General features: G+C 39.5%; 7 protein-coding genes and 1 long non-coding RNA gene across 13 annotated transcripts; 3 read left to right on the top strand and 5 right to left on the bottom strand.

The window, feature by feature from the left end:
* Positions 1-2611: 2611 nt before the first annotated feature.
* Positions 2612-31386, bottom strand: fam20b (FAM20B glycosaminoglycan xylosylkinase). Its single transcript, XM_066677679.1, has 8 exons — positions 31188-31386; positions 22501-23004; positions 20149-20235; positions 19021-19130; positions 16129-16300; positions 10609-10800; positions 10456-10515; positions 2612-3841 (listed from the first exon to the last, which is right to left on the bottom strand). The coding sequence occupies exons 2-8, from the start codon at positions 22875-22877 to the stop codon at positions 3610-3612; spliced, it is 1230 nt and encodes a 409-aa protein (XP_066533776.1). The 5' UTR covers positions 22878-23004; positions 31188-31386; the 3' UTR covers positions 2612-3609.
* Positions 31387-34243: 2857 nt separating this feature from the next.
* On the bottom strand, positions 34244-184978 carry ralgps2 (Ral GEF with PH domain and SH3 binding motif 2). 3 transcript variants are annotated; one of them, XM_066676134.1, is made up of 21 exons: positions 184763-184978; positions 141817-141918; positions 140370-140511; positions 139643-139750; positions 136551-136601; positions 121387-121470; positions 109765-109854; positions 108564-108656; positions 102639-102765; positions 52033-52170; positions 51751-51841; positions 51593-51660; positions 51370-51511; positions 50363-50514; positions 49563-49617; positions 48124-48201; positions 46699-46804; positions 42167-42259; positions 41153-41258; positions 40253-40344; positions 34244-39341 (listed from the first exon to the last, which is right to left on the bottom strand). In XM_066676134.1, the coding sequence occupies exons 3-21, from the start codon at positions 140427-140429 to the stop codon at positions 39312-39314; spliced, it is 1764 nt and encodes a 587-aa protein (XP_066532231.1). In that variant the 5' UTR covers positions 140430-140511; positions 141817-141918; positions 184763-184978; the 3' UTR covers positions 34244-39311. The 3 variants fall into 3 exon arrangements, with proteins under 3 accessions (XP_066532231.1, XP_066532233.1, XP_066532232.1); XM_066676136.1 differs by lacking the exon at positions 121387-121470; XM_066676135.1 differs by lacking the exon at positions 48124-48201.
* angptl1a (angiopoietin-like 1a) lies at positions 51454-94803 on the top strand. 2 transcript variants are annotated; one of them, XM_066676138.1, is made up of 5 exons: positions 51454-51530; positions 78719-79653; positions 88948-89141; positions 91489-91759; positions 93122-94803. In XM_066676138.1, exons 2-5 carry the CDS (start codon positions 78855-78857, stop codon positions 93307-93309), a joined length of 1452 nt encoding a protein of 483 aa, XP_066532235.1. In that variant the 5' UTR covers positions 51454-51530; positions 78719-78854; the 3' UTR covers positions 93310-94803. The 2 variants fall into 2 exon arrangements, with proteins under 2 accessions (XP_066532235.1, XP_066532234.1); XM_066676137.1 differs by lacking the exon at positions 51454-51530 and adding an exon at positions 56362-56531.
* Positions 184979-186899: 1921 nt separating the features above from the next.
* coa7 (cytochrome c oxidase assembly factor 7) lies at positions 186900-189321 on the bottom strand. Its single transcript, XM_066677664.1, has 3 exons — positions 188809-189321; positions 187814-187954; positions 186900-187528 (listed from the first exon to the last, which is right to left on the bottom strand). The coding sequence occupies exons 1-3, from the start codon at positions 188912-188914 to the stop codon at positions 187086-187088; spliced, it is 690 nt and encodes a 229-aa protein (XP_066533761.1). The 5' UTR covers positions 188915-189321; the 3' UTR covers positions 186900-187085.
* Positions 189322-190717: 1396 nt separating this feature from the next.
* Positions 190718-203129, top strand: zyg11 (zyg-11 family member, cell cycle regulator). The gene is made up of 16 exons (XM_066676538.1): positions 190718-191047; positions 192172-192337; positions 192542-193056; positions 193514-193759; positions 194572-194712; positions 195170-195346; positions 196118-196182; positions 196352-196451; positions 196660-196710; positions 196849-197010; positions 197348-197395; positions 197857-198054; positions 198744-198796; positions 199246-199343; positions 199475-199654; positions 200311-203129. The coding sequence occupies exons 1-16, from the start codon at positions 191045-191047 to the stop codon at positions 200325-200327; spliced, it is 2220 nt and encodes a 739-aa protein (XP_066532635.1). The 5' UTR covers positions 190718-191044; the 3' UTR covers positions 200328-203129.
* On the bottom strand, positions 193677-212758 carry echdc2 (enoyl CoA hydratase domain containing 2). Of its 2 annotated transcripts, XR_010803867.1 has the most exons (13): positions 212174-212758; positions 210858-210925; positions 210391-210478; positions 209118-209204; positions 207610-207702; positions 207242-207298; positions 205924-206111; positions 204357-204455; positions 203460-203560; positions 196806-197004; positions 195827-196009; positions 194566-194618; positions 193677-193739 (listed from the first exon to the last, which is right to left on the bottom strand). XR_010803867.1 is itself a non-coding variant. In XM_066676539.1 (9 exons), the coding sequence occupies exons 1-9, from the start codon at positions 212403-212405 to the stop codon at positions 203483-203485; spliced, it is 990 nt and encodes a 329-aa protein (XP_066532636.1). In that variant the 5' UTR covers positions 212406-212757; the 3' UTR covers positions 203358-203482. The 2 variants fall into 2 exon arrangements, 1 of the variants encoding a protein (XP_066532636.1); XM_066676539.1 differs by lacking the exons at positions 193677-193739; positions 194566-194618; positions 195827-196009; positions 196806-197004 and having other exon boundaries at positions 203358-203560; positions 212174-212757.
* Positions 212759-213730: 972 nt separating this feature from the next.
* On the bottom strand, positions 213731-230057 carry LOC136701493 (coiled-coil domain-containing protein 190). Its single transcript, XM_066676051.1, has 4 exons — positions 229783-230057; positions 225338-225516; positions 225086-225224; positions 213731-214478 (listed from the first exon to the last, which is right to left on the bottom strand). Exons 2-4 carry the CDS (start codon positions 225513-225515, stop codon positions 213950-213952), a joined length of 846 nt encoding a protein of 281 aa, XP_066532148.1. The 5' UTR covers position 225516; positions 229783-230057; the 3' UTR covers positions 213731-213949.
* Positions 230058-230237: 180 nt separating this feature from the next.
* Positions 230238-239887, top strand: LOC136701699 (uncharacterized). 2 transcript variants are annotated; one of them, XR_010803846.1, is made up of 4 exons: positions 230323-230368; positions 233725-233788; positions 233930-234145; positions 238744-239887. It is a non-coding gene; the product is annotated as an uncharacterized lncRNA (long non-coding RNA). The 2 variants fall into 2 exon arrangements; XR_010803847.1 differs by lacking the exon at positions 233725-233788 and having other exon boundaries at positions 230238-230368.
* Positions 239888-243793: the final 3906 nt, after the last annotated feature.

Genomic DNA, 243793 nt, shown 5'->3' on the forward strand with positions numbered 1-243793 from the left:
CGTACAAGTACTTGCAATTCAGCATCAGTGATCAGCAATCAATTACTGCTAGTTTTTAAGTAGTTACTAAGTACCTAGTTATGAATACAAGATCAGTAACTTTACACTTCACTTGTGGGGTCACAAAAATAATAAATAATAGTGGTGTATAAGTAATTAATGCTTCATTAAGGTAGTACAGTGCATAAAACTAATGTACATGTTGAAGACTGGGCACCAAGTACTTAAACTTGTCCTATGTTATATGTAAGCACATGGTTTGGTATAGTTTGTGTGTGGGGGTGTGTGAGCTTTTTCCAGGTGTGGCTTCTTCCTTGAATCAATAACAGAAGACAGAAGACAAAGCAAATGTTAATAATTGCTAAAAAGGAGTGATTGTATTTGGGTGTTAAAGACCACAATGCGAAGTATGTAGCTGAATTTATAGGTACATTGAAACGTACAGTCATACAGGTCTACCGGTGGTGACTAAAAAATCCCAGTCTACAGGAAATTCTCATCAGAATTGTGGGTGAAAGATGAAACGGATGAACAGTGACCGCTGGTGTGTCCTTCACAAACAACTTCTGAAAGAACACTCCAAAGGGAACTGAACCAAAATGGAGCTATATTCCATCAACATATGGATAAGAGTTACACGCTAGAGGCCTTTACTCACACTGTGTTTTACACTGCATGTTAACTCCAAAAACTCCATAGTCACACCAGCTATAAACTAAGACAACAATTCATTTATTTTTTCTTAGTCAATAATTACCTGACAAAATCTTAAATATGTAGTTACCAGAATACAACCTTGTCCATAATTGATTACTAAATTATTACATTTTCAAAAAAAGTAATGAAGAATAATGTATGGTGAACTATTAAGTTAATGCTTGATTACTTATACTTAAGTTAAAAAGTACTTAAGCATTAGCTAAGGAGTGATTAATCAAATAATTACCACAATAAGTCTGATTAATAATTAATTACACTTGCATAAACATAGTAGTTCATTATAGTAAAGAGTAATTAATCAAGAACTATGACAGTAATTCTTCATTACCTACTACTAAAATACTGAGTACTTAAGCATTAATTACGGACCCGTATTTTAAAGTGTTTGCCAAGCGCATAGGATTTGGACTTGAGGATGAGGATTGAACTGTTTACCTTCCAGTCCAAAGCCTGTTCTTTTAACCATTAAGCTACAACTGCCCCCTTATTATGAAGTTTTAAAAACTTCTACATAACAGAAATATTTTAGTAAACATATAATCCTTTGCAGAATGATAAGAATCATTAATATATTTTTTAAACGTTTGTTGGGGAGCCAAGAATATGCCCACCATAAATACTGGCATGCCTGGGAAGCATGAGCAAACCACCTTTTCCGACAAAATAACAAAAGCCTGTTCTTCATTTCAAGTATAATAGTTTACCAGGGGGTGTCAATATATGTGAACTCAATATATGTGTCTCGTTTCTTCCCTTACATCACTTACCAACGCCTTTTGAGAACCTTTTCCAAATACCAATTGGGTGGTTGACCATTCTCAGAAAAATGACACTGGGTGGTGCAGATAGTGGGTGTTACAGACATGAGTGCACCAGGCCCATCGGTGGGGCCAGAACTTGTGCACACCTACTGACCACGCATTTAAACGCACATTACGTCAGAGACAATGATTTTCCGTATCCAAATTATGTTTGTCATATCTTACCCCATCATTAATGGTCAGTCTATTACAATAATATCACTGTGGGATGGGTGGCTTTTGTTGGCAGACTATTCTGGTTTTTGTGCCGTTGCTGTGTGAATTGTTCCACAGACCAAGTTTTGCATGTGGTCTGCCTTTACATTTAATAGAAAAAACCCAAAATACCACCATTAGGTAAAAAGCACTTAAGGCTTTCACCTTTGATAGTGAGGGGAACATGAAGCTCTCTTCTCACTGCAGATCTGAAAAATCCACAAGTGTCTGTCCATTCTTCCACTTGAAGAGAATAAATCAGCACTGTGCCTATCAGTTACTACAGAACTGTCTGACTCTTTAGCTTACAATGATCATCATTATTCCAAACCCAGTTGTTTGTTCCCTGTATTATGTTCCCACTGGGGAGGAGGAAGAAGGGGACAAAAAATAAATAAATAAATAGTGTGATTTTGAGGCACTGTCATCAGTTAAGTTGGAGTAGATTCAGGTATTTTTTTTAAAGTGTGTATAATAATTATTATAAATAAAATAATTTGACTTATCCAGTGTGTTGGCTGGTAAATAAATAACTGCAGTCCATGGAAAATGAAAAAAGAAGAAATGTTGCCGATGTTCATAAGTAATGGACTGATCAGACCTTAACATCATTGACTGTGTTTGTATCACAAGAAGCAATTAATGCAAACCAGCTTCGAAGACAATTTTGGAAAATTCGTCACTTTGGAACATTCACCTGAAATGAATGGAAGCTGTTCTAGAGGCAAATAATGAAACTGTGATATGATTTGATTTTATTTGGTGGGTGAGGCTTGTGTGTGAATTTCTGTTAAATATGGATATAGATACTTCTATGAAACATTATTAACATAACTGTTTTCAATGAAAATTAAGTAATTAAGTGTAGGGTGGTGTTTGACTTTTGGACCGCAATATGCTGTAGAATCAACAGGTTAGTTACAACTAAAGAAATTATTTTTGAACAAAATATGGAAATACTGGAGGAAAACTTTTCAACAAAGGTGTGGATTATTAAAGAGAGAAGCAGTGAATTCAATTTTTGATGTTTTTCTTTCTTTAATATTTGGAAGGCTCCCATACAGCTTCTCAGTGCTGTCATTCTCCCGATATCTCTGAGCATCAGTAGCAATTTCCTCCCCCGTCCCAGACTGGTATCCAGTACTGCATTCAGACCACACATTTTAAAGCAGACAAACCTGCATCAGAACGCTCAATATTATATTCCTTAAAATCAATAACATTAATCACGGTTTATCAACATTGTTATTAAATAGTTAGTTGAATATGTACAATCTGTTTATGGCGAGAGGAGCAGACAGATCCTCCAACTGTTTATTAATGCTTCAATCTGTAAAAGTCTTTGATGACACTTCTCTGGCAAAAGCCTCCATACGATGACCTGGGGGCAGCCCGGGGTCTAAAAACACCCCCAGAGCTAGCATGGAATGCCCCTGTCTGATGCTCAGTGGCAAAAACAGTACTCAGACTCCCAGCCTTGTAATTGTAAGAGGCCTTGGTCTCGACTTACTCCCACAGAACGAGAGAGAAATTCATAGAAAGAAAGAATAAAAGGGCCAGTAAAAATATTTGTACGCAGAGGAGCTGGTGTCATTCTGATGTGTGTCAGCCCCATGGGCCGGGAACATATTGAGAGAAAAAGAAAAGTGAATAGAGAGAAGGTGTGAGATAAAAAAAAAAAAAAAATGGCATTTCCGCTTTGTGGCTCAGGGGTCCACGTCAATGCTAATCCTGTGAGAAACAAACAACTTCCTGTATCTTAATTTGTGCTCCTTGCTACACACGCAGCAGGAAGTCAGACCAAAAGAGGGCCACTGATCAACCAGCGGCAGCGTTCGGCCTTTTCATCTCCTCTCCATTTCTCTCATAGTCCTCAGGGGTGAGGCAGGTTCATGCGGTCTTCGATGAGCGTGCTCTCTGCCCCCTGCAGCTCCATACACTGTCTCACAGTAGCCAGCACTCCGCCGAGGCGCCGGTCCAGCGCGGCCAAGTGAGGCTCTGTCAGCACGGGGTGGGCGGGGTCATGAGCTGTTGCCTGACGCACCGTAAAGCTCAGAACTCCGCCCTTCAGTAAATTCAGCCTGTTCCAAGTGGACACGCGGACCCTGAGAGAGACAGAGAAAGAGTGAGAGTGTGAATGATAGAGAAAGAGAAAACGAGAGAATGACCAAAACAGAAAAACACAATGAGTAAGAAGGAGAGAAAGTGAGATCAAGAAGAGAGAAGCAATAAGTCGACATGAGCGGAAACCATCATATACATTTTAGAAAAACATGTGAAGGAATACATTTTAAGATGCTGGTGTAAGCACAGATTACGGAAATAAAAACAGCAGTAAACAGAAGATTAAAGATGCGTGAGTGAGAAAAAGCAGAAACATGCATCGAGTGAGTGAGGGATGCTCGCCCAGATCCTGATTAGGATACCAAATAGAAACTGGGCTTGTGGTGTTCTACACTGAACAATCACTGGATTAGGAACACTTCTCGAGTCGACGCTCACTGTCCATTTATTCAGCTCCACTGACCATACAGGTGCACTTTGCAGTTCAACGATTACAGACTAGTCCACCTTTCATCCAGTTCCTCAATGATCAGGACCCCTACAGAGTATGATTGGGGGGATGGGGAGGTTATTCTCAGCGCTGCAATGACACTGACACAGTGGAGGTGCTGTTATGGTGTGTTGCACTGACATGGGTGGAGTTTTTAAACAATGTCCACTCTGTTACACACGCGTACCCTGTTGGGCCTGTCTGTTGTTTGAACGTGGCTGACGTTGAACTTGTAAGTTTTCATTCACTGTTTAATTACCACTGAAACTCATTTTCATGAGCTATTTTCATAACTTCCACATTAGGTGGAATCAGCAAATATAAGTCTATATTTCCTACTTAAGGAGCAGTAATATATCAATATCCTCATTTTGGTTTGTGCTTTTCAATGTTTGGTGCTCTCACCGTTGTCTAAAAATATTCCAGTTGCCTCTACCACGAGCAGAGACAGAGGAGAGAGTGTAAGCCTAGCATAATGGACAGAGACAGTTTGTTTTTTCACTCATTTACAGACACTGGGGTTTGTAAACACATCAGACTGGTTTCCAGCAGGAGAACTTACTGGAGAGCTCGCAAATAGTGAGGAAACATCTTCTGAATTTTATAAAAAGAGCTTTTTGATTACAATGAACTATGCCTTTAAGACATGAATTTCAGTTAGAGTACATTTAAAGAGAAGAGCATAACTTTCTTACACTTGGTGAGTTTCTTACATTCTGAATTGTTGGGCTACTTTTTTAAAAATGCTTCTGATTTCTTAAAAGATTTGGTTCATTGAAAAGTCTTATTTGGCCAGTTAACCACAAATGTAGCCCACTGGTGCTAATGTAGTTACACACACTCGATCAAATGTGGCTTAGTGAGAAAGTAGGTATGAACATCGGTTTGTGGAACATCTTCCTGAATATGATGTGTCTATCTTCCTGTAAGTAAATGAGTTTGGACTATTTGTTGGGCAGATATTACCAAATTTTAATATATTTCTACAAAGAAAGTCTGTTAACATTTACTCTAATCATTTAACTGAAAGATTCTGTTCGGCTTGACCTCTCTTTCTCATAGACACATTTATAGAAATTCCTGTATGCACACAACAATTAAAACCAACAGAGTGGGCAGTAGCAGCGATGAGTTTCCAGTCATGAAATGATTTGATGTCAGATTCAAAGTGAAGCCAACGGTAAAGATAACCCCTATGTCCTGTTTACACCTACTCAATCTTTGCCTGATCTGAATCCTCTGACTCATTATCAGAAGCTCAGTGGCCTCAATAACTGACCTCTTTACCATCGGTGGACCACCAAGACCAATTGTAAAACAATGATTTTAGTTCATTTTCACTCTAAGAGTAAATCAGAACAACATACTCAGATCTTTGGAATGCTTTTCAATATCCGTTTGTGATTCGCCACACTTTGGTAACTGGAACAGAACTAAAATACGGACTGGAGAGGAATCCTTAAAGACCGGACTGTGAACATCTGTTTTGTGGGGTTATTTTGGAACACGGCGCATCCCATTTCACAAGTGGGCCAGATAGAATTCTGCAGATTTTAAAGAGATATTTTGCGGCAGAGAGATGTATTGTGTGTCTGAGCATTCCAGACTCTACAACTGTAAATGACAGCCATTTATAAAGTGATGATTTATAAGTTACTGTCATTAGGTTGTGAACTGGAGCCATTATTGATTCATGGCCCTTTTACATGATACTGCTGGCTTCCATTACAAAAAAAAAAAGCATTCAAACAAGAATTGCAATAATGCGTTGTGCCATATAATGCAGAAAAATGTCTAAAATGCATTGCAGAGGAATAAATTAACTTAAAGCTAAAGTTACTAAGGGCCAGTATATATAAGTAACCAGATAATTAGAGCAGAGCTACTGACTACCAGCTTACACCCTTGTTATACCTTTTTAACAACAACAACAAAAAAATCCCTAGGGTCATATTTCTGCATCAATGAGCTTTTATGATGATGCTGGATGACATTTGGATTGTCACTGTTGCCACCACAAAAAAAAAAAAGAACAATGACAAAACAAGAAAAAAAAAAAAACACCAGAAATGGGAAACTTGTGTAGCGATTACTCATCCTAGCAAAAGTACAATTGGCAGCAACCACTTGTCACCAGATAATTAGAGCAGAGCTGCCGACTACCAGCTTACACAGTTGTTAGACCTTTTTTAACAAAAAAAAAAAAATCCCTAGAGGGCTTACTTCTGCGTCAATGTAAATTGCCAGTTAACACCCTAAAATTGTGATAACTGACACAAAAGTCACAAGAGAGAGGGATCTCTCTGCGTCATAATTCCTACAACAATTGAACGGGGGCAGCACGGTGGTGCAGCAGGTAGTGTCGCAGTCACAGAGCTCCAGGGACCTGTAGGTTGTGGGTTCAAGTCCCGCTCCGGGTGAATGTCTGTGAGGAGTTCAGTGTGTTCTCCCTGTGTCCACATGGGTTTCCTCCAGGTGCTCCGGTTTTCTCCCACAGTCCAAACACACGTTAGTAGGTGTGTGTGTGTGTGTGTGTGTGTTACTCTGCAAAGGACTGGCACCCCCTCCAGGGGGTGTCCCTGCCTTATGCCCAGTGAGTAGGCTCTGGACCCACCGCGACCCTGAACTGGATAAACGTCATTAAGACAATTAATGAATGAATGTATAATTGAATGGTCAAGAGTACTAGGATACCCAAACATCATATACAATATGTGAAATTTACCAAACTGGTCCAAGTTTTCCAAAAAGAGCTTAGTTTTCCTTGTAATAAGGAGAGATAGTGTTCAGTGTGATGCATACTCTATCATTTATAAATCAGCTTCATTCTTTTGGGAAACCCAGCCCTGTTTTTTCTGAAGCTCATTTTGGGCATTGGGGAACTGTCATGCTGAAATAGGGACAGGCCTTCCCAAAGCTCTTACCATATAGTTAGGAGCACATAGTTCTCTAAAATACCGTGACACTGAAATTTGTTTTACTGGAAACAAGATCCAAGCTTAAGCCACAAACGTATATTTCTATTACTTCTCTACTGGATGATCAAAAATGATTCATCACCCTAGAGTATGATTCATCAGTCTAGGTTACCAAACTTTTTCTGCAGGACCCTTCTTTTGTAGATAAGAATATTTTAAGCTGTGTTAACCGGGGGGTGTGCAGAATTGTTTGTCTCAAGGCGGCAGGGTGTGGGGGGCTGGTGGGGTGATATTGACTGTGCACATTTCGCAAATCATAAAAAGTGACGAGTGCACCTTTTGTGCCTTGCACTCTAGTTCCAATTCTCAGAAATGTGTGTGGAACAGCCAGGAAGAAGAGGGTGCCCATGAACTTACACATGGGGATTTTGCTATGTCTGACTGGCCTCATTTATCTGCTTTGCTGTGCCCACCCCTCGCACAGCTCTGCACCACCAACCTCCCTCCACCCCAAAACTTTAAACATGACAGTGGCAATACAGGAAACGCTCAGAGACAAAACGGCACGTATGGTAATGCCCCGACCTTGGTTAGACTGAAAGTCTATATTGTAATCTGAAGCAGACTGTTCAAGGAGGACATTAAAAATACATGAACTGACAGAGTCTAGTAGGGAAGACAGTGTCAGAATACCTTCTAGCTACAGCTTTTTTTAAATAGAAATTATTTTGTAAAGCTTCTTCCAATCAATGACATTTCCTTTGTGTATTATGATATGAATGAAGATCAGATTACATTATATGAGCCAAAATCTAGTCCAAAGTAACCAAACGATTCATAACATTTGTCCTTCAAACTTCTCCCACAATGCAAGGCAAACAAAACAAACCAAAAAATTGAATTTAGTCCTGGACACCAAATATTTCATTTCAACAATAATTAAGGCATGTCGTTAGTAATTCTGTTTAAAGTTTGTTTGTGGTTTGTATTGAAATTTAAGTTATCAAGCTGAGATTAGGACTTGTTAGTAATTTGCTGACTCTCGAATTGACAGAGTTTCCAATCTCATGACATGACTCAAACATCAAGCCTTTTGACTTGCAACTTCACAGACATCGTTGACTTGTGATTCACTCACTGCGTGCAGGCAAACACGGGCTCTGGTTGAATGCCCATCAACAAGTTTGACCTCATGATCTTTGATGACACTCTACCCAAGTTGTTCAGCAGCATGTACACTACTGATGAAATGGGAGCAACATGCCACTGTGCACATAGACCTGTTTGTCTTAATTATTATATCATGTAACTGTAGTAAACATATAAAAAAGCTAAAAGTAAACAACTGTGATTCCCATTGAGTTACTCACCAGGCATGCACACCTAAAGCGACACAGCGACCAGAAGTCATTCTTTTTCAATGAGTGTCAGCGACACTGGGCGATGAGACCGCGAGCAACACAAAGCAGGTGAATTCAATTCCGCTCAACTTCATGCAAATGGACAGTGGTGCGTGGTGATGACTACCAAACAGAAAGTAGTCTTGACGTTCCCTCAGAACTGCTCCACTCACTTTTGTTCCTTCTGAAGATTGGTTCCTTTCTCAAAATGTCCCTTACTGTGTCCAGACTTGTTTAAAGTTCAAGTATACAGCATGCTTTGTTGTTTATTACAACTGAAAGTGAAATTATTATTTGCTTTGAATGTTTAAGTAGAGCTACTTTTTTGATAAATCACATTATGCCTAAATTACACTTGACATTTGAATCAAAAATAATGTTCAGTTAATTTTACATAAACAAAATAAACAGCTGTAGGTTTGTCATTTTTTTTTTTTTTAATTATGAAATGAATTTCTGACAAAAGATAAAATGTCTAGTCAAGGTTGTGATCATTTTGTGAATAAATTAAGCCTATGCTCTTACACTGGTTGCTGTACTGAGGGGGTGGGCGCTGCCTGCTTGCTGCCTGCTCACATGTATGCTGTATCACCAGCGACACATCACCTGCTGCACGGGGGCGATTTTTTTGCTTTCGGCATGCATGCACAGTTGTGCTTTATCCCAAACTGTACCCTAGGACACTACATAGGGTATAAAGAAAAAAATACTACAACATTAAGTAAATTGCAGGCGGATGTGCTTTGGGACACAGCATTAATCTGCCAGTGCAATGAGTTAACAACTATTTAATGTAGAAGGGAAAATGTGAATTAGGAGCTGCTAAATAAATAGGATAAGATTAGCAAAATTAAGCATTGTATGTTTGTGTCTTACATTAGATATATCTTGATCTGAGCCACAAATAAGTAGTAGCAGTAGTAGTAAACACTAGTAGAAATGAGTCATTCATACCTACGCCCCTTAAAAAAAAAACAATGTCAATGAGGAGACACAGCCCACGTACATAATGACAACAGGACGTTTGAAGGTCCTTTAGTCCTCTCGCTAAATTGCAGTGTGAAACCAAAACTTATCAGACCTAATGTACACACTGTAACAAAACACGAAACTGAGTTCGGACCTTGGTCCAGTCTTTCATGTCTGAAAATGCCCTGAATCATCTCTAGATTACAGAAAACAATATCCGTAATGGATATAATTGTTCTACTCTATTGTTTAGAAAGTTATGACCAGAATAAAAGGGGCAGCACAGTGGTGCAACCTTTCAATCCCTGCCCTGGTTCACTGAACAGTTTACTGTGTTCTCCCTGTGTCTGCATGGATTTCTTCCGGGGGCTCCAGATTCCTCCCATAGAGCATAAAATAGGTGATAGGTGGACTGGCTACTCAAAAGCATCCACTAGGTGTGAGTGAGTGTGTGGTACCCTGCAGTGTTCCTGCCTTGCAAAGAAATATGCGGGTAGGCTATGAACAGAACATGAAATGAATGACCAGAATAGAAATATGTACAGGTTTAGTGTCAATCCAACCAGACCTAATTCAGTTTGACCTAATTTTAGGTACAGTACATGCCAAAGGACCAAAGAACTGAGAGGCAGGGAAAACAACGCTCAGCAGCAAACAATGAAGAGAGACTGAGGCTCTGCAAAATGGTGGGAGGCAACATCACTCATCCCTCGTGTTTGCTTTGTGGAACTATTGGAAATATTTTCAATCTATGATGGGTTTAATCTGTGAACACAGAGGGCCAAATGTATGCAACTGAGCTCATGCTCAAAATGTGTGTATGTGCATGCAAATCTATTATTAAGGTTGATTCTGCTTGTGTATGTGAAGACACTCACATGCAGCACTGATAGAGAGGAGCCAGAATGCTTCTTTCATCTAAAGCCGGGTTCCCAAAACTGCAAACCAAACACACACACAAAACAATACATTTAATTCCATTGCTACCAAAAAACAAGTGGTCCTTCTTCTCACTGCCTTTCTTTATTCACCTTTTAGCATTGTCCAGAAGGATGAGCATACTGGCACCTCCGTCGTCTTGGAAACTCTCGTAGTGATGTCGATCTGCATTGCCGATGAGGTAATCAAAAATCGCTGTGTCTATAACATCTAATAGGCGTGGACCAGCATCATATGGAGGCATTTTCTTTACTGCCTCACAGTAACTTTCATCATACTCCCACCTAACACACACACACACACACACAGAGAGAGATACTTTAGATACTTAGACTAGTAAAATGAATACATGAGTCATTAAACACAGTCAGCACATTTGTGAACGGTACATAGCTTCGTAACTGAAAGGGTCTGGGGGGGAGGTATTTTTGTAAAAAAAAAAAAAAAAAAAAAAAAAAAAAAAAAAAGCCTAATTTAATCCACCTTGTTGTGTGGCTGATATGATGCGATTAATCCAGCTTTTCTCCATCTCTGCAAATATTGTAGTTAAAATTATATATAAAAAATGTGCATTTGGAATAATACTGATAATCAATGACATGCGAGAGGTAAACAGTACAGTGAGAGGTAATTAGTAAATATTCAGTTAAAAGTAAGTAAACAAATGATACCCTTGTCATTTGAATGTCAAATGCATGTCTGGAGAAGCTTTGGTGCTTCATATCGAAGTCTTTGTTTACAATAATAACAAATTATAAAAACAGTTTATTTTGTCAGTTGCAGACAGTGTGTATGATCATGGAAAGCCTGTTATTTTCTGTTCACACAAAGCTACTAAAACTGAAGCACCATGTTGAGATGACACTAAAGCAACTCATTTACCAGAAAGCTACAAGATAACGTTTAAGTTTTTGAACATTTCCAAAACCAAGCACCTTAGTATTTTATCAAGTATCAAGTAATCTATTCTTGATAAAGGAACAGGACGATGCTGGGAACTAGATATTTATCACTGACTTACATTTCTATAAGGGTCCGAGTGATAAAAACGGTGCTGTAACAAATTCACAGCCTCGTTTATTTTGAGTAACACCTCACTCTGGTGTTCTGGCTTTAATAATCCGGAGATTTGAAATAGATAACTCTGTTTGTAATGAATCTATATAATAAATGAGTTTCACTTATTGAATTGAATTACTGAAATAAATTAACTTTTTAATGACATTCTACTTTATTGAGATGCACCTGTATGTTCATTTAGCTTTTTTTCTTTGTAGCAAAAAGAGTCACAGGTATGACACCAATATTTCAGCATTCTGACTTCATGAAACAATAAAAATTAATAATTTGAATTAATGTCATATATTTTTCAGTTCAAGTAGATGGGAAAAAAGTATACAATGATACAATGAAAGGGACAAAAAAAAGGGGGCTCCTCTTCAAATTTGCATTTCTAAAAGAAATACTGGCTAAAAATGCAAATTAATCTATGGTTATATGGGGGAGGCTCACAGACCTGCTGGACTTGGCTAAAAAAAAAAAAGGCCCTAACAAGAGAGTCAACTGAAGAAGCGGAAAAGCTTAATAAAGCTCCTTTAAGAAGAAAACCTAACATTTGATTGTTACAGCAACCAGTCAACTGTGTCTAAAGCCTGGTGATAATAAAGAAAGGTGGGGGGGGAAGCATATGGGTAGAATCATTATGCCTTGAAAACAGAGAATTTTTAAAAACAGACCCAAAAAAAAAATAAAAATAAAACAGAAGAAAAAAAAGTCACACTTGGCTAAAGGGATGCAGTCTTGAAGTGTGGATGATGAGATGACAATGATCTTCATTGATGAATCATGAGTCTGCACTGGCTAAAAGAATGATGCTGGAACTTTTGTGGCGTGTCCATTCTAAAGATAACTGCCTGAAGGACGTAACTGAATCCCCTCCTAATAATAACTAATAGTTATTATTAATAGGTGTATATTCAAATGTAGGACTTTTTTCGTGCCAATCATAACAAATAGGTTTGGTGATGATGAAGATGATGAATTTTTCAGTATGATAATGCAGCTTGCCAAAGAGCATGCCGTTTTAAAGCTTTTCTTCAGAAACAGAATCTCAACTAAAGGACAGGGCCAGCAAGCAGTTCAGATTTCAGTCAGACTGAATATTTATACTGAGGGAAAAAAACAAAACAAAAAACTGGTCCATGACAAGCCGATCTGTATCTGTGGCAACTAGTATTCAAAAAGCTGTAGCTACATCCATGTACAATATGTTCTACTCGATGTGGAAAAAAATACTTTCTATTAAGGAAGAAGGTTGAATATTAATATAAAATCATTAGCAATCTAACTGTATTTCTGTTAGAGAATGAGAGAGAGAGTGCATGTGCTTGTGTACACAGTTATTTCTGCAGGGAATTTCTCTGTTTTAAACTCTCAAAACAACAGCGTAGTGGAGAACATTAGTTTTTCCCCCTGTGGGTTGGGCACACCAATACAATACCAAAAAGAGAATGCCACAATAAAAACCAGATTGCACACCAGACTCTGGTGTTTACAAGAATTCTCTGTTACTGGAAACAATCCAGTCTTTTACTTTTACTCTGGTGTTCTGTTTTTGGTATTGCACTGGTGTGCTTACCCGCAGGAGGGAAATTAATGTTTTCCAAAATGTTCGTGCAAGTTTAAGGGAAGAGAAACTGCCAGCACTAATGGCTAGATTTATGTGCAGAAACTGTGATGTATTTTCATCCTTGGATTTCAGTATTTACATACATGAACTTGGAATATTTAACTTAGAAACTGATTGTTTGGGTAAGCCCAGGTTAAAAACAGAGGATTGATCATCCTGCACTGCAGAAGAGCTTGAAGTGTGCACCACTAAGTAGTCTGTCAGAATCAAGTGTAAAATTAAATGAGTAAAGGGAGTTAACCAGTTCCCAAAGACTCAATGAGTGCAAGCCTGAGTATGGCCTGATTGTGTTTTGAGAGAACACAAATGGGTACTCTTCACAGTCTGATCCAGATTCTGTAACAAACTGTACTTGAGTGTGTCAAAGGCAACGTCTACAATAGTGGGGAAATGCTATTCTCACATTTATGTTCAGAAGCTCTGTCTCTTTTAAGGTGGAATGGTATGTTTGAGGGGATTGTTGTTTTGATTAGTTTTGCAGAACTTTCCTTTGGTGTTTATATTCATGCAGTTAGCATCCTTGTGAATTTACAGTCTGTTCCATCAACAGCAGATATACCGTGTTTCCCCGAAAGTAAGACAGTGTCTTACATTCTTTTTACCCCCGAAAGTCCCACTATGTCTTACTTTCGGGGTATGTCTTATATTGGTAAAAAATGTCGATTTTTGTTTTAACCATAAAATTAACAACCTCAACAGTATGGTATTCACCATAAAACAGTTTTATAAAAGCAAGTGCCAAGAATGTCTTGTTACAACCGTATCATGACGGTATTTCCATGTATAACATGTAAAACAATGAAAAACGGTAAGAACGAACAGTTTGAATATGTTATACTGGAAGATAAAACAGATTTATTCCATGACAACCATGGCCATGCCAATCAGAGCGGCCACCAGCGGCTTCACATGAGGGCACTGAGGCTGCGTGTTGGACCACGGACAACATTACTGCTGCTCCCGCGGCCTCCACATCCCTCCGCTCATTCCGCTCCAGATCCGTCCGCATCCCGCAGTTAATGCAGCAAAAGGTACCGGTACTATGGCTTATATTTTTCCAACGTACAGTTTACTATGTCTTACTTTCGGGGTACGTCTTACATTAGCCGACCCCCCTAAAACCCACACTGCGTCTTACTATCGGGGGTGTCTTACTATCGGGGAAACACGGTAGTTCAATATTACTCACCTATGAAGCAGGACTAGGAGTAATATCCACATCTCAGTTCATGTTTTTCAAAAATTTGGGTGAAGAATTTAGTCACCCATCAGAATAATTGAATTCAGGTGTTCCAATTATCCATTCCATAGCCACAGGTGTATAAAACCAAGCACCTAGGCTTGCTGACTGCTTCTACAACATTTGTGAATGAATTCCAGAGCGGTACCATGATAAAATGCTACCTGTGCAACAAGTCAAGTCGTGAAATTACCTCACAACAAAAAATTCCACAGTCAACTCTGTGGTATTGTAACAAAATGGAAGCAACGAAGTGGAAGACAATGTAAAATGAGAGCGGGGTCAGTGAGCAGAAGTCACAACTTTCTGCAGAGTGTATCTTTACAGACCACCACACTTCATGGGGCATTCAGATTTGCTCAAGAACAGTGCGTAGAGAGTTTCATGGAATGGGTTTCCATGGCTGAGCAGCCGCATCCCAGCCTTACATCACCAAGCAAAATGCAAAGCGTCAGATGCAGTGGTGTAAAGCACGCTGCCACTGGACTCTTGGAGTGAGGAATCACAAATTCTGCCAAATGTAAAGTCTGGTGGAGAGGGGATTATGGTGTGTGGCTGTTTTTCAGGAGTTGGGCTCAACCCCTTATCTTGCTTTTCCACTGCATGGGATCAGCTCAAATCAACTTGCTTTTCCAATAGCACAGCTCCCCCACAAAATGAAGCCAGTGGCGTCGCCAAAATCCCATCTCCAACAGTAACGGCGGGCTTTGAAATCCACAACAACGCCAGATGTAAAAGTTAGGCTCTGTTTACTCGTTGTGTATTCCTGTGTTCCACGGCTCCAAGCCCCACTTCTCATGATCATTTTCCTTTTTGCACACCACCCACCCAAGGAGCACACAAATAAAAACAAATGTAAAAGCTGCTGTAAATTCTGAGATTTACAGGCAGCGATTTTGTGCTGGAGCTCTGCATTTCGTGGTGACTGACAGGTCTCTCTGGCCAATCAGGACTCTGTAGGATTTACACATCACTGTGTAGTTCCTACTTGGCTCGGTTGGAACTGAATGCAAGCAGGGACTAAAAAAGAACCTGGTACTGGATTTGGCCAGTGGACAAGCAAAAGAGCTGAGCCGAGTCGAGAATGTTCCACCATTAATTCCAGTAAAATATACTCCTTATGCTCCAGCATAAAAAACACGGCTATTAACTTTATATGTGTGCGAAGGCAGACAAGTGAATCCTTTTGGCAATATATTGTGGGAACTTTTTTTTTATACATTATATATATATATATATATATATATATATATATATATATATATATATATATATATATATATATATATATATATATATATATATAAAATGTAATTTAATACATCTGCTGCCTATGCATGTACAATGTAATCTAGTTTTAATTATTAAGATGCTATGGAGTAAATTGTGTCTGTGTGTGTAGACATTTAATGTAGTTAAAGAACCAACATAAAAAAACCCAAAAAACTTTTTTTTTTTGTTTTAAGTTTTACTATATTAATATTTTAATGCTGAATATTTTAATATATTCAAATTGAATTTACACTTTATTTTCAGGTATGGTGTTAATATTTTTAGGCAATTCTAGGTGAAAACACTATTGTTATATCTATCACATTTCACATCACTTTGCCTCTTTAGTGGGCTAAAGTACGAGTGCCAATAATTATGGAGCTGACTCATGTTATATGTTGGTGTAAGTACCTGGCAAGTTTGCCCTCTCTGTAGGTGCGCCCCCATGGATGTCTGTGCTTTTGTAGTGGCCAGACGTCAGGCAACCAGAGAGTGACTGAGCCCTCCATCACATCCCCCTCAGCACATGCAGGCTCACTCTCCCTGCAGTAATAACACTTCCCATAGAAACATGTATTGTTCCCTACAGAGAGACACACACACACACACCTGCAATTTAACAGCTCTATTCAGGGATAATGTTGCAACTGAAATAAACACAGTCCAAGTATTTAGCTTATACTAAAGTGTGTTCATGTAAACATGCTCTATATCAGAGATGTACAACATGAAACTTAAAACTTTATTCTAAAATTCTAATCCAAAAATTATAATTTCTTAAATTTAGACAAATGGAAACTGGATCATTTTTTCATATCTGGTATTTTACATCAAAACATCAAAAAAAAAAAAAAAAACAGGTTAATAAAAGAGAATTTCAGTATTTACTTTCTGATTCTGCATTTTGGCGCCATAAAAGACCAGAATTAATTTATTTTCAAAAAGAGTTTGCGATTTATGGGAAATACAATTTTACACTAAGGCTGGTGACACAAAGTGGGCTGAGTCAGCGACAACAAATTTTAGCAAACTTCAATTTTATGCTAATTATGAGTGAAGGGATATGGCGATCACCAATAGGAACACAGCATTCAGCAGAGCAGTATTTCCGCCACTGTGTTTACCGTAAGTGAAACCGTAGCAATCAAAGTTCAGCTTAAGTTCACGTTTGTCATTACCAACACCCCCCGGGTGATAAGTGATCAGCATTTTGAGTGATGAGAGACAAAATGTCACTGCTGGTGTGAATATACAGTAAGGCATGAATGCATTTATGTGGATGAACAACTGATAAATATATCCCTATATCCCTATTAGCACAGATTGTATAAGAAGAACAAAGGAATAGTTCACATTCTTCTCTGCCAGCTTTTTAAGGAAAACTGCAAGAACATCAGCATAATATTAGAGGACTGAGAAAGAAGGACAAGACAAGACAGATAGTGTGAAAAATATCATGTCTGTGGACGCCTGCAACAAATTTGGGCTGTGGCATTTTTGCAAAATACAAGTATTGAAATTACTTTCAAAGGCAGTTCAATCCATTTAAACTGTTCTAACATATTAAAGTAATATTCATGTAATAAAGTAAACAAAATAGCCTGAAACATGTACATAAGGAATAACAAAGCATTCAGTCATTGTCTGTAACCGCTTATCCAGTCCAGGGTCGTGGTGGGCCCGGAGCCAACTCGGAATCATTGGGTGCAAGGCAGGAACACACACGGGAGAGGGCGCCAGTCCTTCACAGGACAACACAGACACACCCAAACACACACACACTCACACCTGTGGACACTTTTGAGTCGCCAATCCACCTACCAACGTGTGTTTTTGGACCATGGGAGTAAACCCATGCGGACATGGGTTGAAACCATTAAAGAACTCACAGTCACCCGGAGCGGGACTTGAACCCACAACCTCCAGGTCCCTGGAGCTGTATGACTGCGACACTACCTGCTGCACCACCATGCCGCCCAGTAACAAAGCAGTGTCACCTTAATGCATGCATGAGAGCTTGTGTTTACACTACGTTTGCTCATATTTGTGTAGATGCTTTACTCAAGCATTTCTTAGGTGCCTAGCATCAAATTAATTTCTGAAACACTAAACTATCAAGATTTTCAGCTATATAAATTACAGAAATATTTTGCATATTTACACACTATTTGTTTCTTTTTACAGAACAACTGCTTTTTATGGGATTTTTGAACTTCAATATAATAAATATATAATGTATATTCCACTCCAGGCTAAAGAAATAAAAGTCATACAAGTAAGAAACTTCTGGTCCAAAGTTAAATCACTGCTGCATAAGTCATAATTAGGTCAAGTTATACTTTGAGAATGCATGCAAATTAATCTGCTTCCAGATGCAGAGAATAGGTTAATAGGAAAGTGTAGCTCACTGAATCAGGCAGATGCAGTCAGAGCCCACAAAGTTCACATGTCCACAATCTTAGCTACATGCACAAGTGTGCAGATCTCTGGGTCAAACAAATTCTAATTGGCTATTCATTAGTTCTGGGGATGGGATGAGAACTAAACACCTGACAATATCCAGCACTAGTGCAACATAAAATAAACCATTTTCAGGAACGGAAGTTCCTAGAAGTGACATTGTGTCATTTATAAATCCCATCTTTAAAATGTTAAAAACAATTAAGCATGTGTGCATTCTTGGAGAAATAGGGATGAAACAGAAACAGTGCAAGATTCTCTGTATTCTGTGCATTCTGGTGGGCGTGGGCAAATGTTTAAATATGCCGACAAACACCTTTGCAAACATCTGAGCGCCATGCTCGCATGCATTCACAAATAACCAGAAACCCAGGTCTATCCCCTTTTTTGGAATAATGCAACAGAAAGTGGGTCACAGTCGTGCCAAACAAGCTGCAGAAGTCCCAGCAAATAATGTGGGCATTTCTAACCCTCAGTGGCCAAATTCAGAAAAATTTCTGAATTGGTTTGTGTCCAGTAAACTCCAAAAATAGAACTAAAAAGGGAACTATGCTACATGTTTAATAATAATAAAAAAAGCACCTGTGTCAATTTCAAAAACCTGCTGCTAAAATTCCTACTTCTCTTTTCAAATAAAATCAGTGCTATTTAGCTGTACGTGCCATACAGGCCACTGTCATATAAGGATTCAAATATCTAAAAAGAAAAAAAGATCTACTTTGTGATTGCATTAAACAAGCAATAAGAGTCTGTATAAATGTTATGGGCACATATATTTCTAAATAAGAAGGGAAAAGTAACTGGAAAAATAAAGGAAAAACAGAAAGAGTGAAAGGGACTAACCGTGCATGAGGAACGTGCTCAGTAATTGGTCTGTAGCCACAGGCTTTATCTCTGTGCGCAGGTTCACAAAGCGTCCCACCACTAGAGGCGCTCTCCTAAACCCCAAAATCCTGCAGCAGAGAAACAGGACATACTTTCTGTGTGAAGCAAACACATCTAGTCAAATAGTCTCTGAGCAAACAATGGACACATTATCAGTCCAGATCAGTTGTCCAACTCCACAAGTTCCTGCATGTGTATGGTTACAGGGAAGTGTTTCCCTGTATAAATTTCCCTATATAATCCCATCTCATCAGGAAACATTGGGACAGTATGGGTAATACAAAAATAAAATAATTATACTAATAAAATTATAAAATAAGAGTTTTTTTTTCGTATTATAATTTAATTTGATGTATATATCTCTTTGCTGTATGACTGTATGAACCCAATTATTTTTTGTTACTCCTTCTTACACTTTAAAGATGTTTAAGCACAGAGGATACCAAGTAATGAATTGTTGTCCCATTATTCCAAGCATGTCTTAAGGTGTGCAACAGTACGGTGTTGTCATTATCACATTTTCATTTAAAGATGTTCCACACATTCTCTACCAGGGACTGCTCAGGACTGCAGACAGGCCAGTCCAGTACCTGTACCTTCTTCTGCCGCCCTTCATTTGTAATTGAGTACAGCATGTGGTTTTGCATTGTCTTGCTGAGAAATACATTAAAGTCCCTGAAAAACGTGTCATCTTGAAGGCAGCACATGTTGCTCTCAAGATCTCAGTGTTCTTTCCTGCATTATTGCCATCATCAAAGGAGTGTAAATTGCCTTTGACAAGGGCACTGAAACAACCTCATATCCGACAGACCCAGGCTTTTGGACTTGTTTGCTGATAACAGTCTGGATGGTCCTTTTTTATCCTTTGGTCCAGAGCAAATAGCGTTCATATCTGACTACTAAGCTTGAATACTAATTAGTCTGACCACAGTACACATTTACACTGATTCATACTGTCTGCAATTAAATAAAAGTAAATGCCATTTTTTTTTATCTTTCTGTCCCAATGATTTCTAATTTTAATCCTATATCTGCATACACTGTGCTGGTTATTCGGGTGTCGGTTTCTGCCCGTGTTCCATTTACCTGTCCAAGTGAAATGCAGCAATCTCAGCATTATGCCTGTCATACCCTGCATATGGCTCTCCCTCTACAACATAATCCCTGCTGTACCTGTAGAAAGAAAGAAATAATTTAGCTAGTTTGGATTAATATGATCACTGCTGAAGCAACCATACTAATCCAACAACAACAATATAAATAAACACAAATGCTTGGGTTTAAGCCCTATTTAAGCCTAATATTTGGTGCTGTGAAAAATGCAGTTCACACCGTTAAAGGTCACTGCAGAATGGAGCTAAAAGTAATACCATCCTCTCAAACGTTGAACTGACTGCAGGAAAGCTCCAGGAGCCCTTAATTATCATTCTGTTCAATTCAGCATCACTGTATTCTTCACACGGTTGACAGTTTGTTAGGTACATTTTACAGTGTAGGTAGTAGAGTGGGGCAGTGTATACCGTCACACTGTTTCCAAAGAATAGCAGAGCATACAGTAATACTAAAAGCAGGCAGGAAGGTGCTGGAGCCTGCAGAGTTTAGATCTCACATGCACAGCCTGCGCTGTTATAAATGCATGCTGTAGACTTGTCACTGCTGTGGTAAAAAACGCCATTAGGATCAAAGCTATAGCACAAAGCATCTGCAAGCCTTATTCTGACTTACAGTCAATGTTTCCAATGAGGAACATCTCAGGAAGTATACACAACTCCTACTCAGTTTGCACTCATTTGTCAGTCTGCATGAATTCAGTACAATAGCACTACAGATCATTTAATGAAAACCTTTTCAAATGATTCAGGTATCTGAAGAGCAGAATGAAGACATATGCGCAGAATATAGATAACTGTGTCTATTATACATGCTTTAATGGTCTGTTACTCATCCTAGAGTGGTTACTGTAGTGCCAGATAATTTAATGTACTGAATACAGATATGGAGATTCAAATTTTACAGGAGCACGATGTTAACCTTAGTGCATATATCTAAAAATGCATCTCTACTGCTTCTTTCTTTCAACCTGGTTGTGATTATTTTTAGAACTAGTGTCAAGTACATAAGGGATGCACAGATTATTGGCTTAAATGAAAATCAATATTTTACATGTTATTGTGGCTGATTGACCATTTTCAAACAAAGGAATGCCTACCTCCCCAAATAAACTCAGAATATATATATCACACACAAGCACTAAGAGTGTATTCATGTACTAAAGCGTTGTATTCATGTTTTCAATTTTAATATCCCAATATTTGTATTAATTCATAGGCAACAAGTTTGTGTATTTGCAAACAGTGAATTACTGCCTGTAATTGGAAATTTCACATTCCCCCGTGAATAAATGAAGGTGGACAGGTTGTTCTCACGCTGTCGACCAAGAGTCACAAAGAATACCCTACATTCTCATACACACAGAGCTATGGCCTCTTTTGAACAGCCAATCCACCTACTAACATGTGGTTTGTTTTTGGACTGTGGGAGGAAGCCGGAGCACCCAGACTGAACCCACACAGACACGTGAAGAACAAACCAAACTATTCACAGACAGTGACCTGGGGTGGGTACTAAACCAACAACCTCAGAACCCTGGTGCTGTGTGAGAGCAACACTACCTGTCGTGCCACTATGTTGTTCATTTTTAATAGAAAATGTGTAGGGTGAGGATTTGTAATTAATGCTGGTATATTTTCTGATTAAATTACTCTCATAGCTTACCCTATGTTTCTGCTGTGTAACCTTAACTGCTCAATCTCTTCAAACATACTGCACTGTATTTCCACTGGGGTGGAAAGTGTGGGGTTTTGAAACTAGAAGAGGTTGTTAACAATTTGCATAACAATTTGTATTTATAAATCTCTGCATTCTTAATATGTGTCAAGGTTTAGAGATGAGCCCACGTCACTTGTGGTGCTTTCCTTAGAATAACAATAACAAAACATCTGAGCAACTGCAATTCAGCATGGTTTAAATTAAGAGGTACATTATCTTATACTACAACTTGTTTCCAGCGATGAATCTCCATTCAGAATGATCTGCAATGTAGGTTAAGGCCTAACCACTGATCAGGAACACTTCATGAACCACGCACACTGCACTTTACATTTTCTCTGAGCTTTCTGAATTATTCTTATTACTATTACTGGACTTCATTCCAACACTCAAGTCTACAGAATTCTACCTCATACTGCAATATTATGCACATATGCACAGACATTTAAACACCACTTGCACCTACATCTATTGTAATTACTATTTCTCTGTGTTACTGTCGCTAACATATTGCATTGTATTGTCTATTTATTGTCTTTTGTCTGTTGCACACTAAAGAGTGTCCTTTACCAGTGTCACACTAAAAACTGCTATCTTCACTCATCTCACCTCTTGGGCTTAAACACCACCTTCTGTCCGCCCTCCAGCACAAGCAGGGCTTTGAGCTGGGTTCCCTTGTATCCAACGTCAGCTCTTTCCACGCGGGCACTAACCAGGGCATTCAGGACAGCAGCTAGCTCCGGAGTGTCATCTGGGTAAACCTCACGTGGCCCCACCCACTGCGCGGCCACCTCCCACGGGGACTGCAGGGTGTGTGTGAGACGTGCTCCTTTTGCCAGCAGAAGACTGGCCTCCATTTTGCGGAAGGCGCGGAGGTCACGGCGGCTGGCGGCTGAACCCTCGCCTCCATCCAACAGGAAGACCTTGGCCAGTCCCAGCAGCAGCAGGATGCCGCAGAGCACCACCACACGCTGCTTCAGCTTCATGGTGGGGGAGGGGAGGGGAGGGGGAGGGGGAGGTCACACTGGGTCACGCCCAGGCCATGAGGCCGCTCACAGCCTGCCCAGCAGCAGCAAGGGAGCAGCCAAGGGACCGGTCACAGGGAAAGGAGGACTAAGGAGGGTGAGAAAAGGAAGAAAGGAAGGAGTGAATTCAGACAGAGAGGTGCCACATATACAGAGAGTTTCATTTGAACATTAAAACACGAGATTAGTGAAAAACCTTCTACACTGTAGATCAAACCCTCAAAAGTGATCCCAAATGGCTTGACTATTGTTCAATTTCTAACTATAGATTTTATAATCACTGGAAAGGCTTTAATATAATAAAACACCAGTCCAGGGATCTACTGCACTTCTCACAAGTTTTCTGTCTCTGTATATCTTTCTAAACATTTCATCAACAGTTGCATAGTATAAATAAATATATAAAAATGTAAAAAGAAAGTCCTCAAATAAATAAATATAGTGGAATTTGAGGTCCCAACTTGTGTTTATTGATAGTCAAAAAACATGTTATTTCTTAATAATTGAAGAAATATGGTTTAAAAGACCGTTGGTTTTAATTCATATGTTCATTTTAATTCATACTTATATGTCAGTAACTAAAATAATGTGAAATATTTGTGGAGGTCCATTAAGTGGTGCATAGCCTTTAATTATTTAAACAAAGTAATGTAATCTCATTTTAAATGTAAGTTTGTATGTTTATTTTGTTTTGTTTTTACTGGCATATGTACTTTTTCTTGTTTGAACACTGAACAGTCATGGTTAGTCATGGTTCTGATAACACCACACACAGGTGTTTGGTTGCTTAGAACTGGTTAAATACTTACAGTAACTACACGCAAGTAACAAGATCTGTAATCATTCATCACCCACTTAAATTGTGCTAAAGCCATACTGTTTGTAGATGCAGGCCAATCAATCAATTCTTACCATTTCCTTATGACCTCCTTCAAACAGACTCATTTATAAGTGAATCATCTTCCAGCCCTAGCTGAAATCATGAACTATACTGAGTTAGAGCCTTGTTTGTAAAAGTTGGTAGATAAATACCTGTGAACAATAGGCAAATATCTGTTCTAGTGTCTTCTGTGTATTTTGTTGATGTTGCTGAAGGGTGGAAAATGGACAGATTGATGCCTCAGTCTTGTTCAGTATTTCTTTCACTCTTTATTACAAAAGCCATATAGATTGATTATTTTAATTCACCATGTAGAATCCCATTATTATAAAAAAGTTAAAAATTACAGTGAGTTAATTGCAGTGCTGACACACCTTTTGTAGAAAGAGCATGCAACAGTACCTTACACACAAGTACATAAATAGAATTCTTTGTAAAATAAAGAAAACTCCACATAAAAAGGGAAATTTACCTTTGAAATGACTAAAACACATTTACAAAGGCACAGTCAAGTCACTTTGTGTTGAATGCCAAATAGTATGTGTCAGTTCTAAAAGAGCTCTGACATTCAGCACTTTCACATGAAAATTCAACGCTAAAGCAATATAAAAGTTTCAAAAGGTACCAAAGAGTCAGGGCTTGAAAAATTGAAGTAGACATGAAAACACAAAATTCTTAAATGTGTCGAGCTGTAAGTGTTACAGTGCCAAAATCATGATAGTATCAACTAATTCCTAATAATGGAACATGGCACAATTATTTCAGAAACTGAAACTGAAACAGAAAACTAAAGGCTTAAAAAAAGACTTTTGATGACCCCGTATCAACAAGAACACTATCTTGTGACCTTTAAAAAGCTGTAATTCTTGGCATTTGGAAACAGCTTGTATACAAGCCAAATGCACAAAGGTAACTAACCTAGCGTAAAGAGAACAAAGCCATCTCCCCCGAGTACCAGAGAAAGGTTGTGTGTAGAAGCACCCCCTTCCTTCCACTTGGTCAGGTTTTAAGAAATGCAGTTTTGTCTACACATCTTTCTGACTAACTACCTGACTGTGGGAATTGATTGTTAAAATTAAACCAAACATGCCACACACCAATTGTGTTAAGTCCCGCTATTGTATCATTCTTTCGATTGTGTTCTTCATAAACCTTAGTTCACAGAAGGGCATAAGTGATTCAATTTGATCATAATCTGAATTTTTCATGATGTTACTTTGTTGTTAGTCCAATAAAATATTTATTACATAAATAATAACACATTATATTTCACCATATTTTCATTTATTGTTGGATAAAGTCATTTTCTAGCATAAGATGCAGTTCTTAAATCCCTAACATGTCCATTAAGACATTAAAAGAACAGTCAGATTTGGCTACGCTTACTGTCAGAATATGCTGCGCTATATCAGAGGTTTAAAAATGTGTGTGTGTTTTTAGAGAACACATAAGTGAAGACTCGCCACAGTGGCATGATGAACTTGGTCGGTACACTCCAATTTAATAACCCATTTGATAGCTGATAGTGGCTGAATATGAAACATTTGTGAGAAGACCTCAAAACTATATTCTTTAAGTAGAAACACTTCATTCTTTGAATGGGTAACAGAGCCAAATGTGTGCTTTCCCCTCAACTGTTTGTGGTATCATCAGTCCGCTCTCAGAAAAACTGATTCACCTAAATTTGTTCCTAGTAGCTTTGCTGCACGGAGACCAATTCACACACAGACACCTTGACATAGTTTGCAGTCAATACTCATATGATAGGATAAAAGAGATCCATGGGTATGAACAGTCTAAACCTGGTGCTGTCAAACATGCGTCGCTACTTCAAATGTGTGTGCAAACTATAGTTTGAGAGTATTTCTATTCTCTGAGAGAAAGTATGAGAGGAATTGGGGCATAGTGTAGAAAAGGACATGGTGGCCAGCAAGAGTTTCCCAATGCCTTTTGAATTACACTGAGCCAATTATAGCTGCAGCTTAGGTTGTTCGTATCAGAAATGCTTATTAAAGGACTTTCAGTATATTCTGGTAATTTCTTCAAATGTTAATGTTGGGTAAAGCAGTCATGAACATGCAGACCAGCTGGTGGCCATTCATTTAAAAGGTTTTACATTGTGAGCTTTTAAAAACTCAAGTTTTAAACACACACCATGTGAGCACTACATTAGGTGGCCCATACAATGACCACTTATGAATATATTCAGGCGTCTGAACATAAACTAGTTTATGAGTAGGCTATGTGTTTCTCAACTATGTTACAACATAAAGTCAAGCATTTTAAAGATTTCATTTCCTTAAAGATCTAATGATATTTTTTAATGGCTTATGTCCTTGATTTTAGGCCAGTTACCAGAGGTTTTGAATGTTTAGAGTGAAAGAGAGATTCATCTTTTCTTTTAGACTTTATCTAATACCAGGAATAACAATAATAACTGCATTAATATTAAAAGTTTGAATGTATAGTTTGGGAAAAGGACAGTTATCAGCATGACAGACACAATAAAAAAAGAGGTTATTAAAATATATATATTTATTTATTAATTAAAAACCCACCTAAATGCCCCATATACAAAAAAAAACAAAAAAAAAAACAAATTGAGCTGCTGGAAGTTGTTAAACCATTTTTGCTACATTTGGACGACTTTCTCATTTAGGCTTGCATTCCACACTGAATGCTACTGGTGGATCAATATCACAGCAAGTCAGCTTTGTTTGAAAAATGGCAGAGCCTCCTACAACATGTTATATTGTAAAAAGTAGCAATACAATTAAGATTGATGTGCTGTGAACAAAGTGAGAGACAATTTAGTGCTGAAACAATTAACCTTTCTCAATGCATTTTTTTTTTCATTTAATCATTAGGATTGGTCACGAATCTAAATATTGACAATTCAGTTGTCAATAAAACCGTGCTTTTGTGTTCAATAAAAACCCTATCAAAAACACACCTTAACTGCAGGTCACCACTCCCAGATATGAGCCTTTAGCACAATAATGCTTTGTTGGTGTCAATGAAAAGGAAACACCTACAGGCACAGCAAATATAGCTTTAGCAATTCAGCTTTTGTTTAGCAGTTATCTACATCATGTATTCATGTAGTTTTGACCAGCTAAGGTTACTGGACCATGGATCACATTTCACCCAGCTCAAGCTGAAGCAGACCGCACTCCCTTTACAGAAGTATCACAATCATCACCATGATTTTTCACCTTAATCCATTTCAGGGTCATGGTGGCAACAGGGTGAGCAAAGAGGCCCAGGCATCCCTGTGTCCTGCAACTTCCACCAGCTCCTCTGGGGTATTCCCAGGTATTCCCACACCAGCCAGGATAGATAATCTATCCATCAGGTCCTGGGTCTACCCTGGGATACTTCCAGTGTGTAGCATCCAAGGGCCATACTTATCAGATGCCTAAACCAAAATAACTGGTTCTACGCCTAGTTCTTCACAAGATCATGGAGTTCCTTACCCAAACACAGAGAGTACGCCCAGCAACACACCAGAGGAAACTCATTCTGGCCGCTTGCAACCACAATCTTGTACTTTTGTTTATTACCCACAGCTCATGTGAGGGTGGGGATGTAGCTTGACCAGTAAGTTGAAGACTTTGCTTTATGGCTCAGCACCTCTTTACCACTACAGTTTGGTACAGTGACCACACAACTGCAAATACGATATGGCCAACACTTACACCACAATATATTTCTTTAATTTGGTCAATAGGATATAATTCTGATAATGATATGATTTAAAAAACAGAAAACATCTTGGCTGCAGACAACTTAAGCGCATGCTGGAAGTCATACAAAGAAGCCACAAGCATATGATCTGCAAATAGCAGAGATGACACCTCAAAAACCCTTTGACAGACGCACTCCTGTCCCAGAACACACCTTGCTACTTTGCCCATAAATTTCAGGAACAGATGTGGGGTTAAGGCACAACATTGGCAGAGTCTAATGCCCACAGTAAACAAGTCTGATTACTGCTGAGAATAGGAAGACAATTCACACTCTAAGAGTATAAGGACCGAACAGCTCGCCTAGGCACATCATACTCCCAGAGCATCTCTCAAAGTATGTCTCAGGGAACACAACTATATACCTTCTACAAACAAACAAAACAAATACAGAATGGAGTAGCAAATTCCCATACACCTCAATTATCTAACAGAAGGGTTGATCCACCTTTCTAAAGCCAGGGTAATATCGGCATTGTCCCTTCTGAACCCTAGGGTTGAATATTGGACAAATTCCACTTTCCAGAACCTTGGAATAGACTTTCTCAGGGAGGAGACTCCCTGAAATGTGTGATGCCATGAAAATTTACACACACACACACACACGTCCTTCTCTTCTCACACTAGTTTGCCAAAAGCACTGTTCAGGCCCCCAACAATATCGAATCCAGATAACCCAACAATACTGAGGGCCTTCAGTAATTTTGGGCAAATCTCATCTACTTTAGGGGCCTTGCCAAATGACAAATACAGGAAGTGGAGACATGATGCCAAACTACGGTGACCCACTGAGTCACATGACCACAACACGAACAAGATGTGCAATATTTCAGAAACGCTGTGCTCCAGGGAAACACTTCCACTGCAACAGTGTTACTGTCACAGTACCAACTCACAGCACTCACTATTTCACACACACACACACTTTCAGACTGCCTGACGCTCTCACTTAACTTCCGCACAGAACAAAAAAAAAATTAATAATACTAATAATAATAACAATAATAATAACAACAATAATAATAATAAAATATTAATTTGAATTATCTGTCAAATCTAAACAGGTATTTGATGCTGTATTTTTCTATTTTTAAAGGCAAATATCTGCTGATGCCAATATAATTTCAATATCACAGTGCATACTAATTAGATTACCACTTGTGGGCACCTAATTTGACACTATCTTGATATCTTGCACATCTTTTCCCATGCTGCATGCCTTCTAACCATCATAATCAATGACTGTCTCTAACCACAGGAACACTGATAGCATGATAGTTTAACAATTGGCAACTAGGAAGTTACAGTGGTGTGTGTGTGTTCACCCAAATATACCCAACACACTCAAACGTCAAACACTAACATTGCACTAATATATATATATATATATATATATATATATATATATATATATATATATATATATATATACACACCACCTAAATAAAACCAGGACAGTGATTTTAAAAGTGGTCACAAAATGTCCAGTGAGCATAAGCACATGGTAGGGACTCCTCCTAAGGGGAGCCAATGAATGCACTCTCAGAAGGAAAGGTGTTCTGTGTGCAGGGATCTGTACAAAATAAGGAATTTTTTTTATTACATGAAGTAGCCCACAGTGGGCTTCTAGCTGACATCCAATTCTCACTGTCTGTTTATGAGTGCTATGTTGCCATGATTAAAATGACAGTGTTATGTTACGCAATGGTGCCATTTCATGTAACTACTTTATATGAGGTAGCATTCTGAGCTACAAATGCTTTTTGTGTCTGAATCCCATTACTACCACTGTAAACATAAGCTAAGGCTTCACATCAAATCGCTGAATTACTCTGTTTACATCTTAATAACTGAGTCATGCATTTAGAAAAACCTATGGAATTCCTACTCAAAGTCAGATGCTCTTTTTAGAACACCTTATACAATATAGCATATTCTGTGGAGTATGTAAAGGGCAGGGCTTACTTTAATAACCTTACAGCAGGTTGAATAAACAGCCACGTAGGCAGCACTGAACTTCCTCAATATACAACTCTTCATTCATACCATGCCAGAGCAAAGGCCAGAAACCACCAGCGTCATCACTGAATAAACTGCTTATATTACTATAGCTTAGGTGTAAGATCTCAGGCCCTGAGGCTGTGTTTCATGTCACAGATTCAGAGCCTAGTCAGTGACATAATTTGGTATTCTCCAGTTACCTTTTAAAAATATTACTTAATCAGGCCTCAAGACCATGTCTTGTTTCCCATTTACTTTGGGCACTTCTGATCTATTTATTTATTTATTAATATATTTTTGAAGCACAATATATTTATAAGATATTAACATTTTGTAGAACTTGAGTACACACTGCGGCTTCTATTTGCTTGGGGAATAACAATTTTGACACCTGATGTGCAGACATCAGACATCTTGTCTAAAATGATTTATTACTGTACCCCAGCAAATTATAGACTTGATGATTTTAACACTGCTCATGTGTCAGAATGATTTTGCTCAAACCGGTGATTAAACAGGACTGTATTTAATAAAGTTTATTTCTTATTTTCAGTGTGGGAAAATACATCTTCAGCCTCACTAGGCAATACTCATTTTTAGGCATATAAGATAGTTATAAGCACTTGAATGAAATGTGCTATGCAAATTCACTATGCAAAACTGTTCTTTAAAAGACTGAAAATGTACAGACCATTTATAACCAGTTACTGAAGTAGACTCAACCATGTGTAAACAGATGACATAACGTTATCGTGCTGACACTCTCAATGGTTTAGCTGTCTTCTTTTAGCATGTAGGTTACACACTGTTCAATAAAAGCACCTATACACATATGACTGTGAATGAATGTGCAAATATAGATAGGTCTAAGAGCCTTAGATATGTGCTGCACAAAAGAATAGTTAAATACAACAAGTCAGGCCGAGGATTTTTTTTTTTTCAGGTATCTTTTAGCACTATATATTAATGCATTATCTAATAAACCTATGTAAACTGGAGACTTATCTATGTGTCTATTAGATAGACAGCAGTTTTGTTAATACATGGCTGGTCATATTATCCAGCTGAGGCAAAAGGCGTGTTGCTGAAAGTATTCAGCATATTATAACATTATAACATTAAACAACAATCTAATTAGAGGCTGAGTTGGAGTAGGAAAAATATGTAGCTGAGCTGGCTAAACCAGTTAGCGAGCTAGCTAATCCACATAGTAAGTTAGAAGTCTGTACACCATGTATGTTTTTTCATTGCTATTATTATTTTCTTAATGTTGCGACAAACAGTGAACAGTCATAAAAAATGAAATAGTAATAATTAAAAAAAAACAAACTCAAAATCGCCATGTCAGCTTTGGACAGTACTAACGTTATTAGCTCTGTTCATCGGCTTCTCATTACAATTGTCCGGTCCACCTTAAATGGTGCAGCCGCTGTATTGACCGCTGTTGATTTAAGGTGGAACGGAAAATTTGAATGCAGAGCAGAGGAACAGGGAGCCAACTTCAGCTTCGTGGTGAAGCCCTCTATGTGAAGGCAGTCAGACCGGCTAACTGGCTAATGTTAATGTGCAGCCGGATTAAGCCAAACATAAAATGCAGCACAAGTCAGTAAACGTTATCTCTGCAGCCCACGCACAGAAACTCACCGGCCTCTCACTCAGTTAATATACAGCCTTCTCCGTCAAACCGTGCGGCGATGTTACACATATGTTAAAGCCCAGTGATCGCGTCTCTGCCATAAACGCTGTCCATTCCAGCTCCGCTCTCTTCCTGTCTGTGTGTGTATGCGTGTGTATACACACTCCTCTGCTCCTCACCAATAACACGGAGCCAGGCAGCTCGCTACTCTTCTTAAAGGGAACAGCACAGCACAGCTCTACTGCAGACTCACAACAAATATCATAAAATATATTTCCTCAAAACACACAACACTGCTCGTCTCAAACACATTTGACTATGAGTAATCTTACTGTTTAACACAGATTTAAATCCGCACCCAGATATAACAGCGAAATAAGATCAATAAATATAAACATTGAAGACGAAACTAGCCATCGTCTATTTCTAACGTAGAATAAACAAAGAGTTTGTTTACAAGACTGCACAAACAGTGGACAGTCCATTCTAAACATTATAAACACCAGAGGGCGATACTATACAACAATGCGAGGCTAATTATGATGGCGCTTGAAGGAAATATACTCCTCAAGGCCAAAACCCTGAAGAAAATTACCAATGAAAAAGGTCTATACTTTATTTTTACAGTATTTCCCCCTGAAGTCCGCTTATAATATTTATATGGAGTCATACAAAAACACTCCTTATACACTTTTAAATGACTATTATCCAACAGTCCCGTAGAATGAATATTATTGTTACTGTGCCTTTAACTGGTAGTGGAACACGAGCTCCGTCCTGATTGGCTGAGCAGCACTGTCGCATACAAATTGAAGACCTAGAGACATAGGCCTGTTCTCAATGAAGCACTGTTTATAACTTCAGTATGAGTTAGCGGAGCTAAATTTCAATATAGGCTGCACAAGCAGATACAACACACACTTACTTCTACAATTACAGACTGTTGTCCATCTTTTGCCCACATTCACCACTCAGGAGCATCACAGATTTTGTTTGGTGGATTATTCCTAGTGCAGCAATGACACAGATATGGTGAGAGGGGTTAGTGTGTTGCGCTAGTACTAGTGGATCAGACACAGCACTGCAGCTGGAGATATTAAACTCTACAGAACTTCCCCCAAGGTTTGCATAGGTTTTTAATAATTGTTCCAATCCACTTTTGCCAAGGCCCACCTACATGTTAATTTCTGGCTATGCCATTGCTCCATTCTATTTGATACACATACTTTGTTAGTCCACTTCTACATTAGAATTCAGAGACCGTAGAAAACTATTTGCTGCATAGAATATGTTGGTCTTCCTCTAATCTTCCATCAGTGTTCACTGGATGATTTTGACCATGAAGGGATTAAAAATTCCAGTAGCACTGTGTCTGATCAACTAATACCAGCATCACACACTATTTTATTTATTTAATTTTAATGGACAAAGAGTGTAGAACATTAATGTGTGACTTTTTATTGTGGCCAGGCTGGGTATATGTATATGTGATGGAAAACAAAATGTAAATTCAAAGCAGGTTCTTTTGCATAAGTTTTGGTAATGGCTGTGGAACGAAGAGTATGATTCAAAATGTTTGCTGAAAAAAAACTCCAAACTGGCCACTTCAAAAACAAAGAGTATGGTTTTGCCTGAGATTGATGGTTGAGTTGGTCAAGTAGCATCAACATAATAATGATACCCTGCTATGACCCAATAATTAACCACACTGACCATCAAATAATAGCTTTGAAACTAGTTATTAGTTTACAGAGTCTATAAATTATATCTGTATTATATTTGTAAAATAAAAACATAAATAATGAAAAAAAAAACATTTCCACAATACAGGCCCTTTAAAGAATTTATTGGACTGTTGTTCCAGAAAGATATAAAAGCAAAAAAATACCTAAAATCATGATAACCACTTGTGTACACACTTCTACTGTTATATGCTAGTTCTTTATACTTTAAAAATGAACCTGAAACCAAATGTGACCTTTGATATATGTTAGCTGGTGTCACATATCATAATAAAGGGGAATTCTACAGATTTTCCATAAGTTGTGATGTACAGGAAGTCTGAGTGGTCTGCAGTAAAATGGTGCATTGCAGAGAAACTGAGATCTTTACAGTTGTGATGATCGGAACCAGGAGGTGCGATGTCTCTTTTTAAAATCATAACTGTGTCTATGTGTATGATTTTTGGGGAATATTTTGTTTTGCAGTACACTAAAGGTATCTCTTCCATGAATGCATTTTTACAAATATGTTTAGGCCAAAAGCTTTATTAAAAATTATATAAAAATCAAGGTCTCAAATAAATATTGTTGACTAACCACTATTTCTTTAAACAACTCGGAAACAGATATTCGAAGCATTAAAAATACCCAAAAGGACTTAAGTCTTGTTTTATTGTTTAATCTTTGATTAAAGTGTAGTAATAGTTCTTCACTTGTGAATTTTGAATTCAGAATTTTGATGACTCCTCCATGTGATTAAACTGTGTTTAATCTCTGTATTGTGTATATTCACATAATCTTGTATATTCTCCATAGAAAAGCATCGCCAATGGAATGTGATACTCTACAACGTATTTATTCATGCTGAGTGTCAAGCATCAGCTAGATTGGTATTGGTCTCAAGAGCAGTGAATCTGTTATTGGGACAGAGGGAGCACCCTTTGGGATGAGTTGTAGTGGTGTGATCCAGATCTAATCTTCAAACATGATGACCGTACTCAACAGCAATGCTCTTGTAGCTATGCAATCAATTCCTTGCGGAAATGTTCTAAGTCAAGCCAGAAAATTAGGCTATTACTGCAGCCAATAGTGAATAAACCCCCTAATAATAGCCTTGAGTTCAGAAATAGTGGTGTCTACAAACATAAGGACATAGTGTACATTCTTATAAACTGTGTAGAAGTTGAAATATACCACACAAATGTACCGTTATAGAATTCCATTACCAACATAGCTCTTCACCACCTACACACTGCAGCAGCCAGCAACAGTTCAACCTTAGGAACATGAGGTAGCCTTTGTTCACATTCAGACACACTGCCTTTATTTAAGGACTACAGAAAGGTTAATAATTCATGTCAGTTTTATTTTTGATTAAAAATCCCAAGTGTTACAACACCAGCTCATGTGTAAGCATTCACTCCCACACGTAAACAAAACACGGTGTATTAGAAAGCTGATTCACACTCTTTCAGACACACTTTGGATGTCATAATATGAGCCTTTTTTTGACAAAAAGAAACAAACAAAGCATTAAGATTTAGAAAAAGGAACACAAGTGTTTATTTGTTGTATTTGCCCTGCCAGGAGGCTGAGAGCACATCTCTCTGTGGTCAGAGGTCATAGTGCCTGGGCCTTGGGGTTAGGCTACAGATGAAGTATGGAGGTAAAAATGGGATGGCACAGAATGACATCACTGATATTGTTCACAGACTGAAATCCTTTCATTACACTCTGTGTCTTTTGCATCCCACAGATGCTGGTGGAGCCAAAGGAATAGAAGCTACTGATGAATGGGGAAAAAAACCCCAACCAAACATAATTTCTCACTTGTGCCTAATATACAGTGTATTAGTTCAAGTTGTAATGCATGTGTGACATTCTGGGGATGTCTTAAAGAATGTAATGAGCCGAGGGAGAAAGGTCCATAAAGAAAAATACAACCTAAATCACACATTTAAAAAAATAATAATAATCTGATAATGTCCCCCAATGTAATGTTCCCAGACTTGTACAATGGTGGGACATACAATGACGTCCATTAACCAAATGTTCTTGGACCGATTTCTGCTTTAAATTCTTACATAACCTGTAATCTGAAAAGCATTCCATGTAACTGTACTTGGCAGATACTCAAAGAGTGAGGAGGAGGGGGAAAAAAAAGGAAAAAGACAAGAGAGGCAGCTTAGTTACTCCAGTCACCGCTTTCTCCACAATGGACTGAGTCTCCAGTAGTTGCTCATTTCTGCCCTTTGGCTTCCTCTGTCAACCATTAAGCACAAGCACAGTCCACATCTCATGAAAAAAAGCCTTTTAAAAAGAATCAAAGAAAGAAACGGGGGAGGGAACGATGACAAATAGTCTATAACAGCTTCACCATAAAAGTAGGTAAAGTGCACTGTGATCTCAGGGCTTTGTGGACAAAGTCAGAAGCTCTTCAACAGTGCCATTGCTATCAGATAGATGTGGCTGACAATCTTCTTTCGAAACACTGTGCTGCCTCTGGTTCCATTCTCACTACGTTTTTCTCCCTCTTTGGGCAATCTGTCAGTGTGTGAAAGAGTAAAACTCTCACCTGTCACCTTGCTTGCTTGCCTGTGGCTGTGTGTGTGTGCGCGCGCGCGTGTGCTGAAGCCCAATGACGTACTGCAAGCTGGGGACAAAGCTGCCAACTCCATTTAGACACAAGCTGGAGATAGCACCATTTGCAAGCTCCCTGTGTGAAAGACAATGGCAGCTCCACTTCACCTGGACACAGCTTCAAAACTACCTCATGCACATTCTTGATGCGAGCCAATATGGCTTCTATACATGTGAAAAGCTCAGCTTGGCTTATTCATTTCCTTTTGTGTAAACATGCTCTAAGGTGTCTCTGCCATGGAAAGAAGGCAGTCCTTACTCAAAACAGCCACTTGTACATACTGTACTCAGTCATTGAGATTAAATGGCCATTAAGTACAAGTTCTTCAGATTAAGGAGATATTTCTGAGGAGATCAGATAAGATGCATTACTTGCAAGAGGAAGGGGAATGCCAAAGTAAAGCATGTGGGGGGCGGGGGGGTGGTTAAGGAGTTTCCAAAACTGTAATACAAAAATGAATTAAAAGATAGAGTAAATGCATTACTGAAACAAAGAAGCTGCTGCAGTTTTCAGAACAGTGGCCTGGCCACCACACAGTCCAGACCTCAGCTTCACGAATTATGTTTTAGATGGTGAGAAACAAAAAAGGCAACTGACTTCTCATATTGAAATTTGGAGGCGTGGAACCCAGGCAGATTTCTGTGAAAAACTGAAAGCGAGTTTCCTGAAAAGAAGCTGTAGGAAAGGTGAAGGATGGCCTCTAGTAACACTGACACTAATATTACTGTTATTGTCAAGACTTCTGTGAAATCTTCCTGCTTTGTTCTTGTGTCTTGTACTGAATTGCCATTTTGACTGGAATTACTTGAAATGAAAGTTGTAATCTATATTTGTACAGTACTGTTTGAAATATAGCTTACACCCTGAGTCTTTTGTTTCTCACTCTCATAAGTACAGTACTAAACATTTTGGTTTCATAACCATTACTGAACATTTATAACTGAATATCGACTAACTGGATTCAGGGAGTTCAGGAGTTAATTTAACCATAAATTAATATTGTTCATTGCTAACTCACCATTAAAACCCTGACCAAAACTGGAACACCTAATGCAATATTAACGTTAGTTTAAGTTTCTACTCCATAGCATTAGAGTCGAGCACTAGGTCAGGAAAATGTATCTTCTGTCAAGAGAAAAACGCGCACTTTAAAAATGACAAATTGAACAGTCGACTGCAGTTTAACACTCCAACAACAATAAGCTTGTTTAAGAACAGTAATATAGAGCTATTAATACTGTGCAGTACAAAAAAACAGAACCTTCAGTGTTTTCCTGCACTCCGAGTGCTGGACGAGAGAATCGTAATAAATCAAGACCTTGATCACTGGCTGAATCTTCTGCTCAAGTATGTAAACTAACTGGCAGAAGAAAAATGGTGGAGAGCATGAGGAGAACATTGTCGGAAAAAGAAAAATGTCAGTGACTGGAGAACAGAGTAAACTGTTTGGAGAAGAACATCAGGAAGGCGGGGGAAAAAAAAGTGATGTGCCAATTTAGGGCCACTTTTGAAAATGAAAATGCCAAATGTTTTCCAAGAAATGCAATAAGAAGAACCACCTTTAAGCCAATTGAATTTTGAGGATCCAACAGCCGAGAGGTTCTCTAAAGAACTTACATCTTGTGGTGCAAAGAACCCTTTCTGACACTTTTATTTTCTCAAGTCCCACTATCCTCCTCTGAAAGGTAAAGTTCTTTGTTTGTTCTAAGATTATATCACACCTCTCGAGCTACAAGATACACTCATGTAAATCTAGACGACATCAGAGCAAAACTTTCATCAGCTGGACTCTATAGATATTACACAGTAGTCTGAACCGTCCCGATGTGATCCTTTAAGAAGCATCCAGCACTTTCACTTCACAGTCTAGCCATTCAAACAAAATGTGAGGCCGTGCACTGTATTAGTAAACTCCCATATGTTCGTGTTTTGAAACACAAAAATTAGCCAAATAAAATCAAACACAAATACATTAAAAAACATGTCTAAATGTAAAACAGAAAGGCTAAATTAAATGTAACAGACAATTAAAACAACCTAGACTTGTGCAATGTAATCTACCGGAGTAATACTGCAAATAAAATAAACACTGAGTAAACTAAAGAAGATGGAAATTAAACAAAAACGAACACAAAATAAATGGCTCCTGGATAGCACTGTGTTTGGACTGTGGATCTTTGCTACTCACCCACACGCTCTGTAACAGTCTGAATTGTTAATCCTATCCGATATGACAAACTATTGGTGTAAGAAACGAGAGATAAACCGCATGACGTTGCAGGCAAAAAACCAAGGAACATTCACAGCTTTCAATGGAAAATAAAAATGTTTGTGTGTGTCCCAGTAGACGTTAGAATCAAACTGTAATTTATGGAAAGACAGAGAAAGAGTGAGAGAGACTTGACTGTACATAGGACCCTGTTTAGAGACCTGTTGGGCCTCAACTGTACCGTTAAGAGCACCTGCTATAAACACCCCATACATTTAGACACATTGCCTTGTACTTTAACACCCAGACACAACTCTTGCTTCATCAGTCATTCACTCGTACGTTTTTGCACTTCTCATACTGATCTCATCTTAGCCCTTGCACATCTCACAGAATGCACAGATGGGTCAGGTGCCTCTGGCCATGGTGAAATAAACATTCACCATCCTTACCTCAAACTTAAGTTGAGAGTGTGAGTGTGTGTGGTCTGTGTTTGTGTGAATGTGTAAATTCCACAAATCCATAAGATAATAGAAACAAATTGAAGCAGACATTCAAATAAGGGTGTTGGGAAATACTTCTCATCTGGAATTCATTGAGTATCAGAGCCCTTTTTTTGTTTGGTTGCGATTGTTGCAATTGTTTTTAACAAGTGAGACACTTCCCACTCCCTGCAGTTAAAACCTGCATGTGGAAAATCTTGTGTCATGCTTGCTTGAGCCCAACTCAAGTGTGTGAAAAGACAATCAACATCTTGTGCAATGTGTATGTGAGTGTGCGTGTGTGTGTGTGTGTGTGAGGGTGCAAGAGTGCTAGGGCTTTGCCTAAACGTGACAAAACTCCTTTTATAAATAAGTCTTTTTAACAGAAGTCCCTGAAGGTCCTCTGGCTATGTGCAGGGTTTCAATGGGGGGGTGGGGTGAACAGTTCAGATTTTTGCCCCCGTACAGTCAACCCCGCCTGGGCTCGGCTCTTAGAGAGGACCCCCTTCTTCTTCCGCCACTCTTCATCCGAGAAGGAGAGAGAGAGCAGAACTCAAGAGGACAAAAAAGGGTGTTTATATAAAAATAGGGAATGAGTGAATACAGGATTGAGATCCAGAAATCTCAGCAGAGCGCAGGCTTCGGGAATGAAGGATGGGTCGAGAAGTCAGAGGTGGAAGAGTGCAGTCCTGGTGGAGGGGGTGAAGAGTTCTTCACTTTGAACTTTGGTAGGGAGAGAGAGAGAGAGGATTAAGAATATAAGAGACAGAGAGAGACACAGAGAGAGAGAAAGAAAGAGTGCAGAGGAGAGTGGGCTCAAGTCCTCCGGTCCAGTGGTGCATTCAAAATGCTTTCATACATACATACAAACACACTCTTGCTCCACTCGGTAAGGCAGTGGTGGTTTGGAGGGCTTGTCTGCGTGACTCAGGCTGGGTGATGGCAGTGGAAAAGCTACCGTTAAAAGTGTTCACTCTCCACTCCTCTTCTCTCCCATTTATTCTTCCACTCCTCCAGTCCCCTCGCCCCTCTGTTAGCACCTGCCTTATAACAGCTCTCTCTCCGTCTGATCTGCCCTTTCACTCAAATGACATTAGATTTGCTGGGACCTGAAAGCAACAGACATTTAAATAACTGAAACATCAGACAGGATCAGAAAATAAAACTCAAGCTTTTATATCTTTCTATCACTGTGCTTCCAAGCTCCTGTAGGACTATGAATTTGTTGTTGAAGGCCGACTCAGCAGGTGTTAGAAACTAATTGGTGAGGAGATTGAAACTATTTACTGGGAGTTAAATATAATCAGAAGCCATTAGGGGAAAAAGGCTTTCACGTCAACAGGTTTGGCGACAGTCATTTTTCATTATATGTGCACGTTTCACCACTGTTTACAGTGTTTGTATGTTGTTGCCTTCATAAAACCCTTTGTCTTACTTTTGAAAAGAGCTTTGCTAAGTAAATTCAACATAAAACAAACACTTTCATAAACCCATTTCTATTTAAAAGCACCAAAACATAGCAGACGCTCTTATACAGAGCTACTACTTGTACTAAACCTGAAAGTGGGTGTCTATTACTGGCAATTCCTCATTTCCATCCCTTCATGCTATTAGCTTTAAAATATATTATTTTCAACTCTGAAACAGCCCATCACTGTCCACAAAGCTAGGTTTCCATGTTATGTCTTGAATTATAACTGCCTATCCGCATTGGGATCAGCCACATAAAAAATATTTGTTTTATCACTGTTTGAGTGTATCATCACAGCATGAGCCTCTTCATCCAGAAACAAAACTTGACAATCATTTTTATTCACAACAACATTGCACTGTGGAAGCTTTTTGTTTTGCAGGTTGCATCGCATTGTTTCTAATACAGCTGAAAGGTGTGTATCCTTAAGCTAAACGCCAGCAGGGAATGAGAATGAGAAATTGCCAGCGACATACAACTACTCACTTCTCTTTCCTCAAAACACGTTGGATTCCAGAACAACAACAACAGAAGTCATCCCACACTTACCTGTTGTCTGTTGCTTTGACATGCTGCACTCAGGTGTTTAAACCACAGCAGAGCATTCATTCTGTTCCCTGCCTGGAATTTATAAGAATTTCCTGCACACAAACACGTTTAATATTAGTCTCTGTTTCACACAATGTTCTTCAATAGCTGCTGTTTGACAACGAGTTTCGCTGACTTCCTCTACTCCCACCGTACTCCCTTCTTTCTTTGCCAAATCCCCTTTTTCTCTCTGGACACCTCTGTTATTCCCTGGAAACAAGAAAATCCTGCAGGTGCAGAATCTCTCCCTCAGTTCACACAAACACACATACACAAACAGATACACAGCTGTAATGATGTCAGATCGGGAATCCAAAGCAAGGGGAATACACCACAGATGAGATATAACAAGTATGCACACAGCATGTTTCTGTGCGCCAGACCTTGGAAAATGCACATATATCAGCACATACCAAACACTATTATTCATTCTGCTGTGTTTGGATTAAAACCTTTGTAAACTGTGCAAACAACAAAGGATTTATTTTTCTTATATTATAAGCAGACATGTCACATGAAACCAAAGATTTTAACCCCTGACCTTTGTGTTCTTTGTGATGTTTGTCTGTGACATTATGCTGACAAAAAAAAACAGAGTACACTTGCCTTAAGTCGAATACAATTTTTGTTAGGAGTTCCATCATAACAACGCATGTGTGTGTGTGTGTGGAGCGTGTATAGACATTTGAGGATACAGAAATAGAAATTTTATTTTGTGTATGAGAACAGATTGTTATGATGGTAGTGCCGGTATCTTCTAAGCCACCCAACTCATTGTGATGGATAAGCACGGTGATAACATCACACCGTGGCCTGTTGGCTTGGCTCGTTTAGCATTGTGCAGGTTTGCCAAACACTCACCGTGCTCAGAATCGGTGAGCAGGAAGACGTCAGGATGCTCCGGGTCATCAGCCATCATGGCCATCAACCCAACCACGGACACACATTTACTGGCGGTGGACTTAAACTTAGGTAAAGACAGATACAGACAGAAAGAAAGAAAGAAAGATAATAAGGGACTATTAGCATTGGTTTGCATGTGTATATTTGTAACTAGCACCATGTTCCTTAAGAAGGGACTTAGGATAAGCTAAGGTTAGGATCTCCATACCCAATGCTAAGTGTCAGCTAGTTGGGTATCAAGCCCCCTAGTATGAGGGTGTGGAGGAGTGTAATTGTGTTCACTGAAGTATTGTTCGAATAAAATAGAATAAACAGATTCAACATCAGCACTCATGTGATTAATGTTGTGGCTGAATGCTGTTAAATCCTTACAGAAATGTTCCGACATCTATTTTAAATCTTTCCCAGAAGAGGAGAGACTTTAGTGTAGCAAACGGGGAGAAATTCCTTGTTAATACCCTTAAATTCAGAAATGTTGGATGAGCGCGTGTCCACAAACTCTTGGCCATATAGTGAACATTAATCTGTGTCGTGTTCATGTGCAGTTGGCTACATGTGTGCATGCTCTTTCACTACATGTGGTTCCTTTTACCTCAGCAAGTGAGTGACAGCTGGTCCAGGCGTGATGATGTCATACGCCTCATTATCCAATGAGTGTAAGCAGCTGCCCGTGCCGACTGCGGGGCTGATTACCCAGTCATTAGTAAAGCTGCTTGTTTGCATTCTTCCATTCTAAAGGTTTGCTTTCTCCCTAAGGCTCCTGTGAAATTACATGTCTCTTTCTCCAAGCAGTACACCGGGCTGTCCAAAGACCCCACCCCCCGCCAATCTCTCTCCCTCTTTCCTTCTTTCACACACAATGAAGTAGCAAAGCTCTAAAACGCAGCAGTCTGACCTGAGGCAGAGCTGAGTGTGTACTGTATCACTAACTCCTGATGGAGGCTATGAATGGTAGCTTTCTGAGACACTTACATGCTTCCTCTCTGTGGCTTTGAGAGATTTGGCAGTGTAATAGTAGAGCTGTGTACCACACAGAGCTACCCAGTACTTAGTCCATGCAGCCACCTGAGGAGAGTGAGGGAGAGAGAGATAGAGAAGAATGGAAAGAGAGGGATATATTATTTCTTAACAGATCACACGACAGAAGGGGAAATGTTTGTCTACCTTCTGTTTCTCTGGTTTTCTCTCAAACATAGTGTCTCTCTTGAAAACACGAAATCACAGACACAAGCACAAGTGCATAAAGTTAGTAGTAGCTGGATATCACGATGGTGATATGAAAATGATTCAGAACATTTGTACTTGTCCCTTCATTATGTAATTGTGGCACAATAGAAAAAGCATATTTTCAAATTTTTATTATGCTTTTTAGGGTGATGCAGGTTTGTTGTGACAGTAGCTAATACTCCTTCAGTCATTTCATACGCAACCATGGAACTGGAACACTCCATTAGAACAAAGCATTTTACAGCTCAGTAGTTAAATGTTTGAGTTGCACATGTGTAATTGTGTAACTGGCTGTGTAGCAGAGGTTCAGTCACAGGCACTACACACAGAATTTCTGCAGTTATAACTTAGACTGCTAAAAGACAGATGGATCTTTCTCACTCAGCGTAGCTTCTTATCCTGTAGTAGTATTATCATCATTTATTTTATTATTAATTCTTTTGAACAAATTTATTGTTTTTGCTACAACAAATTATCCTTGCCCTTAAGGCTCATGGACATGACTGAGGTGTCTGTAGCAGAGCTACAACTGATGATAGGGACAACATTTCTCTGTTCTCACTGTAATCGTGACACACCTGATCACTGTTCAAATGCAAGGTTAGTTGTACACACACTGCTTGCGAGTGCAAGCCCAATGCAACTTTTGGCAGTGTCGGGTATTTTCATTCCATTTGGGTTCAAACCACACAGGTAAGTGTGTTGGTGTGGTAATTTTAAACATAACTCACTAACTAAGCATTTATAGTGGAAATCTACTTTGCAATAACCATTAAAATAAACATAATACAAATGCACGCACACACACACAGCGGAAAGGAAGCTGTTTGAGTTCTTTCCAGTCCACGGCTAGTTAGGAAATAAAACTGAACTTTAAAGGGGCATAGGGTCCTAGAAAGAGAATACATTTACTCAGCCATATAAAAGTCTAATAGAGTGCTGTGTGTGTGTGTGTGTTCTGAAACTTGTCAGTTAAAGTAAAAGTAACACAGGGTGATTTAAGATCAAATAACTTCATCTAATGGCAGTGGCCTGTGCTACATTACAGTGACCACATAGTGCACAGTGCTTCACTCAAAAAAGCATAAAGGAACTATTATTAAAGAAAGACTACCAGCCTCCATTCATATCTGCAGCTGACCACAGGCATGACCAAACAGATCCTCTGACCCTTAGTAATCATAACCATTGCTCTGACTGTTTTCCAAGCATACAGCCTGAGAAGAGCCTGCTTTATTATAATACAAAAGGCCAAGAATTCAGGTAGAGAAAAAGAATATGATTTATGGCATAAATGGAAAAGCGAGACTATGTAAGAGATGTGGTTGTAAAAGGGTCCCTCTGCTCCAATAACCAAACTTTAAAGGCATGTCTTTTAATGCTTTGGCTCTTTTATACACACACACACACACACGCACACACGCACACACGCACACACGCACGCAGGAGAACTAAAGGGAAAAATGCCCAACTCAGCAGTGTGACAGCAGTAATGAGAGTGTAAAAAAAAAAAAAAACTAAAGAGAAATGCAGAAAGAAACCTAATAGACACAGAGCACAGATGACGAGGGACTAGAAACACAACCACTCAGCAGTGCCTGAAATAGGCAGAGAGTGATAACAAGCCAAGAGATAAACAGAAGTACCAGCATGAGAGAAAGGAAGACACTGAAGAATGAGAAGATGAGTTTTGGGGGGATGAAGAATGTCTTTGGAGAGGAAGTAGGACAGAATAAATAGTGTGGGTGCAGGGAAAGGCTGATGATGATGAAGTGTAAAAAGATAAGCAGATGAAGCATGTGGAGAGTGATGGTAACAGGTAAAAGAGAGGTGGAGAAATGAGGTGAAAGCTAAAATAAGGCCCTGATAAAACCTGAAGAACTGTACAGCTTAGATATCTGGGCTTAATGGTGTAATGTTGATAAACAAGGTCTGGAATGCTTCTGACTCATTATGAAATATAATATAGAGTCTGCATTTATGCACAGTGTGTGCAGAATATCATTATCATTTTATTATAAGGGTATAATATGTCAATTTGAAATATTGGATTTCTTACAACATACATCTGATCTTCATGCCAACAATACTGACAGTTAAAGGAGCAATTCATCTCCTTTTGTTGTCAATTCTAAAAATGTTTAAATAAATATAAATGAAAACTTAACTTGGAAAAAGTTAGTATATACCTACTTTAAATAAATTAAATCAGAATCAGGCGCCTCACATCAAGTGCAAAACACCAGGTCCTAATTATAGAGGAGCATGAATGAACCAGTCTAATTTTAATAGCAGAAAGTTTCGTTTGCTCTTTGTTGTGGATGCGTGGTATAATCATATAATCATGCTTAGATTGAATGATATCTCTCAGATCTTTCAGAAAGAAGATAACAGATGCCCGAGTGCTGAAGTGGTTTTAAAAAGATCTACAAACGACCAGAAATCAAGCATTCTACTCTCTGAAAGATTGTAGATTGTATATAAGACTGTACAACTGGAGAAAAAAAAAAGCCAACTTGTCCAGGTAAAGCTGCCCCAGCAACAGATGATGTTTAGTGAAAATCCGCCATTCAAGTCACCCTTCGACCACATTCGAAACTGATACCAACTGTAAAGCACAATCGTGGAAAAGTCATACGTTGGGGTTGTTCTGCAGCATGACGGCCTAATTCACCATCGTACAAATCATTACAAATTCTCCACTCTACCAAAGTGGCTAAAGGTAATGTGAGACCAACATTCCAGTAAATCAATGAAAGAAAAGCAGAAAAAAAGAAACGGAGGGTTCTGAAATGAACAAGTCAAAACCTTGATCTGAAGCCTTAGAGATGCTGTAGGGGGAATTGAGACCCCTCCGTACTCCTTACGTATTCTGCACAGAGGTACAGGCAAAAATGTCTCTCAGTCGATGTCAGAGACTTATTATGAGTTATGAGTAACACTTACTTTTCTTTTTGTTTGCCAAAGGTATCAATGGTATCAATTTGTTCCCAGGGTGTACTATTAAGGAAAATACATTCACGTTCATTTTTGATTGGATAAATTATTGCATAAAAAGCATATATTTTATCTATAAACAATAGGGCTGTCCCGAATACCATTTTTCGGCTTTGGAGCTTCGGCGAATATTCGAACACTCGGAGCGTGGGGAGGTGCGAAGCACGGCGTCGCTCGCTACGCTCTCTAACCTGCCAACTAGCTCGCTAACTAAGGGCATAATAAACAATTTAACCAGTTCGAGTGGAGGTGCTCTAATTTCAGGCACAAGGCTGACAAAATGAACTGTAGCGTCGCCTCGCTTCGTTGTAAGTGTGTTGTTTGTTTTAGCATGCTAGGCTGTTTTATATGACTGAGTTTTAGGCTTCTGTGTTGGTGAGCCTGAGTACGGGTGGAGTGGGGAGAGCACAGTTCTTATGGCTGAATGTCGTGGAGCGTTGCCTTTATCCATTATCCAATGGAGCTATTTATCCAAAAATATCCAAATCTCAAAATTAGAAACCGAATACATAGCCAGTTAACAAATATCTGAATACCCAAATATTTGGAGCCAGCCTTGTTGTTCAGAAAATAAGCTCTCAGTATAAATTAAAGCCGCATTTTGGTTCCCAGCATGGCTCCGGTCCCCGAGTCGTTCGCTAACTCGTGCGCTACACGGTGCTACTACGGGTACAGTGTCCACAAATAAACCAGAGCTTCTTTGAAGTGTAAAGCTGACAAAATGAACTGCAGCTTTGCCATGCTTCGTTGTAAGTAGGTTGCTGTAGTGTGTTAGGCTGTTTTAGGTTTTGTTCAAGAGTTTTATGTTGACATGACTGAGTACATATGGAGTGGAGTGTTGCTTTTAAGGCCACTTTTTTGTTTGTTTTCCAAAAAACGAATATTCAAATATCAAAATTATAATCTGAATACCTACCCAATGAATGATAATCCAAATATTCGGGGCCAGCCCAAATAAATGATGGTTAAATAAAAAAAATAAACCAATACATTCATCATGAAATGGACCAAATACGGGAATAAATTTCAGTATACTTTACCACTGCTGGTAAATACGTACTAACAGATTATTATTTTGAGTTTGACACATTACTACTTCAGATTGCAGAGCAGACGATCAGACATGGAACATATAAGAGAACAAGTAATCGTAGAAAAGTAATTTACATATAAACCTTTGTCCTAATTTTCTAATCATTTTTCAATCCTTTCTCTTATAACTGATTCATCATGCCCCTTCCTACAATGGAGGCGAGAGATGAAGATTGCTGATTATATACCGTGGGTTTCTTGCCCTCCTTGAGAACAGTTTTCCTGCGTAACACTCCCTGGACGGTCACTGCTCCAGGGTACAGATGGACTGCCAACTCCTCAGATTCGGCTGAGCTGCAGAAACACAAACACACATATAGCTATTACACTCTCACATCACATACAAATGGTTTGAACTCTTTATAAGGCCATGCTGTCGTTCAGTCCAGACTCATTATGTCATTAGTGACAGATTCTAGTGGGTTACAGATTACATAACTCAGTTACAGAAGAGATCTTTCACATGGAGTACCGACAATTCATCAGAGAGAATCAGTAAGAGTCTTGAGGGAACGACAGCAAGTCTCTCTCTTCACAAATCTAGATTTAGATCATAAGCACTCTAATCATTTTTTAAAGCAAACACGCACACATACACACACACACACACACAGAGGAAGTGTAATAAGAGGGAGAATAAGACAGGGCCCACACCGCAGAGCTTGGATCTGGAGGGAGGGAGAGAGAATGAGTGAGAAAACACCAGAGATCTGAAGAGCAGGTAAAATTATTTTTTGCCTTAATGTAACATGTAGGTAAAGCCTGTCATAAAATGTCTTTAGTCATTTTGATTCACGAGAAAGAAATCTGAGTAGTTGCTTGAGTTAACCTCTTGTTAGTCAGATTTTGTTGAAAAATGCCGCTGTAACCAGTTATTTTGTCAAAGAAGAGGAGCTATGGCTTTGCTCAATTATGGTAAATGTCTCCTATTATTGCCCCTATCGGTTAAAAATAAATAACTTGCAGACAGTTTTAACTGGAAATTGAGTAATGGGCTCTGTGTTTTGAACAGTATTTAATCTACCTTTAATAGCATAGCCAAAAAAAAAAAAACTAACCCTAATCTTAATCTACCCAAAGTGCGTACGCAGGCAGTGCTAATTTGTTGGTCCTGAGATTGTAGGTTACTCCTATTTCAATTTGTTTACTCATCACACACACACACACACATCTGTCACCCTTGTTCTTTTGCTGGAGCTGGCTAAGCTCTGGTGCTGTGTTAAAGATATGGAGAAAAAAGAAGTGACTGCAAATCACTACATAACTCCAGCTGCAATTAGAAATGACTTTCTTCATTCACTAGAGGAAAAAGAAAAAAAAAGAGAGGCAGTGATCAGAACATCTGCTCCAGCTGCAGCAAGATGAGGATTAAGCAGCAAGCTGAGACACAATCACCGAAACACACACTTGCACACCTGCCTCAGAGAAGCCCACCACCTAGAGTCACTGGAAAAAAAAAATCACATGATCTACCAACATTACACACAGAATGTGCAGCTGTTTGGTGCAGTCAAGAGCGAAGGTACAAGGAACACAGGAAGAATACAGAGAGAGGAAAATGAGGGGGGATAGAAAAGGAAGCAGAGAGAGCGCCTTAGAATGACTGCTGTTACCTGCTGGACCTAAGCCCTCCTCTGCAGGACATGCGGCCCACTCGCGTGACTGGGCCCAAAGAGTGGTAAAAACGAGTCCTGTAAGGTGTCAGGCACATCAGTGCATTGATCAGTCTCAAATCTCTCTCTCTTAAACTCAAACACACATTCACACTCTTTCTAAACTTTAGACTTTTCAAAACTTTATTATTGAACCATATGTTCAACAAAACAGTAATTTTAAACTCAATTGTGTCTTTAACACAGGACTGTTGAAGTAGTGCTATGCTTTTTTGAATATGGTCTCAAATATGCATATTTAGTACACTGGTTTCCTCAGTGTTTTAACAAACTGACAAAAATATATTGTATTATAGCAACTATATTTGCGAAAAACTGCTTCCAAACATTAAACAGGCAATGGGCATGAGCGCACACACACAACACACACACCACTTAGAGAAGGCCACATTTTCTTAGAGGGTTTCTTTGAAGTGGCAGACTATTCTCCTTCCATTGTCTGAGAACCACACTGTGCTCATGCTGTATCTACAAACATCTCACATAATGCTGAATCTCTTGTTGAACTTTCATCATAACAAAACTGCAAAATGTGCTTTCATGCCAGGGACGGAGTAAATGAGAGTGGAAGGCATTTGGTGTGTAGGACAAGGACACTGCTTCAGAGAGCGTGAGCCATGAAGGCGTCTTGCTTTAACTGGAAAGCAGTGTTTGTATCTTAAATGAGCTAGGCTCTAGTGATCTGGGGCACAGACACACACTGTAGCGGGGATTATTGTGGCGATGCACAAACACAGGTTGCTAGGCATTAAACACTTTTTGGTCTATTATATTTCAGAGCCTGTGGATCACTACTACGTTCTCAAAAATCATGCATTTAACCATTCTGCGTAAACACACGCACAACCAGAAGACATTTATTCCATTACATTATCCAAAAAATACACAACACTGTCAAAACAAAACTTCAACTCTAAAAAAAAAAAAACCAACATGTACAATGTAAAAGTGTTTTATTCACTATAACTGTCTAAACTTGCATCAGTCCTGTCAGACCAGATAAAACTTTTATTATATTTAGATATTGCAAATTGTTTTGAGATTTTTCTTTGTTTTGTGTGAATGTGTAAAGATTATATATATATATATATATATATATATATATATATATATATATATATATATATATATATATATATATATATATATATATATATATATATATATATAACAGACATTTGTCTACAAATGCATAAAAAATCATTCATCCAAATTGTCAAATTGGCAATCATTTTTATTAACCCCATGTGTTTTGGGTTGACTTGCTATGTACATGTCCATTTGTAGTCATGCATGTATGCAAGTAAGACAGCCTAACGTGTGTGTGTGTGTGTGTGTGTGTGTGAGAGAGAGAGAGCGAGACAGAGACAGACACCCACCTCTCAAATGCAGGCCAAGACATTTCCTCACTGAGCTCAGAGCCTTCACTGCTTCCTGAAGCCACAGTGAGAGGGAAATTAGATGTAATTAAGTTATTTATAATTATGTTAAATGCATATATCTGGAGCACATATACAGGAATGCTCCAGAAATGGACAGTCAGTCTATAATTTACAGTTCAGGAAACAGAATAATCAGCCTATCATTACAAATAGAATTAATAATTACAACTGACATTGTGCCACACTGTTTGTGTTTATTCACAAACTGATGAGACAATATAAAACACAATTGCTTTATATTGAACACAACCACCAACACATTTATGAAACACAGAAGTTTCGGTTCTCCATCTCGACAGGAACATCTCTGTTCCTCCATGGGCAATAAGCCTAACACAAATTCCCTTACCACTAGAGGGTGCTTTAGATTAATGTCTCTGAAACCAGTTCTTAGAGTGCCTCAGATAACATTATTCAGTCTCTGTGTTTGAGAGATGTCAGGGAGCAAAACTGGGACTGGTTTGAAGATCAAGAAACCTTTAGAAACAAACAGCGGGGATATCTGATGTCTTGCACTGTAAATATACCAAACATTTTTGTTTCATGAGTTTCATTTTCATGTTATGTCACATTCTGTGTGAACACATGTTCTTGTTCAGTGCACTTCAAGAATACCTTGTATATTAGTTACTGAATTCATTATCATCCAAAAAGACTTGGTAATTAATTTCCTAATTATTGGTTATTCACAGAAGGCATTATGTGTGTATGCGAGTGTGTGTGTGTGTGTGTGTTACCCAGTGAAATGCCACTGGACAGGGTGGAGCTCTCTGCCTGCCCCCGTGTGGGTGTGTGGCTCTCCAGCACACTATCATCCAGCAGGTGTCTGGAGCCAGCGTTGGGGAACGTAGCACTCTTAAACTCCACTGTGTTCATCTTATGAATGAAACTATAGCAAAGAGAAAACACAAGATTCATGGTTTCTAAAAATGGCCCAGACAGAATTTGGAATATCATTTTTTTTTGCTGAACATGGCGAGCCCAATTACACATGTCTGTGAATATCAGTTTATTTTATTATCAAGCATTTTCAAGCTGAATTCATTATAAGCACTTGGACAAATGAGTACTCAATTAACAGCACTGAATGGAATACATCATTGCTGTCCAATTAAAACATGTATTTTCATTTTTGTCAATTTCAGTTTACTTCATCATTTGAACACAGCAGCTATCCTTAATATTGTTTGGAAATTTCATTATTAATAAAACAATTGAAATGCTCCAAATACTGCTTGGAATAAAATCTTTTTATAATCACTTCCATTGAAAGGTAAGAAGGTTTTTTGCTTCTCCTGTAAAATTACTATTTTGGGAGATACGTGTTGACTGACATAACGACGATATGGTCATGCCAGCTGTTTACTGGCATAAAAAATAAATAATTAAAAACCCTAACAGTACAATAATAATCCAGCTAAGATCTGGATATAGCCACCTGCTGGTGAGAGCACCATTTTAAACGATGACACATTATAAACTATGCCAAAATGACATTCAGTAAAACGTTTCCTAACAACTGCTGATAAACGATGCCATGCCTACAATGACAATTAATGGCCAAACAGTGTTATGACCCTGTAATATAAATTGACACAGATGATCATGAAGACTCGTAACAGCATATGACCACTTACATGTTTAGCGGTAGTATAGCAGCGCTATAATAACACTCAAATACAGCAATGGAAATGCAAGGATGAATAAAGCCAAATGTGAAGGACTTTAATAAAAGGACCCTCACTTGTAGCCCAAGCTGTGACATTTTCTGTGTCCGTAGGGGAGCAGGTTGCGGGGGGAAGGCGGAGTGGGCGGGACTTTGGGCAAGGCGCCCTCAGCTGCGTTACCTCGGCGACCACACAACGGCGAACCAGAGGCATCAGGACCTGAAACAAGCATATGCGAGTAAGACTGAATTATGTTTATACGTATGGCTTTGGAGTATATCTGGCGATCCTTTTCCTTACCTACAAGGTCTTCTCTAGAGGCAGTTGCACGGGGTGTGCTGGTGGCTGGCTCAATCTTTAAAGACAACCTGAATGTAGTGCAAATATTAGTTTTACAAGTCACACACAGGCAGACTTTGGTTGTGCAAGTACAAAACAGGATTCCACAAAGCACTCACTTGTAGTTGTCATCCTCCACAAACTTCTGTAACTCCTCAATGTAGTGAACCGAGTTAAGATAGTTCTGGACGTGAGGCAATTCTGGTATATCTAAGAGATGAATACAATGATCACAATGATTTGGTGGTTTCTGTACTCTTTCTACTCCAGGTAACTAATATGAATTTTTCAGCTACTACTATGAAACCAACGTATGCTACATGGTGAGACTGTGGAAAAAGTGTGTGCCCAATGTTATGTTAATATAGATCCTGACTGCACACACTAGCATTTACACCCACCATATTCACAGGATCTCTGGAGGTCTGAGATGATTCTCAGGATGTTATTCATCAGGTTAGAGCGCTGCTCGTTCTCCAGAATACTCCCAGTGGAGGGGTACGCTGAATCTATGTAGGTCAGATCAGACAGGTACATACCTACACAGAGCACACAAACAGACAGTAAGGTCAGTTTGTAAGCACAGTGTGTGTGTGTGTGTGTTGCTTTTTATGAAGGGGTCACAGCTGTGCCGCCTTAACAGAAAGTACACTGGGCCGGCAGGGTCAACCCATTCCTCCTAAACAAGCCCAGCTTCCTACTGTGCTCCACAATCAGCCAATAACACACACATTCCTTCTTCCATAAAGCCTTCTAATGATAGGGTTCCAGCATTCAAGGTGTCGCACAGTCCGGTCCAGCTGTGCATGTCTCATGGAATAAACAGAGAGAAGATGAAGTCATGTGTCTCCCTCTTTTCCTACAGCTGGAAAGAAACCGGAGCCTGGAAAGAAGAGGAATAGATGGATCGTCTTTGGCTGTGGGCGAAAATGCTTATTTCGCTTTGGATAAATATTTGAATGTATTAGGAACATTATGACCCAAAACGTTAACATTAAAAAGAAACATGGGTGGCTTCAGGAGAAAGAGGGATTTTTCAAAGCGGCTCCTCAGACTTCAGCCTACAGTCTTGAGGAATAAGTGATAGCAGGGATGGAATGGAATAAATGACTATAATCAACTACGTTATTGTGCTTGGTTAGCCGTGCTTCAATATGCATTTGTCTTATGAACTTTATTCTACATTTAAAAACAACTTTTACCCTCCCCAACTTTAGTCTACATATAAAGACATACAGATGAATAACACCAGACTGTAGGGGTTTTATGAAGAAAAACCTGGTATTAAGTTTCCTTGTACCTAATTAAGTAACTAATGTTTAAAAGTTCCCAACCCAGAGTCTCTGTACCCCATCAGTCAGCATGATGCTATCCAAGGCAGTTAGAGTTCTAAGTGTGTTGAGTAGCAACTGAAACGAGGTGAAGAAAAACAAACATGTTTTGGCTTTATAAGGGTCTCAGAGGAAATATATGTTTGCCTTCACTTCCAAGCTTGACAGCACTGGGTAACTGAGGGAGACCTAGTTAAAGGGTAGAATTGGCAATAACTAAATTAGAGTAAGAAAATGTAGTAATTTACATCAGAAATAATATTTTATTATCTGAATTTACTCTCAATAAATGTCAGTTCACTCTTAGAAAAACTTGCTGGGGCCATACCATCAAGGGGTAAACATTCAATATTTTAGTTAGGGTATTTAACTAAATCTATAATATAAAGCTGTGTTGTTTTCATTTTACACAGTTGTATAATCAAAGATTACAAATATTCAACTCTCCTTCTGGAGAAGCAAATGTGATGTACCTTTAGGGAGCACAATTGGATGACTGTTTGCTGAACTATTACATCTTTAAATGGTCAGGTACTGTGTGATTCACAAACTGAAACTGTAGTGAATTGCATATTACATCATAGGTGTGTTCTCTCTGTGTCCGCGTGGGTTTCCTCCGGGTGCTCTGGTTTTCTCCCACTGTCCAAAAACACATGTTGGTAGGTTGATTGGTGACTCAAAAGTGTCCGTAGGTGTGAGTGAGTGAGTGACTGTATGAGTGTGTGTGTTGCCCTGTAAAGGACTGGCGCCCCCTCCAGGGTGTATTCCTGCCTTGCGCCCAATGATTCCAGGTAGGCTCTGGACCCACCGCGACCCTGAACTGGATAAGCGCTTACAGATAATGAATGAATTAATTAATGAATATTACATCGTGTAACAGTACCCATTCTTCAGAATACTTTGAGTTTTTAATTACATGCATGGTTGTTTCAGTGGGTAAAGCTACTACCTTCTATGCAGAGCATTCATTCATTATCTGTAACCGCTTATCCAACTCAGGGTCGCGGTGGGTCCAGAGCCTACCTGGAATCATTGGACGCAAGGCGGGAATACACCCTGGAGGGGGCACCAGTCCTTCACAGGGCAACACAGACACACACACTCACACCTACGGACACTTTTGAGTCGCCAATCCACCTGCAACGTGTGTTTCCTGTGGGAGGAAACCGGAGCACGCGGAGGAAACCCACGCAGACACGGGGAGAACACACCAACTCCTCACAGACAGTCACCCGGAGCGGGAATCCAACCCACAACCTACAGGTCCCTGGAGCTGTGTGACTGCGACACTACCCGCTGCGCCACCGTGCCGCCTCTATGCAGAACAGTAGAGTTAAAATCCTGGTGCAGGCACATGTTAATCGATAAGAACTGATGGCTAGGGTTTGATTCCCTGCTCGGGTAAATCACAGATCCCTGATCATAAAACAATATATATACACATATGTTTTTTGCATAATAACCCTACTATAATAAAAACCTGTTACAGTAACAGTCACTCTAACTATTTAGTAATTATTTAGTGTTTAGAAATGACCAAACATCACCATATTATTACCCACTTATAACAGATATGTAACATGCTGAGCCTAAACGTTCCTCTTCTGCAAATCCACTCATGCAAATGTACTTTTCATGGGGACAAATGATTGGAAAAATATGTCAATTCTGATGTCTTGAGAACACAGACCTCATGAGGAAAAAATGCTTTAAAATCTTTTATTTTAACTCATCAACCACAAAAACGTCCCCTTTCAAGCAAAGGCTTTTAAGAGCATTTGTTTAGAGGTAAACAGCAGGCACAGCTATATTTAGCTTTAATAATGCCTTGCTTTTTTTTATTAGCAGTGGGTTACACGATTAGAAATAACAGGCTTTAAGAAAAGAGGAAACTGCTAAGGAGATGACATAGCCAAAGGAGGGCAGAGCCCTCAGAAAAAGGAACTAATTAAAGTGTTACCAGTCTCAAAGATCAGACTGATTAAAAACAGAGAGCATGTTTGTGGAGCTGCATCTGTCAGTAAAACAGTACTTAAACCTCAATGATAAGAGACAGGGTGTGGGATAATTGTTTGGGGGGAAAAAAAAAACCTAAAGAGGAGTGCGTATAGGGCATATCTCTCACACCTCAGAATGGCAGCAGTCCCTTTTGAATCAAGGCAACCTGTGTGTACTTCTAAACATACATGCTCACGGCCCTAGGTACATTACATAGCGTCTGAAAGAAACCACAGAAAAAATCCCCCGACTCTAATCAGCATAACTGAACATTTCACTGCAACAAATCAGCACCACCATCTGATGCAGACCCAACACACACACACACCTCTTCAACTACAATTCACTTCATATGTCAAATTACTCACACCCTCTCCCATTACACACACACACACACACACACACACACACACACAGAGGGGGGGGGGGGGGGGAGAGAGAGAGTGAGAGAGAGAGAGAGAGAGAGAGGAACAGTGCAGAGGAATGAAAACAAAAAAAAACAGGAAAAAGATATTTAGAAAACAGAAAGAGAGGAATATAGTAAATAAAACAAGAAAAGAATACTGAGGGGAGTGAAAGAAAGGGGGAGAGGGATAGAGAGAAGTGGGAGGAAGAGTGAGAATGAGGGTGAGAGAGAAGGTGGAAATAGAAAGAGTTTAAAGAGAGAGGGGGAAAGAAACAGGAGGGTGAAAAAGAGAAAAATAAGAGGGAGAAGAGAAGTGGGGAGAGAGAGGGAGGTGGAGGGAGAGGGAGGTGGAGGGAGAGAGAGACAGAAGACAGAAGAGCAAGAGGGAGAGCAACAAAGGGTGAAAATTAGAGAGAAAGAAAGAGGAGAGAAACAGAAGAGGGAGAAAAGGAGTGGCAGGGAGAGACAGAGGGAGAAGGTGAAAAGACAGACAGAGAGACAGTGTGTGTGTAGAGGTTCAAGTGCAAAGTGCAAGACAATTCAACTAGTGCTGTCTCCTCTCAGACCACAGTCTGGAGTAAGGTCTTTCTAATGCTTTCTCTTCCTTCTGAAAAAAAAGAAGGAAAAAAGTCTTGATTTTTGGGGGTGTGTTGGGGGCTGTAACTTTAGGAGGATTTAACTTCTACTGGCCCTGTTTCAGCCAGAGTTACATCAGAGGAGGGCTGGGCCAGTCCCAAAAAATGAAAGTTGAGCAAAAAAAAAAAAATCCCTTCTTTCCCAGTCTCTCCTCCATCCCGCCTCCCCTTCCCTCGCTCCTTTACCCCCCTAATCCTTTGTGAAAAGGCGGAGGCGGTGACTGAGGGCGGCTCAGTCTCCTGAAGCAGCAACAGCTGGGAGTTCCAGAGCAATGCCCCGGCTCCAGAGCTGCTGAAGTCTGAGACGGGAGCTTACCGCTGGATCTCTAGGAGCGGGGAGTTTTTTTTTTTTTTTTTTGGGGGGGGGACGTCCGGAGTGGAGCTGCCCCAGAGAGGAGGCCTCTAGCATGGGATATGAGAGACAATCACAACTCTGAGGACTTCCATAGAACTTCAAGATCCTTGAGGGGACACAGTGAGGCACAGAACAGTATATACACGCACACACAAACAGTCACCTTCAGCCACAGGTGAGTGTAAACAGACTGCGTTACTTCACTTCAAATTTCATTCCTCCTTTGACCTCACATTCAGTTTCTCCTTTCCTTCTCTTCCAACTGTTTCTCTTTTCTGTAGCAGCTGCAGTATGTCCTCAGGAAAGTCCTCCCTATCTCTGTCATGCCGCTCTCTGCTCAGCACATGCTGTAATGTTTAGTGTCGCAAATTGTTTCTCCTTCCAAACAAAAAGGCTCGCCGGCTCAGTGTTCCTGAGTACAGCACCGGGCCAAAACTGGAGCGTGATCCAATCTGGAGAGTTCCTCAGAAACTCCTCAGAGGACTGGGAGGAGAGATTCGGAGATAGCCCTCACATTTATTGAGGGGAAAAAGTGGCTGAAGCAGCTGGATTTAGGGCTGTGTTTGCTTTGCTGACTGTCAGACCAGCAGCCTCTTCTGTGATCTGCACTGGGTCAGGGGGCAGAAAAGCTGCTCTACAGCCGTGACCATAAGGCAGTCACGCACTAAATTATTCCCCTGGTAGAATGGTCAGTCATTAAGTTTTGTCAATAATACATCAATATCAGAGTCGTAGTAATGCAGGCATGATTAATTCTACTGATATTTATTCATTATAATGAGTCGATTCTAGCACATACTCCAAATCTGCTTGAACTGGTATCACTGAAGTGATATCATGAGAATGTTAAACAGTCTACAGTTTCCTTTTTTTAATAAAAAGAAAAAAAAATCATGGTTAAGTCTTAAGGCAGCTGTATTTATGTAAAATGTATATATATATATATATATATATATATATATATATATATATATATATATAAACTATGACTTCTTTACAATATTTGTGATAGAAACCACGGTTCACAACACAATTACAGCCATTTTATTACCACCACAAGAGCACTAAACATACCCCAGGGTTTATGTAGCATGCTGTTAAATGTATAAGTGTAGTAAATCAGAAAAATACACTTACTAGGAGGCTATTTTTCCTTCTGTTACCTGTATGTACCTCTGGGGTTAAATCAGTTATAACCTAAAATGTAGCACAGGCATTAAACTCTTGATTTTGAATGGAAAAACTGGCATCAAATCACTTTGAACGCCAGGATTTTTTTTTCTTTCTGATAAAATAAGCACAAATTTTAAAAAACTTTGTGTTAGAACACCCAGATATCAAACCCCGCAAAAACACAAGAACTGTGTGCTAATAAGCAGTGCTCTGAATTTTAATTATTCAGAAAATGACAATGCAAACTAACTCTGACTCGGGTTGATGCTTATTACAATTAGAAGGGCATGTTTGGAACTGTAGTCCTTACAACTCCAAAATAATACTACCCTTCAGCAAGCAATTTTCACCAAACAGATTGTGCACATCTTGGTTTGGCCTCTGTGGTGTGTTTCATTGGGAGACATTAGACATCTGGTGGCCTTAAAAGTAGCTCATCTCAATGTGTTGTTCAGCATTTTCCATATCTTTGACTCTATGCTCTGATCTGTTTTTGGTGGATCATATGCTCCGTATTTGCACTTCTTTAAGATGACATGCTGTGATGTGGGCTCCGCAGAGAGCCCCCCCCCCCGTGGAGGGGCTTGTGTGTTCTTGGTGGTTCTTTCCACACAATGTTTCTCCAGTGTTTTGGATGGAATAAGGGGTTCATTCATAAAAGCCCTTTTTAAAGAAAAATAAACTCACCAAGACACAAGGTCATTTTACGCTAACCGCTTCCTCATGTAGAAATGCGGAATCGAGTTACCTGATATTCTCCCTGTACGTGCACACAACCACATAAACATGCGCACACACACACACAGCAAATTCAGCATGACAGTGGATGATTTGGCAGAATCCTTGTCACTCGCACAGCAGGTCACCTAAACTTTTATGCTGCACTTACTCACTTAGTAATATTAAATTATTAATAAGTGGAAAGTATTTGGTACTACTGGGTAAATATTATAAAATGATGTAAGTTATGTAATTAAGAGAGATCATACACAAGTCTAATGTGCTGCCGAATTAATATGTTCATAGGTAGCATAAGAATAATACACTGAATTGCTGCCTTAAATGTAAATTATTCAAATGTGCCATATGGTACTCCCAGTGGCAGAGCTGTCTAAGTGGAAAACCACTGGAAGATCACTGCTTTGATCCTTGGTGATGTCTCAGCCGTCAGAAGCAGGGAGCTTAACAGAGCTGAACTGGTCTTGCCATATGTGTCTGTTAGGGGACATAAAGATCTGAGCAGTTTGCGTTCTCCTCCAAGTGTACTGAGCTGTCCAATGGCACTGTGTTAGCAGCAGTAAATTTGCTTCAGTGTTCATGAATTGTACCCGGCTCTGCTCGGTGGCAGTGTGTCTGACAGGGTCAGACTTGTTTAACAGGAGGAACTGATGAACTGGGTACAGGAAATTTAGGGTCACATGGGTTACCTCAACTCAACCATTTCCAAAGAAAAGAAAAAGAAAAGAAAAAGAAAACACAGCTGCTATCCTTGTTTGTATTTGATAGACACATCTGAATTCTGTAAACTCAAGACACTTTCTCCCCCACTGTAGGGTGACGTGCTATTGCCGCTGTTAAATGGACACTTTAGCCAACATGAACGGTGTAACACTGCCACATCTGTTGTAAACATGCTTTCTATGGAAGTCCCCCACTAAAGCAGTTTCTCCATAACTCACTTCCAGAAAAAGTTAAGACACTTCCTAAAAATTCAATCTGTAATCTGTAATTTGTTGATTCACTTGAAATGAAAGAAAGAAACTTTTCAGCTTTTTCAAAGATAAACTCCTAATTATTAAGTAAAAACAAATGCCATCAATACTCAAAACAACCAGGACAGAGGCATGTTTATGACGGGGTCACATCACCTTTTCTTTTAACTGTATGTCGTAATTACAGTAATACCTTGACTTACGAATTTAATTCATTCTGTGACCAAGCTCGTAACTCAAATTTGCTCGTACATCTACTTCAGTTTCCCCATAAAAATGAGTTGAAATGCTATTAATCCATTCCAGCTCCCCAAAAGCCACACCCATTTTTTGTTACGAGTTTTTAAATAAGAAAAATTTACTTTATAAATAACAAATAATGTATAAAAATCTTGGAAAATTCGATAGTTGATTCACTCAGTCAAGGTTTCACTGCATTTGGGAACGAAAAATACTAATTGTTGCAGTTCTGAAAGTGTTGTATACAAGATTTAAGCAGCTGAACAGTCAGTGGTCACTGTTGTCTGATTCTCTTCTTCTTTGTGTGCCATACATTCATGTCTGTACATATATGTCTATACTGTTAGAAAACTGGTCACTGCGGTGGTACCTTTTGCTGTCACTATACACCATTTTTTGTATGTAAACAGTAATGACATATTTTGTGGGCGGAGCTTAATTGGTGCCAGAAAGTCAGTGAGCATAGCGGTATCAAGTATAGGAAAACGAGAATATGGCTAATCCGGATGCTTTCTCCAGTTATTTTATTAGCTAATGAGTAAATAAGAGGTTGTTGTACACTAACAAGCTAACTCTTAGTAATGGGGTGAGGTTTCCTGACCCGTACACACTGTCGGGTATGTGGGTCAAGGAACCAACTAAATGGCAAAAGCTAGTGGCTGGACATCTTCATGTGGCTTGTGGAAAAAACCCAGTGTGTATACAAAATAAATACTCAAAACCTCTTGATGATATGTCCAGGATATTGAATACCAAGATTAGATGTATGTTTTTTTGTGCTTTATAGACTGACCATTATTAGTATTTACCATTATGAAATAGCTGAGAATGCCAGCTTTGTGATTGCTGCTTTAACTAATTTGCTGTTATTAAGTACATCGTTGATTTTGCATTTATGTGTGATAAACAGTGGTGAAAAACATTGCCTGATATGAAATGTGCGCTGCAGAGGTGAGAATTTTGGATGACTTCATCAGTCCAGTCTGTCGGTTGAATAGGTTTTAACCATAAACATCTGAGTTTTGCCTCAAAGTACGTCTTCGACAATGGTATTCTATAAAAATTTTAATAATTTGCTTTTCCATTCCAATTCTGGCATCCAAGAGCACAACACAACATATTTTGACCCTATTTTGTGTATATGGTCTGTATTTGTTTATGCTGTTTTACTGCCACCACAAAGCTGCCAGTGACGTAATCATGACGTCCATTCCAAATAGGTCTAGAGTAGTACCCTCAAGGGTGCATATATATACACACTTTTAATTAGGGATCATAATTGTACCTTTATTTTATTATAATTGTAGCCTTTTAAATTGTGTTGATTTCTGGAGAAGAGAATGTAATGTATCTTTAAAAGGTATATTTATGCTGTTTGTACCTTTTGTGACCAATAATGTACCTCTACAGTACCTTTTTTCTGAGAGTGAATGAAGCCATGCTGTTGTAACTCATGCAGAACAGAAGTGGGATTTGTAAGTGATGAAGAAATTTATTTATATTTGGAAGGAAAGATAACTTTGCCAAATGAAGTTACCAAAAATATCATTTGGATCAATAACTGGGCTACAGTACAGGTACACTGTCACTGCAAACTTTTTAAATGTACCTTTAAAAGGTTCAAAAGTGGTTTTAATGTTAGGTTGTGATCCCTAAAGGCACACTACATTCTCTTCTACAGAAGGAGAGATGAAGTTTTGTCATATTTCATTACAGAATTGCATAAAAGAACATAATTTAAGTCCTGGGCAGCATGGTGGCGCTGCCACACAACTCCAGGGTCCTGGGATTATGGGTTCGAGCCCTGCTCTATGTGACTGCCTATGAGGAGAAGTTTGGTGTGTTCTCCCTGTGTCTACGTGGGTTTCCTCTGGGTGCTCCGGTTTCCTTCCACGGTCCTAAAACCCACGTCAGCAGGTGGATTTTTCGACTTCAGTATAAGAAAAATAAAAGTTGTCCCTAGGAGTGAGTGAATGTTTGAGTGTGTCACCCTGTGAAGGACTGGTGCCCACTCCCAGGTGTGTTCCTGCTTTGTACCCAGTGATTCCGGCATTCCGTCTCTGGACCCACTGCGACCCTGAACTGGATAAGCGCTTACAAACAATGAATGAATGAGTGAATTTAAGTCCTGGAGATTAAATGGGCATATAAAATAGACACAATTTAAAATCTGCCATAATAATAGAATAAAGTACAAATATGTTTCCTAATTAAAGGTACAGAATTTGTACCCTTGAGCGTACCATCACGGTGACAGTTCCTGAGAGTGTAGGTGTTTTTATTAGACTACAGGTTAGTGACAAGGTTATTAGTCAGAATAGGTCAACACCTCAATGATGTATTTGCACCCGTACAAGCTGGGTATTTTAGTGACAGAACAATGATGAATAAATACAAATGCCCAGTTTCTCCGGACCGTCATTAGCCACTGTCACAGAGGAAACGGCCAAAAGACATACCCTTGTCATTGGAAAGTCTGGAGAAGCTTTGGTGCTTCATATCAATGTCTTTGTTTACAATAATAATAAGTAATAAACTATAAAATTAGTTAATTACTAAAATTAGTTCAATAATTAATTATTGAATATTTCTAAAACCAAGCACCTTAACATTTCATCAACAGTAATCTATACTTAATGAAGGAACAGGGCATTGCTGAAACTAGCTATTTATTATTGACTTAAATTTCTATAAGGGTCCGAGTGATAAAACAGTGCTGTCAATAATCTACAGCCTCGTTTATTTTGAGCAACAACTTGCTCTGTTGTTCTGGCTTTAATAATCCAGAGAATTTGGTCATTTTTGTGTAAAGTTAAACAAAAAGCTGTGCAGACGTAATTGACTCATCAGAAAGTCAGTAACAGTGAGATCTGTCCGTGCATTTGTGCCGTTGTAGAGACAGACAAGATGACTTTCTCTTTGTTAAATATATATTAGAAAACAAAAGGCTGAAGATGGAAACATTGTCCAAACATAAATAAGAGACTATTGATAAATATTACCTCAACAACGTTCAACACATTTCTGTTCAAAGCCCCAGTATAACACTGAGCTGCTCACTGCGGTGGATGGTGGAGCTACAGCGCTGAAGAGGCGCGAGTGTGTCCCAATTCAGCTCTCAACACTGACCCCTTCAACATGTATTTTTTAGGTACTTGTCCAGGGAAAAGAGGACTTCTAGTCAACGCCGAATGGTTACAAATTTACTTCACAAACTGGAATGTGAAATATGGCTGAACTAACAACAGATGGTGTAGTGGCGCCACCTTAAGTTCTCTCTGTGAAACACGACTGAATTAACAGTTCAGCATTAGGTGTTACTCAGTCAGTAAGAGAAAATGCCTTTTCTAGGTCAGCCCGGCAGGTAGTCCGGCAATAAGAATTCTGTCAAACAAATAAGGTGGGCAGAACCAATGTCCACATAAGATGACAAGTGTCTTATTTAACTCTAGTTTTATACCGGAATGTTTAGAAGGTTGTAAGGCACTGCAGAGAGAGATGTTCGCTGTGGATTTATATATCAATATTTGAAAGTAAAAATGGATCTTATGGTGATGATTCAACTACACTGACTTTAGGGGCATTAGAACAACTGTGAATGAGGACAAAGACCTGGTTCACACCCATTTGTCTTTGGCACAAGGTATCAATGTCCAGCAACTCCAAATAAACTGAGCACAATGCGAAAGGTTAACAACACAAATGTCCTCTGAGGGCAATGAAAAGCATCCATGCGCACAAACACACCATGCCATTTCATTTATCTTGTAGGAACATTCCGTGCTTGAGAGCTTGGCGTGCAGTTCACCTGCTGCAAATGCACAAAATTCCACAGTCCAGAGTCTTGTGAAAGGACGCTAACACACACAAACACACAGGAACATCATCTAATATCCAAAGGCATAGTCTACCAGCCATGAATATAATTCTCAACTCTAAAGTTTGCTAATGGAAGCTGCTAAATAACTGCTTACCCCAGTTTCTGAGGGAGTTTCAGAAAGGAGAGGATGGAGGTGTAGGAGACTTGTTTCTGTACATGGTGGATATGTTTTGAGTCCAGTCTCTGACAATCTCAAGAGACTGTTCAAAGAAAAACAATTTTGAGAAAAAATGTTTGTGCTTCAGGCAGTTGTAAATAAGGAGGGGGGGGGGCGCCCTGAGCACGGGCTGGCCAATCATAACACACATGACATACAGGAGGATAGAAAACCTGCCAGAGGGACACAGCAAGCTCTCTCTGTCACTTTCTCTCTCCCTCTTTCTGTCACCCTCTCTCTCTCTCTCTCTCTCTCTCACACACACACACATACACACCCCATCTCAGAGCAGTGAGCCTGGGGTTGTTTTGCAGGGATGGGCTTACTTCCAGGAGTTTTATCATGTGCTGCAACACCCCAAGTACTGACTGGCTTACTACTCATAAACAGATTTGTATTATGGACATTTGCCCAAAAAGTAATTTCATGTCATCACAAATAGCACCCCCCCCCCACCCCAACCACAAACACACACACACACTTTCACTGGGGCCTGAATGACGTTAATCTTATGACCAACACACAATACTTGTTTAGATAATTTTTGTTGATTTAAAATATAATTTTCATTGGTCAATATTTAAACTATCTCTGAATGTCTGACAGTAGCTGGGTTTCCGTCATCTGCACTTCTGCAAATAAACTTCAGATGACGTAGGCTCCCGTGATCAGGCGTGGCATCGACACAAGGGAGACGGCGAGATCTGAGTGGGTTTTTGCTTTGATCACAACCATTTTTTTTTTCCTTGCAGCTGTTTATATCAAAAACACACTTTATATCAAAAGGCTTGATTAAATATTTATTGCTGGGGCATCTGAGGTCTACAGCTTGTTCATAATGTTTTGAGAGGAAAGTGTGGTCTCTGATTTTTGCACAGTGCTGTGTACAATATTCTAGATTCTACACTAACATAAGTTAATGAGGTGGTGCTGGTGTGAAAACAGAGTGGCCCTAAAGCACGGAGAGGAGAGAAAAAGATGGAAAGTGTGTGTGTGTGTGGGGTCTTTTTCGTCGCTCCTTCAACCCCCGCATTTTGGCTTCACAGATAATCTACCTTTTCCACCTATTTCAAGCATAGAACACTATTGTGATATTTGGGGTCTTTTCCATTCATGTTTTTCATGCACATGTTGATATTTCGCAAAATTTGGTAGATGGAAAACCTGCTACTGTCGGTTGCTTATACATCTATTGGATGATGATTTACCAATATATGTACATACGTACACTTAAACAACTTTTTTTTTTTTTTTGTGGAGTCCACTGCAGGTCATTAATCATGTCCTCGACAGAGGTCAATAGCAGTTAATACTACAACTCATTTAAATACCTCACCCATACTAGTTTCTGACAGAGGGGACTTTTACAGCAGTAATTTCTGTGTTACCACATTAGTCAACAGCATGTTCACAGGCTACTTTTAGAGTGTGGCGGTTGCACCAGTTTCATGGAAAAGTTGTGTGTGAATCCATTCCTCTCTTGGCCCTGGTGAGGCAGAAGAATACAGTCTGACCTCTTTTCAGCACAGGAAAAACAGACCCAAGCATTAATAAGAAACACATGCAGAGGAGTTAGAAGGATTAGAAACACCCGTGTACACACACACAGACACACACATACACAGACACAATAAAAACAAGGTACTCCAAATACACATTAGTAGTGGTCTGACCAAGTTCACTGTGGTGATGTTTGTGGAACAGTACATTGCTATAGATAAAACACAGACTTTATTTCTCCCACAGTGTTAAAACAGGGAGCCATTCCGCCATCTGGAACCCTGTAACAGACCTGCAGCAAAATTACTCCCCTATAAATATCTACACTTCCGGGTATTACATTCAGCCGCGGAACATGGCCGTTGCTGTTCATATGTGCTTAATTACTGAATCTGTGCTAAGTCTTGTTGTATTTGTTGGCCTATATTTTTCAAAAATATAATAATGTAATTAATAAGAAGTCTATTTCCTCAACGGTGCACACACACACAAACATTATATCTAATTCAAATCACACAAATAATCTAATCTTTTACTTAGCAACAAATAGAAAAACAGAACCTGTGCCTTGAACCCGAATTTCTATTGGTTTCACTGAGCTATGAGTGATATATAACATGAATACACCATGTTTGATTTGTTGTAGATTCATAAAACTGCCACAGTGGCTCTGTAGAAGATTTTCATTTACAATTTACAACATGCTTCCTGATCTTTCTAATAATTTGTTTTGTTTTATTCCAAATGACAGAAACATTAACATATGGAGGTTTTAGGGAGACTTCTATGCTTCAGCGGACTCACAATCCACACGCCTCAAAGCATAGCACAAACAAACCAAACAGAGCCTAAAGAGGGCTTGATATGGGGTTGTAACCTTAGACAACATAGGGTTGTATAGACTTCTAAAAACCCCTCAAACCCACTTTTCTGACGCCTTCGAGCACAAACGGCCACTGTGGAGATCAGGAAAAAGACTGCTTCCACAACACTGGGGAAATGGGTCTTTAGCAACAGCAAAAAACAAACACTACTTGTCCTTTAGGAGTCTTACAAAGGCTGTTTCTTGGATGTGCCCTTAATTTAAAATATGGCTCTCACTTTTTTGTTTAGAACACTTTTATGACTGCAGTTATTTGTAAGAGATAAAATAAACAAACAAACAAAAAAAACAACAAACCACTTACAAAGCTGCAAATAATATCAAATTAATTCCCTGATGTTTTTTGTAGCAAATAAAAATAAATGCCTATATTTTTGGGATCAGCACAAAAATATTGGGAACCTCCAAGTAATATAAGGGTCAGGGGAAATGTGTGTTTTTTTTGTTTGTTTGTTTTTTTTAAACAGTTTAAATGCATTGGCAAAATCCATTCAATGATAATAGACCCAGTTCTATAAGGAACCAAAAGTGGATCTTCCATAGCTCTGCTCATAAGACCTCTTTTGGTACCTTGATTTTTATCTATATAGAACAATTATTTCAGCTCTGAGAAAGTGGTTTCAAATGCACTGGTTTCAAGTGCTCAAAAGGAGCTGTAAGAGTGTGGTGGATGGATATCTGGGCAGATTCCGACACTTTCCAAACCAAACTGCTTCCCTCCATAGGCCATGCTCTGTCGATTTTCATACAGCACTCCCTGGCCTCCAGTATCGGCTCCAAAGCCAATTAGGGCTTCAGAGTGCCCGGTCCTATCACCACACAAACTCAGCACGCCAAACTCTTCTCCTCACCACTCTGCCCTACACACTTTTAGAAGACGAGACAGGGTTACAATGTCCAGCAATAGACACACTGACCAGTTTTGTCCTCTCAACCTCTCTTACTTAGCCCCACCACCCCCATAATCCACTCCGCACCCACACCCCTTCTCTTCCGCTATCCTTCATTATGTCAGTGTTTCCTCCACAGTGAATAAGAGTCCTTCATGTTGAGGCTTCCTGGCTTCCTGATCTTTGGCCCTGCTTCAAATGTTGGACTCTGTCACTAATTGCTGCCATACTGAATTTGAGTGGGTGTGTGGTCTGCGTATGTCTATGGAAAAACAGCTACTATACTCAGTTCACTACAAAGGCAGAGTTAAGGCTGGTTTACTTTTCCTACTGCTTTCTTGCCCTCTGTCTTTTTCTGCATCTTTGAACCAAGCTTTCCTGAACTCCAGAGTGGTATGAGGACACTTAATACTGCTAACTGCAATGTCCATATCTGTCCAAGCACAAGGCAGTATTACTTCTCACTGTGCTCTCACTCATGCCTAGCATCTCTGTACTCACCCTAATCCCTCTTGCTTTTGCTCTGATCCTCAAGCCCCTCTGTCAGTCTCCAGCACTCTCCTTCCCTGCGTGTCTCCCCATAGGACGGCTCTTGGGAAAGTCTGACGGCCAGATGTGGAAATCTCTGATACTGTTTAAAAGGCTGGGAAATACATTCACTATAAAAATAAATAAATCTCGTCCAAATCTCCTTCAGTCCTGGCCCAACTGCAATAACTCAGGTGTGTTTGTGATCACAGGCAGACAGGCTCGTGAGTCAGATTGCACGTGTGCGCGAGTGTAAAACTGGTGAAAAATAGGAGCTGGATTCGGGAGGAGAGGGTCAGGGAAGCATGGCCATCTTAAATAAAGACCAAACCTGCATTTATGTTAGCATCGCTATTTAGAGTCCCAGAATAAAACGCTAAAGAGAAGCTACAGACTGAAGTGTGACAGCAACTGGAGGCGTAGTCTTCAATATTTTAGATTTTTATACAGTTTAAATGATTCATTTTTAATTATTAAACTTTTACTACGACTTTCACTACTAGTCCCACAACACACCCCACAACACACCCCACAACACAACCAAAATTCTCTTCTGACATAAAGGGGCATTTGACTAGTGTTTTTGCAAAATATGCCTGGGCAGGTTACTGTCAAAATTGTGTGACAGCAAATATATACCACATAAAACAAAGTGGTAGTGGTAAGCTTGGCAATTTAAATAAGTTTGATAATGTAGATCATGCTTTTATAATAGTCACAATGTACAGGTGGCACTGTATAGCTAAGTGCACGCCAGGATTTGTTTAATTCCATCATTAGCAAATCTAACTTAGCTGAATTAAAGTAGGTACTTAATGGTGACTGTAAATAAAAGGGTGATTTGAACACAATAATATATTTAATGCATTCACACAAATAAATACAATGTATTTGCTTTATAATTATTACTCTCATATTAGTGTTTTCACACAAAATTACTTATCATTGGACTTGCATGTCATGGTCATGCATATCAGACTGCCTGTGTAATAAGATCTAGGTCAGAACGGGGGTGGGGTGGAGGTAGTGTTACAGATAATCCCAGAAGCTACATTACCTGACTTAGATCCCAGGTCGCACTTATGTTAGTCATCAATATGATTTAGAATTTTCTATTGCCATGTAAAACAAAACCAAACTCAGTCATACCTTGATGATCTTGGTTTCTACCTTTCTTTCTGTGGCCATAGGGACCTACTTTCAGATATTGTTTCCCACTGTCTCTTCTGCAGATGATGACCTTTAAACAAAGTGTATGGGCTTTTCTAGATACTGGGAGAGAAGACCTTAAAGCGTTTACAGGTTAATCAGTGTTAAAATGACCATCTTCCATTTTCATCTGAGCATAAATACTGGAGGAACATTGATATCTTCTAGATATGTGGCCAAGGCTTTAAGAACATTTCAGTTTTAACACATTTCTTTTTTTATTTATTATCATCAAGAAAAATGAATGTCCACCTAGATTTCAAATCCTGAGGCTGACATGGCCTATTTAAAAACTTTCCACTCTTTCTTGCAGAAGAACTTCTTTCTTTCTTGTGTGGTGTGTTTTGGACCGCTGTCTGGCAGCATTAGGAAATTCTGTCCAGTGGACATTGCTACCATCATCACTTACATAAATAAAGGCCGGCGAGTGAGTTCCAAGCCATGACACTGCTTCAGACCATTTGCAGTCTCTCTCTTTTTCCTCATTCCCTATTTATCAAGACCAGAGCTTATCGTCTCATCAGTCCATACCGCCTGCTTATTCCCCACAAATTGTTCAAGACGTCCTCTTCTTGGTGAGAGGTTTGTTTCTAGCAGTGTAGCTCCTGGATTTCCTTTGCTTTCTGTGAACGGTGAATCATAAACAGTTTCTTTTTTATTTTGGGGGGCTTCACAACTCTAATGACTTTTATCTCACAGGCTGTGGCGGTCTTCCTGAACAACACAGCCATCACAGACGGCGTACTCAAATAGCTTCTCTTTTTCAAGATTTTGCTCAGAGTTAATTTTTGGTAGACTTTGTAGCAGAGTGTAGTCTTTTATTGTGGTCTGGGCCTTTTACTTCAAATCCAGTATTTTAAAAAAGAAAAGGAAAAAACTACAATGGAAAAATCCAACTCAAAATCAATTGTGTGTGCAGTTTTAGAAGAACACTTCTACTGTCAACTGTCACTTTGCTCCTATATTTACTCCAAGCACAAAACAGAGCACTGAACACATAGTTAGACTAATTGAATTGAAAACCATCATTCAGAAATAAAGAGTAGTCATCTGTTTTTTAGTCTCAAACTTACACAGGACAGGATATACGTTTTCTTTTAAATATGCAATGCCAGAATATACAAAATGTATGAAAATTTCAACTTTTCTGCTTTCACTGAAATTTAAGACACACCATTTCCACTGTTTAAAAATGCACTATAAGAAAGATTTTTCTACTTTCACTATATGATGGTTACACGGCAATACATTCACTATTATAAGAAAGCAAACAGAGAATAATATAAGAATTATAAATAACCCGGACCTAAGAAGTTCTAAAACCAGCAGCATATAAAGTAGTCCAAAACAGTAAATGATCTAGAACAAATGCCTCCCAATTCTAACCTTTAATCCAGGATTTTACAATGGCCTGTACCACACTATACCTGGCCAGTCAGGTGCATTAGCCGTGTCATACCAGCCTGCAATTTTAAAATCCCAGCCTGGAAGCTGTATCCTGAGCACATGGGTTACCAATTATATTTACAAAGGCCTGCAGATTCAGGCAATCAGTATAACTTCACACAACTAACTCAATACTTAAAGAATGCGCAAGTACGTTTGTTTGACTAGAATGAACTAGAACTGCTGCAGCCACACTGTTTTTCCCTGTTCACATCTGCCATTAACGTGCGTCTTAGGAGATCTGATCACAGGGTACTACCAGAAAGCCTAGAAGTTTAAACCTGACATTTTGAATGCATCTTTATTGACTCCTCATGACAGCATTTCTACCTCATTTCCTCACATACTAAACTCTTCCGCTATTAATTAATTTCACACAGAAATGTCTGCCATTGTTTTTCTCTTTTATAAACTTTTCAAATGTGTGGTCCACAAGGCCAACTTATCTATATATCTATCACCTTGGCTGATATGTGCGGTACTGTGGAGGATTCATTTCAATTCTTAATATAGACCTGGTGTGGACTGATGCATCTCAAACTATTCTCCAGGTGGTCTGAGTAATTTGGACTACCGTGCATTGTACCTTGTTCAAACTTGTACATCGTGCTGGCCACTTATGATCTGGTCAGACAGGAAATGCTAGATGTGAACAGGGCCTCTGGGGTTTAAGGAGATGCTGGACCTAGAATTGTGCTCCAGCTCGATGACTGGTATTGATCCACATGAGGGGGGAATACAAACACAGCCATGTGTCAGATTCAATGTTATTTTACAAAAGCTTTTATTTATATATTTGGAGTTATTCAAAGTGAATCCCAAATCTCAAGGGTCTACCTTGTCAATCGCAGCTTAGTGTGAGGGTGTATGTGTCTTCTGGGAAGCTGTGAGCATCTCACTGTGTGCGTATGTCCGTCTATATGTTGTATGAAAATGAATAATGGACACTCACAAATAAAAGTATGTTTTAAAAAGAGAAAGGAAGAATTTCTAAAAATCAGACTAATCAGAACAAGTTCTCTTTTCACAGAGGTCCAAGTCAAATGGGGCTTCATTATAGAGAGGGCTGAGATTATTCTGAGGTTTCTATTATGAAACATATGGAGATCATGTGCATTCACACAGAAACGTGAAAAGACACGCCAAAACTGAGATAATGCCCTTAAACCCAAGAGGGTTAATAAATACATTTCTAGTCATAAAAAAATATTGAGAGGCATGTGTTATTGCTCATATTACAGTAGATCATCCCAGTGCCATACATACTACACTCCCTGGCTAAACGTTGAGAGATCACAAAAGATTACGATAACCGCTTATAAAGCCAAAACACGGGGAAAGGCTCTTAAACGTGTTCTGATTTAGTGCTTTGCTGAAAATCTCAGCTGGAGAAATGAAAAGAGATAGCAGGAGACTTTACAGATGTGACTGGTATCCAAGATGGATGATTATTAAAGGTATCTTCGCTGTACCTCACTGCGAAGGTGTACTAGGAAAGCCAGCACAAATCAAGAAATCAAGAAAAAGAAAACAGAATTAAAGGAATAGCCAGTAGTCTGTGAGGCATTTAGACACGTTATTATATGCACATTTCCAAACTGGACCACCAGGAAGAGGGATGTTAACACGTGTCCACACATTTAAGAACGCTGCAGAGCCTTGAGTCACTATTTGTATTGAGGTTTCCTCAATGATCCCATCATAAAGCCTTTAAACGTACTCCTTAAACCACATGGGAATAGGTCTTTGATAACTTCCTTAAGCACTGTTAATACAACAGGGTCCAACATAAACAATTCAAAGGACTTGGTTCAAAATTGACATCAGTGAGAAGGTTTTACTTCAGATTCTCGATGGATCCTGAGGGCTACGGAACATTCTAGAAGCTGCATGGCCTATGGATTACCAATAACACAATCACAGCCAACTGGCAAAGGCCTCAGATGGACACAGCTGTCACCACAGAAGATGAAAGCTGCTGAAGTTGGTGGACAGAAGGGAAGGGAACAAGGAGATGAGTGTACTCTGAACAGAGCAGTGCGTGACTCAGAAGGGTGGGGAAGGAGACTGCTGGGACGTACAGAGAGGAATCGGTGCATTGGTTCCAACAGTTTATAGCTTCTTTAAGAGGAGAACTGTAATTGCGTGACCTCACTCTGTGTGTGTGTGTGTGTGTATATATACATATGCACCAGGCCAAGGCTGAATGCATCACGCCATTATAAACCTTATTAAGTCAATCATTGTGCTAATTTACTAATTTACTGATTTTATAAATATACAGATCTGCGCTGAATTCACATTTGTTTAAATTTCTGCCAGGAAAACAGTCATTGAGGACAAATTACCCATGTTTCAATGACTGGAAAAAATCAAAAACCATATATTTTACATCACATCTGATCAGTTTTCATGGTGTCCAGTTTGGCATTTATTATACAATTTCTTGCTCAGCATAAAATGGCAGAACTCCCACAGATATTAGACAAAATCTGAACCTCTACGAAAGGCAAGAGACGTTGCCTGACATTCTGTCCTTTGGCCTCACACCCGACCAAGAACGCATGATTGAATGCATGATTTCCTCCATCAGCGCGAGATGAGAGAACGCGACGGAGAGAAAAATAAACCATGAACAGAAGTGAGCTTCCAGTTACGAAGCAGCAATCATTTTGCTTTGGCTTGGGCCGGCTGTCCAGACATCTGTTCTGGACACGTTAGCCGTCCGCTACTAAGGCCGCGCCAAAGTATTTCGCTCTTTTCTCCGGAGTGATTGCGAAAAACAGTGCACTGAGATCCAGTTGTCTCGGTTTCCATTGGACACGCTGTCAGTGCTAATCAGACAAAGCGATACAGCTCCCAGACAAAGCGAGCAAGAGAGAGAGCAGACAAATGAGAGAGAGAGAGAGAGAGAGAAAGAAGAAAGAAAAAGAGAGAAAACAGTCAGGGGCTGGCTGTGATGCTTGAGCTCTTATTGCTCTTCAGAAGCTGTGCCTGGTCCAGGCGACCTGTTTAACACAGGGCCAATTGCAGCATTATGTATCTGCCCCACTTTCCAACTTCTCCACCCATCACTTTGTCTTTTCTTGCTCACCTACTTTCCTTTATATATTGCTCAACATCCTTGATCCTTTCTGCCCTCCTTTTATTTCCCCATGTAACCTGTGTCTTTTACTCCTTATTCTTCCTGTTGTCCTCATTGCCTTCTTCAATTCTTGATTCTCTGTGCGCTAGTATCAGGAAGTACTGAGAGTAATGGATTGTATGTATTCTACCCTCAGACGAAAGGTCAAGTTTTCATTTTTTGTTATGTTCATTGTTTAATATTCTGCTTCATCGGTTTAACCTGTTTTGCTAGAGTAGTTCAGTATATTTCTGGATGATTGACAGTTTAGCTGTGCTTGCCATAGTGATGAGTATACTATAATAATAAAAATAAATCTTAAAAAGAACACCCAACACTTTCTGACTGAGTTCTGTTTAGCGTTTTTATTTATTTATTCATTAACTCCCCTTCAAAGCTGATATCCAAGATAAACTTTACATTACACTTTACGATAAACCTTACATTCCTACCTTGCCTTGTCCAACCTATAATACTATTTCTGAATTCAATAAACGTTATAAAAAATTTAAATATCTCCCTTCCTCCTGGAAATTGAGTGTAGTGTAGATTTAAAACTATACATTTGTACCTCGGGGATCTAAGAAGGATATAACCACAGTTAATAACTAAATTAAATTAAAATGTATTTTATACAGTGTGTATAGTCTATCATATATATATATATAAGAAAAGCTATGATAGCCTGTACATCCTGTATTCTAAGCAGCTGCTTACTGTCAGCTACATAAAGCTGCCATCTGTAAATTAGCTGTTGTTGCTCTTGCCAAAGCTTTTAAACGACAGACATTTTACTCCACCATGTCTGGAGGTAGTGCATCACCCCTGAGCAAAAGCCATTCCTTTAAGTGTTTTCTATAACATGAGAAGTGTCTGCAATTTGCATCTTCTGCAAAATGGCAACAAAAAGTGTTTTCTTTTACAGTACGGATAAACCACGGAATCTTTAGATCAGCTGATATAATCGATGAACTAATATATGGACTGGAAGAGTCCAAATATGTCTGTGTCATTGCAGGTCACTGGCCATCAGACTGAAACTTTACACTTTGTTCTGTACCTTATGGATGAGGCAGAAGCAACTCTTATGCACGAACACACAGCACCTCTCGGTCCACTATTTTCTAGGAGCCAGAGGGAGAGAGACAGAGATAAGAAATAAGAAAATAGAGATGGGTAGAAAGGTAGAAACAGCAAAACCCATAAAGACCAACCATGCGTGCACAGGGATTTGACCACTGACTGAAACTGGAATGTATTTTATCTGAAACACTACAGATATGTCTGCATTTTCAATTCAACAACTTGCTACAGAGCAATCTGTAACAATCAGACTGATGGTTTCAAATGTTCAGAAACATCACCACCTGCTTTATAAGATAGGATCATAAGATAACAGTAACAGCAAGAGAGAGGATGGGAAAGAGATGAGATTTTGAAGATATATCATGCATTTTGTTTAACAGAAAACTGCAAATAACACTAAACCACTGAGTCACCAGTTTCTGCATTGAACCCTCAAAACACAAATGACTCAAAACAGAAGTGCTCAAGGTAGGGGAAAAAAAAAAGTCTAAAACACTTTTTCACTTCCTGTGGAGTATAATGATCGTTGTCCATATCTCTGAAAAGCCTATTGAGTTAAGGGTTCGAAACTTCAACCGAATGATTCTGAATTATCTGTGGGCTTCCCTTATATTTAAACATTTTTTTACTGACATTCACTGGTGAATTCAGTAATTAAATTCAAGTGTTTCCTTTATAAAACTTCTAAACAACCATTAAGATATTAAGATTAAACACTAGCTGGTCATAGTATGGCAAGTATAAGTAGAGAAAATGCAGGCTACGGTGAAAAGGCTCTGTACTGTACCTTATGTACACTACACTTTATTAACACAGCTCACGCACACCACACATCAGCTATTAGCTAAAGAGGAGACGAAGGGGACATTTTTTTTTCTTCATTCTGAGGGAGTTTTCCCTGTCACTGTTGACCCTGCTGTGTTCACTTAGGTCTAGGACCAGGAATTCTGTCAAGCTGCTCTGTGAAACTACCAGCTATAAAAAGTGTTCTATAAATTAAACTAAGTCCTTTGTGACAGAATTTGGACTGTGATCAAATCATTTATTGTAAAATTCAGCATACAATAATAATTAATCTAAATTGACTTAACCATTCAATGTCTGTTTCTGCACAGCTCAGTGACTCCATAGAGGTCCATTCTAAACATTCAGTCCTGAGCGGCAGTGTCTGTGAAAACTGTGCAACCAGGTATGCAGACGTGGCCTTGGCTTGGCAATGAGAAGGCAAAAAACAGTGTGTTTTTGAATGAGGTGTGTGTGTGTGTGTGTGTGTGTGCGTGTGTATTTTGAGTGGAGAAATTGTATGTCTGGCAGTGACGAATAGCAGAGCTCAGTGGGAAGCAAAAGGTGATCCTGGTGTTAGAGGTTTCTAACGTAGCCTCTGCTCACAGAGAAGTGACAAATACTGACACCATACAGAGAGAGGCGCAGCAAGGATGTGCCAGATACTGACCCCCTGCTGCAAGACATCAGCTTGCTTCAGGGGAACAGCCAAAAGGACCCACCGGTGGAGAAAGACTAAACACCAGTGCTAAATATATCCCCAGAGCAGGAAAAAGCCAGGGCACGTGGGCCGTATTTACCTCTCACAGTCTGAGTCAGAGTACGGAGCCAGGAGGAGGTGTTTATTTTGACACCAGCCGAGTGACGGCTATGACTTTACTGCCTAAGTAGCTGAGAGAGATGACAGGGGAAAAGCAGAGAAGGGAGGTAAAACTCAGGATGAAGGTCGTATGCACACAGTTTGCCAAAGGTTTGGAGACCTGGCTTTTCAGAATATTCTGAATCCATATGAGGATGCGTCTGCAATGACTTTGCAACAACTTTAGTGTTGTTTATCACTGTTCAGAGTTGTGAATGCAAAGGCAACGGTAATGTTAAGCGTTGTTTTTGACTGAACACGGCTCCTTGTTGTTCCGTCCGGCTCTCGTCAGACTCTTTTGTTGGCCACAACTCCACGGAGCGTTTGAACCTCTCCCAAAAGGCATAATTTTATGAGATGCCTTTGTGAGCCGGATAAAAACAAACACTACTACTATAGCCTTGAGATTTTATAAGTGACTAGTTTGTGCTGGAGGTCTGCGTTCTGCTGTGTAAACAAGCTTCTCTGGTCAATCAGCGCTCTTCAAGGTTTAAACCCACCTCTAGGGACCAGGTACCAGATTTGCCCACTGGAAAAGCAATAGAGCAGAATAGAGTACAGCCGAATCCGATACCCAATTATGTGGAGACTGACTACAATTGGCCGCTGGGCCAATGTTAGCTAACCTTGGTGTCTGTTATATAAAAGAACTGAGCAGGTGGTGGTCTGCTCCAAGTAAGTTACCCTGTCCAATAGCTTTGGAAATTTTGTGGAGATTAGATTCTTCACCCTCCCAAATTGATGACATGGTGTGATTAGGTGACCTAGCCATCAGCTGTATATTGCACTGAATAAATTTGGTAAGTAAACTAATTTAAAAAAGTCACCAAGTCACCAGTTTACATGCATTTAACAATAGCCTCAAAATAAACAATAAAACAATAGAATATAATTATTATTTTGGCCAAACCTATTGTTTTTTCAGGCTAAGTAAGTTTCGAAATAAATGTGTTATTGTTACAAGACCTGTTTGGTATAATTTTTCTTTCCTTGTTAAATCTCAATCATTATTTAGAAACTGTCAAAAGAAGGAATTTTGACCCTCGGTGCATGCTGTAGGGGAATGCAAAACATTAGTTTTAGTTTAGAAAAGAGCTCAAGACGCACGCAAATGTAATAGAACATGCAGCCAACCTCCCATTTACTAAAAACACACTGATGAATATTGCTGCTCGACTAATTATGTTTCTTCCAACATGGCTAAAAGAGCACAAGAGACCTACCTAAAGCACATCATTTATCAGAAGCAGCACTCCTGCACTCCATCAATCAGAGCTTAGTGTGACCAAATACTCTCTCTCTCTCACTCTCTCTCTCTCTCTCTCTCTTCATTAACTCTGCTTACATCTCAGCACTCAGCAATCTCACACACTTTACCTGCCATTACAAATAACTCACTATGTACAGACGTAGCACATCAAAGATACTCATTAAGTCTTCCTGTCCCTCAATTCTCTTCATTTGTTCTTCCAACTCTATCGTCTTTCTTGATCCAGCCACAAGCACAGCGCTCACTCTGTCAGGGGAGAAAGTTCTGTATAAAGTAGAATTTCCTGGTTAATTTATATTCATGTCAGATGGCTTAAAGGAATCATTTGGCAAAATCAAGTTTAACTGAGATGCTCTCAATCAGCCAAGACATGTTTTGATGTTCACAGTTTGCTTCTTTAGTTTAGAACTGGAGCTACAAGGTTAATGTTGCTAGTGTTCAGGCCAAAATACATTATGCAAACTTTTCTGAACCTACTCACACCACAACCAGGTCTCAATTAGTTCCACACTCATTTGTTGGCATGGTTTTTGGTTAACAGTGAACTATAGGGAGGCAGCTGTGGCCTAATGTTTAGAGGACCGGGGTTGGTTCAGAAAGTTTGCTGATTAAATCCACAGGACCTGCAGGAACATCGATGGCTGAAGTGCCCATGAGCAAGGCACCTAAATTCCAAAAGCACTATTGATGGCTGCCTGCTGCTCCTGGTGTGTGTTCACTGCTACTAATCAACAGTGTGAATGTGTGTTCACTGCCCCTTATGGGTTAAATACAAAGGTCAAATTTCTTTATACGCTTGTACAATGATCATAAAATATGTCTCTATTTCACTAATTAATAGCATGAACAGAGCATGCAGAGCAACAGAGCCATGTTAGCCTTGCATCTCCTGTTCTCTTTTTTTTTTTCTTTTTTTTTTTTTCACGTCATGTCTGAAAGTGTACAACATAAGATTTTTAGTTTGTTTCTTTAGTGTAGCACTAGAGCCTTGAGGCTAATGTTGAAAATGAAAACCTGCTCCCCACCATGCACACTGCATGCCTAAATCACCACACACTCGCCTCAAACAGCGTAAAGTTATTAAACTTGTTTATGCAGTTTCTGGCACTGTATGACATTGTTATCTCAAAGAATGAAGGAAAGTAAAGACAAATGTCTTTATTCACTAATAATGTGTCATACTGTGTCAGAACAGTGTTACTTGAGACTTGGTTTAAGACAAGTGTGTGATGACAGACAGGCAGTTTTGATATGACCAAAGTGGTGACTCTAACCTATTATTACTTGTTCTAGCCCAAAGTTTAAGGTTTGTAGCAAAACTGTGGCTTTAAATGAAAGGAACACTCGCTAAGATTTGTGTTTTCCTCCTGGGGCACCATAGTTCATTTTTACAGCACTGAAATTAATTGTGGGGTGGGATGATTTCCTACCCTCATTATGTACCCCAAAAGGTACATAATTCAGAGTCCAGAGTAGCAATGACAGAGGCTCTATTCTCTCTATCATAGGTCAGAAAAAACATCACAGTGATGTTAAAGCTGTAATTGTAAGGTAAAAAATGACAGTGTTCCATTACCTTTAGCCAGATGAATCTGACTAAAAAGTTCTGTTGCTTGTTTCAGGTGAACAGACTTACTTCAGACTTACCTGACTCCATTGATTCTCCAACTGAGAGTGACAGACTAATCAAGACAAATATCATCCAGAAGAACGTGAGGGAGGTAGGAGGAGGTGAAGGAGAAGAAAAGCACAGAAACCATGAGAGCAGAAGCATGGACCCTGAGCGTCCTGCTCTGCCTGTCCTTTGCTGCCCTCTGTAACAGTCGTTCGGGCAACGAGCCACGGTTCTCATCACGTCGGCGCAGGGCAGCCCCAGATGATGCCAAGAGGTGCTCTTACACTTTCCTAGTTCCAGAGCAGAAGATCACAGGCCCCATCTGTGCGTCGGCCACGGGCCCAGAGCCGGACAAGGACAGGGTGACCCGCCTGGACATCTCAGACCTGAAGGAGGTGCTGTCCAAGCAGAGGAGAGAGATCGAGATGCTGCAGCTGGTGGCTGACGTGGATGGCAACCTAGTGAACGAGATGAAGCTGCTGCGCAAAGAATCGCGCAACATGAACTCTCGCGTCACACAGCTCTACATGCAGCTGCTGCACGAGATCATCCGCAAGCGGGACAACTCTCTGGAGCTGGTGCAGCTGGAGAACCGAGTGCTCAATGTTACCTCTGAGATGCTGAGGTTGGCGTCTCGCTACAAAGAGTTGGAGATGCGATTTGCCAACATGGCTTCCACCGTCAACAACCAGTCTGTGCTAATCGCAGCACTGGAGGAGCGTTGCATGCGTGGCTTCAGTCGCCATGACCTGCCTGTTGTGCCACCACTTGTGCAGGTCGTGCCCGAGACCATCCCGGCCACCAGCAGCCGCTTCACCAATGAAATCCAGAGGGACCATAGTAACAGGGCATTCCCGAGGGGCAGCCCACGGATGGACACTCCACCCACTGCTGACCCTCTGGGTGTTCCACTGCCGCCGCAGGGCACACTGACCTCAGATGGTAAGTAACTATAACAATTCCCATGCTGTCTTCAGATTCAGTTTTATATTAACTCAAGTCTTGACTTTCAGTCAGCTTTGAAACTGGAGTGTTTTAAACCGAGTCTCAAATGTTCAAATTCAGACAGAGTTTTCTGATGGTGCTTTTCCATGGCAGGGTACTTACTTCAATCCACTTAGCTCTACTATGCTTTTGTTGCTTTTTCTTGCAAACCTAGGACAGGGTACTTTTTAGTACCTGTTTGCGTGTGGTTTCAAGAGAGCCGAATAAAGACTAAATGTGACATTTAAACCTTGAAGAGTGCTGCTGGGCCAGAGAGACTTGTCACCAAGTTGGCGTTTGTAATTTGTTTTTATCTGACTCACAACACCAGCGTGCAAGACTTCCCCTTGGTTCCATTGGGGAGGTTCAAACTAATCCGCGGATTAGTGTCCGATGGAATCACCCACCAAGAGCCAAACAGTTTAACTAGGAATGAAAACACATACGCTGTTCTCTGTTACACAGTAACAAAAAGACTACAGTCTGTAATTATAAAACTACAAAGTGCTTCTGTAGTATATAGTCCTACAGTCAGTGGAACTCAGAGAATAAACAAGGAGGTGGTCATCATGTTATGGCTGATTTGGTTGCACTGGGTAAATGATGGCTCACTAGCTGGCTGAGGCTTTCAGGGTGCAGATGGGGGTCACAGGAGTGGGTGGAGAGAGGTACAGACTAAATGCGTTCTTAGACCCCCATGTAATTAAGGTTTAGAGTTATATCCCAGACTAATCTAAGGCATTAGGCATATTTAGGGGTTTAACCAATGACCCGTAGGGGATTATCCAGTCATCCCTCCAGTCAACTCTCAGTACTGTTTTTGTGGTGGAATTGTATTGGGTTGAGTGAACTTGGTAGGCAACAGCATTCACCCCTCCTTTGAGCAATGACTATACCTATCTTGCTACTGCTGCTACTGTCACTGCTGCAGAAATGCTTCAAAATTCTGTTGAGATTAAAACTGGATTTTTACATTTATTAAAATTTGTGACCTTTCCACCAGCGTGAAAAATATTTGTCATCACTTATGGTTTCAGTCTGAGCACGTTCACCCACACCCACCACAGAAACTCTTGAGCTATTCTGAATGCAGCATTAGGATATGACAGTGAGAGAGAGAGAGAGAGAGAGAGAGAGAGAGAGAGAGAGAGAGAGAAAATGAGAGCCATGTTGTCATGGGACATGCTTCTGAAAGTGTTTGTTGGATAAACAGATTTGATGCCAGCACATGCCAGTGTTCGTCACCCAGAATCTCAGATGCCTATTCACAGACCCGAAAACGTTTACTTTCCAGTGTGTGAAGTGGGCCCAAACAAGTATCAGAGTCCCCTGCTCCGGTTCAGCAGAATCATCCCTCTTTGGCAGACCATAAAAACACAAATGAGTTCAGACATCTCTCTCTCTAATGCAATACAACCCTAAAGACTATACTCTGCCATTGATGCTGACAAAAGGAATATGGAAGAAGGAATTAGACCCAAAAGTAAACCCCAAACAGAGAATAAAAGGGGAGAGGGGGGAGAGGGGGGGAGTGAATAGCATTATCATCCAGGGATATGCAGAATTGCGTGATTCTTCTCCGCAGTGAAACACATCTGTCATTACCAACACACTGACACAGTGGAAGTGGAATGCCAGCCATAAAGGCATCAAGATGTCCCTGTAAACTTCCTGCCAAGTAATCTTCCCAAACTAGCACAAACACACAAGGCAAACAGACACAGTCACTGCTGGCAAATTTTAGCATGGAAAACAATTTTCAGGGTAATGTTTTCAGCAAAAAACAGTCTCCAGCTAAATGGGGCAAGCTGCTTTTTCTGAGAACAGACAGAACAGAGAGAGAAAGAGAGAGATATGAAAGAGTGAAAACGCCAGAAAGGAAGAATGAGTATCTGTAATAGAATGAGACAGGAGAACATAAAACAAGAAGAAAGTTGTCAGAGAAACACATAAGGGAAGGCACACATAATGAACACATGTAGCATGAGAGTAAAGAGGTGGCCATGTGCAGATATGAGGCGATACATATGCAGCCTCTTTCTACAGTGGTCAAGAAGAACACAGGACTAGGAGAATATGGAGAGAATTTTACTGCAGGAGTAAATCACACAGTAAATTCATCAAGGAGAACCTTCCTGCTTTCTAGGAAAATAGTCTCTCTCTCTCTCTGTCTCACACACACACACCCAAGGGAAAGAGGGAAGAGAGAGAGAGGAGGGGAGAAGAAAAGAAGGGGAGAAAAAAAAAAGCATGAGGACACATCAAACAAACGTTGAGCACATTAAAAGCACATATGTAAGTAATGGTGTACACGATACATTCATTACATGCCTTCAAGCAGCCACCTGCTCATCCAGCAGCTCTTCTGAAAGGATGATAAAGGTGACGTTCACCTTTATCACAGCTGACTCTATTTTAAACATGTGTCGGGTAATTTAAAGGCACAGATATTAATGTCAAGTCTCTAAAAACGTCACTGTTAAAAACAAAACATTTAAAAATAAATAAAAATACAGAGAAAATTTCTTCACAGTGCTCAGTGTATTCCTGTCGTGACTTCCGAAAATTTAAAGCAGCTGAAACTATCTGAGGTGCTTATATAAGTGGCCTTATACTTCATCCCTAAGGTGTGACTTCAGAGAATGCAAGCTCAAGTAATAAAGTACAAACCATTACAGTTAGAGGCTACATTTCGAAGAGACAAACAAACAAATAAAGAAATGAAAGAATTAATGAAAAGATAAATAAATGCTTGACAATCCAACATGATTGATTGACAGTATGTTGTCAGTGAGGTTATAATTCTATAGAGTAATAAGTTAATTTGTGGAGTTGTGTATGTAGTACTATATACAGAAGTACAAACAGCCCTAGTTAAAACACACCCTCTACAGGGAACACACCCAGTGCGCAATTTGTGTTACCTTGCTGAATTTATCATATTTGGGAAAATAAAAAAAATAAAAAATAAAAAACATGCAGTATTCCATAAAATGCAACATATTATTATTAAATTGTGCATTAAATGTATGATTTCTGTTGGGGAGGTTTTGTTTGTTTATATAAGTGTGTCCAAATATCTGAATACTACAGTACATTATTTGTTTCCAAATGTGGCTCAGCCAATCACAGCTCAGAAATAGAAGGATTTGTTCTCAACCAGGTTGGTTTAATAATAAAACCTATATGGATATTTTTGCTTACTTAATTGAAATGTGTCTCAAAGCTTGGTCTCCGTCTGCTGCTCTCTCAGACACACTCAGAGGCTTAGTGTGGCCTCTTGACTTGAGGCATGTGTCATTAACCACTTTAGCATGTTCTGAAGCACACAGCGCAGGGACACAGTGATGTGAATGAAAACCAGCTGCTACCGCCATCTTAAGCCTGTGATAATAATGATATATGATCGTCTGCTTCAGACATATGACACACTCTTCCCCTTCACCTTTACTAATGAAAGCAGGCACCGCTCCTTCCCACTCACAGCAACACTCAGGCCTTGTCTACACGAGCACAGAGATTTTCTCTCTCTTTTTGAGCCTCTTGTCCATATTAATCATTTTAGGTTACAGTAGAACAAGGAGGATTGTCAGAAAGAGTAAAAATATTTTCCTGTTCTCATATTGGAGGTGATGTTGGGTGATGTACTCATATCAGGCTAATTGGCAAATGACCAAAAGACTTCTGATGAATAACAAATAAATAACTGAAGAATCAGCCAATCAAAATCAGTCTGAAATAGCAGGAGTTTTTCTAGCCTGACTCATGCCACATTCCTTCATGTATAGAATTGGGTTCACACAAATAAATCCAGTTGTGTCAATGTTTATTTTCTCCAAGCTATGGAAGCCGTCAGAGCTGAGTACTGTAAATCAAAGCAAGAATAGCTGTAAAATAAAAATACAACAACCTGAGATTTACAAATACATCAGTTCAATAACCAAAGCACTGAGTAAAACCTAGAACTTCAGTGAAAGCAGCTCAGGTGCTGTCAAAACTATCCAACCCAAAACGACATTGAATGTGTAAATGTGAATGAATAAAATGATACACATTCACTTGAGTAGAAATGAAAGTTATCACATACAATTTACAAATATTTAAATATTTGCTGAAGTATTAGTTAATACCCACCTCTCCATATAGCCATACTGCATTTGAAAGGTCATCACACTCAATTTCATGCTCCATATTTCTACAGAATAGATACACTCTGTCGTCTCAGCGTATATAGTGACTGTTCTGACGCTCTCGAGTGGATGGAGAAGTTTCCTGAAACACTGTTTCTATGAATGAGGAGCTTTCTTCAGTTCAACAAACAGATCCCAGAAACTCCTCTTTCTCTCTGCTGAAACCTAGCAAGGTGGCACAAGCTACTAGTCACCACTCGTTACAGGAGAGATTTTATTTCCAGGCACACTGCAGTCCCTACAGAGATGAAATGAAGAGCATTAAACTACTGCATTAGGGCGAGGCGGATACTTGAATGAAAACAGGTCCACTGGATTACAAAGGCTTTGCTGGATGGTCTGGTTTTCTTAAAAAAAAAAAAAAAAAAAAAAACCCAGAACAAGACTCAAAAGCTTCGGGAAAAAATAATGGGGCTTACAAACAGGGCCTTTCCATCTACACTACCTTTAAAGGCAACAGTTCTCTAGTGATAGCATGTCCATTTATTATGGTTTGATGGCTATCCATACGCCAGACGTATCCGCAGCATTTGTTTTGTTTTTTTCTCTCCAAAGGCATAATGATATTTTTTACTATTAGAAAAAGTATTTTTTTTTAACTGTAATAACAAAGCATCAGTGAAAACATGCATATGAAAATTACAGCAACTTGGACAACAGCAAAAGAAAGGCAAAGTGCGGCTGCTGGCTGATACTCAGCATGTTTCAATACTCCCACATTATCCACAGACAACATGTCTTCTGCTCCAGTTTCCAGCTTATCAGGAGAAGCACTTACACTCCTGACGACCCCCAAGTATTGGCAGACTTTATACTTGGTGTGTGTGTGTGTGTGCGTGCTCATGAGAACGTGAGTGGTTATGGAACAGGAGCCCATAACGTGTTCTACTGGAATACAAAATACTAGCGTTCTAGAGCTCTCCAAAGTCAAACAGCAAACCCCAGTGTCACCCAGCAGAGCCCTTAACGCCTAAACCTGTCTCTGAACTACAGTTATACAGGGATCAAGTTTCACATCTCACCACTGAGAGTTGGGTAGTTGTCCGCCTTTCAGATCATTCAGTCCAACCATTGTGGTTTCATTCAGCTCTGTTCTCCCACCACTGGCCACTAATAGCAGACGACTGAAAGTCTGATTTACCTAGAAACATGCGCCCAGGACCGCAGTTTACGCTGCACCAACTACGGCTAACCACCATGCCACCATTCAGTAGAAAGGAAGAAAAAATCGGGAGGAAACAAGCAGAGCAGATGTAGCTTTCTTATCACTGGGAAACCAGGACACAAGTAGCAGTTATTTCTATAAATTTTATCTTAATTTAATCTTCATATTTACTGCATATTTCAATCACTGAGATGTGAGAAACAAATAGCGGTGCAACTTTAAAATAAGACTACATTCATAATGGTTTACAAATGGCTTAAAAACCTGTTATTAAATAGGTTTTTAACACCATAAAAGGTCATAAATAATCATTTGTAACACTGAGCCAGAAAGGGCACCAGTGACTTGTTGTTCGTCTAATTCCGAAAGTGTAAGGACTTATTGAAAAGTGTCAAGATTAAGAATAAGCTCATGTGAATGTGAATTTAGTCATTTCACATGTTTAAGTAAACATCACATTAACATCAATGCATAAAAAATTAGGGGTGTGATGAGATCTTGTGAGATTAAAACCTGATACACACTGCTTCAATTAAAAGCTGCTCTTGCATAGTTAACTATCTGTTGAGTTTGCTTTTTTTTTTTTTTTTTTTACTTTATCAAATAAAACTTTATCTGGCAAGATCTGAGGTTTAACAGTGTACATGAGAGTTCACTACTTTCTGTCCATGTTATAAATGACTTTTAATGTATTAACAGCATATTTAATAACAATTGATAAACAGGTTTTAAATGATTCATAAACCTTTATAAGTTTAATCTCATTCTCAAGTGGTGCCCAATATTCATCATGGTTTGATTTTAAACTGTTTACTGAACAATATGTGGCTTCGTAGTTGTGACCAGAACTAGGTTTAAAGGTTTATATTGCTAACTCTGCCATTTGATTATCTATACACAATGATCAGGAAGCTTGCAAACACATACAAAACCTGAAGAAAAATATGTTGTTCATGGACAACTCTGCCAAAAAAAAGGGTCTGAAATCTATCATGATAGAGGGTGTTTTGGTTAAACAGCCTGAACATCTGGCAACCATCACCATCCCCCACTATTAACAATTCTTCACATCATCAAACTGCTGGGGATCAAACTTTTCGTGGCTGTCTAAGATAAAATATGCATGTCCATTTTTGTGTGTTTTTTTTAATTATTATTTTTATTAATTTTTTATTAAATAACATCTTTTGAGCACAGCAGCTATCCTTCATAATTTGTGAAAATGTCATGATGACTGGACCAAAAAAAATTCTCCAAAATTACTTTTCATCCACTGAATGTGAAGAAGAAAGCATTGTTCTTCTCTTAAGTTATTTTAAAGATATTTTAAAGAAAGGTATTTCAAAATGGAATTTTCCTACAGTCTGTTAAATAAAACGGAATCATTATTTAAACAATATTTAGGCTCTTTGCTGTTTCATTATCTGTGCAAAAGTCTTAACAAAACAACAAACACAGGTTTCTTTTAGTGTAGTACCATCTCTCTGCATGACTCCATATTAACATTACCATGCTGTTTTTGAAGGAGGTGTTTTTAAAACAAAAAAAATGTGAAAAAAAGTGTAATTTTTCAAACTTCATGGCCATACTATGATGTTCAAAGATGATTAGAGAAAGGTACTGAGTAACTAATGCATATTGGATTTTCAGGGGTCCAACTGGACCCCAGCTGAGAAGACCAGCCTCCCCACTATGCATGATGGCTGCTGGGTAAATGTGTCTGGCACATAGCCCAACTGTGAGAACTCAATGGTTGTCATTGATAGGGCTGCTGGACTACGCTGGGCAATCCAGCTGCTTCAGCATGACCACAGCCACCGAAGAACTTCCTCTCAAAGCAGGAAACCTCCTCTCTCACAGATAACCAACCACACCACCCAGAGGACCTCAGGCTGGATGTGCTCGCCCACTTTTTCTCTCTCTATCCTCTCTTCCATCTTTCCCTCCTTTCCTGGCTCACCCCTACATGACTGATAATGGATTTAGCTTGAGGCTAATGGTACAGGGGACAGGCGGGGAGGGGAAGAGAGAGAGAGAGAGAGAGAGAGAGAGAGAGAGAGAGAGAGAAGAAAAGCCTGGAGCATGCTAAGTCCATTAGGAGCGCAGGGCTTATTGAAGAGGCAATGGAGCATGTGGCAGAGAGGAACAGGGCTGCTGTAGAAGAGGGAGAGGGGAGAGAGGGAGTGCAGGTCTGCGCAGGCCTCTCGGACGCCTCTCAGGGGAGCCACTTCAGCACAGAACAGAGGATCTCTCAAAGTCTGCCCAACAGAGGAGCATTCTCAGAGCCCTTAACCTTCAACATCTCTGTTAGACTTTCAGCAGGCTCGCCCGTGGACATGAATATAAATGCATCGCTTCACAAAACTCCGAACAAGACGGTTTAGGCCGGGCAGCAGGCTGCTAACTGTGTGTCCCCTTTATCCTTCATCCATCTGGCTGTCTTTGCTTTGGCGAGGATGTTGGGGATTCTTTCGCCAAGAGAACGGGGTCATGGTTCATGGATAGCTTTCAGACTGAACTGATGAGAGTATGTGTGGCTCACAAACCAAATTAATCTGCTGTTAGAGCAGCATCCAAACACACATCCGAAAGTAATACAACCTCTGCTCCCTATCAGCCCTTGTCTGATCGGGTCTTATCTGATTTGTCTGACTTGAGCTTTTCTATCGGCCTACGGCAAGCTATTCTTGCAGTGGTTTTGGTTATTTCAGTGATTTCGAAGATATATTTGATGAAGTAATTCATCCACGTTCTTCTATATGAAATGCTTTGGAGAAATGACAAAAACTTGTCATACTTTAGTGTCAATGATTATGGCACTTACATAATATTACATAATTACTAGCCATATTTGAAAAGTACCCTGAAATGAAATTAAATGTGCAACGAAATGTATCTTCTGCATTTAACCTATCTGTGGCAGTGAATGCACGCACGCACGCACACACACACACACACACACACACACACACACACACACACACTAGGGGCTGTGAACACACACCCAAAGCGGATAGTTGTGGGTTCGGTGCCTTGCTCAAGGCATGGATTGTGAGAGGAGGACATCGCTGTTCCTTCAATCCCACCGCTAAATTATTAATAAAAATAAACATCATTAACTTTAGAATAAATGACCTAAAAATAAGGCTCAGTACAACAACATTCCATTGAAGCAATATCTGCTTATTGCCAACTGAAAAAATAAGGAATAAATAAACAAAGAGAGGTGTGTGTGTGTGTGTGTGTGTGTCTGTGTGTATAAAATATGTGAATGCCTTTTTTAATGAAGGATCTGAGAACTAGGTGGAATGTCAGTGTGATTAATTATTTTTACTATGTGATTATATATATATATAGATATATACACACACACCCACACACACACACACATCATAACATTTTGTAATTTGGCAATTACACCAATCAATATGGTTTTGTTTCGACACTCATTCACTTTATCGGGTCCACTGACCATACAGGAGCACTTTGTAATTCTGCAATTACAGACTTGATCTATATTACCACATACTTTGTTACCCCCCTTTCACCCTGTTCATCAATGGTTAGACCCCCATACAATCGCCAAAATGTGTATTATTTGGACGATGGATCATTCTCAGAGCATATAAAATATGAGAGCATATAAAACCCTGGAAATGTATGTGAAACACAGATTACTGTCTGGGGAATAATCTCTAGAGCATTTTAAAATATAACAGAACTGCTGTTAAGGTAGTCATTCTGTGAAGGACTGTAGTTAAATGTATAGGTCAGACTATATATAGAACAGCATTATGTCTTTCCTAAATGAACAACACAGACTTTATAACACTTCTGCTCTGATGAGGTTGAGGTCAATGCAGCCTTACAGTAGTCTCTCTCTCTGGGTTTAAACAGGACCTTTCCGAGACTGTTTCCAAGTGCGGCAGGCGGGACACAGCACTAGTGGGATGTATCTTCTAAAGGCAGAGGGCAGTGACAGGCTGATCCAGGCTTGGTGTGAGCATGGACTGGACAATGGAGGCTGGACAGTCTTTCAGAGGAGGAAAGATGGTTCCGTCAACTTCTTCAGGAACTGGGAGAATTACAAGGTAAGAATGGAAAAGCTCCCGGTGCTCTAACTAATAGCTTATATGGCTGGTTCAAGTAACGTCAACATCTAAGCAAAGACTTAAACGGATGTTTATCAGATAGGACAGCATAAACATACTGATGGATCTAATTCGGCCGACATATAGGACTCCAGTCAACAGTTACATAATCACTGTTGTATGCAAGTGAAAGCATAAATATGCTGACGCTTAAACTGGAAGTAAAATGTCCTTACAGAATCTGAGGTTTACTGGTATAAGTGTGGTCTGAATGTGGAAAACAATGTATTTACACCCACATTTGCAAAGTTTAATCACTTTTCATATGTCCAGATGTTTGAAGTCTGACAGCCCCTATGGCAGGTCAAGCGAAAGTTCCTACATGTGTGTCTGTTTCAAACGATGGAAGCATAAAGTGGAGTGAAGCCAAGCCCACGTGTTGTTTTGCTGTAGAGACATAAACAGGAGTAAACCATGTCACCAACTATCAACATCCATCAGAACACAGCTCCATACAACTCTGGGCAACAGCAGGACGGCAAAATCACACACACTCTTACTACTCACACAAAATAACGGTCTGTCATCAAGCTGTGTTAAGAACTTAGCAGGAAAATGATGACAAATCTTCGACACTTCAGCGCTGCCACAGCAAGCTACACATGCAGTCCCAAAGCAAACTCACCTTAACCAGAGAAACCCAGAATAAAATATCCAACTGTTAAAGCCTGGCATGACTAGAGAGCACTGTTCAATCCAACTGGACGGCTTTGAGTGGAAAAGGCCCAGCTTTTACTGCGCACTGCTGCAATCTGTGGAAAAAGCCAATTATGCCGAAAAAGCCTGTCCATTCGTCCCTGCCTGAGACTGTCCTTTATCACTGTGCATTTAGATAGCAGAAGCTGAAGCAGTGACTGCTTGCCACACAAGTACTGAGAACACTTATTTTAAGCAGGGATATTTATGCTGTCTGTGCACTCACGTTGGATCAAGAACACAACTAGGTTACACAGATGATTCCTGCAAAGTACAATGCTGCTAGGGTTGCAAAATTCTGGGATTTTTCAAAGTTGGTAAATTTACCATGGGAATTAAGAGGTAATTATGGGAATTTACATGAATTAATGGGAATAAAATGGGAATATTCAAAGCTAAAATTGAGAAACTTACATATAGTTGGGAAAAAAATATCCTGAAGCATAATCTTGGCTAAAATATATATGATACCAAAACAGTTGAATAGCAAAGCTGCTCCTCATGGCTCATTACACACTGAAGAGCTATTGAGACCACACCCCCTGCACTGTTCATTCCTTCATCACATGTACAGATGATTTCCAGAAACCTGGCATTCACTGAAAGCATACATTTGGACCAAAGGCCCACCTAAAGTCAGGTAAGTTTTGATGAGGTTTATATTTTTATTGACAGTATTAGCATTGAAACATTTAAGCAACTATTAAATCAAGGTGTAATCTCAAAGTTGCTTGCTATCTGGTAAATCGGAAAAGCTCAATGGGCAATTTCATTTATGAGATTAGTTTACTGAGGCTAGCAGGCTAGCACGAGATTAGCTTATCAAGGCTAGCATAGGCTAGCTACCTATATTTTTTGCCTCAATGGGTTTCTATTACCTAGAATGAATATTTAATTATTTATTTAACATTTTGAAGACCATTAGCTTTAGTGTTTTTAAAATTTGTCATTGTATTCAACAGAAGAATGTAACATGCATCAACTATGACATTGCGTGTCATAGTTATTATTTGTGTTATGCCTTCATGTCAGCTGTTGATAGTTCCTTTTAGTGATCCAATATTTCCTATTTATTCCAATAAATTCCCAAAGTTTCCAAAATATGAAAGTTACCAGTAATTTTCCATCCCTTTGCAACCCTAGCTGTCACACAACACAAAAAACACTCAGCAAAAAAGAAACTCAGCTGTGCGCTGTCATCCAGTTTCTCTACTAGTGTCGTCACCTCATGCTTCTGCTGTGCATCTGTCAACATGGAAATCAAACTATAGATACAGATCCGAAGTTTACAGGCCCACAGTGGTCATGTCTATAGAACATGCTCAAACAGGGGTAAAAAATGTTTTATATATATATATATATATATATATAAATAAAACTTGGCCGAGACAATGTAATGCATATCTATATTTACTGTGCCTTCTGAGTTTTAAGGACACACCTTTGGCATTAGCCGGACCTAACAGCTTACCTGTTAAGTAATTGTGGCATGCCATTAATAATTATGATTATAGGTATTTAAAGACATTATTAATTAATGATAAAAAAAAAAAACCTATCCTGTTTCTGCATCTCTCTTTTTCTCAAACAGAAAGGCTTTGGGAACATTGATGGCGAGTACTGGCTAGGGCTGGATCATATCCATGCCCTGGCAAAGCAGGCAGACTACAAGCTGCTGGTAGAGCTAGAGGACTGGGTGGGGAAGAAAGTCTACGCCGAGTACAGCAGCTTTCGACTGGAGCCTGAGTCGGAGTCCTACCGCCTGAGACTGGGCACCTACCAGGGCAATGCAGGCGACTCGCTGGCCAGTCACAATGGCAAACCCTTCACCACACTGGACAGAGACAAGGACGCCTTCACAGGTACAACTCTGCCAGCAAGGTTCTGCTGATCTTAATGTCTAAACAATTTGTGTTTTACTGTCCTTGGTCAAAAAGTGGTTAAAACAGTCAATAAATTCTGCGTGTGTGGTCATTAAACAGATGAAAGTAGGCTACTCTTGGAGCTTTTCCCTTTCATGGTCCCTGTTCTGCTCAGTTCAGCTCTTTTGCTGTAACCTGGAACCAAGAACCTTCTTAAGTCGAGGCTTGCTCCTGGTTCTAATCAAGCTGAGTAGGCTAAAATCGACCTTGCAGAGCACTGATTGGCCAGAGAGATTTGTCTACACAAAGAAATGCAGACATCCAGCACAAACTAGGCACTTTTAAAGTATTTAAAGTATTTATAGTTAAAAACCAACCAAAAGAGTCACAGATTCGAGGTGCCATCCATATACCATTCAATACAATATAAAAATAAATAAATAAATAAATAAATAAAAATAAATAACGTCGCTGTCCAATTAAAAGCATTCATTTATTCATTGTCTGTAAGCGCTTATCCGGTTCAGAGTCACGGTGGGTCCAGAGTCTACAAAGAATCATGGGGCAGAAGGCAGGAACGCACCCTGGAGGGGGCACCAATCCTTCACAGGGCGACACACACACACACACAAGTCGCTAATCCACCTACCAATGTGTTTTTTTTTTTTGTTTGTTTGTTCATTTATTTATTTTTTTATTTTGACCTTGGGTGGAAACCGGAACACCCGGAGGAAAACATGAAGCACACGGGGAGAACACATCAAACTCCTCACAGACCGTCATCCAGAGCGGGACTTGAACCCACAACCTCCAGGTCCCTGGAGCTGTGTGACTGTAACACTACCTTCTGAGCCACCAAGCCACCCCGATTAAAAACATGTATCTCTCAAAATTGTAACATTACAGGAGTAATGATTAATAAAGAATACATCTTCAATGGAAGTGAAAGTAAAAAGATTTTATTCCAAGTAATTTTGGAGCACTTCTATTGGTCATTCATCATGAAATGTTCACATGATGTGAAAGACAGCCGCTGTGCACAAATGATGTAGTAAACTAAAACTCAACAAAAATGAAGATGCATGTTTTTAATTCGACATTGAAGATATATTGAAGTTAAGAGACAATATTGTTACAAGAAAAGCTTTTTGAGACAGCACTGGTGTCAAATATAGTGCAAATGCTGGCAGGAGTTCAGCTGCTGCTAAGAATTAAATCACAATTTAGCTCTATCTTCTGTAATCCAGTAGATATTAATTTTATTTCTGCATTAAATATTTTCATTTCTTCTCTCCATTTTTCATGCACTTTTTTTCCTACTCTACTAATGCTGGTATTACTCTTCCATGTTCTTTTTGGCAGGAAACTGTGCTCACTTCCACAAAGGTGGTTGGTGGTACAATGCTTGTGGGCAGACCAATCTGAACGGAGTGTGGTACTCAGGAGGTGTTTACCGAAGCAAGTTCCAGGACGGGATTTTCTGGGCTGATTACGGAGGAGGCTTCTACTCACTCAAGTCTGTCCGGATGATGATCCGACCGATTGACTAAGACCTGGGCCTCCCCCAAACCTCAAGTCTCAAACTCCCTTTACTTTAATATACCTGTATATCAGCGGTTCCCAAGCCTGGTCCAGGAGATCCTCTGCTTTGCATGTTTTCCAGGCTCAAACACACCCACTTCAACTCAGGAATGGCTTGTTAGAGTAGGACACAATAATGCAATATGTTGGGACAGGACTCCTCCTGGACCAGGGCTTGTAAACACTTCTGTATATTCAGCACAATGGTATAGTAGAATGGTATTTTCACTTTTACAACGACAGAGCATCTAGAACACCACACGCTTCATGAATACACCTTGGTTTAGGGCAGTGATCAAGCCCTGGTCACTTAAGCAGGGGAGCTTGTCTGAGGACTTGTAAGAGGCAGCGAATTGACAGTGTGTCTGTATTAGACATCCACTGGTCACTGTTAGATTCATAAAAGAGAAGATGGAGATCTCTCTTTAGCCAGGGTCAGAGTGGAAACAGGCCATGTTCAGGTACTGCATTCTGCTCCTCCTTTCCCTTCTAGTCTTGCGCTTCTTCCATTTTTTCATTTTTACAATAAGTCATTGAGACCACTTCATTTTCATTCAAAAACAGCCTTAATGTTAAATTTATTTTAATGTTTAATTTTCCACATTTGCAAGTTGCATTCCCTGCTTTTCCATTACAAATAGCCATCATGTAAAACAAATCAAAAATAAATAAAATTCAAGAGATATTTTAGAGAATATTACATTACAGGGAGAGGTATTAAAAAAAAAAAAAAGTAAACTTTCCACTCTTTGAATGGAAAGCTTTTATCTTGCTTCATGTCTGAGCAGCCCACAGGTTTCTGTGTCCTTCCATTCATTTTAAATGATAGCTCAGTGCAAGAAGAGTGGTCTCTAATTTTCTGCATTAGTGTTCAAGGATTTTTTTCCCCCAATTCTTGAAGTTCTTATGCCATTTTACTCAGTAATTTGCTATGAATTGGATCACTCCTAATGGCTTGTATTTCCCATTTTCTTCTCAATGCAAAAAAAAAAAAAAAAAAAAGACTGGAAACAGACTGTGCTGAGGGCTCAGTCTGGTTTGATATGGTATTGTTGGTGTGTAAATATATTTCATGTTTATATGTTTGCCTTGTTTTTTAAGAGTTAATTTAAGAACTCACATTACAGAACGGCTCTTATCCATCTCTTTTATTTATCAGCGGTTATTTATGATAGTTACACCTTTGGTTGTTTATATCTGGTAATGACATCAATTGTGCTTTTGCCCTCCATGTGATCGTATGCATGTGTCAGCTGTGGAACCCTCCTGTTTGCCCATACGTGCAAAACCAGCATATATGTGAATTGGCAACAAATCTGGCTATAGATAAGCACTGACCGACACATGCTGCACACACACACCCCTTCACAAAAAAAAAAAAGCACTCACAAAACACAGACACCCTGTACGCACCTTTGAAATCTGAGTTTATTTGCTGACAGGAGGTGAAATTAAACACCACTCCGCTTAAAACTAAATAAAAATTATTTTTAAGTATACTGTTTTCTGACTCTGCTTTCTGCAGCACCAGTGAACTCAAAGACACCTTCTGCGATTATTTAAGCAGCATGTGGATTTACGGCTGCCCTTCCTCTTACACTACTGATCATTCAGCAATGTGATCTGAGAGAGGGAGAGAGGAAGGGAACGACGGAGGGAGATTTCATGTTAAAAGTATGCAGACATGTGAAAGAGGAGAGTCCTGTGCCAGCAAATAGAGACAATGAAAAACACATTTCCTCCGTGCAGCCATGGGGATGGGAGAGGGGGAGAGGGAGAGAGAGAGAGAGAGAGAGAGAGAGAGAGAGAGAGAGAGAGAGAGAGAGAGAGGTGCAGAAGGAAAGCTGGAAGACAAAATAACAGAACATTCCTTCCATATAAAGTGCTACGGTTTCATTTTCACCAAGGTATACTTCATAAAACTTATGATTCTCCATTCACTTGTTCCCCAGTGAGGCCATCCTTCAGAACATCCTCAATCACCAACATCTCACAGGGAGGAAACAGACACACACACACACACACAGTTGTTTATACAACTTCATGTAGATTAAGGTATATATCCCATATGGTACTGTATACACCCCCATCCACCATTAAGATGGTGGTACTTTAAATACCAACTAACTTCAGAACGTTTAGGCATGTCCAGATGGATGTACTGAGATGCAAATAATTAAATAATGACACCAACAATTCAGTTAAACTCAAATTACATCCAGAATGCCTTCCATTTTAAACATTTAAAACACTTAAAGGCTCAAAAAACACTTTTAATACAATTCAGAAGATTCTGTTTTAGTGCTGGAAACAAGTGTGATGTGTTTACGAAGCCCCAGTGTCAGTCAATGAGTAAAAAGACAAACTGGCTCAGTCGGGTATGTTAGGCTTTCTCTCTCTCTCTCCTTGTGGCAGAGGCATATGAATTATTTTTAATTGTAACTCAGCGGACATTGTATTAAAGTGCAATACATTAACACGAAATAAAAAGACCCTGGCTACTTCTAAAATAATTGTTTTTGAAACCTTTTTATATGTGATCTGAGTGGTACACAGTAAGCATCCAGACCCTGTAGCATGCAGAATGTGAAGTTAATTTGCCAACCTTCATTCAACTCATAATAATGATGAAATGTAATTTCTTACATTTACATTGGAGCCAGCTGTGTCCTTCACTTTAAAGAAGCAGATGGTCGCTTGTTCAATTCCTGGGACCAACAGGAAAAATTCATCCACGGCTGACGTGCCCTTGAGCGCAGCATCTAACCCCTCCCCACCCCCTTTGGCTGGCATCCCACTGTTCCATTTGTGTGTGTGTGTGTGTGTGTGTGTGTGTGTGTGTGCGCGTGTGTTCACAGCCCCTAGTGTGTGTTTGTGTGTTCACTGCCACAAATGGGTTAAATGCAAAGAAACAATTTCCCCAAGGAGAATAATAAAGGTGATTCTTCTTCTTATGTGAACTTAATTAAATATAACAAAAAAGTAACCTTAATCTACATAATAGAAATGGTTTTAAAACAAAGATTTAAATCTTGTTGAACATATTTATACATATCTGTACTTTATCTGTGCTAACGTCTTATTACATTTACATTTAGGGTAGACACTGCAGAGGCAGACGAGCGGAGTGTTAAGAGCTATATGCAAGAACTAATTTGTATAGAGTGGTGTTCCTGCTTAAGCCTGGGACTGTACCCTAGTCTGCTGTGTGGGCCACAGTGTTACCCACTACAAAATACAATCAAGTCATGATATTTCTTGACATTCTTCCCCCACACACATACAAGGAGGAAAAGACGACGTTCTCCTGGCTGGCTTTCATTTAAAACATTTGCTAATATCTGCTGCCCGGAGCTGGCTGTGGTTCTCCTGCTTTGCCACTTGTAGTTTCCATTGTGCAGCTTTTCCCACTGGCTGCTTTGGGTTACTTGCCTTCTATATGATTCCAACACACCTGAGTACAACATTTTCACACCCACATACAGATGTGCTCATGAACCACCCACACAGCTGTCTAATCCCGTGGCCCATTCAGTGCTGCTCTAAAGAACAGACAATAGCCTAACCTCATCAAAACCCATGTGAGGAGTGTGACTACAACCACATACCCGCTCAATGCAATTTCGGATTCTGACATCAAAATTTGAGTCAGTGTTTGCAAAAGTGTCTTGTGTTTTAGAGCCCTGCTGATACTGAATATATTAAGTGGGTTTGTTTGGGTAACATCATGATTCGCCCACTCCTTGCACTTCATGTCATGCGTTTTTACTGTTTTGTGTTTACCATGTGCTTTTGTTTCGAGTTCGCTTCCTCGTGTCTGCTTTTGTCACAGCCCACTCAGGGATCAGGGAACACCTTCACACTTTCTTTATATGGCTTGTGTATAAAGCCATGTTCTGTCAGTCACTGCCGTAGTTGTGTGTTTGTAACAGCAGTGCTTTGTTCATCTTAGCGATCTTAGATCCTCAGCTTTTTAAGTTGGATTTTTTCATTCATTCATTCATTATCTGTAAGCGCTTATCCAGTTCAGGGTCGCGGTGGGTCCAGAGCCTACCTGGAATCATTGGACACAAGGCAGGAATACACCCTGGAGGGAGCAAGTTGGATTTCTGTTTGTTTTAATTAAATTATGATCCCTGCACAAGCTCCTCATCGCTGTTCTACACATTAAAAATAAAATAATGCAAAAACTCTTAACAAATACAAACAAGTGCCTGTAAACAAAAATATTAAATACTGCTTCACTTAATGGTGTCAATGGTGCTAATATGTGAATAATACATTAATGTTGTAAAAATGAACCATTACACAATTTTTCCAGTATTTTCAGTAATGTGTTTTTTTTTTAATCATCTTGTCCAGAACTATCTGCAGCTCCAGCTTAAGTCCCTGAGCCCAAACAGATCCACAGAAGATTTTCTTAATAAAAACCAGCTGCTGTTTACACTTTGTTCAAATTTTATGAGGAACGGAACGATAAAAACAGGCCAAGTTCACTTAAAAATCTTTTCTTCCAATAGCATTGATATTAAAAATAACCCTACAAAGCCCTACAATGATATCAAGCAGAAAGTCACAGCTGACCTGTGCGGTAACTGTAGCTTTAGACCAAGTCAGACCGGCTTTGCCTGGAGGCACAGCATACTGCGTGACTGCTCGTTCTAAAGGGACGTGGGTGCGTACACACTGATGTGCCTTCCAGAGTGTGTATCTGTGGGGTTGCTGGCTGTATGCGTGCGCCATGGTTATCTGGTGGGAGAGCTTAGGACCTGTCAGCAGATCTCTGTCACTAGAGAGTTCTGCCTGGCAGGTCAGTTTACATACTCTTACCCACATACACGCAAACCTCAAACCATACACACACGTCACAGTACAGAAACATGCACTATAAGGTAGACACTTACTGGCTGTAGGCAGTTGGTGTTATATGTGATAACACTTCACAAGGTGCAATTCCACAGCGATGGTTACAGAGCGGCACTGAATTATTTAAAACTTCTCAGAGAGCAAGATATTTCCTTGATTATGTAGTAAACTATGTAGATAATCTCAGAAGTGCTAGCAGGTTACTGTTCTGTTCTTCTGAAGTTGCCTAGGCTTTAACAAACAAGACATTTGTATACCTAGCCTAAGCCTGGACGATAATTCAATATCAGTATATATCACAATGTTTCAATAACAATGGTATGATTTTTAAACACATTTTCAATATACAATATTTACAGCATCAGTCACTGACTGACATTCATTACAGGGCATTTCTATCAGTTTGTTGCCCTCGATTTTAAAGTTAGTTTAACAATATTAATATTTAGGATTGTCAGACGTCATGTTTCTTTTATTTCCTGGACATTTTTCGATGTGTTTTTATTGTTTGTATAAATATGGGAATTATATTGTACTGGGTGCTCAGTGGGGTAGAGTACGCCCTCATTAATCACAAGGGATGGGTTCAGGGACCACTCACAAATAGGGAAATCTGTGGCTGCTCAATTCCCTTATACCTAATTGTTTAATATATAGCATATCCTCCCGTATACTATTAATCATCTCTGAATTACTCATTTAGCTAATTCCCTTAACGTGTTGTTTTATTAAAAATGACAAGAAGTTCAGTGCTGACACAACCACCATAGGCCTAACTACAGTTACACATCTGTAACAAAGTAACATTTTCTTTCAACACTGACTGATATGGTTTAACGACCAGAAAGAGAATTACATAAATAATATTTACAGCGTAAATACACACAAACAAATGCCCAAAGATAAAATATTGTAAGGTGCACAGTAAATTCATACATCCGCCAGGTCAACTGTATATTAATACTGTGGAATGTCATGATCAGAAACTTTACAAAACTCAAAAGCACTCCTACAAAACTTAGGAACTCTTCATACGTTGCTATGTTGCTTGTTTTTGTAAAGAGAGACATTTCAGAGTTTAAGAAAAACAGAAAGAGGTCAAGGAACAAACAGTTAGGTAAAAGACCAGTCTAACAGTGTTATGACCATGTCAGAAAACATAGGAGCCACACCAGCTTTCTCTCCCTCTCTTTGTGTGTGTGTGTGCCTGTACAAGAGGAACTGGTAGCTCTCTGATGACTTTCAGATCTGCTGCAGCAGAACTGTGCAGGATTTTCCACTCTGCCTTCCAAAGAGCCTGAGACACGTCCAGTCCAGTCATAAACACATGAACAAACACACACACACACAACACAAATAAGCCAGCACTTATTATCATAACGATACACAGACACCATAATTCTCGGGCTGTCACTATCAATTTCTATTATCAATCACGTAATCTACAGATTGTTTTGATGATTAATCGAGTTAGAATTTTCTGTTAGCTAACATAACAGTACTGGGCTGTTAGGATCCAAGTGCATTGAATCTCTGAGGTTCTGTTAGAGGCAGCTGAAAAAAGATGCGTTTGTGCTTCATGTGTTTGTAAAAGCTTTTAATAATAGATCACCAGTAACACAGTCTACTAGTTCACCTTTACTTCTACCACTTTACAGTTTTGACAGTTCCCCGTCTGGCTCTGAAACCAAGTGTGCAGTGTATATATATAAAAACAAATAATAATTGTTACTGCCCTATATCCATCCCAGACGTTCAGCCGTTCTCTGTGTCAGAGCTGTGTGTATTTCTTTGCTCATGTCAGACGAACATGAGCTCAGAAATCTTATGCAAGAGACAGACACACACAGATGGAGACTGACAGCAGGGGAATAAGCATATAAGCATCAGAGAGAGAGAGAGAAAGAGAGAGAGAGAGAGAGAGAGAGAGAGAGAGAGGGAGAGGGAGAGACGAGAGAGAGAGATGATGCAGTCCTGTATTAAGTGTACATCTTCAAAATACACAGAGCATTCTCCCCAAACAAGCAGTGTTCCTCTCATACACATAAGACATGTACGTTGAAAACTGTGCTGAAAATAAATAAAGCTTGTCAACACATCTTATTAAAAAGTGTGTGTGTGTGTGTGTCTGTCTGTGTGGGAACTGAGTCAGTTGCCAAAAAGTGATCGGACAGCAGATGCTTTCTTTCTTTAAAAACAGTAAACAGTAAATCACAAACCTCCAGAAACATTCAGAGGAAACTCTGAAACCAAAGACATGCATAACAAAAAAAGGGAGTTGAAAAACACACCAACACACACACACAAACAAGGAGAACATGACGGATGGCCTGTTTTCCGAGCCCCTCTCATCTCAACCATCCCTGCTGGTGCTTTGCTCTAGCTCACTTAAGACACAGTTTGTGCTGCCAGCGTTTAAAAAAAAAAAAAAAACACCACCAAAATCCCCTTCTTTTAGCCACTTCTGTGTAAGTCATTTTAGTGCAGCAGCTGGGAGAGGGGCTAGTGAGATTCTGCTTTAGGAATGCGATAAGAAGTAAGGGCATGGCATAATTCACCAAGAGAATTTTTGTTTTCCACTTTACCTTAGTACAACAAGCAACATGTGACAAGTGTGAGGAAGAGAGGTCACTGATCTGTAGGTGGTGAATGGACAACAGTATTGGGATGTTATAGCAGATAATACTGATACAGTGTTATATAGTATAATGAAGTAATAATATATATTAGTAGTAAGTGTTGTACCTGATTTCCTGAGACATCACATGTATTTCTGAATGGTATTTGATGGCAAATACATTAATGCTTAGCCGACACTAATACCTACCTATTGTATTAGGTGTAGAAATAAGTTTTAATGAGTACTGGGTGCAATTGAAAATTTTAACATTCTCCTGCTATTTTGTCATTTCGTAATTGGTGTGTAGTATTAAAAATGACAATTATCACCTATTATATATATATATATCACAGCATGTGCATCTAATTTTTTGTATGAGAGTTTTGCTTTAGACCATTTAAAAATGGTGAATTCATTGTTAGTGATTGTAAACATAGCATATTGTCAATATATATATATATATATTTTTTACTTTTTGGGTTGAATAAAATGAAAATATTTAAATTCTATGCAACAGTTACAATAAAATGACAAAACAGGGCAATGTTTCTATTCTGAATTACAATTATACGTCACAAAAAAATTAACTTTTTTGTGCACCTAATATTGTTGTATTCCATACTTTGTGGAGCTTATTTTTTATTTGTTGTTATATGCTACACTAATCTGGTCAGTGAAAGGATAATAAACATAAATAAAACTAACTAACTATAAGAGTCAGTGGTAATCTTAGATTTCAAACTGCGTTCAATCACTTCCTAAAGCAAGGTAATAGTATTGCTGAAGAACATGGAAGAAAATGGGGAACACAAAGTGAATTTACGGCTCATTCTCACACACTAACAAAACCTCATGCAGACACATTAAAACAGACTCAACACATAGTAAATATGAGCATGTGCGGGCAGAGTTGGAAAAAAGACGCACGATTTCAGAGTGTGGATTAAACTAATGGTTCGTGCATGATCCCAACAAGCCCAGCATAGTTTAACTGAACCCACAGCAGGCTCAGAAACCCTGAGAGTGGTTAATGGACATCAGTGCTAAAATAATGAACCCATTGCTTCAGCCTTTTTAATAGAGAAACACAGAATGCACTGCTTCCAGTACTTAAACCTGCTCATTTTGTAGTCAATTAAACAAACAACCTTACACTTCACTTCAACAATAAAAGGTGTAAAATTTGGACAGCAGACAAAATTTGTTCAAACGCTATGCACTTAAAAATGATGCTTCTTCAGTGAAGAAAACAGTTCTATATAGAACCATGAACACTCGAAGAACCTGTGCATGATTAAAAGGTTCTTTGCTTTATGAAGGGGTTCAGGTTGTGTTATAATTACATTCAGAAAACATGGCAACAAAAATTGGTCCCTCTATTGTTGTGATGTCAAGTTTGTTACAACAGAAGAACAATTTGTGAAGCCATACAGAACCCTTCTAAAAAGGTTCCATTTTCTTTAGTAAAGAACCCTTAAAGACCCATCATATTTAATGATGAGATCTCTCCTACACTTAAAATGTTCAATGACTATGTTCAGTGCTAGTTTTTTGTTTTTTTTCCCCCACAAATTCTGTTACAACATGCTATTTTTTCATGTACTGCATGTATTTTATTTGATAGTGTTAAACAATAAAAAATCATTGGATTATTGGTTTATTGGGAGTACAGTCCAAATAAAAGAACATTTTCAATCAGGAGTCGGTTTGAATTTGACGAATTGAATGTGAATCCACCAAGGTGTGAGAGCATAAAACATAGCCAAACAAAGCAAAAGATACAGCAGAAAGAAAGAAACCAGACAAACATACCTAGATATGGTATGCAGGAGGTCATGCTCTGGCTGCTGATGTAGTCTCTCAGTCTCTTGTAGTTGTCCTCTTTAGACATCAGATACTCTAGCCTCTCAAATGTGGCCTTGTCCTTGCGACTCAGCAGCTGAGACAGAAAACATTGAGACATGTTTAGGGTTTATAGTGACAAAATTATAGATGAGACAACTTTCAGTCCACAATTTCCATCAAACTATGTGTATACACATAACATACATATAAACCAGGCAGCATCCAGGATAAATCAAATAAATCGTCATTCATTTCAAAACCCTGATATAGTAATAGTAATAGTATAGTAATAATCCTGATATAGATGAGAGTCTTGACTGATGTGATCACTAGTGGACACTGATATGTATTGCCATTTACATCTCACTTTGCCATTTCCGTGCATCTTGAAGCATCTTCAATACATTCCCTATGCACTATTTGTCCAACTGTTATTATGTTGACACAACGTATTATTAGTTCTTCTGTTACTTTAAGGTGCACCAACTGTGAGCACAGATGGTTAATTTTGCCAACTCACTTTGTTCCATCTCCATAGAAATGCTCTGTGTCTGCGTGGGTTTCCTCTGGATGCTCCAAAAACCACATGCCAGTAGTTTGACTGGCCATGCTAAATTGTCCATAGGAGTCAGTTTGTAAGCGAATGTGAGTGTGTGCTGTGCACTACGATGGACTGGACACTGTCCAGTGTGTGTTCATGCCTTGTGCCCAGAGATTCTGTGCAGGCTGAACTGGATAAGCGGCTGCACACAATGAATGAATGAGTGAATGAAATGAGTAGCTTTAAATCAACATGAATCAGAAATCCAAATGCATTACCCTCCTTAATGTGAGATATTTAAGAGTGAAACAGGACATTTTGGCAAGAGGTAATATGGACAGTGCATGGCTTTATCCACTGAGATTTGATAGGATGGTAAAAATGGGTGTATCAAAATAGTGATCTTATTGGCTATATTATTTTTCAAAGCTTGCAAGTGATAGCACGATGAATTGTACTTAAACCTAAAATTGAACCAACAAGGAAAGTTCCCTTTCTCTCTCTGCTTGATTTTAAAATGAACATGCTCATTGTTAGGAGTTAGCTAGAGGGGTATACAGCCCCCACGCACTATGCTGTGGAACAGTGTGTCTATGTGGGAGCATCATCTAAAATTTTGGCGATAAATAGGAGAGTAACTTGTAAATTTGCATTTGTGTACACGTACAGACTGCAACAATTGTTTAGACTGCATGGACTGCTAACTCTAAACAAACAGGAGAGGAGATGACAAAGAAAGCCACACAGCTGCTTCAGGCTCTATGGGGATGACACCACTGATTAGGCACTCCTTTGATGCAGTCAGGGCAACTTGGAACACTACAAATTACAACATTGCATAACTCGTATGTTATGAGGGTCCAAGAATTGTCAACAAACCAATAGGTGTATATCAGTTGTGTGATGCAATACTTCATTTACAGCCACACTTAAATGTCATGTATTTTTAGGTTTGCGTGTATAAGTTGCTTGCCCTTTAATAATCTTTGATGTTCCGCTTTGTGCATCTATTGATGGTATGAATTTCTGCTAACAGTAGAGTGCTTCATGTGTTTGTGTCAAATCCGCCTTGTATTGTCTGATAATGGACCATAAGAACAAATTCATGCTGCTTATATGATCACATCTCAGAATTACAGCCCTCCTGAACTGAACTGCTGCACTGGAATGGAAATGTCAAAGGAATCAGAACACCATCTGTCTCCCGGGAATCAACACAAGATGAGACTTTAACACACATCCAGACATCACAGCAAGAAACAAACAGCAGTGAAACAGCCCCTAACACACACGAGCCCCACAGCATTATGAAAAAAAACAAAAAAAAAAAAAACAAACAGAACCTTTTATCACCACAACTCTACTGTTCTGTTCACCCCATATACAACTAACAAAAAGTGCTCTGTGTGTTTCTTGGCAACAGCTTCAAACATAAATATTTTGACACAAATTTAAAATGAAACTGAAATAAATTTGCATGGCCAAAACTGAAAGTGAAATTCTGGTGATGCACCATAAAATAAACAGATAAAAATAAAGACAAATAAGTTACTAAAAGAGTTATAATATGTAATACAGAGAGTGCCTGCTAGGTCTGCATATTTCTGGAAAAATAATTGCTATATATTTATATATACTAATATGATATACATGGATACACACAATGTTTGTAGTTGTTGTGAATATCTTTTTTTAATATTACAAATACACAGACACACACACACACACACACATATATATATATATATATATATATATGTATGTATGTATGTGATATTTATGTATGTGATATTAAAAAAGGCCATTCACAACAACTACAAACATCGTGTGTATCCACGTGTCCATGTGTTTGTAATAAAATAAACAATACTATGCAAAGGCAATCTGCCTCTGGTACATGTCATAGAAAATAAGAACGATGGGAATTTCCTTTTACATAAAAAAGTGTTGTTATTGCTATTCAGCACTGCACTGCATCAACAAACTCAGTAGATGCTGTGTGTGCATAGCACCCCCGTTTTTTTTTCTCCGATTTTCTTGCTGTTTCCCCTCCCACTTGTTTGCTCTGTTCAGGTTGTAGAACAGAGTCTGCAAGGTCCATCTTTCTTGTCTGTTTTTCAATAAGCCAAAAAATGACAGAGATACGCAGATAAATGCAACACCAGTGCAGCCCTAGTGTGTGCCACAAAATTAAAAGTCCTTAGCCACAGAAACTGCTGGTCAGCCAAGACAATAAATTCCTTTTTCTTCTTATGTTTGCACTTTCACAAATATAAACAGAGGATATTCTGGAGGAATGATCAGCATCGCAGACCGAAATGTGTTAATGTGATGTACAGATTGTAGATTTAACTAGTCTGCTTTTAATTTACACTCAGAATACAGAATTAAGATAAAAGTTTTAAATTACACACTGTTGTACTTGGATGGACACTTATTTGAAGAGTGATAAAAAGGACAGAGCACAGCTGCAGGGAAGACACTGCAGTATTAGAGTGCAAACATGAAGGAAATGATAGACCGCCAGAGTGAAGATGACCCTGGTGAGGTAACGCTGTAAGAATGCGGTTTGGGGCTTTTAAAAAGAGGCGGCTCTCTGGGCAGAGACCTGAGAGAAGGGGACTGAGGACTAAAAATATGAGGGGCAGATGTCTAAGTAGACACAAGTAACTGATAGAGAGAGAGAGAGAGAGAACCACAACACAATGATATACGGAGAGGAGCAGTTTTTTGTTGCTAGCCTATGTTTGTTCTGTCACACATGTTTTACCTCCACAAATAGCCATTTAAAAATACAAGATAGAAGAGGATGCCTAGAGTCCAACACCAGTTTTGGCTTTAATCACAATTACAGCACAATAAATCTGTATAAATGAGCTTGGAAATGAGTGTATGGAAGCTTAAGTATTCCCTGCACAAGGCCAACAGGATCTGTTAGACAGAAACAGCTACAGAACTTCCATAACATATGTGGGTGTCCAAAAAAAAAGACAACAACTTGTCAGTTTTATTATAATTCATCATGTCATTCACATTGCCAAATGCCATCAATAACAAAGTGTGTGTGTCTGCTCCCCTTTCCCCTTGTGTTCAGGGCCTTGAATCTAAAACCCACTGATCTACACTCTGAGGACGGGTGATTTAAACATGTCAGAACTACTCCAGCAATTCTGTTTTCTGCAGCTAGACATAAACATACAGATGGCAATAAGATGTCAACTAGTGTTTCTCATGTTTTATTGTCACACAAAAATAATACAGCAGCAGTGCTCTTTCTCTGAAATAAAACCAAATCTTGTCTATGAGCCACCAGACGTTTAACTACTGGAGCACCAAAATTTCATCATGGATTACACATTAACAACAAAGGTTCTACAGGGCAGCGCTGGAGTATTTTCATATAATCATATGGCTGCAATCATTTTTCAAAGTCATTACATTTCACAATCATATGGTAAAGACCTAATGAACATTGCTAACTCCAAAGTGTGTTTTCATGAGCTCAGCTGAGGCAAATGTAAGTTATTCATGAAGATGCATCATAGGCCGTATGAAAAATATCAAACTTCTAATGTGAAGCTGTAACAAGTTAACAGGGCAGCTCTCAGGATTTATTTGTTCCATTTCAGTAAAGCAGTTGAAGCCTTCAGACTTCATTAAATACAGCGCAGCTAATGCTCGCATGCCTTTTGAAATGAGGATAATTCCAGGTTGTAGTTTCAACTACAGTGAAGCATGCCTGGTTAGTTAACACTGGAGATAAAGTTAACAATGTAAAATCATAAGTAATGGAAGTTTTTATGTACCAGGCGGCACAGTGGCACAGCAGGTAGTGACTAAGTCACACAGCTCCATGGACCTGGAGGTTGTGGGTTCAAGTCCCACTCCGGGGGATGGTCTGTGAGGAGTTTAGTGTGCTCTCCATGTGTCCGCGTGGGTTTCCTCCCATGGTCCAAAAACACACGTTGGTAGGTTGGTTGGTAACACACGTTGATGACTCAAAGCGTCCATAGGTGTGAGTGTGTGAGTGAATGTGTGAGTGTGTGTTGCCCTGTGATTCCAGGTAGGCTCCAGACCCACCGTGACCCTGGACTGGATAAGCGCTTACAGGCAATGAATGAACGAATAAAAGAATGTTTATATCTGCCAAAGAGCACTGTGCCAACTTCACATCTAAGTAAATACAGACATCCACAAATTTGAAGATGTTAAGTACCTGTTAAGCAGCCTCAAATAAACTTTATGTGATTTCTGACACTGTATGGCACACAAATCCAGACAATAAAATAAGCTATCCAGGTAATAACATTACAGACAAATGAGGTGTCAGTTTGCACAGGTCTCCATGCCCAAGACAAACACCAAAACATCACAGAAACCATAGAGGTTTAGGGATTATGTTCAATTGAGCAATTGATGAAAACTGGAATTTTTAAAGCCTATGAATCAGTGGTATATCTGGAGGAGGAAGAATGAAGCACAAACTGAAATATGCTCCTTTCAGACATGAACGGCAATGTAGAACTTTTCTGGACATTACCCAGAGGAGCTGTATCTGTAAACACCAATGTGCAAATTATTTGTACCAGACATTACCTGGATTTTATCCTGCCAGCACCCCAAGTACAAAGTCGGGGTAATGTCAGAGTGAGCCCATGTGTGAATAGAGCAGGCAATTTTCCGGACAATTCACAGTGAATTCATGCAATGCGTCCTGCATGTGCTGCACAGGCACCGCCCCATGGATAAGCAACCCGGAACATTTCCTGCAGTGCAAACACATCTGAGAAAAGGAATATCTCTGGCTGTATGCTACATTTATAAAAGAGCAACTCCAGAAAATGTCGGAAAATTATTCTCAAGACATTTTCCAGAGTTCATATGTAAAAACCACTGAAGACTCTTCAGGAACACTGCCAAAAGCTGTTGTCTGGCTGTGTCTGCAGCAAACATTAAAAGTAGCTTTGTTATTTTAGTTGTGTTGAGCTATTTAATGTTTTCTTATTTGATTGGTTTAATGCAAACAGCTAAGAGTTTGGGGGTAATTTTGAAAGCAATTCTACACCAAAAATACATTTAAAATGTGATATTCTTGGCAAGCAAACTTTATTTTATTTTATTTTTTTACACTCTATTGTATTTTATGACATGTTAAATGCCAATCAGCTGTTTTAAATTAATTACACAAATGCTTGTTCTCCTTTCTCATGGTTATTAAAATATCTGTTCACTTCCCATCTTGCCCTCTGGTTATCCTGTAAACAGTAAATTACACACATTACCTTGACATGTGATGCACTTGCTACTCACATGTAACAGCACAGAGACAGAAAACAAAATCAGGTACTCACAGCCCACGTCTTGGTGAGTCTGAAGATGGGAGCACTCTGTAGCCCGGACACCACAGCCATCACCGCATGGAGATTATTCAGATCACAGAGTTTCTGTAAGTGAAAAGAGAGAGAGAGAGAGAGAGAGAGAAGAAAAACAACAGTGATAGTGAGAAAGGGCACATATGAGAGAATGAGATTAAAAGAGAGAAAGAATGAACAAGACACATACACACACATTGATCAGGATGGAGAGAGAGATTTAGAGACTCAGGTACTCGATCTATGTTGTTACTGGATGTGACAATACAGTACAGCACACACACCTCATTTTACAGAAGTCAAAGGAAAGAAAAACGAACAAGGGAGAAGAAAAAAAATGAAGAAATAAGGCAGAGGGAAGGAGCATCTCAGAATTGATCAGGATGAATAAAAACCTTTAATACGAAGGCTTTCACAAACCGAACAGTGTGTTATTTACTCAGATATCAGTCAACTGTTCCAAACGCATCATTTTATAAATAGTAATAATAATAAAAAAAATAAATTCACTCCACCAATCACTGTTGGTTATGTGTTGGAATAGCAACGACAAAGCTTGACTTCAAAAAAATCCCAAGCTAAGACACGGACATAGAACTTGGTACCACTTTAGAAGACTACACATATAAAGGATTTTATACGATTTAATATCTGTTTATTAATGATAAAGATATTAATGATCTGAGTTTCATAATCAGGGCAACAGTGACATGTTGTTTGCCAAATAGTGAACCAACACCCATCTACACTGTTAAATCTCAGATCTTGCTTGATATTGACCTGACTGTAAAGTCAACCATTAGGTAAGCCATTTAACCACCAGGTTTAATAAATTAAACACTAACAGAGTATCTTTTCACACATTAATGATAATGTGTTGTGCACTTATTTTAAAGTGGTACCCAGAGTTTTATGTAATAAGTGGTAAAATTTCTGTTCCCGAATAGGAACAGAAATGAAAAACAAAATATCCATCCATCCATCCAAAAGCAAAATACTTGGGTTGAAATTGAAAAAGAATCTGTTCAATAGCATCATTTGGTGTCAATGTGGGGAAAATCAGTCCATTTCACCCCAGCTTTTTAATGATCATTGTGTCAAAATGTGAAAATAAACAAACTACAACAGAATGATCTGTTAATCATTTTTGTCACTTAAAAAATTATAAAGCATAGTTTACCTTGGCTGTTCTAATGTAGTGACTTAAAACCTCCGCCCTGATCTTCAGAGTTTGAGCATGAAGAATCTCCCGTACCACCCAGAAACTCACCTACAAAAACGTCACAAATCCGTCAGTTCACAGAGAATTCAAAAGAAACAGGAATAGAAATCCAACTGACCAAGAACCCAGTGTAGGGATTGGAAATGTGGAATTAGATATTAGAGGAATGAAAAGGAAATTATTCCAATAAAACCGTGTAACAAATCTGGTCTGAAATAGCACAGAATATTTTATATATGATGATGTGGGGTAGTGCTGGGCGATATGAGCGCAAATCAATATCACGATTAATTGTACATTTTACCATTATTTTACCAACGATTATTTTGTTTTCGGATTTTTGACCCTCATAGTTAAGTGACAAGGCTTGTACTCTATGCTCCAGTATTAAATATGGAATATTTTTTCTAATGCTGCTGGGAGCTTGTTCCTCTCTTGTTTTTTGAGCACTGTTTATATTTGGTGTGTGATTTTGCTTTGGTCATTGAAACTGTTTTTTCAGTTTTTTCCTCCGTTTACATTTCACTTTTTGTTTAGTGTCATTGTAATTATAGTCAAAACACAGCACGTCCAAACCACAGACACTGTACCTTTATTTGGTACTAGCTACTTGAGTCACCTCTGTGTTTAGGATGCTTCCATATGGCAAATAGGTGTAGAATCACGTGACTACAGCTGGTTAGCATGGTTTTAAAGGGACAGTACATGAACACACAGTGGGGACATAAAAGGAATTAAAAAGTTTTAAATAATTGATATAATCAATGTAGACAAGATTATGTTGATTAGAAGTTCTGAATGTTGATTTAGATTAATTTTCAAATAATTGCCCAACCCTAATGTGGGGTGTGAATTCTTCTTGTAATGAATAAAGGTTTGAGTTTAATATTTTAAGGCAATTTTAAGTAAACTGCTTTTAAAGCTCAGTTTTAAAACAGGAAAGACTTGGTTGTAACTGAAAAATTAAACATGGCATCATGTCATCACCGGTGATAATGCCTTCTCAACCCTGTTTCCAGTTTGATATTTTTAAGCAGCAGCATCATTGGTTGTGCAAATTCAATGGTGACGGTTCTCCATCAGCATGAAAATGTAATCTTTCAGAAGAAGGTAGTCATGATTCTCATCATGTCTGTGCTCAGCAGTCTGATGCTCTGGGTGTCTAATCACATTAGCTACAGTCCTTCAGACGCAGTGCTCTGAAGAGTCCTTTGTTTTTTGCCAGCGGAAAGAGATGAATAAATGTGTTAGTCTTCAATTACACCTTCTGAAGGGCAGAAAAAAATACAAAAAATGTGTCCAGTGCAAGCTCTCAAATGCATGCATGCACACGCTTCATCATTAATGCATGTTACCTAGGTTCATAACCCCAGCAAATAAATGTGCCAATAGCATTGCGCTCTCAGCAATCACACTGTATAATCCCCTTAGCTACACTTCGCAATAGAGCTCAAAATACTTTTTAATACTTGGCAATATAAACAATTCTACTGCCAAATAGAAAAGAGCACACTGAGGTTGTGTAATCACCGGATTGTCAAAACTAGGTAGAACCTGACTAAACTAAACATTGTCATCAACGCTGACTTTATATTTAAGGAGCTAAAAACTCTGATATTATTTTATATGAACAAAAATAATCTGACAATATATTTCATAAACAAGACTTAGCAATCAAAGCACCAAAAACGTTAAAATGTTCAGCAGAAAAGTTTACAAAGATTCACACCTTATTTTATGGAACTCAAAGGAATGAAAAATGCATAATGGAGAAAAAAAACTGAAGAAATAAGACAGAGGGAAAGAGCGTCTCAGAATTCAGCCAATAGTCCTCATGCAAATAACCCCTGGAAAAAGATAACCAGATGTGCTTAATTTCTAACATCTGTCGCTGCATTATCCAAAGTGTACGTGCATGAGTGTGTGCGTGTTTGTGTGTGATGATCGGCCTGAAACAGTGTTTGTGTTCAACAACAATTGCTGAATAGAGTTGTGTATGTGTGTGTTCTACTGCATGCACGCAATAGGGCTAATTAACACTCATTGTAATATACACACACTTCACACATGTATTTAGGAAAAGTAACAAAATGTACAATGGCAGACTTCGCACAAACAAATAGCTAATATCTATACCATATTAGTAACCATTCATGGGTTGCAGCTTTCGTCAGAGTATAGAGTTGCTGCCATATTGGGCACCTACTCATTACTCAAAAACAAAACTCAAGTTATAACTGTGATATTTACATTGTTTTACTGTTTCTGTCAACACTCGTAGTCCTGATTTAGACGTTAAAATGAAAGAGACATAACTATGAACCCCTGACCCATTTATCCTCGTTTGTAAACAGAGCTCAGTTAGTGTCATTATGTAGAGGAGGTAGCACCATACTCCCTACATAGTGCACTTCCCAAATAATAAAACTAATACAGAGAGTAATTAAACGCTCATTTGACAGGGAAACTTGAACCTTATAGTTCACTTATTCAATTATTTTCGACATACGCACTATGTGAGTGCACAAACCATTACTTTATGACCGACTATCCCTATGTAGGGTGTAGCGAGACGTGGGATTCGGCCTCGGCATGGAAACAGCTCTCTTACGGATCACTTGCACTTTCAAACAAGAACTACTTTATTAAACTATAAGCCAACCTAGAGGAATATTTAAGGCAGAGTCTCGCGATAAAACATTATCCTCCATGAATCTGTTCCTCCCTTAGAGTGCAGAAGGGACAGAAGGATCAGATTATTTACCCTGTAAACAAGGGGAAAAGACTGAGACAAAATAATATGTGGCCTGTGTCTGCAGTCTCTTAAACACTAAAACAAAACACAAGTGAAATAAGAAGACTACTAAAACTTGTATATGATCTGTGTGTGAATATCTCACTCAGATTCAGACTGAAGAGCAGAGAAGCATTAGAGTGATGAAAATGCTAATGTGGCTAACGGATTTTATTTCCCCCCCACCCCATTACACTACTCAATGCTATCCTCCCCGCCCCACCCACCCTTTCCATGCTGAGGAGGTGGGTTTCTGTCCTTCTGCATGTTGTAAAACTCTCTCCGGCGCAGGGAGGAGAGCTGTGTATGAGATAAATTTATAAGTCTTTCCCATTATTTTACATTAGTGCTGAGCTCTGAAACCAGAAAATCAGTCCCCATTATGACAAAAAAATAAATAAAAATTCTCAATAACTACAATATACCCTTTGGAGATTTCAATCCTGAAAAAGTTGAGGTCATTATTTTTAAGCGCTATTTACCACAGGCAACTACAGCAAGCTTTTGGTGGGCAAAATAACACTGCTCAAAATCTCACTGAAATCAACCAGAAATAGACACCTTGGTTTCACAAAACATTTTATGGAAAAAACTATATGAGTTATAAAATATATAAGTTTGAAAATACAGAACCAAACCCTATGAATTCCATTTTCATTATGTAATAATTAAAACGTGATTACATAATCCTAAAATGAGTTGTATAATCAATCACATTAAATCTGTATTAACAGCTTCCAGTCTGCACTTGCACTGGTTTTCCATTTGTTTGAATCTCAAACCAATTACATCAAATGTTTTTCTTTCTAAGATATGAGACTAATGCTGTAAAAATGTCCATTAAAATGTAATTATGCCAGAACTTCTCTCTGTTACCACCCCTGCCAAAACTGATGAATTCGGAACACAATGAGGAAGTTCACTCAACTTTTTTTTTTTTTTTTTTTTTACCTTGCCTCAAAATAACATGTCATTTTGGTTCAGACCAAAGTTCTGAGTTCATGAAATATTACTCAAACAAATACAATTGCATTATTTGAAATAATGGCAATTGTTTTTCAGTTAAAACAGAGGGGGGGGGCGTGACAGAATCAAATATATTTGAGAAAAATGGACTCACTGATAATTTGCATTTCTAAATCAATTACTTGCACAAGCTTCAAAATACTTATTAGTCTGCAGATAAAACTCTTTTAAGAAGGGAATCCAACAGAAGATTTGTCTAAAATTCTGTGTGAGTAAAAATATATAATAGGAAGACACACAGCGGGATCAAGGAGGAGGTGTACGTATTAGGACCCAAATGTTCAGCTAATTAACAGAATTAATTGTTGTGACATTTGTGATTTAAATAAATAAATAAAAAAAACTGAGTGCACATCTTCTGTGTGGTGATTCCATCATTTCTGCCTGTATAGTAGGAAAAGGAATTGACACCCAAATATAACACGCTATTTTTCCCCCCCTGTGATAAATGATTTCTGCGAGGTGCTTACTTTTAAGGGCGCTCCTCAATTAACTGACAGGCATTTACTACAGCTTCACTTTCCTTCTGTATTGAGCACTGTTTCACCCAGTGCTAAGAAGAGGATTCTTAACTGTGTGGGTTCTGTCTCATAAATCTGTTGAAACAGGAGCAAAATGTCTCTGTGCATACAGCATTACATAATAGTACTGACTCCAGCCTGAAATTACAGGCTACACTCTCAATAACAATCAGACTCACGTGTTGCGCTGGGCAGGTCGTGCAGCCTCCAGGGCTGAGTCCTTTTTAGATCACTCTACAGACATCAGTGACATTAAATGTTCAGGATATTCTGTTCTCCCTACAGAACACTGGCAATGTGAACCTGGTGTGTGTGTGTTTTTCTGCATGTTTGTGTGAAGGAGACAGAGAGATAGAGAGAGAGTGAGAGAGAGACAGACAGGTAGAAGGAGTTAAAGAAGATGGAGGAAAAAAACATCTTGAACTATCATTTCAGCTCAAATGCAGACGTCCCTGAGAGAATCTTTCCACAGGACACAGGAAAAAAAAAAACACCAGTCAGCCATTTTCTTTCTCATTACAGAGGGCCATGCCTGCCACTGGGACCTGTGTGTGAACGTGGGCATGTTTACTCTCATAATAAAATATTATACAGCTATTATCTTCACTTCATATTAATCTTTTGGAATAATATCCTTATATAGATACTAAGGGGTCAAGCTATGAATTTTTAATGGATTTAGTATAGGACATACTAAGCATGATGCTGTTCTGAACGCTTAATTATTTTGCTTTTGCTTTTTGTTTAGATTTAATTCCTTCCACAGACTATGAATTATAATTAACCAAAAATTAAAAAACAAAACATCCATAATTAAGCATTTTGTATCAACACAGTGCATCATATTAAGTAAAATGATAAATATGTGTGAATTGAACTGACTTTAATGAAGAAATGATCAATTGCATAGAACATCTTTAGTAAGGGTCATATCTACAAAAACACAACCATATAAGTATCTATTTATGCTCAGCAGGGAAGTACATAAACCATTTTAGGCTCCAAAACATGGATCAGGACATCATGTTCAATTTGTTTGAACTCTCTGGTAAACATTCTGGGAATAAATATATATATATTATGAATTGTAATTTCTAGATCATATATAACATTATAAATAAGTTTCATTTTTGCCAGTTTTACATCTTCAGAGTAAAAGTAGAAGCGATATACACCCAAATATCAAGATAAAACTACAAAACTCTGAGTTTCTGGCCAAAGTGCTGTTTTAGGAATGCTGCCAAAACTCACACATTTAGCCCCTTGTTGTGATGTCAGCACAGCTCTGCCCTTAAAACTTTCAGCTGGGTAAAGATGTTCAATATGTGCTTTTAAGAAAGAAAGAAGGAAAGAAGGAAAGAAGGAAAAAAGGAAAGAAAGAAAGAAAGAAAATAAATCACTACAGGCTTTGCTGAACATTAAGTTTAAACTGTGACATTTCTAAACACTTGGTTAAATTTGAATTTTTTTTAAATAAAATTCTGCAGCATGAACCTTGAACACGTGACGGCAGCCAACTCGCGCCAGCATCCACACCACACATCAGGTGATGAAAGACAAAGAAAACTGAATTCCTGAGTGAATCTGAGGGTGTTACAATCTCCTATATTCCCCTCATATTTTCTAGTCCCATCACAGACCACTACACCAACTGAATGTAAGTCCATTCTTACTATGCTATTGACAGGGGAATGTAAGCTGGAGAAACATATAATCATACACAAGATAAGGTGTAAAATATCCTATGCCAATCCATTAGAGCTTCACATATGGCCCACCACACTCTCTTCCTACCGGCAGCCACAAAATTCCTGTTGAATCCTACACCTCAACGCGAAAGGTTGCTGTGGCTGTTTATGATCCTATTAGTAACCAGCTATCCTTAACAACTACGGTTACTCATTGAGCCCAGCCCACGAGTACCCAGCCAGCCACTGTATCACTAGCTCTTCACAGGGGTCATCAGGCATTCACCTCCCCTCGTTGGTGTTTTGCTGAATTAAGCCACCAACACCTCCAGAAGGCTCAACAGTGATGTCTTGTGTCCCAGACCCTACCTCTACCAGAGCTTTACAGTCCTACCTCACCCTTTACCCTCAACAACCGTAAATCCACACCTGCCTCCCTGGTGACTAAAGCTGTACCTAGCCCACTGGCACCGTTAAAGCATGCTCAGTGCCACCAGTTCCATGTGAACTTTGCATGCTACATCACCAACAATCCCAATAGCAACTCTAAAGTGCATTTCCCCAAGTAATCTGTGCTTTCATTATCCACAACCACTGACTAGACCTTTCAGCTGTTTCTGATAACTCCTTCACAGCTGCCATTAGTTTCCGGGCCCTGATGCCGAACTGCACAAGCAAGGATGTGGCCGATTTGGCTACAAATCCTCTAAGACTGATCTCCACCGGTCTTACATGTGCCTGCCACCCGTGTTCCCTCACCTTCAGCTTCTTCCCTTTGAATGCTTCATCTACTGTATCCTCAAACGAAACCATTAACTCTATGAAATAAACTATCCATGTAATTTCAGAATAGAGCATCATGTCTGGCCTATGGCATCATGTCTGTAGTTAACACAATGCACTCTGGGACCTCCAGCTTTTTTCCTATGTCCACCAGCAATTTCCAAGCATTAACATGACAAGCAGAAAAAACATAACAAAGAACTGTATAGAATTTGAATTCAATACTCAGCCCTGGTTATGTAAATGGGAATAAAAATAACTGGCTCAGGTAGACTGAGAAACAACACTAGTCCAGCCACTCCATAACAGTGGGACAAGAAGAGCAGGGCAATCTACAGGTGAATTCATGGGGCAAAGCTTCTGAAGGAGCACTAAAAGGAAAGGGTGAGATTGTTTTGCTGTTGTGTTCAAATATAAACACTCATTCACCAGAATCGTATACAGCACCTTTCCCAGTTCTGTGAAGAACAGCAGGCTCTGAAGTGTTAAACAGAATTTTGTGCTTCTTCCCTGGTCTTCATCCACTGCACAATTCAAAACATAATGGTCTACAGCTATAAACAGTAAAACCAACTACAGCCTTGCACAATGCTGGTTAACACAGATTCAATTAATCATGGTAAAGCGTCTGAAGTCAGTCACTGTCTGTTTCACTTCCCCTCCGAGATTTAGTAATCTGAAGTCACCCCTACACAGTAATAATGACGAAGCAGGGATAGAATTCAGGCACAGCCTGCCACACGTTGTTATAATTTGGTTTGAAGCATTCACAAGAAGATATTTTACACATAAAACAATTCAAAAGTAGGCAAGAAGGACATGTGTTTTATCCTGTTAAAACAGAGGTCCATGTGAGGACAAAGACTTCAGGACAGAAGTCTGTGAGGACAGCTGAAAGCAGTTGGGATAAATTCTCAGGCCCCTCACTGATGAGTTGGTAAAACAGTTCCTATTACCTGCATAAAGAAGAGCCAAAATATCCCTCAGAGCTGCAGCTGGAGAGCAGTTTCCTTACTGGCTACACTGCTCTATCCCCTTCAGCCAAAGTGAGTTTGACATATATACATGTTCATAGTTGCTGGTCTTGCTCTACCCTGTTCCATCTCATTCACACTTAGTGACAACGATGAACAAGCAACATGCTGCCTATAAAAATGTGAGGTTATATAAAATAGAACAGTTTTCAATAAGAGGACCAACACGCAGAAGCAGAGCCTCAAACCCCCTCACAGACCTATGGACATACGTTCAGAACATTTGGGTATACAGCTATAGATATTGAATGAAATGTTGTAGCTCCCTGTGCTGTTGTCTTTTCTGTAGAATGGGGTATGAGTTATAGTAGAAGGTAATGTTTTACATTAAAATTACAGCTTCAAAATCACTGTGATGCCCCACTGAGCTGCAATGATGAGAATATAGCCCCTGCCGTTGCTACTTTGGCCTCAACACTGCAGAAACTGCACTATGTAACATTTGGGGGAGGGTAGGATACCATCCCCCCTGATATAAGTACAGGGGGAGTGCTGTGAAAATGAATTACACTAGGGTGCCTCAGGAGCAAATCTTAGCTAGTGTTCCTTTAATTTAAAGCCACCCCTGCACCAGACAATTTATTATTTTATTTTGCACAGTACTACACAGTCTGAAACTTACAGATATTCATCTCTCCTTCTGTAGATGAGAATGTAATGTATCTTTAGGGAGAACAACTAGACTTTTAAAACCACTGTGGCCCTTTAAAGGTATACTTACACTGCTTGTACCTTTAGTGACAGCAATCGTTGTTGTGTTGTTTTTTTTTTTTTTTTTTTTTATTATTTCATTTATTTTTTTATTTCATTTTATTAGGATAAGGGTTGGATCTCTGAAGGTAGGGGTGTCAAATTAGACATGGACATTATATTTGCACCATATTTAAATCATCAGCCTCACATGAACATAATTAAGTTCAAATATAAATTTGTTATTGTACATTAAATTGTTATTGTACAGTACATTGCAGTGTTTACTGGTTATTTACAATGTCCATGTCACTATTTGCACGAGGATAGATGAAAGACGCGTGTTAATATTAAACACAGTTGGTTTTTTCATAATGAGATAAAGGCTGAGTTAAAACAGCTCTCTTGACCTGCTCACACCAAACGATCGAGACAAAGGGAGCATGCTGCAGCTCCAACTGGACTCACATGATTTGATTCCGACTTTGGAAATTGGTCTGCGACAGTGAAATTGCTTGAAAAGTCGTTTGGTGTACGGCGGGTATAACTTGTTTTGAAGGTTCCACTATGTTCAAAGTCACATCCTGTAATTTTTTTTTCATCCGAAAAATGGGACTCTGTGTGAAAAGGCCCCAAGCATTGACATTTAAACCATCTGAGACCAGAAGTCCTAGAGAGAACAAGTGACCTCTCTCTTTCTGTTTGACATGACATACCTGGACCGTTTACATTCACCTCTGGTGCCTTAAGCCATGGCTTTGCATTAGTGGTAGTTCAAATAGAGGCAGTGGGTTGGCCTCAAGCTCCTCTGAGGAAGCACATGCTCAACCCCATCCACCATTAAGACTTGAACCTATATTTTTAAAAGGTTCAAAAACTTTATTGACATACCAGTGTTTGACAGAGGAATTTGTTACGGAGCAGCTCAAACACATAAAAACACACATCCACATATTATACAAAAATGTGGCCATGTACTACATTAATAAGAGGAAGTCCATGATTCAAATAAAAGATGCACTGAAAAAGACACTCTGAAAGAGCTTAACAGAACTAAGCAGCTTAAACAAATACTGTGCTGGGTGTGAAGGGTCTGGATGAATTTTCGATGCCTTCTTTTTTCATTCTGCATGTTATATAGAGGTAACACTAGAAAGTTCACAGCCAATAACTTTTGAAGCATTACGGACTACCTTCTCTAGCCGACCTCGCTCATGAGTCAAGAGAGTTTTATTGTCAATTCTGCATATGTACAGGACATATGAAAGTGAACAAACAGAAGACAAGTGCAGACATACGATACCAGCAGCTCACTGATAGACATACATGAGTCAATGGGACACTGACGGAAGACAATAACCTGATTTGGAGGTAGGATACTGGATGTACAGGGCAGAGTAAACAGTAGTGCAAGATAATCGTATAACAACTAAATAAAGTGAACAAGTGCATACCGGTTCTATTGAAAGTCACAGTTAGGTCTGATGAGGAGCTTAAGTGACAGTACCAATATAAACAGAACCGGTGTAAACAGTAGTGCAAATACAGGGATATGAAGCCTGGAGGCTGGTTAAAGTGATTGAGTGCCTGCCTGATTTTCAAAGTCACAGTTGGGTATTGGTGGTAATTGATGAGGTTGCTGAGTAGTGTGTGGGGGGCAGAAGTGGGAGGGGGGGAAGAGCAGGGAGAGAGTTCAGCATTCTCACAGCCTGATGGATGGAGATATCCCTCAGTCTGCTGGTCCTAGCCCTGAGACTACGCAGTGTCAGCCCTGATGGCAGCAGGCTGAAGAAGCTGTGTAGCGGGTGGGTGGGATCACCTGCCAAGCAGAGGGCTTTTCGTAGGAGTAGAGGGCTTTTCGCATGAGCTATTGTATTACAATACCTCACACACAGAAAAGGTCAGTACTCTTTCCAAAACAGCTCTGTAAAAATATAACATACACTTTCTACATACTCCAAATATCCTCAGCTGTTTTACAAAGAGCTTCAGATGAGCTTTTCTCAGCAATATATTATTCACTTCTTATTTCACTGACCCACTGAGGGTTGTCCCAAGGAACCTCCTGACTATCAGTTACTAGAGGAGGTGGTGCCTTCATATTTTTCCTAAAACCAACCACCACGTCCTTCGCTTTACCATTGTTCAGGTGAAACTTTTTACTTTGCTCCAAACCACAAGAGCCTCAACTATATCTCTGTATGCAGTTTCGTAATTATTAGATATTTAAACCTCTAGTGTTGTATCATTTGTTATTGCATACAGTTTAACTAACTCTGAATCTGATTTTCAATCACTGGTGTACGGAGAATACAGCAGAGTAGACAAAACGCAACCCCGAGGGTTAGGGGGCAGCCATATTGCGAGAACGAGTAGCAGAAACAGAGTTGTTTATTATAACAACCTGCTTTCGATCTGACAGAAAATCAAGAAACCAAAAGCACAGAGACTGTTGAACACCAACCCCCTCAAGCTTACTGAAAAGCTTTAAAGATAATATTGTATTAAATGCAGAACTTTAATCTGACTCCAGAATGCATAAGTACCAGGTGCCTTCGGGTGTTGCAAGGCAGAGTGTAAACAGACTGATGCACTATCATCAGTCTAATATAAATGTGCCATGAATTTTTAACAGGCTATAACTTCTGTTTTATTAGTTTCAATGCTTTCAAAACATTAACCTCAGCAAGTTCACAGTATGTGTGTATTTAAATGTGCAGTGTGTTTTCTAAGTTGTTTCCTCCAAGTTTACTATTTTTGATAAGAAACTCAACAGCCATGTAATCAGAGCAGGGATGCCCAAGCTTTTCCATGTGGCTGAATGGGAATGTTCTTACACTAGTCATAGTGTGTCAGCACAGAGAGCATGGCCAGGTTCACAGAACAAACACACACACACACACACACACACACACACACTTACGTCATTTTCCAACCATGACCGGGCCAACGATATAAATCAAAGAAGCTCCTAACTCTAGTCTGTCTGGTTTCAAGTTGCACAAGGGAGAAAAGTGTGTGTGTGTGTGTGTGTGTGTGTGTACCTGGTTGAATCGGCGTGTAAAGGCCACAGCATTAGGAGCTGAACTGTGCTTCTCTTTCTTGTTCCAGCCACAACTCGAGAGTTCCTGAGAAACAGAAGGACATTAAAGTGAGGCTCCACAGCAGAAGATTCTCAACAGCTCCCAGCAATAGAACTACCTGAAAAGTATTACCACAGCAAAATTTCCTTCAGCAGGATCCAAATTAAGAGGCTGTTATGGAAAAGAGAGGGGAATAAAACAGCCTTGTTAGGAAATGACTGGGTGCCAAAAAGCCAAGAGTGCAGGAAGAACTCCACTAGCTTTTATCTTAAAAACAAGGCATGGTTTTTACCCGCAAAGTAATGAGACAATTACCCAATTGCGTAAACAAACAAACAAACGAGAAACGTGTGAAGAACAGGATATGAGCTCAGCCACAGGCAGCAAGAAACATCCTGCAGGCAGAGTAATAACAACGAGAGAGAGAGCGAGAGAGCGAGAGATTGATTAAAAGGAGCAAGTGAGTGAGCAGTAAGACTTTTTAAGTGGCACAAACTGAAGTTCACTGGCTATGAACTCTGCACAAACCAAAATAAAACCAAATCACTTCATTGTTGCTGAGAGGTCGACTGAAGTGATGGAAAGTAACATTCAGGCTGCCTCTGCACTGTGGCTGCTGAACATGGCCCGAGTTTCTTAACTGCCAGGTAAGCTTAAATTTCAACAGTTATAAAAACAACAGTCACAAAGCAGCACACCACAGCCCCTTCTTCCAAAGCAACTAGAACAATCATTATATTATATTACATATATATATATATATAATAAAACAGTTCTCCGTTGATTTCCTCATTGAATAGTTAAATGATGTCGGAGGGTGGAATTTGGGGTTAAAGATGTAACGTTATATGTGTAAATACTTAATCAGTAAAATAAAATCCACATACAGAATATTGCATATATTCCACTACTCTGAAAATTGTTTCTCCAATATTTTGTGCACTTTTCATAACTAAAACCATTCTAAGAATGTGGGATTTAATGGAGAGCGAATCTAAACCAACCTGAATGTTCGAGGCCACAACCTAAAATCTCTGATGAGTGAATCCATATGACCAACTGTATGACACCTGAAAATTGACAGAGGACCACAATAAACCACAGTCACTGACAGCACCTCTCTCTCCTGTCCATAAACCACAGCTCTCATTTATTTAACCAACTCTCTCACCTTAATACACTGGGGTCCTCACAGACCACTGGCTGCCAATCACAAGTTCAGCCTCTGTAATACACTGTTTAAGCCCTCTCTTGCACAAACACTCACACACAGATTTCCATAAACACCGACAAAAAGCCCTCAAGCACATTAAGTAAACTTGAAGTGCCTGTTAAGGACTCTGAAGCACACCATACTCTGATCAAGCCCATGTCCAGTGTACAATCCTATAAATGTTAAAACTCTTCCAACAGGAGATCATGATCATAACCTCAGTCCCTCTGTATGGGTAGGATGGTCCTCCTCACATAGTAAACAGTACAATGCTAGCGTTCTAATAAATGTTGCACTGATGGAAGTTTGAGGAAAAAAACATGGAAGAGAAACTTGAGAACCGTAGAACCGAATTTTTTACTTTCAGCATTTTAAAAAAACGCTTGTGACAGGCTCTTTTAGGCTAAGAAAAAAACAAAAAAAACCAAACATGATCTTCTCCATGGTTCCATAAGGTCCCAAGAAGGACAGGTTCCAATAGCCTCATTACTGCAGGAGGCGTAACAGCCAAACCACTGGTGGACTTGCCATCAATTAGGTAGATTTAAAATATGTAATGAAATATAGTAGTTTTTACCCAATACCTCTGGTATGAAATTAACTAAGACATCGTTGGCTCTACAGCCCTCTGTATACTCTCAGAAAAACTGACACTGTGGTGGTACCCTGAAGGAAGAGCCCAGGGGAAACCCACACGAACACAGGGAGAACACACCAAACTCATCACAGACAGTCACCCAGAGCGGGATTGGAACCCACAACCTCCAGATCCTTGGAGCTGTGTGACTGCGACACTACCGGCTACACGACCATGCCGCCCATAATTATACCATATTCTGTAATAATTGCAGATTTTTACGTTGTGTTGATTCATACACCCATTTCATCTTCAGGACTTCAGGACAGAGAATTTAAACCTACACTTAAACCGTTTGTACGTTTGGTGACGAAAATGTACCTGTAAAGTTTTATCTGGAAGGGCAGGGTTAGATCTCTTAGATGGGCCACTTCACCCACCACACCACTACCACTTATTAGTGACCACCGCTTCCCTGTCAATTTTATTAATGACCACCACTTCCTCTTTTTCATTGGCAACTTGTCAAATATAACTGGCCAGCTCATGTTATATTTGGACATGCCTAGTAGGGGAGTGCGACCTGCACGTTGGTAGATCGCGCCTTATTTAAATAATCTTATACGAACTTAAATAAGTCAAATTATATAATCATTTTTTGTACATTAAATAAATTGCTATGTTTATTGGTCATTTAATACATCCACCTCACTATGTGTATGAGCATGACATGTGATAATATTAAACACACTTAAGTTTTTATCAGAACATCAAGACCCTAGTTAAAAAAAAGCTCTCCTGACCCACTCACGCCAACAGATTGAGACGTCGGGAGTGCACTGCAGCTCCAGTAAGACTTGTGTGATTTCATTTGGCATAAGATGACAGGTTCCCACAAGAAGGAAGTCTCATTTTTAAAAGTTACAAAAAAAAAAAAAATACAATTAAGACAATGTCACAGCAGTACGATGCCAGATACATTTGTTTCAAACATTAGTGGTTTGTGTGGTTGAACATGCATGCACATTCATGCAAAAATGTACTGCAGCTATTAGTTAATAAGAGACAGACTTAAATATTCCCTTGGAGAGATTAGCCACACACACACACAGCTGGGACTTGCAACAATACAGACCACCGGGTAGAGTCATGGTACACACACACACACACACACACACACACACACACACACACACTTTAGACTTTAGACATCTTTAGACTATAGGATACCTACACACAATGCCAAACACACAGTCCGAGACATAAAAACGAGTCAGCAATTCGCCAAAGGAGACGGCAGCATAGCAACACGCACACAAACACAGATGTGTAGAGGACCCACACACACCCCCTCCTATGCACCTCCAATGGAGTGAGTGTGTTGCAGTGTGTCCCCAGCGTCGTACGCCAGGCCAAAAAAATCATTCTTGACCAAGAGCTAAGTTTTTCCTAACAGATGAGCCTTAAGTAATGGGACTTCCAGAATATTTTTTGTTCTTACTCACACACAGAGCTGTGGGGGGCTAGTCAGCTAGAGCTAATTATAAACTGTCAGTCAAGTCATCTCACAGCCAGCAGGACGGCATGGGACACAACATGCTCATCACTGCAGCAAGGACAAGACTCTACACCCGCAGAGAAGCAGTCAACATCAATACCATGGTACACAGTTGGATAAGTACACACAAAGGCATGCACACGCGCTCACAGCTCTCTCACACACACAGAACATTACAAAGCTTCATTTAATAACAAAACAGTCATTTCTACATTACAATGTGTCATATTAATACTATAGGAATGAGAAATTATGAAAGTACAAAGAACCACACTGATTTCCTGGGAAATTCTCATAAACATGTTTACTCAAGGATGAAGTTGTTACAGGGGAAGAACGAACAAATGAATGAAGGGACTAACATGTTTATTAATATCACATTACTGCTTACATACAGTTAGGCACACTGAAAATGCCACAAAGATCAAACAGCACATTTCACCCCGAGCCTAAACAGCCGTGTTCAGAATGACTAGTTTCAGCACCTGTTCCTTTAACTGAGAAGGAGCCACAGTTAAATTCAGCTCAGAAATGAGCGGCACTCTATACAAGTTGCTGTACAAAATCAGAATTGCTCATTTTATCCCTAGTTTTCAGATCACAGAAAATGACCTTGTGGCTGGTCTTGTTTCACAGTGTGTGAGTTGGTAAGCTCCAAATCCCCACTTTTATAGGCACAACTACAGAACATGTGATTTGATTGTATGTTTAACGACTTTGTGACCTCTCCGGTGGAAATATGTAACATTTTATACCAGGGGTTGTACTGCATTTCATTTCTCAAAACAAATCAGCAATTGGACTGAAATGTGCTTTCCTACCGTCCCTCTCCACCTGTCATTTGCAAAAAAATATTTATATGCTGAAAGATAAGGTCACCATATTCTGACTGTTTTTCTAAATATTCTGACTTTATTTCTTGAAACATTCTGATTTTTGGGAATTTTCAGTCATTGCTGCATTTTCAGGATAACTTTTGGAAATATAGTTTTTATTTTTATGTCAGCAACATCATAATATTTTTGACGGCAGCCCTGATGAAACCAGACAGCACCCCGCGGTTGACAAAGTCTGCTGCAGACAGTGATTAAGCCCAACTATTTAGTATAATTTTCTCCTTTCAAACAGTTGTGTCCCTTAGAACTTGACTGAATTTCTGACTGATAAACCAGCACTAAGAGTGCTAGTAGGCATCCTATCAGACCGAGATATCAATGCGCTTGTGCGCTCACTTAGGAAACTGTAGTGCATCCAACTTATTTATTAAAAGAAAAGAAAAAGCTGCAATAGAAAACAGCAGCTGACAGAAGGCATAGACTGACATGTTTCACACTGGACAACAGTGACATGGACATGTAGCAAATTCTCTGGTGGCAGATATAAACACTGCCTTAATTGTTCCATTCCCAGCTGATGAGGCACAGTAAAAAAAAAGTTAAAAGTAAAAGTTAAAGGGAAGCAATGTGAAACTTTAGGCTTAGCAATGATAAAGACGAATGACACGGTGTCAGAAGAGGGAAAAATGTTAAATTGAGTGGTAGACCCATAGGAAATCTGGACTAATATGCCTTCATAACTTCCATTTACTGTATATCGATGCAGTTTTTTGGTAGTTTAGCGGCTCAACACATTGCTTAGATTTTAGTACGCCATTTTTTCACATTGATTCCAGGTAGGCTCTGGATTACGGTTACAGATAATGAATGGATGGATGGATTTTTTCACATTGATAGCATAAAACTATTGTGATAAGTTTCAAAACACTTGATGGTTCACTCCATCAGGATAATATTTACAGAAAAGTGTATGAAAACAGCCGTCAGCCCCAGCAAGATGACTCCTCTGCTCCAATCAGAAAGGCTCTTCGACAACTCGGACTACCTTTCCACAACCCTGCTGTAATCAATAACACCATTGACATTCCAAACATGGCTGAAAGACAAATGCTGAATGTAGGAGAGTATCTAAGTGCCTGCGGTTCTGTTCACAGGGATATTTAGCCTCATCTAAAACAGATTACACCAGCAGGGAGTTCACACAGAGAGAGAAACCAAAAGCTGCTCTCCTTCACTCTAACACACTTTTCATTTCACCCTTTTGTTCCTCCTTTATTCCCACAGAAGCTTTTAAGGGCTGCCCACTCTCTCAAATAGAGCACACTTTTCCAAACTAGTTACTTGGACCTTTGAGACAAAGATTTAAAGTTTGAGAGAGAGAGAGAGAGACCTAAGTATTTCAAAAATTACTGCAGCACAGTATATGTATATTGTGGCAGATATATTATTTCCCAAAACAAAACCAGCAGAAATTAAAAAGCAAAACCAGCCAAATCCTAATAAGGATGCAACATTATTTCTTATAACATTACATCACATGTGGAATGTGTAATTATCTCCAAAAATGACAGTTAATATACTTTAAGAGAACATTCAGCATATATGTTTGGCAAGCTTATGCCACCAGTATATAACGTTTACATTTCTGTTGCATTATAATTATCTTCATCGTATAGTTTACTGCACATTATTTCATTTACATCACTGCCAGAGTGAACTGTGATTGATCAAAGTGCACAGTCTTTCTTCCCTAGTATTTATTGTTTATGGTTACTGTACTTTTCTTGTTTTCGGCACATGTTTGCACTCGTGCACTTTATGTAGTTTTCTGTGAGATATTTTACGTAGCAGATTGATCCTAGAGGAACTTTTTTCCCCCCAGTGTGTACTGTACACTGTATTATGGTTGAAATGACAATAAAAATCCATCTAAACTGACTTGAGAACTGCAATATCCATCGCATTGGAATCTACAAAAAAGGCCTATTTTCATCCACCCAGTAAAACTGGGCAATCACTATTCCAGACTGAGACAAAGAGAAGAGTGCAGGCCAAACTGGGACAAGGCCCACAGGCAGAACAGAAGGGGGGGTGGATTCATGTACAGTACACTACTCGAAGGCAGGATGTAGCTGGCTTGCAGCAGTAGAGATGATTATTTAAAAGTGGAGTCAGACACTGACTCTGGAAACCTGGAGAAAGACCACCACTCCACACAATGCAACCCATCATGGAGAAGACAGGCAGGAAAAGCTCGGTGGATGAATTAAGCAGAGGAGTACAGAGATGGTGAAGTAGGAAAAAATATGTTAAAAAAGTGTTTTACGTCCTTGAACAAGGACAGGAGTGGGTGATGGATGACTTCTGAATGCAGGAAGCTGGAAAGTGCTCTGGCTCGGTTTTCCCCAAATCCTCACTTTCCTTTGTTCTGTAACAGCTATCATCAGTCCTCATTACCCAGTACTCACCTGTTCTATAAACTCACAACCACTAATAAATAATAACAGACAATAATATAAAATACATAAACATTAATGAAAAAAAAAAACTCTGATTAGTAAATAAGAACACACATCACAAGTTACTGCATAGTGATGAACTGGCATTGAAACTCATATGCCCTACAACTTACAAACATACACTATATGTCCACAAGTTTGTATACAACATTTAATATGAGTAATGGCATCTGGAGCTACCAACCCACAAACCCTCCAAAAAAAATGATTTCCATAGATAGTAGGTACATCAGAGTCGTACTGTCTCTTTGTGGCCTTGTTGAGATGTTAAACAAAGCAAAACAAACAAATGTGCAGAGGAAAAGGCATGCTGATTAAATAATAATGACAAGACACATGATATAGAATAAAATAAAAATGACCAAAAACCAGCGTTTCTGCTCCTCGTACCTCACTGCTGAGTGGCTTGTGTTTGGTTCACACAGAGGCTCATTCTCAGCAGGTGCTGAAACCAGTCCTGAAGAGGGCTTTTAAGACAGCATAAGAAAAGTGCTGTGTTGTTAGTTCTTTGTGGAATTTTGAACAAAGCATGTTACAGATGCTTCATTAAGACCCTAGGTAACTTTGTTAACTTGTGGAAAAAGGGGTATATGTCTAGACTATCGAAAACCATCGGTATAGACTATCGAAAACCATCAATTATTTTCTCAACACAGCTCCAGGGACCTGAAGGTTGTGGGTTCGAACCCCGTTCCGGGTGACTGCCTGTGAGGAGTTTTGTGTATTCTTCCGGTGTCTCCGTGGGTTTCCTCCCACATGTTGTTAAGTGGATTGGCTACTCAAAAGTGTCCATAGGTGTGAGTGAGTGTGTGTCACCCTGTGAAGGACTGGCACCCCCTCCAGAGTGTGTTTCTGTCTTGTGCCCTGTGATTCCGGGTAGGCTCCGGACACAATCGCAACCCTTACATGGATAAGCGGTTACAGACAATGATTGAACGAATTAATAATTTTTCACACATTTGAACAATTGTTGACAATTGTTAGTCCATTTTTGCTCCTTACGAACTAGGTCTTTTTCCTGGGCCCTGTTTCTGTACATTTCTGCTTTATGTAAATTTAGCATTTCTTTTGAAACAATATTAAGCCCCAAGCATGCAACATTATGAACTATTACCCTAGTTTGACACCAATATTAATCTGTGATATATCCATATAGGCAATATAGTGCCCAGCTTCAGCACTGCTACACACTACAGCTGTGTGCATGTCTTCATCTATGCTTTTGCCTGCAAATGACCTAAAGCTTATAAATCTGAGCACAGAATGTTGTTCCCAGAAACCGTGTACAGTGAATTCATGTTCCAGACCCATTCCTACCCTCTATGGGTTTACAAGGCAACTAGAAGAGAAATAACAGAGCCCATGCACTCCAGCCGGTACTGTCTCATTACACAACCATGGTGAGCCTGAATCCTCCTCACTCACTATATTTAAACACATACAGAACATGAATGGAGAATAAAAAGTCCTCCATACAGGAAAGTGACAAAATTAGATGCAGGCTCCAAAACCACGCCAGCTTATAAGGACTCTCTCCAACTTCCAATACAATCTGGATCCATTTACTGCCCATAACTTTAAACATGTACTGAGTGGGAACTCACACCTGAAGTCTTGTCATTCAGCCTTTAATGCAGCATCATGGTTTTATAATAGCAGTCAGTTTAAGCACTGAAGGCTGTTATGTGCCGTATGGGCCCACGGTGCACGGCACGGTCTTCCTCCTGCTGCTGTTTGCTTGGCCAATCTTGGGATTCAGCGATCCCTCTGCTGCATTCTTCACTACATTACGTGTCTCCTATAACCATGAAACGCTGCTCCCAGCGAGCCAGAGCCGCACAGCTGAGCCAGGCCCTAATGTGCTTCTGACTGTGTATCGTAACTATGCAGAGAAAACAATGGCTCCCATCAATCCCCAGTTACGACAACACTGAGCTGCAGCTGCTTAGCATTACCGAAAGAGAGAGAGAAAGAGAGATAGAGAGAGAAGAGAGTGGGTAAAAGACAGTACTTCAAGTCCATTCTCAAATGGCACCCTTGGTCCTACTGTCCTCTAGTCCAGACTCGAATATGTGAAGACAAAGACGTGCAATGCTATAGAGCAAGAGACCTCAAATGAGCTTAGCAACCAGAGCATTAATAATAATTATATTTTTAATGAGCTACTTAACTTACAAAAATTACCAAATGACCTACAGCCCAGTGGCCGGGAATATATTCACCAAAACTGACAGAGCTGGATTAAACACACTCTGGAACAGCATGAAATTGTTTTTTGTTTTTTTTTGAAAAGTTTTAAATCAAACCTGGTTGCATCCGCCAATCTGCTTATGTTTGTGAGAATGTGCATGCATGAGAAAATGAATGGTGTTTTGAATGCAATCCGTTGCAGTACATTATCTCCACCATCAAGCCCTGGCCTAGGGTTCCGCCAGGTTCTCCTCAAAACACCATCAAAGCAGCCCTGCTGAACACTCAGGCCACACATTAACTCAACTTAACCAAAACCAGATCCACTCCAATAAATCCCATCTCTTCACATCCAGCAAATATCTCTCTTCTCCACTTGAGTATTCTCTCTCTCATTTTTACTGGTTTTCCATTCCATGCATAGCACAGCGAGGAGCCAGCTGACCTTTTAGAGGCAGAAAGGTCAGCATTCCCACCCCCCCCAAAAAAAGAAGAAAGAAGAAAGGATTAGGATACACCTTTTTGACATAATACAATTTCTCTTTGATCTAATATTAAATAAATAATCAATCTGTACACAGTGTCTGCATTAATGGGGACATTCAATTTCAAACTTTTTAGAGCCTTTTTAATAGCACTTAGAAACAAAATTAAGACCACTTTCATAGTAGCAAAATGGCAAAAAGCACACAACAATGATGTATTTACCAACTTTACTGTAAATATGTGATTCCTGTATTTCTAATTATTCTAATTTTCTAATTATTTCATAATTATTGCCTCGAACTTGGCTTAACTACAGTGCAAAGTTGGGTTTATCTAACCATTTTTGTTTACATTTACACTTCCCCAGTACCTAAGACCAACAGGTGAACGTAACTGAAAATAGCGCAAATCAGTGCCTTAAATAATACCATTGGTTCCCCGTGATTCAGTCTGCCATCAATCGGTAAGCCAAGTCACAAAGATATTTTAAGACAAATTATATTTATTTTTAATTAAACAAATCTAAGACTTTTTCAGGATTCGCAGAGACCCTGCTGTAACCAATAATTTTTTTTTTTAGAAATTATAAAAACAAGACCACAAAGATCTGATCATCTTTTGTGGTCTTGCTTTTAAGACCACAGTTAAATAACTGATGTGATATTATTAAACATTTGTAAACAGCTTAAATAAGCGCTACAGGAGAGCACAGCCAATAGAATAGGATGCTAAAAACTGACTTTAACTATAATAATAATTCTTCTCATAACTTAATTATACGTATAATTATTATTATTGTTATTATTATTTATATATAATCATGTATATTAGATATTAATCATTAAATAATCAATGAATCAATAAATTATTAATGTGTTATCACAATTTCATTATGATAAGTATTCTCTTCAAAATAATAACTGCGTTATTTAATTAATCAAAAAATATTATTGCCCAACAATATATTGGACAGCTCTACAAAGTACTAGGGGTCATTTTGTTGTTCTCACTTTAAACCAGTGTGATGTTCTGTGTCTTCAATGTCTCCTACCCACATTGACTGCTTTGCATCTAAAAACAGCCCAAAGCAATTATTGAAACCAGCATTTTAAAATAAAATCTGTCTGTCAAACACCCTCACACAACGCAGCCAGAGATAAATGATCAGAGAACATTTTGTCTGCAATTATGTTTGAAGTGATTTATTTATGAAGCTCTTTTGAGACATTTCGCTTGGTTATAGAGCACTGCATCAGGCATACCTTTTTATTCCAAAAACTTAAAAGACATAATACGTCATTAGTCTATAAATGCAATGCAGAAAAATACTATGCAACAGAAAAAAACTGCCAGTTCCCTGATATCATGGGGATTATTAGGATCAAAAGTGCAAAGTATGTTTCCATCCTGCCTTTGGCAGCTCTGTAAGAGTCAGCCAGTTCATAAACAGCACAGTAAAACCACAAGTTCAGGATACAGAAGGCATGCACGCTGGATCTGCTTGAATATATGCATGAGGTAAATGCCCGTCTTTACTGTTAAGCACAGAGGCCAGATGGAATTCATAATGAGACTTTCACAGAGTTTGTGGTTTAAGCACAGCTACAGTTCCTCACAACTATGAAGACAGGCTGCTGCTGGGTTCTGAGGTAACAGTAGACATAAAGGGCTATGCCTCACAGACGCAATAGGACAGCTATCCCCCGCCAGCTCTGGGTCTGGAGCAATGGCTTAATGACATGGTCTGGCCAAAAATCAAATTTACATAATTTCCTCCTTATCCCTACTGCTGATGATCAGCCAGGGCATGTTCAGTGTCCACAGACTGCTCTATTTGCTTTGCAGTGGAGCCAACAATTCAATGCACACTTATACACAAATTAGCACAGTAAAAACTTTATGTATAACTATCATATACCTATCATTATGCATAATGTAAAGGTCACATGGAACTGGTGGCACTGAGCATGCTTTAACGGTGCCAGTGGGGCTAGATACAGCCTTAGTCACCAGGAAGGCCAATTTGGATTTACAGTTGTTGATGGTAAAAAGTAAGGTAGGACTGTAAAGCTGGCTTGGAGGGGGGTGGGTCTGGGACGCCAGATTTCACTGTTGATCATTCTGAAGGTGTTGTGGGCTCAATGAAACACCAACGAGGGGAGGTGCCTGTCTGATGACCCCTGTGAAGAGCTGGTGATACAGTGGCTGGCTGAGTACTCATGGGTTGGGCTCAATGAGTAACCGTAGGTGTTAAGGATAGCTGGTTGCTGATTGGATCATAAACGGCCACAGGAACCTTAGCATTGAGGTGTAGGATTCAACAGGAATTTTGTGGCTTCACTATAAAACTCATATTCAACACTGGCTTAAAACCCATATCCAACAACATGCTCCACTAGGTTCACTATTTAATACAACACGAATCAATGTCATTTTATTCCCAGAATTAGGCTGCAAAATAGACCCACTTTTCATACTTGACGACTACTATGCACAAGTGATACATGACGGGTGGCAAAAATGTTTAAGCTAGGCTTTTGCATAGAAAATATGTTTCTGCTTGTAATTCACAAATGAATGAGATGTAGTCTATTCATACTGAGGACTTCATGTCTTGTTCAGGACTTTCATGGCATGTGTGAAAATGTGTCACTAATAATAAACTTACCTTATAAAATAAGAAATTAAAAGCTGTCTACTTAAACAATGACAGGCCCAAAGTTAATAATGTCCCGGTAATGTTCCTGTATTTATTTATTTTTTTTCTGCTCGGTTATTCAACATTAAACACTTCAAAACAAAGACTACTGAGTAATAATCTACTGAGTGGAGATGGCACATAAGTGCGTTTTTCCATTTCTAGAATTGTGCTAGAGGAATAGAGTTTGCACAGCACCAACAGAGGGGTTTAATTCAGTACTTTTTTTTTTTTTTGTAACTACATTAGCATGCCGGGTCCAGTGCCAGCTCCAGAAGGAAAGGTAAATCTGATTTTAGTCAAACTACCTCTTTAAAGCATAGTACATAATTCTATTTCTCAGTGAAAGCTGAGGGAAGAGAGGCAAAGTGCCACACAGTTGTAGGTGAAAATGCAATGGTGAGTCCTACTGAAAGGTTGAATGAAATGGAAAGAGTGGATTAGAAGTGTTTGATTTTGGTTCAGTGTAGGTCTTTTCCACTCTGCTAATATCCTCCTCTCTGTCCATCTGTCTCCTGTTCTTTCCCTTTTCAAACTTTTTGGCTTACAAATTTTCCAGGATTATGACTAAATCTTCAAGGAACCAAAACCCATTTTGATCACAGACTGCCAAGATATAAACAACATGGGTGAGTAGCCAGCGGGACATCAGGATTATTCACTTTCGATTTACTTTCAATTAATAGACTCCATTACCCCTCTTATCCTACAAAAACTTTGCAGAACCGCGTGCGTCATTTCCACAAAGCTCTAGGAGTCCAAGCTCAATTTTTACGCAACAATGTATACTCAAACAAATCCCATAATATTTAGATCTGCCACAGAGCGAGACGCTTTCGCTCGAGTCCCAGCGTCTCTCATTTCAAGCATTAGGAATGCATCGCTGCAAGAGCTCAGACAGCACCAAGTCTGCCAGAGTAATCAAACCTCATAAGGCTGTTTAATCAATCACGGCATCACATGCTGGACAACAACAGGCCTGGTTCTTATGGAAATTACAGTGATTACTATACATTAAGACATCTCTAACAGCTATTATAAACAGATACGTATAAGCAGATCTCAGACGTGCAAGATTTTTTCCCTCTCCGCGTCTCTCTCTCTCTCTCAGGGATTATGTCTAGTCCCGCTTTCCCTCATTTTTGTCAGCAGTCATAAAAAAGGGAAAAGATCCAGAATGCAACACTGGGATTCAGAGTGGGGTAAGCTCATCAAATGCCTTATAAATCATAGCTCATGCTACTGAAGGCCTTCGCTATACAGAGAGGGAGCACAGACAGACACGTACGTGTCTATAAATCGCTCAAAGAGAGGGCTTACAACAAGAAAACTGCCCAAACTGTGGATGTGTTTAGACTACCCTGATGCTTACTGCAGCGAGGATGAGGGCTTTATAAGCACAGAGAGACATTACAGAGCACAGGCAGAGGCCCTAGTGGTGCATAAGAATTAATGATCCCAAAATTCACAAAAACTAAACCAGCAGTATTTGCAAGCGCCAGCGATTTTCACTCCATGCTTTAATCCTGTACGCTCTTTTATTATAGGTGCCTCTTACATTGCTTACTGTGTCTAACGAATTGTTTGTGGTTTAGGGTGTACAGGGTGAGGTAAATATACAATAACTCTTACAGAAATATACACATTTTTTTCCCACTACCTGTATCAGAGCTGGGCTGCACGGTGACATAGCAGGTAGTGTCGCAGTCACACAGCTCCAGGGACCCGGAGGTTGTGGGTTTAATTCCCGCTCCGGGTGACTGTCTGTGAGGAGTTGGTGTGTTCTCCCCGTGTCCGCGTGGGTTTCCTCCGGGTGCTCCGGTTTCCTCCCACAGTCCAAAAACACACGTTGGTAGGTGGATTGGTGACTCTAAAGTGTCCGTAGGTGTGAGTGTGTGTGTGTGTGTGTGTGTGTGTTGCCCTGTGAAGGACTGGCGCCCCCTCCAGGGTGTATTCCCGCCTTGCGCCCAATAATTCCAGGTAGGCTCTGGACCCACCGCGACCCTGAATTGGATAAGCAGTTACAGATAATGAATGAATGAATGTATCAGAGCTAGACAGTACTAAAAGGTTGTTCTGCCGATGTAATTAAAGAGCAATTTACTTTACTTCCTTACCTCACGTTTCATGAATTTGTCTTATTTTTACCCTTCTTATGATGAAGAAATTCAGCTACTCGAAGGCACACACATTGTTGTCACATTCACACTCTGTTTATTCTCTGTTGATGCTACAGTTCAGCCACAGATGAGCCAAAAGTATCTGTGCTCAATGCCAAGCATCAGCTAGAAAGGTACAAAGACACCAAATACTGGAACAACAATAGAGCACAATTAAATACCTCCAGAAAAAGTTGTAGTGGCGTACTGTGATTTAGAACTAATCATCCAACATCACTTTCTGATCTCACTATCTCTGCTGTGGCTTAATGCCATCAAATGTTCACTGCAATTTTCCACCACCTAATGTAAAGCTGTCCTTGAAAAGCAGAGGCTGTTAGTGAAGCAAATGTGAGACAAGCTATTAATACTATAGTTGAATTATGAATTGAATTTTAATTCACCAAAAATTATTGCTGGGAAATATTGAGCAATTCAGCTGCAAAAATCAAGCTTCTTAGCCAAAACATGGCCATGAAAACCTGCTGGGCCTGTGCTAAAGTTTATTAAACATAAAGAGTGACATATTCATATCACACTGTGAAAGGCATGTCATTGGTTCACTCAGACTAGAATTAAACCCGTATCTTCACTGACCTGCACCACAATTTATAATCATGTAACTGAAGTAATGTCACTAAAGCAGGAAAATACACTGTTACAGGAGTATGCACAGAATAGGTTTCTAGCTGGTTATGTGCATATGGTGAAGCTAGTTTTTCCCTTTGCTTTGATTGAGCACTGCATAAAAAGGGAAATGTGAAAGGAGGACAAATTGCAAATACATAGTGGACTTACTGCCACCTTCTGGAAAGAGTAAGCACTACCTGAGAATAATCAAAGTAAGCAGCATTGTCGTCTGTGTGTTTGTGTGTGTTCAGGCACTCACCTCCGGTTGGATGGCTTTGAAAACAGGGGCATCCATAAGAGTGATTTGACCCTAAAAGAAAATACATGAAAAACATAAGACACACAGTCTTTCCCTTAATCACACATCAATGCAATATCTAGTCCATACTCTTCAGTGGATACGTGTAGTTATTCCATTTAATTACAAATAACTGGGTCTTTCTTAATGTGATCATGCTCCATTTAAAATCTGCTGCTACACCGGTAAGAGTGTACTGCAGTATAATTATACATAAGTGAGTCACTGCACAGTAAATTGTTGCCTCTATTTGATTACATGTAATTTAAAAGGGAAAGGTTTTTTTTGTTTTGTTTGTTAAAAAAATCAAAGGGCGATTTTGACTGCTGGGGTTTAAATGAGCCTGGGTAGGGAGCAGAGTGGGCAGAGCAAGGCAGCTTGCTGAGCAGCTTTAACTGCAAACTTAGCTAGCTTTTTTTCTCTGCACTTCCTGTGGGGTTCTGTTGGGTAATCATGTCTCACTATAACTCATTTGTTGGCAGTCTGCTCATTTATTTGGCAGTTTACTAGACAGACAGTGAAAATAAACTTGTCACATCATTTCTGTTTTCGTTTTCAAATACCTGGAAACTTTCTCCAATAACATATCATACTATATATTACAGTCATACAACCCTTTATGAGTTATACCTTCACATTTTAATAGATTCAGAGCTGAGAAAAGCCAAACAAAAACCAAATAAATTTGATGGATTGAAGCCTTTGAAACATTAAAACACTGGCATTACAGATTTCGCAGTAATTTGGGGTGCTGCTCGTCTCAGACGGGAAATTATCCCACACTGCTGTATAAACATATGATACTGAGGTTGGTGCAACACTGGTAATTAGAAACCTCATTAGAAACCTCTGTGTTGCTTAAACTCTCCAGCTGTTCTCCCCTTTCTCAAAACACAGATTAGCGCTTTTGTTGGCATTGGTATTTATTTGGGAACGGATCTTTTGTCATTTGAAGAAGACATTTAGTCTGGTTTCCAAAACAAGGCAAACTAATTCTGAGAGCAAAATATTCAATCTATGTATATAACCATAGCAAACAGCAGACAGTGTCATGTGGTCTCCTTGTGTTTGGGGCATAATGGTCTTGTGTGAATTTATATGAATGGTGCAGTGCTGGAGGATACAGAGTGAGTAAACATGCGTAGATAGTGTTAAAATAATGATGGCCTACATGGTCTTCTCCACTGCCCTCCGATCTAAGAGGATGTATAAATGAGTGCGTCTGACAGCTGTATAAATAATAAATCAAGTTTTGTCTGCAGTTCAGTCTCCTGCTGAGAAATGTGTATGCGTGGTCAGTTTTACTGCATACATGTAGATCAATAATACATCTCTCCTCATGCTCTTCTCTGTGTCGTGTGAGTTAGTGTAGGTTATGTAGGTTAGTAAGGAGGAGTATAAATAAATGAGAGCCAGATTTCATAGCCCAGATAGGAGTGTCTTCTATTGGACCCACACTCAAGGAGGTCATACTGATACAGTCTGATACAGGCCTCCTGCAACATGGGCTTGGAAACATAAGTCGGGCCTAATCAAGAAAATGACTAACACTGATGCTGATGGCAATTTCGGATTGATAATGATTCCAATATTATTATATTTGGCTGTTATATTATGTTGTGTGTGTTTTAGAATTTTAAGTTATATTCCCAATTGATTCATATTAATAGTCTGTTTTCTGAGAAGACATTCACCATTATTAAAATCACTTAGTCATTAGATAGCTAGACTCATCATTATTTTAAAACTTAGTAACATTTGTTTACATCGAAATAAAAAGGAAATACACAGATAAGGTTTAACATTAAATATTGCCTTGATATTTCTACACCCAATCTCTACTATATCAGCTCCACTTACAACCTAGGTGCGCTTTGGAGCTCTACAATGACAGTCTGTACTCCATCAGTTGCTCATCATACTTTAATAGCCTCCTTTCACCTTGTTCTTTACTGGTCAGGAAAGAACCAGTAAAGCATCTGTTTCCAACCGTGTATCTGTCACAGCCCTCATACATCTGTGCGTCCTTAATATCACAAAAGCTAAGTTTGACATTGACTTAACATACTTTGCGCCAAAGACAGAGAGTTCTTTTCAATTATTTTGCCTTCCATTTGAACGGTTGCATGTAAACTCTGTGAGAACGTGCAAATATAACGACAAACAGAAGGCTTCATGTGTATCTGTATTTAACATTGAGCATAAATCAGCCTTTAGTGTGTGTTGCACTCGTACAAGTGGATCAGACACGGCAGTGCTCCTGGAGTTTTTAAACATTGTCCACTCACTGACCACTCTATTAGAAACACCAACATTGTTGCTCCACCTTGTAGATGTAAAGTCAGAGACAGGAGCTCATCTGTTGCTGCACAGTTTGCCCTACTGAGGGCCACACAGCAGACTGTCATTTACATCAGGCAAGAACAGCAAACTCTACAAATAAACTTTGTGTAACACACCTACCTCTTTAATGTGAACACAATTAGTATGTATAAGAGTCTTGCCAAATGGTATACATACAAATGTAAATGTTACTTTTTGGCAACAAATCACTTTGTGAAACATCATTTTACCTAGTTCAGATTAGACGTGCTTAGATATAAAACAGGCTTCATATTCATATTAAACACCCAGATGCCTGTGAACTGTGTTTGTGCTCTGAGTGAGGCAGCTGTATTTTAAAAAGAGACCTTAAGCAGCCGGAGGTTTGGAAAGTTTGAAGAGAGCACTCTGATTTCACCATATTTAATTCAGATGCCAGAGGACATTACAGCGTGCGTGACCGACTGCCAGCAAGCATCAATTATTACAGAGACACAGCTGACCCATTTACTGAACTCTACAGCACACATTGATACGGTTTTTATGGGCTTTGCATTTGCACATTTGCAACTCGCCCATGTGAGTGTGCATCTGTTTTTCATTTAGTCAGTCTAAAGCAACAGAAAGAAACAAAGTATGAAAAAGTATTTGCTTGCGGTGAGTCACCACATCTCTCTCTCTCTCTTTCTCTCTCTCTCTCTCTCACACACACAGTAGGGAGCATGTCTTACTGCATATTCCTCTGGTGTGACCTTCAGCACATCAAAGACAACAGCATCAAAACTCTTCTTCAGCTCAGACGAGCCCTTCTCGCTCAGAGACTCTGAGCTGCTGCTTCTCTGAGAGACACAGAAAAACAAACTATAAGCAAAAAGCTTCATAAATTGAAGCAAAAACCATTCAACAACTGGGAGATAAATTTAACAATGCAAAGAACTATGAATTGAATGTATGCCATCAATGGAAATTTCTTATTCTGTATCTGAAATCAAATGATTAAAATGTAGTGTTTTCTACTTTTAAAAAACCTTACATCCTTTTCAGGGAACATTCCGCCCTAAATATGACATCATATGTACTTTAATACGGCCAAGTCCTTCTTCCAAACAGAGGTAGACATTTATTTTACGGTCAAAAACCGTCGCACTATCGGGTTCAGCTCAGCTTTTGTAATATTTGCCAAGATGGCATGGAAGACCATTTGTTCCAGAGAGTCTGTAAAGCATTTCACAGCTCATTTCATCCGTTCTTCTCGTTTGCTGTGTGCTGTTCATTTCTGTCTAATTTCAGTCTGTTTATGTTGCCAAATATGGCAATCTGGGCTAATTTGCTGAAAGTCCAGCAAAAAACCTGCCGTGCCAATTCTGTTCACACAGAGATAAATACAATGGTCTTCTGTCACCGTTTGGCTACTTTGTGTGTCAGTGATGTTCAGCACGTGCGATATTATCAACTGACCTCTGAGGCAGTGGTGGTAAAAGTGGAGACGCTGGGTTGGCCATTAGGGACATCCATCATTCCCAAACCATCTGGCACTAACGCAGTAGCTTCCTAGACATCATCATCATCCTCTTCAGCTGGAGTATGCCTGCCTGGCACTCTTTACTCACACACAAACAAACACAGACACACACACACAAACAGGCAAACAAGATGCTGAAATGAACAAAACATCCATGAGACAGAAGTATTAAGCATTGTCGCTACAAGCTGCCACCAGAGGCTGCTGTTTCTGTCAGTCACAAAACAGGCAGAAAAGACCTTTCTGGGGTCAAGGGTTTTGCTTCTTTATTTTAGAACAAGTGTGCAAAAAAATATTGCCTAGATTTAGAACCCAATATTCACCCAAACTATTCAATAATAAATAAATAAACAATACAATGTCAAAAATATCCTTCCAGCCTCCCCCAATCACACTCATGTCTTAGATAAGCTGACACTGACATGTGACTGTGAACAAGCAAAACCTTGCTGTGTCCCTGCATGGAGCCTTTTTGGGAGCCCTTTTATTCCATCTGTATTTCATAAATACAGAGAAATCCAGCCCTCTAATATATGAATGCTTTGCGAAGATCAGCCCTTCTGTTGTTTGAAATGGCTGCCTCTGGCTGTGAAGGTCTTTTCATTTTCGTGTTTACTTTGACTAGTCCGTGTGACATTAGTTAAGACCTGGGAGCAATTTGAATGAATTAAGAGAATTTTTTTTACCCACATTTTCAGAGAAATGTGGGTATTTGTGTAATTGAATTTATTGGCAGGATTCAAAGGCAGCAATGTAATGATGTTGCCAGGTATGCTACAACATGCTAACATACATTAGACCGTATAATTACAACTTTCATCTCCCCTCAAAACACTGCCTCAGCTTTTAGGTTTTATAACGACTAACCCATGAGGAAAAAAAATGTTATGTCATTCAAAGCGGTTGCTTAAAGAATGTGTGTCAAAAGTGGCACAAGGCAGTGTTACGGACTTTGGTTAAAATTCTTGCAATAACTTCCTAGAGCATCAAATCAACCACAGTGGTGCAAGCACCATCATTGTGAACTCCAAATAACTCCTTCACAGCCTGTGTTTTCTCTGTGACAGTATTATCGTGATGATACTCTCACAGTTATAATAAGGCTCAAGTCTCAAGGCTCAGGTAGGTGAAAGGTTCATTTCTCAGTGTAGCTTCTCTCAACTGAAACAAAATGTTTTTCAGAAGTACATTACATAGGAAATGATAAAGATATACACTAAGAATTCTCTCTCTCTCTCTCTCTGTGTGTGTGTGTGTGTGTGTGTGTGTGTGTGTGTGAAGTGACAGGTGGAGAGGTGACTCTGGAGAGGCTCTCCCACCTGTAATCCTAATCACAGCTTTAACTCACGCTCTGTCTGTCTTTTAAACACACACACCCCTTACCGAGTCAATGTCAGATAAGCATTGTGACTGGGTCTGCTGTCCACTCCACCTGTGCTCAGAACAGCGAGTGTGACGATGTCACACTAATTCTTCAGTGCAAACCTGAAAGAAGAGAAACAAGTTCACAATGCTTACTCCCAAATGTACTCAACATTCAGCTTTTTTTTTTTTTTTAAGAAATATTTTAAATAACATTCCATCTAGAACATTTCAAGCTTAAACTTTTTTGATCCTTTCAGTGCCAGTACTCATAAAAGCAGCAAACCTAGTAGAAATGGCATAAAAGCAATTCTGGGCATGAGTACCACACTGATATTAGTAAAAAACGCTGGAATGTAGGGCTGGGCGATATGGACAAAACAAAAATCATATTCCAATATATTTTAGTTGAATGGTGATATACGATATTATATACATTGTGAAAAATAATGTGAAAAAGCATTCTATAAACAGAAAATTCAGTTTTGTTTTTTCTCAACCTCATCTCTCAGTATTGAAATGAAAATCAAATGTCCCTGTTTAAATATGTTTAAGGCAATGGTTTTCATTGGATGTCTCATCTTTTCCCCATAATTGAACATTGAACAAAATTCAGTTGTAAAGCAAAGCTAAACAAGATGTCAGAAAAACATTTGTATTTATCAAAATAAAGACAAAAGTACATGTCAAATGATTTTATTAATTTACAGACCGACAGTGTCTGTAATAAAGTGATTTTAAGAACAGTGTAAAGGCTTCGGCTCTGTGCTCCCAGTGTGGAATTCTGGGAAATAGCTCGTCTGCAGACACACACTTTTAATCTCCCAAACTTCAATAAGATGGACAGTCACAACCAAATATGGCGCACAGGTGCGTCTTAACCATATATCTGTCGTCAAGGCAAAAGGTTTTACTCTCGCGAGCCGGTTGGAAAGGGTTTGTTGGACTTAAATGTACATGTTAGGCAGCCCTTCTCACACAAAGAAATTGCGACTGGACAAGTGGTATCGTGGGTCAGGAGGTTAATCAGCCTTTTGGAGCCCTTCTTCTCTACTGTTGAGACGGGCATCATACCCTTTGCCGTGTAGTAAACTACCGCCTTAGTAATACTGCACCACTACGTACTTTTCTTTTCGTAAGGCACAGTGTTAGCTGTGGTAAAAATATTAAAACAAATAAAGCATATAAGAATAATCTTTTATAAACATATACACGTTTATGAGAGTTATGAAAGTCTTATGATATTATGGAAGTCTTATGATTACTGATAAAAATTATTACTGTAACAAATCTTGCCTGAAATAGCATGTTGTGCGTAATGTCGCGTCTTTAGCTGTGTGAAGTAGAGCATTTTTAATAGATTTTAGTAAGAAAGCCTACATTGTGAGGTCCATTTACATACTTCAATTTTAAGATAGTAGCTTACTAGACAATTATCAAAGAAAATTTTGATACGTTTCAGTTCTGGCAAAGAAAATATAGCATATTTTATAGAGCCTTCTCTCAAACAGCTCTTCCAAAAGTTATTCAAATTCTAAACAGCAATATCCAGTCGTTGACAGTAGGTGGAGTACTGACTTCAGAAAAAAAGGAAGATGACTCCAGGCGGGTTTAACAGCAGCTGCAGTGAGTGAACGAGAGTGCGATTGTAGGTCACGACTGTTAGAGGTCATTGAGTTTACTAAATGAACAACGCTTCAGAGGCAGCTGCGAAAGTAGATACTTGCAAGGCAATGAGGGTTAAACCATCACGGAAATTGAAATATGACATTATAGCTGCTTTCAAGCTGTTCCGGAGGAAAATATCTTGTCATTACACATCATATATTGCAACACCACAGGGAACCAAAAACAAATGATGAAAGCCCTTGTTCACCTATCCGAAAATAGATAAACGCCCACATGCTGCCGAGCTGCAAAACACACCTCAAGGCTTCATTCAATCGTCAATAAAATACAAGAGATGCCAGTCGTGCTTGTGAAAAATGCCTGCCCTAAATCAATGACACATCCATGTGGAAACACTGGCCCTGTATGAAGTATTGTCCCAGTTTGGCCTAAGCACTGAATCTCAAAAACTTCAGCTTTTAAGAGAAGAGAAACACATTCTACATTTTTTTTCTTTTAAGTTTAACATACGTTTTATACAGAAACACTTTACATCCTTTCTCTTGCCCAATTTATTGTGAGATTTTCACACTAGATAGAACAGCTGTGTGTGTTAAATTATTTCAAGAAAGGACAAAGAAAGACATCAACATTATTAGCACTGCTTATTAGACAGTCTGTAAAAGTGCACCTTCAGTTTGTTGCTGCAGACCTGAAATAAGCACACCTTCAAAAAGTGCACATCACTGCTGTCTTATAGCACCCAGTGGTGTCAAATGCTCATTCACACCTAACTGAGCAAAACATGCAGTTAAACAAGCAAATGCATTGGTTTGTGGACTCAATGTGGAGAAAACCTTTTTTTAATGCTCATGGAAGAAAAAGACTCCACCTAAATATTGCTTCATGCTACAGCAAGTAAATCCAATGCTTATGAAATGATAAGGTAAAGCCATAGTGTAGCACTTCAATGAGTTTAATAAAGGAATCTTCAGAAAAAATCCTTCATAAACAAGCGCTATGGTTACCAATGTTATGCTAGTGATTCATATCTCTTAAAGAGATAGCAGCACTTCTAATTCAGCTTCCTTAGGTTAGCACTGAAGCTATAGTAATGGAGCTAACAAGTAAGTATACAGTTACACACCATCCATTAACACTGTCTTCATCATCACATTCTAACTATCTGGTTAAACCCTGTCTAGTAGAATTGCTTATGAGTATAGCATCGATCAAATACAAATTATTAGCTTAACAATTCTTCAGCTTCATAACTTTAGCCAAATCAAATTGTAAGTTTCTGTGAAATCTTGTCCAGGGATCTTCTTCCTTCCAAGTGAAAAACTTTCCATCTACAGAGTTTAGTTTTAACCCTAATCTAAGCCAGCATGCTCCTGGATTCAGATCCTCTGGAAGACCTTTATAATCTGGATCAGCTGTAGCAGCTTAAGACGAACTCTGCAGGATACTCGCTCTGCAGGAGATATCTGATGTTGAGCTCTTCCTCACAAAGCCAAAACTATTTCGAACATCAAAAAGAAAGTAACAAGAAGGGAAATGTGAGAAATTTTTAGCACCTTGGCCCTGCACACATTGTCCTAATAAGGACTTGAGCGGTGAGCATATAACATTTCCATGGAGTTGCCATGACAATCAGAACTTGACGTGCATATTTTTTCAGCACTTGCCTCATCTAACAGACAGCAGGAAGCAAAAGGCAGACTCTCTGAAAGCCTGGCCAAGGAAACGGCGCTGGCTCAGTCAGTGCCTGTGAGGCCTTTCACAATACAAGACTGCCTGGATCACTAGCATACAGATATCAGCAATGCTTCCCTTCAGTAAGCCTTTGTAATGAAACCTTTTAGTGTTTCTCTGCTTTAACAAACAGCTTCAACACAGGAATGTTTTTTTAATCAGCAGGATTTCTACTTGAAGATCAATCTCCATTAATCCATACGTTACTGACACCTGTAACACTGCAAGCACAGACTCCTGTTGAAAGATATAGTTAAATGATTTCATGATAACATGCTACCACTTCTTAACTGTCATAGGTTTTCAGTAAATGTTCTTAGGCCTGCCACATTCACTATTTTTCTGGGGAATTGATATAATGTCCCAGAAATAAATGTAATAAAGGGCATTACTGTCATTTTATGTCACTGACAATAAAGTCCCAGAGAGCTGACTCCCCAGGTATGGAACCTTCAAAACAAGGGCTGTGCATTATAACTATTATGACTTAGGATTCACACTGAAATGTCAGTGTTTTGATAATGTCAACAAATATATTTACAGTACCAGTCAGATGTTTGGACACGCCCACACAGGAAGGGTTTCCTTTGTTTTGGGCCATTAGTATCCTCTTCATGGGGTATGTCCTGAAAAGTGTTCTGTGTACTACATGTAGGGAAAATAGTGAGTAGTGGGCTGTTTCCAATACAACTATGGTATCAGTGCTCTCTGTAGCTGATACTGATACTATGTTTAAGTGCCAGTATCGGAAGACATTAAAACTATGAAGGAATACATATGGAATTATGTATCCAACTAAAAAGTATTAAACAAAGCAGAATGTTTTGTTTTATACTTTAGATTCTTAAAAAGAGCCACCTTTTGCTTTGATGACAGCTTTGCACACTCTTGCCGTTCTCTCAATCAGCTTCATGAGGTCGTCACCTGGAATGGTTTTCAGTTTCCACCAATGAAATTTCCACCTATTCTACCAATGACTAATGAGAAGATGTGTCAAATCTTTTGACAGGTACTGTACATATGTATTATTTTAGTGGCACTGAAGTAGTATCAAAATATTCTGTATTACTCAATATCAAAATTCAGCACTCCAGACGTGTCAAATCTAGACATTAATTATAGGTTGTGTAGCATGTAACCAAGTACAAACACTAACAGGTACACACACAATCAACAGGAGTGTTTCTTAAGACTCTAGTTAAACAGTCCTATGATGTTCCAGAGTATTAGATATAGATAAGTCAACAACATTGATTTATCATAAGCGATGGCTCACTGTATCATTAACATCCATTAACATTCATATCAGACGACAGATGCTCTTTTCCAGGGTGACTTTTCCTTATCCTGTTTCTGACGTAGGCGAATGCAGATTTTAGAGTCTTGCCCAGGGATTTTATAGACAAAATAGCTGACAGATGAACAGATTATATAAATGTAGTTAGCTGTAGCTATGGCTGGACAATAATTCTATATTAATATATATCAATTAAATGTTTAAATAAAAATATGATTTTTATACATTTTCAATATATATTTTTACAGAATCTGTCACTGACTGATGGTCATTACAGGGTGCTACCATCAGTTAATTGCACTCAATTTTATAGTCAGTTTAAGAATATTAATATTGTCAAATCCAAGAGGTTTTTGTTTGATGGTGATGTCATGTTGCTTTCAGTTCTTGGCAAATATTTTTCTTGTTCATATTGATATCAGAATTATATCGTATTGACCGAGATTAAGAAATACATCGTGATATAAATTCTGGCCATATCATCCAGCTCTAACTGCAGTCCTCCCAAAGAGCTGGCACCTGGAACATTTAAGAGAATTTTATTACCCATGCACACTGTCTCCTTTTAAGAAACTGGTGATGATCTTATGATTTAGGAATGCCACACTGACAGTGAGCAGAGAGCATTCCAGCACTTGGGCTGTTGGGACACATCCAGCACCACGTCCTCCTGTATTTTACTGCTCAGTCAAACACACACACACACAGCTCTGTCACTCTGGACACCCACTGAACCTGTTCATCCAACTTTCAACATCCTCTACCTTCCTCTTAGATCCTGTCTTCTCCTCTTTTCTGTTTACCCTTCTTTCTACGTGACACACTCTTAATATATGACCTAGAAGCTGTGTTCGCTCTCCTAGGCGGCAAAGGTTGATGGATTCTCTGAAACAAAGGAAGGGCTAACAATGCAAAAACGTGTTCCCTCTTCTTTCATTCCACTGTATCTCTTGTATCTTTCACTCTCTCAAACACGCACTACACTCACACTACACACACGCAGCTGCATAAGCCCTGAGGGACTCGGGTGATGAAAGACCGTAATATGGAAAAAGTGACGCTCACCCCTTTGGGAATGGAATAGACCGTCTAGATATGTCTTCTCTGTGCTATCATTTGTGTTTTACTATGTCAAATCAATCGGTAAGGTTTGTTTACAACCATCGGGGAAGTTCTTTCAGCACAAAGCTCCCATGCATTTAGTAAGGGCAGGTGTTTGCTCTGTATCCTCATGAACTGGACTATAGTAATACTGAGGACAGTTCACAGACAGTTCTCACTGAGGACCACAAGCACATCACCATAGTGCAGCTGTGTCTACAGGTGTCTCAGGAACATAGATATTCTTTTGCTAAAATTACTACTGGAGAAGCAAAATATTCAAGGGTAAAATGTATAGTTTTCAATTTAGAAGGCCATAATTTAACTATATTCTCCAGTTCTCCAGGATCATAATGAAAAGTCTGTGACATGCTTTAGTCAAATGGGACTGTTTAGACAGGGGGAGAACAATGAGTGGTTTCAGTGCCTGCTCCTTTAAATGAGACATCAATTCAGTACAAGAGCCCAGGAGTGAGGAGCTTTCTATTGGCTTTTGTAATGGTTTAAGATCAACAAGTTATCTGTTCCTTGATTAATTAGAGGGAGACACAGTAAAATTATCATCAGCTTGACACTTCAGATGAAGCAGCAGCATTAGGAACTACACTTTGATGCCAAAACAACACCTGCAAGTCTCTAATCCTGCGGCCCTGCCTTCCAGAATGCGATTATGGAACTGAACGTGTGCACCATGCATAATGCAAGCCTTGAGTCACGGCAATTCATCCTGTCTCTTCATGTCAGCCACTTGATTTCAAAGAGGGGACTATTTCCTTTGTCTTGTTCTATGTCCTCAAGACGTGACACAACATTTGCTAAATGGAAAACATATGCAATATACTCTGTAAAAACACGTGGATGGTTTTTTGTTGTGTGCATATTTCCGAACTGTTAATATGGCACCTCCAGACATGAAAGCAGCTAAATATAGTGTTGTTTAGGAGTGCTGTTCCAAAGGACGACAGCGTAATATTCCCTGCATGTTCTTGGAGAGAAAAGTGATGCCTAGCAGTGTGAGAAAAGAATGATAGAGAAAGTTGTGATAGACAGCTGCTGCTTTCAAGAGCTATTAAGGTACACTGAATCAAATCATTTTACTCCAGGAAAAAATCTAGAGTAGGGAACTTTCAGCAGACCATCATTCTGTATTCCAGTCATCAGTTATTCATGACTATGTTATAGCTGACAGCCTCTCAAATTAAACCCAGCCAGGTTTACTGGGTTCCTTCCATCCTCCTAAAGGTACACAGTGCAGTGTTCTGGAGTTCTGCAGTGCTGAGTTCCATTCTCCCATTTCAGGTCAATGTTTTGTTTTGCTTGTTTGTTGTTGTTGTTGTTGTTTTTTGATGTTATAAAGTTGCAGGTTCCAGTCGATTTTAAATTTGAACATCTATCTCATGTGGATATTTGGTGAAGATGCTTTAGTGTGATGTGATATTGTGACTATAGCCTAACTTGGAACTGGCTTCACTGTTCATCAGTCACACATATCCACTGGTCCAAACATGACAGCAGCAGTTCTTGCTGTTCTTGCAACACACTCTGCTGCCATTCCAAAGTGGTCTACGCTAGCCCCAAAACTTATGTTTTGAGATTTGCCCCAGACCTTATTTTTCAACTGATCATTATCTTTCAAAGACTTGCCAAATTTGTATCCCTAGCTACAGTGTTTCATTAAATATTGTTATCAATTCATATAAGTTTCCAATTTCAATTCTGCCTCCATTACATGTGAACAACCTCATTTAGACAGTGAATGGGGCTGACAACTGCTACACACCCACACAAGGACAAGGCAGGTTGTGTTTATGATCCCCTCACAAACACACTACTGTGCGCCTTGTTTCTACTTGAAAGGATTTTTAAAAAGTACCTTCTTTCAACATGCACTCCAAAGCTTCTAATAGAGTCTTACACCCTGCACTTTTGTCCAGAAATGCTCATACACACAGACACAAAACGCAGACGCCAGACACAGTCGCTTCCAGCATCGTCTGAGCGGTTGCCAGAGTGATAATGAGTGCATGATGTGAGTCAGCAGCTCCAGTGTTTCTGCTTTATGAAAGACGTGAAGCTGAAATCTACACTCACATTTCTGCATTAAGCACTGAAAAGAAAGAGCTTCATACAGCACTGCTCGGATCAGAGAAGCAGAACGTGTTTCTGTGAAACCGGGGCATGAGAATGAGTCTAAAAGAACGGCATGCCAGTTAAGAACTGCAAGTTAGTTTGAGTTCTACATATGACTTGATTGCTTCTATTGATTTTATTGAACTTAGTACCACTGGAGTACAAGCACCAATAAACAACTGACATGTATGTAACTGGATAATATTCAGCTAGTGTGTGGTTGAATGGGTTGGGCAGTACAACTTTTTATACAAAGCCAAGTATAAATATATAATATATACAAATAAATACCAAGTTCATTTAAAGGTCAATTATAGATTTTACTAAGCAGTTGAGCATTTTACTTCTTGTTCAAATGTTTTATTTGGGAATTTAGGACATTTGCCTCTTAGAACGGAAAGCTATTTGACTTTTTCTGTGCTTTCGCTGCTATTGTATAGTGTTGTTCCTTCCTTCCCTCTGCTCCCAATGGTTTATTTACGCAGAAATTTGGGTGTTACTCTGCTATTTATTCAGTTTGAGCATGCTCCTTGTTAACCAAAAAGGGAAACAAATCCTGTAATAACCTTGTTCAGTAGTGGAGCTTCATTAGTTGTGCCTCCTCAGTTCTCAGTACACCGTCATCATCCCCTGAGAGCACCATTAATCAGCAGTTCAGCTGGGTTCACTCACACTCACCTCTAGATGCTTTAGAATTGAGCCTGTACATGCAAGTGTTGATGTATTCATCAACCAGATTTAACTAGCACAGCATGTGGCCGTCATTGAGAGTAAATCAATAGGAGTTCTCTCCCTGTGGAATTGTGTGTGTATGTGGCTGTTTGTTTCACCAGACACACAATAACAGGGCACAGGAGACTGCCTATGGACAATTTAGATTCCAATATTGAATTAACATATGTGTTAAAGTGAAAAAGTCATTTAAACATGTTTTTAACTCCTTAAAATCAGTATCAATATTGACAACAATCTAGGCTGTAAAGTGTCACCTAAGTGTAATGAGTATACGGAAAACAGCACCTCTTGTGGTGCAACTACTAATTGTAAAAATTGCTTCATATCTAAAAATGGACTGAAAAAGCCATTGTAAAATGGTTTCCATCATGGTGGCTGAAGGGACTAAAAGGATGTGTTGTGTGTGTGTGTGTGTGCTGGATGCGCAACCCCAAGAGGAAGCTCAGGAAATGTGGAGACAGCACAGGAAGAGCTGGAGATGAGCCATTGCTACAGTGCAGGACCCCGCCACCCCACCTTCTTTCTTCTTTGCAGCAGTGTTTTATCACTGTGTAGCTTTTTGTCATAAGGCATTTTTAAAAGGCTGAGTACCTCCCTGAATCAGCTGGAATATGAACTAGAGAAAGAGTCCTCAAACTTTTTAATCAAAAGAAAACATCTAGAAAAACATTATACCATGTCATGAAGTCTAGATATTTTGAAGTTGAAGTTTTATTTTGAGATTAAAGTCATAATATTTCGAAAATGTCAAGTCACTGGAGTAAAGGATGGCAGCTCGTTCTGCTTGCACATCTGCATTGGGTTTTACAGTGTGTGTGTGTGTGAGGACACAGGGAAAACGTCTCGCTGAAAAGTGCAGATACTGAATCTCCAAAAGAACTGGATTGACGTGGCCCTGAAACACCATCGCAGCTAGGGGGAACTGTCACTTAATCAATACGAGACGTAATGTGGACAGCGTCACTCATGCAGTCGCACGTTTACAGCGCTTTGTCTCCTTACAGCCACAGCCTCTCACACATCAGGGAGAAACGGCAAAGCGGTCCAGTTAGTGGTGTGCGTTTGGGAGGTGGGACTCGAAGTAGAGAACCAGATCTTAACTCTTTGTACGAAACACAATGACTAGACACTGAAGAACCAATGCATTGTCATTTTCACCCAAAACCATTGCGAAGGGACAACTCAGTAGTTGCTGGATCGATACAGAGGCACCTCCATACCGTCTCTACCCAAACCTATGCCCTTGGCCAGACCCCATGCTTTGCTACTGCAATTAAAGGGGCCGGTCAAATGAAAGCACCCACGTATATGACCCACGGAGAACTAGAGTATCAGCAGGACATGAAGTCAATTGCTAATTCAAATATTGGGGACAGTACATTAAAACACTTGAGATTACACTTCAAAACTTGAAAGTTTTTTCCTTCTCTTGCACGTTGATGTTTTGGGAGATGCATGTTTTTTTGTAGGGTGGCACAGTGGTGCAGCAGGTAGTGTTGCAGTCACACAGCTCCAGGGACCTGGAGGTTGTGGATTCAAGTCCTGCTCCAGGTGACTCCTCTGTGAGAAGTTTGGTGTGTTCTCCCTGTGTATGTGTGGGTTTCCTCTGGGTGTTCCTGTTTCCTCCCACGGTTCAAAAACACACGTTGGTAGATGGACTGGTGACTCAAAAGTGTCCGTAGGTGTGAGTGAATAAAGAATGAATGAATTAATTAATGTCTTTTTGTTTTATTTATTTATTTTTTAAATGGGACTGCGAAGATATGTTGAGGCTGAGTGGATGGCTAACAATGTGCTTGTTAATGTACCCTTGTCAAGCAGTAGCAAAGTGTAATGCAATACATGCCATTTTAACCACAGTGAAGAGAGATTAGGAGCTAGAGAGAGAGAGAGAGAGAGAGAGAGAGAGAGAGAGAGAAACAGAGTGAAAGAGAGACTATAAAACGTCAAGGTCACAGCCCTCATCTGCCAAAGCGCTGATTAGAAGCAGTGGAATTTGACAAACGGAGCTTGGAGTGTGATAGTAGTTATATGTGAGGTATCTGTTATTTGTGTGTGTGGGATCCATTACAAAAAACACTAAATAAAAAGGCGGTGGCTCTCGTGCACTGTCTTTGTGTGTTTGGGAGGGGCCGGGGGAGGGGGGGTTGTACATAAGGACACACGGTGTGTTCCCTGCTGATGAGGCTGCTCACATCTCGGATTCACATCATGTCAGTGAGACACCTGAAAAGACTGCTGATGGCACAGTGCTTAGATTTGAACACACACTTTTCCTATTCCACACATTGATCACGGCATTCACGATCCATTCTCTTCTGTCACTGCCACCACCGCCCTGATGACCACAGTATCAGCATGACATTAACACTATGAGCATCAGCTACACAGGACGACATGCACTGGCACGTGAGCAGATCTTTTTTTGGCAAATGGTAACCTGTCATAACATGGTCCAACTGAAGATGTTTAAATTGTTCTAATATTACACTAAATTACAACAACAACAACAACAACATTATCCCTCAGGACTGCAGGGACATTTTAAGGCTGTCGACTGCACTGAATATAGTTCATAATCTAGATTGAGCCGAGAGCCTCTTATCAGGCACACTTCCCCTCACTACATTGAGAAATAAATCAGAGGCATAACTGAATAGCAGTATTCTTGCCATACTTCTAAACAGATTTCTCTCATCATATCACAGACGCATACATTATGTTCAAATAGTGTATAATATCTCATAAAAATATGAAGGTCTTAAAATAGATCAACAAAAAAAAGCTGATTTTGCATTACAAATAAGCAGCATTTTTTAATTAATATTTTAAAGTAATTAAAAAATTGTATTATTATTATTTGACCAAATTTGGCAACATTTCCTCCCATAATTCTTTGATTTTTACAAAACCTAGTAACGTACAAGCAGTTTAATTTGGAGATGTAAACACAGTGTTGTTCCTACATGTCGAGTCCAATAGGTTACATTAATTTTATGCTGAAATATGAATTCTTTTCTCTTGCTTTTCTTCATCCACATTTTTGTCTTCTAAAATTTTTGAAGCTGAATAGGTGTTTTATTGTGTGAGCTGTCAGCAGCAGGCTGCAATTTTCTCAATTAAAGCTTGTGTCTGACCTTTGTGGTGTTTGACATCAACTGTCTCCATGAAACATTTACTCATCAGATTGAGGGATTCTAATTCCCATATCATAAAAACTGCACTTATACATTATAATAAAGTAAAAAGATGGATACCTCTAACCAGTTTGTCGTGCATACCAATCACATTTATTAGTTTTATCTCCCTTCCAATCAAACAATGAATTGCTAGCAGCTTTGCTTGCGGTTAATCATGATTATTCACAGAAGGTTGTTATGAATCAACAGACACCAATACTTATTACATAAATAATATTTGTTGTTTGCTGTATATGCATTTACAATAAGACATAAACGACTCAAGGAGGCACAGAAGACACAGGTCACAGCAGAACAGTGAATAAAGAAATAAACCCTATGTACATCAATGCTTTATGCTGGTGTGCATATGGGAAGTGTGTGTGTGTGTGTGTGTGTGTGTGTGTGTGTTGCTGCACATCTTGATTTAAAGCTCCCACAGGAGCAGACCTCCGGTTCAGCAGGCAGTCCTCCCTGATCTTCTAACCTCCTCTCTCTGACCCTACACCCACTTTCTGCCTTTTGCCCTTCAATTACTACAGCTGTACACCGCTCAGAGAGAGAGAGCTACTGCAGATTTAAGTAGCTCTGAGCGTTGAGCAACCCATCCATTTACACTTTCACACACAAAAATAAATACATAATAAATAATAATAATGATAATCATTTTAAAAAACTGCGTGACATACTCAGCTCAGTTTCATAAGCACAGTTAGGTTATACCGGTTTAATAAAGCTTTGAGACATATGCCAAAAAGACCCTGTGACAATGTATTGTTGTGAATAGACACTCATTCATTCATAGTCTGTAACCACTTATCCATTTCAGGGTTACAGTGGGTCCAGAGCTTGCCCAGAATCACTGGGCTCAAGGCAGGAATACACCCTGGAGGGGGCGCCAGTCTATAGATATAGATATTGTGAATAGATATTACATTCATAAATGCAATTCCCAGAAACAAACCACAACTCTCTGAATCATTTACTAAGAGTCATTCCCTACTTCCAGACGCCCAAATAATTTATGCGTTCGGGAGTCAACTCCTGGTGGGTATTCCACATTGTAGGGTTTATAAGTTTAGCCCGATAACTTAAGCCCAAAATCAAGCCACTCCAATAGGAACAGACCTCAGGGAGATTTCTATTAGACAGCCTGCAACTACGGGGCTTATGTTAGCTGGCTAAATGAGAAATCTTGCTTTGTGAAATATCCCCCCATCATCCACTAGCAATGTTTATTTTGTAATCTGCCTGCTCTCTCTGTACAGTTATGCAGTGGGAAGGCCTTGGAACCACACTTTGAAAATTATTCTGGACACAGTCTTTTTCCGTTTACTCCCATTTCAAAATGAAATTCACATGTCCAAGGTACACGTCCTCCATGTTTGCTTTTCTCTAGAAGGCTTCTCCTAGAAGATGGGCAGTGTATGAGGCGAGCAGTCACAGAACCAGGAGACATCAGCCAATAGAATTCACTGAGAGAAACGGTCCTGACCCCGCCCCAAACTGTCAAACCCCACTCATTTCAAAACTCTTAAGTGCAGAAAGTGAAAGGAGTTTGATGCGCGAGGGAAATGTTAAAATTGAGAGATTAAAAGCCATTTGAGAATGAAACAAGGACAGTTTGAGAGCGAGACTATGATCAGTGCATGTGCAATTCCTCTCTCTCTGCACTCGCGAGTTTCGCTTTTGCGCTTGCGAGGGAATATTTATACATGCAAAATGTTAAAACTTAAAAGGCTTATATTTTCTGCCTGATGTTTTTGCACCCTCTACTTTTCTGAGTGGAGTTTCCATGTTCTCTCTGTGTCTGCGTGGGTTTCCTTCAGTGTCTCCGGTTTCCTCCTACAGTCCAAAAATTTGAAGGTTAGGTGAACTGGCTTATCTAATAACTTGCCGTACGAGTGTGTATGTGAGGGGAATAAATGAGTAAATGTGTGTGCCCAGATATGGATTGGCGCTCTTATCTTAGGTGAAACCCTAGAGCCCCAATGCAGTCCTCCAGGTGAGACGGTGTTCCTGGTGGAGAGTACGCTGTGCGTGTTTGGCTGCCACTTCTCACCTGTGTGTGTAGGTTGAATGGTGAATGGAATGACATTTTGTGCAGTGTTGATTGTAATGTGTCCTTGGGTTTCTTGAAAAGGCCCTATATAAAGGGTAACAATAAATACATTGATGTGATGCCATAATTTGCAGGTCTGCAGTTACAGATCCTAACTTTCAGGGGAGTTGCTGGATGTTTTACATTAAGTTTGAATCGAGTTGCAGATAACATTCACTGTCTAATGCCAGCTAGAAGGGTTTAGGAGACAAAGATGAAAATAACACCCTAGGCATCAAGTCAGCAGGAATTCCACAGGAAGTATTCTGAGCTGCCGGTGGGGTGATGAGAACTCAAGTAGCCAGTTGGCAGCAATAGGAAGAGAGTTCAAGCAATAATGACCAGTGCTGCGGTCACACACACACGGCAGCGTGACTTGCACACACCATGGTTGCTCCCCAGGAAATGGGCGAGATCCTTATCTTTTTCCTGTCTGGCACGTGTGTGAGAGATAGAGAGAGTTGTTAAGCAGATTGCTCTGCTGGGAGATCTGTGGACAGTTACAATACCAGCAGCACTTAACACATATCACTACATCACAATGCCTGGAGCAGCCTTTTCTTCAGAGTCAAAACACAGTCTCTACAAGTTTGCTGAGAAAAGACAGGGATTCCGAATACCACTCCTGAAGACCTAACGCTCTGCAAATTGTAGTGTTTTTCCAGCTCTCATTAATGAGCTGAATCAGCTGTGCTAGACCAGACCAACATGTAAAAATGTGTGGTCACCAGAGGCATCACAGACTTTACACCAGTCACAAGTGGAAGAACACCAGCAGAGTATTTCGGACATATTTCCAGTGCTATGACGCTCATCAGAAGAAAGCACTGTGCACATGATGGCCCTGTGCTTCTCTGTGATGAAAGACTGTTTTGTCTCTGAAGGGTGAAATAATTGAACAGCTCTACAGTATGACTTCCCAGGCACACTGAAACCTTTGCTAATGCTGTCTGTCTTTTATTTCTACACTCACAGCCACCATCACCGGACTGGAGCCAGGAGCAGCCTACACATGTACACAAGGCCAGGCAAAGAGTTAACACAGGCTAATACTTTTATAATTACGTAATCTTGTTTAATAACAAGGCGGCACGGTGGCGCAGCAGGTAGTGTCGCAGTCACACAGCTCCAGGGACATGGAGGTTGTGGGTTTGATTCCCGCTCCAGGTGACTGCCTGTGAGGAGTTGGTGTGTTCTCCCTGTGTCCGCGTGGGTTTCCTCCGGGGGCTCCGGTTTCCTCCCATAGTCCAAAAACACATGTTGGTAGGTGGATTGGCGACTCAAAAGTGTCCGTAGGTGTGAGTGTGTGAGTGAATGTGTGTCTGTGTTGCCCTGTGAAGGACTGGCGCCCCCTCCAGGGTGTATTCCTGCCTTGCGCCCAATGATTCCAGGTAGCCTCTGGACCCACCGCGACCCTGAATTGGATAAGCGCTTACAGATAATGAATGAATGAATGAATGAATGTTTAATAATATTTTAATGGCATGAACTGAGACTGAACCTTCCCTTTGCCACTAAGTACCATGTTGTATTGGCCGAGTACCATTTAACCCATTGCTCGGGTGTTCAAAGTACAAATTAAAAGGACAATATGTAGGTCACTTGGGGAAAAGAAAAAAAAAATTTAAAAAAAGGTTTGAAAAACACTGCTCTAGGTTTATGATTGTTTGTGCAAGGGGTGAACAATATGGCCAAAACTGATCATAACATATATCTTAAATTTTGGTCGATCATATTGATATGAACAGTGTAAAAGGCACTGAGATGGATTTCAAACATAAACCTATTGGCTTTGTAAATTGATTGAACGAAACTGACGCAGTGCCCTGTAATGAACGTCAGTCACTGACAGATTAACTGACAGAACAAGAGGAGGACCACCAAGTCAAAATGAATCCCATCCCCAAGCATCTTGAGGACAATGACTACAGAATGGAGTATTGATCCAATTGACAGCACCATTATTGATCTATTGGACTCTCTTGATCTTTCATGAAACGTCACAGCAGGGCTGGGTCCTGACAACTGCTAAGATGAAAGGGGGGTCAAGTGATGAAGGGGCATAAAAAGCCGGAGAATCTGTCAACCTTTGCCTCACTGAACTGTCACACAACATTCAGGCTACTTGTAACACATAAGTTAAAACAGACACAGCAGAGCAGAGCTTTTCTACTAAGTTTAGTCTAAGGCTAGCCATAAATCATCATGAACTACATTCAGTGCCAGGGATGTGCAATTCTGGTCCCGAGAGACACGGCACTGTACGGTTTAGCATTGGACCTGATATGACACACTTGACTTACTTTACCAAGCGTTTGATCATTAGCACACATCTAAAATCAGGTTTTTAAGAGCAAGGACAAACCTAAATGGTGCAGTGTTGTCATCCTACAGGACCAAACTCATATCAGGGAGAACACATTTTATATTCCTTTGAGGAATATGCAAAACACATTCATTATTCAAGATTCAGACAAAATAGTTATTCATTAAAGAGAGCATGCATCAGTAATAGAGAAACAAAACTGTTGAATGTAAACAAAGTCTGAACCTGCCTTTAGAAATCTACATCAACTTAAGAGGGAATATATTTTTCAGTCAGAGAGACAAAGCCAAACAGATGGACAGAGAGACAAAGGCAGAGACAAACCACACTTGGCACACAATTACTCAGATTCCCCACTTCCTAATCCTGAATCCAGTTAGAATACAAGAGGTTTACACTTTTAGTCTGTGGAAAACATAAGAGCTGTTATTAATATTTATTTCCCAGGCTTTATTCATAAACAACAGTGACCAGTGGGGGGGGGATCCTTCAAGTGGAAGCAATTCGAAGTGTTGCCTTCAAGCTACAATCCCTTTGGTGTGAACAACTTCCACAAGAGAAAGGCACATCTGGGTAACTTGTGAAATGCAAAGATTAAGCGCTTCTGTTTGACGCAGGCCAGTGGAAAAGAACATGACATGAAAAAATAAGTGCCACAATTACAAGCATCAGATTTTGTTGCTATGGCATTCTGTGCAAAGAGGGTCCACTGCTGGCTGCACATTAGTCCTGCAAGTTTGTATCAGAGGGCTGTCCTACTACTGTGCACCCTGAGCCGAACTGGAATTTCGTTTCATCCTCTCAACAAATCAGCATATTTTTGAACCACTGAGATACTAAATGCCCCAAGCCAGACCTGTCAGCTAAGAGAGTTGCACAAAACAGATAAAAATATCATCCAACAGTTACATGACAGAATGCCATTTAGTGAAATGAAATTGTGACGTTCTTAAATCGAGTTGGGTAATGCCGTGTTTTATGAGCTGACACAGAGTGCTGTTCATGGGGGTAGAGTATAGAGACTAAACTAGCTATAAACCAGTAAAGTAAAGTCTCAAGAGAAGTCATTCATTCATTTTCTGTAACTGCTTCATTAGATCATGGTCATGGTGGGCCCAGAGTTTACACAGAATAATTGGGCACCAGTGATTCCATCATCAAAGGGCATCACATACTCACCCAGTGGACACCATCACACAACTAATCAACCTAACAACGTGTGTTCTTGAACCGTGGGAGGAAACTGAAGCACCCAGAGGAACAACCCCTTGGGGAGAACACAGTAAACTCCTCACGCAAGGAGAGGCAAGAATTAAACCCAGGACTCCAAGACCCTGGAGCAGCAACGCTACATGTTGCCACCGTGCTGCATACAGTGTGAATTAATTTAAATCAGAATTTCAAGCTTGCATGAACCAAGCACAGCATCAGCTTTATTGCTCTAAATCTATTTTAAGGTGGGTGTACACTACATGCTGAAGCTGACTACTTTCCACCTTAAATTGTTCAGCAATTACAGAGCACCACAGCCCAACCACAATACCACATACATACACAGGTTCATCTTTGGAAAAATGGTCACAAGAAAAGCTGGAGATATATTTAACTACAAAGTTGCAGCTCATTCTTCAACTACAAATCATATTAAAGGAGCAATCTGTAAGATATTTACTGTACTTAGTCATAAAATGTCCAGGGTGTGTGAACATAGATTAAGGAAACAATCAAAGCTAAAACACTGGTGCCTCTCACAGCTTTGCTAAAGCAGTAAACTCTCTTTGAGAAGTGCCCAGTCCAGAGCAGAGCTCCTATGATCCCGCCCTCTGTCCAATCATTTTACAGTCCACCGTGTGGCCAGGTCTACAAACAGTGTCTCACAGCCATGAAATTACCAAGTGAACAGAGTTAATGTTATATTTTATCGGACCCAAAAAGCCCCATTGCCCTTCTAAAAATCTCCATGACCAGAGATGGAGTAAACTGAGAGGAAACATTGGCCCTGTGTTTGAAAAGTTGAGGCAGTTTACAAGCAACAACACTACAGAACAGAGCCAGAGCTGGCTAATTTCCTCCTCAACAGGTAACAGCTAATAATTTATGAACAAATATAGGAGTACAGATGCCTATGTATAGATTAAAAGAGTGGAAGAGAGAATTCAAGAACCTTTCTAATTAGGAAACGTAAACAGACACATGTAGCTAAAGTAGAACGAAATGTTTGACTGCGACAATTGTGGATAAGATCTGTCTCCTAAATGACATTTATGGTGGAAATAAAAATCGATAAGTAACACCAGCCTTGTCTAGTCGAAATATTTCAGGTGAATTTGGACAGTAAAGGCTTGTAAATGCAGGGAAATGGTGGCCGCATGTTCACTTTTTTGCGAAGGTAGATGTTTTAGTGAAATGATGAACACTTTGTGTAAATATGTTGATTATGGCACACTCTTCGTAGCTGTTACAGCCCAACTTCTTAAACTCGTCTCTTGCTTGTTCGTTGAGCTTTCCTCAAACTGGCAACCTGTTCGAGCTTCACTTCCGGGGAGGAGGCAGATAGCTCTTTCCACTGTTTTGAAACCGTATTATAGTTCTGATTTTAAACGCATTAAGGTGTACAATAAGCTTAGCTGCATATTTCACAAACTGATCAAACATGAAAATCAAAGCCATCAGAAACAGTCATTCATTTATGACATCACTGCGTTAAGAGGGAAACACACATTCACTACTGAAAATCTGAATCATCATTTAAAGTGGAACTTCAATGTCACATCACGCCAATACAAAAGCTGTGATACTATGTCTGAGAGTATGCGTGTGTGGATGACAGCCCTAGCGTGACAAACCAAGCTTAGATTGAGCCAAATCTTCAGGCTGAAACCAAGTATCGCATGTGCAGACCTGTTCTGCTGAAAGAACAGATTGGCTCCCAATGCACACGTCGTTATTATTCAAATGATGCAAGCCTCAGGAGCACAGTTGTTTCCCTTATGTTCCTCTCTCACTCAAGTTCCCCTTGGTTTTTAAAGACTGGTTTCCCCAACCACAACCACAATCACAAGAGATTTTAAATGGAGAATCCCCAATTATTATGCCATGTCGCCCAGGACCAGGCTTCTGCATTCAGAAAAACTAAGCTATTTTAATACTGTTCAGCTGACCCAGTTAGATTTACCTTGCTGCTGGTAGTGGGTTATTCCCAAGGTGTCTGTGAGAGTAAAGCACTACACTTGAGCTAAATAAAGACATTAACAACCTAAAATGCAGTGAAAATGTCAGAGCACTGTAAAAACAGAAATTAAAGTTTCTCATAAGACTGGACGAAAGACAGACCACAAAAAAAAAAAAATCCAAAAACCAAGTTTAGAGCATAGGTGTGAAGCATGGAATACTACACAAACAGATATACAGCCCTGAAAGCTCATCTTTAAGAGAAAGAAGAACAATCTTCAGATCTGAAAACATTCACGTGACTCTGTTCATCATGTGGGGGGGGGGACATTTGCACTGGAACAAATATTTGCACTGGCATAAATTTGTAATTGTGATCATCTGAATTTCCAGAAGCAGAAATTGCAATTTTAAAGAGTTTGGAGAAATATTTTCTCTTAGAAACATTACGGCAAGTCATCTGAAAATATAAAAGCTGTAGTAAAGAGAAAGTATTGCACATAAAATACTGACAATAATTCCACTTAGTTATTTTTCTGTAATCCTACAATGGGAAACATGCTCTAATATTCATTGCTCAGCAGTCTTACAGAATTATGTCCTATTCACACAGAGTATGATTTTTTCGTACAAAAACCAATTCGATTTTTAAATGTAGTGGAACCTTCACACCAAGTCCATTTTTGTCTCACTTTGAAATCACAAGATGACGTTGGAAAAGGAAGAAGAAATTGATTCATTGAGTAGGAGTGGTGATGAACTTATTCTTTTATCTTAAACACTGCAACTAAACAACACAGACACTGAATTCACAGGTCTCCAGAAGAACACAAGGAGTTCAGCTGTGAGGTCACTGAGAGGGTTTGAGGCTCTGTTTATTTGCTTGTTGCTCTTCTCATCTTACAAAGATTATTTTTTTTAATTGCCACATTTTAGTCAGCATTTTGATTAGCTTGTGTGTTCAGCCACCGTCTTCCTGCTCGTTTATATGGCCTGCAACCATGATAATGGCGCTCTGATTGGTTGGTCTGATTTTAACGCATCCACAAATCAAACAAAATGTTGCAGTCCGTCGGTTTCAAACTCGGTGTGAGGACACCACATCAAAACTTGAACTTTTTTCCTGTCCGTAAAGATCAGACCTGGTGTGAAAAAGCCTTTAGAATAGGATCTTTTAACTCACTCACACTCTCACTCACACGTCACATTTGCACCCAGGTAGAAGTTAGGGATTGGGTGTCTTGCTCAAGGGTCATGAATGTTAAGGGAGGAGAAAGCATTGTTTTGCGGGTCTATTGGATCAAATCCAGCGACCATTTGGTCTAAATTTTAAGCCACAGCTACCCACAATTTCCTGTGTAATCTCCTATTAAAAGTATCCCCAGTAGTAATCAGTATATTAACAGTAGATTAATATGGGCAACGCAGTGGCTTAGTGGTTAGCATGTTCTCCTCTCAGTGCTGGGATCTTGGTTTCAAGTCCCATTTGGGTTCCATGTTCTCCCCGTGTCTGCGTGGGTTTCCTCCAGGGTCTCTGGTTTTCTCCCACAGTCCAAAAAAACAGGGAAGTTAGATAAATCGGCTTCTCTAATAACTGTCCTGGTGTGTGAGTGAATGTCTGTATATGTGAGTAAAGATATGGATTGACGCTCTATCCTGGGTGAAACCCTAGTGCCTCCAGGTGGACGGTTGTTCCTGGTCGAGAGTACAGTGTGCACATTTGGCTGCCACTTCTCGCCAGTGTGTGTGTGTGGACTGAATGTTGTGTTGATTGTAAAGTGTCCTTGGATTTCTAGAAAGGTGCTATATCAGTGTAACGTTAAATAAAAATAAAAATAATATATAAATTAATTCTTTCCACACACCCTCTTTTCATAAAGAAAAGAGTGTGTTTTATTATTCTTTGATGTTCTGAGTCAAACACGCTATTTCCACTCCTTTCATTTCACTCCCATGTTGCTATTTCTGCCATTCAGCAGATGATCTGCAGCACTAGAAAGAAGTCTTTTGTTTCCTTTCTTTTTTGTGTTACAAAATGACGGATAGCAATCGGTGCTTGTTGACATTTAAGATAAAGAACGTTAGGGGTTTTTTATTGCTTTGTTGGAAGTGTGTTTGTATGGAGGGAACAGTGAGCAAGCAAGTGAGCGACAGGCAGAGTGTGTGCGTGCATGAGAGAGAGAGAGAGAGAGAGAGAGAGAGAGAGAGAGACGCATGCACCCCTGTGCGCTGATCTGAATGAATGAATGAGAGCAGCCGTTGGCCCTGAGGGGTTCAGGGTCAGGCAGGGAGACATGAGAGACAGCAGGAACATGTGCACTATTATCTGGAACGGTGCAGAGTCAGGTTTAGATTATCTCATCTTTCCCTGTCCCTGGGGGATCAAAGCCTCTCCTCCACCACTGATATCGCACTCTCCCACAGTATAAATCATGCCAACTTCACCGACCTCTAAAGCATTTTAAAATCCTGAAGAGACGCACTCCCGCGAGGAGGCTGCCGCCTCACACTTGATCCAAAGCAGCTCCAGTACAGTGGTGCTCCAGCTAAGACGAGCTGAACCAGAGAAGGATTCACCAAAACATAAATTTCACTTGAATACTGTAATGTGAATCTGATCTTTCATCTACATACGATTTGCTCAGAAATGGGACTGAACAAATGGGGGGAAAACATCTACTTCAGATTTTTAAACCCACATTGAAACTGCAACTGAAACACAATTACTATTTTAAACAAAGTGTCCTGGTGGTTTGTCTGGCTCGAGAAGATCAACGGGTATTTTGTTCAAGAGAACATTGAAACATCGGGCCCAACATTATTAGGTTCTTGTTGCATTCTTAAACTTTAATCACAATCAAAAACATTTTAGACTAAATCAGTGGGTGGCTGAACTAATGAGGGGGGGCAGCAAGGCAAACTAATCAGATTAATAATGAATGATACTTGTAATAAACCCACTGAAATGGGAGTTTGGAAACTAAAAGACAAGTACATGTGTGCTAGAGTTAGGGGCTCAAAAATATTTTCATCTACAAAAGGGACTTTTCACCTACTGTGAATAAGGTTTGGAAACCACTGGACTAAATCAACAGAGAAATGTTCAGTGTTGCCAGCTGCAATCCAGAGGTCACTGTACTTCCCACTAACGTAACAGATTCTGTTTACACTATGAGCTCTGCTGCTCATTCCCCAGGTACTTTACCAGGTTGTGTGCAGCTAAATTGCCAGGTGAAATTTACAGGGGTTTCCATTCTGACTCATATTCACGCTTTCAGGGGTTGATCACAAGCAGAAGTAATGTGAAGTAAAGACATATAATCAAAGTCTATATGGGTCATTCAGTTCTATGAAGATTTCACTCCTTAAGGACCAGTAGAAGAATAGGACCTGCCTGATTTAATTTTTCATTCATCCCCTTTGTCTTGTTTTTTTTCTCCTGTCACTATCGCTCAGTTTGAATCTACTGTTTAGAATCTTGGATAAGTGTTATCAGAGATAACAGCTGGTTTGAAACTGTAGTGTTTTCTTCCTACACTTCTGGCCTCCCCCTCTCGACAGTATGCTCCTACTCCAAAATAAACAAGCTCCGTGGGTGGCGCCCCCAATTCTCTGTGTATGTATGTGTGTGCATATCTCTCCCTGTCTCTTTCTCTCACTGGGTTCACAATTCCCTAGGAGGGCTGATAAAACGCACAATTACACCCATGCACAAAAGCAAGTGCCAAAACAAGACCCAACAGGGCCGAGCAACCCAACAGGGAATGGGCTGAAGACCTGCAATCTGAACAATGGCTCTGCAAGACTGAGCAGGATCTGATCTGGGACTTTATCAGGACTCTATTAAGAAAACAGAACATCTAAAAGGCACCCTTTAAAGTCAAAAGTTGAACATAAAATTACATTTACATATTTACATTTTTTTTATTATTTACTGAAACTTTGTTTTCACTGCTAGCATTGCACCCAAGACTGATGTGTCTGGACTAAACAATTTGGGAAAAGTATCTAACGTTCTAAGCAAAATCACCATGGTGTATTTTTTAAATACAGTGGAACATCTACCTATGAACTTGATCCGTTCCGTGACCCGGTTCATAAGTGAAAAAGTTCGTTTCTCGAGTCAATTTTCCCCATTTAAAATAATGGAAAATCAATTAATGCATTCCAGCCCACCCTGAAAGTCACACTTTTTGCACTGGTATATGTTTACAAAACTCTCAAATTAGTAAAAAAATAAATGTAGCATTACTAAAAATAAAACAGAAATACAGTGGTAACAGTAATAAAAACGAAATAAAATAGTTAAGTGGTTACATATGGCTACCTTGAAGACGTGACGACTGGCTGGAAGAGTAACACAGGCACTGACGGGAGGTTGGGGGGTGGGTGGATTAACAGAGAGTAGGTGGGTGAATGTGGGGAGACGAAGCGTAGATACGGCTTAGCTTAGCACGAATTTCGATGTCTGCTATTTACACTAATGCTAAATTGCTAAAACTACAATTTGCTAATCTTAAAAGCTCACTCAAGTCTGGGCGCGCTGGGAGACTCGCCAAATGTGGCAATTTCCAGCTGCCAGCCGCGGAGGCTCGGGTTCGTTTCTAGAGTCATGGTTCGTTGGTGGAGGCAAAAAAAATATTCAAATGCCCGGTTTGTATCTTGGAAAGTTCGTTAGCATAGGCGTTCATTAGTAGAGGTTCCACTGTATAAATAAACGGTCCAGGTCTGTTTTTATAACCAAGAAAAACCAAGAGAAGAACTAGCTTTAATTCTGAATGCTGAATTTCGAGGGCCAGACTTTTATACAGTTGTTGTTATTTACAGAGCAGTGTTTAATTGCTTCTGCTATATGGAAGTTTAATGTCCCCATTTAAATATTTTTTTCAAGACATTGCTCTTGTTAAATTAGGCTAGAATTAAAATTGTATCTCTCGTGCTTTGAAAACTGCAAAAAATGCATTTTTCAGCCTTTTATTTATACCTTTATACAAAAATTTTAAAATTTTAAAAGCACACAGTATTTAAAGAAGTGAAACCTTATCGCATTCATTAATATTCCTCACTGATTGGCATACAGTGGCAATTTGATCACAGATCAGACGTTTGTGTTGTGGCAGAAATCTGATTCAATGATCAAAGACTTCAGAAAAACAAGAATTTTAAGCTTTTGAAACTATATGAAATTCTGTTTTTAATATAAATAGTGACAAATTTGCAATGTATAAAACTCTGGATGGCTAATAGGTGAAGTGCTTGTCAAATTGAGATTCTTTTAGGCAGTGGTGTTAACAGTCAATATCACTGACTAACAGCACAATAACATATTTACATGACTCCTAATAGCAGATTACACCAATACATTTAAACATTTTACGACTGAATGGAGTTTTAACAATGTTGCTCACCAGAGAAGAACGTAACCTCTGAGTGACCCAAATCTGTTTGCTCTCTCAGAGGTTATGTGGGCCATGCGTGTGTGCGAGTGAGAGAAACAGAGATACAAGGCCAAAACAGAACTGAAACACCCCAGAAACCTCTTTAGATCTACAAATACAACAGAAGATATACATCTTCTCCCCATCAAGATTCACACAATCAAACACAAGTCTCCTATCACAATCACTCACCTCTTTCTCTCTCTCTACTTTAGCTTTTAACTCTGACAGTATCAGAACAATGTTCCTTTATGAGGGCTGTGTGTTTGTGTGAGAGAGAAGAGACAGAGAGAGAGAGAGAGAGAGAGAGAGAGAGAGAGAGAGAGAGAGGAGGAGCAACAGCTGTGACTGAACAAACAGCTGTATCACTTCACTGACCCCCTGACCCTCCCCAGCACTCACTCCCTCCATCGCTTTTATTCTCTTGCTCCCAAATAAGGCTGCATGTGGAGCGGTGAGAGATTTCATCTGCAATGTTATTAATATATGCTGATATAAAACAATTAATTTGTTTTACATTAAAATGGATGATAAAATAGGAAAAATAGAAACAGAAAATCAGGCACTGAATTGAAAGGAACCTGCCCATCCAAAAATGTAGTGATACTACAGACTAGAGACTGGTTCTACTTATAGAATATACAGCTTATAGCTTTCTCTCTCTCACTCCATCTAACCCTCTCTCATTTTGCTACTGTAAAGCCTGACTCACACTACAGCATAATTGTGTAGGAACTGTTCCTATTGATATCGGAATTATATTGTATCGACCACAAGTAAGAAATATATAGTGATATAAATTTTGCATATATCATCCAGCCCTATGTGAACGTCATGCCTGAAAGATGATAACCCAATGAGAGCCGAGCTGGGATTATTTCACCGCTATCCACCATGTTTGTTTAAATCCAGGCCGTGTCTGAAACAAGCGGAGTGCTGTAACTGAGGCAGTATTTGGAGGGAGGAAGGTTCAGAATTGTGTCAGTATTTAAAACTTGTTTAAAATGCTGCCTATTTTCACTCAGGTTGTAATTACTCTGGTGAGGGGAGCGCTGGTGTACAGGTGCCCTGGCAATACACTGCAATATTAAATACTCTACGTCTCTGTTACAAACACTTTCATTTCTAAATACCGCATTGTGAAGTAACAAGAGTGCAAGATACCTGCTGTTGTCCGTTTCAGACACAGCCAAAGTATGTGAGAAACTCACAGTGAAAAATGTCTTCATGTGTGCGGTGGTGCACATTTCCAACATCAGTTAGGATTTTTAAAATCCCGTAGTGTGAGCCAGGCTCAAGTTGTAGCCATGTCTGACACGAGCATTGAGTTGTGCACAAAAAAAGACTATATGATCTCCAGAGAAAAGCATGAAATGATGAAGGCATTCCGATGTCAGGCACATGACTCAATGGTCAACAAGCCCAATATTAAGTGTCAGCTAGAGGTGTATAAAGGCTCCTGGCCCTGGGTAATAGAGGAGTGAAACTGCATTCTCTAAAACAATGAAGCTCCATTAGAGTTGAGCAATTGAGGAGTTGGATGTTGTGACCCTGAACTAATTATCCACATCAGAACCTGAGACTCAATCAAGAACCTGCTATTGACTGAGCACAATCAGATCCTCACAGAAATGTTCCAACATCTACCCTACACTCCTCCGAGTGCAAGCGGTTACAGAAGGAAGCTTAAGGGCTTACATATTTCAACATTATTAAGTTATTCATTCATTCATTCATTCACTCATTCATTGTCTGTAATCGCTTATCCAGTTTAGGGTCGCCAGTGGGTCAGGAGCCTACCCGAAATCACTGGGCAGGAACACACCCTGGAGGGGGTGCCAGTCCTTCACAGAGCGACACACACGCACCTATGGACACCTGAGTCACCAATCCACCTACCAATGTGTGTTTTTGGACCATGAGAGGAAGCATGAGCACCCAGAGGAAACCCACACGGACCCAGGGAGAACACACCAAACTCCTCACAGACAGTCACCCGGAGCGGGACTTGAACCCACAACCTCCAGGTCTGCTGCAAACACGCATACAGTAAATGTAAATTAGTTTATATGCTCTGATTAAAGGTGGGTCAGCATTATTTTCATGCAAAATATTTATATTCATAAAGCCTAGATGAAAAAGACCCACAGGACACAGAAACTGGAACTACTGCCAACGGTCATGAGGTTCACAGGAAACAAGTTTGTGATTTATTATAGAGATGAATTTCATACTGGATCCTTCTGAAACATTAGTAAGACAAATATCAATACTGCAGTGGAGCTGGAGTGCAGCCCTATCAGTCAGTGTATCAGCCTCCTGGGCTGCAGGCACGATGCAAAATATACAACCACAGATTTCACACACTGATCAGAATGGAAAATCAAAGCTCTGCCAAGAGATCAGTCGAGTGAAATCAAAGTCACAAAACTGCAGTAATAAGAAACAAAAGATGTGCTTTTCAGCTCTGGTGCTAGATAGAACCTGTAACACCCTTGCCATTTACCAAAGAGTATTTTACCCAAGTGTTAGTGACAGAAGCTGTATAAAGAATATCACTTACAGTTATGTGAAAAAGTTAGACACCCTCATGATAAACTTTGTCTTTTTGAACATACTTAAACATATATATTTGAGTTTAATTTGAACAGTACTGAGAGATGGAGCTTATATAACTAAACAAAAAAAACTGAAGAGATTATTTATAAAATTTAATGAACAAAATTGTACATTTCTTGCGAGGAAAAAGTTAAGAAACCCTATGCCCTAATAGCTGGTGTTTCCCGCTTTGACTGAAAGAACCTCAATTAGATGTTTCCCGTACCAGTCTCTGACATCGACTGGGAGGTGGTTTTTCCTATTCCTCCATGCAGAATTCTTTCAGCTGTGTGATATTTGAGGAGTTTCTTAAATGCACAGATCACCCCACAGCATCAAGATCCAGGCTCTGATTTGGCCATTTCAGAACTCCCCATTTCTTACTTTTGAGCCATTCCTCATGAATTTACTGGAATGTTTTGGCTCATGGTCATGTTGCATGGTCCACGTCCACTTCAGCTACAGTTTTTGGAAAGATAGTCTCACATTTTCCTCAAGCAACCTCTGATACAGGGAAGAATTCATAGTAGATTCTATGACAGAGAGCTTGCCAGGCCCTGCTGCAGCAAAGCAGCCCCAAACCATGACATTTCCACCTCCCTGCTTCATGTTTGGATATAGACTATATGCTCAAGCCATGTACAAGCTATGTATAAGCCGGTTCATTTTTGGAAAAAAAAAAACCAATAGTAAAAATATTAATAGCAAAGACAATGTGAGATAAAGCGATGCCTGAGTCATAAATGTGTGACACAGTTTCTGTACAGTGCACCATTTCTCAGACTCTAAATAAATCATTTGTTTAGTCAATAACGAATTATTTGTTTACACGGTGAATTAAAGGACATACATCATTATATCATAAAAAATGACTTGTTCGGTGGATGTTCAAATTAATATGTAGCCCCTACCAACCCGCAAGGTTAAACAGAGCAAAACAAACCATGAGTATGGAGAAATTAGTACACTGATTAAATATATTGAAAACAAGTAGAAAAGGGGGGGGGGGGCTACAAATCAGAGCTTCTACTCCTTGTTCTTCAGTCCTGGTGGCCTCTCCCTTAATTTAGCTGTGGCTCATTGTCATTTAAAGAAGCGATGAATATAACCAGGGGTTCTGAACCAGAACAGTGCAAGAAAGTTCCTATGTTCATTTTAGAGCTACACTAACTACAATCTCAAATCAACTAGCACAGACTCTTCTCCCTTGTTCGTATGCGGTACAAGAAAAATGTGCACATATACAGTCACCTCAAGGCCGCCATTAGCACAGATTTACAAAAGAGCAATAAATAAAGCCATCCTTTCTTTCTGGTGCGTGACAAGCTCGGACAGGATGTTCAACAGCCTCTGAACATTCATCTCAACACACTAAAAATAAATAAGACATTGTTCTGCTTGGGCGTTTGTCTCTTTGGCCTGCCTGACATCTCCTCACTTCTAACACAAAGACAAGCACAGAAACTTCCAGAATCCCTCAGCAGTGCCGACAGCAGGAAGAGTATTAGTGAAGGGTCAGCCCAGCGCACCCCACACAGACTTTACAACCACAGCCTGTGACGGGGTGGGGGTGGGGTCTGTGCGGATGCCTGAGGCACAAAGTGACATGTCCAGACAAGAGGACCCCACGGGGCCCATAGGGCACACCCTGAAAATATCAGCATGAAAAGGACAACGGAATCTGAGGAGGTTAGAAGGAAAGAGAGAGACAAAGAAAATAAAGAACAAAATATAGAAATTAAATGAGACAAAGAGAGAAAAGGAACAAGAAGAAAAGTGGGAAAGAGAAAAAAAGAGGAAGAGAACGAGAATGAACGTGAGAAACTGCAAAAGAGAAACAAAAGGACAGAAAAAAAAGGGAGAAGCTTCCACTCCTTTATTTTGATGTTTTCCAGAGATCTCTTTGGTCTGAAACAGTCAATGTTTAATGTTAAGATCATCTGGTCATTTGGAGATCTTTAGATACTGTTCTGAATTAAGCAGGATTTAAAGAGTTTTCTTGCACTTCTGATCCAAGTCCCAGGAGTGTAATCCTAGAAGTGCTGGTCTGACAGATGCCTGCTGCTCCCTGCTGATGTTTGAAGGGCTCAAACAGGCAAAGCCAGAATGGCAGACCACCTGTGCCTTGACATCCACAGAGCTTGTGCTAAGACATCCAGAAATACCCTCTCCAAGTTGGTGATCAGTAATGGAGAAGGACAGTGCTATTCCCAAAGAGACTTTAAAAGCAGTGGTCAGAAAGGAAGACCCTAGAGAGCCTTCAGATGAGTGACACAATGAAAGTAAAGGGAAAATATGTTTAAATGAGCTGTGGTTTTCACTGAAATATAAAGCAGGCGTTAGGAACACACGCACTGAAATATGATTTGACGAAAGGCTGGAACAAGCTGTGACCAAGAAATGCAAGGCTAGCACTTAACTTGAGCCCATCTCCATGGCTTTAAGTACAGAGTGCTGATAGATTCCTCATAAAACACTGGAGAGACCCCAGCTCAGCTACAATACACTCAGAGATCTTATCACACAGAGAAAGATGGAGGATGATGAACAGGTTTTTAAGAAAAGGGCCATGCGTCAAGATAGACTTAATTCTTCTCTCTAAATACAGATTTTCCCACAGATGTTGTTCACTACTCAAATGTAACATCTGCATGTGTGTGTGTGTGTGTGTGTGTGTGTGTGTAAAAAGGACAGATATACTGAAACACTTCATTATTCCAAAAAAGGACACATTAACATGTTTGGATATGTTAGCACTGGTCTATGAATTGTGGGCCTATATCAATATCATGTATTTTACATGCACACCTATGCTGATGCCAATAATGTTGTTTATACATGAGAGAATTTGTGATTACAACTACAAATAAATCTACATATATGCTAAAAATAAAGCAATTAATAAATTGCATTGGGCATTGATCGCTGAAACTGTTTTCTCTCAGCGTTTACATTTGATTTCTTTTTGTTCAGTTTCGTCTTAATTATAGGCAAAACACAGCATGTCCAAACCAGACGCTGTGCTTTTCTTTGGTATGAGCTGCCTGAATTGCTTGGATATCCTCTGCATTTCCATGTGGCAGAATCACGTGACTACAGTTTGGTAGAGTGGTTTTAAAAGGCACAGTACATGAACACACAGTGGGGAAATAACAAAACACAAATAACTGATATAATCGATATAGACAAAATGGTCGATTAAAAGTTCTGAATGTCAATTTTGATTAATTTTTGGATAATTGCCCGGCCCTATCCTCAGCTCACTGAAAACATGCACCTGTGCCTAATGCACGGAGAACACTCTCAGAAGTTTAAATTAATGCATGGAGCAAATAAATAAAGTGAGGTGATAGTATTCGAAAGTCGAAATTTTGACTTATTTTTACGGCCTAGTTAAAAAGCTTTGCCTGGGCAGACTAGGCAGTAAAAATAATTAAAACAATTTTTGACTTATACCTTATAGATTTAGGAGAGAAAAAAAGAGGGATAAGACTAACTAAGACTAGCGCTAGGCAGTGGGTTTAAAAGCTTGATTAAGCTATATATCTGCTTCGGGGACTGTCTGACAGAAAAGGGAGTAGTCATGCCTGATTAGCTGCTCAAATGCACACACATTCAGGTGACTGAACAGTTGTCAGAATATTGGTGACTTGTCTTGCAGTTTGATTAGATTCATGAAACACAAAAATCACCCACACCCACATATGTACAGCTTATTGTCCTGGTTTTAGGTTCTGTGAGCACTGTGACAGATGTTAGGAAAGTTAACAGGCCTTCTCAACAAGATTGGTACTCAGAGTCTAGTCTGCAAGTGAAAAGTCAGTTATTGAGGTTTATGTTGGAAGCAAGAAACTGGGCAGGCGTAGGGATCTGGGCAACTCTGACAAGGGCCAAGCTGTACTGGTCATAATGTTGTGATCAGAGTATCTCCAAAACAGCAAGTACCGTGGGGTGTTTCTGTTTTGCTGTGGTTAGGACCTACCAAAATAGTCCAAGGAAAGATAACCTGTGAACCAGTAAGCAGGGTCAAGGGCACCTAATGCTCACTGACACACAAGGAAGCGAAGGGGTCTGAACAGACACAGCCCCATACAGACCAAGCTGTGATACACTTTGTTTTCTAATAGCTTTCTATCTAAGCCAACTTTAACCTTTTCAGCAACATGTGACAGCAGCCGTTCTGTGGGAACGGACCAGGGGAGCTAGCCTACACTCTCAAATACATAAGTGATCCTTGGGGCAACCATGACTGCTTCCCTGGTTCACTGGCTGTCCTTTCTTGGACCACTTTTGCTGTTTTTGGAATGCTCTGACCCAGTCGCCCAAGTATCGTTATTTGGCATTTGTCAAAGTCATTCAGATCCACGTGCTATCACATTTTTTCTGCTTTCAAAACATTAACATCTCAAACTGAGTCTTAACTTGCTGCCGAGCATACCGCACCCATCAAAATAGTGCCATTGTGGCTGATCAGTGTATAAATCACAGGTTTGTAGTATATGATGCCAATTCACGTGACCAAAATGTCACCAAAAATCATGCTCTAAAATCATGCAGTGAACGCCTAATTTAACCTTACTCTAATTTTTGTGAACAAACTGCACATTAATATGAAACAAACTAATATTTTGAGGGTGTTGCCTAAAATGAGAAAGAGGTTAATGGACTACATTTTCTTGGGAGGTGAGAAAATACAGTGAAAAGGGAGAGGGGAGGAAAGAGGGGAAAATGAGATGGGGTAGAGGGGTTGGTACAAGACAGGGACAGGAGCAAAACAAAAGAAGCGATAGAATGGAAGACAGGGCAGCACAAGGACAGTCCAAGTTCACTGCCTCCATATGGCAAACTGCAGCGGAATGGAGCGAAACCCTGGGGAGGAAGGTGTGACTTACCCACTAGCAAACACACCACAGACATTGACAGGAGAGAGAGAGACAGAGAGACAGACCACCAGAAGCTAATGAGACCTTCTGTCTAGGCTTAACAGTAGCACCATGACTAGATGAAGCCACCCCAGCACTGGGCCAAGCAGTAACTGGACATTGGGCTCTGGAGTGATGGAGTTCTATCAAAAACTTCTGAGAATATGTGTTTCTTGATGGTGATGCCCTTATGGCTGAATGCAATCACATCTTCATAGCAATATTTCAAAATCTTAGAAAGTGTTCCCTGAAATTTAAACGAACATTTCAATAAACAATTATCACAGTTTTGGCCATATAGCCTGTATTTAATTCAACAAAACCTACGTTTTTGTGTGTTAGCAACCATAGCACATCTCGTCAAAGCTGCCAGCAGGGCTGCAGAACACGGTACTCTTAATGCAACACTGCCTCTGATCCTGCAGAAGTCTCTGTTCCAATTCAGATTTCAGTGGGTAGGTCGAACTAAAGTGTTATTGGTAAGAACAGTTTACTTCTGCGAATGAATGCTAACAAAACCCACACGGGGAAAGAGGGAGCTACAGAGTGTAACCAGCATTGTTCAAACCACCAGCAAACTTCAGAAGTACATGCCAAAAACACACCCGTCTACAAGCAGCTGCGAGTGTGTGTGTGTGTGTGTGTGTGTGTGTGTGTGTGTGTTTACATGCGCAAGTTAAGGGAGAGGAAAAGCACATTCTCAAACTCTCAACTGTGACTGGGGCTGCTCTGAAGTAGTCACAGGACTTCCTTTCAAAACAACACTTTCAAAACTGCTGAAAGAAAACGTAATGAAGCAGCCTTAACAACACACGTAACACACCCTTTAGCCACATAGAGAGAGAGAGAGAGACACAGAGGAAGAGAAAGAGGAACAAAGAAACAGAAGATGACACCAACAGCCACCTCTGTGTGAGGGCTGTTCTTTCGATGTACACTCGTATAAAAGTGAATGTGATGTTATTCTACAGAATGGATTTACCCACCGTGTGAATACCTACATGACACTATACTATATAGATTTGGAAAGTCCAAGAACTTATTTCCCCAAAACTTGAAAAACCCACTCATGCTGAATTATGAATAACCACCTTGAGCTTAGGGCTGTGTTGAAAATACAGATGCAGCAGTGCATCAAGGACAAGCCTGCCGCGTGTATCAATACAGTGATGACTGTATGAATGTTTCTGAATGTGCTTTGACATGGAGCCTGAATAACCCGTGAAACACACGTGGACTCAGATTGCTGCAATTTTAGTCCTTTTTATCTGTATTTTAACTTTGTAGAGATTCTTGTCCTGTGCTGCTGAATACTGCCAGTACTGTGATACACTAGGATACGCTACAGGCATAAGTTTTGACTGGTAGCCTATATCAGAGCTAACATAATATCATTCCAGAATATTTCCTTTACTGAGTTCACCTCAAGTTTGTTTGTAACAAATGAATATTACAAAAATTGTAGTCAATATTTCCCCATCCTTATTCCTTTTGATCACTATTATGGTAGGTAATGTAGGGTAAATATATTTATCTCTTTAGTACATATTATATATCTCTTTAGTACATTCAGTATGTTGCATCATTGTATTGAATTGTACCAGCATCAATTTCATAATGTGTAATGCTCTTATGTAATTTCCACTACCCAACTGATATTCATTGTTTCAATTTTGTTTAGTTTTAATTAACAGATAATTATATATGTAGTTTTTTAAGAACTTAATTTCAGCTCATATCACCCATTCCGAGCTGACTGTCTCCTACAGTAACACTGCCATGTTTGTAGGCCTTACTGCAATGCTGCTGAGTGCCATGGCAACTGGTGTCTGACAGACAGCACTGCTATTGATTCTCCTTTTTCTTCTGCTTTCAGATCATTTCCTTCCATTCCTCTAACTGACAAAAAACTAGCCTGCCAATGCCATAGTCCAGCTTTGGCAGTGCCCTGTCTGAAGTTGTCTGTCAGACCAGCCAGAGACTATGCACTTGGTGGAGTGCACAGCGAGCTGCTCATATACAGCACTGCCACTTTACACGCTATCACACTCTGGGCTGCAGACACCTACTTCATCTGACAGGGTGCCACAGCAGGAAAACTTCACTTTCAAATGTGAACGTGTACACAAACACACACACAATTCTATGAGAAACTCGTCCCACACAGCACATGTGAAGTGCTCTCTAATTACAAGTTACATAGAGCAACCAGTGACGTTCTTGCTCAAGGACATCAAATCCAATGCCATGTTTTAAACCACAATAAGCTGTTAACATTTCCCAGAGAGTCCCATACATACATAATTAGTGCCTGCGCCTGTCTCCTAAACATTTTGTTATGTGAAATGAGACACTGAGGTCTTCATCTACAGCATACACTATGATTTGGTTGATTACCAATGACAGTTCTAAAAACTACCAGATCATTTAGGATGACTGATTATTTAGAAATATTAAGTATAAATATCTGAAATCAGGCCTAAAAGTACATCAGTGTGCCATTATAAAACAAGCAAAACTTGACTTGCTGCTTAAAATGTTATTAATGATATGTCCACAACCAACTTTATTTTTTCTCCCAAGTAATAATAGTGTCCTGTTCTACAGTTCAGATTAATGATTGTTATGTGTGGAAATTGTCATTGCTACCAGACTGAGTGGAAGTATATGATACTGGGTCCTCCAATCATGGATCACTCCAAACCCCAGAATTATTTTCACCATAAACATGTAATTTTATTACATTAAATACTCATCAAAAAATATATATAAAAGATTACCAAATAAAATTTAAAAAATTACCAAAAAGGAAATCTAAAAAAAATACATATAACTATTTAAATATCTTCTCCATGATTCAATGTCTAGCTTTTACCCTCACTTTACCGCAGTCTTTCAAATGTCAAACTATTTCAAGACCTATTGCCCACAGACCGTTAAGACATGGTTCTACATAATGACTCTACTGACCTCACTTTATAGCTTTTAGCCCAGGCCCCTAATTAGCTTGGGCTAAACCATGCTCACCCCCAGGTGGGACATCCTTGAAATCATTAATGACAAATACATAAAATCTTTAAAAAAAAACACAAGCATGGACATGTCATCTACATCTTACCGGCAAGTACATTTATTTTCTACTCATTCTAATTCGTTTCAATACCAGCCCAGCCCTCCAGCCCTTTTAGTTAACTGAGGGCCCTTCGGCATCTACAAAAAGGGCAGATGGATGGACCACGTTTCCTTTAGCAGAGACAAGAAGTAACAGTTAAGTATATTATATATTTTCACATTTAAAATGCTAACAGAAATACTGTCTAATATCCACTACAGACTTAGTGATGAGGCAGGCCTTAACCTCATCACAATGATGTATGTAAGTACCACGATAGATGCCCATATTCTTGTCCTGTAGTGCTATTTGGCCCTTTTTATATTATATTATATTTTTATGTGAAAAGCCAATTCTTTAATAATTCATACATATGTTTAAATAAAAGACACATTACAATTTGATACTGTATATTATACACAGGATGTGTTTTGAAGCCTTCAGGTTGCAAATGCCTAGTTCAAAGCAGCCTAAATCTATCAAAGGCAAGACCTACTCCTGCTGGGCAATGTTTGTGTGTTTGTGTGTGTAGTTCTAGGCTGGCACTTTGAGGAAAACTTGCCCCTCATCATCCCACTCTTCATCGCCTCTCACTTCCCCTCTGGCCAAGCGGAACGGCTGGGGGGCTCACAGGCCGTCTGACTAAAACAGGAGGTGAGAGCTCACTGTTCTGAGAGCACTGGCATGTCAAACATGTCAACTGCAGCAACACAGATACACATTATGGCAAGGGAGCTACAAGCATAAAAACATACAACTACAGTGTCACAAACATGACAAAGTCATACTTATTTTCCAAAAGGAAATATAAATAAATATACACTAAACCCAGATGCCAAAAAGCTTTTTGTGTTTACGGACACAAGTTTCTTATGCTACATTAACACAATCTATTATGCTAAATACACGGATTTCGTTTGAACAGAGGAAGGAATTTGCATTTAGCTTTTGCTTTGGGTACACTGCCACATCAATGTTCACAGAAGTATAAACACATACATACATGTATGAGAAGCTATGAGTTTCATGTGAATTTTAGCATTAAGATGCTATTTTGGCTACTCTTATAAAAATAAGGAACGTAAACATGGCATGAATGTGACCAGCTACAGGATTTTCTCAGTAGTATTACAGTGTGAAAAGAAAAGCTGCTGACGGCTGAAAATAGAAAACAATATTTGTCTGAAACTAAAATTGTGTCTATTCACTTCAGGAATGCAAAACACCATTTATGTCGATTGTAAGGATCAAACCTTTTGTGTGAGACCATAGAGGCACATAGAGCCTGTGTTTATGTGCCTCTCTGGGAGAGAAAGCAGCTGCAGATGTGGCCCATAATGGACAGTCTTAGCTGGAGATTCCCCTGGAAAACTCCCTAAAGTTGAATGACCCAGTACACAGAGGCAGAACGCATGAATGCAGCAGACACCATTTTTTAGACTAGCTCAGGGCACAACAACAGATGTTGGGACAAATGGCTGCAAACGAAGTGCCCTGTGCAGCTTTACACATCTTGTGTTTCAGAAAGTCCCTTGTCATCTGAGCAGGGAGACAAACCAGAGCAGGCTGCATGAACCTGAACACACACTCGCACACAAAGGGCAGTTCTGGTGAAGTAGGAGAGTCCTGTTTCACACAGATGTAATCTGTGAATAATCACATTTCACTGTGGAGCACAGAGGGGACTGAGCCATATGGCCAGAGTCTATCCCCAACACACACTCCTGATTTTACTTTGGTTGCTATGCTAACCAAAGAAGGGCAAAGCTGTAAAATTACAGGTTACATCCTCCTAATATTAGCTTCTCACTGCGAGCCATCACTGCCAGCCTAGACAAGCTGAGGACACACAACACAGGCCTGTAATCCTAACCCAAACAATTCCCCACTCTTCCTTATTGTCATTTGCTTAGGAGGCTGTTATCCATGGATATAGGCAGTCCTAGACAAGACAGGAAGAGGTTAAAATGAACATCTGATGCATAAACAACTGAGAACAATGTAAAAACTCAAGCTGGACCACGAGAGAACTTAACCCATGCAACAAATTATTATTATTAAGGGCCAAACAACCATTTTAAACCCAAAAACACAGATTTTATTTTATATAATTTAACAAAGAAATCAGTTTTGAAAACACACACATCCCAATAAGCCAGAACATTATGGCTACTTCTTGTTTCTACACCCACTGTCTATTCTCTTGACTACACTGGTACTTTGTAATTTCACAATTCCAGACGGTAGTCCAGCTGTTGCTCTGCATACTTTGTTTGCCCCCTTTCATGGCCTATGCCATAACCTGACACACACCTCTTCAGAACTGCAAATAGGTGTCGCTTCGACACAGATTGCAATGTGATTGGTCAGTAGTCGGACGGACACTGTTTATGCTGAACTGAAGAAGTACATAAACTCCTCTTCACACCGCAGACAGCAGCAATTTCATAGCAAGAAATATGCTCAGAAATGGTGTGGACATCAGGGATGAATAAAAATGTCACACAAAAGAAAAATACAGACGTAGCCGGGAAAAAATTATGAGAAGATTGATCACACAGGAAACATATGCCGGCTTTGTATTTGTTACTTTCCTGGCACCTCATGTACACTACGGTCTGTCCCAAACAACACCCTACTCCCTAAATAGTGCACTTTAAAGATTTATATAAATTAATTCTACTACATCACTACATTGTATACTACACAGTATAGAGGAAGATGTTTGAGATTCAACCCTAGTGGGTGGTGGTGTAATTCCAGAGCGAATCAGGCATCAACGCAGAAGTATAAACACTCACAATGGCATAGGGCTCTTGCGTAGCCTGCGGCGTATGCAGGTCAATGCAGAAGTATAAATCAGCCTTAAGGGGTTTAAAATCTCCAGCAGCATGATGCTGTGTGGATCCTCACCATTGAGGAACAGAGTGAAACAATGCCAACAAAGTATACAGGGCAAGGTGTGGACTAGAGTCTGTAATTGCAAAACTACACAATGATCATATATGGTCAATAGATCTGAGAGAATGAACAGTGAGTGTAGAAACAAGGAGGTGGTCAAAATGTTATGGCTTATCAGTGTAGAAAAGATAAAATACTACATAAAAAGCAAGAGTCAATGGTCTAATGGGAAAAGTGTGTCGTATAATACAGCTGCAGTGGTGGAACTCAAATATGGCATTACTGTATTTCATTTGACTCCTGTAATCCGGTCATGCGCTATACAATAATAATGCAGTATAGACTAATATAAAGCTGACAAATTGCTGATTGCTTGTTTGAGGCTAAGCCTGAGGATCCTGGTGCATTCCTGGGAGAGATTACTAGAGTCAAACCTCACAGTAAAGTCTACGCATAAATACAGCATGGAATTACACTGAAACTCTCACATTGTGACATATTCTTCAGTACACTCCTCACAAACACCTAGCATCAGCTTGTCAGTGCACTCTCATGTTTAACAAAAGTCCTGTGATTCACTACAGCACTTTTTTTTTTACTGAGCAGGGCTGGTCATTACTAGTTTGCTTTGGACACTGCGAAGCTGTTAAAACAAAATGCATTAACTAACTGCAATCAAGGAGAGGCTAAAAGGGGAAAAAATATCACAATTTAATTAAAATATATGACTGTGCAGCTCTGTTTCAGAAAGCCAGCATGAGGCCCAGCACACAACCCTGGTCACGGGCCAATATCGTTATGATTTATGAAGATTAGGCCATGCCAGATGTCTGCCTGACTGTTTGTTTACAAACACTTATGACAACATCAAAACTATAAAACAATTTTAGAATTATAATTCCATTTTAAAAATGTGTTTTGTGAAATAGGGGGAGCATTTCGTCAATGCAGCCAAGAAAAACGAGTTGCATTTTAGATCTCACGTATTTGACCAATCCTTGTTTAATGCATCAGGACAAACAGTGCACCAGGGAATGGATTGTTGGACAGAGAGAGCCTGACGAACCTGTAGTTTAAAGCAGCTCAGAAAGATAACTCACTGTAGCATATAAGAATCTTGGATTCAGCTAGACTTTTCTTTTATCGCATAATAATCCAGCTTCCATGGCACACTCAAGCCTGACTGAGTAAATCTCAACAGGTACAGGCTTTTATTTTATGCTCTAATGTGCCGACCAATGTTTCCACAATCACAAAAATAAAATTAACTACTCAAATTAACAATGTATTTAGTGATTAGTTTGCCTCTTTGATACACAATGTATTGGCATGCCGTTATAAAGCCCTGTTTTCCAGAGGGGGCACTGTTATCCACTCATGTACAAGAATGACTTGGTACTTTAATAATACGTAGTTGGAAAATAGTCCACGCAGTACCTGCAACACACAAAGTAAAAATAATAATAATAACCACTCTAAATGTTTATCCATGAAATTTTCACACAAGTTAAAAGACGACTGCTGCATTCAAATAATGTAGTTTTTTAAATGTTTAATTGGATAGTGACAATATGTTTAAATAGCTAATTATGCTTAGACATTGTTAATTACATTAGGTAAAAATGCACTACTACAATGTCCAGTGGAGGTTAGTATTTTCATAGCTGTAGTTCACAGACTAAGCAAAGCTTTCTGCAGTAAGTCTGCTCTGATGATGATGATGATTCACAATATTACTGTGAACATTACTGTATCATGAAATCACTGTCTTTAATTGGTATTAAAAGTCATTTTGGGCTTGAATATGACTTCAAATAGCAGCAGATAGTAGATAGGTTCAAACACATATACAGGAAATGTTATATTGTCTATACCGTTCTCTCACAGTTAGAAGCCTGATGAGAACACACATTTCTAAGAATTATTGCCACCGATGTCTATTTTACAACTCATTTTACTACATTTGGTACTCTTTTTATTATGATTATTACTACTTTATCTTAAACTCATTATATTTTTATTTAGGTCAGGCTGTGAAGCACATATTTATGAAAATATTTACTGTTCCCATACATTAAAAAATTATAATAACACAAGATTAAACAATAAAACAAGATATTACTAGAACACAAAGCAATGGACTAGCACCCATTTGCTCATCTTCAGCACAAGTGTGTAGGGACTCATGGAGCTTCAGGAAAATATTTGAACCTATGGCCTTTGGGTCAGGTGTTGAGAGTTCATAGCAGTGGTCAATACAAGAACTGCCCCTGACACCTGACAGTGACAAAGAAAGAGCTCTCTGTTGTTCAGACTGGGTCAGAGGAGCAGCTAATGCTTCAGCAATGCATGAATTCACAGACACTAAATTTACAACGCGTGTTAGCTACTTGGAATTAAACCCATTAACCCAATACCACTTTGCGATAGCTAATACTGTCTTTCTATATTTAAGTAGGCAAAAATGGAGCTCTAATCAGCTACCTAACGTGCACTTATTGCTGACACCTGTTCAGTTGCACACAGAGGTAGTTAGCTTCTGGAGCTTAATGCAATCAAATCCTCACAGCAATGTTTCGACCTCTACTGTCAAGTCTTCCCAGGAGACCAGAGGCTGGTCAAAAAACCTTAAATCAAAGATTTCAAAAGAAACATGTCAAAAAAGAAAGTGTTTGCAAACATTCAGACATCAGTGACCAGCTTTTGACCAGTAAATAAGAATCAATGATTAAATAATGGCTCTCTCTGTAGTGATCAACGGTGATGGTGTACTCAGCATCAGTGGAAAGGCCCAATGACCCCTGTCAGTCATTGATATTGATCTGCTGCCTGGAGGATTTTAATACCCAGTACCAGCAAGTTCGATTTAAACCCATTGATGCTGGCTTCACCATATACGTGCCAGCTCATCACGTCGTGAAAAATTTATCACACGGGGTTGTTCTGTGCTTCTTTGTATGCTGGGCTGATCTGCTGAGGAGGGCGTGATCGGACTCTCATGGTGGATGATTACTACCCTCGCTAAAGTAACGCTAACTGAACTATCGTTTATCTTTTATCCCAAAACCTAGGCGGGTGCTATCTAGGCAGTTCAGACACATGAAAGGGGTGCTAATTTGAGGATTGTAAAAGCTGCTAAGAATAAAATATAAACTACAAGACTAAGAGTGCTAAGCCAAAGGCAGAGACTACCCTTCATTTAATTTCCAGTAAAGCAGTCCAAGTTAATCGTTTTTCAGATTCATGAGGAAAAGATATAAACACATTTAACAGAAACTTACACAGAAGCCTCATCAGTTCAAATCTCAGTTCATCACATTCATCCTTTGCCTTTTTAAAGATTTAATTCATGAAAGTCTTGCATTCAGTTCAAGTCTTAGAATTTAAATGCATGGCTCTAGAGGCGCCAGTCCATTGCTCACAGAACTCCAGTCGAATGGTTTGGTTTGGACAGTTAATTCTTTTTTGTCTATTTACTTTTCGTAGTAATGGCGTTGCTACGCATGTTTTCAGCCTCATAGCACTAACTGGTGTTCTCACGGCAGAAACATGGTCACAAACACCTGTGGATTTCTCCAAATATAAGAAATGAATTGAGTGTTATTTTCTTCTCTCTCTTCAAGGACTGTTTGTTTGACGGAGGCAGAGTTTTATGTTCAAACAGAGGTACTCCACGATCATAAATTTCTCGTGTTGATACAATGAAAAACCTGTGCCCATTGACCCTTTTGGAAATTAAATAAAAGCTTTGGAGTACACGGCTTGTACACTGTACTACAGGCTTTTTCATGTGTCTGAAGGGAACCGAGGTGTGGACTGTAATTGAGTTTAAAGGAGTTGGGCGTGGAGATGCTTCGGGTTGTTCAGTGTAAACCCCAACAATGACACACCCCAGGGTCTGCACAGGGACAGAGACATTGGATCACGTCTCAAACGACCAAGGAACACCAACAAGTAGTTAAAAAGAGAAGACGCGGTGTTATAACTGCGAAAGAGCCCAAAAAATGAGCCAAACTAGCCCCAAACATGCAGCTACCTACGGTATTAGAAATGACGACTACCGTTAGCCAGCAGCACAAACGCCGCACACGAATGAAATTAATCCTGCAACAACATCACTGAAAGTCTGCTGAACTCAGCTAGCCGGCAAGCTAAAAACATTACATATGCTGAGTGAGAAAACACAGCTGTATTAGCTATATGTCACCAGCAGTCTGTTAACTGAGCTCTAATCATGATTATCTTCATGCACTGCCCTGGCCGGTGTGGCTCGGAGGGCGGGTTACCGTTAATCTCCGAGGCGAGCTGTGCTCCTAGGATTTAAATTAACACTGAAGCGGATGAGACAGAAGTTGGCTCCCTGTTCGCCAGCTTCTGATTTTGATTTTTTTCGTTCCGCCTTAACTGGTTCAGCGGTTACCGCTACATCGTTTAGGGTGGAACGACAAATTCAAATTAAGGAGCTGGCGCCAAAGGGAGCCAACTTCAGCCTCACAGACACAGAAAGCGGTCCGTTAGCTGGGTTAGCTGTTAGCTAGCGAGCCGTTACCATGCAGCGGTCCGTGAATAAACATAAACAGGACTCAGACTCACCTCTGTCTCCGAGCTCCGAGGGTTTAATCCTCCTGAGAACTGCTAATAGTTTCACTCGCTTTCGTAGGTTTAGTCGCTTTAAATGTACCTCCAATGTGTCCACAAGACAAGTGTATCGGAGCGTGGCTCTGTGCTTGTGCGTGTGTGTATGTGTTTGAACGGGTGGAGGGAAGGAGGGAGGGATGCAGTGATGGTGTTGAGCGGGGCGGAGCTCTGGAACTCGTAGCGGGGGACGCTCGTCTTTATCTCGGTGTCTGAGGAGACGGTTGGTCGCATGAGCGTGGAGGAGAACCGACCTCTCTTCAACACACCCACCGGGAACAGCGCGCTAAAAACCGCACTCCAGCTCTGGTACTGAGACTCCGCTAGCTGAAAATGTTCTCACAGACATTTCCCTTGCAGGGGGAAACTAGAAACATAGGAGAGGGACTAAAACTGCAATTGACACTTAAATGAAAATAGTTTTTTTAAGTGTTTCTGCAATAATAAGTTGTTTTCGTGAGAACTCGGGGTAGGTTTATTTCGTCCTGACATTAATTCATTTCCCCCAAATGAATGGTGTAATTTATTAGAGCGCGATTTTCTTTGAGATTGGCGCCCTCTGGTGGACTACCCTTGGAAGAGTGAGGTACATCTCCACATCACAGAAATCTGGGCCTCCTGTCACCAATCAAATCCGTATGACTCGGTTCTGATCTTCTAAATGATGTATTTAGAAGTTATTTCCAATAACAGACACACCAATGACTTAAAATTGGTTTAGATTTAACTTTACACCTTTGATTTCATGGAGTACGCACAGTTCTAAGAACATGTAATTAGTCCCCACAGCTATCTTCACTTACCCTTTGCAGCCCACTCACATGCAAAGAAAGAAAGAAAGAAAAGAAAAACACCCCGCAAACTGCCAGGATAAACTCTTTGGTTCAATGACATAAGAAACCCTGGCTGTCTGAATATATATAACTACTAATACAGACATTTTAACGAGGTAAAATAATTGATTTTTCACTGGAGGGGTGATTTGAAATTCTCTTGAATGTCATTCAAAATTAATACTAAATATATACTCGCTGTGGCACAACAGTGTTTCTCCAGGGACCTGGAGGTTGTGGGTTCGATTCCCGCTCCGGGTGACTGTCTGTGAGGAGTTTGGTGTGTTCTCCCTGTGTTCGTGTGGGTTTCCTCCCACAGTCCAAAAACACACACTGGTAGGTGGATTGGCGATTGAAAAGTGTCCGTAGGCGTGAGTATGTGAGTGAATGCATGAGTGTGTGTTGCCCTGTGAAGGACTGACGCCCCCTCCAGTGTGTATTCCCGCCTTGCGCCCAATGATTCCAGGTGGGCTCTGGACCAGACAAAGCAATTACAGACAATGATTGAATGAATGAAAATGAAAGTTGTACGCAATGTAATTGCAAGTTGTAATGCATACTGATGCTGCCATTCTTATACCAATGAAAAAATGTTAATCTACCCACATCACTACAAAAACCGTGAATTTTCATATTTCATAATTTTGTTAATTGTATTTTAAACATGACCGTTGAATAACAGGGGTTTTGCTGGTTTGGTGAGTTAGGATTAGGTTGGTATTAGAGTCGAGGGTTGCAATCAGTTCATGGTGGAGAGGTACGTAGAGTGCGTTTTAAGGCAGTACCCAAAGAAAAGAGGTGTGTGTGTTTTATAAACACTTCCATTTACCATCATCACATTTACAAATAAAATGTTATCAACATTACATATAAGCACACTTTTGAGTCGTCAATCCACCCACCAATGTGTGTTTTTGGACCGTGGGAGGAAATCCATGCAGACACGGGGAGAACACACCAAACTCCTCACAGACTTGAACCCACACCCTCCAGGTCCCAGGAGCTGTGTGACTGTGACACTACTGTACCACCGTGAAGCCCTAGACTATCAATAAATGTCAATTACAAAATCTCATGCCACTTGACATGTTTCTATATGACGGTATTGGTAGTAAATGTATTGGTTGGGACTGTAAAATATTGAGACCACCCTGAATAAACCTGTTTAAATACATAATGAATCCTATGTATGTATAATGTACAATCAAGATGCACATAACAGCACGTATCAAAGAATATTTATTTATATTCTTTATCTTCTGTGTAATATGAATCAACGTAATGTTACTGTCAAAGATCGGAGCAAACGGCTGGATCCACTGGCTGGTGGAAGGTCTTCTGAAAATGCATAGCATCAATGGCACAGTTCAAAACACAGGCACATTGCTCAAACCCTTTGTTCCCTACTTCCTTTAAAACACACAAATGCCACAGTAAGTCCATGTCATTCACTCTCCAAACTTTAGCTGTTGCTCTTTCTGCTGTCCGTGGAGTTCCTTTGCTCTGTTCTTTAGCTCCTCTGCCTTCTGGTCATCCTTCTCTGTGCCGTCGCCCAGTTTAAACATGCGGCTGGCGTTGGAGCAGCCCCAAACATGGCCCAGCTCACAGGCCCGCATGGCATACTTCAGAGCCAGAGGCATGTTTTTGTCCATGCCAGCGGAGCCCTGAATGTAGAGGGCGCTCAGGTTGAAGCAGCTTGGAGCAAAACCCCCATCGCACGCCTTCTCATAGTACTGACGAGCAGCCACAGCGTCTGGACCACCTTCCAAAGCTCGGCCATCGTGGGCCAGCAACCCGACATTGTGGCAAGCATCCACAGACTTCTTTCCTTTGGCATTGCATGCCTTCACAAAGCAGGAGTAGGCTGTTTTCAGGCACTCTGTCACTCCGCCTGATGTGGCAAAGAGAAGATGAAAAATACACCCATTGTGTTAGCTGCTGGCTGTAAAAGATATTAAACACACAGGGCTGTTTTAAAGGGCCCATGTTATGTATCATAAAGCAATCACGTCATTCTCCAACCTCTCTTAAGTGTGATTTGTATTTGTCATTATGCCTTGGCTGCCTTTAGTGTGCCTCAGTTTGTTGCATTATTTATCTGTTTCTTATAACAGAATTTAATAAAGCACTGTAAATCTCTTGAATGACAATTGATTAATAAACAACTAAATTATACCTTTGCCAGTGACATGGTAAGCCCCAAGTTTGTAGCAGCTTTCACCGTGGCCATTCACCTCGCAGTTGTACTTGAGGACCTGAGCTGTGGACTCATAGTTTTTCTTCACACCCTCCAGGTAATCTGCCAGTCTCTGACAACCTAATAAACAAACAAAAATTAAAAACAAAATCTTTATTACTAGATTTCAGTAGGGAGATATTTCCTATGTGACCGTCAGCAGATATTTGATGGAATACTCATACTGGACGGTGCGGTGATGCAACAGGGAGTGTCACTATCACATAGCTCCATGCAGGTAGGTGGATTGGCAGAGCAAAATTGCCCATAGTCGTGAGTGTGGGAATGACTGCAAGAGTAAGTTGTAGATGTCCTGTGATGGACTAGAACCCTACCCAGGGTGTATTCCTGCCTTGTGCCCAGTGAAGAATGAATGAATATTTTTACTCAAGTGTATTTGGGAGTAAAGTGACTTTAGACATTTAGTTACTATTTATTCTTTCTGGGATTTCTGTTCTGTTGTTTCATTTATATTTATGACATCTGGCAGAACCTCATATCCAGAGCATCTTACTGTGTATACATATTATCGTCACACAGTTCCTGTGAAGGGTGAAGGGTGGACCTGCTGTGCCTGATCCACTAGTACTAGCACAAAACACCCTAACACACCACCAGCACATCCGTGTCACTGCAGTGCTGAGAATGATCCAGCACCCAAATCGTACCTGCTCTGTGGGGGTCCTGACCATGGAAGAACAGGGTGTAGTGCGGGGTGGGGGGCAACCAAGGTATGCAGAGCAAGAGATGGACTACACTTTGTAACTGTAGAACTAAGAAGTTGAGAGAATTGACAGTGAATGTAGAAACAAGGAGTGGTCATGATGTTGTGGCTAATACATGTGCGTGTGTGGTTTAAATATCAGTGTGGTTTGGTATGTATGAGTGTTCAGCACTGTGAGAGGAGGACAGCTCTCAGGTCTATGTAGCATTACCTTCAGGGTCTTTCTCTCTGTAACACTGATAACTGTATTCCACTCCCAGGTTGTCTAAGAACTCCTTCACTTCCTTTTCGTCTTCAAAATTAATCAATCCAGCCATTCTTTTAAAAACAAGGCTCCTCTTTCAGGCGTATACTTTTTCACGTGTTAGATAGAAGCGTGTGTAACATGTGACCTTGGTCTGTGGCTCGCTGACACCGGCAAAATCTTATTGAATTTTAGTGCCTCCAGTGATCCGACAGGCAAAGCCCAAAACACAAATAAAACAAGCGGAGTTAGTAATAAACTGACGCTTTGGAGTTTGAAACGTTTTCAAAGCCCTTATTTCTTTACAAAACAAAGACACGAAAACTACAACCGCTAACTTCCTTCTTTGCTAAGCTACACCAAACTAATGCTTCGTCGTCCGAGTCGGCTCTTTGAGTCGGTTGACTAAATCAACTTTCTAGCTAAGATTTGGAAGTCGACTCTCGGTGAAGAGTCTGAATTTCAGTCAGTTATTTAGTCATGACTTATTGGTTCATTCCCCCGCCTGAAATATCTCGTTCACACATCTTAATCCATCTTGTTACCACGCATTATTAAGTCCTGAAAACTAATAAATATTTTGAAGGTTTGTCACCAAACTAAACATTTCTGACTTCTGATATGATCCTAAAATGTCTATACCCGGAGAATCACATTCAATCCGTGATTTATAAAATATTAAATGGAACGTAAATATTTGGCACGAATGATAACAAATCTCCAGTCTAATGTGTGAATGAAAAGTGCCAGTAAAGTTTGTGTACTTCAAAATTAAACACAAATGAAGTGCTTATATTTGTTACCCTGTTCAATGTAGCTTCAGCTAAAGAAAGAAAGACTTTGACTTCTTTACTTTTACCTTCCTTATCTTGATAGACGAATTGGCAGCTTTTAAATGTTTAAACATTCTACATATATATATATATATATATATATATATATATATATATATATATATATATATATATATATATTATCAAAATCTTTGATAATATTTTATATATTTACTGATTAAATCGCTAAAACCTAACTTCTGTTTATGAGATAATTTTAGAAGTCATTTATTTTAAATCCTCCAATACCTTCAAAATATCTGTGATAATGCCAAACCTTGAGGACATGCAGATATATTAATATTATATTAGTCTTCGCCGGTTGTGGGTTCGATTCCCTCTCCGGGTGACTGTTTGTGAGGAGTTGGTGTGTTCTCCCCGTGTCTGCGTGGGTTTCCTCCGGGTGCTCCGGTTTCCTCCCACAGTCCAAAAACACACGTTGCAGGTGGATTGGCGACTCGAAAGTGTCCGTGTGTGTGAGTGAATGTGTGTGTGTCTGTGTTGCCCTGTGAAGGACTGGCGTCCCCTCCAGGGTGTATTCCCGCCTTGCGCCCGATGATTCCAGGTAGGCTCTGGACCCCCCGCGACCCTAAATTGGATAAGCGGTTACAGATAATGGATGGATGGATGGATAGTCTTCGCCTCTATCCCCACTTACCCCTCCACTACTCTATTGCAGCGCAAAAGTCCCTTCCTGCAAATTGAGAGAAAGGTCAGGGGGTGTTTATGACGCAAGAAACCCTGCTTGTTTGAATTTGCATAAAAATAAGCAAATACTTCGTCTTATAAATACTGGAGTTTCAAAGTGGAAATACTCAGCCAAGGCATGTAGTTCTAATTATTACAATACGACTTCTAAGGTATAAAATCACCACACGGGCATGTTAACAAGGTTTTTCTCTTGATCTTCACAGGAGCGAGTCTTATGGAGAAGGAGTCGTTTGGGAGTCTAGAGTGTCGGTTCTTCTGATTGAGCCGAATCATTAGTAGTACGTCACCGAGTCTCTCGGCTTCCGTACTCTCTGCGAAATGGTTCACGTTTAGCGACCTTGTTTACTAGCCGAAGCGCAGCTGTGGTTTCACGAAAAGGCAGGAGAAATGAGCCGCAGTTCATCGCGCTGCCCATAGAGCACACAGCAGTCGACACCAGCGCTTCGGGAGACAATGTTTTGGGCCAAAGGGGACATCCGTGGGTATCCAATCTGTTCGGTTTTGTCCAACAAATTCCGTTGTTACGTTAACGTTCACGGCCCGGGTCCGTCTCCCCGCGGCCGCCGCCGCTAGACAAACACTAGCTGAGCTCTGTGCGCTGTTTCTGGAGGACGGCTGTTGTTCCTGTGGACTCTGCCCACATTCTCTACACATTAACCATGGTACGACTTTCTTCATTCTTTAAGCTATACACATGTGTGTTTTTATTCAGTATAGGCACTTAAATGGAGAAACTGTTTACACGTAACCGTTTGAGCTGCTAGCTGCAGAGCTTACATTTATGTAACGCTTATATTTTGCGAAACGTGATTGTCATGGGTTTAAATGCGTGTTTTTTTAAAATGTACGTTAATTCTAGGCACCCTTGGTCAAATCACAAATGTCTTGTTAATCGTTTTTATTCTTCTTATTTGTCCATTCTCTACAGAGAACACATTACTGTACAATTAGCACCATTGTTTGCCGGATTTAACATTTTGGAAATAGTGTCGTAGTAAAGACCATTAGAGCCAAATCTCAGTCAAGACACAGACCAGTATACATCGAGAAAGTGACCAGTTGAATCAAAGATAAATATGTGCCATATCCTGTCTGAATCAAGACAGAGACAGTGAGCCAGTCATATTCAAGACTAAGACTTGGGCAAGTCTAAATGACATAAGCAATCAAGGGTAAGACGTTTTAGCTCTGTAGTCTAAAAATATTAAGTCTGGTGAAAAGTGAATAAGTCTCTATCATCTTGGCGAAAAAAAGGGACTGTTTCACATTGTTAGCTTTGTCAATAGTCATTTTCATATTATCTTTGCACTATAATGGGTTTTGCCCACTTCAGAAACATCTAGATTTGCTCTCTCTTAACCCTTTCTTCCCTAACACCATGCTACATTTAGACATGGCACAGTACAGAAGGAAATAGCATTATTATTGCTGATTCATGTTTACCTTATTGCATAAGTACACTCGATTTATCATTGCCTGTAAAGTGAAGAACTCACAAGAATATGTACTGTGCCATATTAAAAATTAGACTACCACGCTGACCTATTGACAGTGATTGCATTCATACTCTGATCAGTAAGCTTGGATATCTATAGATTCACTGTGGAATATGGTATTTTGCATTTATTTGCAGTACAATAGCTCTAAAGGAGAGAGGCTGCCAGTCGACTGCTGATAGTGCTACAGAGAATCTGTGCATTGATTGATTTATTTCATTTGACTCTTTGGTAAATATGGCAGTGGTTTGGAATTTTGTGCTGTGAATTGAATAGTGTTTTTGTTTCAGGACGAGGCATCCCCGGCATCTCTGATTGACCTGTGCCTGTCACTGGTGAGCTCCAGGCTGGAGTTGTTCTGTGTGAAGATGGCTGATGGCTCATTGTGCCTCCGTGAACCTCTGATCTTCCCTCAGGAGCTTGCTGATCAGCTTCTCTGCAAGATGGCCTCAGAGGGTGAGAAGAAGAAAATGTATTTCTCATCACAGTTCTGTTCTGTATTATTTTATGTACCAAAAAATAATAATTAGTCTTCACAGATTACCAGCTTTGTCTAATACAGCTCCAAAAAAAAAAAGCATGTGATGATCACTGGTGAATTTGTAGTAGGGTAGATGCTGAAGATTTAAAGAGGAGATACGCTCTGCTCTATCTCTGCAGGGTTGTTGAATGACAGCACGGTGGGGATATTCCGCAGCTGCCAGCAGCTCCGACTGCGGCGTGCCTGCATTCGCACTGCCCGTATTTCTGCCGAAGCCTTCCAGCGTGCCCTCTGCCCTCACCGGCTGCTGGAACTAGATGCCTCAAGAGTCAACGCTGACCTCACCATCACAGACATCCTGCGTGGTCTCGCTGCTAACAAGGGCCTTCGAGAGAGTCTTCAGCGGTTGGTTTTGAATGGCCTGACCATGTCATCTCTGGAAGAGCCTAGCCGCCGGTGTTTCAGCTCACTGCACGGCCTGCGGTCGCTCAGCATCTCCAACGTGGACTTCTATGACTCCGGATTGGCTGATGTGTGCTCACTGCCCCGCTTGGAGAGCCTGGACATCTCCAACACGTCCGTGACCAACCTGACACCGCTGCTGGGCCTTAAGGCCAAGCTCCGCTACCTCACCATGCATCAACTCAAACGACTGGAGATGACCACTGCCCAGCTGCTGTCCGTTCTCAGCCAGGTCAGGAACACTTGAGTTTTTGTGTAAAATCTTGGTCGTAACTAGGTATTTATTTTTCTAGGGTTGGCAGAATGACACTTTTTCTTTTGAGATACCAGAGTCCAAAACTAGAATAGTGGCAAATACCCATCCAATAATACCTCATTATTTGTTATATTAAAAATGTGGAAAATAGACATTTTTAATCAAAGCCCTGAATTTACTTTGTAAATGTGGGATGCATTGACCAATTTAAAATGTGAAGTTAGAGTTCCACAGATCACATAATGCAACAGCGCATCACAGGGTATAATCATTTACTTTCATCTAAATAAAGACCAAGTGGGTGTTTCAGCAACCCTATACATTTATGTATGGCTTTTTTGAGAGGCGCAGCTGAAATATTTCTTATTCTTCAGTGATGTTTGTGAGTAGTATCAATTTCTTCAAAATAAAAGACTCTCACTTCTTTGAGCAGCTTGAAGGTTTGCAGCACCTGGACATTTCAGATGACAAACAGTTCACTTCAGACGTGGCGAGGCAGCTTCTGGAGACTCCCGGCATCCTCCCTGCACTGGTGTCTTTAGATGTTTCGGGCCGGAAGCAGGTGACTGATGCAGCGGTCAGAGCTTTCGTGGAGGAGAGGCCAGGCATGACCTTTGTGGGTCTTTTGGCTACTGATGCAGGCTTCTCTGACTTCCTGTCTGGAGAAGGCACATTGAAGGTGGGTTAGGAGAGATGAGAAAACATTCCCTTCCTATTAGAGCTGAGTGACAGTATTTCTGCAGAGTTTGTGCAGTTTCTACAGTAGCAAAAGCAGAGGCTTTATCCTCCCTATTATAGGTCAGCGAAGAATCACAGTAATTGTTATTTTAGCTGTAATTTTAAGGTAATAATTCCGCCAAGTGTTGCTTTAATTACAACATGGAGACAACCACTGTGCTAAACTGTTCCGTCATGCTTTTTGTGCTGTGATGAATGATTAGAAAAACCATTTCCTTTCTGTCTAGCCAGTTGTGAAATTGCAGTTTTAAAAAACACACAATATTGCAGTCATTTTTACAGTTAATATCTAAACACTCATTGTCATTTGTAATGTTGGTAGTTGTTAATTATTTTAAGGCATATTTCCCAGGTTAGTTCCCCAGTTACTTTAGCTATTTTTTTATCAAATTATATTTTATTATTAGCATTTAAAACAGGAAAAAAGCTTCTAGCTCAGCACACGTGGAGGAGAAACCTAACTCCTTTGTTTATTATAGACTGCCATATTGGTTAGCAACAACTTGCCACCTCAAAGAAAGCAAGGCTGATTCTGTTTAGACTTTCAGCTATGGGCGTCTGTGCCATTTCTCTCTCAACAAAAGGGCCCAATATTGATGAGTAATTATTTTAAATATTAATGACTTAATTACTTTAGCATGCAAAATGATAGCTTAATGTAACTGTATCCTCCTTAACTATGAATGTGTCTAGTGGGTCTGATAAATGTATGCATGTATGTATTTATTTATTTTTTTTTTAAATTACCTGCAGGTGACGGGAGAGGCCAATGAGACTCAGATTTGCGAGGCTCTGAGACGCTACAGTGAGAGAGAAGGCTTTGTTAGAGAGGCGCTTTTCCATCTGTTCAGCCTCACACACGTGATGGAGAAAGCTCGTCCTGACATCCTCAAAGTACTCACACAATCGCACATGCTGTCTTTTTCTCCTCACTGCAGTCCTCCCACACACACTCAGAGCTGTGCTTTTATCTTAATATAGCCAACCCTATGATGAGTCACAGGTCACTCACCCCTATTTGTGTGCTCTCTACCACACTCTGATACTTTGCACATTTCTATCACTAGCGCACTCTATTATTTTCTCTCCTCTTCATGTGGTTCTATTTTCAGCCTCTCTTTTCCTTTCAAAACTTTCAGACATGATCCACAGCTTTTATAAGTATTAATATTATGCCATGTAGTTTTGCACAAAGCCAACATTTTACCTTTAGCTCCTAAACACTTAATAAAGGCATTATCACACTTTGTAACTTCTCACATGTCACTACCAACATAGCCGTGGTATTAGCCTCAGGAAATATAACATGCATTTTGTCCTGTCACTCCTGTCCCTATGTCCTCCTCTTTAGTTGGTGGCCTTGGGGATGAAGAACCATCCAACTACTTTGAACGTGCAGTTAGCAGCCAGCGCTTGCGTTTTTAACCTCACCAAACAAGACCTGGCGTACTGGATGCCTGTGCGTCTCCTAGGCAATGTCACTCAGCTCCTGCTAGAGGCCATGAAGACCTTCCCCAACCACCAGCAGGTACACTTAGATAATTTCATTTACTAAAGTAAAAATAGTCAAGCTCATTTCTTTCACAAATGCTTATGACTTACACCAGGTTTACCAATTTGGAGTGCCCTGCTTGGCGCAGTGTTACTTTTTTTGCACACTCAGGTTAAGGAGTGATTTTGAGCCCATTACATGGCTTACAGATTGCCATTACACCAACAATATGGACAAAAACCATCATTTATTTTGCCTGAACTATCTATATCCCTTGAGACTGCAATGTGTCTTTAGTATTGTCATTAGCTTAGGAATTTATAGACAGCGATCAGCATCACTACATAAATCCCCCAACCTACAATCTGAACTAATCAAATGCATCTAATGAAGAACAAAATTATACTAATGCCCTTTACTTCAGAGGTAATGTCGCAATCACACAGCTCCAGGGACCTGGAGGTTGTGGGTTCGAGTCACGCTCCGGGTGACTGTAAGGAGTTTGGTGTGTTCTACCTGTGTCAACGTGGGTTTCCTCCAGGTGCTCCAGTTTCCTCCCACGATTCAAAAACACACGTTGGTAGGCGGATTGGTGACTCAAAATTGTCCATAGGTGTGAGTGTGTGTTGCCGTGTGTAGGACTGGCGCTCCCTCCAGGGTGTGATTCTGGGTAGGCTCCGGACCCACCATGACCCTAAACTGGATAAGGGGTTACAAATAATGAATGAATTAATGAATTAATGATCTGTTATGCTTTTTCAGATGGTATCTAGTGAAGTAAATTGTTCTCTGCTTTTGTTCCTACAGTTGCAGAAAAACTGCCTGCTCTCTCTCTGCAGTGATCGTATTCTGCAAGAGGTTCCTTTCAACAGGTCAGCTAGCAACAAATTACCTTCAAATTACCTTCTAATGGCACTGTGTCCTCCAGTGGCTTCCTAAATGACCTGGGACTCTGTTTACTTGTGTATGCCTCCGATGTGCAAAATTAAGTTATCACCGCTTTCATTTATGTTTAGATAAAATCTTTTTTGTTTCTGTCAGGTTTGAAGCAGCTAAATTGGTCATGCAGTGGTTATGTAACCATGAAGATCAAAACATGCAGCGGATGGCGGTGGCCATCATATCTATTCTGGCTGCCAAGGTGAGCCACCACAGACAGTGGGTTTGTATTTCGAATTTGAATGTGACACATGTAGGTCTAGTGTCAGCCCAACTGTTCAGCTCTATGGTCTTAAGTGTGTTCGTCTCTCGTACTGCTGTCAGGACACTCCAGGTCTCTCCAAGTCAAGATCCCCTTCACCTGACAGCTAATACAAATCCTGTCTCTCTCTTTTTCTGTTTTCCATCAGCTGTCTACTGAGCAAACAGCACAGTTGGGAGCAGAGCTGTTTATTGTGAAGGTGAATTGCAAAGTTGATCACTATACTGGGATTAATACCACATTATAATGTGAAAAAAATGCATTACTTGGTTTCCACCTTCAATAATGTCTTACTTTATTAACTCTCTCTCTCTCTCTCTCTCTCTCTCTCTCACAGCAACTCCTACACATCGTGAGGCAGAAAACAACACAGGGCACGGTAGATGCTACGCTGAAGTTCACACTCAGTGCCCTTTGGAACCTTACAGATGAGTCCCCCACCACCTGTAGACACTTCATAGAGAACCAGGGCTTGGAGCTCTTCATCAAAGTCCTGGAGGTACAAAATTACAGAAATGTTACTGATAGAATATCTAAACATAATACAGTTTTGTCAGAACCTTTTAACTTGTCAAACATCGAAACAAGTTGCCCTTTACTTTGTGTAATCATCATACAGTTCCGTTTAAAAATTTTCAGTTTCAGTAGCATTTTTTAAGGTGGTAACAATAAGCCAACCTGTTGTAACTGAAATGCTCGGCATGGCGTCTGAGGCTATGTTTTGTGGGTTTATAAAGTGAATTTCGGTTACTTTGATAACCTAAGTGTGTTCATTTAGTATTTAAAACAATCCTTTCATGTTAATCCAATTACCAGCCCTTTTTCTTTTTTTTCAGTCCTTTCCTTCAGAATCCTCCATTCAACAGAAAGTCCTCGGCTTACTGGTGAGAAACTGTGTGGACGTCTGTACGTGAGTCACTAGAATCCTGTGTTGCCTTGCTTATGTTAAAGAAAGAAAAGGGAGTGCCTGCATTTATCTTTGCTGCTAATTTGAAACATGCAACACCCAGCAGTGCTCTGATAAGAAACGAAGAGAGGAAAGTCAGCCAATGCTTTGGGCAGTGACGATCATTTGCCTGACTGAGTCACACTAAAGGCTTATGCTAATGGATTCCTTTATTTAGAAAGCTTGTACCCATGTGGGCAGGACAGGGCTGCTTACAGGCCTAATTACTGCACAGATGCTGCTGTACAAGCCTTTTCCAATCTTACGCTTAACACCGAGGGGGAGAGAGTTAAACCCTTGTCCCCTTTTGAGTGATGATGGTAATATAATGTATCCTTGTGCCACTTAATGATTCTGATTTTTTTTGTTGTCCTGATGTGTGTCTGTTTCTTGTGTCAGAATAACATAGCTGAGGTGGGAGAGCTGCATGCGGAGCTGATGGTACAAGGTTTTCTGGACCACATCCGCTCTCTTCTTCATAGCCCTGAAGTGGAAGTGAGCTATTTTGCTGCAGGAATTCTGGCCCACCTCACTTCACGTGGGGAAAGCGTTTGGACCCTTGACCTGCCCCTCAGGGCCACGTTACTGGAGCAGCTGGTACATATGAGTGTTTGTGATTGTGTCATTTACTGTTGCATGCAAACTCTAGTAAACCCTTTGTCAATAAACATGTTTTGATGATTTGTAAAGTGGAAAAATAAATCTGCACCTCCTCTACTGGGAAGAGGCATATAGTTTAATGCTTGACAAAATTCAAATAAAATATTGAATGTGCCCGTAATATATTTAACAGAAGCCTAGTTTTATTCCTCAGATATGTAGTAATTATATATTAAAATGTGCAGAACTGTGTTCTCTGTAAATGTGTACATATTTTCACTTCATATCAGGAGATATCATTTGAACAGTGGCTCTCAATTTTGCACATTTTGTACATGTTGCTTACTTTAGTTTTACAGGAGATGGTTAGAGATTTGATTGGCAGATTTGTACTAGATAACCCTAACTCTGACCCTAAGTTACTGCACCCTAAGTTGAAAGGATGAAGCCCAGATGTTCACAACAGCATAAGACAACAAGCCCAGCACTCCATAACAATACCATCATAGTGCTCGGCTATGCCTTATCTGGCTTTGTAATTACATTAATCAGTTCAAACAGGACTGCTGTCATCGAGTTCGCACCATGTACAGTAAAATACAGATGGCCGTTCACGTTAATAGACACACTGTTGATCCATTTATGGAATTAATTATGTTCACTTGTGTATGTTTGCTTTATTTCAGCATTCAGCAATTCTGAAGTGGCCCACTCCGGAATGTGAGATGGTGGCCTACAGGTTAGAAACACATGGCTTTCTATTCTCTCAATCCACTCGGCATGCTGTCTAGAAGTACAGCTGGACAGTTTATCACTCATTTACCATATGATTATTTGGAGACTTGGAATTGGATCACATCTTAATATCTTGTTTATTTTATTTTATTGTGTATTTTATTTTATATTTTATTTCTTTGAATATTTTATATGCACAGTTGAGTTACCTCAAGAGCACTGCAATTGTCTGCCACACGTCTCTTTGAATATGTGTGTTGGCAGAAATTGTAGATGCACTGAAAGAGGGTAAAGGATAAATATATTGTACATTTACAGTACCTCATTTCACCCCTCAAACAGCACTAACTGCAATGTGTATTCGTTTGCATGTGGTGAACCTACAGACATTGTTTTCCGTATGACACCGGCTTAAACGGGAAATGTGTATGATTTCTATGGTTTGGGTTTCAGGTCATTTAACCCATTCTTCCCCCTGCTGGAGTGCTTCCAGACTCCTGGGGTCCAGCTGTGGGCAGCCTGGGCCATGCAGCATGTGTGCAGCAAGAATGGTGAGCTATACAGATGGGTTTTCTTTATTAAGTGCTGGAAAGAATACCACTGGCAAATGGCAGTTACATAAATATGAGCATGTCATATAAATATATATGGTTATTGTGTGTGTTTGTGTATGTGCGTGCAGCTGCAAGGTATTGCAGTATGCTGCTGGAGGAAGGAGGACTGCAGCAGCTGGAGGCGGTGAGGTCACATCCTGAAACTCACAGTGATGTGAGGCGTTTGGCAGAGAATATTCTGGACAGCCTTCATCGTCACAGAGCGCGTACAGGATTCATAGGAACAACACAAACACACACACACAGGGGTAAGGGTGTATACACACATTGGTTACCACAGAGCATCACTAAAATTTGTGGAGTTGTATATTTCTGGAGGTCTATTATCTAGTATTGATTATAGTTATATAGACTTTAACCAAATATTTCATGAGATATTCTGCTATAGACACGTGGCAAAGCATTGGCTCAGAATAACAATGTGTGAAAGAAAAGCTGGCCTTTATTTCACAAGTGTCTTGCCTCCTGTTCTATGATCCTGTCTCCTTTTCCAGTCCAGCTGTATTGATTTGTTTTAACTCCAAGTGAGAATGATCAATGTATTGACTGATATATTACTGATAAATTATAAAATGTAGTTATAATTAAGGGCAACACAATATCTAAAAAAAAAAAGTATGACAGTGTCTCAAAACTTAACCATAATACAGGGAGTTCAATAGTTTTATTTTGACAGTGATTAGGTATTTTTGATCCAGTTGCCTTTCAAAAGTTTCAATCTAAATTAGATTGTTTACATATTTAAATATTCTATCTGTCAATTATATTTTGGAGATAAAACTTCTTTAAAAAAATTATCCACCATTTTATTGATACTGTACCTTTTGCATGTAAGATGTTTGAGTGTTTTAATATTTCAGTGAGTGTATCCTAGTGACACTGCTGTTTGTCTGTCTGATTGTAGAGCGAGATGTTCCATGACCTGGATGTTCATATACTGGTCTCAGGATGACACGATTTATTTGCCTGGAAAGTGTGTGTGTGTGTCTATGTGAATTGCTGAATTGCATCCTCCTTTCCCTTATATGCTCTTTTCCACCTCCAATGGGGCGGGGGGCAGTGAGGGGTGAGTTAACCAAGCGTTTGTTTGCACAAAGCAAATTATTTATTTTTTGTCTGTTCTCTGTTAGATATAAGAACACTTATTTTAGAAATTGTTACCAGAATATATTTGTGTGAAGCAGGGAGTGACTAAAGGGAATAGCGTAGCAGGTTGGACATTGTTTGTGTGCGAGTGTGCATGTCCGCATGTTCTCAAAGAGCATGCTTTAGTTGATCCGGGTGCTTTACTGGCATAACTGGATTGATTAAAAACACTGTTGTTTTCCTATAGAATCAAACAGTTCTGAGAGATACTCACCCCTGTGGACACACATGGCAATAAGTCATTATTATGGTCATGCGTACAGATGGGTAACAGTATAAGACTATTCTAATTTTTATGTATTTGAGATGATGTTTATGGTTAAATGTTTATACTTCAATGTAAGTAGATGTGTGCATGTATGTGCGTGTGTTAGGGTGTATGCCTGAAAGTATGGCTGAGTTATTAGGTTGTAATTTCTTTGTATTTGGTGCATTTGATAGCATGAGAGGTTTAATGCGGAAGTATCTATTTTTTATATACTGTACACTGTACTGTATATGTTATCTACTGTGGCAGATGTGCTATGCTGTGTTGCACGAAAAAGAAATAATGCTATCCTGATCATTGGTTTAATTGTCATGAGCAAAATGGTACAACCGGAACAGTAAAAGCCAAAATAGGATTTTCAAGGATGTACTCAGCAGCCCCTGAGGACGATGATGAGGCGGAGGTTGTCTTTTTACGCCGTGGACAAATGCTGGACTTTCGCTGCTTATTATTGCACAGCTCTCAATGACCTTTTAACCTGGTCAGTCAGACCTCTAGTTGCGCAAATGTTTCTCCTTTTGCCATAGAGAGACCATGCAACAATCTGTGACACCAGACCTGATACGGATGCCTTTATTTAACATCCAGAGATGCTGGGGATTCGGACTTTTACAAAGCTCCTGAAGGAAGAAACCTGACAACCACTACTCTGTCTCTGGTGATGAGGGAATGGAGTGGTGACTCGTCACCATGTCTCTCCCTTAGGGAGTCATGCCAACACTTGTCTTGCATGTCGTCTTCTCTCTGAAACACTTTGATGGTGAAACATTTGAGCATTCATGTCATTAGATCAAACGAGATGTTCACGGACAAGCTAAGCTTATCTCGAAAGAAGAAACGTTGTTTACTTTTGAAAAAGAAGCCTATGCTCTGTCTCAAATTTAAGCTAAAGAACACTTTACACTGCTTTCCTTTTGTTCTTCTTTTGCTTTTGTTTTAGTAACTATGTATGCTTGTTCCCGCTGCATTTATTTTCTGCAGTTTCTTTCCTTAAAGTCATGCACGATGTGGGGCCATGTACTTGAATCATGAGGCAGTTTGTAATTCAGGGAACACTGTAGAAAACGACACTCGCTCTGTCTAATTCTGCACAATAGACTTCGTTAAGCCTTCACATATCATCATGTGAAGTCGTCGTCATCAAATTTGGAACTCTTCAAAATTCAGATGATGAAAAATGATTAGATCAGTTTTGAATTGCAATATTATAATCTTGTGATACCCATTTTACCCCTGGTGTTACAAGTGGAAAAATATATTTCAGGCAGCTTTGGGTTTCCCAAATATGCAGAGTACTGAGATATTCTACAAACAGACATGTGAAGTCATGCCAAATGAAAGATATTTGTAGGGTTGTATCAAATAGCAAAGTGCATATAAAATTATAGCTTGATCTATAATGTGACAGTGGACTTTCTCCAGTTGTTAGCATGTTTAAACAACAAACAATCACTTACCTTTTACCTCCGTGTTTTCGCTAGAGTCTTTACAAATCTCAAACCAATTTTTTGGCCAATAAATTTAACTTCTTTCCACTGGGTGTAAAGTTGACTACACCATCCCTGAATTGCAGACTGTCTGTACCCATGCATTGTCTGTGTTCGTTCTTATAGTTGAACATGTGGCAAACCAGTAACATAATATTCTAGGTATTCCGTTTAAAACTGCCAACCATATAAAGTCCACTGGATCCTGTCCTCTGGCTGTGAATCCTGGTCATTCTAACGTCAAAGTCCATCTGCTACCTTAAACATCATCTCTCTCTCTGTCTCATAACATGGTCAGTTACAGTGAACAGAAAATGTATAACTCCACATAAAATTATTCCAGTGCCAGTAAGAACGTTTCAGTATCTGCCTTTTGGCTTCTATTTTCTGTTTTTTCAGGGAGGGAAGCAAGTCAGAATTCATAATAATTGACCATAAGCTACAGATACTGCAAGTTGATATTAGGTTGAAATAAAATAAATAATTTAAAGCTATATAAACAAACATGAGGCATCGACTGATACTTCAAGACCCCAAACCCCCAAAAAAGAACAAGCCTGTCCAGCCCTAATGCCTCACTACTGAAGATCTATAACAGACTGCCAGTGTATTAGGACCAAATCCAGAACCCATGTTCTACTGGGTTTACATTTCTGAAACTAGTATAACTTGTACATGGCCCTTCATAAAATCTTTACCATTCACTATAGAAATTATTTACCCACACTGAGGATGTAGGGTGGGAGCGTATAAAAATAAAGCATCATAATGCTGCTCAGTTTCCCATTATATGCAAACCATGTTTCTTGAATAAAGAATGTAAAATCACGCTGCAGTATTGTCTTTAATTGTTGACTTTTAAACTATGTAGCTGCTCCCTTCTTAGCAAAAAAAATGTTACTCTAAAGGGTATGAACTGCACAGATAATCAATCATGGTTTATATTGATGTCGTTTCACAGATGACACACCATCAGTGCTGACAATGACACCTGGATTTATAATTTAGGGCTGACTTACATTATAGAAGCACAGATTCCATCCATATCTTTTATGTTTATTTTACACGACATGCAGCAATCAATATTAATGCAAGTTACATGATGTCAGATTTTAAATGAGGCCAGGAAACCAAAACAATTATTTGTCTTACTGTCTGTGCACCATTGGGTTTGTTTATTCTCCAGTGAATTTGGGAGTTCTCTTCTCTATAAAAGCTGCCATTCCCTCTTGCCTGTCTCGAGTTGGAATGACCTGCAGGAGAGAGAAACTGATTGCCTCCAAACTTTTTTTTTTTTTGGTGCAAAACATTTTAAACAAATCACTATAGATAGCGCTGTGAAGGACTGCCGCCCCCTCCAGGGTGTATTCCCGCCTTGCGCCCAATGAATCCAGGTAGGCTCTGGACCCACTGCGACCCTGCACTGGATAAGCGGTTACAGATAATGAATGAATGAATGGACTATAGATCAAGGGGTCAGTGTTCATAGACTTACATATCAAATTTTGTGCTACTCACAGCAATGTGACAGTGCTGAACTCAAATAAGGTTTCACTTGAAGGTTAAAGGCTAAATGTGTAGAGTATCAAACTGTTCTCTATTTGTTTTTTTGTTTTGTTTGAGAGGGGGTGGGAGGTGGTGTGTGGGGTGAGTTTACTGAAATGTACTTTAATGAAATACCTGTTGTTAAATATTCTCCTGATGATATATGATATTATTTTCACAACCTGTTATGATATTATTGACCTGGTTTTAATTATTTACAATTTCCTAATGTAATGTGATCTGTCCATTAAGCATTTTGAGAACACCTCAATGTGGGGGTCAGGTGGTGATGATCAGCACTGCACCAAGAGCTAAACAAATTACAGGAATATTTGTTTTGCCCATTTTTAACTTTCCCTATCTGAAACATACAGTTGATCACTATGGGAAATGTTTTACTTGTACTTGGCCAACAGGAAATGTTGTGGTAGAAAAAGATGAGGCTGATAAACTTATCGATGTCCATTTTGTCTTATGTGCTGAACACCTTGTTAAGAATCTCACCCTGGCATAACACATGCCCTCGATGGCCATTCCTGAAGCAATGTCTACCTCAATTCCTCGGTTCATGGCCTCTTTGGCCATCCGCACTGCGATTGGAGCCTGTCAGAGAGAAAGCCAGAAACATGTCACACTCTATGCTAATTAAATCACCACGTTCCAGACAGCTATCACATACTGACACACTGATCAGATTTCCACTCTCTTATCAGATCTATACTTTGTCATAAAAAGAGGTGACAAAGTTTTGCTTAAACTGGGTCCATCAATGAGCTATAAATAGCGTCCTCTTCTCTGGCTCCATCAACAGCCTATATAAATAGGCTTCCTCACTCTGGTCTTGTTTTGTGCTGAAAGAGGACACAATTAAAATATGCCTTAATTATGTTTGGACACAAGGCATCGCGCTGTTCAGATCACATTGCCCTAAATAGACTGATTATCAGTCAGTGCATGAAAAGTTTAGCAACAGAAGGAAGCTCTTGTGGCTTTGTATCCAAACTCATTTGATGAAGTTCAATTCTAATCTTGAGTCACAAACACAGTTCAAGATGTACGACAGACCCTCCATATTCATGGATTCTACACACACACTGAAAATATTCAAGACTTTGTTGTGTGCCAGGTAATACTATGAATCCACAATGAAGTCTGCTGTGGCCTCCCACCATTTCACACATCCTCAGACTCTCGCCAGCATTGTTTTGGGCATTGTCTGCCACGTGTCTCATTTCTTAATTTGTTCGTTATACATAGTTAGGCCTACAATGGTTGTGTCTGTACTGAACATGTACAGACTTGTTTCTTTGTCATCATTTCCCATACAATACATTGTAACAACTGTTTACAGCATTTACGTCTCAGTAGGCATTATACATAACCTAGAATTGATTTAAAGATATATTTAGGCTATAAGACAATACAGTGCCATTTTCTAGGGACAGATATAATCCACGGGGAGTCCTGGAGCCATGCCCCCAATGGTTTGAAGTGTATGAAAATTTGATATATATTGATATATTTTTATATATTGATATATTGAATAATGTCTTAGAGAGAACTCTCCATTCCCAACATAAAAAAACTAAAATGGGAATATGTTCTAAAACACTGGTGATCCATCCCTCCAGCACAGTTCTAGAGATGTGCAGAATCTAAGCCAATGTGGACTGAAGCAGCTTCTGGTGGACCAACATGTATCTGTATATTTCTATACACTGTCTGTCTCAGTCTTTTTTCGAGGAGAACTGTACTCTGTATTAACAGCACTTTGTCAGATGATTGGAATGGGATTTTATATCTCGCTCTCACACAAACACACGATAAGGCCTGCAGCTTACAAGATGTTATGTGCACAGATGCCCACACACTCTTACAGAGTCTTAAGTTGTGCTGGAGGATTACACACATGCACACAGCCCTCAAGACAGAGTGCTAACACACACAGACAGGCTGAGCAAGTGTGTTCATAGTAGAAATAACTGAGTGAGACACCAGCATCAGTAAGATTAATTTATGAAACAGAGCAGGGGAATGTGTGTCTGCGCACGTGTGTGTGTTTCAGACCTACCTGAGGGAGTATCTCTCTGGCCAGATTTAAAGCCTCTCTGAAGGCTGCATCTCCACTCTGGTTCTGTTGGATGGCTCGGTTGACCAACCCTAGCTCCAGAGCCTGCTGCCCCCCAACGCGACGCCCTGTGAAGATCAGCTCCTTTGCCATGGCAAAGCCCACTGCCCGAGGCAACCTCTGACTGCCCCCTAGTGCACATGAATCATAATGCAGGGTCAAGATAACCAACAGGCAGGGCCACTGTAGTATAAAATTAGGCAATGTTCAGGGTCTATTTTCTGTCTGTCTGACTTCCAAATACCTCTATAAACAAGCCCTGCACCACTGTTCAGACACTGTGCCCTATATTCTCAGTAAATTAATTTAAAGACACATCCATATTAAATGCAGGCTAACACTCCGACATACTGTACTTGAACACACCCATCTTGCTGCTAAAGCTGCTTAGCCTCACTTGATAAAAGCTGAGACCCAGAGTTGCTTAAAAGGAAAGGGATGAAGCCTTTAAACTTTTAAACTGTAAATGTGAAATTGTTTTCTTAGCATTTCAATTGCTACATTTCTTTATTTGTGTTACAATATAGCTAATGAATTTAAATGATTTAAAATAATACATCACTAACTGTTTATTTTCTCGTATAGTTTATAATTTGGCACACTAACGCGGCATTTAGACATTTCTATTCAGTGTGAAACATTAGTATCTGTTTTGAGATTATACTACAAAAATAAACCAAACAAAGCATGTAATGTACACAAAGAATGTGCAATATTCTGCTCTTTATTCTTATGGTCTAATAAAATGGTTTTCAAACTGTGGTGCGACTCCCACTGATGTTATGTGAAGCAGCAAGAAGTGGTACATCATGAGGATTTTTTTGAACTGAGAACCTACATTTTCCATGTGTAAATCCCATAATGTTTCAGAATTTTCAGAATTGCGCTTTAATGAAATTTGTTTGAAGGCTAAACGTAAACCGCAGTTCATTACATCTGTAGGGCCACTTTTTATCCAGGGAGGGAACTCGATATATTTGTGTTCAAAACATTTATTTCATACCTATTTTTTGAATTCTGCCTATAATTTAGTAATTATTTTAGTTTTGTGAAAGCATGCACATTTCCAGTAAAAAAGCAATACAAACACTCTAGAATTCTAGAACTGCGAACCACCTGTCTAGTACATCACCTTGGTATCAACTATAGCATTAAACTGCTAACAGTGACTAATACACTATAGAAATATTTTATAGAGACAACATTCTTCACATAGACACATAATTCTGTCTGTCGTTTCTACCTTTACTTGCCTTCTTACCTGCCCCTGGGAGGAGTCCCCGTGTTGTCTCGATAAGACCCATCTGTGCAGTGTACACTGCAAAACACACACACACACACACACACACACACATACACACACACACACACACACACACATACACACATACACACACACACACACACACACAGAGAGAGAGAGAGAGGACAGCTCAATGATGTTACCTCTGTATGCCCCTGACATAAACACCCCGCAGAGACTCATGTCTGACTGATGTGTCTGCCACTGCCATTTATGTTAATAACTACAAATCCCAAAAGCCTCAGTCCTCCCCCGTTTAGCAGCCATGCCTCTCCTGTCAGTCTCCTGCCATAACCAGTCCCAAAAAGGTCAAGGCTCACACTCACCCGCCGTGCGGAGGTCACAGGCCAACGCCAGCTCCAGCCCACCACCAAGAGCAAATCCGTCCACTGCAGCGATCGTTGGCATTGGCAACGCAGCTGGCACAGAAAAGACACAGAGCACACTTCAGACACATCATACATCAAACTGCATCCAGCTGGGCTTTAATGGAGCAGTCCTTCAAACCATATCCTGCATATGAGTTTGTTCTGGTCTAACACACCTGCATCTAAATGATGAGGACTGAGCCTTCTAAAAGCATCTCCATACAAACATCATGATTAATGGTAGAGCAAGAATGACATTTAACACTCCCTCTGAGAATGACCTTAATAGCAAAAGCATTTATAAAACCACACACAGTTGAGTGACAATGTCTTCCACAGTTCTAATTGAGTCTTTGTAAATGTAAGGTAGTTCAAATCTCATATTTGTTCATATATTATTGAACATGAAAGATTACATACAATGTGAACTAAAAATGTTTTCTGATACAGATCAAGCCAAATTTACATGTATTTCGTGCCCTTTTCCCTTCTCTGACGGCACAGTTTTTCCTGCCTTGCGCCTAGTGATTCTGGGTTGCCTCCAGACCCACCACGACCCGGAACTGGATCAGCGATTACAGACAACAAATGACGAAATGTGTGTTTTCAGACCAGTGTAAACACACATTTCTGATTTTTTTTTCAAATACATTGTTTTGTACCACACATGCAAAAATTACAGTGATTTTCCTTTTGTTGTCCATGTTGTGGATAATATACATTATGCTACATATTAGCATGTGGTTTCAGGGCTCACAATGAGAACAAATTGGTGTTGCTTAACACAACTGTTAAACATCAAGGCAGACGTATCTGTGCAATAAGGCTTGTAATCAGGAGATTGCTTTTTATCTTATCCAGATTGACTTACAATTCAAATTGTGTTCGGGGAAGCTAACTGTACTGTTGAGTCCTGCACAAAAATTCCTGCCAATCGTCTGCCATGATTAAGTCATTGGGCTACCAGTCAACCAGTGTAGTGACCAATGTGGAAAAGTGAGAAAATACAACGACAGTCTGACAACACTTATTGGATTTGGCCACTTATAAATTGCAATGTGGACTCTCAATGTTTCTAATCAAACATAAGGAACAAAGACCAAGGAAAGCACTTACTCTTGAACTAGACTTCTAAAAATCTACCATGATCAAATAATTAGTCATCATTTTTCAGTCTTTTAAACAAACTGAACATGAATGTATAACTTCTCAGCATGTGATCAGGAGCTCTGAAAAATTTAATTAAAAGAGTCACAATTTACCTAGCCTTATTTTACTAAACCCAAATAAAAATGGATCATGAGTATATTTCTGTTGAATACACATCTAGTCTCTTTCAGAACACTGGACGCCCACTAAACTCAGTTCAACCACATTGTTGTCATCTTGACAGGTGCCCAATCCCATCACTCAAAATCTTACAGGGCATGACCACTGCTCTTTTCATTATCTTCATCATCTCTTACCTATCTCGTTCATTAGCGAGCGAAGACCATGCACAAATAGCTCAGCTTCTGAGTTACTCATTTGGGCTCTTTCCTTTAGATCTGCCCCTGGAAAATAAAAGCATACGTTACTCAATAACATCAAAGTGCAGCTATCACATGCAATAAATATCTTTTCAGAGTCCGTTTGTGTTGATAAGACCAAAAGCTCTTAAAATGAAAGGTGTATAAATAGCTCTTGGCAAAATATTTCACTGCTACAGAGATCATTGAAGATCCTTTAAATTAAAAAAAACTTCATATTCATTTCTCATTTGTGGAACCATGAAATGGAACCATGCATTTTTCACAAATTCTGTATACAAGTGCTTCTCGATACATTAGAATGTCATCAAAAAATTTATTTCAGTAATTCAATTCAAAAAGTGAAAATCATGTCTTTTATAGATTCATTACAAATAGAGTGATCTATTTCAACCACTGATTTATTTTAATGTTGATGATTATGGTTTACAGCCAATGAAAACCCAAAAGTCATTATCTCAGAAATGTCTAAGATATTTAAGAAACTTCCTCTCCACTCTTCCTCCAGACTCTGGGACCTAGATTTCCAAATGAAATGCAAAATTTACTTTCATCTGAAAACAAGACTTTGGACAACTGAGCAACAGTCCAGTCCTTTTTCTCCTTGTCACAGGTGAGACTCTTTTGACAGTGTCTCTGGGTCATGAGTGGCTTCACACAAGAAACGCGACAGTTGTAGCCCATGTCCCGGACATGTCTGTGTGTGGTGGCTCTTGAAGCACTGACTCCAGCAGCAGTCCACTCCTTATGAATCTCCCCCAAATTTTTTAATGGCCCTTTCTTGACAATCCTGTCAAGGCTGCAGTTATCCCTGTTGCTTGTGCACCTTCTACCACACATTTTCCTTCTGCTCAACTTTCAATTAATATGCTTGGATACAGCAGGAAGGTGTTAATGAATGCCTTCTGGACATCTGTCAAGTCAGCAGTCTTCCCCATGATTGTGTAGCCTACTGAACCAGAATAAGGGACCATTTTAAAGGCTTATAATTGAAATATATGTACTAATATAATGAAGGTAAGCATTAATGAACTAGCTCTTGAGGGAATAAACTACACTGTTATTGAACATGTATGCTATGTGAAGTATCTTTAAAAAGTTTCTTCACAAATATACATTTCATGTGTGAAATAGATCCATACTTTGAAACGCTCAAATGAACCCTATTAGTAAGCTTTTAAGCTTCATTTAACATTTGATGAACACTGACCTGCACAAAACACTCCAGGCACCAGGCTTCTAAATATCACCACACGGGCTGCTGAGTCATGCCGCAAGCCAGACACCAACTCTCGCATCTACAAAGAGAGAGAGAGAGACAGAGAGAGTGAGCGAGAGAGAGAAAGATATTGATGGAACCAGAAAAGGAGACAAGGTGGATGGATAGACAGAGACAAGAGTGAAGGAGCACAATAACTCTTGACTATTTTTGTCTTCCTGTATATTCCATTTATTGATTTAGTTTTGCTGTGAACCTGAGACAAATTCTTTCTTCCTCCAGACACAGCCTGACTTTGACAGATAAAAAAGTAGAACAAACTAAACTAGAAAAAAAAAACAAGAGCGAGAAAGAGTATGGATGGCTTGAGGTTGCCAGCTTATTTTTTGTGTTCTGTGTCCAGAGAGTGATCCGGAATAACAGGCTGTTTCCACGGATACGCATAGGTGTCATCTCACCTGACCCACAAACACACGGCCCAGAGAGTTCCTCGCCCGCTTTCGACACATCAATACTTCCACTATACCTACCCAGAGAGAGAGAGAGAGAGAGAGAAATGAGATTAACAGAATTAGGTCAACAGTAGATTGCCAGAGAGTAGGAATGTATTTGATGTTTTCTTATTCATTCTTTCATTCATTATCTGTAAGCGCTTATCCAGTTCAGGGTCGTGGTGGGTCCGGAGCCTACCCGGAATCACGGCACAAGGCAGGAACACACCCTGGATGGGACACCAGTCTTTCACAGGGCGACGCATACACTCACTCTTTCACTCACACACTTACACCTACGGACACTTTGGAGTCGCCAATCCACCTACCAATGTGTGTTTTTGGACCGTGGGAGGAAACCGGAACACCCGGAGGAAACCCGAACCTCCAGGTCACTGCGCAACCATCCCGCCCAGATCTGAGTGTTCACTTGCTGCCTAATACATCCCACCACTTCAATGAGATAATCAATGTTATTCACTTCACCTGCTATTTGTTAATGCTGTGGCTGACTGGTACATATAGAATTTATAATGCACATAGGAAGTCTGTTATTGCTCATTAATTTATTTTAATGAATTCTTTGTTCATTATTCAATATTTCTCAAGGCTGGAGCCAGTCTTCAACTGCAGCTGTCACCATACACATATGCAGATTTTACAACAAAATACACGTACAAGTGCAATTAATTAAAGGAGGTATGTGACTGAGGGCCAGAACATTACATTGTCTGTGTTATAAAATGTTTTTCTAAGCATGTCCAGAAAACAATGTTTTGGTGGGCCAAGTGCTGCAGAGACATTGCACTTTGGACCTGCTCAGCAAAAACACGTTAAAAGGCTCCTGGGATACAGAGCAGAGCCATTTGAAATTAATAATAATGCAGCAGACATTTGGTTTCCAGTTCTGTAAACTTTGTAAGTCCTGAGGACAATGTATCTTCACACAACTCCATGTATACACTTTAATATACCGCAAATAATTTATTATCATGCTACTCAGACCCTGCCCATGTCACAGCAATTTAGATTATCTGGCTTCCATTTATCTGTATCTCTTTATATCTGCTCATTTGTCTATTTTTATTAGATTCATTTTTTTCTTTTCCCTTTAATATCTGTTTAAAGCCTCCCATTACCAACCTCAGAGGTGTCAGTGAGGTTGAATCTATATTATGGGATTTAATTTTATTTTTCTCGACCTGAACTTCCAGCCCTGCTTACACGTGTGCGCTCAACAGACGAAGCAAAACAGAGCTGGAACAGAATACCAATCCCCTTACCATTGTCTTCGCCTTCAGGGCGACTTATGTCCACTTCGACAGGCTCCGTGTTGGACTTCTCAGTGCAAAGTGACCGCCTGAGCGCCAGGTTGAGCCGCGGCGAGGAGTTAACAGCGCTGGCCCAGGTTTGAGTGAAGGAGCCATGGCGAAGAGCAGTGAACCCCAGGCTGCTCTGAGAAGGAGCTCGGACAAATGCACAAAGTCCTGTAGCAAGCCTGTGAATAATCGTCATGGTGAACAGTTGTACACTCTGCGGGAAGTGCGGTGATGTAAAGTTATATTTGGAGGACCCCGGACTCGACTTTGGGGAAGTTTATCACAGCGGACATTCCGTGTTTACTTCACTGTACCCTGCGCTCCTCGGCCACTTTCAGTTTCTCTCTACTTCCGCCACGACTCCGTCTCCATGGAAACTCCCTACCTCAACATTGACTAAGCAGCTTTCCTCAGGTCCACAACTCCTATAGCGCTTTTGTTTTCTTTATTTACAGCAAAATAATGTTCTTAGTACATTTGCCTCATTTAAAGACTTGAAACACTTAGAAAAACATGTTGAAAGTTAGTGAGCAGAGGCCTATCACCAGAGGGCGATAATGTTATAGTTCTGCCGAGTTTAAAGATAAACTACTGTGTTCAAAAGTAGTCTCCAGCCAGTAGTGCCTGCATTTGCTTCTTCTGAGCACAATATTTTTCTCTCACAGTCCAGAAATGCATGTTGTTATTTCAATTAGCTGTGTGCACATATCCATATGTGTGAGTGAATAGGGGAGTGTGTGGAATTGTCCACAGTGTGTGAGTGACTGAGTGTGTGATTCTCTGTGATGGACTGATGGTATGTTCCTACCTCATGCCTAACTATAGGCTCAGGATCAACCACAAGCTTGAGAAAGATGAAGCAGAAGAATAGTAGCGCATGCCCAAAAGCAAATATTAGTGTAGAATCATTTTTAGATATTAAAAACTATTATTTTTAATCATTATTTATTCACATTTCAGTCGTTATTTTGTCAACAAAGACATTCAGTGTGGTTTAGTATGAATGCACCATTCCACAGAACCCTACCAAGTCAGAATTAATCACAATGTTGGTATTAGGAACTAGACATCTGAAGTGCTCTGAAAGCTATAACATAACATATTACAACATATAGTCCAAAATATGAAGCTTAAAACACTGTTTCGACAGATAGCTAAATTTAATTTTTTTTTAAATGCATTTTTTTAAATAAATGAAGAATACTTTGAAGATTTTTTACTTTGGATTCACCACTATTTTACAATAAAGATTAAAAATGGGACAATTTATAGCTTTTTTCTTAGTCATTTTGGATGTCAAATAAAACATGTTTTGTAGATGTTTTAATACCCAACTTCATAAGCAGCACTGTAAAGAAATTCCAATTTTCTCAGTAATCAATATTTGTAAACAAAACTGTGATTTCAATTATACCACCACAATAATGCAGCAAGTTTAGAAAAAAGTAATTCCTCTTTGAGATAGTAATAGTGTATATTTAAACAGTGATATAGATTTGCACATAACGAGGCTACATCGGGGAAAGGGTTTACTGACTAATTTTTAAAACTTTTGTCTATTTTAAGAGACATTTTAATAGTATAACATTGCACTGATTAAAGCATACTGCATACCTGAGAAGAAAGAAAAGCTAGGCTTATTTGTGTCTACAGATCTGTGTATACAATTTTAAGAGAGTGTAATTCTATTCACTAACAAACCCACTGACATGGCGTGATCAGTGAAGGTATGTATGTGTGTTACAAACAGTGTTTGTTGTGTGTGTCTTTGGAGTTCTTAGAAAATATCTCTCTGATGCTCAGCTCTCTTTCACATGAAGGCCGGCCATGGTGCCGTATGTATCTGGCTTTACGTGCTTCTGCTAGGGCCTGGGCGAAGTTGGGGAGAACATAAACCGTCCGCAACTGGCCATCAGGAGCAAGGGAATCAGGGAGAGGAGAAGGTGAAGAAGGAAGCGAGGTTCCAGTCACCCCTTCTACTCTCTCTCTGTCTTTCTCTCTCATCTCCATCAGTTCCTTTCCTTTCTGACTGTCCTTAGGCCTATCCCTGTCTGTTTCCCACAGTGACATTTGCCCCTTCCTTCCTCTGTCCCTGAGTGTGTCCCTCTCCCTCTTCTCCTCTCTCTCTGGAGGCAGTGTGTTGGGGGGCTGCAGTTTGAGTTCAGGCAGGCACAACAGGGCTGTGGAGTTATCGCCTCTGTTCTCCCTGCTGCTGATAAACTCCTGGACACGAGTCTGCAGAGAGCAGCTGGACTGCAGCTTCCCAGGCCTAGGGAGAGAAAGAGACAAATGAGTGGGAGGGTAAGTATTAGTAATAAAGTAATACTTTATTATCATTTAAATTAACTGAAGTTAATTGTAATTTGCAGGGCTGTTATTTAGGCATCCTAATGAATGAGTTTAAGGGATTTCATCCACTACTTTTTTTCTTTCTTTGCAAGAATAATAAAAGAAAAGTTGTTTTAATCAGGCATAAAATGTATTTATAATATACAGAGGAAAATGACTCTACAAACTTCTACAAAGTTTCTACATGAAGATAAGTAAATATTCATTCATTCATTGTCTGTAAGCGCTTATCCACCCTGAAATCACTGGGCGCAAGGTGGGAACACACCCTGGCGCAAGTCCTTCACAGGGCAGCACACATTCACATATTTACTCACACACTCACCGCTACAGACACTTTTGAATCACCAATCCACCTACCAATGTGTGTTTTTGGATCGTGGAAGGAAACTGGAGTACCTGGAGGAAACCCACACGGACACGGAGAGAACACACCAAACTCCTAACAGACAGTCACCTGGAGCAGGACTCAAACCCACAACCTCTAGGTCCCTGGAGCTGTGTGACTGTGACACTACCTGCTGTGTCATAGTGTTCTTTTCCCAGGCACAATTTAACGCCTGGACTACATTATCCTATCAGTGGAGAAAGTTGTATAGTTAAGAAGGAAAATGAAACTTTGGGCTACTTCAGGATGGCCCCATTTCTGACACGGACCTTCAGTTACACCCAGGTTTATGTAATCTCCAGAGAACATTATTGCCAATAGAATGGGGCCCTCTGGAGCAGCTGCACTTAAGGTCATCATAAGGACACTATATCATTGCCAAGCATCATCTAGAAGAGTAAAAAAAAGCCTTTTAAACGAGCCTTAGTGATCCAAAATAAAACAAAACAGAAACAAACTAAAACCTGCTCTTGACCGCACTAATGCTCTGAAACTACAAAGGTATTGTCCAATATGTAGTAGAAATCTTTTCTAGAAGATCAGAAGAAACAAACTTTAAAAGTTATAGTAATACATTACACAAATAATTGTTGCACATATTACAATTAGCACACACAAAAATATTGGCAGCCAGTAATTGCAATGTATTTTAAAAAACAAAATATATTGATAAGTACATAGAGGCCATAGGTGTAGTACAGACAGCATGTATATGCTAGTGTAAATAGTCATTCTCTCTGTTAGCTTAGTGAGTTAAGTAGGCTGACCATAGGAAAGTTGACCATTACTGAAAAAGTCCCTGCTTTACTCCTACAAGACATTAAAAGTACATTACTGGATAGTTAAGTTAGAGTGAAGCCTAGAGAAATAGGAAATAATGGGCTCCAGCAAGTGACTCCCTGAATTGCGTCACACTGATACTGTACAACTACAAAAGGAGAACTTCTGAAAGAATGTGATGAAATGGATGAATGACAGTTATGATGAAATCATGTGCGTCAGTGTGGGAATTCAGCTGAGATGCTCCAGCCTTTAACCCTTACCTTTCTATACACTAGCCTACTATCGTTTTTTCATACCATGTAAATGATTTTCAGAATCTTAAGGACATATTTATCTAAAAGCTTATGCCTAAACAACTGTCACTTGGTCAAAAATATACTGATACTCTGTATGGATTTATGTTGAAAACACGCAAAAATTATTTTAATAATCACCAAATAATTCATCTCCACACATCAAGTCCTCAATATACTTGAAATGTCTTCACAGTGCATCCTAGCTGGCACTTCATGACGGTGTCTGCATTATTCCTGATATGTTGTAACTTTACATGTGAACACGGTTTTCTGAGCAGGTGTGCAAACTTTTGACTGGTACAATATATGCCTCTTGTACATCTGAGTACACATTATACTTGAGGACCAATCCAGACACTTTCATCTGAACTGAATCTTCAATAGAGGAATGGATAAGGGTATCATCCAAAGACTGGAACATCTGCTTCTTCAGAAGAGTGTCAGGCTCACCCTTCTATTGCTCACCACACCCAGCCAGAGCACATTTCATCTCTGTTCATTATTCCACCCACATGAGCCTGTCTCACACTCTTCCCAATGCTACCTATGATCCTTGAACAGGAATTTTCTCTGGACCTTAAGGCGACCTGGAAAAACAGTACATTCTGGGACCCTGTGGCAAGAACAGAAGCTCACAACTCTCACAACCCTGTTGGAAATGTATGGGTAAACTTTGCAACAAAAGTAGACTTGAAGCAGTCAAGTATGTATTCAAATTTAAAGATAATTTTTGGATAGAGGGTTTGTGTCATGCCATATCATTATGCAACACATTGTTATTGCTACAGATGTCTGCAGTTATGTTACCGCTCTGTAAGATGTATCGTGTCCATATTAGAATCCCTGGTTCTAAGAATCTCTTTTTATTCAGTTATTCTACTGGGATTAAATGTACACAGGTCCAAACATACTGCAATGTAACATTATTATTTACCACAGGATGTGACAGGTAAAGCCTATGACATTTTCCCAAATAGAAAGACCTGAAGTTCCTAATAAGACATGGGCATTTGATACAAAATAATGGACAACTTCAGAGGAAGTCAGTCTAATAAAAATGAGCCGCAATGGCTAGAATATTTTTAACGTAACGCATTTTCATTGCATCGGTTTCAAAATGTGTAGACGTTCATAGCCATGCTATCTGTTGTCTGCAGCAGCAGCAGCAAGCCAATCACCAAGCAAATGAATTCACAGGAATATCCTCATTAAGATGCTGGATTCTAACTTGGCTTAATGGGTTTTGTTCTGCCCCCTGTATGAACCCTGATTTCTAATTACAAAAATAAATCCAGCGCTAATTACGAGAACAGTGTGTGTAAGGCGTCCTCAGTAACTAAGAGGAAGCAGGCTTCTGCTTCTGCACGTGTCTGTAGAGCTGGGCACCACATAGAAATAAACAGAAAGGCTGATCTCCAGACAGTCTGCCTCCTTTCTATGCATTGGATGAATGAATGGGGATCAAAATGAGCACCCTAGAGGAGGAGACCTCAGAGAGAGAGAGAGAGAGAGAGAAAGAGAGAGAGGATGATGAAGAGCAGAGAGTGAAAAGAAGGATGAATAAATGAGGACGATTGAGGAGGATGTGGCACAGTGAGAGAGAAATCCTTTTGGTGATAAGAGGACATGAGAGAAAGAAGGAGGTGGGAGATGAAGTGATGGAAGCTGCAGAAAGAGAGTTGGGATGGCTGTTTTGACAATGGGTCCTCAAAGAAAACACCAGGCTGGCCCTCAAGTCCAGTGAGAGAGACTGTGCAGCAAGGGTTATAAGAACAACCAGATTTCTCTAGTGGATGGATAGGAATATATTTTGAAATAATCCTTTTAATCTTCCTCTCTTTGTATTTCATTCCCTTGGTTTCCTTACCTTCCTCCATCTTTCACATCTCTCATCTTTCTAGTGTGTCTGTATGTTATACACTTTCAGAACAAAGTTGTCCTGATTTTGTAGGGAATGGAGGCTAACAAATAATATTATTATGCTGTTTTTTAAAAAAAGCTGAGCTCTGTCTAAGTGTTGGACCTATCATTGGGAGATACAGTGCCTTGTGAAAGTATTCAGCCCCCTTGAACTTTAACCTTTTGCCACATTTCAGGCTTCAAACAAAGATATTAAATTTAAATTTTTTGTGAAGAATCAACAAGTGGGACACAATCATGAAGTGGAGTGAAATTTATTGGATGTGTCAAACTTTAACAAATGAACTGAAAAGTAGGGCATGCAATATTATTTGGGCCCCTTGCGTTAATACTTTGTAGCGCCACCTTTTGCTGCAATTACCGCTGCAAGTCGCTTGGGCTATGTCTATCAGTTTTGCACATCGAGAGACTGAAATTCTTGCCCATTTTTCCTTGCAAAACAGCTCGAGCTCAGTGAGGTTGGATGGAGAGCATTTGTGAACAGTCTTCAGCTCTTTCCTCAGATTCTCGATTGGATTCAGGTCTGGACTTTGACTTGGCCATTCCAACACCTGGATATGTTTATTTATAAACCATTCCATTGTAGATTTGGCTTTATGTTTTGGATCATTGTCTTGTTGGAAGATAAATCTCCGTCCCAGTCTCAGGTCTCTTGCTGAGTCCAACAGGTTTTCTTCCAGAATGGTCCTGTATTTAGCCCCATCCATCTTCCCAACAATTTTGACCATCTTCCCTGTCCCTGCTGACGAAAAGCAGGCCCAAACCATGATGCTGCCACCACCATGTTTGACAGTGGGGATTGTGTGTTCAGGGTGATGAGCTGTGTTGCTTTTATGCCAAACATATCGTTTTGCATTGTGGCCAAACAGTTTGATTTTGGTTTGATCTGACCAGAGCACCTTTTTCCACATGTTTGGTGTGTCTCCCAGGTGGCTTGTGGCGACCTTTAAACGAGACTTTTTATGGATATCTTTGAGAAATGGCTTTCTTCTTGCCACTCTTCCATAAAGGCCAGATTTGTACAGTGTACGACTGATTGTTGTCCTATGGACAGACTCTCCCACCTCAGCTGTAGATCTCTGCAGTTCATCCAGAGTGATCATGGGCCTCTTGGCTACATTTCTGATCAGTCTTCTCCTTGTTCGAGATGAAAGTTTAGAGGGACGGCCGGGTCTTGTTAGATTTGCAGTGGTCTGATACTCCTTCCATTTCAATATGATTGCTTGCACAGTGCTCCTTGGGATGTTTAAAGCTTGGGAAATCATTTTATATCGAAATCCAGCTTTAAACTTCTCCACAACAGTATCTCGGACCTGCCTGTTGTGTTCTTTGGTCTTCATGATGCGCTTTGCGCTTTGAACACAGAGCAGAGCAGGTGCATTTATACAGAGACATGATTACACACAGGTAGATTCTATTTATCATCATCAGTCATTTGCGACAACACTGAATCATTCAGAGATCCTCACTGAACTTCTGGAGTGAGTTTGCTGCACTGAAAGTAAAGGGGACAAATAAAATTGCACGCCCCACTTTTCAGTTTTTTATTTGTTAAAACATTTTGACACATCCAATAAATTTCATTCCACTTCACGATTGTGTCCCACTTGTTGTTGATTCTTCACAAAAAATCTTTATGTTTGAAGCCTGAAATGTGGCAAAAGGTTGAAAAGTTCAAGGGGGCTGAATACTTTCGCGAGGCACTGTACAGTCCAGGAGTCCAAAAGAGCCCAATGGGCATTACACTCTCTGGGTGGAGGATGGCTCTCTGTCTCCCATAAATCAGTGTAATGATGATCAGTGTGGGGGTCTGTTAGCTACTATAATAGGACTGGTCAGATACTGATCTCTTCTAAATGTGTTGAGCTGTGTCTGGCTTCCTATGTCTCGACAGAAGAATGTGCTTGTCTCATCCTCCAAGCTGGGTAGTCCGATAATGTGTAAACGTGGCAATGACTAAATTAGGGATACAATTGGGTTATAAAAAAAAACTAAAAAATAAACAAAACACCTGTCTAAACCAAGCAGAATGCTTAATTAATTACATCTCTCTCTCTCTCTCTCTCTCTCTCTCTCTCTCTCTCTCAGTGAGCAAGGAACATCAATCAGAATATATGTTGTACTCAAATATATCACAGAGCCTTTTCAAATGTAGTAAGAGTTTCTCAGAAGTCATACTCTCATGGTAATCATTTGTAATATATATATATATATATATATATATATATATAATCATCAATAATATCAACAATAATTCCATCTAGATTATATATAATATTTTAACTGAATTGGTACACTATTTGAATTAAAAGTCAAAATAGTAAGGTTTCATTTTATTGCTCAGTAGCTTGCCTCCCTAACGTATAACCAAGCCCTTCCCAAAATGAAATTCAGGGGTACTGCTTGTTTGTGCGTGTGTGCCTTTTATTTGCAGGGAATAACTGCATAGTCCCTGTAGTCTGGACATGTGACAGGCCCAGTGCTCTGATTATTATAATGAAGAACAGACTACACACTAACACAACACTACATCCAATTTAAATGCTCCAAAGAGCTGACCAGAACAGACTGAGAGAAGGAGAGTGGGCAGACTGAAGGGTGTAAGCTGGAGACAAGAAAAAAACAAGGTGGATAAATTGATGTAAAACCTTTTTGGAAAACAAAATGCTACATTTTATTTTTATTTTTTGCATCTGGTGCTTGCATAATACTGACTGGTTCTGGTAGCCACCATGTTCTATCTGGTGCTTACCAGTTGTTGTTTTTTTGGTAAAAAATAAAAATAAACAAATAAAATCATTTTGAATAAATAAATGTAATAAATAAATAAAAAGAATAAACCAAAATAGAAATTCTCCAAAATGGCTCTGAAAAGCTCTGCACAACATTACTTCCAATGAAAAAAACAAATGTTTTCTCATCTTGCTGTTGGGAGGGTTCATATGACCTGGCATATGAAGGTCATTTTTCCCTAGAACTACAGAGGTCTAACCACCAGAAACCCATCGACAGCAGAGCGCATTTAACATTTCTTTTAAATACTATAGAGTAAATAATTTAACTAGGTGTTGTACACACAAAATTTACAGTACAAAGGTTTTTCTTTTGAAATTTGCAATCATTATAATATATTACATAAGCAGCCTATAAATACAATCATAGCCATTTTAAAATAAATCCTAAAGATCCTAAATCTTAACTTCATTCATTCCCTGTAACTGCTTATCCAATTCAGGGTCGGGGTGGGTCCAGAGCCTACCTGGAATCATTGGGCGCAAGGTGGGAATACACCCTGGAGGGGGCGCCAGTCCTTCACAGGGCAACACACACACATTCATTCACACACTCACACTTTTGAGTTGCCTATCCACCTACCAACATGTGTTTTTGGACTGTGGGAGGAAACCGGAGCACCCGGAGGAAACCCACGCGGACACGGGGAGAACACACCAACTCCTCACAGACAGTCACCCGGAGCGGGAATCGAACCCACAACCTCCAGGTCTCTGAAGCTGTGTACCTGCTGCACCACCGTGCCGCCTAAATCTTAACTTGTTACTCTGATTTACCTTTTAAAGACAAATCAAATGGTAATTCTCTACATGGCCCAAATCCATCTGTTTATATGATGTTAGGCCCCTTTCACCCTGCTCTCTGATATGATCTGAGTGGATGTATAGGTTGGTGAACTACTCCCAGTGTCACTGCTGCGCTGAGAACCATCGCTCACCCAAATAATGTCTTCTTTTCAGTGGACTGTGGGGTCATGATCAGTGATGAACAGGGTTGAAGGGGTCTAACAACGTAAGCAGAGCAACAGAGGGATAACAGTCTGTAGAACTACAAAGTGCACTGAGATGATAAGAGGAGAAATGAGTGTAGAAACAAGGAGGTCATTTTAATGTTTTGGCTGGGCTGCATAAGCATAATAAATAAAAGGGTGGTTATATAATATTTCTAACGTTTGTGAATGTATGATTGTCTTATTATCGAATTCATTGATGCGGATAAGGAAGAAAATCCCAGCAGACATCCTTGTGCTGAAGGCTGATTGTGAACACAGAAATTCAAATGAACACAATTAAGTATTCACACACACACACCTAACTGTAAAAGAGGAGACAGACACTAACAGTGCCAGCCAGACGTCAAAAACTTTCAAACCGCCCATGGCAGTGTCTGGAATTGCACATACACCTTATGGCTGAAAGTTTGTTGGGAGGACTGGACTGCCTTTAGGCATAAGATCATTAGTGAGATCAAGTACTGATGATGAATGATTAGTTCTGCAACAAAAACACCAAACCGACTCATTTTAAAGGTGTTTGTTGGTGCTCCTTCACTCCCAAGAACACAGTTTCATGATCCCACACACCAGTGCAGGGAGTTTATGCCCCTCTGGCTGACAGTTGGCACTGAGTATGGTGAGTTTAGACTCATTTTCTATGTGCAACTGAAATGAAATTCCATAACAGTTCTCATAGCAGATTTTTTTCTCCACATGTTCTCATAATACCACACAAGTACACAATAGACATAAAGCACTATTTTAATTAATATTCTAGCAGCTTGCACTATTCAGACTCTCTCTGGGAGACACTTGCAGAGAATCAGCACTTGAAAAGCATCGACTTATAAAGCATGCAGTCTTGGGTTTTTGAGGGCAATCATTCAAAATACCTTTAGCCTGTTCTCAGAACTAACTTGGTGTGAACACTTGGAATGAAAACGTAGCTCATGTTACACAGTGTCTCATGAAAGTTTTCTCATTAAAGACCATTAAGGTCATTCAAGCTTGACTGTGTGAGAAACATTTGCCTCTGTTTTTACATACTGAGTTTATGAGAAATACAAATTGGACCTCAAACATCACACCAGCACAGTCTGCATCTCACTGCTTTTTAGGCCCTAGCCTAAAGGCCTGAGCCTAATTGCCACAGCTGCATTTTTCCATATTCCGTTTGAAGTTGCACTGTGTCAGGAATGAGCGCAGGAATTAACATTCTCCTCTTCCTCTTGGGAAAGGAACACTTCACAACCACAGCAACGCCAGCTGGGTGACAGAGAGATGGGATTAAATACTTTAATTTACATTTTTAAAGTTTGATAAAGATTTTCTGAGAACAATGTTCATTTTCACAGATCTCTTTATCCATGAAATTTTCACACAATGTGAAGGACAGTTGCTGTGTTTAAATCAAGTCCACAAAAATGGAGATACATGTTTTTCTTTGGACAGCTACAATATTTTAAATATACATTAGCCTCCAAATTTATAACATTTTTAACAGCTGATTACATCTGGGTTAAATCGTTTACTGAAGTATCACTTTATAACATATACAACATGGTTTGTTTTGTTATTATTTGATATTGTCAATAAGTTAACAACTGCCCCAACATCAGAATGTTTTAGTAGATCAATACAGGGATGTCTCTGTAGATAAAAAGTCACTGTGACAATTACCCAGGATAAAATATCACAGTGTCTTAAAGCTGCCATTATACACTTTTTTGGAATGTCATTAAGGTAGAGATAATTATTAATTCAATCTTAAAAGACAGGCTCCAAGTATTGGCAAAAAGATTGCACATTTTATTTTTGTGTCTGCAATAAAGCTGTCAAGAGACTCAAAGTAAATCATGTAAAATGACACCCATATACAATATAATGGCATCCAAGTAAAAATGCTGCCGAGGAAAGTCTTTGCATGTTACACTGAAAGAATATGATCCTTGTTTTTTTTTTTTGGCTTTTTGATATTGTTGGTCTAAATTGTTGGCAGTCATTATCTGTTTAGGGGAGGCTAACACGAAAAGCTACAAACTAATCAAGAAAGCGGCTAAATACATTGAAGCTAAAACCCTTTAAATAAGGGTTTATTTTAATTTAATGCAAATTTAGAGCACAGAGTTAAAAAATGTAGAATAGATATGTAAGCTGTAAGCCAAATTATATTCCACTTTTAAAATCCCCTCTGACATTTGTGATAAATTCTTTCAAAAACAACAAATAATAAAGTTAATACTGATAGACAAAAGTATGTTTTGCGTACAGTCCACTGTGACTATCTGTTCAGCTTCAGGCATTTACTTGATTCAGTTAAATCTGATTTGACATGAATAAGTACATCTTACCTCATTCATTTAAATCTTTAAAAGAGCAATCTGTAATATATTTACTGTACTCAATTATAAAATCTACATGATGTGTGACCATAGATTAAGGAAACAGTCTAAGGTGAAGCACTGGCATCCCTGAGAGCAGTGCTGAATCAGTATATGCTCTTTAAGAAGTGCCAGTCCAAAGCGGAGCTCTATTGAAGTTTCGCTTGATATCCCACTCTATGTCCAATCACATTACTGTCATAACACACTGGGTTGCCAGTACACACAATATTTTACAGAAACATAGCAGCCATTAAGTGACCTAGATGAACATAGATAGTGCTCAACTTTACCAGACCTAAAAAGTCTCAGTGCCCTTCTAGCTCAATAACCAGAGACGGACTAAAAACTGCCCATGTGTTTGAAAGATGGAGACAGTTTAAAAGCAGCAAGGTTACAAGACAGACCCAGAGTTGGATCATTTTCTCCTGAACAGGTAAGCAAATCATTTCTGAGTTGTGAACTACACAGTTTGTGTTTTTTATATAAAGAAAGAGAGGGATAGTGGTGATTGAGAGGTGTAGGGACTGTGGTGAAGGTGAACAACATGATTTAAAATTGTAAACACCATAACTTGTTTTAAAGAAATTTAGGCAAATGGATAAATGTTTCTCTGTGGTGTGTGCTTCAAAATCCTTGCATATTTGCCCATTTTAGGTGGATTTTAGTGGCACAATGCACACTTGGTTTGTGTTTTAAATGGATAAAGTGTGGAAAGAATTCTTTCAAACAATTTGTAAATCTATAGCTTTTTTATTTAAGGTGGAAGCTTGCAAATAACACCAATATAACCCACTGGAACTAAATGTGTGAATAACTATGATGCTTAATAATAGTGCAGTTGTATTGGAGACTTATTTAAACCAATAATACACTTCTCAAAACCCTAGATAGAAATCTACAATTAGATGGTTTTTCCAAAGAGAAATGAAGCACGATTTGTCTGAATCAAAAAAAGAAATAAAACATTACCTGGGCCTATCTGGCTCCTTGCCTGAAGAAGGGATTATAGGTAATAAGCTGTTCTTATAGGACGCAGCCAAAGGGTTGAGGCTTAGGTCGTGATTGGGGGGCCGTGGTCCCACAGCATGCAAACCTCTCCGCCAGTTCCCTGAGGCCAAGTGAATAAACACACACCTGAGCATAGCCGGCAAAAACCCTGAAAATCGTTTAGCTTTATGTTTAAGAGAAATTTGTAGACACCACACATGCAGCTTCAAACACCTGTTTTGATGGCAATGAGGTGGCGATGCAGTGATCGCTGTTCACGGTTCAGTGTGTTGAGCTGATAGTGTTTGGCCTCATCCAGCCTCTGTAGCCCCTCAGCCAGTCGCACTTCAGCCCTCCTCTCCTCTCGCCTCTGAGCCTCCTTTGGCCACACCATCCAGTCCGAGCGATGCATGCTACACAAACACACATACATTCTCATTCTGATCCATCCTCAGCACATCTGTCCTAATACCCACAAGAATATGATTAATCTGCTTCTGTCATTCAGCTCTCCAACATCGGAGTCAAATACAGACACAGTCTAAAGCTAAATATTAAGTAATACTGCACACAAAATTATCTAATGAAACAGGGAAAATGTACATGTACATGTAAGAGTGTGATTAAAGGCCAATTGATACGATGTGATCCTTAACTTTATGGCAGCAGTTTTGAAGCCCTTTTAATTGTAATAGCACGAATGCTTCCCCAAATACAAAAACCTATTCTAAACTGAGTGAAGTGTGAAAAAACATTGTCAGCCAAACTTCATCAAACACATATAGCATGAACCGGAACACCAGCCTCAACACTGCCTGATCTTACTAGTGCTCTAATGGCAGTAAATGAACATAAATCCTTGGGCTATATTCCAAAATGTGGTAGAAACCCATTAACTTGTGCTCTTACAGCACAAGTAAGTTTTCAGACCAAAACTAAACATAGTGTTTCAAAAAGCAAACTTCAGGTTGGAGTTTTTGTGAAATAAAGTATGTCACTTTCAAGGAAATAGGTATAACAGCACAAAATGACTTATGTCTTCTTGCCAGAAACATTTTCACAAGGCCCAAAAAGTATTAGCACTGGAGTTACAACAAAATCATAGCAGCTGAGGCTCACTCTCATCAACAATCTCTATCATGCTCTGGTGACACAGAGAGAGAGAGAGAGAGAGAGAGAGAGAGAGAGAGTGAGAGAGAGAGAGAGAGAGAGAGAGAGAGAGAGAGTGAGAGAGAGAGAGAGAGAGAGAGAGAGAGAGAGAGAAATACAGGGGTTGATGGAGTGCTCTGTCGATGGCCTCTATCAGTCACACTTGAGCAAGGAGGCTGTTTGGGCCTTTGAGGATGAGTAATGGGAACAAATAAACCAAAGTGGCAGACCTCCGATAAGCTCTAAATCTCCCTGTTGCATCAGCCTTATTAGCTTGTAATCCATTAAAAATAATCAGAGTATGTGCAAACCTTAATGGGATAATTAAGGGTCATGTGTTGCTTGAACAGGAACAAATCTAATGGTAGCCTTGACTATATCTCTTTCATTTTATTATTTTCCTTCTAGCTTAAAGTCTGCAGAAACTATACTGAACAAAAAGCCCTGTTGGCCTGTCATATGGGTAAACAATGTTAGTAAGCATGGCAGCTTTTCTAAAACTGAATATGAAGTGAATGAGGTAATACTTTAAAATGTGCCATAAAAACCATCCTTCCCTCATCTGTCTCATTCAGTCTCTTTTCAAATGTTTTAAAATTATAGAATATTTTGCTGACAGCCTTAAAATGTGTTTGCTTAGGTGAGATAAATGAACTTGCCTTTGCCAGTTTTCATGTATTAATTTATTTTTAAAAATAGGTGCACATTTGCTAGCGTTTGCTGGTAGAAACAGGATGAGCAGGAACAAGCTTCTAAAACCTTAATTAGAACACAGAAGCTTTTCTCTGCTCCAAGAAATATTCTTCACCCCGCCTCTATTTTTATGTTGTCTTTTGCAATGTGTTACTATGCAGACCAAATTCATTAGGTTAAAATTTACCTGTCACCTACATGCTTTTGCTAATGGTTTGGCTAACTCATACAGGAATGCTTTGCCTTTAGTGATTTCAACAGCTTACCTATAAAATATCTTTCTACAGACAAAATACAGCAACTCATCAATCTATCTCAATAATCAGCATGAATTTACACAAGTCTGTGTAGCCATTTCAACAAACTTGACTGCTGTAGTCACTTAGAGAAATATGGCAACTCTAGCAACGCTAGTCCCATATCCAGTCATTTATTAAACCCCAAAAATTAATCTCTGCTCATTAAAATCACATATTTGCAGATCATTTCCAAAAAACATCTCCCCTATCTCCCCGTCTTTAAAGTGACACCTATGATTGTGGAGAAATGCTGTTCTCTCTAGTGTATTTACATTGAGAAGCTCTGTGTCTTTTAAGGTGACAGCAAGTTTTGAACACTTTGGCTGAAGTTTAATTTGTATGTATGTATTTATTCACTGTTTGTATTCCCACATTTTTTTCCATTTACATACACTGTGGCTTGTGGCACACAAACACAATGGAGAGCAGCAAATGGCAAGAAAACCTCCTCAGAATTTTATTTAAAGTGTCTTTTGATTAAAAGCATGAATGTCACCTTTAACAGTGAATTAGCTGTAACTCTACACCTTTAATTTCATTCAGTACATGCAGATTCTTAAATATCCAGTTAGGCCTTGCCCCTACATTTATCCACTGCTCATCTGCAACTGAAGTCTGCCGTTGTGCTTGTGATGTAAGAAATACTTGCTGTCAGAATTTGCCAGTTTCAGATCGTCTTTGAACACTGCAGTTTTAAAAGTGAAAATGCTTAGCCATGTCATTGGCTACTTATTTCACAGAGAATCTTCTAGCATATAAACAACACCACACACATGTTACCAGTTGTTAATGTAATCCCTCACCTAATTTTATAAAGAACAACAGTAAACATATCTCAATTAAAAAAAAACACTAATGCTTTTTCAGCTGGTAAAGCTTTAAGATTGTGCTCATTTTCCTGCCAGAGTAATGGTGTAAGTGAAATAAAGCAACTGAATGCTTTCAAAGTTTTTAGATTTAATGGAATGAAAGCAGTTTCAGAAGAATTTTCCATGCTGTAAGCTATTGTCACTATATATAGTGGGCTATAATATGAGCTTCAGTAGACGTGCAGATAGGATTGTTCTTTTTCATTGTCAGACTGATTTGTTCTATTAGAAGTAGACAGTGATGGCAGATTGGATCCATATATCAGAGAAATCTGCCTACAGAATGAGCAGAGAATGGTCTTCCTCACTGACCTTTCAAAGATTTATATTTCTATTTAAATGGCAGTATCCATCCATAACCATGAATCATCTATATCTTATGGCTCCTTTGTACATTCACAATGCACTACGTAGTTATCAACAGACACACCTTGTGCACAAGTTAGTAATTAAATAAAAATCTCTTTAAGTTACAATAGATTTAACACACTCATTGACATGAGTAAAAAAATAAAAACGCTTAAAGGGGCTTAGCTGTGGCAAAATACAATGTTATATGCATTTTTATGAATCATTCTGAATTGTGGCACTGTTTCAGTCTCTTCCATTTGACAGGTTTCACTGTTTCATAGTTTTCATGTTTTCATTTATCGCTCTTTTACTTTACTTCAATACCCAGCTTTAGTTGTGTAATTGCAGTATATAAACAATTACATTAAAACTGTGAAATATGCAGATACCACCATAACCATAATAGGTCTTATCACAGACAATAATGAGGCTAGTTATAGGCAGGAGGTGAATCAATAAAACTGTGTACTAATAATGACCTCCAGTTTAATACATCAGACACATTCATTGTGGTTTACAGGAAGAAACAGAATGTAAAAAACCCAGTGCACATTTTGGGACAGTCAATATCTGTTGAAAAATCCTATATTAGCAATTCTTTGAAGTGGAACATTAATCATATAATTAAAAAAGATCAGTAAAGTTTGTTCTTTTTGAGACAGCTAAAATATGTATGTATATATAGATATGATATCTATAGACTGAAAGTGTTCTTATATAATCTATTACAGCGTGGTATGGTAATACAGATATCCAGATTCATAAAAAATTCCAAGGTGTTGACAGTCAAACAAATGAGAGCTAACAGGGGAGAGGAAGTACCATTCATTTTCCCATCTTAATTTGTGATGATTATAACCATGTGGTGCAATTTGCTCATCTGATTTCAGTTCATTTGCAAGTCATGAAAAATGTTGGCCTGTGGCCAAGTCTTAATAATTATGACATATGATATTCTTCTAGCTTTTCTGTCAGAGAGCTTCATTAGAATAAATGTCATTTGAAATGGACACAAATTTGAACCTAAAGTGCATGATTAAAGAGAAATAGAACTTTTCCAAGTTAATGAAATGTGTATAATGCACACAAAGCCATTCAGCATGATTTAATGTGAAACTCACCATTCTAGAGAGACTTGAATTATTCACATCTTTGGTGATAGGAACCAGATAACCCCAAAGGCTCCAAAACCCTCTCATAGTGTGCTTTTATACAAAGTGTTGAAAAGCTGTCCATTTTCCATATCCATGTGGCGCACTTTAAAGACTATATATATATATATATAAAACACAAAAATAGCATCCATATAAGAACTTACCATAAATCGTCCAGAAGTGTGTATTTAATCAGAAATCCGGCTGTCAATCTAATCTAATCTAATATAATAATGTTTTCCTATAAAATAAGAAGTATTTGACCGGCAATAAACATCTGCAGAAATTTGTGAATACCCTCAAAGAAATCTTGTCCAGATCAGTTTGAATTGTTTGCTGATGGGTGGATACAAGCCTGTCTTAGAATACTCCCAAAGAAGATATTTCCAGTCTAGTGGGCTAGATCCCATCTAATATCCAGGCAAAAATTAGTCAGGTTTTGCTAATTTGTACAAGTAAGCTCTGTGACTATCACTGAATGTCCGCACGTACTCCTGTAATCCTCCATGTCCCCCCGCCACCCAGGGAGTTACCATGGGTAACTGGTGCTCTGGACAATGCAACGTGATCAGTGGCCCAGTGTCTCCATAGCTACCTCAAACCTTTTCCATTGGCAGTGTGTGGGAAAAGACTAACGTGGCTGAAGCTGCTGCTTAAACGCTTATTACTCACTTTATGGCACAAAGACATATGACCGTTTAGTAATGAAACCTGTTTTTCAGCTTGGGCTAGCTAACATTGGTGATTACGGTATGTAAACTTTTAATCATAGCAGGGCCTTAAGGACCTTTACACGATTTACATTACAACTAATTGTTTGACAGAGCAGTGAAGCAAGCTTAGCAAGTTAACCACATGCACCAGTTGATTGTTGGCCTTAGACAATGCTGTCTGTCAAGTGGTGAAAGCACTAATCACAGGCATTGGACTTCTCTGGGCCAGCTGGAGTGTGTGATACACCAAGGACCATAGGGCCATTTGCTTTACTGCCTCTTTAACATATTATTTGCATATATTAGCACAATGCTAAGAGCACTGCCTGTGGCCTGAAGGTTGTGAAGCATTTGTTAATTAAGTAAGACAGGAGTCATACATTTACAAGCTTTAACCTGATGCATGTATGTATTTTAGCTTACTTGTGTATTAGCTGTGTCCTCAGCTAGCAAATTGTTTATGGTATGATTCAGTGAGTGTGGGAATGATTTACTTATCCTGTGTCAGTAGGTTCTTTTTGCTTCTTTCTCGGATAACTGGATGTATGTGCTAAGTTGGGTAATGACGTGAATGTGCTACAATTTTAATGTCCAATGTCTAACAAGGGCTGTGCCTTAAAAGAGGAATCTGTAGGAAATTTACTGTATTTAGTCATAAATGTGTGTGTGATCATAGATTAAGGAAACAGTCAAAGCTAAAACATTGCTGCTGTTTACAAGCAACAACAGAACAGAGCCAGAGCTGGCTAATTTCCTCCTGAACAGGTAACAGCAAATAATTTCTGAAAAAAATATAGAAGTACATATGCCTATGTATAGATTAAAAGGAGTAAAGGCCATAGGTTGTGTGTTTTATATAAAGGAAGTGAGGCAGAGCGACGTTTGAAAGGTGTTAGGACTGTGTTTTGTATGTTTTTGTATGAAGAAGGTGAATAACAACATGATTGAAAAGTGTAAATACCATTGTTTGTTTGCTTTAAACAAACTGGGGCAGATTCATGTGTGTTTCTCCGTAGTGTGTGTGTTTTAAACAAATTAAGGAGTAAGAATTGTGTTTTAAAAGCCTCGCATATTCACCTATTTAAGGTGGAATGGAGAAATCAAGCCTGGTAGCACACAGCAAATAGGCACTCAAAGGCAACCTTGTTGAGGTTGCTTGTTTTATAAAACTGTATTAGGGTTCCAATTTTAAACCCTTGGTGTCAATATTACAGGTTGCTCTTTTAATGACATAATTCCATGAGCTACACTTTAACAAACTTTAGTGAAGGCATAGCAGTGCATCTTCAAAAATGTACTTTTATCAGTAATGACAATTAAAACAATCTTTAGAAAGCCAAGAATAAGCCAAAACCTAATTCTTATCTACAAACAAAATGCATAGGGGTTAACAAAACAAGGAATGAAAATGAGGCTGGTGCACAACCACACCATATTGCCTTTGTACACAATACACCAAAGTAAACACAATTGTGAGCTAAATTACAACAGCATAAATAACAGTCACAAACAACACAATGATGACATTAATAATGCAACACAGGGTACACTGGGAGCTGCTTTACTTATCCCCACCCCCAGTGTACGTGGAGCCCATACCTACATGTCCAAGAACCATTTATAGACATTTGTTCTGAGAAGTGTATATGGTGTCCCAAAAGTAAGAAGACAGTAAAGATCACATGTATAAAAAATTTTGAACCAATTTTAGACACAAGATGTAAGGGAATTATGCTATGATTCCCTCTTGCCCCTCCGCTTGTTTCTAAAATTAGATCACCATTTTTATATGGGCGTTTCCTTTCTTTCTGTTAATATAACATCCTATTAATATAGGATTTTTGGTATCAAGGTTCAGTGTTGTCTTCGACACCTCCCCCAGTCAATGCAGAGCATTGCCGCAGGGCAATTTATAATAGGATCTGACCAATTTAGGTCAGCCTCTTAAATGGCAAATCTTGGGTCCCATTGGGCATCAGAGAGAAGGCGAACCAGAGCAGTGGCTTTTATCTGAGAGTGGTGTCATTTGGCCTTCATGTGAAGCTCTGGATTAGGAATTATACTGAGACTTGTGCTGCACTGAGATAGAACTGAATAGTTAAAATAGTCTCAGTGAAAGAAATCAGTGATGTGTGCAGTTCTGTACTTATCATTGTGCCTGCTGAGGCATAAGACCGAAACATAAAGCACTTCTGGATTTTGTGCTGTATGAAGACCTATGGGACAGAAATGAGAGAAATATATGGCCTATGGGGAAAAGATTTACGTTTCCCTGTTGTTTGTATGTTATTGCAAGGTAACGATTGCATGTATAGCATGAGTGTGTTATGCTGATTTTGCAGTAGTATTTTGCAATCTCATAAATATAGTACAATATAATGCTGTCAAATTTCATCATTATCATATTGCAGCAAATATCAATAGAAGAAGCTAGGAGGCATAGCCATTATTGTTCAATGATAATCTGTATTACACTCTAACAAGGGCACAGTGAATAAGTGAACACAAGGGCATAAGAACAGTTTGGGCTTAGGATATATACCTTAGTGCTCAAAAATGGAGGAAACTTATTTAGCACACACACACACACACACACACACACACACACACACACACACATGTAATAACAAGCTGACCTAACAATGTGCTTTGTTAAGCTACGTGCTCTCAAATGTCCCCCACATTAAAATGAAGCTTGCATTTAAACACCCCATGAACAGCCCCAAACAAGCCCAAGCAGTACAAGGGGTGGACCATTTTAATTATATTGGCTTTCCTGAGTCCCAATTGACCCAGACCTGCCCAAAAAACAGACCATGAGTAGCTCCACAGTATTGTGACATTTTCACAGACACCTTAAATGTTCAGATGAAATGTACTGTATTTACAAGTTCACAGGGGATTGCAAGGTAAAAAAAAAATGTCTTTCTGTCAGATATAACAGTATTTTATCAAATTACATTTTTAATCTTAAAATACAAATGTAAATATAGACATTATAATAGACATTGCAAACATTGGTTCCTTTCACCACCAATGTATATATAAATAAATAAATAAATAAATAAAATATCCCATTAGACCAATCCCATCAATTTGCAGGGAGGAGCTTCTGCGCAGTAAACAATTGGAGGAACAGTGATAGAGACATAGAGATATATTAATTGATCTGCACATACCCAATGAGTTTTAGGGCAACCTTAAACATTGGGTTAGTGCTCAGTGCCACTCTGGAGCCTCCACCAAGTACCACTTAATATAGTGGAAATATGTAAAACCACAGGACATATTCATAATGATTTTGTGGGTAATGTGTGCTCTCCATCTCTCTCTCTCTCTCTCTCTCTCTCTCTCTCTCTCTCGCACACTTTTCCATCTAAATCGACATGCCAGTCTCTAAGGGAGAAGAGTGAAGTTCATGCTGCTATCTGTGATTATGGTGTAGTTCTCTGCGTAGGTCTGTCTCAGTCTCTCTTTCATCGATTGCTAAAGCAGGAACTGTTTTTAGCACATGCCTGCAGCATTAGGGAAGGTTTATAACCTCTCTCTCTCTCTCTCTCTCTCGCTCTCTCTCTCTCTCTCTCTCTCTCTCTCTCAGGGCTCCTCTTACTGGCTTTCATGTAGATTTCAGCTCATACACGTTTCTCTAGTGGTTTTCCATGCTTTTAAACCTCAGAGGTGAAAATCTTTCCAAGAGAATTGTTCATATGTGTGAAGAGCTGGTCTGCAAACAGGAAAAAGCCTTGTAAAAACAGAAGAAGCTGCCGTCTACATGGATAAATATTTACAGGACCAGTGCACTGGAGGACTGAAGGTAACACTGAAAAATGTCTCCCACTAGCACCCCTAGATAAATGTACATATATATATATATATAGGTGTATGCCAAAGTTTCAGTGATTGAATAATGCATAAATGTAGAAAATCAAACACTTTCGGGTTTATATGTTTGTATGTGTATTTTACACTTCCCAGTTGCAATTGCCCAAAATCTTGTAAACAAAACATTTAATATTTACAAAATTGTAGCTATAATGTTCTGGCATTTCTGGAAAGACTAGACTAGACGTTAGGACACTGAATTGAGAATGTAATGGAGCTCAAGAAGGAAAAGAGGAAGACAGAGTTTGAGAAGAGGGGAAACAGATAGAATGGGAGAAGCCCATGAAAAAAAGAAAGTGAGAAAAGGAGCAAATAGACAGAAATTGGGTCAGGGGTCTGCATGCAGCCTGCAGTTGCTCTCTCTCTCTCTCTCTCTCTCTCTCTCACACACACACACACACACACCCACACACACTCTCTCTCTCTCCTCTTGCTGAATCAGTGTTCCAAACAATGAGATGATAGAAAAAGGAGGTAAGAACAGAAAGAAGTTTTTGCAGACATACACACACACACACACAGAGATATTACAGGATGAGTGTCCAATCTGGAGAAGCATCAGAGCAGAGCCTTACCTGCCAGAGCAGAATCCATCTGTTCCCTTCCTCATTTCATTATATATTCCATTAAGTCACTTCTAATTTTAGCTTATTTTTCCTTATATACTCTTAGCTTTTATATATAAATATATTAATGGATTTATACACTATCAGTTTGTGTTTACTAAATCAATAAAGGTTTCAACAGAAATATTTTGAATAGGAAAATAAATAAATAAACAAAAACGACTGGAGTGCAAACAGGACATTTAAAATCACTTCAACTTTGACATCTACTATTAATAAAGAATATTACAGCCCAGAAAGGTAATAAAGAATTTTTAACTGTGACAGTGAAAGGTACCACCACAGATACAGGAGTATGTATGTATGTATGTATTTCTTTAGTTATTTATTTATTAATAATATTATAATATTATTATAATAATATTAGTGAGGTAAACCATGTTTGTGTTTTATGGAATATGAAATATGAGCTCATGAATTATGTAAAAAACTGTGTATTTTAAATCGCAGTTCCCATGGTCTACTATCTATAATTATGTTCAAACATTTAGCTGTTCTTGATCATTCTGAACACATTCTGATGTTTCCCATTTCTCCTGTTCAGAGGTGCTGCATAATCTCTGAGCCCAACGGAATGAAAAGCTGTTAAATAAATAAAGGCCCAGCTCAGTGTGTGCTGCAGTGTTGTAGTGTTGTGCTTGTCTTTGCGAGCAGGCAGGAGTGACAGGCGAGGGGAAAGTATATTAGGCTCTAATTTCAGGCCATCAGTTTAAATCTTCACTGAAGGAACGAAAAGACCCCCCGCCCCTCACTCAATCTGCCCTCTGCAAAATCCCACTGACTAATATGGGCCATGGAAACACTCTCACTCTGCATCTCACTGCAGTCTGCATTAAAGGCATAACAATGTGTGTGTGTGTGTGTGTGTGTGTGTAAAGTTATATTTAGAATGTAATTTTTAATGCAGGAGCATTAATAAATTCATAGTGTACATACTTTAAAAGAGATAAATGTGTCATGGTTTGTTCAAGACCCCACTGCGCCATCAAGGATCCTGTGCCAATAACAGTCACTGCACTGCAACTGGGGCCATCCCTCGCAGCTCAGCTCAGTTCACTGCTGTAGTGGGACACTAGCGTAAAAATCAAAATGGATCGTTATCAGGGTATAGTTTCTGTAATCACCCCTTGAAGGCCATTTCACACAGAAAGCCATATTAAGCTGAATAATTGCTCATCAAAAAAGTCAGGTTTGGGGAACTCAATTATAATCTGGCTTAAATGATAAAATCATAGAAAATTCTTAGCCTAGGCTCTGACCTCCAACTACGTCAGTGTTGCTAGCTTGCATCTGTGGATTGTAGGAGTGATCAAGTGTTGTCACCACATTGTCTGTCCAAGAAGAAAACATAACTGGCCTGACCCTTGGGGGGAAGGATCCCTCCTAAAGAATTTCTCAAAGCAGTGCTTGCTAATGTAAACCTTTATGTTGTTAGCAATCCCATCCAAGGTTATTGAACTTGAACTGTCCAATGACACTGCATTAATGACACAGTTAAAAAAAGAAAGTGGTGGCTTCACATGTCACAGAGGAGTTATTGTCAGCCTTCACCCTCCTAACTTGGTATGTTGGTGAATGGTAGAACTGGTAGTAAAAGATAATTCAGTGTAAGAGGCTGATGAATAAAGCCAATATTTGTCTCATAAATGGATCTATTTAAGGTAGTAAAAATGTAATTAAAAAAATGAGAAAGCACATGTCTACCTCCTAAAATAACATTTAAAGTGGAAGAGGGGAGTCGATAACATAGATAACATCAGCCTTGAGTGGCACATTTAACACTGTAAGTGCTGAGAGCCAGCGCTAATACTGACTTTACTCTGTGTGGGAGACAGTCACAGCGTCAAACCAGTGGCTCTCTGTGCTTGCAAGTCTCCGTGGGAAAAATATTAATGCTTCTATATTTAAGGTGGAAATTAGAATTCAAATTCGAAGCTGGTAAATAAACAAAATTTTGCGGTAAAATTTGTGGTGGTATATTTGAATAATAAGTTTGAACTGAAGCTTTTTACCTTTTAAGCAAGTGAGAAGGCACCTTTGACTAATCTTTGGTTAGACGAAGAAGATGCATGTGTAAAAAATGTTTGCCCCCTTCATGATTTTTTATTATTTTTTTGCATGTTTGTCACTGTTAATTGTTTCAGATCATCAAACAAATTAAAATATTTGTCAAAGACAACACAAGTAATCACAAAATGCAGTTTTTGAATGTAGGTTTTTATTATTAAGGGAGAAAAAAAATTCAAACCTGTGGTTTATCACACCTGAGTTCAATTTCTCTAGCCACACCAAGGCCTGATTACTGCCACACCTGTTCTCAATCAAGAAATTGCTTAAATAGGACCTGCCTGACAAAGCGAAGTATACCAAAAGATCCTCAAAAGCTAGACATCATGCCAAGATCCAAAGAAATTCAGGAACAAATGAGAAAGTAATTGAGATCTATCAGCCTGGAAAAGGTTATAAAGCCATTTCTAAAGTTTTGGGACTCCAGCGAACCACAATGAAAGCCATTATCCACCAATGGTGAAAAGGTGGAACAGTGGTGAACCATCCCAAGAGTGGCCAGCTGACCAAAATTACCCCAAGAGCACAGCGACAACTCATCCAAGAGGTCACAAAAGACTCCACAACAACATTCAAAGAACTGCAGGCCTCACTTGCCTCAGTTAAGGTCAGTTTCCATGACTCCACCATAAGAAAGAGACTGGGCAAAATGGCCTGCATGGCAGAGCACCAAGATGAAAACCACTGCTGAGCAAAAGAACATTAAGGCTCGTCTCATTTTCACCAGAAATCATCTTGATGATCCACAAAACCTTTGGGAAAATACTCTGTGGACTGATGAGACAAAAGTTACATCTGGCGTAAAAGTAACACCACATTTCAGAAAAAGAACATCATGCCTACAGTAAAATATGGTGGTAGTATGCGATGGTCTGGGGCTGATTTGCTGCTTCAGGACCTGGAAGACTTGCTGTGATTAATGGAACCATGAATTCTGCTGTCTACCAAAAAAATCCTGAAGGAGAATATCCGGCCATCTGTTCGTGACCTCAAGTTGAAATGAACTTGGGTTCTGCAGCAGGACAATGATCCAGAACACACCAGCAAGCCCACCTCTGAATGGCTGAAGAAATACAAAGTGAAGAGTGGCCTAATCAAAGTCCTGACCTGAATCCTATTAAGATGTTGTGGCATGACCTTAAAAAAGCAGTTCATGCTGAAAAACCCTCCACTGTGGCTGAATTACAAAAATTGGTAACACTTTACATTACTGGTGCACAAATAAGCATATATTAATACGTCATTAATGATCTCCTCATAGAGAATTAATACATACATTAATGCTTAATATATCAGGAAATAATCGAGGATATACATTAATGACCATGTTAGTCATACATAAATAGCCATAAACATTAAATATCAACATCTTGTTAATTCAGTCTGCTAATTAATGCTATGACTTGCCTTATTAAGATCATTTACATATTGGATCTATTTGGATACTATGTTATATATTTTTGTGCATTGATGTAGGCAGGGACATAAACATAAGCAGTGGTTGCTGTTTCTCCCTTAATAAAAAAAACCTTCATTTGAAAACTGCAATTTGTCTTTACTTCTGTTGTCTTTGACTAATATTTAAATTGGTTTGATAATCTAAAACAAGAGTGACAAACAGGCAAAAAATTAAGAAATTATGAAGGGGCAAACACTTTTTCACACCACTGTATCTCTCTTTCAATAGGGGAAGAGTGTGTCATTATTAAAGCTTATAGCTTATTAACACAACAGCCTTCCTTAATGAAAAGAAGGGTCTCTCTCTCTCTCTCTCTCTTTCTCTCTCTCTCTCTCTCTCTCTCTCTCAATCTCTCTGTGTCTCTCTCTTCCCTCCCAGGAGGTAGTTAAGTTAGGAAAGAGAGAAGATTGAGCTGAGCCTTCCAAATCAGGAAAAGGTGTCGGCAGAGGCCAAGCTGCAGAGGAAGGATCCCAAATGAACTTCACAGCACCCAGATGAGCAGGTCTATAATGAGCCTCTTCCTCTCCAGAGGAGTCCTGCTTATTAATGAAAACAGGCAGCTATGAAAAAAGCCTGACTGGATGTGAAGAGGGTTGAATTGGGGTGCTGCTCACCTGAATTAGAGCAGTTGTATCCAATCCCCCAATTATCCTGGAGAAGGAAAGGGTTAAATGAGTAAAAAGGGTGAGGTGAGTCCAAGTTCAAGGTCCTAGGAGCTGTGTCTCAAAGCCAAGTCTGGTAAGCTTGTTTTTTGACACTGCAGAGTTTCTCTTTTTCTATGGCCTCCTGAATGTCTCTTTCAAAACCTTCTGTCAATACTAGCCATTCATCTTCATTTAATTTCCATCTTGAAAAATATGACTGGAATTTGCATAAATGAGCACTGAAGAGTAGGGTTCAGATAATATTTTTCACTTCAATTTTATAATTACAGAAATGGAAAAATTGGGTTTAAATCTCAATTGTTTTCATTATTTATGTTATAAAAGTAATGGCATTTCATTTGTTTTACCAATATACATTCTCAGTCGTGTGATTGATGTGCAAAACACAATAAGAATGTCAATAAGATGTCAATAAGAAATATTAGTTGTTTTTTTGGCCTACAAAATCCAATTAAGTTCTAGCTCACGCCCTAGAGGACTAAAAAGATCTGCTGCTAATGTCTTGGCAAGATAATGTCTTGCATCTGCCAGATCCCGCAGGACACCTTCGCAATTATTGTAAAGTCCATACCTCAGCGAATCGAAGTCATTTGGTGTCATGAATGGAAAGTCCACCATATTAGGCACCTGGATGTTATGGTTGTCTTTCATTTCAATACCACTGCTCAAATTTAGGTAGTAGTGGACAACTATGTGGCAGTCCATGGGCTGAACCTCTTCAAAGCCTCGCTCATAGTGTAGTGATGATGACTGAGCTGTGTTTCAAGGTGAAGCCAGTCACTTTTCTTGCCAGCTGCTCATCATTTAAGTATTGTTGTTTTTTTTAGAATTAAAGAAATATGTTTACATTCTGCTGATTTATGTCCTGATTATGTATTTTTCCAGTGAAAAAACAAAAATGGGAGCAACTCCTGCTTGCTTTGTTTTCAAGAGCTGAAACTTCATGGAATGAGTAAAGGTTGGGACACTAGTTACTTTTTAGTTTTTTGTTTTTTTTCTGTATTACATTGACATACATACATTTGCTGTATTACACAACTACTCAACAGCACAATCAGTTTTGATTATTGCAATATATATATAATTTTGTTAAAATTATATTATGCATCTTAGATAGTAAACTATAGTTTTTTTTATAACATTTCAAAAAAAATTTCACACATTTGTTTGCAAAAGGTTGCTTCTGAGCCTGTTTTTCCTCCTGAATTACTAGGTCTTTTTTGTACCAAATCATGATCACAGTCACCTGTTGACAGCACCTCTTTCAAATCACACACCTGTATTATATGGAATGCATTTGATATTTTCATGCACGTAAATCTTGTTTTCATGACTGCTTGAATATTTAGTTTTAATCTTAGATACGTTTGTGTTCTTTTTGCATATGTGTCATGGGTTGTGCCTGTCCACAAAGCCATGTGTGTGTTTCTCCCTGTCCTGTTCCCTAGCCATGCCCTGCACCTGTGAGCTTGGAGTTTCATGTGACATTTGTTTTCTGGTGAGAGAAGTGTCAGCTAGTTCAAAATGCAGCAGCCAGAGTGCTCACTAGAGCTAGAACATTTTACCATTTAACCCCACTTCTCTCATCCCTACACTGGCTACCTGTAAAGTTTTACATTGACTATAAAATAATCCTCATAGTACATCTCTAAATTGGTTTTGGCCTGCAGTATTTTACTGAACTTCTCATACCTTATCACCCGTCACATACACTTCCTTCACAGGACACCCGTCTACTCTTAAGAAAAACACTGCAGGAACAAGAGCCTTTTGGTTAATTACTCACTTTCAGGTTGCTCTTTTTCTGCTGGTGTTGAGCTGGTTTTCATATTATAACTACTTTGTCTTAACCCTGATGGCACAGTGGCGCAGCAGGTAGCGTCACAGTCACACAGCTCCAGGAACCTGGAGGTTGTGGGTCAAGTCCCACTCCAGATGACTGTCTATGAGGAGTTTGGTGTATTCTCTCTGTGTCTGAGTGGGTTTCTTTTTCCCACTTGTCTGTTGCTGTGCTCCCTTGCCTGGCCCGTGGACGCTTTTTACAGGGCAATTTTGCCCCTGCTTTACCATATATCCTGTTCCTCCTGATGTTGCCCTGATCCAGCCCCTGACTCTGTGTATCCTGTACAGGATCATAGCCTTGTCTCATCCTCAGCATCATGCTTGGCCTTGCAAGAGTGCTTTTTTTTTAAAACCAAATTAACTCTGTACCTGCTTTTACCCTTCCACAGAATTACTGATGACCTCCTCCTTCCTCAGACTCATATATATCTGATATTTTACCTTCACATTAGTATAACTCCCTATTTCTATCAAGTCACTTGAACTTCTGTTGTGTTTTCTATGATGGATTCCCCCGTATGCTCTGTGACGAGTTTCTGTTGTAAAAAGCGCTATATAAATGGTAAATTTGATTTGAATTTGATTTATGTCTGGGTATTTCTGTCTATTAATGTGAAGCAAAATCTAATTCTGTGTATGCCTCGGCTTTCCATGTCTCCTTCACTCGACAAACATAATAATATGTTAGTTTTCTATTAAGTTAAGAGTTTTCTCATTTTAATTAGATCTCCAGGGAGATATTTGTATAAAAATGTATAATACATTTTAGAAAAGACTTACATTTCCCAGAAAGCCATAGAATAATACAATAAAACACCATAATTCAAGGAAACATTATACTAAATGTTACTGTATATATTTTGGATTATATATATATGCAAATTAAGTAGACAAAATTCAGCTAGCTCTAACACTGATAAAAAGCTGAACTTGAGGCCAAAACTATTGGCCATTGTTTAGCTTCCCCCATTGTGTCAGATTAACATTACAATTGACATCATACATACATATTCATACATATTTTTATTTTCAAGGGATGAGAATACCTTTGTGAGACATTCTTTTAGACAGCAATAAACACACTGTACATGTCCTACACTCTGATAACTCTTTTATTGGGAATGAGTACAAAGTTGGCAGGCTGCAGTGCAGAATGCATGGGCAAATGAGTGCCACACGCAGACATGCACACACGCACAAATTTGCTGAGATCACATACTTGCACTTGCAACCGTCTGCTCACTCATTTTCTCACTCCCTCACTCCCTCCCAAACCAGATGGAGAGGACAAGAGCGCTTCCCCACCTCACTCACTTTTTGTGCTGACGCAAGTGAGCTTTCATTTCAGAGTAAGGAAAATAAAAGAAAAAAAACCTCAACCAAAAAATCCATAAAATCCTTTATAATTTTATCATAGTAAAAGATATATGGTACTTAATATAAGCTACTGTGTTTTCTGAAGATAGATGGAGCTCCCTGTAGAAATGAAGCTCAGTAAGTTTTATCCATTGAGGAGCATTTTGCTTGTCTTTCTTGTTGGAGAACCTGGTTTCTGGGTCGTTCTACCAGTCCTCGAGTCCAGAAAGGAGGGATTCCCAGTGGGATGGGCCAGTAGAGGATAGAGCCGATTGCCTGCTCGTTCCGTTTTACAGCCTTTATGTCCATCAGGGCCTTGGCCAAAATGTTTGAGACGTGACTACTGGAGTCAGGGATGGACCCACAGTTTCCATTCTGGAAGGAGTTTGATGACATTTCACCCATTTGAAAGTGACTTAGTGATTCACTGCCTTGAAACACTGAGCAGAATCTTGGATGACCCCAAAAAGTGCCACGGTGCCATTTGAAAACCAGCCCACACACATATAGTGTGTTGGAGAATCCTGTGTCAAGTGACAGAGTACAGCATAACACACACACGCACAAACACACATGACCTACAGTCTGAATTAAGTGCTCACACACACATTTTTGATCTGCCCTACAGCCAGAGGTGACACATACAACACATTTTCTTTTATTGTCATCTTTGAAGATGCAAAATGAAGCGTGGCAAATCAACAACAAGTAGTGGGAAGCACTCAAGTTCTTCTTTTCATTCATATTTATTTAACCTAATCTTCTGGCTCATTGTATTTAAACTGTAGTTTGTAGCATTATCCTATTTCATTATAAATTGTAGGTTGAAAATAAGGGTTAAATACTTACAAAAAAAAACAATAATGAAAACCAATAATAAAAAACCTATAATGGAATCAACCAATCATGATTTGATTTTTAAAAAATGGGAACAACTTTATGAGAAATTTTCAAATCTTTCATCGCTGAAAAGTACTAATGGAAGTCTGACCCAAGAGGTTCAGAAAAATGCAACAAAAGGTTAGCAGCATTAATTATACAAACGTTAATATATGCAGAAGTTTTAAGCTTCAAGTATTTGGGTTTGTTTTAGATGGGTCAAATTTGTTTTTAATTGCTGTTAGCTTTCATGCAAACTTCCTACTAGAATCCCACAGGAAGGTAGAAAAAAAACCATTCATTATCACAGAAGTGGGTTTTATTTTCCCTTGTTTTTGACATTTTGACAAGTTTGGCTCCATCTGAGGGCCTTAGCCCTAATAGTCTATGGTCCACCACTGGCAAGAAGGGAGTATGTGTGTGTGTGTGTTTAGACTGTATATGACCAGCACTGAGCTACAGGCTTGGGGCCCATAAATAGGTCAGGGCCTCCCTTGGGCCCCTGTGTGATTGTGTGTGTGTGTGTCACCCCTTACATAACAGGCAGACAGCTGTCTCAGAAACACATAGACACAAAATCCCCCCTGAACATTAGGCAGTGAACAGACACACACACACACACACACACACAAGATAGAAAATGCTTTGTTTCATTTGCGATGAAAAGAGCTGATCTGATGTCTATC

Source organism: Hoplias malabaricus, chromosome 7 (assembly GCF_029633855.1).
Source record: "Hoplias malabaricus isolate fHopMal1 chromosome 7, fHopMal1.hap1, whole genome shotgun sequence".
NCBI classification, from domain to species: domain Eukaryota; kingdom Metazoa; phylum Chordata; class Actinopteri; order Characiformes; family Erythrinidae; genus Hoplias; species Hoplias malabaricus.

Excerpts from the sequence above, each read along its gene's own strand:
- fam20b (XM_066677679.1), bottom strand. The coding sequence starts at position 22,877 with ATGAAGCTGAAGCAGCGTGTGGTGGTGCTCTGCGGCATCCTGCTGCTG. Across the intron at positions 19,131-20,148 it reads GCTGCATTTCACTTGGACAG|GATTTTGGGGTTTAGGAGAG; the intron begins GTAAATGGAACA and ends TCTCTGCTGCAG. Across the intron at positions 16,301-19,020 it reads GAGCACGTTCCTCATGCACG|GGAACAATACATGTTTCTAT; the intron begins GTTAGTCCCTTT and ends GTCTCTCTGTAG.
- angptl1a (XM_066676138.1), top strand. The coding sequence starts at position 78,855 with ATGAGAGCAGAAGCATGGACCCTGAGCGTCCTGCTCTGCCTGTCCTTT. Across the intron at positions 79,654-88,947 it reads GGGCACACTGACCTCAGATG|GACCTTTCCGAGACTGTTTC; the intron begins GTAAGTAACTAT and ends GGGTTTAAACAG. Across the intron at positions 89,142-91,488 it reads GGAACTGGGAGAATTACAAG|AAAGGCTTTGGGAACATTGA; the intron begins GTAAGAATGGAA and ends TTTCTCAAACAG.
- ralgps2 (XM_066676134.1), bottom strand. The coding sequence starts at position 140,429 with ATGATGGATGTCCCTAATGGCCAACCCAGCGTCTCCACTTTTACCACC. Across the intron at positions 121,471-136,550 it reads TCAAAGCCATCCAACCGGAG|GAACTCTCGAGTTGTGGCTG; the intron begins GTGAGTGCCTGA and ends TCTGTTTCTCAG. Across the intron at positions 39,342-40,252 it reads GTCAAAGCAACAGACAACAG|GTCCCAGCAAATCTAATGTC; the intron begins GTAAGTGTGGGA and ends TGTTGCTTTCAG.
- coa7 (XM_066677664.1), bottom strand. The coding sequence starts at position 188,914 with ATGGCTGGATTGATTAATTTTGAAGACGAAAAGGAAGTGAAGGAGTTC. Across the intron at positions 187,955-188,808 it reads CAGAGAGAAAGACCCTGAAG|GTTGTCAGAGACTGGCAGAT; the intron begins GTAATGCTACAT and ends TTTGTTTATTAG. Across the intron at positions 187,529-187,813 it reads TTACCATGTCACTGGCAAAG|GCGGAGTGACAGAGTGCCTG; the intron begins GTATAATTTAGT and ends TTGCCACATCAG.
- zyg11 (XM_066676538.1), top strand. Across the intron at positions 193,760-194,571 it reads CTGGAGAAGGCACATTGAAG|GTGACGGGAGAGGCCAATGA; the intron begins GTGGGTTAGGAG and ends AATTACCTGCAG. Across the intron at positions 195,347-196,117 it reads CCTTCCCCAACCACCAGCAG|TTGCAGAAAAACTGCCTGCT; the intron begins GTACACTTAGAT and ends TTGTTCCTACAG.
- echdc2 (XM_066676539.1), bottom strand. The coding sequence starts at position 212,405 with ATGACGATTATTCACAGGCTTGCTACAGGACTTTGTGCATTTGTCCGA. Across the intron at positions 209,205-210,390 it reads GCCTGGAGTGTTTTGTGCAG|GGGCAGATCTAAAGGAAAGA; the intron begins GTCAGTGTTCAT and ends TTTATTTTCCAG. Across the intron at positions 207,703-209,117 it reads CTCGCTAATGAACGAGATAG|CTGCGTTGCCAATGCCAACG; the intron begins GTAAGAGATGAT and ends TTTCTGTGCCAG.
- LOC136701493 (XM_066676051.1), bottom strand. The coding sequence starts at position 225,515 with ATGCATCGCTCGGACTGGATGGTGTGGCCAAAGGAGGCTCAGAGGCGA. Across the intron at positions 225,225-225,337 it reads CCTCATTGCCATCAAAACAG|GGAACTGGCGGAGAGGTTTG; the intron begins GTGTTTGAAGCT and ends ACTTGGCCTCAG. Across the intron at positions 214,479-225,085 it reads AAGGAGCCAGATAGGCCCAG|GCCTGGGAAGCTGCAGTCCA; the intron begins GTAATGTTTTAT and ends TTCTCTCCCTAG.